The 288,358-nt window shown below is 40.1% G+C and overlaps 3 protein-coding genes and 7 long non-coding RNA genes across 14 annotated transcripts in view; 6 read left to right on the forward strand and 4 right to left on the reverse strand.

Moving 5' to 3' along the window:
- Nucleotides 1-1,093: 1,093 nt before the first annotated feature.
- On the reverse strand, nucleotides 1,094-2,347 carry LOC121711010. Its single transcript, XR_006032214.1, has 2 exons — nucleotides 2,212-2,347; nucleotides 1,094-1,693 (listed from the first exon to the last, which is right to left on the reverse strand). It is a non-coding gene; the product is annotated as an uncharacterized LOC121711010 (long non-coding RNA).
- A 7,824-nt stretch (nucleotides 2,348-10,171) lies between these two features.
- Nucleotides 10,172-19,960, forward strand: si:dkey-1j5.4 (leucine-rich repeat-containing protein 15). 2 transcript variants are annotated; one of them, XM_042094278.1, is made up of 4 exons: nucleotides 10,172-10,311; nucleotides 18,176-18,363; nucleotides 18,563-19,261; nucleotides 19,383-19,960. In XM_042094278.1, the coding sequence occupies exons 2-4, from the start codon at nucleotides 18,180-18,182 to the stop codon at nucleotides 19,571-19,573; spliced, it is 1,074 nt and encodes a 357-aa protein (XP_041950212.1). In that variant the 5' UTR covers nucleotides 10,172-10,311; nucleotides 18,176-18,179; the 3' UTR covers nucleotides 19,574-19,960. The 2 variants fall into 2 exon arrangements, with proteins under 2 accessions (XP_041950212.1, XP_041950211.1); XM_042094277.1 differs by lacking the exon at nucleotides 10,172-10,311 and adding an exon at nucleotides 17,955-18,012.
- Nucleotides 13,388-14,953, reverse strand: LOC121711011. Its single transcript, XR_006032216.1, has 3 exons — nucleotides 14,678-14,953; nucleotides 13,550-13,674; nucleotides 13,388-13,435 (listed from the first exon to the last, which is right to left on the reverse strand). It is a non-coding gene; the product is annotated as an uncharacterized LOC121711011 (long non-coding RNA).
- A 4,116-nt stretch (nucleotides 19,961-24,076) lies between the features above and the next one.
- On the reverse strand, nucleotides 24,077-175,240 carry cnih3 (cornichon family AMPA receptor auxiliary protein 3). Of its 2 annotated transcripts, none has more exons than XM_042095632.1 (6): nucleotides 174,723-175,240; nucleotides 148,221-148,289; nucleotides 110,521-110,568; nucleotides 99,989-100,101; nucleotides 82,466-82,609; nucleotides 24,077-25,737 (listed from the first exon to the last, which is right to left on the reverse strand). In XM_042095632.1, exons 1-6 carry the CDS (start codon nucleotides 174,801-174,803, stop codon nucleotides 25,710-25,712), a joined length of 483 nt encoding a protein of 160 aa, XP_041951566.1. In that variant the 5' UTR covers nucleotides 174,804-175,240; the 3' UTR covers nucleotides 24,077-25,709. The 2 variants fall into 2 exon arrangements, with proteins under 2 accessions (XP_041951566.1, XP_041951565.1); XM_042095631.1 differs by lacking the exon at nucleotides 24,077-25,737 and adding an exon at nucleotides 81,583-82,215.
- On the forward strand, nucleotides 116,173-138,591 carry LOC121711798. The gene is made up of 3 exons (XR_006032445.1): nucleotides 116,173-116,183; nucleotides 126,615-126,621; nucleotides 138,351-138,591. It is a non-coding gene; the product is annotated as an uncharacterized LOC121711798 (long non-coding RNA).
- LOC121711797 lies at nucleotides 135,106-136,109 on the reverse strand. Of its 3 annotated transcripts, none has more exons than XR_006032443.1 (2): nucleotides 135,958-136,109; nucleotides 135,106-135,302 (listed from the first exon to the last, which is right to left on the reverse strand). It is a non-coding gene; the product is annotated as an uncharacterized LOC121711797 (long non-coding RNA). The 3 variants fall into 3 exon arrangements; XR_006032444.1 differs by lacking the exon at nucleotides 135,958-136,109 and adding an exon at nucleotides 135,685-135,946 and having other exon boundaries at nucleotides 135,106-135,289; XR_006032442.1 differs by lacking the exon at nucleotides 135,958-136,109 and adding an exon at nucleotides 135,685-135,946.
- LOC121711796 lies at nucleotides 161,869-164,044 on the forward strand. The gene is made up of 4 exons (XR_006032441.1): nucleotides 161,869-161,998; nucleotides 162,949-163,007; nucleotides 163,598-163,667; nucleotides 163,990-164,044. It is a non-coding gene; the product is annotated as an uncharacterized LOC121711796 (long non-coding RNA).
- Nucleotides 175,241-176,538: 1,298 nt separating the features above from the next.
- Nucleotides 176,539-179,673, forward strand: LOC121711710. Its single transcript, XR_006032410.1, has 2 exons — nucleotides 176,539-176,765; nucleotides 179,561-179,673. It is a non-coding gene; the product is annotated as an uncharacterized LOC121711710 (long non-coding RNA).
- Nucleotides 177,488-178,953, forward strand: LOC121711711. The gene is made up of 2 exons (XR_006032411.1): nucleotides 177,488-178,036; nucleotides 178,794-178,953. It is a non-coding gene; the product is annotated as an uncharacterized LOC121711711 (long non-coding RNA).
- An 18,692-nt stretch (nucleotides 179,674-198,365) lies between the features above and the next one.
- The window catches only part of LOC121711386 (CD2-associated protein), a 166,355-nt gene continuing 76,362 nt past the window's right edge, over nucleotides 198,366-288,358 (forward strand). The window contains exons 1-9 of the mRNA XM_042094955.1: nucleotides 198,366-198,663; nucleotides 230,151-230,311; nucleotides 243,803-243,965; nucleotides 255,228-255,272; nucleotides 266,916-267,016; nucleotides 267,495-267,615; nucleotides 277,260-277,426; nucleotides 278,606-278,693; nucleotides 278,942-279,036. Coding sequence (XP_041950889.1) covers nucleotides 198,660-198,663; nucleotides 230,151-230,311; nucleotides 243,803-243,965; nucleotides 255,228-255,272; nucleotides 266,916-267,016; nucleotides 267,495-267,615; nucleotides 277,260-277,426; nucleotides 278,606-278,693; nucleotides 278,942-279,036 — 945 coding nt within the window. The 5' untranslated portion in view covers nucleotides 198,366-198,659. The remainder of the gene's footprint in view (nucleotides 198,664-230,150; nucleotides 230,312-243,802; nucleotides 243,966-255,227; nucleotides 255,273-266,915; nucleotides 267,017-267,494; nucleotides 267,616-277,259; nucleotides 277,427-278,605; nucleotides 278,694-278,941; nucleotides 279,037-288,358) is intronic.

The raw sequence follows: 288,358 nt of genomic DNA on the forward strand, positions 1-288,358 counted from the left end.
CGACAGCTTCGCCAAGTTGGGGGACCTTAGATCCTTAGTTAAAGCTGCTAAGTATGTACAAAATAGACTTCCATGCTCAGTCTTCGATGTTTTCTACACTTTCCAGGTATACCTGTGCTGGCATTGACCGCTTCTGCTTCTGCTATCCAGAGCCAGGGTTATGAAACAGCTTCAGATGGACAATCCAATCATTTTGGCTCTGAGCCCAAACAGAACAAACATCAGACTGGGTCTGATTAAAGTACCTGGCCATACACTGGAGTGCCCACACTGGATTGTGAGGGATGTTAGTACAAAGCTTGACCCAGCAGTTAAGACGGTACTTCATAATGGAGTCACTAGTTGTCTGCGGAAAGCTTTGTACTGCCATTTTGAGGAACACACCACATCTGTTGATCTAGGACATCTGTGCTGCACTCACTGCCATTCTGTTTGTTCTTGTGAACCTGAAGGTTGTGGGGAGCTAATCCCCAAATATGAACACTTTCAAGGGGAGGTTTCATCACACCACAAACACAGAATAGTCACACCTGAAGGCACACTTTTGATCAGGGAACTGTTACAAACTTACAGGAGTAGTTTACTTCAGGACCATACAAACATACCACTTTACACAGTCGACACAGCCTGCACTGGTTTTGGAGATGAACTCATTGATCGGTTTTAGAACAGTGCACACAGATATTTGACCTGGACTTCATTATCCATAATTTCCCTACATACAAACTGGAACATGCAAAAGAGATACTATAAATTATGCATGAGGTTTTTGATGACATCGAACAGAGTCAAACTAATTTGTTTGATGACAGTGTTGTTCAGGATGACCGTGTTCAGGTTGACATGGATTACACTGGTTACTTTGATGATGAGGATAAGATACAATCATCACCAAGTAACTTGGAATCAGGCTTGTCAGTGTTTAAGATCTCAGACTAGCTTCAAATTCAGGCTCAAGCTTCAGGGTCTTGTTGTTGTGCAAATGCCCTTTTTCTACCTCTGTTACATTAATATTTTTGAATAAAATTAAAATGGTTTATACTTCTCTACTGGTTGGTGATGTTTCTGCATTTAAAAGACAAACAATAAGACATGTCAATAAAGATTTTTAATATCTACACATAATAGGTAATGTTTGAAGATATACGCTAAACTTTGAACATACAACCAATAAGAAAACACAAAAATGGTTTCAAGAATGTGGATACTACTAAACTATTATATGAAAACACAATTATTTACATTGTCATTTATGAAAACAATATTTACAAATTACCATCACCATTTACAGTTCACATTTACTTCATTATTTAAATAGGCACATTTTGCCAGTCCATTATTTTGGACTTCATCCACATCTCCTGGTAATTCAGCTTTGCCAATAAGTTTCTCTTGAAATTCGGGAATGCATGATACTGCCTGCCTGGGTGATTTTTTTTGGGAAAGTTGTGTCTCCCTGAAAACGTGTTAAAACGTCCTCCTGTTCTCGGGCCACATGATGAATGCCAGTCGGCCTTGTCAGCTCCAGCTCTGTGTCCGTTTTGTCCATTAGCTCTTTGACGATGCCAATGGACTTACTGATTCTGGCTGCTGACATTTCTGACATGTTTGGTCCCAATCTCCCATAAATGATTTGAGAAAATTGTTTAGGTGTTCCAGGTGGAGGTCAAGTGGATGGAAAATGGGTGACAACCTGAAATATAAGTGAACACATCAGTGTAAAGAATTACAGTATAGCCTAATAAGTATAACGTGCATTGACAATACATTGGAAAATACAGACTGTTAAATATGGTGACACCAGATGCAATTGCTGAGCAGGTCAGAGAAACACTGCCCACCCCCCACAGAGGTGCAGAGCACAGAAGTGGGGGTTGGATAACATGCTAGTCCGTTACAAAATGACGTTTCTACATATTGACAAAGTAACAGAGGCCAACTTACACATCAGGTAGCCTACAAGTTTATCCTGGTAACATTTGCTCACACTACACTGAAATTCGGGCTGGCTTCCAGAATACTAGGCATGTCAAAATATGACTAGATGATTTAATCATAGATAGATTTCACGGAAATGAGGAGTGTGGGAATGCACAGTGTTTATCACATTGGACAATAATCACGACTCACTATTAACTCATGTGAAACGTGGCAATCGAGGTTATTCTCATAGTCATATCATAAGAAGTAGAAATCTATTAACAAACTTACCTCTGTAATGCTTCTTCGCGTTTTTGTACCGGTTGGAGTTGACGAATTGGGGCAGAACTTCTTCAGAGTCCGGGGCGTCTTGGAAGGTAGGCTACCGGTCTCTTTTCTCTGATGCCTCAGATGAACACGGTTCTTCAGGCTGGTCTCCTTCTTCGTCTGTCCATTTTTGCCCAACACGGGCATGTCGCGTTCCAACCACCGCTGTCTCGCTATCCGGCTAAAGATTCTTTGGGCGCCGCCATTGGCCGAATACCGGCGCCCATTGACTTACATTGAACACATGTAAACAAAACCTCAATTATGTGCTCAAACTAACGCCGCTGACTTATGACAACAACCATTCCACTTTGATACGAAACTACATTTTTGTACAACATTTATCCAGCAAAAATTACAGAATTTGGATCAAGTAATGTGGAGAAATATCGATATTAAGAAAATTGCCGCTGCGTGACGCCGAGTTAATGGCATTTCCCCTTGTCCATGAGTCACGTATAACAGGTCACGTCGGTGGCCGTTATCCCTCACATGTCAGAGTAATGACATTCAAAAACTTACCTTTATATTACATTACAATTTATAAAGGAACGAAATGTCAAAAGAATTAAGCAATATGTTAGCTGGATGACACGAATATTAGTAAGGAAAAACAAGATTTTTACCGTAATGTCCAGTGAAATTACATATGTTGTGGCGCCATTGCGCGGCACGGCCAGCAGATGACATCATTGCACTACAGCAACCAGGAGCCAGCAATAAACCTAGACACTCGAGATTTTAGGGACGTTGTCAGCCACAACGCACCATCTGAAAATCTGAATTGTGAAGTAGACCTACTCCATAGTCACGTGTGCCTGTTCATTCATTCCATGTCAATAGAACAAACCAAATTAGAATAGGCATATAAATGTAGCGTGACAAGTGTGTGTTTACATGCAGCACTAACTTCAGTTCAGACCGACAACCTGTTCTGTATATATTTCTTTTTCTCTCTCTCTCTCTCTCTCTCTCTCTCTCTCTCTCTCTCTGTGTGTATGTGTGTATATATATAGATATATATATCTATATATATACACATTAGTAGACCTACTCCATAGTCACGTGTGCCTGTTAATTCATTCCATGTCAATAGAACAAACCAAATTAGAATAGGCTAGTAATGCAATACTACATATGTATATATGCATGGATATACTGTATGTGTGTGTGCATATATATATATATATATAGAGAGGCATGTGTGGCATCTCATTCCTCAGTTGTCTAACATGTTTTCTGACGGCCACTGATTGCATTAGCAGCTGAAAGACCAACTTGTAACAAGGTCCCAATTGTGGATACACCCATTAACAGTCCTTGCGACCAATGACATCTGGATCAACTACAATGAACAATTAGTTCAGTGTAATATGTTCAGCTCTCTCCCCCATCTTAATAAGTCAACATTATATGATATGACCCTTTTACATTATAGCCTACATATGTTATAGCCTAACCCTTATCTATAGGTGACTGATGAGATTCATGTTAGCATATATTCATTGGCGCCACAATTAATATTGGAGCTATTTCACTGTCGCAGACCCAGACGTGCTTGGTAGCCTAGGCTACGTAGTCATAGGCCAACATGAGACTTAAGCCCCCGTGTCGTCATGACTTACAGTAGGCTAACCTATGTTCTTACTGTTGTTATTATCTGTAGGACATATTGTCTGTGGAACACAATTGTAGGCTAGGCTTATATTTGATTTTCAGTATGCTTATATATCAATGATAAAGCTTCTTTACTTTTTTGGTGTAATTATTTAGTTTTTTTTTAATGTTTTATGTTACATTATTATTTTGTTATTTTAATACATGGAATAAATCACCACAAACACACGCGACTGTAGCCTATTGGCTTCTTCTGTAGCCTACCCGGCTTGCGCAGCGTGGCTAACAACGCTCCTAAAACAAGTGTAACCGTCGGCTCCTTGAGGCTTATTACTTAAACGAAGTTACAGCAGCTATTAGGCCCGAGGTGCAGTGAAATGGCGTCATCTGGTGGTCATACAATTCACCCGCTCTTGGACCCGAAGTGCAGGAGAAGTGGATATTCAACCACGCCATCCTTCAGGTCGCAGCGACACGTATGTGTACTTTATATGCTGTGTCATGCTGCCATCTAGTGGTTGTGGAATATTTAACACCCATTATAGTTCTGGGAATAGATGTCCCCTCGAATAAATGTACTTTGTTACAAATTATTTGGGTAATCCATCTGATAAATTGTGTTTTTCTTTTTATACTTCGTACCTTTATAAATTGAAGTGTATCATGAAGGTACCTTTTTCAATGTCATTACTCTGACATTCGACATTAGTCGACCATAAATTTGGGCAATGGGCACATTGTTAGGGGTTGACACTTTGCATAAGATTTCTCCACATTACTTCATCCAAATTCTGTGATTTTTGTTGTATAAATGTTGTACAATTATGTAGTTTCGTATCAAAGTGGAATGGTTGTTTTCATAAGTCAGCGGCGTTAGTTTGAGCACATAATTGACGTTTTGTTTACATGTGTTCAATGTAAGTCAATGGGAGCCGGAAATCCATAAATAGCGGCGTCCAAAGAATCTTTTGCCGGATAGCGAGACAGCGGTGTTCCAACCGTGTTATAAAGTTCTGACAGGACCGACAAATGCGATGCGATTTGTTTGCCGTGTTGTGGAGTTATAATCTTAAACGGATAACTTGATCGTATATGCATTCACCTTTACTGTTTCTCTCAAAAATGAGGTTCGTGTGTTGAAGAACTCCGTGTATCCTTACATTATTTTTACAACACCTGCGAAAATCGCTCACACTCATCATCATCTTCTTCTACTTCTTCCAGCGTGCAGTTAAAGGTGCGATTTGTAGGATTGTTACCGAACGTTCTGTTGGCCAAAATCAAAACACTGGTGAACGTTCTCAAGACTACCAGACGCGAGCCTCTTCTGGGTTGCCAGATGTAATGAAGACTTAGCTAACGTTAGTTGACTTGCAGCTGCTTTAACGTTTCTCCAACCATGACCCAGCTACACATTACGGAAACAGTGAAAACAAAAAATACCTCTCTAACCAACGTAACATATGTAGCTGAAGTTAGCGATGCAGATGAAGTTTAGCATAGGCTACCTGTTGTGGAGAAATATGGCCAGCTCTGCGTCAGACTTGATATTCTTCGTTTGACGAAGACGTCACCATCTCAGGAAGCTCCTCCGATGTCCACTTAATTTGTTTCTTGTTTTAATTCTGGAAATTTGCCTGCCTCTTGTAGGCGTTCATGACTACAACTGACAGCTGTTGACAGTTGGCCTTTGCTAATTTGGCAACCCAAATAGGAGGACGCGCTAGCCCATTATTAATACGCTATTCTAGAATTAATCGTTCAAAACATAAACGAAAATTCCAAGAGATTCCGCCCCGTAACTGATTTTTTTTCATGGGTTTTACGGGGTTTCACGGGTTAGAGTAATGTTGTCAAATAAGCCATTACTTCAATTCATCGTGTTTCCTCACTCTCTGACAACATATGGTGATCATTTTTGGAATGGTTACAGTTTATTTTCCATTATTTCCTACATACTGGACCTTTAAGTTCTGTTGACTTAACTTGACTATGCGTCGCTTAACATACGTCACACACTCCGTTGCTCTGATTGGTTGTAGGTCTATCCAATTGAGTGCAGAGGCATTTTTTTCCTGGTTCGTTTGAAACAAAGATTCTAGAGCGGAGCAAGATAGATCAGTTACGTCATAGGCATGAAGTACGTTCTGAGCCTGACAGGGCGCCATTTTAATAAGCTCAGCGCAAAATTTCATATACAGTTCCAATTCTATGAGCCCACCTGAACAGGGCCCAGTTTCCCGATAACGACGGAGACACGCTCTTACGAGGGTTTTCTACGATTCATCTTACGATCGTTCGTTTGGTTTTTCCGACTGTTTCCCGAACATGCTCGTAGCGTGAACACGCGTGCACTGCTCTTAAGATGCTCTTAAGGGGAGCTGTCCACGTTAATAGTTCTGAAATATCCTCTGATTTGACGGTGATGTCAGGTGACTGCACGTCACAGCTATAGGCCTACCATTTAAACTTCGGATCTACACATTAATTCACATCAATACGAAAATAGAAACACTTTGACATCTGCATCTAAGCATCCCAAGTAGGTTATATACCACACAGAGACATAAATAATTGTAATTATTTTAAGATTAGATTGTTGCACCATGCAATAATTTTTCGCGGTGTCACTTCAAGAACAAGTTTGAAGATAAGAAAGAAGTCAAGTAAGAAAGAGAGGAAATGTTTAGGCTTAGATTTTGATGCAGTAGGCTACAGACTAAACCACATGTTGCTTTCTCTGCTTTTTACCTCATAGGCCTAATAAAATATTCACTTAGCAAAGATAATGTCAAACTATTCTGGCAACGTCTCGTTTCATAACTTGATTGCATTTTTGTCCGCTTTTCATCACATTATTATGACCATTAAATGTAGGCTATTTTGCACGCTAAAATCTGATTCATCACAGGTAAACACAATAAAGAATGGGAACGTAAATTGGATTATGTATTCTAAGTTGTAATTCCTCTGTATGTCCTGTTGGTGACCTCAGTGAGAAGTACTGTTAAGACGCTCTTAGCCGGTAACGAGTACTCTGGAGCACTCGTAGATCTACGAGTGTTTTCACGACGCTCTTAAGCTACGATGGTTTCGGGAAACAGTCGGCAAATCTTAAGACGTTCGTAAGAGGGACTTTACGACGCTCTTAGGCTTAAGATGCTTTAGGGGAAGTGGGCCCTGATCTGCCCGCTATTTATTTTTTGATCTCTTAAAAGATTGAGCTTGGTCTGGTGAAAGCCAGACTAGCCATGGACCTCAGTTACACAATGCAAGGGAACATGAATCAGCCTATATTTGCACGAACAATAACGGACAACAGCTCTTCAACTTTGGCCCGTTAAATGTGTATGAACAGTCTAGCGACACATTTCATCAAGGCCCATTTGGACATGTCAGTTATTTGCACCACTGGTTACTGTAGATGTAAAACAGCATTTCGTTTCAGACTACTGTTACTTAATTTGTGCATTAACAATAACGTTTCAGACTACTGTTACTTAATTTGTGCATTGACAATAAAGTATTACATGAACTAAAGATGACTACAATCTAGAAGAAGAAACAAAATCCATCCATCCAAAAATGACCTTTGTTTTTGATAGCTGTTGAAAACGGCATGGAACTGACAGAGATGTTTTTGTTTATAAATAAATAAACAAATAAATAACATTATGCTGATTTTTTTGGATTTTTTTGAAGCCTTTTGCTTTTCCCAAATACAATGTAGCCTACAGGTGTAAGTGACCTTTCATCAATCCAGTTGCAATGGATGAACTGTGATGAACTGCCCTACTTGTGATTGTTTAGAGATTTTAAAGGTTTTATAACAATGCTACATCTTCTTTGGCTATTCTACAATCTATTCACCTTTTCAGCACCAGTAGGCTACTTTCTGTGCAGCCACACACACAAAAGTTTCAAGAGTTGGGGATGGAGTAAAATATGGAGACAAACTGAAGTGTGATTTATTTTCGCGGAACGGATGTACAGGACTGAGCGGCGGTCATATTTTGTACCGCTATGCGGTACCTCTAGTTTAGACAGAAGTAGCTATTGCACTGGTAAATAGATCACATAAATTCCCATTGAGAGACTGTATAGCCTACTGATAAGCTAGCTAGCAGGCAAACTAACTTAGCTAACGTTAGTTATATCGTCACCATTTTTATTTTTTCTACCTGTAGGCTATAAGTTAACCCTTTGTTCACGGCCTGCTTAAACACGGCGCATAAGATAGGCTAGATAGATAGATAGATACTTTATTGATCCCCAGGGGAAATTCAAGGTCTCAGCAGCAGCATACATACAACACAAACACATTCTTTCTTTAACAGCAGAAAGAGTAATTAAAGTATATAATATAAAAACACAACTAAGCAGTAAGGACAGTAGAAGATAAATAATATGCTAAATATACTAAAATACAAATTATACTAACACTTAATACAATATATAAAAATATACTAAAATACAAATTACAAAAATACAAATTATACTAACACTTAATCTAAATCAATTCTAAAAACAGTATCCACATAGTGGTGATGAATAAATCAGAGGCGCTTGCAATGACTGAGGCAGGGACTTCTGTGCATAGTAAGGTATGGTAAGGTGCTCTAAGGTGCTCTGTGTGAATGAATGAATGAGTGTCATGGTGGTAGTGCAATGGTGATAGTGGTCATGGTGATAGTGCAAATGAGTAAGTCAACAGTGCAACAATGCAGAAATAAAGTAAAGTAAAGTCTATATATCTATATATTTAACTATTCAAGAAAATGTATAAGTGTGGCCACAGTTCGGCTGTGGCATGGAGGGGGGGTTATGCATATGTGCTAATGTGCTAATATAGCACGCAAACAGTGAGGCATAAAGACAGTGGTACAAGTGGCTAGTGGACAGACAGTACCAAACATGGAGGGGGTGAAGAGGCAGACAGACTATGCAGAGAAGTCTATCTCTCCTCTTCCCTTAAGTGAGGCATTGAACAGTTCAATGGCCCTGGGGACAAATGACTTTCTCAGTCTGTCAGTTGTGCAAGGCAGTGAGCGAAGTCTCCAGCTGATCAGGCTCTTCTGCTTAACAATAGTGCTGTGGAGTGGGTGACACTCATTGTCCAAGATGTTAATCAGTTTGTTCAGGGTCCTTTTGTCAGATAGTGAAGTGATGCACTCCAGTTTAGCTCCCACCACAGAGCCAGCGTTCCTTACCAGCCTGTCAATTCGCCCCACATCCTTCTTCCTTGTGCTTCCTCCCCAGCATACTACTGCATAGAAGAGGACGCTGGCAACAACAGACTGGTAGAACATCCTGAGGAGCTTACTGCACACATTGAAGGACCGCAGCCTCCTCAGGAAGTACAGCCTGCTCTGCCCTTTCTTGTAGAGTGCATCAGTGTTGGCTGACCAGTCCAGTTTATTGTCCAGGTGGAGACCCAGATACTTGTAGGTGCTAACCACCTCCACATTGACCCCATCAATGTGGACTGGTAGCAGAGTGGGCTTAGACCTGCGGAAATCCACCACCATCTCCTTGGTCTTTGAAGTGTTAAGTTGAAGATGATTGAGATTAATTTGTGCAATTATATGTTAATAAAACAATTTGCTTGAGTTATAAAATAGCTGTAGTCCTATTATTTAGGCCTACTCATCTAGGCCTACTGTAAATCCTCAAATTATGGCAGGGGTCTTTTCTTTACTTATAGGTTGCGTAAGCACATGCCTTTATTTAATTAAGCATTATTTACTTTTTATTATAGGCTGCGCAATTGTGCATCTTCCTCTCGCAAGCTCAAAAGAGGGCAGCACGCGACTGATCTTGAGAGCGACGTGAGACCCGTGGTGTAAATATTAACTTTCAGTGTTTTACGATGTCTTTGTAAATTAGGCCTACGTTTAATTAAAAAGTGTTTCTTGCGTGCGTTCATTCTCTCATTCCCTCTCCAAAATGTTCCTGTTCTAGGCTGATCAAGTGCATGAACCCAGTATTGGTGTGCGCATCACATGAATCACAATTGAGACAATAGATTGACCATCTTGTACAACTGCAAAGCCTTATCATAGGCATGTTACATTCATGACATGAGAAATGGAAATTATGGCAGTTGGCTAAACGTTTTAAACTTGCGCAAAACTGATGAACCCAGCATCAGTTCGTCGCATAAATCAAAACACAAATTGAAGCAACACTGACCATTGGACAATCCTACCACAAAACCTTTCCATAGGCATTCAACGTTTATGACATAAGAAGTGGATTATGAACGCATTTCATCACACCTGACAATTAAACGGAGCTGTGGCTTTTCGCGATTTGACTGATTCTTGAGGTTTCAGCGCAGTGTTGATTTGCATGCGCGTCTTTTTAAGATGGTGAGCGTAAACGAAGGAAAGCCCTCTAATAGGACGGGCAAGACTGACAAGTAGACCGTGCCGTCCGTGGCTACGGGTAGGCCTATGTCAAACAGATGCTTTCTCTTCGATCTCCACAAATTAAGATACAGTTAATTCCTTAGCCGTTTGAATAAATTTGCGTTTGCGATTAACAACGCGACAGACAACGTTGTGTTAAATAGGGTAATACTAACTTTGTTCAAAATTGATACATTCAAGTTGACTTTGCAAAGTTGTGTAGGCTACCGCGCCAGTTGAAGTCTGCATGAACAGTTATTGCACAAGCCACCGTTTTGATTTGCTTAGGGGAGATGCAGGCTGAACCCGTTTGAGGGAGAGAGGCGCAGGGAGAGAATGCGTGCTGTAGCCTACACTACGCACATCTCTATGAAATAATGTAGCCTGTCAAGGCTAATCCATATTTTAAATATGCAATCATGGAGACAAAAATAGGCTATAGCCTATGAAAAGGCCTAGGCCTAATGCAGGAATGGATGTTACAGTTATTCAGTAACTGTAACGAATTAATGAAATTTAAATGTAGGCTACCTTTAGACTACTTCGTTTCCCAACAAAGTAACGAAATTACATTAACGACGCTATATCCCAAACATAGGCCTATTGAACTTAGTTTTGGTGGATGATGGACAGATGTCAGTGCCCTAGCCTAATTTACCCTCGGAAATAATTCGACATTGTCTTTATACAATATATTTAACTGGTCTAGACATGGTGTGGTCTATTGGGTTTCTCGTAATTTCAACATACAGCTTTAAAGAACATTTTTAGGATCAGCGCCATAGGATTCCCAAGGTAGCCAGCGTCTGTGACGACACCTGAGCTTATTAAAATGGCGCCCATAGAGTCATAGAACGTACTTCAACATATCCAACGTATTTTCCAGCCAGTAATCCATCTTGCGTGTAGCGCTCTAGAATCTTTGGTTTGAAACACGCCCCATAATCACAGCTCAATGGAGCAGTATCAGACCAGAGACGGTTGATAAAGCGAGACGATTCATAAGAGGGTAAATTCTGGCACGTTGTGACGTGGGGTTCGAAGCTGTCACGCCCATTTAGGAGTCTAGCGGGAGGTCCAGTGTCTATGTATTTCTATGGGAGAAATGAACATTTTCACAGAATATGACCAATCCCTTAGCCCTACATTCAGCGATGTAAGTTTTGAACCCAATTTCTAGAAGCCACATGTCTCTCTAACATTCCGACATTGAAATTGTTTTTTTCCAACGAAACAAATAAAGACAAAAATAGCTTTGTTCGTGATCTGTCACTGTCTCCTCAAAGCTCTGGTGCACAGTCACCTGTTCTCAGAGGCTCTAGACACAGAGATAGTTGATAAACTAACCTAACATATTTTTTGCTAGAACTAGTACCCACACAGCAAAAGGACTCCGCGGCGGATCCGCCGCGGAGGTATGACGACTTCCGGAACGGACCCGCGAAACGGACCCGTATCGGAGTCCAGATGCTCTCAGGAACGGATCCGCTACGAAGGCGGATCGCGGACCCGCCGTGGCTCCGCACTGCATCCACTCTGCATCCGCGATTAAAACCTTACCTCCGCGGCGGGTCCGTTTGGGATCCGCAAATTGATACATACATCCGCCGCGGACCCGCAACGGACTCAAAGGCTCATCTGGCCCGGGTCCGTTTTGGACCCGTTTATCTCATTTTCAAAATTCCTTCTGTTCTTGCTGTAGGATAAAACTAGGCAACTATAGGATAAAAGTAAAACTATCATTAGGCCTAGCCTAGGCTACTACAGCAATATAGGCCTACGATTAATCTGCATTGCCTCGTATTTTAACTTAACAATACTGTCAATAAACCTAACAGAAAAGGTTTAAGTCAAGACATCAATTTACTGTACAAACGTGATCACTACTCAATGGAAATATAAAATGGACATTTATGGAAAGTTACAGGTTATAAGCTATTCTGTTTTTGTTAAGTAGCCTACATTGCCTAGGCTACTTTACATTCATTTTGTGGTCAAAACCTAATTTAGTGCTTTATAGGCCTAGGTCAGTGCAGACATGAAATATTTTATCTAATAGGCTACAACTTCAATGAAATACTGTGCTATGCACAGCTAAAATATCAGAAAATGAATAACTGGTGAATGACAAGAAGTTCAATAAAAAGATTGTTTAATGCTTATTTCTCCTATTACTCCATTTGTGTGGATGGAGGCCGAACACATCTCCTCGTTGCCCGATCCACCGCCGGTTGAAACACCTGATTGCGTGTTTGGTGACCTCAGTGTCCGTGGCAGACCGTGTCACCATGTTTTTCCTCACAGCACCTGTAATCAAACAGACAGATATGTTTATGTTTATGGTATGTAGCATCCAAAGCCAAGTATGCTTACACAATACAATATATGAGATAGGTATTAAGGAGATTAAATTTAAAAAGAAACATGACTTACAAAGCTCCTCTGTTCGCTGCACGTTGAGGGCTGGTGTGGGGGTGGAGGGAGTTGAGGAGGGACTGCCGTTCCTGGCCCATAGTGAGGTGGGCGGTGTGCGAGAGGGGGAACATTTTTTTTATTAAATGGTAGTATTAAATTGTAAAATTGTATTAAATCTGTTAACCATGACTGATAATACACATGGGGCCTTTCTATTCACTAATATTTCAGAGATCAGTCCCTACCTTGAGTAACTCTCCGTATGTTAAATGCAGGTGCAGGGAGTTGAGGTGGTGAAGAGTGTTGCGGTCCTGCCCCATGGTGAGGTGCTAAGGGAGAGAAATGGTTGTGATCTGTTAACCATGGTAGGCTGAGAGCTACAGGGCCAAACAATGGCAAACAAAAACAAATCTCTGGTCATGCTGGACATGAATTTGTATGTTTCAATATTTTGGTATGCACTATCTATATCAACTCCATGAATGGATTGACATTGAAATCAATGTGTTTCAATACAATCTGATAATAATGAATTAACTTTTCAGGCAATATTGCATGAATGCAGATGTTTTAACTGACAAAATATTTGGCTGAGATTTTGAAAGTAATGGAGTGACTACTGCTGTGTTAATATAGATGGGGCCACTGTATTCAATATTATTTCAGAGATCAGTCTTTACCTTAACAGTTTTCTCCAGGTTGAGGGGTAGTGACTCGGCTGCCTGGCACTCGGCGAGATGGTGGAGCTGGAGGAATAGATACAAAGAGAGGGGAATGTCTTTAGCACTAAGAATGTTAACCATATCTCTAATATTAATATTATGATTTAGTTATTTCAATGTTAAGAGATTATTACTTACTTTGCCAGTGCAATTGGCTTGGGCTTGAGGCTTCAACTGATATACCAGGCGAGTTGGAAGGTACCTCAGAGATGCAGCCACCATTTTCTGTCTCTTCACTGTCATCAGAGTCCCCGAAACGATGGCTGTTACATAACGATATCATTATGGTTATTGCAATCCCAAAATTTCCAAATATACATATAGTACAAGCATCTCTGGTCTATTTTGGAATGCTACGGGAATGTGTTCACATTACATTTTAACAACCCAGAAAGTATCTTACTTGATCAAGCAAACCCAACAGAGGCAATCGTAACGTTAGATGCTAGAATCCAGCCGATAAAAGTTGACGCTGCAGAAAAAACAAAATAGAAGATGGGGACCAAGTTCCATACAGTTAAGTTACGTTAGCATAATAAATCACAAACCGATGCCAATAGTTGTCTGAACCGACTTAAACAGTGATTAAAATGCCGAGGCTTTCATTACAAAGATGGCAGATAGACACTAAAGTTACGTATGAGACCAAACTTGGCAAAATGCAAACGTTAATGCACAGCTAGCTAGAGGCTAGGGCTAAACCATTATCAGTGAGTCAACATGCTAAAGTTGTAGGTAGCTATCATAGCAGAGTGCTTCACTGACTTCATTGACTGAAATACCAGTGCCAATATCACCTTAATCAAGGTTTGCATCGCAAACGTGATTTCAATATATGTATAGCACTAATAGACATTAGCAATAACTTATGCAATTGCGCCTAGCAGCATGCTAGCTAGCAGCTATATGCCGCTAGCATAGTAGCACTATATGGACAACAGCGACACATTAAAACAGACAAGACCAGACTAATGTTAAATAACAATGTGTTTTTTAAATCACACTACCATAACATATTCTGCCGAAATTGCTATCCCATTTTAAACCAGATAGGCTACAGACTCATATGAGCATCACAGCTAACAATACCGTTAACTTTGCACAAACTGTTGCACAAAATGACAAACGTCTCTGGTTGCACTAACATTAACTTAGTCCTAATATCAAACAACGCCATTACAATTAATAAACATGATGATTATAAAACCACAAAGGCCAATGTTTAGCTATTGTGAATGTCGCAATATATTAATAAATATCACTTACTCGAGAGGGTTCAGCGCAACCGTGTCCCAGCAAAGAAAATATCCACTAGTATGACTCTTCTTGGCTCTTGGTGTACAGTCATGTTCAACCGTTACAGTAAATGCGCGTCCGCGCCCGCGGATCCGACATGGGTCCACTCAGGATCCGCTGTTTGACAGTAGAATTTACGGGGCCGCCTGGAGGCGGAGCTGATCCTCTGTGCGGCACCAAAACGAATGCGACAGTCACGCGGGTTTGGCGTCTTGAAGGCGGATCCGCCTAGGAGTCTACTGCTGTGTGGGTAGACTACCACAAAGTTGCTGAACATATGTTATTTCAGGTTTGTTTGCAACAATATATAAGTTTAACCAAAGTTCTTAGCTGCTAGCTAGCTAGCGAACATTCCCATTCACTTTCTATTTACTGTGCTAACGTTAGCTAGCTAGCTAGCTAGCTCGGTTAACGGGGAAATGAAATTATTCATTTCGTGTCCGAAAGAGTGTTTCATTGGCATCACACACAAACAATGACTGTAAAATAGTATACAAAATTATATGTATATGTTATTATTGCTTATTCAGAGAAAAGTTTATGTTTTGACACGCCTATTTAGGAGTCCGGAACTAGTGCCATTTCGTTCCATTGGTGAATCGTCTTATGATTCATCTTAGTTAACTATAGAATCTTTGATCAGACTCTGACTAGAATTGACCGATCCCAAGCCCCTCCTCCCATTGTCAGTCCCATAGTTACTGTTGCTAAGTCGGACAAGTTTGCAGGAAAGTGTGCGAGAACGCGTGTTCAACATGCAACAGTGTATGCTGGATTTCTGGGCGTCAAGTAATCTTGATATATTCAAAAAACAGAGGCCAGAAAGGCCTTCAGTATGCAGATGGACACATTCACAATGTCTGCTGTTATCAACGAGGTGGAACACCACAAATTGAGGACAAACAAATCCGGTGTCGTGGATCTTAATGGGATGCATGTTAACTGGGGATAAACAATTAGCACGTTATCACGAGCAGGTAGTTTACCTTATTTGCTGCAGATGTGACTGATTCAATAAACAGGTCTGTGCAAAAATATGGTGTTGACGTGTCCATAACAAAATCTAACCATATTTCGAGGATTAATAGAAGACTGGACCAAGTGCTGCAGATCCAAGTTCCCACGCAACTTGGGAGAGTGACTAGCCAAGCAGCTCATGTTGGGGAGGTGGAGAGATAGCTTCTCTTCGGTAGGCCCGATAGCCTACTTATTATTTTGAATGGCTGCTTTAGAAGGAAGAGTTCAAATAAACATGATACAAGTGTATTGAAAAGAAACCACTCCGAGTTCAAACCCATGCCTATCACGTTTGACATATCTGCAGTTTGCAGACGTGATTTGTCTTGCACTAGACTTGCCCGCTTATGCTATAATTAATTTAAACGTGGGCAATGTAGTAGCCTAGGTCTAATATGGGCGATTTCGAGACTGCATAGTTTTGAATCTGCACATGATTCGATCTTTAGAAGACATTGGCTATCTCTCGTTCAGCCATCAATAATGCATCGCAGTATAGGCTATTATTGCGTTTGTTGAAAAAAGGATCATTAGCTTATTTCTGTGAACAGTCTTCTATCCCAAGTTAAACATGACAAGGTAGCAAAGCTGAAAGTATTCTTGTTGTGTGTAAGGCGATACGTGATTGAAGGTGTATTCTTTTGCGCGTCTTCCAATCGTATGAATATGCGAGTTCAGTTCCTGCAAGGTAGGTATAATTTTTTGCGCAGGCTTATGTTGTCGTTTCATCAGTGGAAACCAGATTTAGTTATGTTTTTGTGTGTAGCCTAGTTATGAACACAAATAAATGGAACATTTTCGTACACACTCAGATTTCTTTACTGAAAAGTAGCAGCCTATCCTTATGCAAAGTTAGGCCTATGTGTGTTAACGTTTCACACGGTCAGGATATCGGATGTCACTTCTACAAGTATCCCAGGCTTATCTTTGAACCTTTTTGAGCTCTTTAGTTATTTAGTTACTTAAGCTACTCGCAAAAGAAGCATTATAGCATTCGCATAACTGGCGTATTGTCATACCGAATGGCCACTAGAAAATTCAAAATTGACCGAGGTTGACCGAGGTCCTCCGAAGTCCTCATTGTGACATAGCAAAAGGGGGCAGGGCTTGGGATCGGTCAATTGAGTATGACTACGTCAGGCTAGAGCTTAAGTTTAAGATGCTTGTGAATAGGCCCTGATATTTAGAGGAGACTTCTGTCCAGTGCGACCAAAAAGGCATTGGGAATTGAACTCAGATCAACTGCTTGGAAAGCAACAATAGTAACCACTGTACCATCAAGTAGAAGACTTACAATACCTCTACATATTTATATTTATCATATAGTGACATTGAGAACAAACCTTGTCTCAATGCGATTTTCCGGAGAAAGCGTATGGCTACTGATGGTAATTTTGATACCATAGATTTAAGACCCAGTCAGACCAATAGTATGAAAAATCAGGAACATAGTTTATTTACAATGATGCGCATCAAGGGAGAGACAGGATGACTTCACCTAAAGATCCATCAGCTGCTCTCACTAGACAAGGAAATATTTAGGGTTTAAGTATCCTTCCAGGCTGACGGGAGATGGCGTTGGTCATCCCATCTCACGTGGACTACACTGAATCAGACTCTGATTAGTGGCAACCTGGCAAACCGGAGCAGATAGCTACTGACGCAGCCATGCAGAACAGTGAAACACTGCAAAGTCATAATATTCCTGCTTATCTCTAAATACAGTCACACACAGATATACACAGGGACATACAGATATCATACAGTCATTACATAGAATCATACTTTTAGTATTAAAGTGACCCACTAATGAGAAACCATATTGGAATATTGGACATAATGCAGAACATTAAACCATATATTGGAATATTGGATATAATGCTCTATTCCACTTTCTCTCACTACACAGTCTACTGATTCCTTTCTGTTGAAAAGTTGGTAATCCATTCACAAACGCTGACTGTTGCTATAAATTTGCTACTTTGAATCAGTTTCAAAGAAAGGGTGTTAAAGGCAGAGCCAAGTCTACAAGCCATATCCAGCATATTAACTTTCTGAAACAGTTCTTTCTTTTGCAGGTCAGTCTTTTACACTATGATGTAATTTCTTCTCCTTTTGGCACACAAACTACAATTTCGTATAACTCTGTCATAATTCTCTAGGCACTGTGACATTACAGGGGTGTGTTGCTTGATGGAGAATTTGGATAAATTACCAGTCTCAGGGGAAAGATAGTTCCAAAAGTAGAAAACAGTCAAGAGATTAGACTCAGAGCAAGGAAATAAAAGGTCTGAAATACTAGAGTCAGGACTTGGGATTTGATGAAATAGGAATTTATTACCTAAGTTTAATATCAAAATTATAATTTCATTCTATTATTTTTTTTATGTCTACCACAATCAGTTTCATTGATATCACAGTTCACTGTTTTGGATTATATTTCTTTCCTAGGGTCATGAGGCTCATCACATGCCTGCCCATTTTGGTTCTCTGGGGAATAAATAGTGCTGAAAGCTGTCCTGATAATTGCAGGTGTACTCAGAAAAAAAGTCCTGAAAGATCTGAAGTCAACTGCCAAAAGAGAGGATTTTCTACATTCCCATCCAATCTCCCTATGGATACATGGGTTTTGAAAATGGGTAAGATATGTCTTTTATATCATGGAAAATTAATTATACATGTGTCTGATATAAATTAAATCAGACACATTCATTATTCATTCAAGTCTTTAATGTAGCCCATTATATGCCTCAAGGAGATGAATACAATATTTTGATAATGATCTATTTTGGTCTGGCACAAGTAAAATCTCAGGTTTTGTTTTTATTTGTTCCCAAGGGGAAAATCGATTGGAAGATATTCGTCCAAATATTCTTAGTGTGACTCCAAATATTGAGAGTGTAAACCTTGAACGCAATGTGATCAAATCAATCCATCCTCAAGCTTTTACTGGTGGGAAGAAATTGATGCTTCTGAACTTGTATGGAAATCAGATCAGCAAATTACCATCGAAAGGTTTCAAAGACCTCCTCAGTTTACGCTTCCTTCTTTTGGGACAGAATCAGATTGCCACTATCAAATCAGATATGTTCACTGGCATGAGAAACCTATCAGATCTTGACCTTCCTCTTAACTCTCTAACGGCACTCCCCCCCAGTGGTTTCAAACCATTAATTGCTCTCAAGGTACTGGACTTGGCTTTGAATAAGATTCAGAAAATATCCCGCAAAGCTTTTGTTGGCCTCCAAGAGCTACTCTTCCTGAACTTAGACAACAACAATCTGAAGAACATCCCTATTGGAACTTTCAAGCCATTGACTGGGCTAGAGATGCTAGTTCTGGATCATAATCATCTCACAACACTCACATCCTCCACATTTGAAGGCCTGTACAATCTGCAGGAGCTGTACCTCAGGAACAATGAGATAGACAAGCTGCCAGCAGATGTGTTTAGACACACACCAAAGCTCATGCAGGTGGCTCTGAGCAGGAACAAGATGCAAACTATTGATGGTAATATGCTAGCCAATCTGCAGGGTGAGTGTACGTCTTCAAAGTAGTCTACTGTACGCCATATTGAAGTTAACACCTGTCATTACTTCATGGGTTTGTAGGGGGACAAATTCTACACTAACTTCATGCTGATTTTTTTTATCAGGTCTGAAGGAAGTATATCTCCATGATAATCCTTGGATGTGTGACTGCAATATTAATTCTCTGGTACACTGGATAACTCAAGCAAAAGTTAACCAGTCGCCTTTAGAAAAATTACATTGTGTTGGCCCAGAGGAATTCCGTGAAAAACCACTCCACTCTTTGACATCTCAGAGCCTTCACTGTACAGTTTAGAGAACCTATGTGCTGTTTCATAGTTCACATACCCCTAAACACAAATATAGAGGTGTATGATTTCATATTAATTACTTTGCTTTATCTGCTATTACTTCCTTTACAATGGGATGTTAAAATGTAATTTTGCTTAAAATGCTATCTTACAATGCTGTCTTCATTTATGTGTTTTTGTAAAACCAGCTTAAAATTAGTTTTATATATATATATCTTGATCTCTGTATTGGCTTGCTAGTGACATTAGTGACATTTTATTGCTTGGTAGCACTGTGGAACATCTTGACACTTTCTTATCTAATTACTTTAAAATAATAACATGTATTATGGCCTTCTGACAGATTATGGAACTGTATGACTTGAAGGGAGTAAAGAAGGGGTTACAACCAACAGCATTCTTCCTATTGCTTTTTATGGTTTCACAGCATGTAAGGGGAAATATCACATAGGATTGCCAGTACTGAATAAGCTTCCCTTATAACTGTCATTCCGGCTCTAAATTCCACAAAGGGGATGGGGTTACTGTGGCGGCTGGTGATTATGTGTTATAAAGAGAGTAAAACCTTTCTATTTGGTTCTAAAATAATATAGATGTTGTATAAGGCCTTTTCCATGAATATGACCTACAATAGCCTGTTATCAGAATCTAACTTTTGGACTAATTATTTAGATTCATCATTTAGAAATTCAACAGGCAAGACTAGCGAGAGACCTTATTCCTCAATTTTGTGGAAGCATGTTGAGTCCAATTGGTCTGGGTAACAGAAAAAGTAGCATGTAGTCATTAAAAACATGATGCATCAAAACATGTTGGATCATTTAATTTAATGGAGCTCTTAACTCCTGATTAGAATAAAAAAAACAATGTTTGCACTATCTTCAGTAACATTTATTGTAAATATAATGAAATATATAAACACTGTCGATAATAACATAGCATATACTGGAAGACCTGTTATTCTTTGTCTGAGAATAGACTGTTTAATAAAACAAACAATTATAAATATTAAGCAAAATTGTACTTTAAAATTTGTAGCAAACATTGTCCATAATTAAGCCATGGGTCTAACATGAAACTCCACAAAATACTGATAATCACAAAAAAGTCCCATGGCTCCACAGTACCACAGACTACAAATATTCAAAATGATTTTGCACAAAATAGTCATTGACAAAAGCCATTCACTCACACTCTTGTACTCCACACATGCATATAGGCTACTGTTGGACAGGGGTTAGGGTTAGTGCAACATTCATATTTCAAGTGGGACACATCTATATCGTTTCATCGAGCTGCTCATTATCTCAACAATATGTCAGTATTACAGATGTCATGGCCAATGTGAATGTGTAGTTCTCTAAACGCTGAGTATTTTTCTGTGAACAGCAGTGATAGCAGCATCAGAGACACATAGTTAGGCCTCTCTGATTTCTTTGTGTAAGTTATTCCTGGGACTATATCTATTTATGTTGTGCCAGGGACATTAAGTACCTCAGCCAGTCGTTGTAAAGTGTGAGCCTGTGATGATGACATTTATATATGCTTACTCGGAATTGAAATTAATAGCAGGAACGGGGGGAGCACATGTACAACCCCAACACAGAAAAAGTTGGGACATTGTGCAAAATGCAAATAAAAACAGAATGTGATAATCTATAGATCTAATATTAAGCTGCAAAAAGGACAAAGACAACATATCAAATGTTGAAAATGATGAATTTTACTATTTTGTAGAAAATACGTTCATTTTGAATTTGATGCCAGCAAATTTTGGGACAGGGGCATTCTTACTGTGCTGCTTCACCTCTTCATAACATTCTGTAAATGTTTGGGAATTGAGGAGACCAGTTGCTAGAGTTTTAAAAATGAAATGTTGTCCTATTCCTACCCGATATGGGGTTTTTGGGGGTGGGGTTGTCAGTGTTTGCACAGAATCATTGTTTGCATATTTACCATGTTTCATACACTTCTTGCAACACTGCATCTGCATTTCAGTCGGTGCTTTTACCTTACTGAAATAGTTACGCATGCCAGTTATGTATCCACCTGCTGCCTGCAGCCTTCCTTCAAAGACTATGTTCAGAGGATACAATTTGCTTATTGTGTATCAACACTCAATGTGATGTGTTAATCACAGCATTTCTTCTAACAATTTGACAAACTGTGGCTGCACAGTGTGCACCCGCTTCCTTATTTGGGTTTTGGGTTGCCAGGTTTTATGACAAAAGGGTTGAAATTGAAAGTAAGTTATTGTGTAGGCTATGTGTACGGTGTATTTCAAACACAGGCAACCATGGAAATGTCAGACTAACAGAAAACATGAATTGTCTGGATGGCAGTATGTTGCTCAAAACCTCTGTACATCACTTAGATCATGTGCAAGATGCATGCCATTGACACTAATGCACCTTGACACCTATATGCTGGGATTTGAACTAAGCACTATAATAGGTTGGATAAGTTAGATAGTCCCTCTCCACTTTAGCCCAGAGGAGTACATGATTTCTACAAAGAATTGCAAATCTAGATTGGTCTAACCACGGACCGTTTTCCTCTTTACCTCAGTCAATTTTAAACGACCTCAGGTCCAGATAAGATGGAGGCATTTCTGTATCCTGTCTAAATACAATTTCTTATTTTGCATGGCACAGTTTAAACTAGCATTTGTGAATTGAGTATCAAACCGTGCTCATTGACAATGATAATTGGACATTTTCCTGAGCAGGGAAAGGGGGGGGGGTCTATGGGAGTCTATGGCAGCCCATAGAACTGTCTGGTAAAAAGTTGAGAAATGTGGCACACTGATTCGGAACAGTCCCATGATTCATCTCGCCAAGTTTCATGTCTGCACCTCAAGTGGTCTAGCGCCACCAATGTGTCAAATTTGGGCTTACATCCATGTACTTAATATTTGAACAGTATACCAGATTTTGAACATTGAGGTATATTTGGAATCCTTGGATGAAGCCGAGTTCAACATACCCCATGACGTCAATTTCCTCTGCCAAACAGGAAGTGAGCTCATATATCAGCAACGCTTTGATGTATGCTGTCCAAACTTGGTATAGGGACTTGGAACCTGATTATGAGGACACCCTATGAAATTGGCATCATTTGGCCTCTATAGGGGGTGCTGCAATACAGGAAGTGAGCTCATATCTCAGCAACACTTTGATGTACAAAGTGATTGTGGTCAAGCACAAAGACATTGGTTTAATTTGGCCTCTAGGGGTGCTGTAACAAAGTGAATGAACTGATATCTCAGCCATTCTTTATCAAATTGCCATGAAAGTTGCTGTGAGTGCTTGCTCATGCCATGGCAATGCCATTTGTGCTAGTGTTCAGCTAGGCCCCCACATTGCCGCTTGCGGCTATATTTAATTATATTGTTTCATCATTTGTCCACACAGGTTTACACAGAGTGATGAATACCTCTACATCTTTACTTGTAAGAGACTCTGCCTCTCTGTAATGCTCTTTTTTATACCCAATCATGGTGCCAGTTACCCTAATTAGTTGTGAAATATTCCTCCTATTGTTGTCTTTATCATTACACAACTTTTGAAAACATGTTGCTGGCATCAAATTCAAAATGAACATATATTTTCAATGAAATTTGTCATTTCAACATTTGATGTCATCTGTGTCCTTTTTATATATGGGTTTTTTGAGATTTGCAGATTATAACATTCTGTTTTTATTTGCATTTTACAATATCCCAACTTTTTCTGTGTTGGGATTGCATTCCAAAACAGACTGCCACTTGTAAATGCACTTGTAACTAAAGGTCTGATATTTCCTATACCGATATCTGCCCATACCAATACCAAGCCTGTCTTTTTCTTATATCAACTAAGTTGTTTCAGCAATAATACAATTATCTGAATGCATTTGGAAAGCCTGCAATGGGTTTAGTTCAGCTTTACCAAGAAATTGTGTCTTAGGCACAATACCACATTCCTGGTGGTTTATTATTCCTGTGCAGTGCAGTGGCATGCAGGTGACAAAGAATACTATGAAAAAAAATAATTATAAAACATCACTGAATCAACATCCAATAAAACAACTCCACTAAGTTTATTGATTGAGCTGACATAGGATTATTCAGTCTTGATTGAGCTGACAATACACCTCAAACTCTGCCCCTGTGGTTCCAACCAATACACAGGTAAATTCATTAGTTTACAGTTGCGCTCGTTGACTAAAAAGAGGAATAAAAATATTTTTTTGGAAATTGATCAAATGCCTCAATTAAAAGAATGAGGAAAAAAAACATTTAAGGACACCAATTATCTTTGTGAATGAATAATGTATCGTCAATAAATAAATAAATGTTCTTCTTATCTTTAAATGTTATTTTTATCTTTAAAGGCCAGTTATTTCATGGATCCAGGATACTATACATCCTGATAAAGTTCCCTTAGCCTTTGGAATTAAAATAGTCCCACGTCATCACATATCCTTCACCATACCTAGAGATTGGCATGGGGTACTTTCCATAAGATCATCTCTGAATGCAAATCAAACCAGCTATTAGGCTAACTCCTCAGGACCCTAAGCCTGCCTGAGGGTAGGGTGTCAAAAATGATATGGCCAGGATGTGTAGGGTCCGCTCTGATGCTTGCTGCTCTTTTCTGCAGCCTACTGGAGTAAATGTCCACAAGGCTTGGGAGAGGGGCACCAATGATTCTCTGGGCTGTTTTAATCACCCGCTGCAGGTCTTTACACTGTAGCCTACAGCTGTATGCCAGCACACTCACCATTTGGTCACCTGTACAAATTTGTGAGGAGTTCCTGCGGGAGCCCGGTGCATCTTAGGGTTTGCAGGAGAGTCTGCTGAGCCTTTTTCCCTAGCTCCTGATGCGGTCATTATACTCACCATTACCAACCTGTCAAGCGGCGATGTGACGTCACAGGATCACCGTAACTATTTATACTCACACATGGTGGTCGCAACACTAGTTGCAGTATTCTCCTGAACAGAGGTGTTGCTGTTGTGAAAAGGCTATCGCTACCTACTTTACACCATAAAAGAAGAAATGTAAGTGTTCTCGGACAGCATTGGCGTCAATGACAGCAATGACTAGCCTCTGTGATGATACTTCGGTTGCTGCTCTTCACAGCTACACAACTGTGCGGCTAGGTGGCTCGCGCTGAGAGATGAGTTTGTGTAATTTCCTAAAGTGTAGTGTGCATGTCATGATGTCATGTCATGACACAACTGTCCCAGCGGTGATCGGTAGAAGATGATTTTTTATTCCTCTTTTTAGTCAACTTTAGCATGGGTGTGTAAACTTATGAGCACATCTGTATCAGTTATTCTCAGTATTTATTACATAAGACATTACATCTGGTAATAACAGGATATGTTGTGCAAAACTTTGTTTGATTGATGTGAAGACATTTTTGTTTTCTCAGCAGAAGCCACAAAATGGAAACAAAATAAAAAGAGATAATTGTGTGAAGAGTGTGATTTTGGCAAGTAGCTGCATAGTAAGTGGGATAATGCATTATTCTCTGGTCAGTATAGGAAAATAAATGTCTTCAGGACCCCATCAAAACCCCAAGATATAATTCTACTTACAACCAGACATGACATAGTGCTTCACTAATTAAGCACATATTTCCATCATGTTTAATTGTCTGTGAAAATACTTTGTAGGTGAACCTAGATATTTGTAAACTAAATTGACATCTAAACAAAATGTTTGCAAAAGTCAAAATAAGCACTACTCACTGCATTAGACTGGAATCATTTCACTATACTCTTCATTTAATTTTGAGTTAGCAAATGTAAATGTCATCACAGGCTCACACTTTATAATAACTTGCTGAGTTACTCCATGTTCCTGCTACATCCTAAATGTAGTTACTATAACTGTTACCCAAAGAGTTCAAAGCGGCCCAGCTATTGCTTTTCCGGTCACATAGTGTAACACATTTTGTTGACGTGATGAATATGTTCATTCATTTAAAAACAAAATAGATAAATAAAATATATAAAGATTCCTGTTAATCAGTCAATCAACAAAAAGGGATGTTGTCCAGGAAGGATAGCATTTCCATTGCTTGTATAATACTTGAATTTCAGAAAACAATCCCTGATATCAAGTTCCTTTGGTGGTGTGTGATTTTCTGTTATGATGGGACCAGAGAGTAGATCATACTGTAAGAAAATAAGAGAAGATGGGCATCACCCACAGTGAAGTCTTCCGTCAGAGTCAAGAATGAAAATGCAATTGGTTTGTCTTGTACATGTCTGGTAAAAAGTTTGGAATCATGGACAATAACTACGTTCGAATGAAAATCAAATTTTTCTGAACATATTAGAAAGATATTTCTGATATTGATCATGTAAATGACTATTACAGCAATACAAAGTTAATTTTGAATGGATGATTTACATAGGGGTTAAAGGCTTTGGTGCCAGTATAACTTAAACTTATTTTAGCATTTCACCATTTGGCCAACGTAACAATAATATTCTACTACTTGCTTGTATATGAGTAATGGCGACCTTACATTGTACGATTTTGGTCTGTTTTCACAGTCGGTGATTACATTTCCAAAATCGGACAGAAATCATGGCGCGCTCCCGTCAACTAGATCGTTAAGTGTAAGGTGCCAATCTTAGCGGTTTTAATTCAGCCGGAGTCAGTCTTTTTCTAGTTTTGCCGTTATGACAATATCAAACATGTTTGATATTGTAGCGTTGGTGGATGTACATGTTTAACGTTGAATGAGTGTCTCCCAGAATGCAGTGCGAGTGAATGCTAGAATGTGTAATGTCGGTTATAATAGTTGTAGTTACGTTTACCATGTTGTGTATTTGTTAGCGTGTTAGTCTCTTTGGTTGTAGCTCATGTGCTTATCCTCGTGTTGATGTGTGTGGTAAACCCTTATTGTGTGTAGCATGTGCGGCTGAGACTACCCCTGTGTTGCCCTATACTAGTATGTCTGGTTGTGTCTGAGTTTGCCTGTTCTAGTAAATGGCCGTCCTGGCCAAAGGTGAATCTGAGAGTGAGATCGCTACAATATTATCGCAAGTCTTTCTAGTCGTGGCTCATGCAAATAGTGACGTGAACTATAAAAACCAATAGTGACCCCTCTCCAACAACAAACAGGAAGGGGCAAAGTAAGCGACAGCTGTAGCCTATATAATTATTTGTTATTGTTATAATATTTGTAATTTCTTATACATACAAGTCGGCTCTTCCACGTGACAGAACAACTCTATATCGGTTAGGGATGTCACGCATGAAACAATGCTGTAGAAACACGAAAATACGACTTTGAGTTTAGTCTAGGCTATCATTTCAGTTCCTGTTTATCTATTGCACGATGGGTAATAATTTAAAGGAATCTAGTTGCAGTCTTGTAAATAGTGACCCTGCAAGATGACCCTAGTCATTGTAAAATCATAGTCTGTGACTTACAACTCTACTACTTGTCTTTAGATGTGAGAGGGTCTGAGACTGTAGTCTTTCAAAAATCTTTTCCAAATCTTTGCAAATCTTTCCAAAGTCTGTCAGTGTAAGGAGGGCTTAAGTCAGCGTTTCTCAAACTGTGGGTCGCGGAGACATGCCAGGTGGGGCGCGAACTGACGTGAAAAACAGGAGTTTTTTTTTTGTTTTTTTTATCTGTAGCCTGGGCCCAGGTAGCACCCGATGCGCAATGGACGCACTGTGTTATTCACAGGGAAGCGCTCGTGTCAAGGCAGCTTAGTTAGTCCCGATCCTACATGAGATTTTGAACGTTGTTGTGAGAGTGGTGAATTTCATCAAAACCCGGCCCTTAAAAGCACGTCTATTCTCCGCACTTTGCGAAGAGATGGTAGCTGACCAAAAGGCTGTACTGTTTCACAGCGAGGCAAGGTGGCTTTCCCGAGGTAAAGTGCTGTCGCGCGTGTTTGAGCTCCGAGTCGCCTCTTCTTGGAGGAAGAGCGCATGTTTGAATCTGCAAGCACGTTCACTAATAAACATTTCTTGACGAAGCTGGCCTATCTTAGCGATATATTTGATACATCTTAGCGATACATTTGAGTTAAATGTCCAGTTACAAGGCAAAGACAAGCACCTACCTCACCTAGCAAATAAGATTACTGCATTCACCAAAAAAACTTGAGTATGGGACAGGCGCCTCGATCGCGACAGTATTATGTCTTTGAGACAGTAGGCCTACATCACATCCCTGCAAAGTTTATTTCAAAAATATTTCCCAACCAGCAGTGCTCAGTATGACTGGATTATGGATCCATTTAATGCAATATATAATTAATATATAAATAATGCAATATATTGTACAATGCTGTAAAGTCAAGTCAAGTCAGTTAAGTCAGTTTTATTTGTATAGCGCATTTAACATGCACAGAGTGCAACCCAAAGCGCTCCACATATAAGACATTGTCATTGACACATAGACTAACAAAGACAATAGCGGACGGAGCGGCGTAGTCGCCAGCGTACCCGTGACACCAAGACATACAAGACAGACAACAAACAAATTAAAAAATAAAATAAATAAAAATTAAAAATAAAATTAGCCCAATTCCCAACCGGCTGAAAATGTCCAAGGGCAATGGTGACTCGCGTGAAACTGCGCACAGCTGTCTCCACAACCGATGCAACGCCAACAAAGTTCTTTACACTCACTGGCAGTCAGGGGCGCCGGAACGAGTTTCAAAGTGCAGATTTCCACATTAGGGAGGTTTGGCTTCGGGGAGTCGTTCATTAACTGGATTAAACTTCTATATACCTCTCCTTCAGCCACAGTAATCACCAATGGACTAACATCACAAAGTTTCACTCTTCACCGGGGAACTAGACAGGGGTGCCCACTCTCCCCCTCACTATTTACAATCTTCATTGAACCCCTAGCAGCTGCCATCCGTCAGAACCCCCTCATCAAAGGTGTCCAGACTCCATATATGCATCACAAAATCAGCCTTTATGCTGACGACATTCTTCTCTTTCTTCAAGACCCCACAACATCAGTAGAAGAAACCATCAAACTCATTGACACATTCTCTAAAATTTCTGAATACTCAATCAATTGGAATAAATCTGCAGTTCTCCCATTACATCCCAACAGCTGGGATGTGACAGCCAACTCTTCACCTATCCCACTCTGCACTAACTATATCACTTACTTAGGGATAAAAGTCTCCCCCAGGCTGTCAGACTTATTTAGCCTAAATTATTCCCCTCTACTCACTTCAATAGATGATGACCTTCAACGCTGGAAGAACCTCCCATTATCCATCATGGGCAGAATCTCAGTAATCAAAATGACAATACTGCCCAAAATAAACTATCTATTCTCTATGATTCCAACCCAGCCCACCACCCTCTGGTTTAAGTCTCTCGATTCACTAATCACTAAATTCTACTGGAAAGATAAGACCCCAAGGATCAAACTCGCCACTCTCCAAAAACCAAAAGCAATGGGAGGACTAGAGGCCCCACACTTCCAGCACTATGCCCTGGCCAACCAGCTCCACTTCATCCACAAATGGCTACACCCCACCCCCTCAGACAAAACCTGGTTAGACCTAGAACAAACAATCTGTAAAGAAATTAAAATCTCAGATCTCCCTTTCTGCAGTCAGTCGGTCAAAAAACATCCATCCTTCAAAGCCCCAACAATTTCAGCTACTCTGACAGCCTGGTGGAGATTCTACCACATCACTGATTCACCTATAGCACCATCAATTCGCACCCCGATTTGGAATAACCCAGATTTCACCGTCAATAAAAAAATACTTAACTTTCACACATGGATGGGAAAGGGCATCACTCACCTTCAACACATTCTTCAAGACAATAATCTGGCCTCATTTTCCTGTTTGGTCCAGAAGCACGGCATCGAGAGTAAACACTTCTTACAATACCTGCAAATTAAATCATCTATCCTAGGAAAAATTAACATCCAGACAGCTAACCTTGACATTCCCCCACCAATCTCAGAGCTGCTTAATATTCCCTCTCCCAAAAAAATACTCTCCCAAATTTACAAAATGATATCTCGTTCAGAAAAAACAATTGGCCTGCCATATCACAAATGGGAATCAGCAGAGGTGGGACCAAGTCACTGTTTGGCAAGTCACAAGTAAGTCCCAAGTCTTAGCACTCAAGTCCAAGTCAAGTCCCAAGTAAATACAGAGAAGGGCAAGTCGAGTCCAAGTCCAAGTCTCATCAAAGCCAAGTCGAGTCCAAGTCCAAGTCCCAATCTTTTTCAAGTCCTGAACAAGTCATCAGGTACTCTTCACTTAATAATGGCATTATTAGACTATCGATCATAATTTTAACACTTCCATCTAATCCACAGATTTTTTTTTTATAAATACAGATTAAAATATGTTCAATGTTTCTGTCTTGAAATCTTTTACGATATATGCATGCGCATACAATATACACATGTGCATACCTGAGTAATCTGTACAAAACGGATAGCTACATGACAAATAAAAATATTGTTTTTCCAAATTTCGGAGCCCACTGTAAGGATGAGTAATAATTTGACTGATGGCATTTCACTGCGCTAGGCCACAGATTTGCCTGCAAACAATTTATTAGGCTGTCTGCCAGTGGCGACTCATAAGGGAAGCCAAGGTCAACACTTTTATATTATTTAAAAGATAATAATGACACAGTAATTTTGTTTTAAAGTATTCATTTCTTAAGAAATACTACACATGTGATGCTGTTTATCTCATTTGTAAATGGTGCACTGTCACTTTAAGCCCATTGTGTGCCACTGTCCACACATTCTCATAATGATCTTTTTTACCAGCTCCATTCCTATGGCTAGTCCACAAACTCAAACATTGTTTGTGCCACATGAATAGCACAATATTAACAATGATAAGCATTATATTAAGTTGGCACAAACAGCTTTCATTCCTTTGGAAATAGATGCATGTATGACATGATGCTTGCTTGACATTTTCTGTTTGCAATTAAATGTGAATTATGAGCCTGGTAGCCAGTAGCCACCTAGCTAGCTGAGTGGAATGCGTTTCAATCGGCATATCAATGTGCTTCATGTAAACAAATTATTGAATAGGCCTACTTCAAGACTCACCATTTCCATTAAACAAAGGCAAAGACAACTCTTCATATTCTTGTCCACTTTCCAAATCACAGTGAGTGCAGCCTATGTCATAGTGACCTGGATCTCATAGTTTATAACAGTAGTGAGAACCGGATAAATCCGCAATTTCCCCAAATCTCGTATTTGTTGCCTTCATGATTTCCTTTTATACGTTTCTTATATTTAAAAGAAAATATCAATCATCATCAACAATGACAAGCCAGCTGGAACCTGCCACTCGTTTTCTCTCCCTCTCGTGCGTGCTTAGATGGGGTTCTCAATTAAATGGAGTAGGCTAGCATAAGTTCAAGTTGGATCTTAATGGACAGGACTCGAAAAGTATCATCTTTATGTAACATGCTGTTGGTGCATTTTGACATTGTAAACGTTCTCTAACAAGAGTGCAAATCAGTTTGCAGTAAAGCTACTAGTTATTAGCTAAATGTTGGTCGTTTCTCTGTCTCTTGGTGCCCTACACACAGTGCGTAACGCATGTGGGGGTAGCGGCAGCACTGAACTGTGCTCTGGACTGGCCGCTTGTCTCCGCTATTTTTTTTTTTTTTTAGTCGCGGAGGGAAAGCATCTCTGGGGTGACTGGTCCACGATCAGGAAATTTAGTTTTTGACTCGAGACATGTCAAGTCGTCACAACTCAAAGAGGCAAAGTCCGAGTCAAGTCTCGAGTGAATAGTATTCAAGTCCAAGTCGAGTCGCAAGTCATGCCAAATTTTATCAAGTCAAGTCTGAAGTCATTAAAATCATGACTCGAGTCTGACTCGAGTCCAAGTCATGTGACTCGAGTCCACATGTCTGGGAATCAGACTTATCAATTACTCCCGGTGCCGACTTCTGGACCAAAATGTGCAAAAACATCTACCTCATGACAAAGAATAGTAATCTACAACTAATACAATACAAGGTTCTTCACAGATTCCACTTCACTGCACATAAATTGGCTAAAATGGGGTTTGGCTCGGATCTTTGCACTCACTGCACACAAAATAACCCAGATACATACATTCATGCGGTTTGGCATTGCACTCCAATCAACCACTTCTGGGTGAGTGTCACAAAATCTCTCTCTTCCATCTTTGGCTGTCACATCCCAGCATCCCCTTCCTTATGCATACTTGGTGATACATCCACAGTCAATTTAAGCAACTCCTGCAATAAAACACTGCTGGTAGCGCTGACTATCGCCAAGAAAACAATCCTCATGAACTGGAAATCTAAGAAAAAAGCTCACATCACTCATTGGAAAAACTTGTTAACAGACTATATATCATTAGAAAACCTATCAACTACAAATACTCAGGATACAACCTCTCCTTGGTACCCCTTTATCACCTACTTACAGTCCTGACCCTCTTTGCCTGAGTTCCATCTCCACACAATCATAACACACTTCATCAACAGATACACATATCATCGAACACTAGGCAGGGGAGGGTAGCTGGAACTATTATTGTTATTGTTATTATTGTTATTATTATTATTATTATTATTAGTAATATAAATAGCATCCCCTTCTTTCCCTCCCCCTTTTATTTACATTCTCTGATAAACTTTACTAATTTCACTCTTTCTCTCTGCCTCTCCCATCGTTATTCTGACGGGGCCCCATTGGATGGCTTGGGAGACTCGGTCCTGGCGGGTCGCTGTGTGGTTTTGGCATTGGTTGGGTCCTGTGGGTTATCTATTGGCCCTGGGCCCCCGGTGTGCACCCTCCTCATACGCTCATGCACACGCCTTGTCCTGGAAGCACACAGCACGCTTTACTCTCTTTTAATCGCACTACATGTTAGGTGACATACATAAACAAAAACTACAAAACAGGCTAGGGTAAGAGTGGAGTGCAGGTAGATGCCTCATCAGGTGTCTATCTGCATGCCTCACTTATTTTAATGCACACATTGAGGAGGCATACATCTTACACAGGGTAAGTGTGGTGTGCATGGGGAAATCCTGACAGATATTCACCATGCATGCCCACTTCTTTTAATGCTACACTCTAGATAGACCCCTCAACCTAGCCATTCACATACTGTACATATTTAGGTCAAGAGTGGCGTGTTGGGTGAAGGTCTGGGGGCGAGGTGTGGTTGGTCGTGGTAGTGGGGGATGTGTGCATATGCTGGGGGCCTGGGGCGATGGGTGGCACGCAGGTCCTCCCCTCTGTCAGCTCGTCGCAGTATAACTGCAGGGGCTGGGTGGAACTGTGGCCATTAATGGGTGCCCAGGTTGGCACAGTCAGGCAATCAACCAGGCAATCAGTTATTCCTATCATTATACTTATCATTAATAGAATAATTACAACTCCTCTCCTCTGAAACCCTCCCTCTCTATGTTCCAGCTTCTCTCCTCCTGGCCCAACAGCAAGCCAGCCTTATACATATGCGCACACACACACACACACACACACATCCTCACATACTCACTACCCCTCACCCCCCATCCCCACCCCCATCCCAACACCACCTCATTCACACTCTTAGAGCTACCATCCGCACCCCCCCCCCCATCCCCCCTTCTTTTCATTCCGGTCATCAATTTCATCCCTGATAATCATATCTGTAATCATCCTGGACGCAAATCATCCTTAGCCTTTCTGTTATTAATGTTATGTTGTGTTATGTTTGTGGAAGCCAAGTCAATGTGATGTCTTGTTAAGTTACAGTATGTGTTTATGTAATGTACGTCTGTTTGTCGTATGTAGTATTCATGTGCATGTCGTAGTGTTGCATTTTCTGTAATGTCAATGATGTTTGCAAAAAAAAAAAAAAAAGTGCAGGGGCCAGATAACGACCCCCCCCCCCCCCAAAAAAAAAAAAATCGCCTGCTGTATTTTGTCTTTCTTGCGCAAACAAAATGTGTGCGTTTGTAATAGCCTGCGTAATTCTGCTTCATAAAGTTGAACAAACACATGCGGTAATTTTACAGATAAATAGAAATAGCCTACTGTCATGCAGTTTATGGGGTAGGCCAACTTGAAGTTAATTTACACACGGGAGATTCTTTCTCTAGGCTACTCGTAGCTGAGCAGAGTTGGGTGCAACGCGTCAGTAATCACATTACAGTTCCTACAGTGTGCGAGCAAAGATATTCAGAATTCTGGTGAGGGCGACACGAATAACTAAAACTCATCGGAGAAGGCTATTACCTTACTACTGAGCGGGAAACGGGAAGTGGGAAGTGCACAACTAACTAATGACTAGTCTGATGTCAATCACACCACAAATTGATTCCAAAAAAATAACAGGGTGTTACAAGCTAGGACTGTCACTGTTTTCAGTGGGAAGAAGAGCATCTAGCAGGCTATTAATGACAGAAGGAACGCAACTCGCAAGCGCACTTCACTCAAAGCAGTTCAATGTTTTGCAAGTTGTGTGCATGTCACCATTCAACTTTTATGAAGGAGTGTGTGCGAGCTGGGCAGCAACACTTCCATAAAGTAATTCGAACTTGCACAATTTTTAAAAGCACTAGGAAGTGCCGTGTTCATTAACTTTTGAAGGCAGATTAGCTGTCTGTAAGAAATGCTTGGTAGGCCTACAGCGCAACTTGGTTTGGACTAAATTAATAAAATAATAAATATAAGGGGACGATATCTATAATGTCCATAGAAACATTTCAACAAAGTAGCCTAATGTAACTTGTTAATCCTCATAGAGAGTAAAGAAGTAATGCAATAGATTTTTTTTTTTTTACAGTAGCGAGTAATGTGTAGGCCTAATACATTACTTTTTTGAGTAACGACCCCAACACTGAGTAGCCACCTGCAGGCGCCAATGGCTACAGACGCTAATAATTTCAGATAGGACCACACACGCATTTGGCAGGGGTTCAGCCCTGCATGTAATTTCAAAAGTGGACAGACAAAGCCTATGCTATTTGAAGTTAAACAAAACATAGGGCCTACCGTATTTGAGTGCGGTTCATGACGCTGCTTATCAAAGTAGACGCAGCAGGTCTCTGTTACAATTGCAGCTGCTTCCAATTATGTCGAATATTTAGAAAGTAGCTTACGACTTATGACGGCATTTTTGAGCTTCTGGTGGTAACTTTCTAATTAACTAAAGCAAGACTTGAGTGATATCACACAAGGCGCACAGAAGTGAACTAAATGAAATAGGTAACATGCTTTATTTGAACATTGCAATACCCACCCAACAAACCCAGAGAAGGCTTAATAGATGTTTCAGATAGATGACAGCACCTTGTAACCGATTACAGTGGGCAGTGCTTTGACTTGGCCAGCTTCCCTCGCGGTCCGCGCGTGGGATCACGCGACTTTAATTTGTATTTTTCCAGTGACGCTGCAACGACGCTGCAACAACTGGCAGAGGTCTCAAGTGAGCAGGGTGTCTCGTAAAAAGAAATGGAGCTGGAAAACCCTACACAGACTTCACTACAGACTTTAGCAGACTGGTTTAGAAATAATTTAATAGCCAGAAATATGCCTGCCCTGCCCTAATAAAGAAATATTTCTTTAACGGCGAGTGAATCCCGTTTGCAGCCGTAGAAGAAATGAAGGACAAATTAAACATTCTGGTTTTCTCCGAGTGCAACGATGATAGACAGACATCATTTGGACAAAATATAGAGCATATTAACCTCCGTTGCTCAGCCAAATGCCTTCCTGTTACGTCCTGTTATCACGGAGTTACAGGCGATAAACGATTTTTGATGGTCACAAGTTTACTTCATTAGCGTTTATTTTTTTGATTATTAAAGAGTGTTTTACATTTAAAGGCTTGACTTCGTGCTTATTCAGAAGAGCATTTAGTGCTCTCCCCAATCCCAGACGTTCACATTGCATGTTTGTTTGTAATGGATGCAACCGCGAGATACGCTTGTCATAGGCGCCGATACCGTGGGTGCTCCGTCTCTTGGGCACCCACTGAAAACATCGAGCACCCACGTGTGCCAGCTTACAGTCCCGGCTAAATTTACATTAATTTAAAATCAAACATTGCAGTTTATGTTAAATTCAGCATCTCTCATAATGTGATTGGATATGTTGCTGTCAATTCCCTACTCCATATACTAACCACCAATGAGAGCGTCTCTCGTATGAAAATTCCTGACACTTTCCACCTTAAGAATTAACGCAAGGCTTTGTCGGGTCTTCAGCCCCGAATGTTTAAAATGTATATAGCCCTGAATATCATTTTAAAAGTAGTCTGACAAAGCTTATTGTTTTGTGACACAGCTAAACACTGATACCTCATAGAACGTCTATAACATAGCCTAGGTGGTCGCAACTCACAAAAGTAAAGCAGATAGAAAGAACTCACGCAAATCTAGCCTACAACGCGCAGACAGCTTCCTGCGCAGGGAAGAGCGCACTGTGCTTTATGATTGTTGGCTTCTGATGGTATCTTGCTAATTCACTGAACTGCATTAGGTGACACAAATGGTATTGCCTTTATCTTATAACTCCTTGTCTGAGCGACTACCAGGCCTATGGTTTTTAAAAGTCAGATGTTCCCTGACAAAGACATTCGAAAATTAAGAATGTTTATTGACTTGAAAAATACACTAATTTTTGCAAACTCCCTTCATTCAACCCTTGAAGACATCGCGGTCTGGTGCGCTATGTAGATCATTTCTCGTACCATTTAGTTTCTCAGAATGTAGGTATACTAGGCCTATAATAACGTCATCACCAAATACATCTATTATTTTTAGTTGATCAACCACAAAGAGTAGCATAGGCCTATTGTGCACAGTGCACTGACGACTGTAGCAGCCCAAGGTAACCAGTTGTTGTAGATGAGAGGCAACCCCTTGTTTCAGATAGCCTGGACAACATGTTACCTGGGTGTTGCCTACGTTATTACAGTGCATGAAAATGCACTGTACTGTTCTTCCTAGGCAACTTCTTCTTCTTATTACAGTGCATGAAAATGCACTGTACTGTTATTCCAAGGCTTTTTTACAGTGCATGGAAATGCACTGTACTGTTCTTCCTAGGCTTCTTCCTCTTATTACAGTGCATGAAAATGCACTGTACTGTTCTTCCTAGGCTTCTTCTTCTTATTACAGTGCATGAAAATGCACTGTACTGTTCTTCCTAGGCTTCTTCTTATTACAGTGCATGAAAATGCACTGTACTGTTCTTCCTAGGCTTCTTATTCTTATTCTTATTCTTCCGCTAACGCATTTAATGCAGCTTCAACCGTTTAACGTAGAAACTTCATTCAAACTATGTTACGTAGGTCTTACTTGGGACATGGGTGCTATGTATTTTTCAGCTTTGTAACTTTTATACTTTTTAAACTATTAATTAAAAACTAATCAAAATTTCCCCATTGACTTAACATTATGATTATGACATCACAATACGGCCGTTAAGCAATTAGAATCCTATGGCAGGTGTTCGGGCCACCTGGACCAACTGCCAGTCTCAGGCTTTAAGCATACAAACTGGCCCTATTAAGACTACACATCCTGTTCAACTGCTTCCTCTGCCAAAAACTGTTTCAAAATAAAAGTCCTCACTATAATATTTTACTGTTAAACAATTTAACCCTTTAAACTACTGAACTTTTTAACTGTTCAGCCATTGTAACTGTTACTTGTCATCAACTATGACTCCTACCCACTGTAGCTAGTTAGCTAAGTTAGCTAAGTAGCATGGTTAGCATAGTTAGCATGCTAGCATAGTTAGCATGCTAATTAGCATTTTTAGCAAAACTGCTTAAAATGATTAGCTAAGTTAGCTAAGTCACATGGTTAGCATAGTTAGCATGCTAGCATGTTAGCATGCTAGTTAGCATTTTTAGCAAAACTGCTAAAAATGATTAGCTAAGTTAGCTAAGTCACATGGTTAGCATAGTTAGCATGCTAGCATGTTAGCATGCTAGTTAGCATTTTTAGCAAAACTGCTTAAAATGATGAGCTAAGTCAGCTAAGTAACATGGTTAACATACTTAGCATTTTAACATTGTTAGCATGCTAGTTAGCATAGTAACTTGGTTAACATTATTATCTTTGTTAACATAGTTAGCATAACTGCTAGCAAACATTAGAGCCATTCCAAGTGTCAGTTATCGTCAACTATCTACCTAAATAATTTAACCATTTAAACTATCCACTTATTTAACCGTTCAATCATTCCAACTATATTAAACCTTATCTACCAAGTAAATCATTTACCTATATAAACTATCCACCTATTTAACTGTTGAGTCATTCCAACTATATTAAACCTCATCTACCTAGCAACCAATATAGTTTGTTTTTACTCTGTATGATATTTGACATCATATTTTTTGCATTTTCATGCACTGTATTTCCTTCAGGAAATGCTTTTCTAGTTCTTCTTCTTCTTCTAACGCGTTTAATGCAGCTTCAACCGTTTAACGTAGAAACTTCATTCAAACTATGTTACGTAGGTCTTACTTAGGACATGGGTGCTATGTATTTTTCAGCTTTGTAACTTTTATACTTTTTAAACTATTAATTAAAAACTATCAAAATTTCCCCATTGACTTAACATTATGATTATGACATCACAATACGGCCGTTAAGCAATTAGAATCCTATGGCAGGTGTTCGGGCCACCTGGACCAACTGCCATTCTCAGGCTTTAAGCATACAAACTGGCCCTATTAAGACTACACATCTTGTTCAACTGCTTCCTCTGCCAAAAACTGTTTCAAAATAAAAGTCCTCACTACAATATTTCACTGTTAAACAATTTAACCCTTTAAACTACTGAACTTTTTAACTGTTCAGCCATTGTAACTGTTACTTGTCATCAACTATGACTCCAACCCACTGTAGCTAGTTAGCTAAGTTAGCTAAGTCACATGGTTAACATAGTTAGCATGCTAGCATGTTAGCATGCTAGTTAGCATTTTTTGCAAAACTGCTAAAAATGATTAGCTAAGTTAGCTAAGTCATATGGTTAGCATAGTTAGCATGCTAGCATGTTAGCATGCTAGTTAGCATTTTAAGCAAAACTGCTTAAAATGATTAGCTAAGTTAGCTAAGTCACATGGTTAGCATAGTTAGCATGCTAACATGCTAGTTAGCATTTTTAGCAAAACCTCTTAAAATGATTAGCTAAGTTAGCTAAGTCATATGGTTAGCATAGTTAGCATGCTAGCATGTTAGCATGCTAGTTAGCATTTTTAGCAAAACTACTAAAAACAATTAGCTAAGTTAGCTAAGTAACATGGTTAGCATATTTAGCATGCTAGCATGTTAGCATGCTAGTTAGCATAGTAACTTTGTTAACATTATTATCTTTGTTAACATAGTTAGCATAACTGCTAGCAAACATTAGAGCCATTCCAACTGTCAGTTATCGTCAACTATCTACCTAAATAATTTAACCATTTAAACTATCCACCTATTTAACTGTTCAGTCATTCCAACTATATTAAACCTCATCTACTTAGCAACCAATATAGTTTGTTTTTACTCTGTATGATATTTTACATCATATTTTTGCATTTTCATGCACTGTATTTCCTTCAGGAAATGCTTTTCTAGTTCTTCTTCTTCTTCTAACGCGTTTAATGCAGCTTCAACCGTTTAACGTAGAAACTTCATTCAAACTATGTTACGTAGGTCTTACTTAGGACATGGGTGCTATGTATTTTTCAGCTTTGTAACTTTTATACTTTTTAAACTATTAATTAAAAACTAGTCAAAATTTCCCCATAGACTTAACATGGGCTGATGACATCACAATAGAGCCGTTAAGCAATTAGAATCCTATGGCAGGTGTTCGGGCCACCTGGATCAACTGCCATTCTCAGGCTTTAAGCATACAAACTGGCCCTATTAAGACTACACATCCTGTTCAACAGCTTCCTCTGCCAAAAACTGTTTCAAAATAAAAGTCCTCACTACAATATTTCACTGTTAAACAATTTAACCCTTTAAACTACTGAACTTTTTAACTGTTCAGCCATTGTAACTGTTACTTGTCATCAACTATGACTCCTACCCACTGTAGCTAGTTAGCTAAGTTAGCTAAGTCACATGGTTAGCATAGTTAGCATGCTTAGCATGCTAGTTAGCATTTTTAGCAAAACTGCTTAAAATGATTAGCTAAGTTAGCTAAGTCACATGGTTAACATAGTTAGCATGCTAGCATGTTAGCATGCTAATTAGCATTTTTAACAAAACTGCTTAAAATGATTAGCTAAGTTAGCTAAGTCACATGGTTAGCATAGTTAGCATGCTTGCATGTTAGCATGCTAGTTAGCATTTTTAACAAAACTGCTAAAAATGATTAGCTAAGTTAGCTAAGTCACATGGTTAGCATAGTTAGCATGCTAGCATGTTAGCATGCTAGTTAGCATTTTAAGCAAAACTGCTTAAAATGATTAGCTAAGTTAGCTAAGTAACATGGTTAGCATAGTTAGCATGTTAGCATGCTAGTTAGCATTTTTAGCAAAACTGCTTAAAATGATTAGCTAAGTTAGCTAAGTCACATGGTTAGCATGCTAGTTAGCATTTTTAGCAAAACTGCTTAAAATGATGAGCTAAGTCAGCTAAGTAACATGGTTAACATACTTAGCATTTTAACATTGTTAGCATGCTAGTTAGCATAGTAACTTGGTTAACATTATTATCTTTGTTAACATAGTTAGCATAACTGCTAGCAAACATTAGAGCCATTCCAACTGTCAGTTATCGTCAACTATCTACCTAAATAATTTAACCATTTAAACTATCCACCTATTTAACTGTTCAGTCATTCCAACTATATTAAACCTCATCTACTTAGCAACCAATATAGTTTGTTTTTACTCTGTATGATATTTTACATCATATTTTTGCATTTTCATGCACTGTATTTCCTTCAGGAAATGCTTTTCTAGTTCTTCTTCTTCTTCTAACGCGTTTAATGCAGCTTCAACCGTTTAACGTAGAAACTTCATTCAAACTATGTTACGTAGGTCTTACTTAGGACATGGGTGCTATGTATTTTTCAGCTTTGTAACTTTTATACTTTTTAAACTATTAATTAAAAACTAGTCAAAATTTCCCCATAGACTTAACATGGGCTGATGACATCACAATAGAGCCGTTAAGCAATTAGAATCCTATGGCAGGTGTTCGGGCCACCTGGATCAACTGCCATTCTCAGGCTTTAAGCATACAAACTGGCCCTATTAAGACTACACATCCTGTTCAACAGCTTCCTCTGCCAAAAACTGTTTCAAAATAAAAGTCCTCACTACAATATTTCACTGTTAAACAATTTAACCCTTTAAACTACTGAACTTTTTAACTGTTCAGCCATTGTAACTGTTACTTGTCATCAACTATGACTCCTACCCACTGTAGCTAGTTAGCTAAGTTAGCTAAGTCACATGGTTAGCATAGTTAGCATGCTTAGCATGCTAGTTAGCATTTTTAGCAAAACTGCTTAAAATGATTAGCTAAGTTAGCTAAGTCACATGGTTAACATAGTTAGCATGCTAGCATGTTAGCATGCTAATTAGCATTTTTAACAAAACTGCTTAAAATGATTAGCTAAGTTAGCTAAGTCACATGGTTAGCATAGTTAGCATGCTTGCATGTTAGCATGCTAGTTAGCATTTTTAACAAAACTGCTAAAAATGATTAGCTAAGTTAGCTAAGTCACATGGTTAGCATAGTTAGCATGCTAGCATGTTAGCATGCTAGTTAGCATTTTTAACAAAACTGCTAAAAATGATTAGCTAAGTTAGCTAAGTAACATGGTTAGCATAGTTAGCATGTTAGCATGCTAGTTAGCATTTTTAGCAAAACTGCTTAAAATGATTAGCTAAGTTAGCTAAGTCACATGGTTAGCATGCTAGTTAGCATTTTTAGCAAAACTGCTTAAAATGATGAGCTAAGTCAGCTAAGTAACATGGTTAACATACTTAGCATTTTAACATTGTTAGCATGCTAGTTAGCATAGTAACTTGGTTAACATTATTATCTTTGTTAACATAGTTAGCATAACTACTAGCAAACATTAGAGCCATTCCAAGTGTCAGTTATCGTCAACTATCTACCTAAATAATTTAACCATTTAAACTATCCACCTATTTAACTGTTCAGTCATTCCAACTATATTAAACCTCACCTACTTAGCAACCAATATAGTTTGTTTTTACTCTGTATGATTTTTTTACGTTATATTTTTGCATTTTCATGCACTGTATTTCCTTCAGGAAATGCTTTTCTAGTTATTATTCTTCTAACGCACTTAATGCAGCTTCAACCGTTTAACGTAGAAACTTCATTCAAACTATGTTACGTAGGTCTTACTTAGGACATGGGGGCTTTGTATTTTTCATCTTTGTAACTTTTATACTTTTTAAACTATTAATTAAAAACTACTCAAAATTTCCCCATTGACTTAACATTGGGCCTTTATGACATCACAGCAATTAGAATCCTATGGCAGGTGTTCAGGCCACCTGGATCAACTGCCAGTCTCAGGCTTTAAGCATACAAACTGGCCCTATTAAGACTACACATCCTGTTCAACTGCTTCCTCTGTCAAAAACTGTTTCAAAATAAAAGTCCTCACTACAATATTTCACTGTTAAACAATTTAACCCTTTAAACAATATGGATTTAACTGTTCAGCCATTGTAACTGTTACTTGTCATCAACTATGACTCCTACCCACTGTAGCTAGTTAGCATGATAGCATTGTTAGCATTGTTAGCATTTTTAACAAAACGGCTAAAAATGATTAGCTAAGTTAGCTAAGTAACATGGTTAGCATAGTTAACATGTTAGTTAGCATTTTTAGCAAAACTGCTAAAAATGATTAGTTAAGTTAGCTAAGTAACATGGTTAGCATAGTTAGCATGCTAGTTAGCATTTTTAGCAAAACTGCTAAAAATGATTAGCTAAGTTAGCTAAGTAACATGGTTAGCATGCTAGTTAGCCTTTTTAGCAAAAGTTAAGTAAGTAACATGGTTAGCATAGTTAGCATAACTGCTAAAAATGATTAGCTAAGTTAACTAAGTGATATGGTTAGCATAGTTAGCATTTTAACCTTGTTAACATGCTAGTTAGCATAGTAACTTGGTTAACATTATTATCTTTGTTAACATAGTTAGCATAACTACTAGCAAACATTAGAGCCATTCCAAGTGTCAGTTATCATCAACTATCTACCTAAATAATTTTACCATTTAAACTATCCACTTATTTAACTGTTCAGTCATTCCAGCTATATTAAACCTCATCTACCTAGCAACCAATATAGTTTGTTTTTACTCTGTATGATATTTTACATATTTTTTGCATTTTCATGCACTGTATTTCCTTCAGGAAATGCTTTTCTAGTTAATTAATGGTAGCCTACAATAGTTAATTAATTCGCGTAACATACTAGTTGGCTCAAAGAGTAGGGAATCAGGATGGAGAGAGTCACGCGTGTGTTGCTTTTGCAGGATCGAATCCAGTTTAATGCTAGTTTTCAAAACATATATTTTTTTACATGTCTTTTGTCCGAGTGGCTGTAATGTAGTCGAGTGCTCATGGCGTATGAAAAGCGACTTCAAACCGCCTAAAACAACTTGTTTGTGAATGTCTGACAACTGCTGCAGCGCATACACGCGCAAGGAAACCAGTAGGTGGAGAAACCAGAAGGCACACAACACCGAAGAGCACGATTCATTGGCGCTTGCATGTTCGGCCGTATGTCTACGAGCGCACCTGCCTACAATCAGGCTACTCAGCTAGAGAAATAATTCCCCTGTTTGTATGTTCACTCCAAGTTGGCCTACCATAACTTACCAACTCTGCACTGTAGACCCTAAACTGGCTATTTATATTTTTCTGTGAAATAAGCAAATGTATTTGTTCAACTTTATGAAGCAGAATGCACTAGGCTACTTGGAACGTAACACATTTGACAAAGGACAGATGTATGTTGCTAGTGACAAAATATTAACTTTCAGTGTTTTACGATGTCTTTGTCATGGGGAAGTGTTTTCCCCCATGCATTTATTCTAGGCTAATGTCAGTGACTGCCGCGAGAGAAGCGGGTTCTTTGTTTCGTTCATTTCAGTGACTGACGTGAGAGAAGCGGGGTCTGTGTTGTGTTGCGTTGCGTTGGGTTGCGTTAATTTATTTTCATTGGGCATGCCCTGCCGTAACGTCCACAGCTCTTCAGTTCCGACAAAGCCGAAATTACTCCTTTTGAAACAATAAGTGCCGCTTGACAGGGGGGGATCCCAAGCAGCTTTCAGCCATAGGCTAAGGTTACTTTGAGAACATTTCCTAATTCACCCAACACTAATATTCAAAATGTTGAAAACTATTTCGGCATAGCCTATAAGCAGTTTAATTAAATGTAATGTTAGTTGTAAACAAACGGGCTACTTGGTGAGGCTTGGCCTCACAGATGCGCTCGTGCCTTAGCCTAGGCTAGTCCTATTAACTGACCACCCGATTCACGTTGGCTGGGGGGCAGGGGGGGAATAAGACATTTGTGCCCAGTTAATCCGGCCCTGCCCCAGCGTCGGCGTCAAGGGCGGGCCATAGGGGGCCAGGCCCGTCCAAACAGGCCAGTATGCCCCCCCAACTGAGTTCTCTCCCTCACATAAAAAAATCTAAATATTATTATGCATGATTGAAATTAAATCCATATTGAACACTGATGTTGAACACTTAGCCTACTCAAAATGAAACATGACATGTGTCAACTATGCTACTGTTGGTGATGCAAACTGCGCGATGAAAAGAGATTCTGCACACTCGGACACCGTTGCAATGAGTGCCACCGATATATTTACCACGACTCCCGCCAAATGAGCATAAATCTCGATCAGTAGGGTTTTTAGACACTGCTGCATAAGAAATCCAGTAAAAGGTTGTATGGTTTTTCGTATGACCGCAGGATGACTCAAGCTGAATGCATGATCTGTTAATCTAAATTGCAGAAACCATAAAGGGCCAAACTGACATGTCGCATTTCCTATATTTTCCGATATTGTCCAGTGCTAATGATAAACTCGAGCAACGGAGATAGTGCTTTGGATGATGTAGGCTAGGCCTACTTTAAGAATCGCCCTTTAGTGAGCGCAACACAGCACGGGTCTTAACCTGCTTTATCCAGAGGGAGACATTTTTGGAAGCAGAAATTTTTGGAAGCAGACAAAAAGCCTATCATGGACCTGGGCCCAGTTCCCCGAAAGCATCTTAAGCCTAAGAGCGTCGTAAAGTCCCTCTTACGAACGTCTTAAGATTTGCCGACTGTTTCCCGAAACCATCGTAGCTTAAGAGCGTCGTGAAAACACTCGTAGATCTACGAGTGCTCCAGAGTTCTCGTTACCGGCTAAGAGCGTCTTAACAGTACTTCTCACTGAGGTCACCAACAGGACATACAGAGGAATTACAACTTAGAATACATAATCCAACTTACGTTCCCATTCTTTATTGTGTTTACCTGTGATGAATTAGATTTTAGCGTGCAAAATAGGATAGCCTACATTTAATGGTCATAATAATGTGATGAAAAGCGGACAAAAATGCAATCAAGTTATGAAACGAGACGTTGCCATTATCTTTGCTAAGTGAGGGCTATATTTTACTAGGCCTATAAGGGTACAAGCAGAGAAAGGAACATGTGGTTTAGTCTGTAGGCCTACTGCATCAAAATCTAAGCCTACACATTTCCTCACTTTCTTACTCGACTTCTTTCTTATCTTCAAACGTGTTCTTAAGTGACACAGCGAAAAAGCATTGCATGGTGCAACAATCTAATCTTAAATAATTACAATTATTTATGTCTGTGTGTGGTATATAACCTACTTGGGATGCTTACATGCAGATATCAAAGTGTTTCTATTTTCGTATTGATGTGAATTAATGTGTAGCCTAGATCCGAAGCTTAAACGGTAGGCCTATAGCTGTGACGTGCAGTCACCTGACATCACCATCAAATCAGAGGATATTTCAGAACTATTAACGTGGACAGCTCCCCTTAAGAGCATCTTAAGAGCAGTGCATGCGCGTTCACGCTACGAGCATGTTCGGGAAACAGGACGATCGTAAGATGAATCGTAGAAAACCCTCTTAAGAGCGTGTCTCCGTCGTTATCGGGAAACTGGGCCCTGGCTGGGAAATGCGACAGTGGAGTCGGCATTCGTAGGCTATAGCCTGTCGCTGCAAGTACTTCTCCAAACTCAAAATTACTTGTATTGTAGCCTATGCAACGCTATTCTATTAAAATTCTATTATTCTAAACGTTGTGTGCTAGTTTATTCAACGGCTATGACCGCTATGTTCTTGCACTATTTCCCCCCTTGATCATATTGATTCAGTTATCCAAAAGGCTCGAAGGATGCTCTTTATGATATGGCAAAATAACGAATAAAAGTGAGGTGAGGTGCCCCCCCGTCAGTGCTCATAGCTCCCCCACCAGTTGCTCTCTGGCGCCGACGCTGCCCTGCCCCCAACAAATCACACCTTCCCACCAGCTGTGACAGCTTAAAAGAAGTCGAGATGACTCCTAACTCACAGACCTATTCACAAACCGGTTTTGTGGCATTTCGCCTGTTTTGAAATCCTATGCGGCTACAGGAGCTTGCAATTGTGAGGAAGCAATTTTGCATTGTAGGCATAACTATCATGCAATAACGCCACCAACAACAACCAAAACTAGGCTACTCATTGTCAACATGTAAATTAAATGTAACATTATTGTGAATCAAATTAAAATGTTCTCTTTTGCAAACGTAGGCATAGGCATGCATAGTAACAGATTAGGCTAATTTAATAATTTTACAAAGATACTACATCAATCCATATGTTTCATTAGGCTACTAGGCTATTTGTTTTGCCTTACTCTTGATTCATTTAGACTAGGCCTTTTTATTCAGTTATTTATCATCTTCCGTCCTTGTGTAGCGCACGCATTCTCAGACCTGTCACCTGCCACTCATCGTAAGGGAGGTGTTTGGAATCATTCCCGCGTTACAATCATCAGCCAGTCAAGGTGGTCACTTCAGTCAAGCTCGTGCATGAGTAATAACGTCATCCATAGCAACGAAGACTCACTCACTCTTAGTCAAAGATTCTAGAGCGCTCAGCTCCAGAATCTGTTCAGGAGTTGTCATTTTTCCATACTAAGAGTAGCCTAGGCTAGGTCTGAAAGGCTTTGTGAATAACTTAATAAGAGAAACTCCTAGCTAAAATCTTTTATTGCTATTTAGGAGTAGCCTACTCCTAGTGGTAAGATAAAAGGCTTTGTGAATATGGCCCCTGGTGTCTAACCCAATGTTGACCACATCACACATTTCTCTAGATTTTGCAACGACATTACATGACACAATGCCATAAAATGCCAGTTTTTAGGACACAGAATAATGTTTGTAATGATACAAGGAAGTTTATTGTCACATGCATATAGTTACTGGAAGTAAGAAATGCAGTGAAATTATGTCTGGTGTCAGCCTATTTGTGCATTAATGGGGGGGGGGGGGGGGGGGTAAAAAGTGCAGTAGAAGAGGGGTTTAGTAGATTAAGTGGCAAGGGCTGCATAAAAAAGCTGGGGGAGGATTGGGATTGGGTGGGGGGCACCAACAAGGAGCACCCAAGAGCAACAGGGGCAAGGAAAAACTCCCTTACCAAGGAAGATACCAGTTAGGCCTACGCTCAACAGTAACATAAGTGTAATGAGCTATTCATTGTCGAGGGTGCATGGTGAAGTGAAATTCTTACTTTGGAAAACAAACATTTGCCGATATCATTGGATAGGGGATAGGCCTAGGCCTACTTGTTTATTTTTTACGTAGCCTACAATGGCCAGTTCAGACAAAGCCGAAATTACTCATTTTGAAACATTTGTATGGTTATATTGCTTGACTTAAATCCCAGAGTAGTGTTAATTTCGTCAGACGAGACGAGAGGAAATATGTTCGTCAACAACCTTTTTTTTCATGACTAAGACGAGACGATGACGAGACGGCAGTAATGTCCTGAAACACTGACTAAGACTATCTTAAGATGCATTATTTTTGACGAAAAAAGACGAGACTAAAATGTTTTGCATGAAATAAAAACTAAGATAAAATCTCTCTTCATTTTCATCTACAAAATGAGAAGACAGAATATCTAGCTGTTACGTTTTCAAAATATTCCGAATGAGTTCATACGCAACAGCTTTCCTGTAGGCTAGTCTACGTGCTGTTGCTGCAACCCTGTGGCTGCAACACGAAACTACATGGAACAAGAACACTGGAGATTTCTGCCAGAGTTAGCAAGCTAACTACCTAAGCTTTATGCCACAATGCTACATACCCAGAAGTTGAAGCTTCTCTCATACAAATTAACATCCCCCAGAATGTCCATACGAAAATGTTCATCATGTAATGTCAACTATTTAACTAGTTAGACTGATGATGCAAAGTTTGCTAGCAAGTAAGCTAATATGGAAAGTTCGCTAGCAAGTTAGCTATGGCTAAGATGGAGAGTCTGTTTGGGGAATGTGTTGTGTTTGCGCGCATATCGCCATCTAGCGAGGCGGAGTAAAACATTAATACTTTGGCCTATGACAGTGTTTCTCAAACCTTTTCAGTTTCAGGACCACTTAACTAACCCTATCTAAAAAAAAAAAAGATACAGTTCACTTCAACTTCAACAGTAGCCTATAATTAGTCTACACAATAGGCCTACTGAACCACCTTGCTTATTGTCTTTGCACTTTGCTTATTGTGTGGATTCATACTGTATGATTTAAACTGGCATATCTTAGTTGCAGAACTGTTTTTACATACAAGTTGGTTCAATATTGCAAACAACTCATCTATATTATATTTTACCACGTCTGCTTGCGGACTACTTGGGATACCTTGCGGACCACCAGTGATCCCCGGACCACACTTTGAGAAACACTGGTCTACGAATATGACAGTGGTCCAGTCAAATCTTTTACTGTCTATGGTCAAATCCCAGCCGAGCTATAACTGTAGCTCGACTTACCTGTGCATGTAAACATACTGACTGACAAAAAAATCAGAATGAGTAATTATAACAGACGAGTAGCCCTGTGGACACACAATATTGTTGGAAAATTGAGATGTGTGAAACACTATTTGACTCAAATGGTAATCAGAAATAATTTGTTATAAAAAAAAGACTAAAACTGACTAAAACTGACTAAGACTAAGATACCTTTAGTTTTCTTTTGACTAAAACTAGACTAAAATGACGAGACTTTTAGTCAACTAAAACTTGACTAACAAAAATGATATTTGAATGACTAAATATTACAAAGACTAAAAAGGACATTTCGTCACAAGACTAAGACTGAGACTAAATTAAAAATAGGTGACAAAATTAACACTATCCCAGAGAGTAGGCTACCGCACCCCACAGTGATGGGCCTAGCTAGCGGTCTTACGCGTTCAGTGTGGGGTAGGCTATAAACAAGCTGAGAATTTAGCGGTGTCACGTCTGCCTGTCACAGACGTGGGGAGCTGAAGCTTGGGATACAGTTACAGTATTTTATTTTACTTCTTATGGAATATTTTTTTTTCACTTTTATAAAGGCTTTGTTTGAATGCTGTTGGAACAAATAGTAGTTGATTTTAAGGCAACGTTCTGTTGCAATATTCTGTGTGTTCTGGACTGCAGGTAAGTTAAGCCAGTGGTTCTCAAACTTTTTCTTTCATTCCTTACTTTGATCAAGGGGGCATTGACTGATGATAGTGAAGATAACATGTTATCCCGAAGCCTTTGCAAATCAGCATCTCCGACGGTAGTTTACCCTATTAAAAATATAAGTTTTCGATGTCCCAAACGGAGAGCCACACTTTATTGTTTTAACAATCTCTATGCTACTCACCAAAATGTAGGCATGGGAACATGATAAAGTATCCAACTGTCGCGTGTTAAATTATTGTGATTACGAGCCAGTGGTTTTCAAACATTATGCGTGACTCGGACATCTAACGAAATGCAACAGACTCATATCGTCTTTGCGCGTCTGCAGAAGTTAGCCAAATATGAATGTAGCCTAATTCTGCGGCATAAAGCAGATGTATTTGTTTATTGTACAGAAAAATAAAAATGACATGTCAAGCAGTCAATTGACTACATTTTGTTATTGAATTCGTAGGCTGGGATTACTCTCGGCAACAATTATGTTTAATGGTAGATCCTGCTTTTTCAGAAGGGGCGGCAGGCAGAGCGATGTACAGTGGCAGAGCGACGCACAGTGGCTGAAAGTGGTACTAAAGCTTCCCGCAGCTTCACGCCTCGTAATGCGCGAATGAAGTGGTCATTTGAAAGCGATGCCCACTGTAATAGCCCAATTCTCAGTTGTGCAATAAAAGCAGTATCATCATAACAGTATTATCATATCATTGATAATCGTTCACATTTTACTATACGCTAATGACAACCACTGCCCCTCAGCTGGAGTTACAGAGGAGTCTCCAAAGTACAGGGAGACAGAATGACTTGAGTATGAATATCACACTTTTTGAAAAGGGGGAAAAAAGATGAAGACAATGAGTAAAGGGCGAGGCTATGAGGAATTGTGTCTTGTTGCTGTAAAGGAGAACGCGAGAATGACTGCCGCTGACCCACGTAGGCTCACAAGTAAGAAGCATAAATCACCCTTAAACTGCATTAAGATGTCCACACGAAATGCAGCCTCCTTTTTGTCAGCAGAAGTTCGCATCAGCAAATGTGGTTTTGGGAAACGGGGACACAGAAAATAAAAATAAATAGGTTAACCTGGTCTATTTGAACATTGCTGGTAATCTTAAGTGATATCATACAAACCTTGCGAAGGCTTGGGAGCTTAGGCTACAGATTTCGGGTATATCACGTTGCACATGATATTAATTTAATCTCATGTCGCGCAATAGGCTAAATGTGGTTATCCAACAGATTCATAACTTCAATAATTGCTCACAATTAATATAGGCTAATGACAACCACTGCCTCTGGAAAATAAACAAACAGTAGGCCTAGGCCGCAGATACATTAAAAGCACATTTGAAGCCATCCCGAGGTGACAGCTGGAGCTGTAGAGTTGGAGTCTCCGATGCACAGGAGGACATTACGCTTAACTCAGGAACTTTACAATACAAGACCAGAATAAATGGTCTGATTCTGGTCTGATCATACCAGACCAGAATAAATGTTATTGGATTTGGCTACATTTCAAATCCATCCCTCCACACATGTTGCATTGATTGAGAATGAACGTCTCAAAGTGGAGCGCTGTCTGCTCCCTGGGGGTGTTGCCTGGACGCTCTGCTGGCGTTTTGCTCATTGGTTTTGACCCATGGGCAAAAAGTTTAAGGTTTTTCAACAGTGACGCTGCACAAATAGCTTTAGGCTATATTAGATGCGGGCTACTGCCGCTATAATGGTTCACACCTCTCTCCGTTTTTTGCGCTGAGGTTTTTTTTTTTTTTTCCGTGGATGATTTTGTTTATTAAAAGATATTTTGAGCCAAAAGTGAGGCCCCTGGCCACTGTGCTTCCGGCGCCTATGCTGGCAGTCTGGAGATAACGTTAACGTTAGGCCTTGTTAGTCTTGAGACTCGAATGGGGAAAGTCCAGTAGTGGCATGTGGAGTTGCTCTGTACACCTGGAGGGATTCTGTAACGGTGGCTTTCCAGGGCTTCTGTTACAGAATAGCAGACTGTACTGATGCTCGCAGGACGCGGTGAAAGCGTTCAACCGCTCCGTTAGCTGCAGGGTGGTAAACTGCAGTACGTATGTGCTTTATGTCAAGATCGTTTAGGAATGCAGCAAATTCTGTAGAAACAAATTGAGGCCCATTGTCTGACACAATGGTTCGTGGATTACCTAATCTGCTGAATACTGATGTGAGAAAAGCAATAATGTTCGCTGTTGTAGTGGAGGGTGTGAAAGCTACCTCAGGCCACTTACTGTGATAGTCTACCAGTGTGAATGCATAGCGGCAGTCCGGGGAAGCACTTTCAAATGGACCAACCACATCGATTCCCAGCTTCTCCCAGGGCTCTGATGGGAACTGGACAGGTTGCAGGGGTGCAGCAGAGGGAAGAGCGGTCTTGTCTGAAGACTGGCAGAGGCAGCAGCTTTTAATCTGTGTGTTCACAAAGGCATCCACACCTGGCCACCAGTAAAGTTCGCGGAGGCGTTGCTTGGTCCTCACGATGCCTTGGTGCCCTTCATGAGCCAGGCCAACCAAGGTGTGACGCAGTGTGATTGGAGCGATGAGCCTTAAACCTCGGAAAATGAAGTCGTCTTGCACAGACAGTTCATGACGGAGTTTGAAGTATGGACGAAGGACTGAACTCAAAGCAGCAGGAGAAGGAGGCCAACCGTCAGCAATCTGTGAACGCAGTACACAGAGTTCAGGACAGGAAGCAGAGGCAGCAGCAAACTCCGCAGGAGAGACAGCAGACAGGTGATCGGCAGACAGCATGGCAACAAACTCGGGCTCAATGTCAGTTTCATCAGCGGCAGCAGGCAGAGGCAGACGGGAGAGACAGTCAGCTGTGTTGTTCTGTGAACCAGGTAAGTAGGCAACATCGTACGTAAAGCAAAGCAGCCGCGCAGCCCAGCGTGCAATACGCATGCCAGCGCGGTCGGATCCTTTGGTGGTCAGGAGAGTGGTTAGTGCTTGGTGGTCTGTACGCAATTTGAATCTTCGGCCCCACAAGTACGTTCTCCATTTCTCTACAGCCCACACACATCCAAGGGCTTCTTTCTCGACTGTTGAATATTTGCGTTCAGCAGGAGTTCTGGAGGCAAATGCGACAATGCGCTCAGTGTGGTTGGGCTGAATCTGAGACAAAATGGCACCGAGGCCGTAGTCTGAAGCATCAGTGGAGACAATGGTAGGGAGATCAGGGTCGAACAGTGCTAGGGCTGGACTGTGCACCAGTAGCTTTTTCACTGTATCAAAACTACGCTGTGCATCTTCTGACCAAGTAAACTCGGCGTCCTGACGAATGCAATTACGCAGTGGCTCCACAACAGTAGCAAAGTTGGGAATGAACTTATTGTACCACGATAAAAGTCCCAGAAATGACCTTAGCTTGCCTGCGTCAGTAGGGGCTGGAGCATGTAGAACGGCAGCAATGTGATCCTCATCAGGCTGAATTCCATGAGCGGTCACTGTATGTCCAAGAAAACGCAGACTTGACCTGTTGAAGTGGCACTTTGATGTATTCAGCTGTAGCCCTGCATCTTTCAAACGCTGCAGCACAGCTTCCAGTGTGGAGTCATGTTCGGCTTGTGTACGGCCCCATAAGATCGCATCATCAAGGTAGTTAGCAACATTAGGCAGGCCTTTCAGAATTGTGGCCAGCATCTTTTGGAAGGCAGAAGGAGCAGAGGCAAGGCCATAGGGGACACGGCAGAATCTAAACAGTCCTTCATGAGTGATGAAGGCGGTCAGGTCACGGCTTTCCTCATGGAGAGGCAACTGGAAGTAGGCACTCTCCAAGTCAATGGTGGAGAACACCGTAGCACCGTGCAGCAGACCCAGCATTTCGTCTATGTGCGGGAGAGGAAAAGAGTCCACAACCACAGCCTTGTTGGGCTCACGTAGGTCCACACACATGCGAATAGCACCTGATTTCTTTTGCACAACCACGATTGGGGAGACCCACGGGGAAGCATCTATTCTCTCGATAACACCGGCTTGAAGAAGACGTTGGATTTCAGCACTCACAGCGTTTCGGACAGAGAGAGGCAGGCGGCGTAATTTCTGGCGGACAGGCGTAGCAGTCTGTGACACTTTTACTTTATGCACAAACCCTTTCGCGCAGCCAAGAGCAGGCGGAGACAGTGGAGCAGTGGTCATCACAGGAGTGCAGACGGAGAAGACAGCGGAGCAGTAGAGCAGAGCAGAGCAGGAGCAGAGGTCATTGAAGTGGCGGACTGGACAGTAGAGCCTTTGAAGCACAGGCCCAGGCCATTTATCAAATCCATGCCCAGCAGAGCAGTACCAGAGTCCACAATGAAGAAGGACGTCTGACATGTAGCATCATTCCATGACACAGTAACATGTAAGCAGCCAATAACTGGAATTGGAGCACGGGAGTAGGTCACTAACTTAACTGTAGGAGGCAGTAGCTGTGCTCTTTTGAAGTGTCTCTCATACAGACATTTTGGCAGAATCGACACGGAGGAGCCAGAATCCACAGTCAGCTCCACAGGCACTGAAACAGTCTCTGTCTGTATGTTAACTGTGCTTCGTATCTTGTCAGATGCTGTGTGCTCATGCAAGTAAAGAATCTGAACTTCTGGCAAGTCAATTTCACGCACAGAACGTGTTTGTGATGAACGACACACTCTGGCAAAGTGTCCAGTTTTATTGCAGTTTTTACACTTAGCTGATGCAGCAGGGCAGGATGAGTCATTTGCAAGATGTCGGTCCGATCCGCAGCGGTATCAGGTTCGGCTGGATGCATGACGAGACGGAGCAGAGGCAGAAAAACGAGAAGGCGTACTAGATGGCTTTGGAGGAGGTGGTGGTGGTCGGCGGTGGTGGCGTGCAGTAGAGGTTGCAGACACATCTTGCACAGGAGCTGAGCGATCGCCAGCAATTCGCTTAGCTTGCTCACCAACGGCTTCTATCTGCGTGGCAAGGGTAATGGCTCTCTGAAAAGTTAAGTCAGGTTCGAGAAGCAGTCATTCGCGTATGCGAGGATTGACGTTTTCCACCAACTGATCACGTAGCATTTCATCTAAGTTGGACTCAAACTCACACGTACTTGCTAAGTCCCGCAACGCTGCAACATACTGTAGCACTGATTCGTGGGAAGCTTGTGCACGTTTTCTGAATACATGACGCTCAGCCACTATGTTCCGACGTGGAGTAAAGTAAGCTTTTAAAGTATTAACAGCATCCTCCATGGTCTCACCTTGATCAGACAGTGTGTAGAAAAGTCTCTGACCTTCGGTTCCCAGGCAGTGTAGAAGAAGTGCACGTTTTCGTGCATCTGGCCATCCATGGCATCCATTGTATTTGTAGCTACCACTTGCAAATAGTTATGGAACATTTTCAGCCACGTGTGGAATGGCAGAGCAGGTTCGCCAGGGCATTGTAAAAACGGTGTAGAAAAAGGAGGTGAAACAGCCATCATTGAAAGTAGTGGGTAGAAAAACTCGTCGCCAATTTGTTAGGTTGTAAAGTAGTAATAAGGTAGTAGGTATGCAAAGTAACTGTAAGTAATTTGTAAGTAAATAAGTACGCAGTACAGCAGTAACGTTTCATTCATTCTCCATGTATTCTTCTTAACGTTAACGACATCAGCCGACTTGAAAGCAATGAAAAGGACTAAGAGAATGACACAATAACTATCAAAAATAACGTAAATAAAGACAGAAAACATTTAACTAGACAAATCAATACAAAAAATAAACTTGACATTACATAAAATTACGAACATTACATAAAAACAAACATAAACATGATGCCAGACGGAGCGGCGTGTCTCGCCAGCGTCCCCGTAACCAAGCAACCTAAAATGACCTATGCTTCCTAATATGTTGCTGGAAAACAGAAATATGTGTGTTATGTATTTATTTATTATTATATCTGCAACACCAGCTGATTTTAACTCTGTTGAAGAGGATATATTTAGAACTTGTCATTATTTCAATAAATTTGACAATTACCACTTACTTAGAGCGATGAGGGACAGGTGGGGCTCGAGAATGCCCCTTGATCAAAGTGGGGAATGAAAGAAAAAGTTTGAGAACCACTGATCTAGTTTGTTAACTACCACAGTCACGAGTTGGGTCGCGATAGTCTGTCATTTTTAAAAAGTGGGTCCCCAGAAAAAAAGTTTGAGAAACACTGGCTTAAGTGAATGTCTTAGGTAGGATCAGTTAGCCGAAGGTTATAAAAACATTGTCTCCCGTTCAACTAATGGGCAGTTTAGTAGCACATTTCACTCGTTGAAGCAGACATAATAATAAAGCTTTATTTGTATAGCACCTTTCATACACAGAATGCAGCTCAAAGTGCTTTACATTTGAAGCATGTAACACAATAGTAGTCAGTCAGTCATTATCAATCACTTTTCTTTGCTGTTTATGATATGCTCAGCAACATATCAAAAATATAGAAAATGACGTCATAAGACTGGCAGCCTTAACCCTCTTACCCCCCACAAGCACGCCATATGGCAACTGTGGCAAGGAAAAACTCCCATATTCCAGGAAGAAACCTTGAGCAGAACCTGACTTAATAGGGGGAGCCCATCTGCTTCTGGCTGGCTGCGCCCTCCAATAGTAGCAGATGTAGAATAATCTGAAAATGTAGTCTACAGGATAAGATGAGTTAACTAAAAGCTTTCCTGTACAGGTATGTTTTCAGATCTTTTTTAAAAATATTTACTGAACTCGCCTGCTTGATGTACAGAGGCAGGGTGTTCCATAGTTTGGGGGCATAATGGATAAACGCAGCTTCTCCACTTTGTTTGTGGAGCACTTTGGGTACGATTAAAAGATTAGAATTGGATGATCTAAGTTTCCTTTGTGGTTGATAAGATATTAAAAGCTCAGAGATATATGAAGGTGCTATGCCATTCAGAGCTTTGTAAGTAATTAACATAACCTTAAAATCAATTCTATAGGAAATAGGGAGCCAGTGCAGTTCAGCCAACACAGGGGTGATGTGTTCTCTCTTCTTAGTCTTAGTTAAAAGTCTAGCCGCAGAGTTCTGTATGAGTGCCAATTTCTTTAGATGTTTTTTGGGAAGACCAGTGAAAAGTGCATTGCAGTAGTCTAACCTGCTAGTGATAAAGGCGTGAATTAGTTTTTCTGCATCTTGTTGAGTTAAAAAGGGCCGCACTTTGGCAATGTTTCTCAAGTGGAAATAGGCTGTCTGAGTAACTTTACTGATATGGGGCTTAAAACTTAACTCTGCATCTAAGATGACACCGAGGCTTGTTACTTTTGGTTTGACCTGGTGTGCCAAGTTCCCCAGATTACTAAGAATAATATCTCGCTTTAGTTTTGGTCCAACCAGAAGTACCTCTGTTTTGTCATCATTTAGTTTCAAAAAGTTTTTGCTCATCCACTGATTAATGGAGGTTAGGCATGCAGTGAGGGAGCAAAGGCCATCTGGGTTAGTTGGCTCAACAGAAAGATACAATTGGGTATCATCTGCGTAGCTGTGGAAGTTTACATTATGTTGACTTATGACGTTTCCCAATGGAAGCATATATAGAGAAAATAGCAGGGGACCAAGGCAGCTCCCCTGGGCCACACCAAAAGGCAAGTCATGTTTTTCAGATACATGATCTCCTAGACTGATATAAAAATCTCTGCCAGTAATGTAGGTTTGAAACCAGTTTAGAGCATTATCAGAGAGACCCACCCACTTCGCAAGGCGGTGAATTAGGATGCTATGATCAATGGTGTCAAATGCCGCACTCAAATCCAGAAGAATAAGGATTGAGACTTTGTTTGAGTCGGTAGCTAGTCTGAGATCATTGACTATTTTTACTAGAGCCGTTTCTGTGCTGTGATTTGATCTAAAACCTGATTGGAATTTTTCAAGGATACTGTTTTCGTTGAGGAAGGTATTTAACTGATTACAAACAACTTTTTCAAGTACTTTGCTCAAAAACGATAGATTTGATATAGGCCTGTAGTTGCTCAGATTGGTATGGTCAAGATTTGACTTTTTAAGTAAAGGTTTCACAACAGCGGTTTTAAAAGCAGTTGGAAATATACCTGTTTCTAATGAGGTATTTATTACCTTGAGAAAAAAGGGAGCTAAGCCATCATATACTTTTTTGAGGAATGTAGTAGGGATTGGATCTAAAACACATGTTGAGGAGCCGGTTTGAGTTATAATTTTACCAAGCTCAGATTGAGTAATAGTGCTAAAGGACCTTAATTTTGGGGGGCTGTTTTTGGGTGTACTATCAAACATATTACTTGTGTTACCAATAGCCTCCCTTATAGAAATGACTTTGTTTTTGAAGAAGTCTGCAAATTCTTCGCATCTTAGAGAGGATGCCTGACTGAGTGTATCAAAAGGTGTTTGATGCAATAGCCTATCAATGGTAGGCTAACCCATAGATAGGCCTATGAGAAAGCTAGATACCGCATTGGGCTCCCGAACGTACGTAAATAGCGTTGCCATCTTGGTGGGGGCAACAATAACTGGAGGCTAATGGAGAAACACGTGACTCTGACTGGAAATCAAACAGGTGTCTCTGATTGCGGCAAGTGTTGTTGTCACTCCCCCATAGACAGTAAACGTGCTGCCCCCACCAATATGGCGGCTGCGTTTACGATGCCACCTGATAGAACTCAACAGTCAATGCGGTATCTAGCTTTCTAATATGGGCTAGCCTACGTTTCTGTATTTAGTCATATTCATCAGCATCAAGGACTTTTTCGTGACCAAAAAAATTACCTACCCATTTCCCAGGTGAATTTCTTAGTGGAAATGACCTTGTTCTGACTAACAAGCCACTAAAGTTTAGATATGCCAGACTACTGGCACTCGCAGTGCATGAACTTGAGTGCTCAACATGGCTCAACTATCACTTATCTAGAACATGCGGCCTCACAAACCATACTACAGCCAAGCTCCAGTCAGAGGTAAAACAATTATCTATAAAAGTTAATTATCTTGCAGATAAATGTACAGGTTGTGAGGGACAATCCAGAGACAGAATGTGAGGATTGCAGGATTGAAGGAAGGGACTGAAAAGAGCATGGAGAAAATAACTTTTGTTTTGGGACTTTTGAAAGAAGTGCTGTCCTTGGAAGATACACCATAGTGGATTGCGCACACAGGGCTTTGCAAAAACGGCCAGATGACACTACGAAACTTGTTTTCCACCCGCGCAAAGTTTAATTCGGTATTTTGCACGTTTATTTTTTAAACAATGCGCCCAGGGGTGTGGCAATTAACAACCTAGGGAGGCGCATTGTCTAAAATCGCTATTGTACACCAGGGGCCTGTACTACGAAGCGGGGTTTCTGGCTTATCTGGGTAACTTCGAGAGTAACTTGATCACGTGTGGCATAACTTCCCGATTAACCCGTACTACGAAAGGTGGATAGGTTTTAACCGAGGTATGCTGCCATGGCAATTTACGCTGCATCTCAAACCTGCTCCGACCAGGTTATGTTCTTGGTTAACCCAAGGTTTCCGTTAACCACACCCTTTATAAGTACCACCCCTCCACTAACAATTTCTCCCGAGACATGTCGGCGTACCTGGATGATCCATACGACATTGGAGCGCAAATCGTGAGGGACTCTCTTCGCAGGGCGAGGGGTTTTAGAGACCGCCAGAAAATATATATAGCCTACCCGGACGATATTCTCTATGAAGATATAGATTGTCAGCCGAGGGAATTCGTTATCTTTGTCAGATGATCTAGGAAGACGTCTCATAGCAATGCCCGTACGTGGACATTCATGTAATCGGTGATGCAAGAATACTGTATGTCCTAAAATAAATCGGAAATAGGCCTACAGTATGCTGAACATCTGAGCAAGAATAGCCTAAAATAAATCGGACATAGCCTACAGTAGGCCTAATAAATAAAAATCACCATTTTAACAAACTTGTTGAATTGAATGTCATATTACTGTACCCTGCACATAAAGGCAACACATTTCCACAGCACCAGAATCCGACCGAATGCCTCCCTCAACCCCCTCCATAATCGGCCTTCCACTATTATTTGCGATGGCCAACTCCTCTGCTACTGTAAAACACTCTGGTGCCTTTCCTCCTACAGTAGTGTTCGAAGACACCTGTTTCTTGTTAGCTGTAAAACAGAGGCCAAGTGAAGGCTATAAGCTAGGCCTACATGTTTTCATAATTAATAAATATTAATCCAAGCTATAACTATATAAACCTACTATTCTGAATAATGTTTTTGTGTTTCATTTTCACCTGCTGCCATGTGCGTTTGGCAATGGTGTTGCATCTGAAATGTTCACAGGATTAGGCAGACACTAAATCAGTCAATGGGGGCTACTTAAACATTCAATTATCCTTATTACTGTAATCTATATGCCCACTTCTGAATTGAGTTGCATCTGTAGGCCTTTCTATGAACTCAAATTAGGCTATTTAATTATTTCAACTCATTTCAGACATTCCGTAAGATACTAATCCTCCATAACACATATTTGAAGAACATGTGGGAATAAAACTTTACTTTTAGGCATTTAGGCTACCCGATCTGTAATACGTTGCCAACAGCCTTGCTTTGCTCACTGCCGACGTATTTGATTTTTGTTGTAGAGCGGTTTTAATTCCTCATAACTTGTCATAATAATTGTGCATTCCTCATCCGTAAAATCGCGTCATCATTGAAAGAGGTGACTTGCGCTGCAACCCGCCCCTTTTATGTGAACGCGCACAGGTTAACCCTGGCTCAACAAATCAACTTCATAATCAGCGTCGTAGTACCGATTAACACCACTTAAGATAACCAGGTTTTGTCAACCCTGGTTTAACAAAGTAACCCTGCGTTACATCTGGGTAGGTTAAGCTCCCTTCGTAGTACAGGCCCCTGGTCAGAAGTCTATGGCGAGTTGTTTATATGTTATTTTAAGAGCGCATTGTCAACAGTCATATTGGCAGGTGCACGCACCATCCTTCTATCATTCATGAACGCACACCAGGGGCCTGTACTACGAAGCGGGGTTTCTGGCTTATCTGGGTAACTTCGAGAGTAACTTGATCACGTATGGCGTAACTTCCCGATTAACCCGTACTACGAAAGGTGGATAGGTTTTAACCGAGGTATGCTGCCATGGCAATTTACGCTGCATCTCAAACCTGCTCCGACCAGGTTATGTTCTTGGTTAACCCGAGGTTTCTGTTAACCACACCCTTTATAAGTACCACCCCTCCACTAACAATTTCTCCCGAGACATGTCGGCGTACCTGGATGATCCATACGACATTGGAGCGCAAATCGTGAGGCACTCTCTTCGCAGGGCGAGGGGTTTTAGAGACCGCCAGAAAATATATATAGCCTACCCGGACGATATTCTCTATGAAGATATAGATTGTCAGCCGAGGGAATTCGTTATCTTTGTCAGATGATCTAGGAAGACGTCTCATAGCAATGCCCGTACGTGGACATTCATGTATTCAATCGGTGATGCAAGAATACTGTATGTCCCGAAAATAAATCGGACATAGGCCTACAGTATGCTGAACATCTGAGCAAGAATAGCCTAAAATAAATCGGACATAGCCTACAGTAGGCCTAATAAATAAAAATCACCATTTTAACAAACTTGTTGAATTGAATGTCATATTAGCCTACTGTACCCTGCACATAAAGGCTACACATTTCCACAGCACCAGAATCCGACCGAATACCTCCCTCAACCCCCTCCATAATCGGCCTTCCACTATTATTTGCGATGGCCAACTCCTCTGCTACTGTAAAACACTCTGGTGCCTTTCCTCCTACAGTAGGCCTAGTGTTCGAAGACACCTGTTTCTTGTTAGCTGTAAAACAGAGCCCAAGTGAAGGCTATAAGCTAGGCCTACATGTTTTCATAATTAAGAAATATTAATGCAATCTGTAACTATATAAACCTACTATTCTGAATAATGTTTTTGTGTATCATTTTCACCTGCTGCCATGTGCGTTTGGCAATGGTGTTGCATCTGAAATGTTCACAGGATTAGGCACACTAAATTAGTCAATGGGGGCTACTTAAACATTCAATTATCCTTATTACTGTAATCTATATGCCCACTTCTGAATTGGGTTGCATCTGTAGGCCTTTCTATGAACTCAAAATAGGCTATTTAATTATTTCAACTCATTTCAGACATTCCGCAAGCTACTAATCCTCCGTAACACATATTTGAAGAACATGTGGGAATAAAACTTTACTTTTAGGCATTTAGGCTACCCGATCTGCAATACGTTGCCAACAGCCTTGCTTTGCTCACTGCCGACGTATTTGATTTTTGTCGTAGAGTGGGTTTTAATTCCTCATAACTTGTCATAATAATTGTGCATTCCTCATCCGTAAAATAAGGTGATCGCGTCATCATTGAAAGTGGTGACTTGCGCTGCAACCCGCCCCTTTTATGTGAACGCGCACAAACTCCAATTAAGTTAACCCCGGCTCAACAAATCAACTTCATAATCAGCGTCGTAGTACCGATTAACACCACTTAAGATAACCAGGTTTTGTCAACCCTGGTTTAACAAAGTAACCCTGGGTTACATCTGGGTAGGTTAAGCTCCCTTCGTAGTACAGGCCCCAGCGCACATCCATGCAAAAACAGCGAGAGACACGTATGGAGCTCAGCTGAAGACGCACTGTCACGAGATATAAGCAACTCCTCTGCAGGAGAAATGTTGTTTTATTCGGTCATTTGAGCAATGTTAGAGTAAGTGTTGCTTTTTCCAGCCTATGTTTTCTATGGTAACCCATTGTCAGTCAATAGTGAAAGTAACTGCATATAACCGTCTTGTCGTTGACTGACACCTTGGTGAAGTTAGTTTCACTTTGCCAATGAGTTCAAATAATAGACAAGTGCAAATGCGTGAAGGCTATGCTAGGTTTTAGTAAAGCATGGTTTAGGAATGACTATTCCATACGGTCTCGCAAGCAGCCTCCTTCAAATGCGCCGTTGAATGGCAAAATACCGATGCATTTATTTGGCATATCGCGCTTTACGCCATTAAAGGGAATGACAGATGTCTATAGAGCTAAATTTGTCTCAATAATATTTGTATATGCACAGAGGGGGATCCACAAATATTTCTTGATTTGCATGCGTGTTTTGATACCTACAAATAAAAAAATCATATGTCTTTTATTATGTCTTTTACAACAAGCTTTTTGATGGAAAAGTGGTGTTTAATTTCCATAATCTTTGTTTAGTGAACGCATAAAACCGTCAGTTTGTAGAAATCAAGAATTATGATCTTTGAGTTTGTTTATCCTTACCTAGTAACCGAGGCTCTGTTCTAGAATCTTTGGTTAAAACTTATCGCAAGCAAAACCCGTTCTGTTCCCCCTGTCGGGACTTATTTTCTGATAATTACCGGCGGTCAATACATTATCTCTTACCTGCAATATAGTATTTGTACAAGAAATGCAGTAGTGCAGTGGTTAGAGGAGTGAGCTTTGACTCCAAGGATTGTTGGTTCAATAGTCAAACAATTGTGCATTTTATGACTAAAGCATGAAAGTTTCACCTTGAAGTTTATTTTCAGACGTGGAGCCACTTCAGATCTGACCTCTGGGGCTAGATATTTGCTGTATAATATACACATCGTTGAGGAGTAAAATATTTTTACAAATCATTCCAGAATTCTACTGTGAAGATCTAGAACTTACATTAACTGCCATTCAAAATGGTTGCTTGAGTTCATTATGACAGTATCAAATGGAACCTTTAACTGGCAACATTCTAATCACATACAAATGTGATTTATTTTTTCACCTTTAGGCCTATACTGCTATGCCATATAGATATGTAACCCACCTTAAAGTTTGGTTACTAAGACCATAACTTTAGTTTTAGAATGGTTTGAGTACAATAAATATTTTAATATATAAATATGAATAAATAGAATAAATATGACAAAGAACAAGAAGCTGAGTTTACATGATTATATGTATTTCTTTTTCATTCTTTTTTTTTGGTCTGCTTGAAAGTGCAGGTATTCTAAAGCACTTTTATTGTGGTATAGTCATCTCCTAGGTGACGGGTTTGTTTTTCACTCTCGAGACTCCACTTGAATGAAATTGATTAGACGTTACTGATAATCCTCTTAAGAAAATTAATACTAACTTTATCTAACTCTAATCTAACTTTTTCTAAATCTATCTATCATATTGAGTCATCTTACCTTTCCTTATATCTATTTTTTTACGGATTGTTGAAGACCTGTGTTGTTTTAAATCTCGAACTCCGGTGAGTTAAAATACTCTGCTAGCATCCTGCTAGCGAGTGATTAGCACCGTTAGCTGATAGTGCATTCATTTCCATAGGGTGATTAGCATGCTAGAAAACTGAGCTAACTAATTAAAGGAGAATTCCAGTGTGATATTGACCTAAAGTGTATTGAAACATGATACCGAGTGTCAACGTATGTCTCATAGCCCATCTCGGCTTGTCCCCTGCACTCCAAAATCTGGCGCTAGTTAGCCGATGCTACCAACAGCTTTTTCAATAGTGGTGCTTCGGCATCGGGCTAGCCATGCAAATAAATCACTGTTTTACACCCATTTACGAGGCTGAATATATTGAATTTCATGATTTTAAATATATGACCATTGGTAGTAACAAACTCCTAAGAGATAGGAGACGTTAATATTAGAATGTTTAGAGGTGCGCGCACAGTAGTAGCCTGTGTGTGTGTGTGAGTGAGAACGGCACCTCTTCTCTCTCATTACCAGCGACGCTAACGTCGTATCGTAACACCCCCAATTATCACCACTTTTGTTCAGAAATTCTAAAACAACGATGTTTTTTAACACTTCAAAATAACATTTACTAAATGAACCTTACATTTTTCAGTAGCCATAGTTGTGTAGATTTGAACAAAATCTGGTTTGGTTCTTAACGGGAGCATTTACTGCCTGAAATATCCGATTTTGTTTACCACGCTCGGAGTTATAGTGCTGGCCTGATGGGTCGCCTATTTACACCGTTTCAACGGCACATGGACGGTTAGACCGAGAATTCTCGTCGTGAAATTAAAATTCCACTGGAGCTCCAAGCGGTTGTGTACACGCAGCCTTACAACACTGTTTACAGCTCCTCGAGTCACGGTAAAATGTCATTTTTGGTACATAGCTAATTTAGATACACCTATGTTGTGGGTGGTTGCGTTTCTATAGGAGTCCGCTGTCTTGGTTTGTATAGAAATGGATATTAAGTGACACATACACACAAGACGGTGGAAATACGGGACCGACGGTAATAGGGGGAGTTACGTTAGTTGTGCCTAGCTAAGTTAATAGGACTTAATTGAACTGGAACTGTAGTTGAATTGGAATTTAATGATATCTTACGACTTTGATATTTAATATATAACCTTAATTGTATTCTCAAACTGCTGTATGCAGATTGTTTTTTTTATGTATACTGGAACACTGGATGGCGAGTCAGTCCCCTTGGATCGATTGAACTGTTCTACGTTCTCACACTGGATAACCAACCCCTTGAACTGATCTTTCACACTGGAGAACCAACCCCTTGAACTCGACCCCTTGGATCTGTTCCCTGGACACAGATAAGCCTTCACACATACACTGACATTGAACACTCACACCACCTTACCCGGGTATTTCTTTTCTTTTGGACATTTGAGTTTTTTACTATTGATTTGATACTTTGCATTTTTTAAGAGCTCTTTTATTATTTTATAGGGTTTTGTATTTATTTACTATTTTTTTTATTTACTAATATTTCCTCTTCTTTTCTCTTAGAGAAAAGATATTCTTGCATTTAATAAACCTGCATTATTTATTTATAACATTTTACATACTGGTGCCCTTGTCAATTTACTCCCCCCTTAATGCCGAACCTAGAACTGGCCTAAACTTAACAGTAACCCATAGAAGCACCTCCTTTTAATTTAAAGGAGTAGAGCAGAGGGGTGCTACAGATAGATACATAGTGGAATGGTAGATAGTAAATAATATGATAAAGAGCAATTTAATAAGGACCCCTTTCAAAAAAACACAAGTATTTGTCTCAACAATGTTTTCCTTTTTTAATGTCATGTCTCTATTGGCTGTGTCCAGGCTAACAGTCTCCTGAACAACAGCAAAGATCAGTGCACTTGAAGGCAGCCTTCTTGCACCTGCAACGCATAGTACACCCTTTTGCAGCCACAATGGATCGGTTCATAACAGCCATGGGAGGCCTCTGGAAGAGTGGTCTAGAATGGCTGCCATCCTGTCTGATGTCTGAAGTTGACTATGATTCACGACAATTGTTCAAATAACTTAGAAATCGGTGTTATTGTCCCATAAACTAGTGGCACAGTTGATACAAAGCAGTAAGGGATTATGGGTAAATGCTACTTTCCTGTTTATAATGTTTCTTTTTTCTCATTACTGTTTATTGTGGCTTTTTTGGATTTGTATGAGGTAGAACAACTGATATGAAAGCTGTAGCAACTGGATTGATAGTTGTAAAAAGAAAGTTTATATTCATGATGTCAACACTGCACAACTAAGTTTATATACATCTGTTCCTGACTTCTGATGATGTTGTGTCGACCAGACATAAACGCTAGGTCAAATTCAAGACTCTTTTCCTCAGTGGTTCCTTGTTAGTGGAATGAGTTGCCCAGTGCTCTCTGTTCCTGAGATAGTTTTGGGTCTTTCAAGAGGGGTCTAAAGGCATATCTGTTCAACATTAGTTCATTAAGTCTTTCTTATGCATTATGGTTTGGCCCGCTTAATATGTTGCTCAAGTGCAGCCTTTGTGGGTGGGATGTTCTCTAAAACTCTAGATTTCTTTGCAAACAGGTTTTCTGGCCTCATTCACCATGATGTCACTTGTCCTATACATTAGCACTATAAAGCGCTCCAGCAGTTCACTATAAAGCGCTCCAGCAGTCTCCCATGAAGTTTGATGTCATTGGTATCAAGGACCAGCAGATCTTGGCTCTCTTCAAGAAATGGGTTACCCATCTCCTCAATCACTGTTATGAGGGACCTAACATGCTTCCTGTGCTGCTCAATGCTGGTGATGGTTTTCAGGTTGTGGTGACCTTCCATTTTCAAATTCAACTAGACTGCATTTACGGCGGGAACTGCAAAAGTGTGCTTGCCCTGGTCCGGTCACCAACGTGAGCAGACAGTGGCATACGCTATGCTGAACCTGGCTTGATCCAAGCATTCTAAAAGTGCCTTTCAGTGTTGGAGCAGTGGCAATACCGCAAAAGCTCTAGGAGAGGGCTATTCAACTATTGGCTTGCAAGGTGAATGCGGTTCGTTGGATTTTACCTGTGGCCTGCTTTGAATTTATCTTCTATGACTAAGATCAAATCAATAAAATAAAACAACAGCAGTGATTGGCTGCAAAAATAAATAATGTCACGCGTCTCAGGGCTGTACAGTGCGACATATACGAAAAAAATAGTTTGTGCGACGGATGATTTACCAACGTAGCACTGGTGCTACAGTAGCCTATACAGTTTTGCTTATGGCAATACAATGCATGCGTGTGAGACTGACAGGGAGGCTACATCAATTACCTTCTACTGTGATCAGTGCAACTGGCTACACCAGATGTGATAGAGGCGCGTAGGCTACGTAAAAAAAAAAATAGACCCGTCTTCTGTTTTTGTGCGTCGCGAACGGAGCTCTTCGTTACGTGCCCGGTGTAGGCTCCCGGTGAAACGCTTGTTTGTTTGTTTGAAGTGCGTATAGACTATTTCTGTGAGCGGGGAATTGATGTAGGCTACTTTGATTTCAACTTAGTTGCAGTGTACGCGATTAAAAAGTATGTCTACTTGTTTGTAGGCCTAGTATCCAAACAATCCAACTCCAAATCAAACAACACCTTGCAAATTATCCTCGCGAATCGAACAAGTGATAGCTATGTTTAGCCTAAAGCGAAAGTATCTTCCGACTGGGCCGGGCTGAGGTGATTAGATTAGGCAAGCAGAGGTAGAAGTTTGTGGCAATCGCCTTGTTGCTTTGCAGTTTTAGTTCAGTTTTAAACAAACAACTTTGTATCCAAACAACACCATTCAGATCTAAAACTTAGAAGAAAAAAGTCCACCGGGACGTTCGCTTCTATCTGTCAAATATGAGCACACTTCATGCGCAACAGTCTCGCTTAGTAGTGCTTAATAACCTATACAAGATCGGTTCCGAAAAAACCTTCTTGACACTTTAATTACAACTGCGTTAGCCACAGACCTTTAGTCTTTAGTAAGCTACATACTGTAGCCTATGTGTATGGAACAGTCTAGAGATGCATTTTTAACGGGTGCACTGTTTGACATGTCAGTTAGCCTACTCATTTGCACCACTGGTTAGATGTAATTACGGTATTTCACTCGTGCAATGACAGTAAGGTTGAATGTAGGGTTACTCTAATCTAAAATCTTAGAAATATGAACTAAACGTGAATTAAATCTTAGTGGAATAAAATCTTCAGCATATCTTCTACTTATTCAAAAATAAATTAACTGACTTCCAATGCATGAATAAGAAAAAATAACAAAAAATCAATGGCATGACCTGTCTTCCTGATACCCATTGAAAAGTCTAACTGCATGGAACTGTCAGGGATTGTTTTTTGTTTGTTACAAAAACACAACAACCAAATAACATATCATGCTGATAGCTTTTGTTCATCTCAAACACAATGTAGCCAGGTGAGATGTTTGCAACTACATGAGCTTTTATCAATCCAGTTGCAGTAGGCCTAGATCCCAACCACAATTGATGAACTGTGATGAACTGCCCTACTTGTGATTGTTTTTAGAGATTTTAGAGGTTTTATATTGATGCTACAGAATTTGTGGCTGGTGCTACAAAACTTTTAACCCCTGTAGCACCAGTGCTACTTGCAAAAAAAGTTAACGTACAGCCCTGCGTCTTGCACTTCTCAAACTGGGCTATCAGGTAACCTAGAAGAATTGAAATTATGAAATATGACTAAGGAATTCAAATGCTGCTTGTTTGTCAGGATACTTTTTTACTGATTTATTTTAAAAAATATGAGCTATGAGTGTGAATGTTATATATTCCATCCCCTAATTCTGTTTTACTGGTTTATTTGACAAATAATCTATATGGATTTGCTCTATAAAGACCTTATGTCTGTTTAGGATTGTTTTGAGAGCCTATTGATGTATCTCAGAATAAAGTAATGTCCACAACATTAGTGATGTTTTTTTGTGTGTGTGAATGTATTTTACTTAACTCATTAAATGTAGCTGGATACTCATGAACGCATGTCTCTAATAGCCACAATAGGAGTAATTTTAGCAACACCGTATTTTGTGTGGCCCATAACGACCCAGTGGATCATGAAAACGTGCCAAAATTCACATTCCTTGCTTGATGTTGGTACATTAATCCCATTCAGATTGCCACTTATCTGTGATGTAAGAGTTCAATATAGGTTTAAGGTCTGGGGCAGGGATTTGACATTCTGTGACTTCTTCATTGAGGGCTTGCTTAGCAGCACTGTCCACTTTCTCATTTCCCCTCAGACCAACATGGCCTGGGACCAAGCAAAAAACTACACTGAAGTTCTGGTTCTTTAGACGTAGTTGATCAAGCTCAGCTTTGGTTGTACTTTTTGTGTGACATTAAAGCCTACTGGAAAGATGTTTAATTGCAATTTAATTTAATGCAATTTACTTTTACGATTAAATAAAATTAATTTATCCCTCTCACCCATAGTTTTCTATTTATTTACAAATGTACATAGGCCTGTAATTACATTTATACATAGTTATTCTACTGATCTTCATAGTATTCATCCTGCACATAGACTTATTCTTACTACTCTTATGATGTTGTTTCTGCACTACAATGACACTGTTTCCACACTGCACATAGCTGTATGTTATGTACATATCTGTTATATATTTGTCATATTGAATATCCATAATTATTCTGTTTTATTATATTCTGTTAATACACTGCATATATCTATATTATTATTTCTACTATTATACTGTTACTGCTACATCTACATACATTATTCTACTTATTGTATGAGGTAACTGCTAATACACTGCACATTTAATTCATATTACTCTAAACCACCTTCTGTAAATCAACTGTATACTACTGTCTACATTGCACTATATTTCTTGACCTGTCTCTGTATTTCATCACCTTTCTATACTTTGCATCACATTGAATGCATACTGTACATGAATCACAGCTAAGATCTTTGGTTGCTATGAAGGCCAGTCGTTCTAAATGGATGGTTGCTATGGCCAAAGGCCAGTTCTATCTCTGCCGTTGTCAAGCGGGCATATGCTAACCTTATCTTATTTGAAGCATCTCTATTTTACTTAGCCTACTTCCATACAGCGAGTCCCATTAAGAAGTGGCCACTTCATTCACACTTACCGTGATCCACGCAGCAACATTATTGAACTAATCTGTCACCATATGCCTATGCCAACGTTTGCAAGGAGGAGAACATTTTAATTTGATTCACAATGAAACGTTACATTTAATGTACATGTTGACAATGAGTAGGCTAGTTTTGGTTGTTGTTGGTGGGGTTACTGCATCCCTTACTGTAGTTATGCCTACAATGCAAAATTGTTCCCTCGCGATTGTTAGCTCCTGCAGATGCATGTCAAAACATCGCAACGTGAAATGCCACCACAAAAAATTGTTCTTAGTGATATAGGAGTCTTCGCGACTTCTTTTAAGCTGTCACAGACTCAGGCGCTACTTTTAGGGCTAAAATGCTTCCTGAATTACTCTTAGTAAAAAAAAATAGGAGTCCTAAAGTTACGAGTACAAGCATCCCATATCAAATGACCATGGCATCACGCTAAGCAACATAAATCCCATACAGCAACATCTCCTCCCTAGCTTCTAGCCACACAAGAAATGAATAATGTTAAATCTCTGCTTAGCATTCTAATAACAGTAGGGGCACATTTATGTTGACCAATACAATATGACTCATTATATCTGTAACTGTATAAAACACTTACTTTCATAAAGGACACACACCATCCAGCACATACACATGGAAACCGATATTTTAGGCACTTGGCCACGAACTCAAAACGTGTCTCTCTAAAGCTCTGTTCTAGAATCTTTGCTCTGTTGTTTCTTTTACTGTCTATCAAAATCTTTGCTGTCTATGGTTGTTTCCAGAGTTGCTAGGCAACAACAAATAAACGAAATGACAGTCTTTGATACCAATGGTATCAAAAGTGTACGAGTGATTACGAATGGATGTGTGTGGTTTGCAAATAGAATAATCAAGAAATAACATTTCCAATAATTTCCCATGATAAATTACATATTTGCACCTTCCTTACTTATGAAGCTCACTAATGCCACCGTATTTAGTAAAATGTAATACAACGTTGGCACCTAGCATTCAGATGTATTTAACATTAACGTGACATTGCTTGCTTATTCTTTTCTTTACCAGCTCGTTTTTGTAACAGAGATAGCTGTTTATTGTCCCTAGGTTTACAGAAACACCTATTCATATTAATACGTAGCTTAGGATCTTTGCGTAGCCTGTGGAGTGCTGCCACTGACCACTGTTCATTACATGGCCCAGAATGCCTTGTATGTCTTTACAACTAAACAACACAGTAAAACCTAAATGCCCGTAAACATATGCATTTGCATACTTGTAACATTTTTAATAATACTCTCCCATTATGATATTTAACAATAATGAAAAATTTAATTTGAATACCGTCAATGTGAAAATAACTGTACTACGTCAGCAATAAATAGCTAATGTTCTCCTTATCATTTCAGTTTGTAAGTCCATACTATCCCATGGCAGAGCAAGGATTTCATGATTGGGCAAGGTTGGCCGGAGACATTGTGGCTGCCCAGAGACGTTGTGCATACCTGGAAGGCATTGTGATAGATTTACCAGTACAACTGCAAATGTGGAAGGTGATAGTTCCCAAATACGGGTAGGTGGTTTGCCAAATGCTGGAAACTTTTGGAATGTTTTCTTTTTATTTTTAGCTTATGCACCCTCACATTGGAGTCCCGAGTTCAAATACAAAATTTGGTATCGATATGTGACGGTGTTCCTGAGATATGGACGACTTCCTGTTTCGGAGCTTCGCCGCCGATTTCGTTTGGCTGTGACGGGCAAACGCTTTCGAAAATCTTAAATCGGTAACTTTTGTGAGGCTTGGTCCAAGGATAATGTACGTCAAGTTTCGTGGCGTTCGGACCAAATTTGTGACCTGTGAAAATTTAGTTTCGCTTTCTGTTCAATCCAATATGGCGGACGAACGACACGCCCACCTGACGTCATCTTCGCGACCAACTTACACCGGACACAACTCACTGGACGTTTTAAAGTTGGAAAGGTGTCTCTGTCTCAAAGGGCCTAGGCGCTAGAGCTGACAAAAAATTAGGGAGACGGGAAAAATAAAACTTCAGAAGAACAATAAGTGTGCTGCTTTGCAAGCACACTTAATAATTATTCTGGCAATTTCCGGGCCGGGCCAAGCCACCATCCAGCGTCGCAGTGCCCCGGGATTCTCTGTTAGTCTAACTGGTCCACCAGATCCTTTGATGAGTGCATTGTTCTGTTCATGACACTGGTCTATTACAATGGCTGAGAACTTGTTGCATGTCTTATGCACAACGAACCTCCCAGCATGGAATTATTTCAGGATTGCTGGGTGTTTCTTTGAAATGTTTGTAGCCATGGTGGTCTGTGTTGAGCTTGGTGTTTGATGTTTGCTCCATCGAAGATCATAGACATCAATGCAAAAAGTGATGGTGGGACAGAATAATTCTGACTACTGGGATGGAATGAGTCGTCAAAGTGAAACATAGAATCAAAAATCTCTTTGCGCACCACTTGTGCTGCTCTCACCAAATGCATAGCATCACTGTCATGATCGTGGTCACAGGCCTTCATGAGAGCATCTCTGATATACTCTTGAATGTTAGAAGTGTTTCTCTCACCTGTGCATGAGCCCTTAAGTCTGGTTATACTGTACATCTTGCCTAGATCTATATATCTGTTATAACTTTATAAATTAGGCAAATTTCCAATATTAATGAAGGAACAGTGCTTAATACATTAATAAAATGTGCAATAGTACTGCCTCATGTGCTATTACTACTACGTCTTACTATAGGCAACCTTGCGTTTTTTTATATGTATTATTATTTGCCATTCTAACTTACAAATATTTTTTTTATATAGTTAATGATCAGAACTTACTTAATTTAATTTGCCAAACTATAGGTCTAAAGGCCTATTCACACCAAGAACGATAACGATAACTATAACTATAACCATAACGATAAAAGCGTTCACACTAAACAACGATAAACGAGGTCTCTCCTTGTGTTAAAGGAGAATTCCGGTGTGATATTGACCTAAAGTGTATTGAAACATGATACCGAGTGTGAACGTATGTCTCATAGCCCATCTCGACTTGTCCCCTGCACTCCAAAATCTGGCGCTAGTTAGCCGATGCTACCAACAACTTTTTCAGTAGTGGTGCTTCGGCATCGGGCTAGCCATGCAAATAAATCACTGTTTTACACCCATTTACGAGGCTCAATGTATCTCCACACTTCATTGGTAGACTTCCTAGGGCCCTGACATTTAAAACGAGACATTGAGAACTTTGAAAAAGCACTGGTAGTTTACTTACAAGACGATTTATACAGACAGTATCTTCACGAAGTTTAACGTTTGCAGCCATCTTGAATTTAGTCACGATAAGTCGAGCAACGAGTAAGAATGAACAGGTATGATAAGGGATCAGATTCCAAAAATAATTCAGTGGAAATGCATGGATTCCAGTTTCTTCCAGTAGCAGCAACTGGAATCCATGCATTTCCACTGAATTATTTTTGGAATATCACACCGGAATTCTCCTTTAATGAATGTGACGGTTAAAATTCAATGGGTTCTGATTGGCTATTAGCTTTTTATCGTTCTGAAAATCGCTCTGAAAGTGATCCCCAACGATATCGTTCTTCGTGTCGTTATCGTTATAGTTTATGTGTGAACGTCGTCATTCATATTAACGAGAACGATATTTATTTATAGCTATCGTTATCGTTATCGTTCTTGGTGTGAATGGGCCTTTAAGGTGAAAAAACACATTTGTATATCTTGAATGTTGCCAGTTAAAGGTTCCATTTGAAACTGTCATAATGAACTCAAGCAACCAGTTTGAATCGCAGTTAATGTAAGTTCTAGATCTTCACAGTAGAATTCTGGAATGACTTGTACAAATATTTTACTCCTAAAAGATGTGTATATTATACAGCAAATATCTAGCCACAGAGGTCAGATCTGAAGTGGCTCCACGTCTGAAAATAAACTTCAAGGTGTGTAGAGACACTGAACAAATTTTCATGCTTTAGTCATAAAATGCACAATACTTCTCATTATTTGAACTTAACCGCTCCACTAAAATCTAGAAGTAACGTTAGGTTAATCATTCTGCCAATGTTAGTTTTGGACAGGATAATTACATGCCAACACAAAAGTTGTAAAAGTAGGCCTAGCCCACTAACATTGGCAGAATGATTAATCCTGGATTTAAACCCTCCTCTAAACACTGCGGAGCTCTGTTCTAGAATCTTTTTGGTTTTAACACTTAAAGCAAAGATCCTTGATTAGGCCTAGCCTACTAGCTCCGCTTGAATCCTCTCTGCTTAAAGCCTTGGTTGCTAGGTAACAATAAACAAATTCAAAGATTGTAATTCTTGATTTCAAGGATACAAGGATACAAGGAAGTTTATTGTCACATGCATATAGTTACTGGATGTAAGAAATGCAGTGAAATTATGTCTGGTGTCAGCCTATTTGTGCATTTATGGGGGGGGGGGGGGGGGCATTTCCATGCATTTCCACTGAATTATTTTTGGAATCTGATCCCTTATCATACCTGTTCATTCTTACTCGTTGCTCGTCTTATCGTGACTAAATTCAAGATGGCTGCAAACGCTAAACTTCGTGAAGATACTGTCTGTATAAATCGTCTTGTAAGTAAACTACCAGTGCTTTTTCAAAGTTCTCAATGTCTCGTTTTAAATGTCAGGGCCCTCGGAAGTCTACCAATGAAGTGTGGAGATACATTGAGCCTCGTAAATGGGTGTAAAACAGTGATTTATTTGCATGGCTAGCCCGATGCCGAAGCACCACTATTGAAAAAGCTGTTGGTAGCATCGGCTAACTAGCGCCAGATTTTGGAGTGCAGGGGACAAGCCGAGATGGGCTATGAGACATACGTTCACACTCGGTATCATGTTTCAATACACTTTAGGTCAATATCACACCGGAATTCTCCTTTAAGGCATTAAGATTAATTTCCAAAAGATGATTTTATATTTCTCTTTTCAGTCAACTTTAGCATGGGTGCCAATACTTTTGGCCATCACTGTACAAATATGATTTTTTCACGTGTGCATTTGTGCGACTTTCATGCAAAGAACGTCTCAAAAATACGTAGCTTTGGAAAGCGAAGAATGCGTGTGCTGGTGATCCAAAAATGCAGAATCACATTTCACAAATGAAATTTTTGGTTTTACAAATGGCATTTTATTAACAAATGCACATCTATATTTGTATATTTATATATGATTTTTTTATTTGTAGGTATCAAAACACACAGCAAATCAAAATATTTGTGGATCCCCCTCTGTGCATATACAAATATTATTGAGACAAATTTAGCTCTATAGATGTCATTCTCATTGGTTTAAATGATGCCCCAAACACACCCATATGACTGATTAAAAAACCTAGGAACACCTTGTTGCGCCATGCGCTCCACGTTTGATAACGAAACCCCTCCCAATGTGAACTGGACATCCTTCTAAATTTGAATAAACTTTTGACGAGTGACGTTGCACTTTAGAATGTCATGATAGGGCCGTTTATCTTACAATTAAGGTGTCAAGTGAAAATTTTCAGAATTCACATGAAAAAATATAAAAATAGGCTTTAAAATCTGTTATCCATACCATTCTTTAGGACGGCACAGTTATTGATGGTTATTTTGATTTTTTAATTGAGCACAGTTATGGTTTTCTGTTCAGAAGTTAAAAATTGAAATAATGCGTTAATTTTCTAATTTTCCTTTTTTGTGCTTGTGGTTGGACTGAACCACGAGCACCGGGGAGAGAACACCATCTAGCTGGTGGATGAGAGCGCCGCCTGAAGTTGTTCGTAATTTTTACTCATTACTTTACTAGAGATTAATAAATAAAACGTCGCCGATTTTTGTTAAACATAACTTTTGTAAACATAACCTATGTTTATAGCCTACCATAACCATGCCATAGCCTACCATAGCAAACAATTCCCCAAAGCAGAATGCTTTGCCATCCGTCAGTTTAGGCCAGGTCCGGGGACCACTGGTGGTCCGCAAGCTAGCCCAAGTGGTCCGCGAGCAGACGTGGTAAAATATAATATAGATGAGTTGTTTGCAATATTGAACCAACTTGTATGTAAATCCAAACATTTCAGCAACACTGCCTATGTAAGCCATGCCAATTTAAATCATATGAATTCTCTGACACAATAATACAATCAAAGTGGTTCAGTGAGTAGGCCTATTGTGTAATTTACTATTGAAGTAGGTCTAATTTTTTTTTTTTTAGCTAGGTGGTCCGTCAGGCTTTTTTTATTGATTAAGTGGTCCTTGGTCTGAAAAAGTTTGAGAAACACTGGTTTAGGCTATACAGGCCTATAGGCTACCCCAAGCACTGTTTGACATGGGGTGTTTTTGCTTATTTAACACTTTACATTATAGATTCATTAAACGAAGACACAACAGTGAATAATTTATTAGTTCATCCATTTATTAATTTCAACAGCAAATAGCCTACATTGGCCTGTAGGCTACTACGGCTCAAGTCCATTGGTAATGCTCATGTAGGTCTCCAAATCCTCACAGGGGCCCAGGCCCCATCTGAAATCTCATTGGCCCCTGACTGGCCCCTGTACCGTCAATCATCAATAAGTGTCAAACTTGTTGAGAACGACGATCAGAGATGCAATTCCATTCCCAAACAACTGGTGGCAGTAATGCACCTATGAAGCTTGAAAGCTAAAGCACACAGTGAACTGTAAAAGAAAGAATACATTTGGCTAACCAGAAATGTCTCTGCTAATGTGAAGAAACGATACATTTGGCTCACGGGAGTATCAGCTAACATGAAGAACCGATACATTTGGCTAACGAAAGTATCAGCTAGAATTCTAACGTGAAGAACCGATGACAGCGTTTCATCCTCCACAGAAGTTTCTTGGTGAGTCACAAATCTCTATGTTGGTTATCATCATTATGTGAAAGGGACGTTTATTTGTTGCTGTCACAATATGTTAAGTTTGTCAATTAAATTACGAAACAGCAGCAAGCTTGCAGTGAACTGTTAACTGACTTAGTCAGTGAACTGTTAACATTAACTTAACGTTAGGTTACTTGAGTTGAGGTTTGATTGTTTGTTAGCATGCTGATAGATTTTATGTATGGAAAGGTAATGTATGAAGTGTTTGAAATGGTGTTATATGAAATGCAGAGAAATGGACATCCTGTTTGTTTGGGGTCCGAAATGAATAATATTACATGCGCTAGTGCGCCTTACCAAATGTGAGTAACGTTCTATTTTTTTTGCTTGAGGAAAACATTTGGCAGCTGCTAACATGAACATGAGAATACATGCCTAATAGCTAACGCTACGTTTTTGTAGTTGCCAGACGACATGCTGAATACAAGCATGGATTTTGTGAAACACGCATTTGTGTTTCACCTACAGACTGGGATGGCGCAGGAGCTGGTGACTTTCAACCCACAGTCTTCAGAACCACCAGTCACCAAGCATAGCTGCTCCTAATGGTATGATGCTATTTCCTATTGCCACTACAGTGAGCATATTTTGTCATTCATTTTTTAGAAACGCCAGGTTGACAGTGGGTTATGAAAGTTAATACTTTCACAGTGGGTTATGAAAGTTAAAACTTGTTTCATTTTCTTCTCCCCAGACATTTCCCATTCTAGAGCAGATGGTTCTGTGCAACCTCTCCTAAACTGGTATTCCGCAAGATGCAGCACGGAAATAGGAAGAGGCCACTCAATGACTTCTGATACAAAGACTTCAAATGGTAGGAATATTCCATCTTTAGAGTTTTGCTACCCCTTCCGTAATTTTCGCTTTCAAATGACCCATCGTCAGTCTACAAATCAGAATCAGGCTTTTCTAACTGGAAGCAAGACGGTGGCTTCAAAGACCATTCCAAATAAGTTGTTAAAAAATTGTGTAAATATGACGTAGTTGTTGCTCACATGCTGTGTGTGTGTGTGTGTGTGTGTGTCTGTTTGTTTTAATGTACGCAAACTGGCAGTGAAAGTGGTTTCTCTTATCAACAAAAGGGGAAACAGTTAAAGTAAAACTTGTTTAATTGAACGAAAAATGTGTGTATGATGATGTATGATTTCTGTTTAAAATATCAATGTATTTTCACTGAAGTGTCTATTATATTTTAGTTTTATATTGTGTTTTCAATACACATTATAAATAAATGGGAAAATTGTTAAGAATTGTATTGACTTTTTAGTTTTTTAGCATTTAGCATTCAAGTATTTGAACAAGGTAAGACTGGTGAAATGTATGCACCTTACTGCTGTGGTGTAGTCTAGTTAGCTGTAGTGGGTATACTGTGATCAACCCCAAATATTAATACCTATCCTTGTCTGTTTTAAGTGGGTATACTGAGATGGTGATGCTTTTTAAGTGGGTATACCAGAGACTTTCTAATGAGGAGACACAGCACTCAAAAAATCCTCCATAGAAATGCATGGGGCTAGTTTGTAATGCCAATACACATATCCCACCCCTTCCTCGGCAAAACGTCAACATGTGAATACATTTAGCCAATCATGTAGTGTGATGTAAATACACTGAGCCAATCATATGGTGTGTTGTGAAGACATCATGCCAATCATGTTTTCTGAACTCGCCGCTGGAGCAAGATTGGTGTCGTGAAGCCTTGCGCACGCACATTTCTGCCGAATAGGATGCCCGATGAGTGCCCAAAAAACATTGCAATATGGCCGTCGAGTGGAGGGACTTGCCTAAAAGGACTTTGGGTATGCTGCGTATAGTCCTGCATATCATGTAGACAACGTGCCTCTGCCTTCCTGAACAAGGGATTTTCTGTGTATGGATGTTGACCGGTTCTTGGCCCCTCAGTGTATGATGTGGCCCCTGATAGTATATTTTTACTACCATATTTCTCTTAGGACTTAATCAGGACGATGAAAGGTCAAGATCCAGGCTTTATTCTTTTCAATGAGGGGCCAGTGCCCCTGAAGGGAGAAAAGTACATGTTTGTTTCACCCCATCATGGATTTCACCAGATTCTCAGTATTATCTGACTTCTCTGACCTCTCTGACTATACAGAAACAGTCTACTAACTTTATGTTACAAACAAAAGAAGGAGTGACCTCTAGGTCCAACCCAGTTTGAATATGCAATAGAAAGGGAGGATGAGGATTAGGCCTTCATCAGGTCTGGTCAGCTTCTATTGTCTTTTAATTAAAACTACCCCCTTTCCTGGGAAGTCCTTCAGAGGCCTGGACACATGCTGTTCTATAAACATTAACATTTCACACCTATCTGAAGAACATGAGGAGAGATATCATATATATCAGAAATATCACTTATAGAATGTTCCAAACATTCTTACAATCAAATCATTACAATCCTTGTACTGAGACTATTACAATGATACCAAACATGAATACATTTACAGTTAATAACACAAACATATAATTCCGCTAAAGTTAACTATAAGGTCTTTGTTTAACCCAAAGACAGAACAGAGGAGATTGACAGATGGTAGGAGCCAGTGGGGAGCATTTCACACCTACATCTGCAATGAGAAAGAGAATACCCTCTAAATGCAAATGTGGCTAAGCTTCCACCAAGTCTGGGGCAAGAAACGGTCATATAAAATTATTTCCTTCACCCCTTCATGGCCCCTGTCTCAGAAAAATCCTAGAACCGCCACTGTGTAGCATGTTCGATATATTTCCATTCACATACCCAACAACTGCTGTACAACGCCAACACACAGTTTCATCTTATCCACCACTCTCTCGCCGGTACTACTGTAACTGAAGTTCTCAAACTTGCGATCTTAAAGAGAGCAGCGGATCCTCTTGTGGGTCACCACCACTGGCTTTGCTATCTCTGATTGACTGACTCGACCGACGACCTGACAAAAAAATAATATAGGCGCCAATAAGAGCTTCAGAGCTAAGGTGAGGCTACAGATTAGCGTTAGGTGTCGCTAAAGAACTTTCGTAACTCTCGTAATTGCGCATTACATTAATTAATCCGCACATGAGTTTTATGTATTTTTATACCGTGTATTCTCCGTGTACATTCATGCACCGAACCGTGACACCCGTACTGTTTCAGTTCAATACAAATACATGAACCACTACACCCCTACAAAGCACTGCAAAGCGTTACACGGACCGAAGTCAGGGGATCTCTTTATTTGTTGTGATTAAGGACAATTTAAGTATATCTTAATTTTGTTTAAGGTGTTAATTCAGGGATTCCTTGATTAAGGGGGGAATTCAAATAAAAAAAGAAAGGGGTAAATTAAATAGGCTTTTCTCCTTAATCTCCTTCTCCTTAATTCTCCTTATGGTGCATTCACACTGGGTCTGTTTAACTGGACCGTACCCGAGTGTGATTACTCCCCCCTAGCCCTGACCCAGCTGGTCTCTGTTCACCAGACATGGGGGACTCGAGTCACATGACTTGACTCGAGTCAGACTCGTCACATTTTTTAGGACTTGAGACTTGCTTGATCAACATGTATAAAAGACTCGACTTGACTTTGACTTGCTATTCATGACTTAAGACTTGACTTAGACTTGAGACAAATGACTTGAAATGACTTGACTTTTTATTTTTTTCATAGATATTAAGGAGTGAACTTTACGATTTTAGAAAATCTGCTTAGGTTGCATTCGTCACGCGAGCGAACCTGTCATTGTTACCAAGTGACGCGACAGACCAACAAGTGCCAGATCAAATGAGACAAGACTGAGGTAGGCTAACTTGCAAATATGGAAGGCTCTACGTTTATACCAAAACATAATAATTTTTGGCTTCACAGATGATGTATCTGACAACTCAAAGGAGAAATGAACAGCAGTCTGCAAGTGTGCAAAATAGCTACATAACCACCACCACGTTGATTTTCATCCGTCAGAAGTTAGTCGTGTTAGAAACCTAACGTCAAATTTAAGGCATGTTAAGAGTTGGCTTTGAATCTATTATGCTTTTTAGTTAACGCCATATTAGGTTAAAATGTGTGAAATGGCAAAGTGAAACATTTTCTTGTCTAAGTTTAATCTTGATTTAAAGCGAAAATGTTGCCAATGTAACCTAAAGTAAGCGCCTCTCTTATGGGGGGGGGGGGGGCAGTGTGCAGCAAGTATGTAGAGGAGGCTTACTGTAGCAAGCAGTGTGCTGTATGTATGTGTGGTGATGACAGTGATTATGTAAGTGTGTGTGTTTTTTGTGTGTGTGTTGGGGATGGGGGTGGGTGGGGGGCAGAAAGGCTAGCCAATCAAGGACATGGGTAGATAGATGGAGGAGATCTTTTTACTATCATTTTTTGACCACCATGAACCAGAAAGTAAACTCAAAGTAGCTCCACACTTCATTGGTAGACTTCCGAGGGCCCTGACATTTAAAAAGAGACATTGAGAACTTTGAAAAAGCACTGGTAGTTTATTTACAAGACGATTTATACAGACAGTACCTTCAGGAAGTTTATAGTTCGCCGCCATCTTGAATTTAGTCACGATAAGTCGAGCGACGAGTACGAATGAACATTCTTCAGAATGCAGCTGATCAACCTGTCTACTTTCACTTTCAATGAAATCCACTAGTAAACGGATTAGGGTCACTATGCTACTTGCGGCTTGATATTTGGAAAGATGTGAAGCACAAAACCCGTCGTCATTGTCAGCAGCCTGTTATAGCCTACATTACAATGGTCTGTGTTATAGAGAAATATAGCCTACCTCTGACCGACAGACCCCCCCCCCCAAAAAAAAAGTAAATAAAAAATACTCAGCGGATCTATACAAATTGCGTGGGTCTCATTTTCAGGTCGAAAAAAACTGAAAAATCACACCTGAGGCTTAGAATTAACTATTTTTTATTTATGTAAGTTCAGGGTTTGTGTCCTTATATTTTGTAAAAGTTAGCAAGAAATACTGTAAGCACTTTTAAATTTAAAAACCTATCTGCCAGCCACCTACTTTGCGTTTCTCTCACTCCAGTGTGACGTTATGAAATCGCTGCTCTCTCACTTTGATTGAATGGATTGTTTGTGATAGATAATTCAATGCAATATGCGGAGTGATTAATAGCAGTAAAAAGTTTGAATGGGGATGTCCTGGGACACCTCTACCCTTGATGACTCAAGGAATGCCTCTTATCCAATCAGAAATTAATAAATAGTTTGACCGGATCTAATTGTTGTATAAAGACTTATTATAGCCTTGAAGCTTAAAGTCCTTGAAATATTGAAGACCAGACCAAGGGGCACCATCTGAGAGCAGTTGCTCTGAATGTTAATAATAATCAGTACTTAACCTTTGCATGAATGCAAAATAAAAATACAATTCCAAACAACAGCAGAGAGAATACCAAACCCTCTGCCAAGCAACAGATATTCAGAAAATAAGAACATGCAGAAAAGGGAAGGAAACAGGTTGTCAACAGATTTCCAGTATCACTGGGGATAAGGCTATTGTGAAAACATAGCAGGGGAGCACAGTGAGGGCAAATAGTGAAGGCTGTTGTAAGGGGGTGAGATTGGCTCATATTTGAGAAAGGTGTCAGAGTAAACAGAATACCTGTATGGAGAGAAACTCACTATTACCACTGGAGCATGAAATCACAACTCAGGTCCAGTAAACACTAATAAAACAAATTAATCCATCAATTAAAATCCTGAATGTGTGGAGACTAATACTACATGACCACACAGAGAGCTAAGATATTTTCTAAGTTTAAAAATGCTAATTTGTATTCACAAATCTATAAAGTTTTGTTTGGGACACAAAACACTGGTCATAGAAGACTGAACAAAATAAGACCACCCACCAATATAGATAGTAGAAAAAGGAAAGCACAAAAAAGGACATCTTGCACCAGGCCTCTTTTTGGCAAAACTTGAGTGTGTCCCCATTCATGACAGAGGCAGGGTCATAGAGAACTTCTTTTGTATCAGTTGGACTATGGAAGTACCTGCCAAAGAGGAAAAGATACAGGGTGTACAGTAATTAAATATTAAACATATGTCCTTCACATAACCATATTTCATCAAAATTAATTTGAAGATGATACCTCAAGAAAAGTGGCAAATTGTTGCATAGTGTTGTTTTAACATCAGCATTTCAACTATCTATTAAGTACAAATAGGAGTAGTTTAATGCAGACAGCTTTTTACACTTACGCAAGAACATTTGTGACACATTGTGACATTAGGCTACGGCTCAGCACGTGTGTAACTAAACTAAATGCTTTTTTTATTGTCAATGCAATGTTTTTCCTTTAGTCAAGCACCGGAAAGGTCTAACCTGGATACGCTCATGTGCACTGTAGGTGTCAGTCTTTGACCCCATACACACCCCATCCCCTGACAGAAACTGGGTGCAATTTATTAAAAAAGAAGATTGAGACACTGACATAGCCTCTGAGATATCTGTAGGCTACACTCAAAAAAAGTGTTATCTTTTGAAAAATAGATTTAAAAAGAACCTAATTGCAATGACCAAGTCACTCAATGAGCAAAGTGTCAAGTGTCTAAAACTAGATAGATAGATAGATAGATAGATAGATAGATACTGTATTGATCCCCAAGGGGAAATTCAAGAACAAAACAAGTATAGGGGGTAATAGTAGAGCAGTAGCCAGAAAAGTTGTGGATTCGACTCCTGGCTGCCACCGTTGTGCCGAGTTACTGCCTTTTGCCTTGGCACGTCTTAATTTGTAAGCAGATACCGTATTTTCCGGACTATAAGTCGCTCCGGAGTATAAGTCGCATCAGTCAAAAAATATGTCATGAAGAGGAAAAAAACATATATAAGTCGCACCGGACTATATGTCGCATTTAATTAGAAATTTATTTCACAAAATCCAAGACCAAGGACAGACAGAGACTGTGTAAAGACACATAGAGGCCAAAAATACTGTATTGAGAATTTACCGGGAATGTTAATGAAGACAAAGCTGAGGAGCGAGCCAGCTGATAATTAAGGCGGCCAACGAGGAAAGCCCGACGGTAATTGTAAAGCAATTTACAAAAGATTCACTGAGCAAAAATGCTGATGTGATACATGAAAATGTAACTAAAAATGTGGAGAATACAACACAATCAAGCATTTTGGGCGATGTAGAGGCCCAAGCCGGCAGCAGAACGATAGAATACGGCAGCAGAATGATAGAAAACGAAATGTTGTATCTTAAAACTAAGAGCAAATGCTCGGGAGGCTACCTCCGAGAATGAGAGAGAAAAATATGTGCTTTAAAAGAGTGTGTAGACGAAGGAGTGAATGGCAGTGAAGCTGAGGCGAGCCCGACAAGGAGGGCCCGACGGTAATTGTAAAGTAATTTACAAAAGATTCAATGAATGAAAATGCTGATGTGGTACATGAAAATGTCGCTAAATATGTGGAAATGCAATGCAATCAAGCATTTGAAGGCACGAGCCGGCAGCAGATTGGGATGCTCACAAGGCTACCTCTGAGAGAGAAAAAAAAGATGCATGTTTTAACCTTATTATTGATTACTAGGCCTTCCACGGCACACCTCCCCCCAACATTCTAAATCAATTGTATGCACCATATTGCTATGTAGCATAGTAATATTATACACCATTTGAAAGCTTGGACTCTTGTACATTTTTCATGTACAATCTGCATACTGCTTTACATTGTCAGATTAACCTTACTATGTCTCAATTTTAAAGTACCAAAACTGTTAACTCGTGCTCAACCCACCAGGGGAATTAATCATAGTAATCCTATTATGATAAAAACATCTTCGGTTAAGCAAACCCCTCCAAAAATGCAACTTACGCTTGCTTTCCGATCACTGTCAAATAAGACTCCCTTGGTTAATGAAATTATTACTGACAATCATATAGATGTAATGTGCCTCACTGAAACATGGCTTAAACCAGATGAATACCTTCTATTAAATGAGTCTACACCTCCCTTCCATTTGAACTACCATGTACCACGCCACAGTGGCAGGGGAGGTGAAGTAGCTACAATTTATCACTCTAGTCTTCTCACATCTCCCAAGCTCACGTCGAAGTTCTAGTCCTCAATCTGGAAAACTAATCAGCCTGTAATCGTGGTCACACTGTATAGAGCCCCCGGCCCCTACACTGAATTCCTCTAGAGGAATTTTCTGATTTCCTTTCCACTTTAGCTGTCCAAACAGAAAAAATACTTATATTGGGTGATTTTATTATTCATGTGGATAATGTGACGATTGTCTCACAATTGCATTTCACTCCCTAATTGACCATGTCGGTTTTTGCCAAAATGTTAATTCACCCACACACCAAGATAACCATACAATTTATCTAGTCTTGTCATACGGCATAAACATAGAACAGTTAAGAATCTTACCACAACACCCCACCTTAACTGACCACCATCTTATGACTTTTAAAATGACACTACACTATGCAGTACCTAACTCAGCTGAATACTACAGTCGCGGCCTATTTGAAAAAACTAATGCAAAAAATTCCACTTATGCTTGCCTCATGAGGAGATATGAGAAGGCCCTTTCCTTAACCCAGCCGAGGTTGATCTGTTAACCGATAATGTGATGAACTCATTACGCTCAATCCTAGACTCTGTAGCACCACTCAAAAAGAAAATAAGAAAACAAGTAAGACGTGCTCCATCGTTTACCACACAGACTAAAACTCTCGAAAAGCACGTAATAACGAAGTAACCCAATCTATCCCTATAAGCCTAAACAGTAATGACTTCATGAACTTTTTCAATGACAAAATTGAATCAATTAGAGATAAGATTAATAACCGACCAGTTTCACCAAATACAGTATACATATTCCATTGCTGAACGATAGCAAAAACATAATAGAATCACAGATGACCTCAAACGACATTTAATTAATTTACACCTATCGACATATTAGACCTCACTTCCACAATTTCCTCATCAAAATCTACAACTAGATAGATAGATAGATACTTTATTGATCCCCAGGGGAAATTCAAGAAGAAGAATTCAACTAGTCTAGGCTACTAGACCCTATTCCTACTAACCTTCCTAAGACTGCTCTCCCCTTCCTGGATAATGCTTTGCTCCAGATTATAAATAATTCAATGCTATCAGGGCATGTACCACAGTCGTTTAAGTTATCTGTTATTAAGCCATCCCTCAAAAAACCTAGCCTTGACCCTAACAACCTGGCCAACTATAGGCCTATGTCTAATCTCCCTTTCATGTCAAAAATAGTGTCCAGACAAATTGGTGCCTTCTAGACTATGGTAAAATATGGAGTGCCTCAAGGCGCAGTACTAGGGCCCCTGCTATTTTCTCCCCTAGGCTCTGAAATTAGGAAACATGGCATTAATTTCCATTCTTATGCAGATGATACACAACTATACTTCTCCATAAAACCTGATGAATTAACTCTGTTAGCCAAACTTGACACATGCACTGTATAAGAGACATAAAGACATGGATGACAAATAATTTCCTGCTTTTGAACTCAGATAAAACAGAAGTCATGGTTTTAGGTCCTAAAAAGATGAGGGATATCCTATCCTCATCACAGGCTACATATAGTGATCTTTAACTGACCTCATCCACAAGTGTTAAAAACCTATGAGTTATAATTGACCAGGACCTATCACTAAATAATCACATAAAACAGATCACCAAAACGTAATTTTACCATTTAAGTAACATTTCAAAGATAAGGAAGTCCTAATCCTTACCAGACGCTGAGAAAAAATAAGGAATGTACAGGCACAAGCATATATGTGTCACGGCCCACAGACTCAGGACAGGGAGATAGAGTTCAAACAAGATATTTTTATTTAAATGGAAAACCAGGAAGTGGGTTGTCAAACCCAGGCCAGTACTAAACAGAAGTTCCACAGGAAACAGTAGGCCAAGGAGGGTCCAAAACACAGAAGATCAGCAAACTTAACGGAAGAAGTCCCAAAACACAGAAGATCGACTTAACAAGATCCAAATCCGGAGGTGACTCGAGGGGTCAGACCAGGAGGACACTGGAACAGGCAAGGGGAATCCAGGAGGAGTATTCCTTGTGAGTCAGGCTGGTGGATAGCACCTTGGTGTCATCTCTGACGAGGCCAGACAAAGACTGAGGGGAGACTGGAGTTTAAGTAGGGAGTGAGGCTGATTGGGAACAGGTGCAGGTCATTAGTAAACTGGGGAGTGTGAACGAGTGAGGGGAGCTTCAGGAGAGTGAGCAGTGGGTGTGGCTGGAACAGAACCTGGTGTGACTGTGACAATATGAACATAAAAAATGTTTTATCTTCGTTAGGGATCCCCCCCAATAGTCATGGGCCTAACCGCTGAACACACGGTCTGCCACTGGTAGATAGTAGTACACAGTTGATTTACAGAAGGTGGTTTAGAGTAATATGAATTAAATATAAATATGTGCAGTGTATTACCTTATACAGTAAGAGCAGAATACATATGGCTATGTAGAATTATGTACAACATAGCCTACAGGTGCCAAGTAGCAGTAACATTATAATAGTAGTAAGAATAATATAGATATATGCAGTATATGAACAGAATATAATATAATAAAACAGAATAAATATGGATATTCAATATGAAAAATATAGAGATTATGTACATAAAGTACAGCTATGTGCAGTGTGGTAACAGTGCCATTGTAGTGCAGAAACAGTAACACTATAAGAGTAGTAAGAATAAATGGGCAGGATGAATAGTATGAAGATCAGTAGAATTACCATGTAGGTAACATAACATGTGCTTATTAGGTATTAACAGTGCATAATAAGCCGTTAACAATTCATTACTAACAGTTAGTTAACTGTTATCATTTAATAACATTAACTAACTGTTAACATCCAGCTTGTAAGTGTTAATAAGCAGCCTTTTAAGTTACTTACAAACATATTTGTTAACAGTTGTAAGTGTTAACAAGCAGCTTGTTAATGCTTGTTAATGGTGTATAAGACAAAGAGGTGGATAACTAATACGCTTATAAGACCTTTCTTACCTGTTTGTAGTAAATTTGGCAGCTCCCCAATCTAAAGTGAGGACCATGTAGCCTATAGCTCCACAAGCCTGACCTTCTATCTCTATCTACTGTATCTATCTAGCTTGGTTTAGCTGTGAGAAATCCGATGATGTTCATTATCTTACCAGCTATGATATTTTACAAATATGTTTCTGATGGAAAAATGGTGTTTAATTAATGTAGCAACAGACCACGAATGTTCGCCTCTGTTCAAGGCAAACTGAAACATGTTTCAAATCGATTGTCTATGTTTGCGACTTTGAACGCACCCACTTGTCATCTTTAAGCCTTGGTTGCTAGGTAACCAAACTATATACAAAGCTGGCATAATATCTTGACTGCTGACAAACTGTTTTATGCGTTCACCACTTTTCCATCAGAGACATATTTGTAAAAAGCATAGCTGGTATGATATAGAACATTATCGGAATATAGAATCAATATGAAAATTTTCTTCAGGAAGACAGATAGGAATGTAGCTCTGTTAGTAACATTTCACACTATAATGCAGGAGACCCGGGTTCGATTCCTGCTCACTGCAGCAATTTTGAAGGTGCATTTCTCACAGCTAAACCAAGCTAGATACATACATAATTGCAAAATTTGACGGTTGCAGAAAGAAATGGCTCATCTTTAATGCAATATCTACATTGTTCCAAAGGCACATTCTGCTTATTAATCTATCCTTTTAAAAGGCTAACTGAAAAAAAAAACACTGGAGAACCCTTTTGCAGTTATGTAAGCACATAATGTAATCTGAATACTGCTGCCCTGATCTCAGCTGGTATTTTGTCTATAATGGGGTAGAACGGAAATTTTTAAGTGACCCCAAACTTTTGACTGGTAGTGTATAGGCAGAAAAGTGTGAGTTCCACATCCTTTTTGGGCTTTGTTATCTCTGAAGGTGTTGTTGAGATGGACTCATCCAAGATCAAGGCAGTAATTGATTGGCCTACCAAAGTCCCTCAAAGATCTGCAGAGGTGTATTCACAACTACAGTTCCCTTGCCTCACCTCTGACTCCCTCCTCTGTCAGGTTTTTCTGGTCGGAGGCAGTGGGAAGGCTTTGCAACTACAAGAAGTGCCTCACCTCTACTCCCATTCTTATCATGCCAAATCCATCATGTCAGTTCATTGTGGAGCTGGATGCCTCTGAGGCTGGAGCTGTCTTGTTCCAGAGGTCCAAGTGTGCCTTTTTCACCTGCTGAGAGGAACTACGACGTGGGAGACAGAACTTCTGGCGGTCAAGCTCACTCTGGAGGAATGGTATCATTGGCTGGAGGGCTCTGAGGTTCCCTTTCTTGTATGGACTAGAAAGAAACCTTGAGTATTTGAAGTCTGCCAAACGACTCCACAAACGCCAGGCCAGGTGGAGTCTTCTTTAGCCGATTCAATTTCATCCTGTCTTTTCGTCCAGGTTCCAAGAATGCTAAAACTGATTCTCTCTCTCGACAGTTTAGTGCCCCTCCCTAACCACCTATTTGTCCCCAGTTCTGTCTGTTCTCAGGTTCTGGAGTGGGGTCACTTCTCCTGACTGACCTGCCATGCCGGAGTTAGGAGGACTAAAGCATTTCTCAAGTAACATTTTTGGTGTCCCCGAATGGTTGCAGGTGTCTAAGCCTTCATTGCCGCCTGTCAGGCCTGCGCACAAACAAGAGCTCAAATCAACCACCCATCAGACTCCTTCAGCCACACCCGGTACACAAACAACCATGGTCCTTGGCCTTGGATAGCCTTGGATTTTGTGACTAGCCTCCCACCTTTCAACGGTAACACTGCTTACTTGACAGATTCTCCAAGTGCACTTTGTTCCCCTGTCTCCTTCTCCTAAGGAGACAGCTTCCTTCATGATCCATGGGATGCCCTTTGACATGGGTGTCTGACCGAGGTCCTCAATGTGTCCTCGTTTTGAAAGAAAGTTTGGCTTATTGGAGGCACTGCCAGTGGGACATTTTTTGTTGGATTGCCTCAAAAGTAAAACTAAGGTACGTTATTGAAATTAAGGATTTTAAACTCTGTGAAGGTAAATGCAGGTCTCTTTTATGTAGGAAACCCATGCAGAAATAAAACTAGTCACAAATTTGATCATGTTGGTATGAGTATATGTTGTATTGTGTGATTCCTACAGCATAAAAAATATACTAACGTCATAGAAACGTTGTAACCACTGTGTTCACCACTATGGTTAGATTGATTTGATTCGTTTAGATCAGTGTTTCTCAAAGGCAGACGTGGTAAAATATAATATAGATGAGTTGTTTGCAATATTGAACCAACTTGTATGTAAATCCAAACAGTTCTGCAACACTGTGTAAGCTACGCCAGTTTAAATCATATGAGTCCTCTGACACAATAAGCAAGGTGCCAAGATAATAAGCAAGGTTGTTCAGTGAGTATGTCTATTGTGTAATATACTGTTGAAGTAGGTCTACTGTTTTTTTTTTATTTTTTAGCTAGGTGGTCCGTGAAGTTTCTATTTATTGGTTAAGTGGTCCTTGGTCTGAAAAAGTTTGAGAAACACTGGTTTAGATCCAGTGAAATTACTACCTTGGCAATGCCACGTCATGGCTTTGGTACTCAAGCAAGCATGGAACATAGCCTACTGGAAATCTAATGACTTAAAGGAGAAGTTTGGTGTGATATTGACCTAAAGTTTGTTGAAACATGATACCGAGTGTGAACTTTTGTCTCATAGCTCATCTCAGCTTGTCCCCTGCACTCCGAAATCTGGCACTAGTTAGCCGATGCTACCAACAGGTTTTTCGTTGGGGGTGCCTCGGGCATCGGACTAGCCATGCAAAAAAAACACTGTTTTACACCATTTTACGAGGCTCAAAGTAGCTCCACAATTCATTGGTAGACTTCCGAGGGCCCTGGCATTTAAAATGAGACATTGAGAACTTTGAAAAAGCACTGGTAGTTTATTAGACGATTTATACAGACAGTACCTTCAGGAAGTTTACCGTTTGCTGCCATCTTGAATTCAGTCACGATAAGTCGAGCAACGAGTATGAATGAACAGGTATGATAAGGGATTAGATTCCAAAAATAATTCCGTGGAAATGCATGGATTCCAGTTGCTTTCAGTAGCAGCAACTGGAATGTATGTGTAACGGAGTAAAAAGAGTTGCTAGTTAAATTATATTAAAATTGATGCAACTACGCCATCTAGAGGCAGGTTGATTCAGTGTGACAGTGGGATTCGCGTTGTGTTTACCCAGACTGGAGATTACGAGATACTGGGTAAGTCACACAATTTGGGAGGTCTGGGATAAACAATGTTTTCTTGTAATTCTAAGTGCATATGTCTCATATTTTGTCATGTAATGTACTTATAATGATTTCAGTTAACTATTTTGAGTTCAGTTGATGATTTATGCGTCTTGTAAAGTCATGTTTTAGAGACTTGCAACAAAGCATATTTCCATGTGAACTAGCGTGCTAATTGTCACTTGCTTTACATGTTATTTAGATTGTTGTCCTGAGATCTATTTGCTGAACCCACAATTCCACACTGTCATTGTCAGACACCAAACAGGACGAGGACCACAATTGCGTCACGTTCAAAAGTTTATTTAAGGGTTGGGGGTTTCAGGGGTTCCGGGGGGGGTACAGGAGTTCCAAGAGTCTGCGTGTGTGTGTTCCCCCAGTAGCCGAACAGCGAAGGCAGGAGCTGGATGATCCGGGAAGTCCTGGGGGAAACACACACACAACAGCAATTGAAACGAAGCAGCAGTACAGTCAAGGACTAGGCGGTATACGTAGAAGAGGGACGGAAGGCAGGTCAAGATTACCGGGGCTGGAGAACACAGAAGTAGTCGAGCGGGTCCGGGATCACAGGCAAAGAGTCAGAGGCGTTTTCAATAAACAGGCAGGTAACTGGTGCTGGTTGCAGACGATCTGACAAGTGTGGACTGAAAAGCAAGGCTTTATATAGAGGGCATGATGAGTGGTGAATGCAGTGCAGCTGGTAGGTAACGAGGGTGAGGCAGAGCAGAGCAGGAACAGGTGGAGGTCATCAGACTTCAATCAGCACGTGTTACCAGGCAGAGAGAGAGCTCATGACAGAACCCCCCCCCTAAGGGACGGCCCCAGAAGTCCCCAAGAGTGACACCACGTCGGGAGGGCGGAGGGGAGCCGGTGGAGGGCTAGAATTCCTCCGAGCGGTCCGAGTGAACATCCTCATCCTCGGAGGGAGCTGGAGGGTCGTGGACAGAAGACGGGACAGGTACCGAGACAGGGTCAGGGTCAGGCACATGACAGGAAGCCGGGCGGGCAGGACGGTTAGGGACCCCTCTGGGGCGGCCCCTACGGATTGCAGGTTGATCAGGATGCAGACGGTGGAAGTCGGCGATGAGTGTCCGGTCCACAATCCGACTGGCTGGCACCCAGGTTCTCTCCTCAGGTCCATAGCCCTCCCAGTCGACGAGATACTGGAGGCCCCTACCTCGCCGTCTGGACCGAAGCAGGCGTCGAACGGTGTACACCAGCCCACCGTCAACGAGGCGAGGAGGAGGAGGAGGAAGCGGCACGGGGACCAGCGGGCTTTCATGCGTCGGCTTGACTTTCGAAACATGGAAAGTAGGGTGCACCCTCATGGAGGTTGGCAACTGGAGCCGGACTGCGGTTGGGCTGATGACCCTCTGGATAGGGAACGGGCCGAGGAATCGAGGTGCCAGTTTACGCGATTCCACCCGCAGTGGGAGATCCTTGGCTGACAGCCACACCTTCTGGCCAACACGGTAGGCGGGTGCCGGCGATCTTCGGCGGTTAGCCCCAGTGGCATAGCTGACAGCTGACTTGAGTAGCGTGGCACGAGCTTGTGACCAGGTACGACGGCAACGGCGGGCATAGGCGAGGGCAGACGGGCAGGACACATCTCCTTCCTGGCTGGGGAACAGGGGGGGCTGGTAGCCATACACACACTGGAAAGGTGACATACCAGTGGCAGAGCAGGTGAGGGAGTTGTGAGCATACTCTATCCACATCAGTTGTTGTGCCCAAGCCTGGGGTTTGCGAGAAACCATGCACCGCAGCGCCTTCTCCAGCTCCTGGTTTGCCCGCTCGGATTGACCATTGGACTGGGGGTGGAACCCAGAGGTGAGACTCACTGTGGCCCCTAGAAGACGGCAGAACTCCTTCCAGAATGTAGAGGTAAATTGCGGGCCTCGGTCAGAGACAACATCCCTGGGCAGCCCGTGTAGACGGAAGACATGATCAAGAACAGCCTGGGCAGTCTCTCTGGCAGATGGCAGTTTAGGGAGGGGAATGAAGTGTGCCATCTTGCTGAACCGGTCAACCACAGTGAGAATGACAGTCATCCCACCTGATGGTGGGAGGCCAGTTACAAAGTCCAAGGAGACGTGGGACCAGGGTCGTGTGGGCACAGGCAAGGGCTGGAGTAAACCAGCGGGGGGCCGAGTGGAGGACTTGTTCTGATTGCAGGTGGGGCAGGCACGGACGAATTCTCGGACATCCCTTCTCAAAGAAGACCACCAGAAGCGCTGGGCAAGGAGATGGCAGGTGCGGGCGGAGCCCGGGTGGCAGGCAAGGCGGGAGTTGTGTCCCCACTGTATGACCCGGGACCTCAAATTATCTGGGACGAAGAGACGACCGTCTGGGCATGCACTGGGACTGGGATGGTCACGGAGGGCCTCTTGAATTTCCTCCTCGATATCCCAGGTCAGGGCAGCTATGACGCAGGGATCGGGCAGAATTGATGCAGGTTCCTGGGAAGGGGCGTCATCCTTATGAAACTGACGGGAGAGAGCGTCCGGCTTGGTGTTCCGAGAACCTGGGCGGTATGACAGGGTGAAGTTGAATCTGGTGAAAAACAAGGCCCAGCGGGACTGTCTGGGGTTAAGACGTTTGGCATTGCGGATGTATTCGAGGTTTTTGTGATCGGTCCAGACCAGGAACGGAACTGTGGACCCCTCCAGCCAGTGACGCCACTCCTCCAGGGCAAGCTTGACAGCCAACAGCTCACGGTTTCCAACATCATAATTGCGCTCTGCAGGTGAAAGCCGGCGAGAGAAAAATGCACAGGGGTGCAACTTGTTGTCCTCCTCTGCCCGTTGAGAGAGTATGGCCCCGACTCCCACGTCTGAGGCATCCACCTCGACAACGAACTGCCGGTCTGAATCCGGCATCTGGAGGATGGGGGCAGTGGTGAACCGGGCCTTGAGGGTATGAAAGGCTGTGTTGGCCTCTGGGGTCCAGGAAAAGGGGTGTTTGATGCTGGTCAGAGCTGTGAGGGGAGCGGCGACGGAGCTGTAGTTCCGGATGAATTTCCGGTAGAAATTGGCAAAACCGAGGAATTGCTGCAGCTTCTTCCTATTCCCCGGAACTGGCCAGGAGGTAACTGCCGAGACCTTTGCGGGGTCCATCTGGATATTGCCTTCAGCGACGATGTATCCCAGGAATGACACAGTCTGAGCATGGAACTCGCATTTCTCCGCCTTGACATAGAGAGAGTTCTCCAGGAGCCGTCGAAGAACCAGCTGGACATGACGGGTGTGTTCGGACAGAGTTCTGGAGAAAATTAAGATGTCGTCCAGGTACACGAAGACGAATTTATTCAGCATGTCCCGCAGCACATCATTCACCAGCGCCTGGAATACCGCTGGGGCGTTGGTGAGGCCAAATGGCATTACCAGGTACTCATAATGGCCGGTGTGGGTGTTGAATGCTGTCTTCCACTCGTCACCCTCCCTTACTCGCACTAGGTGGTAAGCATTTCTAAGGTCCAGTTTGGTGAAAATAGTGGATCCCTGGAGCAATTCAAAAGCAGAGGTGAGTAAAGGCAGAGGGTACCGGTTCTTCACTGTGACATCATTCAGACCTCGATAATCAATGCAGGGGCGAAGAGAACCATCTTTCTTTCCCACAAAGAAGAACCCGGCACCAGCAGGAGAGGAAGACGGGCGGATGAGTCCAGCTGCCAGGGAGTCCCTGATGTAATCCTCCATAGTTTTTCTTTCCGGAGGGGATAGTGAGTAGAGGTGACCTTTGGGTGGAGCAGTCCCAGGGAGGAGATCAATGGCACAGTCGTACGGACGGTGTGGGGGCAGAGATGTGGCTTTGGTCTTGTTGAACACCTCTCGGAGGCCATGGTAACATTCAGGGACATTAGAAATGTCGTGGGCAATGCTGGGGGGTACTGAGCCGGGGGGCAGCGAGGCAGCACGCAAACAGGTCAGGTGGCAGGCATTTCCCCACTCTTTCACAGTTCCGGAGGCCCAATCGAGGTGAGGATTGTGGAGACGGAGCCAAGGGTAGCCCAGGATTAGGGGTTGGCCTGGAGAGCTGAGCAGGTGGAAGCGGATGGTCTCTCGGTGGTTTCCTGACACCATCATTGAGATGGGGGCTGTGATGCTGGTAACTGTGCCAATTGCGTGACCGTCCAGGGCCCGGGCTGGAACAGGAGTGGACAAGCGATGGCTTTCCAAGCCCAGCTGACGAGCAAGTCCTGTGTCAATAATGTTTGCTTCTGCGCCAGAGTCCACCAGGGCTGCCAGGGTGTGGGTGGAATCAGACAGGTGAAGACAGACTTGGATGAGGGGTTTACGGCTGATGGAGGGCTGAATGTTCATTGAGCTCATCCGGATTCCTCCTACATCTGGTGAGCTCCGGCTTTTGCTGGACAGGTGGCGACTCGATGACCATCACCACCACAGTACAGGCACAAGTTGGAGGTGATGCGTCGCTGGCGCTCTGCAGGGGTTAGGGAGGTGCGGCCGATCTCCATCGGTTCAGACTGGTCCGGCTGGCTAGATGGTGTGGCAGGTGCGGACAGAAGGGCAGTTGGGACACTCCGTGTGCTGGTGGATGGACTCTGGCGCCCTCTCTCATGACGGCGGGCCTGGATCCTGCGGTCGATGCGGACAGCCAGAGCAATGGCTTCATCAAGAGTGGGGGGTTGATCATGGGAAACCAGCTCGTCCTTTATGTAGTCCGCCAGGCTGTGGAGGAAAGCATCCACCAATGCTTCCATGTTCCAGGAGCTTCGACTTGCCACGGTTCGAAAGTCGATGGAGTAATCCGCAACAGTCCTTCTGCCTTGGTGAATACTCATCAGGATCCGAGATGCCTCGGCTATTGTGGATTCCAAATCGAATACCTTGAGCATCTCCTCTGCGAATAGGTTGAAGGTTGCACATGCTGGGGTCTGGCGCTCGAACTCCGCCGTTCCCCAGAGTCGAGCTCGGCCCGTCAGGTGAGTGATCACGTAACCGACCCTCGCCCCTTCAGTGGCAAAAGTCCTGGGTTGCAGGGTAAACTGGACACGGCAGCTCGTCAGGAACGCCCGTACCTGGGTTTGGTCGCCGCTGAACCGCTCTGGATTGCCGATCCTGGGTTCTGGGGCTCCGGCAGCCACGGTAGCAGTGGACTGGGCAGGAGACTCGGGTGCTGGGCCGGTGAGCAGGCTGGCTGGGGCTGGGCCGGTGGGAGCAGGCAGAGGAGAAAGGTTGGTGAGAAGTTGAATGATCATTGCAAGTTGTTGCTGTTGCTGCTGGAACTGCTGACGCTGGCTCAAGCCGGCTTGAAGTAGGGAGGCAATGTCAGCAGTGTTGCGGTTTACCTCTCTCTCTGTCTCTTCCAGGCGTTGCATGGCGGTGGGTGGTTCTGGTTCGTCGGTTTCCATGCTGGTTCGACCGTGCGCTGGGTCCATGTTTGGTCAGATCGTACTGTCAGACACCAAACAGGACGAGGACCACAATTGCGTCACGTTCAAAAGTTTATTTAAGGGTTGGGGGTTTCAGGGGTTCCGGGGGGGGTACAGGAGTTCCAAGAGTCTGCGTGTGTGTGTTCCCCCAGTAGCCGAACAGCGAAGGCAGGAGCTGGATGATCCGGGAAGTCCTGGGGGAAACACACACACAACAGCAATTGAAACGAAGCAGCAGTACAGTCAAGGACTAGGCGGTATACGTAGAAGAGGGACGGAAGGCAGGTCAAGATTACCGGGGCTGGAGAACACAGAAGTAGTCGAGCGGGTCCGGGATCACAGGCAAAGAGTCAGAGGCGTTTTCAATAAACAGGCAGGTAACTGGTGCTGGTTGCAGACGATCTGACAAGTGTGGACTGAAAAGCAAGGCTTTATATAGAGGGCATGATGAGTGGTGAATGCAGTGCAGCTGGTAGGTAACGAGGGTGAGGCAGAGCAGAGCAGGAACAGGTGGAGGTCATCAGACTTCAATCAGCACGTGTTACCAGGCAGAGAGAGAGCTCATGACAGTCATACTTTGTTCCAGGTAACTATTGTTATGTTGTGTCAATGGTTTCATTGTCATGTGCAAGCTGCCTTATGTAACGGAGTAGTAAATAGTTATTTAAATGGTGTATTAAATCCTGCATAAATGGGTCCAGACTTTTATTTTGTTGCCTCTGTGTACAGTTTTGCATTCTGGGCATTTTGCAGCAGGAAGAGCTTTACTCTGCTGCAGGTAGGTTGGGATATTGTGGGTCAGAGAGAAAAGACATTCAAAGTCATATTTACACTGTGTTGAATAAGTCCTATACTTCCCCATTTAAGTATTATGTATTAGGTCACCTATAAATCACATTTGTGCGATGTTTCACACTGTATTGTTGTTTTTATTTTGTTTTGTATTTTTGTTTGACCTTGAAGCACAGTTGTATTGAAAAGGCATATTTGTAATATGACATTTATTTTGTTTAGGCTGACTCCAATTGGTTTCCCCAACCTCACTGTTGATTTGATGACCTTTTATGCAGGTAACCAATCAGATGTATAGTTTAGATTGTGTATTTAGGGAGCATTTTAAAGTTATCTCGTGGCTCCGCTAGCATTCACGATCTAGAATGTGACTACCCTGGAACGTTCCCTACTGCATGCTAGCTGCAGTACCAGTAGCGGCCACAAGAGTGTAGCCTTTACCTTTGTATGAGCGCTGTTTGCGCATTCTTACATTGAAAAGTGGATGAAGCAATGTTTTTTCCTGCATGTTGTATGTCATATTTGTTTTAATTTTGAATAGTTTTGAGACTTGTATATGCTTCTGTATTACTGTACTAAGCTATTTGATCACAGTGTAATATATTTATATAGATTTGGATAATAGATAGAACTAAAAGTATTTCTCTCATTGCATACACTCGCACATTCACATTCATGTTTGATAATACACTTTTCCCTTTTTGGAATTTATTTTGTTTATTTTCTTAACACACCTCATACTAGTAGAAGCGTTAAATGTATTAATATTAAGTGCAGTAAAGTGAGGAGGAAGAGCTTTACTCTGCTGCAGGCTGACTCCAATTGGTTTCCCCAACCTCACTGTTGATTTGATGACCTTTTATGCAGATGCAGGAATAAACTACCTTTCTCCACCAACTGGGAATTCTTCATTAAAAGACACAACGCAGAAGTACAGACCAGTAACACTTATACACTAGCTTTATATAGGCAGCTTGCGCTAGCTTAGCTATATTGCAGACCAGCGTGGTAGTTTGGAGATTAGCCACATGTGCTCGAGTGCTGCGTTTGCAATGATAAACATGTTCCTTATTTTGTTATTTCAATATAATGTAAAATGGATCAAGTAGTTTCACTCTTGTAATGCTGAAATGTACTGTATGTTGTGTAATTCAGCCTAAGGCTTATATCAGATATTCTAAAACGTAGCCACTATATGATCACACACAGTTTTATTTTGTTTCATAGATATATCATATACATTTGCAACTAGCACAAATACATTCAATTATACAACAATTGGGTTCTATGGAACTATTTATTTGTTTCTGATTGGCCGAGAGACGTTCCATGAGTTGGAATATCCCTGGACATTTCAACTCAGACTTTGCACAGCTAATAATAAATCACTCCGTGATACAATGCGAAGATTTGACACAATGTTCTCATCCCAGCTCTCCACTATTTTAAGCAATGGGTTACTCCTTAGCAAACCATAACGAAACAGTGCTTCACCACATCTGTGGATTAAGCTACACAGTCAACTCAATGTAAGTAAGATAAACGAGGATGCTAATTGTTCTCAGCATTGCCAGCATTGTGTAGGGCCTATAATATGATTGTCACTTGGAGGAGACTTGTAGATAACTAACGTTAGCATAGTTAGCTAACCGCTGCTAACGTGCTAGCATCGTGTCAGAAAAACATATGGGGCTGTGCACAGTAGTGTAACATTTATTCACCATAAATTAATAAAGTTGAGTGGTTCTGCAATGTAGGCTATGTTTCCGTTTATTTGCAGTACCATGTCCCTTACATAACATGGCCCAGTGTCCTTGTAACATGCATGCAGCAAAGCTAGATATGAATGTGATTTCAGCCCAACTTTCAACATTTCTTTCAAGAAGACACGTAAACCACAAAGACCCGTAAAGAGGGATCTGGAATGTTGGTTACCTAGCAACCAAGACGCTGTCTATTGAAAAGGGAACTGTTTTTTGATGCGTAAGAACGATGTCGAAATTAACATTTTTAAACAATATTGGGGTGTTTTCAGATTATTTAGTTTGTGGTAGAATTGTTGTATAAAAGCAATATAGCACTCGTGATCGTGGGATTGGTCATGGATATTCCCACGGCTGTTGTTGCCTGCGCCACTCGGGCTCCGGCCTCGTGGCTACGGCCGAACAACACCCGTGGGAATATCCATGACCAACCCCACTCTCACTCGTGCTATATTGCTTAAGTATTTGTAGGCTATAGCGTTTACCAGACTGGAGATTACGAGATACTGGATTGTTGTCCCGAGATCTATTTGCTGAACAGTAGAATGGAGTAACCCGTCACATGCATTTCCACGGAATTGTTTTTGGAATCGGATCCCTTATCATCAAGTCTACCAATGAAGTGTGGAGCTACTTTGAGCCTCGTAAATGGTGTAAAACAGTGATTTATTTGCATGGCTAGCCCGATGCCCGAGGCACCCCCATTGAAAACCTGTTGGTAGCACCGGCTAACTAGCGCCAGATTTCGGAGTGCAGGGGACAAGCCGAGATGAGCTATGAGACAGTGGTATCTATATTTGGGGCCTAGTGGAGCTAGATGGGTAGGGCCTAGATTTAATTTGAGACAGCTGACTGAAATTTCATCAGTAGCCTGCAATGGATAGTTGTTGCAATGACAATTTAACTGCAGAAACAGCATATTGAGGTCAATCCACATAACACAATGCATACAGCTTTCAATGGAACTGTTATACTCAATATAAGTTCTGCCCTCACCAAAAAAGCCCCCACCACCTCCCCCACTGATCTGAATTTAACCCCTGCATTAAGGATAAATATACAATTCTCAGCAACTTTCAGAAATGTTCATGGTCATTATGTAGTTTACCTCCATGTATTGTAGAACAAGAGAGGGATATTGAGTCCCACTGTCAGCCACTCCTGAGCACAAAGGAACATGATGCAAAAAAGGCTATGAATGGCAAACTCTGGGAGGACCAGCTGGAACAAACAAGAAAAAAAAAAGCTTTTATTTGGATCCATAAGCAAAAGCAGTAAGACAAGATCCAAATACTTTGGGAACAGTCACTGTCAAGTTAAAGATTTTCATGACCCTCATATTTGTACCAATATATTCTGAAGGTTACCACTTATAACACAGAACAATGATACTGTGGTATCTAAGCCAATCGAGGTGTCGAGGTCTCACGATATACAGAATTGAGATTGAGAACGGGTCTGGGGAACCTTTCATTTACTTCCAATTTCCAAGCGGTGTAACTAGCAGTGAAATTCAGCTGAAATTAGTACATTGAACTCTTACCAAAACTCTTACCAGTGGAAGTACAGCAATTACATCTTCCTTGTAAATGAAGGTTTTAAATGCAGTTGTTTACTCATTTCTCTGTCTGTAAAAATTGACAACTGCATTATCTCAGAGCTATTTTTAACAGAGCCCAACTGTTAAAAATCTTGGTGTTACTTTTGACTCTAATCTTACTTTCCAGCCCCATATCAAAGCGGTCACTCGATCCGCTTTCTACCATCTAGGCAATATTGCTAAGATTAGATCCAGGTCATCTCTCCGTGATGCCGAAACACTGGTTCATGCTTTTGTATCGTCAAGACTTGATTATTGCAATGCCTTATTCTCTGGTCTCCCAGCAAGTACAACACAGAGCCTCCAACTTGTCCAGAACACTGCAGCTAGAGTCTTGAAGAAATACAGTCACATTACACCAGTCCTAGCTTCTATTCACTGGCTGCCAATACAAGCCAGATCCAATTTTAAAATCCTTCTTTTAACATACAAAGCCTTGCGTAATCTTGCACCTGTTTACCTGAGCGAGCTCCTTAAGCCCTACACACCATCACGTGCTCTGCGCTCTATGAGTGCTGGCCATCTTATTGTTCCATCCGTAAAGAAAAAATCAGCTGGACACAGGTAATTTGCGTACCGTGCACTGGAATAGCCTCCCTTTACATGTCAGAGAATCGGGCTCTGTGGACTGTTTTGAATCCAGAGTAAAAACCTTTCTTTTTTCCCCAACATTTTGGTCAACCACTAGCCCTTTGATCACCCTTGCTTCACTGACTCTGCTGCTTTATTTTTCCAGGGGATATGTACTGTCTTTACTGTCTCATACAGTTTTTATTGTTGTTTATTGTATGTTTTGTCTTACGTATTTATTCATTCATGTTTTTATTCCAATTGTTTTATTCCACTATACAATTTTAATTTATAATTTTGTTTTGTCTTAATTTTATCATTTGTATTGTTTAAGTGTTTTGAGACCATGGCAATGGTGATATTACACTATAAATATCAATAAATTGAATTGAATTTCCAAATAAAATACACATCCATATAGTTTAACACTGATGCCATCAGCACAGTCATTGGTTGTGTTGCACAGCACTGCTAACTGCACACCTCTGTCTGTCATCATATAAAGCCCACTCATGCCAAATAAGCAGTTTTGATTCCTAGTTCTGAGTCTCCTGGTTCCTAGGTTTTTGGTGATTAAGAATTTGGTTACAATGGGAAGGTCTAGACCTACAGATCAATTTCAAATTTGCTACCAGGTTTGTCTGGGTTCACTCAGGCTAGAGGCTAGAACTCCACAACACAAAGCGGCTTCCTGCAGCAAGTTAATTAATTCCGTATGTCGGGACACCTTGAAGGTCATTATCCTGCTTACATCCTGGTTGCCACTCGTGTGTTTAGGAAATAGGCATGCATGTATAGCACACAAGGGGAAACATGGTTTAGTGTGAAAAACACGCCAACCCGTTTAGTTTGTTGTCTTTAGTCACAAACAATGATGGTGGGTAGCCAATTCCACATCTTTATAAGCCCTCTTAAAGCAATACAATGACAGGATTCATTGCATCAATCTTCAAGGTCATTTAGCGCTAATATGGTACCCAGTAACCAACTAAAAGGGTAATGATTCTAACTGATCAATAATGTTACAGTGCAAATCAGGAATTCCGGAAGCACATTGGCAATGTCAGAGACTTTATGCTCCGTTGGAGTTTGAAGCTGTAACAACTGCATTGTGTTGCTTTAAGCTTGCTAACTGCTCTATTTGCTTGCTAGTAGAGTTTGGGAAGTGACCTCCATCAGTGGATTCGCATTTTGCATGTTCTGGTACCACTTTACAATAAGGTGTGTTAACAAATCATTTACAAGCTATTACTAAATGGTAATTAGATAAGAGTTTGGTTCCAAAATCCTCCATTTGATTGAATTTTTTAAGCATTTTTTTACATTTTGTTTTCCAGCTAATTTCAGTGCAACAAGAGTTATTGTTATTTGATGTATCAAAACAACAATTGTATTGATATTACCTGAAATACACAAATAAATAAAAATGATTAATGTTTTTGAAATTGGAGATATAGTGTTTTTGAACCAAACACTTCTAAAAGTAGTTTATAAGTCACATAAAAGAACATATTGCAAATGCATTCACAAGTTATTAATAATGATTAATTATGTTTTTATGAGCCATTAGGTAAGGCATAATGGACAACACAGCGTTTGGTTCACAGAAATTAAGACACGTTTGAGGTTGTAAAATGGCCCCCACACGCAGCGGAGGGGTGTTTAAACCTTGTAAGTGCATTCATTTTTGTGAACCAAACGCTGTGGAGTCCATTATTCTGCTTATTCTATTGTTGCCACTTGTGTTGTGTTTATTTCCTATTATAATTTAAATGTTTTAATCTCTAAAACTGTCTTGTTTGTACAGTAGAACTACTTCTTTCCGACACATATCAACTAATTTCTGAACTTGCAGGACAAATTGCTGTCACTATTTCTAAATGGATGTTGCTATTGCCAACAGCCAGTCGTTAGTTCCATCTCTTCCATTGTCAAGCGGGCATATCCCAGGATTCTAATGAGATGTGAATGGCCTCTTGTTTTGTCTATGTCATTATGTCTTGATGTAGCCTGTTCCAACAGGAACGCTGTGCGACTACGTCACTCTGTCTGGCATCTGGCTATTTTTTTGTGTGTGTTTGTAAATTGTATTTTTAAATTCCTTTTTTTAAAGTGACCTTAGGTATTTTGAAAGGTGCTTTATAAATAAAATGTATTATTATTATTATTATTATTAGAGGGGGGTGGATTAACTCCCGATGCACATAGGGTATAATGCAAATAAAGTTGATGGAAAGGGTTTATTCGCATAGCGTGACGTAATCTTCAGAGAATCTCAGCAATCTCTTGTGCTTCCCAAACATTAGGCAACTTGATGTGCTCTCTTTCTTGTTCACGTACTGTAGGATAAAACAAACTGAATACACACATCGGTGCATCGGTGTTTCGCAAACAACTCTGTATTCGGCACAAGTCGCAAGTTTATACAACTAGTGCAGTGCCCATTCAAACATGCCATTCCTGAAGAAAACCTGTAGCCCAATTACATGCCCAAAGGTATGCCTGCTTTAAAAATAGGATGATAGGGAAACATCATTCCAACTAAGCATTCAATAATGAATACTGAATATTATAATATATTAGCCTATAATTAATGTGGCCTCTAATAAATGTGTAATAAATTTAGGCATGGCTGCATGTGACATTTCTACAGATCAGAATGACATAAGCCTAACAACTGTTTTGAGTTAAGGCTAAATGTGTATTAAGTTTACTGAATAACGTCCTAATACTGAAGACAAACCATTTTGTGGAATAATGCATCATTGTTTGAAATTTGCAACGATGTGACTCAAAATCAGTCTTTAGCATAAGTGACGTCGCTCAGTCTGCCACTTGTTGTCTAGCTATGTGGCATTAGCCTATCGCTCGTTTCAATTTGGAGTCGGAATTGTCGTTTGTTTAGTCAAAGTCTCAAGTCCAAAGTAGCCTGGGCTATTCGAAGCATCAGTTTATTGCACATACTTTAATCAATTAACTATTGTAGGCTACCATTAATTAATAACGTAGGCAACACCCAGGTAACATGTTGTCCAGGCTATCTGAAACAAGGGGTTGCCTCTCATCTACAACAACTGGTTACCTTGGGCTGCTACAGTCGTCTGTGCACTGTGCACAGTAGACCTATGCTACTCTTTGTGGTTGATCAACTAAAAATAAAAGATGTATTTGGTGATGACGTTATTGTAGGCCTAGAAGACCTAAATTCTGAGAAATTAAATGGTACGAGAAACAATCTACATAGCGCACCAGACCGCAATGTCCTCAAGGGTTGAATGAAGGGAGTTTGCAAAATTAGTGTATTTTTCAAGTCAATAATCATTTCTTAATTTTTAATGTCTTTGTCAGGGAACATATGACTTTTAAAAACCATAGGCCTGGTAGTCGCTCAGACAAGGAGTTATAAGATAAAGGCAATACCATTTGTGTTACCTAAAGCCCTCCTTACACTGACAAACTTTGGAAAGATTTGCAAAGATTTGGAAAAGATTTTTGAAAGACAGTCTCAGTCTCAGCCATTACAGTCTTTACAATAACTATGCCAGATTAGTGCTAGGTAGCACACTAGCGCTACATTTTACATGACTAGCAAAAATACAGTTGGATTTTTTTTTAACCTTCTTTGTTGCGTCAGTCAGTTTAGTTCAGTTCCGGACAGACTAGCAGTATTTTGTCCTGTAATATTTTAGTAGCAGCCTAACTTTATATCCAACTCTCCCCCTTTCCAACGTGTAGCCTAATGGTAACGTACTTGTTTAGGCTAGCAGCTTGTTGACGTCTAGTAGCCATGAGCCGCTGGTCTAGGCTTTTTTGCAAATGCAACCCGAAGTGACAAGTGACGAACTGACGAATTTTCAATGACACCTACCACATAAGGGCGAGAAACTGATGTGTGGGCTTATCCTAACAGACAGACCGCACTACTGTTGATACATTTTAACTGTACATTTTCGTGCAGAAGAACATTATTTTGGGGCGCATTGAGAAAGGGGGCAAAGTGAAGTGAACTATTTTGCACTCTGTTATGATACTGTCAGGTCTAGGGTAACACTATGGCTAATATATGCAACTTTTCATTTGCAGAATGAGAGAATTTGATGAGAGTGAGGCACTAACAGTTAAGAAAGTGGATGAGGGTTGTAAAACAAATTGGAACTGGTCTTGGTTACAGGTTGAAACGGAGATTGAGGTCAAGACAGCCAAACACAAATTCAAAATGTCAGACTTTTTCAAAAAAATAAAAAAAAGGGACATGCCAAATGACCTTTCTGCATGAAAGACATTAATTATGCTAACAAGGGAGTGCATGCTCTGTTGAATCACTGCCAGAGTGCTATACACACAGAGAGAGTGGCTACCATCATATCTACCCAGTGTGGCCCAGCTCCTCTGTCAAGACAAGCCAGCTACCAGCCAAAGTCAGGCCCCAGCAGACAGAATAAGGGAAGGAACTGGGACAGTGTATTTTCATATAAAGAACATTTTTGTGTGAATAGGGTGAGCCCTGGATGGCAGAGGTGGTGGCAAAATGTAATTATATGATATTTCCTGTGGGGGCGTGTGCTTCGATAATCTCACTCCTTTTTGACCATACCTCTGTTTGCATCCCTGATCAAAAATAGTTTATCGCCTGTAACTCCGTGATAACAGGTCGTAACAGGAAGGCATTTGGCTGAGCAACGGAGGTTAATATGCTCTATATTTTGTCCAAATGATGTCTGTCTATCATCGTTGCACTCGGAGAAAACCAGAATGTTTAATTTTTTCCTGCGTTTCTTCTACGGCTGCAAACGGGATTCACTCGCCGTTAACCAAATATTTCTTTATTAGGGCAGGGCAGGCATATTTCTGGCTATTAAATTATTTCTAAACCAGTCTGCTAAAGTCTGTAGTGAAGTCTGTGTAGGGTTTTCCAGCTCCATTTCTTTTTACGAGACACCCTGCTCACTTGAGACCTCACGCGTGATGCTGTGTGATCCCGTGCGCGGACCGTGAGGGAAGCTGGACAAGTCGAAGCACTGCCCACTGTATGAAACATACGTTCACACTCGGTATCATGTTTCAACACAATTTAGGTCAATATCACACCGGAATTTAGCCTGGGTTTTCCCATGCTGCCTTACGCGCGCAATTTTATTCAGGCTGCTATTCACTTCATTTTGAATGCCATTTGTGGTTTAAGTAGAAGTAATTTTTTCAGATAGCTTGTTAGAATGTGCTGGTAGTGTTAAGCTACACTATGCACGCTAGCTCTTTGCTCCTTTTTTATGCTAACGCTAGCACTGAACTTTGAATTTTTCTGTATTTTTCCACCAGGCTCTTTTATGCATACATACATAGGCTTAAGTGCATGCTTAAGTATGCACTGGTTAGATGTCATTCTGTGAAAATCGATGCAAGTTATAGAATGACAAATATTAATACTACATCATTGCAAGGCTAGCCTACTTGACGTGGTATCTTTCTGGACTCCCGCATTTACCCTGCATTCTCTTTAAAAACGCCTGCTGCATTGTCTTTATGTTCATGCATGTCAGAAAGATTGTGATTAACTTTGCATGAAAATCACGTGGATATATGTCAAACAAATGCCCATTTGCAGCATTGCTTGCAGCTATTTCTTGAGTAACAGATAATGGTCAGTTCACGTTTGCTGGAGAGGTTTATGTTAGGCTACTCTTGTCTAGAGTCTAGTGCAAACAGCATGGTGCTTTATAACAGCTATCACAGTTAACTTATAGGATATTGAGTTAATTTTGCGGTGATGGCTTGTTAGAGTGTGCTGGTAGTGTTAAGCTACACAACCATTATGCTACTGAACTCTGGGACAAACAACCTGTATCAGCTGTCTGTGTTTTTCCACAAAGCTATTATGCAATCCATGCATAACAATGCATTGGTTAGATTCCATTCTGTGAAAATCCATTACCATCATTTACTTTCTTTTTGAAATTGCATTAAAATATGTCTGACTCTGTTTGTAGGACCACTTTGATGAGACACAGTTCGAGAGTCACAGAGCTGATGGTGTTAGGAAGCTCAAGCCGAATGCCATCCCAGCACTGTTCGTCTTCACCCCACCGACACCGCCCAGCAGACCCACCAAACGAATAAGGACATCCACTGCCTACTCACACACACATGATGTAGGAACACACACACATGACGTAGAACACACACACGAGGACCTCCACTCACTCACACTCACATGATGTAGGAACACACACACACACACATGAGGACCTTGACTCAGACTGCATTACCGTAGGCCTGCCACTCTTCCATGTCACCTCTGAAGTAGTACCAAGAATGTATTATATGCTATAGTGTAAAGATGTTAAAAGATTGTCTAATATAAAATGTATACTTTTACCATAATATTCAAGATCTGTTTTAATGGCTCTTCTGATTTCACTGTTGTAATTTGAATATGATTTTTCCTGTTGGAGGATCTAACAGAGAGTCTGTTGTTTAAATGTTGTACAAATTATTGCGTTCTGCTAGGATTTGAATGCAAACATTCAGAATGTATGCTATAGTGTAAGAAGTAACCAAAGATATTAATAGATTGTCTAATACAACATGTATACTTTTACCTAATATTCAAGATCCAAATTATTGCTTTCACTTGCACTTTTGCATATTCTATTAAGTTATTTTTATATTGCTAATGTCTGATTCACTTTTTTATGAAGGAGAAAACAACTCTTGAATTGATAAACAAAATCTATGTGTGTCTGGTCTTTTTTCTTGTTCAATGACAAATAAAAGTCTTAAATCATTAGTCATCAGTCAGACATTTAACAAAATAGACATAGTCTGATCATGACATCTAAGTAGGTTACGGGAAGGGTTAATTTGATGTTTAGGAGAAATATTACATTAAAACAACCAATAAGTTGTTATTTGCAGCCAATGTCTCAATAAGTAGCCTAATCATAGGCAACACGGTGACGGCTATCGGAGAAGGTATGGTAAACGCAGCTCCACTGATTAGGCACTTATCTGTCTTGAAACGTTAAACGTGACAAAAGCGTTTATATTTTAGCAATATATGAGAAACCTTTTAACATTCACAAACAGTTTATGATAATGAACGATTTGTTGCAACATCCCAATTCGTTGCATTGGCAGACGCTGTACCGTGATCTGACTTGTGTCTTAAAGATGGTGCCCATGATTTCAGTTGTCGGAACTCTCTCTATACGGCTCTGGTTCTAGCTGGCTCAGCCAAAGTTTATCAGATGGCGGCTTAATTTGGCTTACAAAATTATTGGCTGGCTACGGCTGAAAATCTAAATGGCGGCGGCTTCGGGGTCTACCTCATGCTGACTAAAGCAATAGGCTCATTCAACTTGCATTGTGTTAAGTCCATCATGAATTACGTTCAGCCAGATCTGCACACCTCTGCATTAAGTCAATTGAGCCTGTGTTTGTCTTTGATGTCTGCTCTGTACCCTATGGGTATTGAGATTTTCTGTGGACATTTTCTTTGCGTCCCTCCCTACCTAAGGCTTTCCATGTTTGTACATGATGGGAGGTCCCAGAACTAGTGATGGGGACGAGACCGCCTATGCCGAGTCCGAGACAAGACCGAGTCTTTGAAGGGTCGAGACCGAGTCCGTTGGTTTTCAAATACAGTCGAGTCCGAGTCAAGACCGAGTCTTTGAGGAAGCAAGTCCGAGTCGAGACCTAGTCCTTTAGGAGTCGAGACCGAGTCGAGACCAAGACCATAAAAACATGTCAGTTTTCATATTCATGATCTAATATCACCCCAATTAATAATCAACAGTTAGGCCCAGGCTTGGAATTTCACCATTTTAGGGGCAAGGCCACTTGGCCTTCAGTTGGGCATATTTGGTGGGGGGCACAAAGGCCACATGTCAGGGCACCAAGGCCAAAGTTAACTATACAGTAGTAGGCTATAAAAATAATCAAAGTTCTATTTAGCCTATTCACAGCAGTAGACCTGCATCACTGTATGAAACATTACAAAAACATGAAACATGTCATATTAAATAGAACTGTAAATCATCAAGGCTATATTTAATATTTATATTTATTTTATATTTGGCCTGTTATGGAATCATGTATTGAACAATTTAAGCACAGCTCAGCTTTAAGAAACTCAGATAGCCTAGATGCATGCTTAGCATTTTTTGATCATTAAGACTCCTTTCACAAACTCTTACTCAGCTGTATATCCTCTGATTTTAATATTTACCTATATCTAGGCAATATTTGTAACATTTATTTTGTATTTGGCCTGTTATGAAATCATGAAGAACGATTTAAACAGATTTTGAAACCTAAAGACCAAAGTTGGAGACATGAATGTAGACCTTGCTGCAGATTACATTTTTAATTTAACCGGAATACGCTGGAACAGCTTACTGTACAGGGGACTGCTTTATTTCTGGTAAGGTCTGCTGTTTATTCTGATATATGGTTTGTCATGTGTTGAACTAAGAGTTCGTGAAGTATTCCACCGAGATGAATGGGTAGGGGAGATGGGTATAGCACCTTATGTAGACGTTATGATTAAATTTAATTATATTATTTACTTTTCTCGCGAACCGTTCACCACAGCAATTAGCGGCTAACATTGTTTAAAAGCTGAGAAAAAGCTCTTTCATGTGATGTGATACATGTGTCTGTGTGATGAGTAGGCTTAACGATTGCGAGTATTTCAACTGAGAAGAATGGGTGAGTTTGGACGCACTTTCTGTCTTGCCATGCTGCTGTCATTTTCACCACTGTGTAAGACTGAATTAGTTTGCGCTGTGATGCTAAGATTATTTTGACAGGCTATAGGCTAAATAAAAATCGCTATTAAACGGACGCAAAGCAGAATATTGAAAGAAGGGGGCACCAAGGCCAACGCAAGGGGCAAAGACGTGGCCGCCGTGACATTTCATTTTCAGTTTTTTTTATATATGAACATAAAAAAATGCGCTGGTCTCGAGGACTCGGTCTGAAATTACGAGTCCTTCTCTTCCCACTGTGGTCCGAGACCGAGTCAAGACCGAGTCTTTGAAGGAACAAGTCCGAGTCGAGTCCGAGAAAGCAGAAATCGGTCTCGAGACCGGACTCGAGTACTACATCACTGCCCAGAACAGATCCATACCACCACATAATAACTACAAATGCAAAAAAACGAAAACACTATCATGCCATTTCTAAGATTTACACAGATTATTTGCTTTTATAATCATGTTTGACCATGCAGAATTATGGATCTCCCCCTATTCATTTAGATAAGAGCCTGATTTTGTCCAGCTGCCCAGAGGAGTTAATAAGATAGCTTTAGGTAGGTATCTTGTTCATTTTAGACCTAAACTTCTTACAGTTCCATGTTAAATAAGCATAGGATACTCTTCTGAATGTAAATGTAAGTAATAACACACAAGCAGACAATGAATTGAATAGTGATCATGAGTGCAAGAAAAACGAATCTCTATTGAACTCACCTTTCGCAGGAGACTACAGATTCTCTCTATATTCCGGAGCCTTTCACGCTGAAAATAAGGAGCAAACAGAGTAAAAGTTAAATATCCCATGATCAAACAGATTTAGAGTCTTGAAGTCAACCAGAAACTTGTACTTTTTAGTGTTAGCATTTTAACACTTCCTGGTTCCCCCTAAAAATCCTTATTGTAAAATAAATGTTTTGTTTTTTTTTGCAAATGTTATGTGACCAAAAAATTGGCAGTAGAAAACCTAGGCTATATTTTGTAACAAACTGTTGTCTGATATACATAACAATTTTGCTACCAATCCATTAATCTATGGTTACATATATAAAGTTTTACTCACTCCTCTTGGCTTCTCGTGTAACTTGCTATACAGGCATAGTGATTAAAACTTCTGATTTATACTATCCAACAGAGTGTAGTTCTGGTTAGCTTCTGCTCGCCTGGTGGCACATCTAGCTAAGAGACACAGTCTAATGTTTTTAAAGTAAGTATATATACTCTTTTGATCCTGTGAGGGAAATTTGGTCTCTGCATTTATCCCAATCTGTGAATTATTGAAGCACACTCAGCACACAGTGAACACACAGTGAGGTGAAGCACACACTAATCCCGATGCAGTGAGCTGCTACAGCGGCGCTTGGGGAGCAGTGAGGGGTTAGGTGCCTTGCTCAAGGGCACTTCAGCCGTGTCTACTGGTCGGGGTTCGAACCGGCAACCCTCCAGCTACAAGTCCGAAGAGCTAACCAGTAGGCCACGGCTGCCCCTTTTTCGCTGGTAGCTGAGGCGTAGCAACATATTTTATGTCAATCAACATGTTTATGTTGTGTAAGAACATTTCCATCATGAACTTTTGTAAAGAAAACACATTTGGAAAATATTGTTGAACGCCTTGTTTTGTTGTTCATGGCATGCTTCAAAAAAAGTACTAACCAAAGTGAATTTGACTTGAACTTGGCCTAACCTTCTCTTAGTCCCCATCCCCAATGCCTTTAGCTTAGGATGACCAGACGTCCCGGTTTAACCGGGACAGTCCCGATTTTGAGGTGCGTGTCCCGAGTCCCGACAAAAGCCTGTCGGGAAGCTAAAATGTCCCGGTTTACACCAACCACTATTAAAGTGTCCCAGTTGTCAGAGATTATATAGCCCGATCATTAACTAAACCCATGTAGAACGACTGTAGCCTAAAGCATCCAGCGTTCGATAATGTGTGTGTGCCTGCGTGTGTTAGTCAATCGTAGCAGTCTACATAATCTTTGCAACCAACGTTACAATGTATCCGTAAACATTGTTGCAATGCCTATTTATATCTGCCTCGTTTTAACGGTTAGGCTACGCTACGACAATGTTGAAGAGAAAGTCATCATTCTCAAAATGACTGAGTAAAACAAGTGTAAAGCCACATGGAGATGACGTTGATTTTATTGAAACACTAATAACACTTTCAGGTGAGATGTCTCTCGTTGCTTGGCAATGGGAAATGGCAATGCTTAGAACTATTTTTAAATAAACGATTGAAAACACAATTTTGTATCTTAAAACTAAATTCAGTTGGTAATGGAAATGTTGTATGTAATTGTAATTGCCCTAGGCCTTGTGCCTATGGCCGAATTTCAGTCACGGGGATATCCTTTACCAACCCCACTCCCACTTGTGTCATAGCTTCAACTCTGAAATGATTGGAAGTCATTCATTCCCTATGAGGAATCATAGCCCTCATACAAATGGGTCCAAACTAGTATGGTGTTACAGACCAACAGACCTAACAATTGCAGCATTGTTATGCTGTAGACCAGGGATGGGCAACTCGCGGGCCGCATGCGGCCCTCCTCCTCACTCAGTGCAGCCCGCGGATCCATTTTAAAATGTCATTAAAATGTTCGTTTCACATGGATTTTACCGCATCTGAACATCCTTATTGTAATGATACGGTCCACCGATAGGGGCGCTTCCTATATAAATAATCCAGCGGAGTCGAGCTTTCTTCACTACAGCCAGCGAGTGAGGAAGAGATACAGAAAGCGGAATAAAGAAAACTCAGAATTGTAGCCTACTTGTTTAGACAAGGTGGGAAACAGCTGATCTTATCATGGAATTCAAAGTCAACTTATGTGTTTAGTAGGCTATGCTTACAAACGAAATCACCCGTGAAAGATTTCAACTTAAGCCACCTACAACACTATGCACGAAGATAACTAAAAGTAGGCTACATCGGAGCTGCTAGAGCCGCTGTCGCAGCCGACCTCAAGCAGGGTTCCCACGGGTCATGGAATTTCAAGAATACCATCATCATTTTAATAAAGTCTGTTCCAGACATGGAACGTCAGGGAATTATATATTTTGTTGTAGGAGTTTAAAATTAACTTGCCAAAATGCATTAATACAAATACTGTATATTTACATGCAGCATTGGTGTTTATTTAGTTATTAGCGTTTTCCATTACTACTTGCTTGAGTGGTTGTAGTTAGCCCTACCTGTTTTTTCAATACCCATTTTTAATTTCCTGATTGGTCATGGAAATTCGGGATTTTTGTCAGGGAAAAGTCATGGAATTTATATACACTAAGATACACTAACAACAGAGCCTTTTTAACTCATTGAGCGCCACGTTTCCCATGCGTTGAGTGCCAAAAACTTAATATTAAGTTTTTAGCTTTTTTTTTTTAAATTACGAAACTAGACACTCTAACACACCTTATATGTGATTTTGGGAACTCTGTGATGAATGGAAATTAAATATATGACGATCGAAAACTCATGAAAACGCACAATCTGGACATTTTATCTGGACATTTTATCATAACTCGGTTGCCGCTTTGGGTCGAATCAGTGACGCATGCACGTCAGGTCAAAACCAGGCCATTTCCGTGGGTCTATCACTAGGTGGCAGTCTCGCCAGGTCTCGCTGATCACTTCCCGGAAAGTTTACACAAATAAGTAACAGGCAACACTTCATATTTCATGAAAGACGTTATATCTCCATTTCTAGAAAAAAACAGCGATTTTGATGAAAACTAGCCACTGTTTAGCTTGGGATTTCTCAGGAACAGAGGCGTGTAGAAATACACGGTTTGCACCCACCGAGAGCTTAAAGTCTCACCTTTTAATCGAGCCATTGTATGTGTTCATAGCTATAACACAGAAAAAGCTGTGGCTGTACAAAAATCATCAACAATGGTCTAAATTGCTGGCACTCTAGGATAAAGCTCTCGAAAACAGCTTCCCAGCTAACAATTTATGGTTCCCAGAACGTTCTGGGAACCATAGTTTTTGGTTTCGGGAACGTTAGTTTTTGGTTCCCAAACGTTCCCCGAAGGTTAGTTTTTGAGTAAGTTTTGGTTCCCATGGAAAGTTTGCTGAATGTTCCGGGAACGTTATAACGTTAAAATAACGTTATATAAATCCCTGAACGTTCCCCTAACGTTCCCTAACCGTTGCAACCTTTAGAAACCTTCCCCTAACGTTTCCTAACCGTTGCAACCTTTAGGGAACGTTCCCATAACGCGCAAAAAAACACTGCCAGGCCATCCTTAAAAATATTTTCGTTTGCCGTAACCAGTGTTGGGCAAGTTACTTCAAAATCGAAATGTATTACAGTATGCATTACTTATTACGGTCATTTCAAAGTAATTTGTTACATTATAATATTACTGTCTCTGAATTGTAAGGCATTACACTACTATTGCATTACTTTTAAGTTACTTTCACCAAAATATCTGGAAATGTGGATTTGCCATTCTAAATGCAGTTGATTACGCTCAATCATATAGTCAGAATTTTGTTAAAAACCGACAAAAGGTCAAAGTCTGGTAAATTGTGATATGAACACTGTAACTCTAAGGCCTAGGCCTGCTCATTAAAATCAATAGAGAGCCTACTATATTGTAAATCAAAGCTTAAAGAAACTGTATGTAAGATTGTGGCCAAAACTGGTTTTGAGTGAGTGACATTTAAATGATAACTCAAACACCTAAAGTAAAATAAAAGGCCTATTATTTACAGACCATTACTGTGTGTTTTTAAAAATTCATGCTGTTTTCTTATAAACGGTGCACTGTCACTTTAAGAGCATTGATCTTTATGTTCTCATAATGCCTTTTGCCAGCTCTTGTTTACAAGCCTTGTTTGTTCTAGAGAAATGTGAGAAAATGTGTGAGGTAGTCAGCAGGGGACAATTGAGACACACATTGGATTGTGTTATTACTTGAACATTCCACACTATCCACAGCTGTGGTATCGGGGGCAGGAGGATTACTGTTAGCGCAGGCTTTATATAAAATTCTTCAGCAGAAGGCCTGCCTCGATTGCAGCTTGCCCAAAATAAAGACCTGTGGTTTGCGCAGCCTACAGTAAGTAGGTTAAATAACAGACCCGCCACAATGTGCGGTATGATGATTTTTTACGAGCAAGATGTTTTTGGTGCCCTACGCGCACTGCATGTTCTTAAATAACAATGATCATGAGTAGCCTAATATTCGACCATTATTTTGTGTAAATGGGCTATGGATTGGGTTAGACACCAGGGGCCGTATTCACAAAGAATTTTAAGGCTAAAAGTAACTCCTAAGTGGCGAATTTAGGAGCAACTCCTAAAAATAATGGGCGTGTCACTCATAACTTTAGGACTCCTAATTTATTTCACTAAAAGTAATTCACAAAGCATTTTAGCAGACTGTCTGGGACAGCTTAAAAGAAGTCGAGAGGACTCCTAATTCACTAAGACCTATTCACAAACAGCTTATGGTGGCATTTCACGTTGCGATGTTTTGAAATGCGTCGCCTATGCGGCAACAGGAGCTTCCAATCGCGAGGGAACAATTTTGCATTCATAAAAGGGATGCAATAACGCCACCAACAACAACCAAAACTACTCATTGTTAACATGTAAATTAAATGTAACGTTTCATTGTGAATCAAATTAAAATGGTCTCCTCTTTGCAAACGTAGACATAGCCTGTGGTGACAGATTAATTTAATAATGTTGCAAAGATACTGCATCAATCCGTAGGCCTATGTTTCATTAGGCTACTAGGCTATTTGTTTTCCCTTACTCTTCATTAATTTAGGCAAGGCCTTTTTATTCAGTTATTCATCATCTTCCGTCCTTCGCACTACTTGTGTAGCGCACGCATTCTCAGACCTGTCACCTGTCACTCATCATCGTAAGGGAGGTGTTTGGAATCATTCCCGCGTTACAATCATCAGCCAATCAAGGTGGTCACTTCAGCAAGCTCGTGCATGAGTAATGACGTCATCCATAGCAACGAAGACTCACTCTTAGTTTAGGAGTTTCATTTTCCCTTACTAAGAGTAGGTCTGAAAGGCTTTGTGAATAGCTTTTAAGAGAAAACTCCTAGCTAAAATGTTTTAGTGCGATTTAGGAGTACTCCTAGTGGTAAGATAAAAGGCTTTGTGAATACGGCCGGCCTTTGTGAATACAGGGGTCATATTCACAAAGCCTTTTATCTTACCACTAGGAGTAGGCTACTCCTAAATAGCAATAAAAGATTGTAGCTAGGAGTTTCTCTTATTAAAGATGCCCTGCCACACATATTTCATTACTTTGTCTGAAAGTTCTGCCATCTGAAGTTCTACCATGGACTCTAACATTTTTTTGTGGAAAACATGCCTTGGTTACCTTGTTTCAAGCCATTCTAGTGTGGTATTGAAAGCCTGCATGAAGACTCAGCTCGATTTGCGCCAGTTCTCATTAATATTCAACGAGCTAAGCTGCTTGACTCTGATTGGCTAACAGCTAGTACATGTAGGTTTCCTCCATAACATGACATTATCAACTAAATTTATCTTCATGGCATGAACTTAGCTCGGCTAGCGAGTGCTAGCATTGTCCAAATGTGCATAAATAAAACCTGCTAGGCTAGCGAGTTCATTAAACCTGTATAACATAGCACTTCCTTGAGTTGACAATTACATTTTACTTACAGGCACTGGTCGTAGACTGCGATGGTAGCCTGCTCCAGGCTTCAACAGCAACCTTTTTGCAAAGCCCGTGTTCCAAAAAATAAACTGAAGCCATTTGATCCTCAAGTCTGGGTTCTTGGGCAAAATGCATTGTTGAAGTTATATTTGTGCAGTGTCCGTTGACATTCAGCCATCCTTGCATAGGCCTACGAAAACGGTCACAGAGCTAAACGAATTGTGTGGGCAAGGTCTCAACTGGGCGAGCTCATGAATAGTAATGAGCTCATCAATTCCACGTCAATCTGAAGAGCTTTTGCAATTGGCCTAATTTCTCCGCTTATTTCTTTTCAGTGGCTAGAGCTGACAGAGGAGTTAGCTGTTCATTTTCACATTCACGACATAGCACAAACACATATGGACCTAACATGTTTAAAAAAATACAAGTAAAAACGGTTTTGTGTGGCAGGGCACCTTTAAGTTATTCACAAAGCCTTTCAGATCTACTCTTAGTAAGGGAAAATGACAACTCCTGAACAGATTCTGGAGCTGAGCGCTCTAGAATCTTTGACTAAGAGTGAGTGAGTCTTCCAAACACCTCCCTTACGATGAGTGGCAGGTGACAGGTCTGAGAATGCGTGCGCTACACAAGGACGGAAGATGATGAATAACTGAATAAAAAGGCCTAGCCTAAATGAATCAAGAGTAAGGCAAAACAAATAGCCTAGTAGCCTATAATGAAACATACGGATTGATGTAGTATCTTTGTAACATTATTAAATTAGGCCTAATCTGTTACTATGCCTATGCCTACGTTTGCAAAAGAGAACATTTTAATTTGATTCACAATAATGTTACATTTAATTTACATGTTGACAATGAGTAGCCTAGTTTTGGTTGTTGTTGGTGGCGTTATTGCATGTTAGTTATGCCTACAATGCAAAATTGCTTCCTCACGATTTGAAGCTCCTGTAGCCGCATAGGATTTCAAAACAGGCGAAATGCCACAAAACCGGTTTGTGAATAGGTCTGTGAGTGTGCGAGTCCTCTCGACTTCTTTTAAGCTGTCACAGCTGGTGGGAAGGTGTGATTTGTTGGGGGCAGGGCCGGATTAACTGGGCACAAATGTCTGATGCCCCCCCCTGCCCCTCAGTCAACATGAATCGGGTGGTCAGTTAATAGGCCTATATTGTGTCACTATTTTGTCACTATAACATACATCTGTCCTTTGTCAAATGTGTTATGTTCCAAGTAGCCTAGTGCGTAATTCTGCTTCATAAAGTTGAACAAATACATTTGCTTATTTCACAGAAAAATATAAATAGCCAGTTAGGGTCTATAGTGCAGAGTTGGTAAGTTATGGTAGGCCAACTTGGAGTGAACATACAAACAGGGGAAATTCTTTCTCTAGTAGCTGAGTAGCCTCAGGTGCGCACGTAGACATAAGGCCGAACATGCAAGCGGCAATGAATTGTGCTCTCACGACAATTACGCCGTTAAACTTAAATAGGTTAACATCACTCTAAGTTCGCCTTCAAGCAAGGAAAACGATGATTTGACAACAGACATCTGTTTCGTTGGTAGGGCAAGGGGTAGCAACAGGGCAACACAGAGACAGGCCCGATGGCAGGGCTGTTATGAGAGTATTAAAATATGGGATATTCTACGGGGAAACATTAAAACGGCAAGACAGTGGGGGAACGTTAACATACGTGATAAGGGACTGTTCGTTATTTATAAACGGGGCCACCGGAGGAAAATAGGGGAGGGTCATGTCTTTTTATTCTTTGTTGAGGGGAGGGTCACCTAACTTTTTTTTGTCTAGGAGGGGGGGTCACCCATCTTTTGTATTAATGAAAACAGCAAAAAATCAAAGTAATAATAATAATAATAATAAGCTTTATTTGTATAGCACCTTTCATACACAGAATGCAGCTCAAAGTGCTTTACATTTGAAGCATGTAACACAATAATAGTCAGTCAGTCATTATCAATCACTTTTCTTTGCTGTTTATGATCTACTCAGCAACATATCAAAAATATAGAAAATGACGTCATAAGACTGGCAGCCTTAACCCTCTTACCCCCCACAAGCACGCCATATGGCAACTGTGGCAAGGAAAAACTCCCATATTCCAGGAAGAAACCTTGAGCAGAACCTGACTTAATAGGGGGAGCCCATCTGCTTCTGGCTGGCTGCGCCCTCCAATAGCAGCAGATGTAGAATAATCTGAAAAAGTAGTCTACAGGATAAAATGAGTTAACTAAAAGCTTTCCTGTACAGGTATGTTTTCAGATCTTTTTTTAAAAATATTTACTGAACTCGCCTGCTTGATGTACAGAGGCAGGGTGTTCCATAGTTTGGGGGCATAATGGATAAACGCAGCTTCTCCACTTTGTTTGTGGAGCACTTTGGGTACGATTAAAAGATTAGAATTGGATGATCTAAGTTTCCTTTGTGGTTGATAAGATATTAAAAGCTCAGAGATATATGAAGGTGCTATGCCATTCAGAGCTTTGTAAGTAATTAACATAACCTTAAAATCAATTCTATAGGAAATAGGGAGCCAGTGCAGTTTAGCCAACACAGGGGTGATGTGTTCTCTCTTCTTAGTCTTAGTTAAAAGTCTAGCCGCAGAGTTCTGTATGAGTGCCAATTTCTTTAGATGTTTTTTGGGAAGACCAGTGAAAAGTGCATTGCAGTAGTCTAACCTGCTAGTGATAAAGGCGTGAATTAGTTTTTCTGCATCTTGTTGAGTTAAAAAGGGCCGCACTTTGGCAATGTTTCTCAAGTGGAAATAGGCTGTCTGAGTAACTTTACTGATATGGGGCTTAAAACTTAACTCTGCATCTAAGATGATACCGAGACTTGTTACTTTTGGTTTGACCTGGTGTGCCAAGTTCCCCAGATTACTAAGAATAATATCTCGCTTAAGTTTTGGTCCAACCAGAAGTACCTCTGTTTTGTCATCATTTAGTTTCAAAAAGTTTTTGCTCATCCACTGATTAATGGAGGTTAGGCATGCAGTGAGGGAGCAAAGGCCATCTGGGTTAGTTGGCTCCACAGAAATATACAATTGGGTATCATCTGCGTAGCTGTGGAAGTTTACATTATGCTGACTTATGACGTTTCCCAATGGAAGCATATATAGAGAAAATAGCAGGGGACCAAGGCAGCTCCCCTGGGCCACACCAAAAGGCAAGTCATGTTTTTCAGATACATGATCTCCTAGACTGATATAAAAATCTCTGCCAGTAATGTAGGTTTGAAACCAGTTTAGAGCATTATCAGAGAGACCCACCCACTTCGCAAGGCGGTGAATTAGGATGCTATGATCAATGGTGTCAAATGCCGCACTCAAATCCAGAAGAATAAGGATTGAGACTTTGTTTGAGTCGGTAGCTAGTCTGAGATCATTGACTATTTTTACTAGAGCCGTTTCTGTGTTTAAACATAGCATACACAGTTTAAGCTAGCCTACACTAACACACAACGTGTTACATGAATAATGGGCTTCAAATCAAATAGGTGTTATTTCAGATAGATTGCTAGATTGCAGATATTCAGATAGATTGCGTCTTGTCTGTTAACTACTCATTGCCGTCATCGTGAAGTGCTGTATCTCGCGGTTGGAAATACCATGCCGTTTAGGCCATATAGCTAGAATAATACATGTATCCAATGATATAATGTTTCTATACAAAATGCTATTTCACTGTTTTACGTGGGTAAGGCCACCGCACATTCAAATAACTGCCCTTCATGAACCGCCTGCCGTCACTCTCCATAGGTTAACTAATTTCTCTAAAACTGCTTTTCCATGTCTCACCTGCAATAAACATAGGAGGCTATAAACACAAGTATAGCTTAAGCATATATACTATTTTGATCCCGTGAGGGAATATGTGTGCATGTATACTTTATTTATGCACTGTGTGTGCATATGTGCGCATGTAGGCTACTAGTACATGGGGTGGTCGGGAGGAGGACAGCTTCATTCGTCCCTAGACATTCAGCAATAGGCTGTTGCATCCATTACAAACAAGCAATGTGAAATTCTAGGATTGGGGAGAGCGCCTAGTATGCCTAGTCTAGTGCATAAGCATGAAGTTGAACATTTAGATGAAAAACACTCTTTAATAGTAGGCCTACAATAAATAAATAAACCGCTAATGACGTTTAGGCTACTTTTGACCATCGCATTTATCGCCTGTAACTCCGTGATAAGGACCTACAGGAAAGTATTTGGCTGAGCAACGGAGGTTAATGTTTTATGTTTTGTTCACATGATATAGGCCTATGTCTAATCATTGTTGCAGTCGAAGAAAACTGGAATGTTTAATTCGTCCTCCCTTTCAATCGTCTCGAGCGGTCGTTCTCTCTCCAAACTAACTTTATTCTCAAAATGTGACACGTCGAGATTAAAGTCGACATGATATTTCAACTTTATTCTCGAAATGTCGAGTTTAATGTCGACATGGCAAATATATTTTTTCCTTCATGTGTGGCCCTAATACTCCGTCGTAGATATTCTACGGGAAAATATTAAAACGGCAAGACACAAACATGCAATGTGAACGTCTGGGATTGGGAAGAGCACTAAATGCTCTACTGAATAAGCATTTAGTGGGATTGGGAACGTCTGGGATTGGGAAGAGCACTAAATGCTCTACTGAATAAGCATGAAGTCAAACCTTTAAATGAAAAACACTCTTTAATAATCAAAAAAATAAACCGCTAATGAAGTAAACTTGTGACCATCAAAAATCGTTTATCGCCTGTAACTCCGTGATAACAGGACGTAACAGGAAGGCATTTGGCTGAGCAACGGAGGTTAATATGCTCTATATTTTGTCCAAATGATGTCTGTCTATCATCGTTGCACTCTGAGAAAACCAGAATGTTTAATTTGTCCTGCGTTTCTTGTATGGCTGCAAACGGGATTCATTGCAGTTAACCAAATATTTATTTATTAGGGCAGGGCAGGCATATTTCTGGTTGTTAAATTATTTCTAAACCAGTCTGCTAAAGTCTGTAGTGAAGTCTGTGTAGGGTTTTCCAGGCTGCTGATTTTAACATTTCAACACATAAACATTCATCACACACAAACCTTCATGAACACACATAGCTATTCATGCACACACACACACTCCTCCTCCACCCCCATTGTAATCTGTCCCCTGTAGAGTTTTGTCTTGTCAAATATTGTCTTTATTTGTTTCATGTTGTTTGTGTTCACATGCTCAATCTATAATTTCAATAATCTCAAATAGTCTTTGTATACTGTACGTTTCATGTCTGTTACACTTAGTTGGGTTTTGTAAGGTTTGTGGGGTCTTGTTAATATGTGTATTACACCTTTGGAAAAACTTAATTAATATGTCTGCTTCATTGACTAATTAATTAATATTAATTAGTCAATGAAGCAGCTCTGGAAATGTCGATGTCATCATCAACCATTGTTTATTCAGCAAAAATTGACTGAGCTTTAAGCTCTTTTACAGCGATGCCCTGAGTTTACAACCATACAACAACAATCAAATAACTAGATATAACGCATAGCGGTACAAAATACATTCTCTCCGCAAAAATAAAAAAATAAAATGAATAAAAATAAATACTCAACTTGTGTGTATGTAAATGAGTGTGTACATGTGTGTGTTTATTTTTGTGTATGTGTGTGTGTGTATAGGTGTGTTTATATGTGTGCGTGCGTGTGTGTGTGTTTATGTATGTGTGCGTGCACATGCTTGCGTGTTTCAAACACTCACTCAATACCACCACCTACAGGCCGATTGGTGTACAGTCACTAAATGTACACATAAATTAATTTATTGTTTGCCCCCCCATGAATGGAATTCCACAAAACTTAGCATGTATTCAGAGAGTGTCATAATGATCCTTTAACAAAAGTAGCAATTTTGTGCAGTTCTGAACATGTCAGCCAAAGATACCTGGGATTACAATGCCTCATTTTTGCTTTTTCATTGTTAACTAGGTGGCACTATACCGCAAATGAGTGGTTGTGAGAAGGGTTTAGATGGCCCCTTCAGACCAACATACAAAAAAATAGGTCCTCTAAGGCCCTATGGTTCTCAAGATATTCACAGAAAACTGTGTATGCCCTACCATCCTTTTGGTGCGGAAAGGTGGTGGGCGACGGATCAAAATGAACTGAACATGTCAGCCAAGCAAAAATTAATTGTTCCGTGTCATCCTTGTGGGGCTACATGCCCACCCAGTCTTTCAGTGTCCCGGGAATCATTAATACAAAATTACTGATGGAAATCAATCAATCAATCAATAAATAAATAAATAATCAATCCAGATGTTTATCTGGTGAGGATACGGACTGATTCTGTGACATGCAAACATGCTTTTTACCAGTTCATTAGCCACATGAGACATCTTGTAAAAACTGTTCAAAATGTTATGTTGAAATATCTGACATGATGAAAGACAAGAGTTAGCTTTGGCCCATTATTTTTGTTCGGTCCTTTTGCTTTGCTAATAAAATATTGATTATATAACTTCTGAATGAATTTACAGCAGTTTGTTGAAAGCATGGCCAGAAGTACATTTTTAATGTTTTGTGTGCATAAGGTTGTAGCCCCCTGCCCCTGTTTGACTGTGTGTGTGTGTGTGTGTGTGTGTGTGTGTGTGTGTGTGTGTGTGTGAGAGAGAGAATGAAAGCTAGATGTAATGAATGAATGCATGTAATCTACCTGCCTGTGTTACAAGCAAACATGCTGACTTTTTACCCCTATCAAAGTTGGAATAGCAAAAACATGAAGGGTCATACACATTACAAACATGTGTTTGAACAGTAACCACTGGCCTATATTTTTCAAGATGTTTTAGGTTAAAACTATCTTTGTCCCTTTGAGTTTGTCAGTGACACTTCACTGGAATAAAAGGTATGGATACATATTCTGTATTGCATGAAGTAATAAGACTCAGTCCTATTCAGCCATTTCATGAAACCTGTAACAATTCCTTACCATGCATATTTGAGTGTCCTTTGTAAAAACCTTAACCAGAGCAGACTTAATTCAAGTTAGTGCATTATTCATACTGGTAATCTCTGTTACTTTGCTTTGCCTCTAAATAATGCACTGTGATGTGAGGTAGCACCATAAAAGGAAATCCTAAGAGCACTGTAACAGTACGCCAAAATGCCCTCACAGATTAACCTAAATTGTTGGCTTTAAATCAGTGCATATCATATAAAAGATAGAACCACAGAACCGGAAATACTATGAACAATTTTAGTGTGTATATGATGTGTGAACTTCAAATTTAATTAAATTACAACTGATGTTGGGAGTGGGGACACCAACATAAAAAACAGGGAGAAAACAAGGCACTCAAGCACAAGAATGTATGGTTTATGGGAATTTATTTATTTATGGAGATTTATTTATTTATTTATTTCCTGCATTTCTACACCACCTACCCTCATGGATTAAACCAAGAAACAAACACCTTCAAACATTTTGATTGGTTAGATTAAGGGTGCTATCAAGATTAAGAACAGTATAATTGTTTCTCTTGCAACAGAATAGGCTAAACTGGGGGGTGTAATGGTACATGTATTCATACTGGACCATCTCGGTACAGGACTTTCTGCACATTGCAGACATTTATAGAATGGAATATTTAATAAGTCCCTCCTAGATTTTGTTATGTAGTGATCGTAACAATAACAAATATTCAACAAATCCCCGCAAATTTAGGGCGATTTAGCAATTTTGTCCAACCACTGCAACTTTTTTCATATCTGATATATCATAATAGCTCCCTGAGATATTTCACCAACCACAGAAGTCCCTCACACAAAACGTTGAGCCAGATGTTGGCACACTCACCTCCTTGTTTTGTGTTGTGATGATGCGTGCAACATGCAACACGAACCCATGTCATACCAACAAAATAACAACTTTTAATATCCATATGACCTTCCTGTGTGGAGTTACCCATTCATTTGGATTCACTGCAAAAAAGTGTTCTTTTTTTTTGTAATCAAAGTTTTTTATTGTTTTCCCATGTGAGAAACACACAATATACTTGTCACATTTAACAACATGTAACATCACTAAGCACACACTACTGTATACAGCAATCTGGGCAAGAAACTCAGAGAAAGAAATCACAATTAAAACACATACACATGAAGGAGAAAAAAAAAGAAAGGTGATAAACCCTGCTAGTGTCAGAGCGGATTCCGCTTTAGAAAAAGTGACCCATCTCCAAGTAGACACAGCTGGGGAGACTCTGGCAATGGTGTGGCTAACCAATCGGCAATAGTTTTAATGATTTGTTTCCAAAAAGGAAAGACCAGGGGCCAATCCCACAAAAGATGAAGATAGGAGCCTGTGTCATTCATACACTTCCAACACAGATTGTCCCGCATTAATCCCATTTTATGAAGCTTGACTGGTGTATAGTAATACACCAGAATATCCTTATAATGTGTGAATTTGCTAATTGCATCCCTCACCGGCCACCCAGCGTTGGAGACCACCTTTTCCCTAATGTTTGAGTTCAAGTCCCTCTCCCATAGTACCCTCAGGTGATTAGAATGACCATACAAACTATCTGCCATGATTTTATAAAAAACAGAGGCATTACGGACAAGCTCTGGCAGCTTCAAATAACAGATTAGCTTATTTGTGTCATTATCAAGTGAGATTTTAAGACTTGTTACACAGCTCCTGAGCTGTAAATACTTCCAGAAGTCTGCTTTATCCGTCAAATAAAACTTTTGTTTGAGTTCTTCAAATGACTGAAACAGGACATCAACATACAGTGGGCAGTGCTTCGACTTGGCCAGCTTCCCTCGCGGTTCGCGCGCGGGATCACGTGACTTTAATTTGTATTTTTCCAGTGACGCTGCAACAACCGGCAGAGGTCTCAAGTGAGCAAGGTGTCTCGTAAAAAGAAATGGAGCTGGAAAACCCTACACAGACTTAACTACAGACTTTAGCAGACTGGTTTAGAAATAATTTAATAGCCAGAAATATGCCTGTCCTGCCCTAATAAAGAAATATTTGGTTAACGGCGAGTGAATCCCGTTTGCTGCCGTAGAAGAAACGCAGGACAAATTAAACATTCTGGTTTTCTCCAAGTGCAACGATGATAGACAGACATTATTTGGACAAAAAATACAGCTTATTAACCTCAGTTAATTGCTCAGCCAAATGCCTTCCTGTTACGTCCTGTTATCACGGAGTTACAGGCGATAAACGATTTTTGATGGTCACAAGTTTACTTTATTTTTTTGATTATTAAAGAGTGTTTTTCATTTAAAGGCTTGACTTCGTGCTTATTCAGAAGAGCATTTAGTGCTCTCCCCAATCCCAGACGTTCACATTGAATGTTTGAAATGGATGCAACCGCGAGATATGCTTGTCATAGGCGCCGATACCGTGGGTGCTCCGTCTCTCGGGCACCCACTGAAAACATCGAGCACCCACGTGTGCCAGCTTACAGTCCTGGCTAAATTTACATTAATTTAAAATCAAACAAACATCGCAGTTTATGTTAAATTCAGCATCTCTCATAATGTGATTGGATATGTTGCTGTCAATTCCCTACTCCATATACTAACCACCAATGAGAGCGTCTCTCGTATGAAAATTCCTGACACTTCCCACCTGAAGAATTAACGCAAGGCTTTGTCGGGTCTTCAGCCCCGAATGTTTAAAATGTATATAGCCCTGAATATCATTTTAAAAGTTGTCTGACAAAGCGTATTGTTTTGTGACACAGCTACCTCATAGAACGTCTATAGGTGGTCGCAACTCACAAAAGGAAAGCAGATAGAAAGAACTCACGCAAATATAGCCTACAACACGCAGACAGCGCAGGGGAGAGAGCGCGCACGCACAGGTGCTTTATGATTGTTGGCTTCTGATGGTATCTTGCTAATTCACTGAACTGCATTAGGTGACACAAATGGTATTGCCTTTATCTTATAACTCCTTGTCTGAGCGACTACCAGGCCTATGGTTTTTAAAAGTCAGATGTTCCCTGACAAAGACATTCGAAAATTAAGAATGTTTATTGACTTGAAAAATACACTAATTTTCACTCCCTTCATTCAACCCTTGAAGACATCGTGGTCTGGTGCGCTATGTAGATCGTTTCTCGTACCATTTCATTTCTCAGAATTTAGGTCTACTAGGCCTACAATAACGTCATCACCAAATACATATTTTATTTAGTTGATCAACTACAAAGAGTAGCATAGGCCTACTGTGCACAGTGCACTGACGACTGTAGCAGCCCAAGGTAACCAGTTGTTGTAGATGAGAGGCAACCCCTTGTTTCAGATAGCCTGGACAACATGTTACCTGGGTGTTGCCTACGTTATTAATTAATGGTAGCCTACAATAGTTAATTGATTCGCGTAACATATTAGTTGGCTCAAAGAGTAGGGAATCTTTGGGTTGAAGTAGATCTGCAAGTAGTTCTTCTCTTTCTTCAAGACCCCACAACATCAGTAAAAGAAACCATCAAACTAATTGACACATTCTCTAAAATTTCTGAATACTCAATCAATTGGAATAAATCTGCAATTCTCCCATTACATCCCAACAGCTGGGATGTGATGGCCAACTCTTCACCTATTCCACTCTGCACTAACTATATCACTTACTTAGGGATAAAAGTCTCCCCCAGGCTGTCAGACTTATTTAGCCTAAATTATTCCCCTCTACTCACTTCAATAGATGATGACCTTCAACGCTGGAAGAACCTCCCATTATCCATCATGGGCAGAATCTCAGTAATCAAAATGACAATACTGCCCAAAATAAACTATTTACTCTCTATGATTCCAACCCAGCCCACCCCACTCTGGTTTAAGTCTCTCGATTCATTAATCACTAAATTCTACTGGAAAGATAAGACCCCAAGGATCAAACTCACCACTCTCCAAAAACCAAAAGCACTGGGAGGACTAGAGGCCCCACACTTCCAGCACTATGCCCTGATTGGAATAACCCAGATTTCACCGTCAATAAAAAAAACACTTAACTTTCACACATGGATGGGAAAGGGTATCACTCACCTTCAACACATTCTTCAAGACAATAATCTGGCCTCATTTTCCTGTTTGGTCCAGAAGCACGACATCGAGAGTAAACACTTCTTACAATACCTGCAAATTAAATCATCTATCCTAGGAAAAATTAACATCCAGACAGCTAACCTTGACATTCTCCCACCAATCTCAGAGCTGCTTAATATTCCCTCTCCCAAAAAAATACTCTCCCAAATTTACAAAACTATATGTGGTTCAGAAAAAAAACAATTGGCCTGCCATATCACAAATGGGAATCAGACTTATCAATTACTCCTGGTGCCGACTTCTGGTCCAAAATGTGCAAAAACATCTACCTCATGACAAAGAATAGTAATCTACAACTAATACATTACAAGGTTCTTCACAGATTTCACTTCACTGCACATAAATTGGCTAAAATGGGGTTTGGTTCGGATCTATGCTCTCACTGCACACAAAATAACCCAGACACATACATCCATGCGGTTTGACATTGCACTCCAATCAACCACTTCTGGGTGAGTGTCACAACATCTCTCTCTTTGGCTGTCACATCCCAGCATCCCCTTCCTTATGCATACTTGGTGATACATCCACAGTCAATTTAAGCAACTCTTGCAATAAAAAACTGCTGGCAGCGCTGACTATCGCCAAGAAAACAATCCTCGTGAACTGGAAATCTAGGAACAATGTTCACATCACTCATTGGAAAAACTTGTTAACAGACTATATATCATTAGAAAACCTATCAACTACAAACGTAATCAATACTCAGGATACAACCTCTCCTTGGTACCCCTTTATCACCTACCTACAGTCCTGACCCTCTTTGCCTGAGATCCATCTCCACACCAACACACTTCATCAACAGATACACATATCCTCGAACACTGGGCAGGGGATGGTAGCTGGAACTATTATTGTTATTATCATCATCATCATCATCATCATCATCATTATTATTATTATTATTATTATTATTATTATTATTAATAGCAAATAAATAGCATCCCCTTCTTCCCCTCCCCCTTTTATTTACATCTCTGATAACTTTTCTAATTTCACTCTCTCATCGTTATTATGCCTCTGATAACTTTTCTAATTTCACTCTCTCATCGTTATTATGCCGGGGCCCCATTGGATGGCTTGGGAGACTCGGTCCTGGCGGGTCGCTGTGTGGGTTTGGCATTGGTTGGGTACTGTGGGTTATCTATTGGCCCTGGGCCCCCGTTGTGCACCCTCCTCATACGCTCATGCACATGCCTTGTTCTGGAAGCACACAGCACGCTTACTCTTTTAATTGCACTACATATTAGGTGACATTCATAAAACATAAACAAAACCACAAAACAGGCTAGGGTAAGGGTGAGTGCAGGTAGATACCTCATCAGGTGTCTATCTGCATACCTCACTTATTTTAATGCACACATTACAGAGGAGGCATACATCTTACACAGGGTAAGTGTGGTGTGCATGGGGAAATCCTGATAGATATTCACCATGCATGCCCACCATAGATAATCCTGACAGATATTCACCATGCATGCCCACTTCTTTTAATGCTACACACTAGATAGAGCTCTCAACCTAGCCATTCACATACATATTTAGGTCAAGAGTGGCGTGTTGGATGGAGATCTGGGGGCGAGGTGTGGTTGGTCGTGGTAGTGGGGGACGTGTGCATATGATGGGGGCCTGGGTGGCACGCAGGTCCTCCTCTCTATCAGCTCATCGCCATAACTGCCGGGGCTGGGTGGAACTGTGGCCATTAATGGGTGCCCAGGTTGTCAATCAGTCAGGCAATCAGTTATTCTTATTATTACACTCATCTTTAACAGAATAATTACAACTCCTCTCCTCTGAAACCCTCCCTCTCTGTGTTCCAGCTTCTCTCCTCCTGGCCCAACAGCAAGCCAACCTTACACATATGCACACACACACACACACACTTACATCCTCACTACCCCTTACCCCCCCACCCACCCACACCCCCATCCCAACACCACCTCATTCACACTCTCAGAGCTACCATCCGCACCCCCCCCCCCCCCAGCCCCCCTTCTTGTCATTCCGGTCATCAATTTCATCCCTGATAATCATATCTGTAATCATCCTGGACGCAAATCATCCTTAGCCTTTCTGTTATTAATGTTATGTGTGTAAGCCATGTCAATGTGATGTCTTGTTAAAGTTACAGTATGTGTTTGTGTAATGTACAGCTGTTTGTCCGATGTAGTATTCTTGTGCATGTCGTTGAAGTGTTGCATTTTCTGTAATGTCAATGGTGTTTGCAATAAAAAAATTTTTTTTAAAAGGGAGTAGGGAATCAGGATGGAGAGTCACGCGTGTGTTGCTTTTGCGGGATCGAATCCAGTTTAATGCTAGTTTTCAAAACCTGCACATACTTCTGGCGCATAAGGCCGGTAGATGACAGCCGCCGTTGCACAGCAGTTACCAGTCCCCTGTTCAAGAGTTCGAATCTGGGTTAAGATTTTGACAACAATATTACCTAAGTCTATCTTTTTTTGCTTAAGTTTAAGTTTTGCTGGGTAGGCGAGTGTAAATCGAATGTCCATCGCTTGAAGTTTCTTCCGAACATCAGTGAATTTCCTCCTCTTCTCAGTCACGGCTTTTGTCGCGTCCGGAAAGTTTGGGATCTTGGCTTCTTCCCATTTCAGCGTATTCTTGCTCTTGTATTTCCCCTTAACGGCGGCCATCACTCGATCCCTCTCCAGTAGAGAGTGAAATCTCATGACGACCGGTCGCGGAGGGGACTCCTCATCCGTCCGAGATGGCCCTGGTCGATACACCCGCTGTAGCTCATTGTCAGCTAGCTTCACTCACAGAACGTCCTCAATAAGCTGACGAGTTAGCTCCCTCAAATGTTCACCCTCATTTTCCTTTAATCCAACCATCCGCAAATTCAGTTGTCTATCCTTATTTTCTACATTTTGCATTGCTCTCTCATCTCCTCACAATGCTTTGCTCTTTTCTTTAATTCAGTGGCCAGCCTAGTATGTTCAGTTTCCAAGTCCATAATTCGACCGTCTGCCTCATCCAGTCGTTCATATATGGCTGTAATATCCATGCTGGTTTTAGCTTGTACTCTCTTAACTTGGGAAACATCCTGTTGTAGCTCTTTAAGTATGCCACTAACCTGAACCATCTCATGCATTGTTTTCTCCAAAGTAGCCTGAAGTCCGGCTATAGCATCCATTGCCAGGCTGGGAACACTGGCTGAATTGGATCCTATGTAGTGCCACTAGCCATACTAGCATAGTTTATTCCTTGCTTAGCTGTTCTTCTCTTCGACATATTTGCCATGAGGGGACGGAAAAGACGCAAAATAGACACTCGCACACACTTGTTATACTACACTTTACACTTCGTTGTAACTTAAAATATAAGCTTTTATTATCGAATGTACATGAAAATAGGAGGATTTTAGTCAGGAGGAAAGTTCTAGGCAGCCATCTCCCTCAGCGGTCCCACGTGACTCCCAAAAAAGTGTTATTAATAATCTAATTAATTAAATAAAATTCTAGTTGGTATTGTTTTTGGTTTTACCTAATGCTTTCTTTTGAGATCATTTTGACTCAGTTTAATAAGAGCTTTATTTATTTTAAGACATCTCATCAAGACAAATTTGCTTAAAGCCCTAGCAGCACTGTCATCAAGCTGACAACAGAGGATGCCATCCAGCTGTATCCCTGTGTCCCTACACTGATGTACAGCCCCTCGACTGATTTTCATGGTGCCCATCAATGGCAATTGACAGATCAGCGTGACTTACCAGAGCGTAGGTCTGCTACTGGCTCTTTCATGCCATCTAGTCATAATTTCATCTGCCAAAGGTCTGCCCCTTGCGATTGCAAATTGAACATGAACAAAAAGGCACTTTTAAACAGGCCAACTCATAGAACAGTAACTCTTGCTGGTGAGCGCTTGTCTGATGTTGGAGATCATCCCTTGGGTGTACATGCTATATCGGACTTGTCACATAATTTTAAGACATATAAAGGGCTTGATTTTGTTCACATAAATGCTAGGAGACTTTTGCCATAGATGGACATTCTAAAAATGTGGGTTAATAACTACGATCCTGAAATCATTGTAATTTCAGATTCTTGGTTGAATATCAATGTTGCTGACTCTGACTGAGATATTATGCTTGATGGTTGTAACATTTTCAGAGCTGACAGAGTTAAATAGGGTGGTGGCATAGCTATTTATGCTGTAAAACAGTTTAAGCTCCTCTGTAAGTGTCTCCACTTCTGTCCGTCAGTCAGTTTGATTTATTTTCTACCTGTATTAGCATTACAATTTGATAGATAGATAGATAAATAGATAGATAGATACAAATTCAAAAAATTTGGTGGCTATTCTCTGATTATTGTGGGTGTTTACCATCCCCCTTCTGCCAGTCCCGATGCACTAAATAGTCTCTCAGAGCAATTCACTTCTCTGGTTAGTTCTGAGGCTGTCATTTAACTTATATATAAAGTGTGATGTGTGTGAAATACCAAAAGAGCCAATAATGTTGGAAGTTGAGCAAAAAGGATTGTTCACCACAATGCTTAAAATGACTTGAAGCTTCAAAGGCTGTGGTTTTGGGACCATTAGTGATACAGATATACTATTTAAGATTTATTCATATGTGATTTTTTTCAGGTTTTTTTTTTAGAGAGGGTGACCTTTCAGGCACTGGGTGATTTCACATGGAATGACCCAATTTGCTTATAAACAGGTCCAGATATCACCATCACCAACCTTCTGCATACCACCCTGACCCACCTGGAGGGAGGGAAGGGGAATTATGTGCGCATGCTGTTCATTGATTATAGTTCAACTTTCAACACCATAGACCCCCTCACTCTGGTCACAAAGATGAGGACTCTTAGATTGAACACCTCACTGTGCAAATGGGTATTCAGCTTTCTCACTATCCGATCATAGCTGGTTAGAGTGTGTGGTCTGGCATCTGGCACATTATCCATCAGCACAGGTGCCTGCCCAATGCTGTGTTTTGAGCCCCCTGCTGTACAACCAGCAGCCAGCAGCAGTCACACCTTCATCATCAAATTTGCAGGTGACAAAGTGGTGGTGGCTCTGATCAGCAACAACAACGAACATGTCTACCTGAATCATATAGCACAGTGGTGCCAGTTCAACAACTTGACCCTGTCAAGAAAACTACTTGAGAAAACTACTTGTCAGAAAACTACTTAAGAAGGATGTTCCACATTATTAAGCATGCCACAGCAAATCAAGCAATATGGGAAAGAAAAAGGATCTCTCTGCTGCTGAAAAGTGTGAAATTGTGCACTATATTGCACGGTGTATCGATACTAGAAAGGTATCACAATGCCTTCACGCAAAAAACGCTACAATTTCCGACGTTTTCAGAATCGATACTTTATTAAAATAATAACGTTGTGTGTCTGTGTGGACTGCTCCCACTCTCCATGCTCCTTGCACGCATAGGCAAGTGGGCGTGTCAAGCAGCCAGGCATACGAGTGAATGAGTGCGCAGCCAACGTCAACATAGTTCTTTGCCGACAGTCCTCGGCATTGTGGATAAAACAAAAGGTGAAGTGAAATCTGTAACTATTTCGGATACATCGCGGATAGTGAGGGCAAGCCATCAGGTACACAGAGGCCCGTTTGTAAAATATGTTTCAAAGTCATTCAAAAGCAGTAGGCTACGCATAGAACTTAGCGCACCTCGCAGACATATCCCAACATTTTTAAAGAGTTCAACGAACGACAGGTTCACGAATAGGCTATAGAAAACACCACTACATGATTAGTTCCAAGTTCATCCCTTCAGTTTTAGTATAGCTTGTTTTAGTATAACTGAAACGAGTAGCCTATGGTTTTCTGGGATAAAGCAAACCTTCCAGTGAATTTTGACGAGACATAACGACTGATCATAGTGTGCTAACGTGATGAAAACGCAATGTTCACGCTAGTAGGCCTATAACATTACCATAACTTGCAAACAATCTATTTAATATTCGGTCAGTACTACTGGTAATGTTTAGCCTGACGTAGTCATACTCAATTCTAGTCAGAATTTGAGTCTGATACTGTTCCATTGAGCTGTGATTATGGGGCGTGTTTCAAACGAACCAGGGAAAAAAATGCCTCTGCACTCAATTGGATAGACCTACAACCAATCAGAGCAACGGAGTGTGTGACGTATGTTAAGCGACGCATAGTTGATGTCAACAGAACTTAACTGCACGCTGGAAGAAGTAGAAGAAGATGAGTGTGAGCGATTTTCGCAGGTGTTGTAAAAATAATGTAAGGATACACGGAGTTCTTCAACACACGGACCTCATTTTTGAGAGAAACAGTAAAGGTGAATGCATATACGATCAAGTTATCCGTTTAGGATTACAACTCCACAACACAGCAAACAAATCGCATGGCCCGAGAACAGGAGGACGTTTTAACACTGGTAAACGTTTTCAGGGAGACACAACTTTCCCAACAAAAATCACCCAGGCAGGCAGTATCATGCATTCCCGAATTTCAAGAGAAACTTATTGGCAAAGCTGAATTACCAGGAGATGTGGATGAAGTCCAAAATAATGGACTGGCAAAATGTGCCTATTTAAATAATTAAGTAAATGTGAACTGTAAATGGTGATGGTAATTTGTAAATATTGTTTTCATAAATGACAATGTAAATAATTGTGTTTTCATATAATAGTTTAGTAGTATCCACATTCTTGAAAACATTTTTGTGTGTTTTCTTATTGGTTGTATGTTCAAAGTTCAGCGTATATCTTCAAACATTACCTATTATGTGTAGATATTAAAAACCTTTATTGACATGTCTTATTGTTTGTCTTTTAAATGCAGAAACATCACCAACCAGTAGAGAAGTATAAACCATTTTAATTTTATTCAAAAATATTAATGTAACAGAGGTAAAAAAAAAAAGGCATTTGCACAACAACAAGACCCTGAAGCTTGAGCCTGAATTTTAAGCTAGTCTGAGATCTTCAACATTGACAAGCCTGATTCCAAGTTACTTGGTGATGATTGTATCTTATCCTCATCATCAAAGTAACCAGTGTAATCCATGTCAACCTGAACACGGTCATCCTGAACAACACTGTCATCAAACAAATTAGTTTGACTCTGTTTGATGTCATCAAAAACCTCATGCATCATTCATAGTATCTCTTTTGCATGTTCCAGTTTGTATGTAGGGAAATTATGGATAATGAAGTCCAGGTCAAATATCTGTGTGCACTGTTCTAAAACCGATCAATGAGTTCATCTCCAAAACCAGTGCAGGCTGTGTCGACTGTGTAAAGTGGTATGTTTGTATGGTCCTGAAGTAAACTACTCCTGTAAGTTTGTAACAGTTCCCTGATCAAAAGTGTGCCTTTAGGTGTGACTATTCTGTGTTTGTGGTGTGATGAAACCTCCCCTTGAAAGTGTTCATATTTGGGGATTAGCTCCCCACAACCTTCAGATGTGGTCTGTTCCTCAAAATGGCAGTACAAAGCTTTCCGCAGACAACTAGTGACTCCATTATAAAGTACCGTCTTAACTGCTGGGTCAAGCTTTGTACTAACATCCCTCACAATCCAGTGTAGGCACTCCAGTGTATGGCCAGGTACTTTAATCAGACCCAGTCTGATGTTTGTTCTGTTTGGGCTCAGAGCCAAAATGATTGGATTGTCCATCTGAAGCTGTTTCATAACCCTGGCTCTGGATTCCCGATCAGCAGAAGCGGTCAATGCCAGCACAGGTGTACCTGGAATATATAGCTGTACAAAAAGCAACCAATAAGTAACAGTAAAAATAAGAAATGATGAGTAGTATCATTTAGTACTTTTTAATGACTGTACTGACATCTAAAAAGAATACATCACTTATAAGGGGTACAGTGACTACCAATATGGGTATGGTGCTTGAGTACATAAAGCAACACCCAAATGAATGGACGATTTGCATCTGAATGGGCAACCAGTTCCTATGGCCACTTGGCCAGTGAGAATGCAAATGGAAAAGCGGTTTTGGGGGAGAGTGGTTAGTGTTTAGAAGTGGACAGGTTCCTGTAATGCAACTGATTTCAATTAAAGTGGTGAATTACACTAAGTGTAGAAAACATCGAAGACTGAACATGCAGGAAGTCTGTTTTGTACATACTTAGCAGCTTTAACTAAGGATCTAAGGTCCCCCAACTTGGCGAAGCTGTCGCGAAATGGCGTCTGCCCTTTTGCAGCCAGACCACTGATAGAAATAAAACAGTAACCTACATTAGAATGTTTTAACAGCTAGTTCGCTACAATCACACTAACGTTATGATTGTACCAAGTCTGAGTTAGCGAACGTACAATGATACCTACTATGTTTACAGCATGGGATTCATATCACGACATTGGGAGTTATTTACTAAGTCAGACAGTTAGATTCTCTTACCATTTGTAAGTAGATGAACTTCGTCCACGACGATACCCATTACGTTGGCTTGAAAAACATCGGAGCCTAGCATGTCCCTCCACTTGTTGTTCAGCAGCCAGGATTCCGGGCTTCAAAAAAGGATCTGGCAACGACTGCTGGCTATATCCACCTCGTCGTGCACGCCGAGTTGCATCGCCGTGATGCCCATTTCAGTTGCTTCGGCAAAAACATATTTCTTATCAACAAATGCCTTGATCCCGTTACTCTGTTCCTCTTTTAAAATTAATTCGCTGTCGACATCTTCTAGAACAGACCTGATAGCAGAATCTACATCTCAATTCTCCAGCGGCAGCCATCGTTGTTGTAAACGAATTCAACCCAAGCGCTCTTTGGTGATGTGGTTGATTACGTTACTGTTGAGCATCTGTCCATCATCGTATAAAGCCCGCCCTGACAATTTCATTGGCCTGCCAGCTTTTGGGCGAGCATACTCGCGCCACTATGGATCAATGCCAGACCGAACTTCCCGACCTCAAACATTGTGGGCGGGACTAAGTTCGGACTGGCACCCAGGCTAGGTAATGTTTGTCTACTATGTTTGTCATGGCATGTAGACTGCAATTTGTTCAATAATTATTGCCCGAAATGTCCGAAATTAAAGCCCACAGCATATAATACCACTACAGCGTGTTAATAGTCCTAATAATAATAGCGCTTATTATTACGTGGTAGCAAATAATGTTATCAAAGAAATAGACGTAATGTACACAGATACATTGCAACTGGTAATGGTGTAGGCCTATCAGACGAAGACCTGGTTGGAACGTCGTACTTGTAGCCTACACTGGGAGCAAAGAAGACTATCTTCACTTTTTCCTGCAACTGTGAAAGAAATCCCACAAACACGGAAGGCCTAGGGTAGCCTACATCAGATGGCCTAAAGATTAGACCCCTCTGCATAGCATTCAGTGATGCATGCAGTAATTTCAACACCTTGATCTAGCCTACTTTGGCTATTTAAAGGTACTTTATTGCCAAAACACAACACAATGTAAATGAACCATAACAAACAATAAAGGACTTAAATCACATTTACTTAATCAAATTACCATTTTACTGACTACTAACTAGGAGTAATAACCTGCCGGATGATCTGTCTGTAAAAATTGACAACTGCATTATCTCTGAGAGCCCAACTGTTAAAAATCTTGGTGTTACATTTGACTCTAATCTTACTTTCCAGCCCCATATCAAAGCGGTCACTCGATCCGCTTTCTACCATCTAGGCAATATTGCTAAGATTAGATCCATGTCATCTCTCCGTGATGCCGAAACACTGGTTCATGCTTTTGTATCGTCAAGACTTGATTATTGCAATGCCTTATTCTCTGGTCTCACAGCAAGTACAACACGAAGCCTCCAACTTGTCCAGAACACTGCAGCTAGAGTCTTAATGTAAGTGAAGAAATACAGTCACATTACACCAGTCCTAGCTTCTCTTCACTGGCCGCCAGTACAAGCCAGATCTGATTTTAAAATCCTTCTTTTAACATACAAAGCCTTGCATAATCTTGCACCTGTTTACTTGAGTGAACTCCTTAAGCCCTGCTCTGCGCTCTATGAGTGCTGGCCATCTGATTGTTCCATCTGTAAATAAGAAATCAGCTGGACACAGGTAATTTGCCTATCGTGCACCTACACTTTGGAATAGCCTCCCTTTACATGTCAGAGAGGCGGGCTCTGTGGACTGTTTTAAATCCAGAGTAAAACCCTTTCTTTTTTCTCAACATTTTGGTCAACCACTAGCTCTTTGATCACCCTTGCTTCACTGACTCTGCTGCTTTATTGTTCATATTTACCAGGGGATATGTACGGTCTTTACTGTCTCATACAGTTTTTATTGTTGTTTATTGTATGTTTTGTCTTACGTATTTACTCATTCATGTTTTTATTCCAACTGTTTTATTCCACTATACAAATTTTAATTTATAATTTTGTTTTATTTTAATTATATAATATTTAAATTGTTTAAGTGTTTTGAGACCATGGCAATGGTGATAACACTATAAATATCAATAAATTGAAAACAATTCATTCTTAAAAAAAAGAATTATGTAGGAAGTTTAGAACCCAGAATTGACCTGCACACTACAAAAGTGCACCAAATTCAACACAAATGGCTCAATACACTTGGAGGAGGTCTGCGTCCTTTCTTTTCCAGATAGATTTTCACCGTGGTATCGTTTCAGTATCGAGATATTTATGGCAGGTATCGTATCAAAGTCATAATTTTGGTATCGTATGAAAACATTGGATATTTCCCGAAAACGTATGAGTGATCATCGTACTGTGAAGAAATTTGTCGCTGATTCAGAGCACAGGCGGGTTTGTGCAGACAAAAGCATAATAAGGGTACGTTCAGACTTAGCGTCTTTTTCTGACAAAAGAAGTTATGCAGACCGTTTTTTCAGTTTGAAAAAAAAATCTGTTCCAAAAAGCAGCCGGAAGCTGGGTTTTTTTTTTTGCGATAGGCAAAGTAACTAACGTTACGTGTGGATACAAAATATCGCAGAAGAAAAAATTGGGGTTGGCTATTGCTTTTGGTATGTTGTGGTAAAGTTGTGAAGTCATGTCAAACAATTCCCTATACTCAGACACTAAAACGAGTCTCTCGACCAGTGTTCTGTCACCTTCTCCATTTTTTACTTGTTGTCAATGGAAACCACAGGTCTCGGTAATCCGCTTGTGATTGGTTAGCTGTAAAAAAGACAGCATGCCGTATGGCGTTTTTCCGCTAGAAGTTGAATATTTCTCAACTTCTGAGCTGCAGAAAAAGACGGTTGCGGTTTAAAAGAAGCCGACGTCTTTTTTGAAAGCACGGTCTACTCCATAGGATTATAATGTAAGACGGACGCCGGCAGCTGCAAAAAAAGACACTTAGGGCCAGATGTACGTACATTTGCGAACGTAGCGTTATCAGCGTCATGGACAACACACCGCAGATTGCGAACGCTGTCAGACCCAAGTTTCCATCGTATTTATCAATCGTTCAATCCTTAGTGTAAACTGCGCCTTTCTCTGCCTTTCTCCGCCCATAAACGCAATTTTACGAACGTCCACAACTGAATGGCAGTGCCTAAATACAAGCGCAGTTGAATGAAGTTAACTGATGACAACATTAAAAAGAATCAAACGTTTAGCGATCATGAAATAATACCATACATGATAAGATGTAAACAAGCGGAGATAATGAAGATCAGTAGTTCTACTCAAACTACTTGTGCACGTAGGCTATGGAAGATTAGTCTAATCTAGCAAGTAGGAAAGTTTAAGTGAATGACGTGAAAGTGAAAGTGAAAGTAAGACATTCGAAAGGCCAACGAAAGTTGAGGTTGCTTTTGGTAGTACAAATACTTTCACCACAAAAACTGGTGCTCTAAATAGCGATTCTGTTGTCTTTGAAAGGTTCTCTTATTGACGCATTGAACTGCAATTTGGATTAACACCTGCTTTTACAAGGTGTAAGTATTTAGGCGCAGAATAGACGTGCGCTTTCAGGAGCAGTCTGTACATACCGCGGAATACATAATTAGGCGCTCTTTACTCTTCCCTTCCCATCTTTTTTATGCTAAACTCCCACTTTCCCCTGGATCCTCCTATGAATGCATATGCATGACATGACAAACGCAATCTGACACTTTCAGCTCCTTCCAATCTGGCCCTCAGTCTGAACATACCCTAAAGGAAGGTTTCTGCCAGACAAATTCATAGAATTAAGAGAGCAGCTGCTAAAATGCCATTACAAAGCAGCAAACAGGTATTTATAGCTGCTGGTGCCTCTGGAGTCCTGGGAAGCTCAAGGTGTAGGATCCTCAAGAAGTTTGCAAGCAGAAACGGTTGCAGTGGGCTCAGGAATACATGAAGACTAATTTTCAAACAGTTTTGTTTACGGATGAGTGCCGTGCAACCCTAGATGGTCCAGATGGATGGAGTAATGGATGATTGGTGAATGGCCACCATGTCCCAACAAGGCTGAGACGTCAGCAAGGAGGTGGCGGAGTCATGTTTTGGGCAGGAATCATGGGGAGAGAGCTGGTAGGCCCCTTTAGAGTCCCTGACGGTGTGAAAATGACCTCGGCAAAGTATGTAGAGTTTTTTGACTGACCACTTTCTTCCGTGGTACAAAAAAAAAAAACATACCTTCCATAGCATAATCATTTTTATGCATGACAATGCACCATCTTATCCTGCAAAGAATACCTCTGGGTCATTGGCTGCTATGGGCATAATAAAAGGAGGGAAACTCATGGCGTGGCCCCCATCTTCCCCTGACTTCAACCCTATTGAGAACCTTTGGAGCCTCATCAAGCAAAAGATCTATGAGGGTGGGAGGGAGTTCACATCCAAGCAGCAGCTCTGGGAGGCTATTCTGACATTCTTGCAGCTCTGGGAGGCTATTCTGCAAAGACATTAAAGCAGGAACTCTCCAAGAACTCACACGTTCAATGGATGCAAGAATTGTGAAGGTGATATCAATGAAGGGGTCCTATGTTAACATGTAACTTGGCCTGTTAAGATGTTTTTGATTGAAATAACTTTTGATTTAATTTATATCACCTCCTAATGCTGCAAATTCAACAAATTACCATTTATAGTTCTTTACAACCTATAAAATGTATTGAAACTCTGTTGTGCATAATAATTTGGAACAGTGCAAAATACTGTTATCATTGGGAGGTTTGTTCAATAAAATTTGAAATATACTCAAATAAGAGAAAGGAGAAAGGCAGAGAAAGGCGCAGATTACACTAAGGATTGAACGATTGATAAATACGACGGAAACTTGGGTCTGACAGCGTTCGCAATCTGCGGTGTGTCCATGGCGCTGATTAACGGTTGATGACTTGAAAATTATGCTGACTGTCATTTGCATCAACTATTCAGGAAAATCTGAGAAAAATGTAATTTTCATAATAATTTAGAACGCAGTGTATGTAGTATTGAGCATTAACATGTGTATTATGGAGCCGAAGATATGATGACTAGTTGCCGATAAGTATTAACCCTTACAAGCCCGACCGTTCTAATTTCGTTAAAATTTTAACGATGACCAATCATCTAATATCTCAGCTGTCCAATGACTGATTTTATTTCTGAAATCTTCCCCGTAATGCTGACAACATAAGCTTCAATTTGATATGATTGGTTAAGGGGTTTATGGCGCGAAATGTTTTGGATACTTGAAGATGAGTCGTGAAAAAAACGTTTCACTTCAGTCGTACATTTTAACATGGACCGCCAGATGCCACCTGCACTTCGTTGGAGTTTACCTCGACTGGAAACCACACAGCTGGATAAACTGAGGTAATATATATTTTACATTGTTTCTAGTTATGGTTAATCTTAATTTGTAGTCATAAAATCATGTTATTTGACAGTAATATGCTTTCTCATCAGCGTCAACATTATGGCATAGCGGGGGGCTAAGTGCATCCTCATGTAACTTTAGCTAGCTGCATTACTCTGAACTGCTTGCAGTATTCTCGTTTGCTTTTGATATCAGTTATTTTCATTTGACAATTTCATTTAAAAACCTGTTAGTATATAACCTGTAAGTAAGTTTGTTTTCTAGTACCAATTTGCTTGTTAGGTAAGCATTATATTGGCAAGTCAGTATAGCATACCAAAGCTGAATAAATCAATGGGCGCCGCGTTTCTAAGTTGCGTTCTCTTACATGAAATAAGTTGAGCGATATTTTTACTCCTCTCAATATGCAGTTGTAGAAAACAAGATGTGAAATCACGGATTCTGTCAGAAATGTAGTGCTAATTAACGTATTGCCTCTCATCGGGTTGTTACCTCGCTAGGCAGTTTGTAGTGAACTGTTTTACCTTGCTTCTAAATGACAAACATCAGACATGCTTGTCTCAACATTTTCTAAGATGGCATGACTTGATATTCTACTCTTCTCAATATGTAGTTTTATAGAAAACATGATGTGAATTCACATATTATGTCAGAAATGTCATTATTGCATTTAAGCAGTTAGTTACTAGGTGAAATGTAATCTGTCTTTATCTTAATGCCAGCCAGGCAATCAGATTTAGGGTAGCTAAACCCATGTGTAATAAAATGACTTTTCATACTTCTAAATATTTTTGAGTTACTCAAAATGCTTCAATAGTTTAGGCTACCTCTTCTTGTGTATGTATGTGCACACACGCACACATCTGTAGTTTTGTGATTTTATTTTTTAAATTAATAAATGTATTACATTTGTATGATTTTGTTGTTTCAGATGGAGGATGACAAGACCTACACAGACCTCCTTGCAGGCCTGAAGAGGTAGCTGACTGCTGATGAGCTTGCGCTCACAATGTTGAAGACCATGTGAGGATGGAGGAAGAAGGTATAGATTTAGGTGGCGTGCATAGGGTGGTGTAGACTGCCACTAAAACACTGTGAAATAGACTTGTTATGTTGATTTTTATGTTGTTGTCCCAGGCATATGTGGTTTTACCAACCGGAACGGGTGGGAGGTTGTGCTTAGTAGGCCGTCGTATGCAAACACACAGTGCAGGGGCATGGGACGAAGAGACCCCAGAAGAGTTTCACAGTTTTCTGGGATTGATCATTGACATGGGACTTCACTTCCCTCCCTAATATCCATTGCTACTGGGGAACCAAGTCTCTGAAGGGATCAGGGAGCGTTGACCAAATGAGAAATACATATTGTGTACACTTTTTCTCCGTTGACATTGCTGTTTCAGTAGTTTCTTATTATTTCAAGTTTGGCAATGCAGAATCTGGTGTTGAACCTAGGTTTGGTAGCTACAGCCAGAAAGACTTTGGCGAAAATCTATCACAACAGCTGGCAGGCATTTCCGTCAAAATTTCAGCCTCGCCTTCAGCTGCTCCAACTACTACTCTGTCGTCTTTACATCAAGTACATATTCCTGTACAGCAGGAGCCAAAGAAAAATTGTTGGCTTTGTTATAAAAACAATACATAATAACACTAAAGTAGCTTGTATGGCCTGGAGTTTAGCGGTAGGTGACTGCTTTTTTGGTAAACAAAATTGCTGTCAGATTTGGCATTCTACAGAAGGGGATGCGTTTCGTTATGAGTCATAGGTCTTCTGTGTTTAACCTTCAGGTTCCCCACCCCACCTTTCCCTATCCTCCTCTGTGTGTGTGTGTGTGTGTGTGTGTGTGTGTGTGTGTGTGTGTGTGTGTGTGTGTGTGTGTGAGTTTGTGTGTATATGTGTGTATGTGTTTATTCTCAACAGGCTTGTTCTATGTAATCCACTTTCAAATGTTTAGACACATTGATTTTTGAGTGATGTTGAAGTTGATTGTATTCCTAGCTTTTCATAAATAATACATTTTACAGATGTATATCATTTTCATATTACACTAATTTATATAAGGAAGTTGTATCTGTTGAATCAAATGTATTCTATGTCTCTTCAGAATTGATCTTCAATAAATATACAGTATACTTACTTCCTGTATTACTGGTAAGGTACATGTTTTTCTTTTATATATCATTATTGTTGACTGTAGCATTTGCTTATATACAAATAAATGGTTTATTCTTATGGACCAAATAAATCTAAACCATTGTGTCTGACTTCATTATTAGTTTTTATGCATACTTTTATGTTTTTGGTGAGAAAGAGAATGTGAATTCTGTCAACATTCTAAATCCCGTTTCCTGCATTTTTTTACACTTATCACTTAATTTATCATAACTTTTGAAAGGTTAATGATATTCCAATTCAGTCTTTTTTGTTAAATAGCCCACAACTTGCTGAACATGTCATACACTCTATATTTTTCTCTATCTCGTATAGAAATATGATGAAAATTCATTTTTATGCGAATGAAATTCAATTTTAACGAATTTCGGTATACATTTGGAGAGGATTTTCAAAGACTGTTCATTACTATATCAACATTACCATATGTATTTTACATCATTTGATAGAACTGACCCTTCTGATTACAATGGTATGTATATCCCATTGATGGTATGTATTATACTCAAGAAATAAGTTTTTTTGTGTAAGGAGGTCATCCAGCACCAAAAATGGAATGTTCGGCACGGGCACGAAAGGGTTAATGGTGCAAAAAGTCAAACTTTAGAGGTATGTTATCAATAACCTTTATTTGTAATCTGTGAAGGCAACGGATGTAAGATAACAAAATTAGGACCACAAGCAACATGACTGAAAAGTAGCATTATTGATGAGATAGTCTGACTAAATTAATTTTAAACAGCATTTGGCTGATAGTTGGTAGTTAGGCCTATTACCTGGACCCATAGGACCTGCCCCACTCAGGTACACGCACTCTCATACACAGACAGGATCATGCTCATCATCATCTGCCCTTAGTACATGGTTTATCAACTAGCTATAGAATATAACTTTGCACAATTAACTTACAAATATTGCATATAGCAATAATATAAGCTCAGATAACTAGCAAGCAAACCATGGCATGTCTTGGGATGTACCTAGCATACATTGCAAATTTACCATTAGTACGTTACTAGGTTACTACACTATTTTGTAGAATATATAATAATATTTTAATAATCGACTGATAATATCATACTCTCTCAGCTTACCGCTCAAGTTATAAGTATAAGTATAAGTATATATACTTTTTTGATCCCGTGAGGGAAATTTGGTCTCTGCATTTAACCCAATCGGTGAATTAGTGAAACACAAACAGCACACAGTGAACACACAGTGAGGTGAAGCACACACTAATCCCGGCGCAGTGAGCTGCCTGCTACAATGGTGGCGCTCGGGGAGCAGTGAGGGGTTAGGTGCCTTGCTCAAGGGCACTTCAGCCGTGGCCCACTGGAACCGGCAACCCTCCGGTTACAAGTCCAGAGTGCTAACCAGTGGGCCACGGCTGCCGGCTGTTATCTTCTTACAGCTCAAGTTACCTTCTCTGCCATGGACATCTTTGTAGGCTACTTCGCTACACATTTGCTATGTCCTTGTTGGAGTGTGATTTGTATCATGTGCAGGTGGTGTGATGGATCGCGTACAAACCAATAGGGTGTCGGAATGGTATATGATTATACTTCTCGTCCAACCACAATCAAATTCTCTCTATCTGGATAGTTTTTTGGGGGTTTTTTTGAACAATGACAAGCCGGAATGAAAACAAGCCGAAATGAAATAGATGTATTAGGAGGATAGTATGTATGTAGGAGGATATTTTTTAAAATGTAAGAAAGTACAGATACTTGCATGAAAATGGAAGGAGTAGACATAGAAAGTCGGCTCAAAAATAATTACTTCAGTAAAGTATAGATACCCAAAATGTCAACTTAAGTAATGTAACAAAGTATTTGTTCTTCGTTACTTGACACCTCTGAGAAGCCCCTGGCTGCAGCTTGCAGATCAGGGCTCGGCTCAATATGGGCAGAGCTCAACCCACCTTCAGCGTTTTCACGCTGACCATTTCTGTAGGGCCTACCTGGTTACCTACTGTCCAAGATAAATATTTCTCAACATAATCTTTAGGAAGAATGCTTAACTCTATAAAAGCGTATCTTCAACTTCAAGAGAAAAAAACACAGAGGTTAGGAGACTCTCATGGTAGGCCTACAGTAGTTCTATAGGTTTGTAGGGTAGCCTATAATATATTAATATGGTAAACTGGTTATAGTTTATTTTAAACTTGACTATTTAGTTTGACTTTTTTACACCATTACAATACTTATAGGCAACAAGTCATCATATCTTCCACTCCATTAAACACATTTTCACTAGTTTCCATTCCGTAATTTGCATAAAGATATAATAGCATAATAGAAAAGCATGTTTGGCGAAGTCTCTGGCCAGGATCCTGAAGTGATTTGCGGGCTCGTGCAGGAGTCAACTGCGCAGGCAGGAGTCGTGCAGGATTCTGCCATACACCCCAAAAATTGCGTTAAAGGGACCCTATGGCCAGTACCACGCGAAACAAATTCACCTAGAGAGCGCGAGGTGCACTTTCCTCAGATCAGAGAGATTTGATCTGATATTAGAGTGATGGGCATCGGAGGACCACGGCCAACAGTTTTGATATTGATCGGACAGACCGTTATTTGCTGCGTTGGTGACTGCACCATAAATAATGAGTAAATAATGAGAATCCTGCTGGGATTCCGACTTGCGTTAGAACAGCATTGGGCTGCGTTTGAAACCAGAGGCAAGTAACGAGCGAGCGTCTGTAGTCTGTAGCAAATGGGGGATCTACTGTAGGGGTGCCAATACTTATGACCCCTGTATTTTAAGGAAGAACATGTATTTATTTATGATACATTATTCATTCACAAAGAAAATTGGTGTAGGAAATGTATTTCCTAATTTTTTTTACTTAAGGCATTAAGATCAATTTCCAAAAGATTTTATATTCCTCTTTTTAATCAACTTTAGCAAGGAGCCAATAATTCTGGGGGCAACTGTAAATTCCCACTTAGCTATTACAACCTGTCTTGAAATTATAGCGATTTGGCTTTAAAAATAGTTACATGGTTTTACAAAACAAGTGTCTATTTTTAGTATTATAGACTTTTCTGCAAATGCTCCAAAACCTCCAGACTTTCCATAATTTTGCATCTGAAAAACAGTATTTCATAACTAGACCTACATCTTCCCTAACTTCTTAGACCTAAATGTACATTTATTTACATTTATTAATTTAGCACTATTATTCAAAGTGACTTATATATTTCAATTATATTACAAAGTCCATTGTCCCTGGAGCAATTTGGGGTTAAGTGCCTTGCTCAAATGCACAATGGTGGAAGCCAAGAATTGAACCCTAAACTTTTCTGGCTACTGCATGCTAGCCTAGCTCCTTAGGATAGACCACCCCTGAGAATGTCAGAACAGCATTTATGCACTGCCATCTTATTTTATTATCTAATTAAATTACTATTAACAATTATTAATCATCTTTTATCTGTTCTATTTATCTTTTATCAGCTTTACATTTCACTACCACTTGTACACCTTAATATGTGTACCTTTGAATGTGACAAATAAATCTCTGAATCTCTCTCTGAATCTAAAATCAAATAAGGGGGTTACGGTTTTTTCTCCATTATGGCATGTAAGGGATAACGGCCACCGAGGTGTCCTGTTATACAGAGTTATTATACGGCTCTTCACAATGCTAGTAGAACGCTCCATTCACTTGAATGGGATTTCCCAACGTTCTACGGTAAAATAAATTCATGTAATTACCGCTGCAATCATATAATTACCGCTGTCAATGGCAACGGGTTTTGTGCTGCTGATCATATCACTCGGCAAGTATTCCGGTCACTTCTTGCATTTGAACTTCATTGTGAAAGTGAAAGTGAAAGCAGACGATTGATCAGCTATGTTCTAAAGAATGTTTGATTCAAGTTCAGCGTGTGTTGCAAACTATGTTTCTCAGCAAAAGCCACGACGAAACGGTAACAAATAAGTGTAAAGACACATAGCCTATCATTTTGGCAAGTAGCCGTATAATAAGCGGGATAATGTATAGAACGCCGGTCATTATGGGAAAATAAGTCCCTTCAGGGTGAAACAAGACCCGGTTCGCCCTGTTGGGACTTATTTTCCCAATAATGACCGGCGTTCTATACATTATCCCTTACTTAATGGATGAGGGTGAACGGCAAAGAACTCCCCAACGCGCAGCAGAGGGCAGTTGCCTCCACCTAAGTCCATTCATTCTGTATAAAAGGACACCTCGAAGGCCGTTATCTCGCTTATCACCCAGTTGCCACTATAGGCAATAGTCATGCCTTTATAGCACACAAAGGAAACAAGCGGTTCCGTTTAAAAAGAAGCCGACTTGTTCAGTTTGTTGTACAACTTTCTTTGGCCCTATAACAGCCAACAGTTAACTTGTTTACAGTTGATTCCATTGTTGCGAGGCCTGCTTCCAGGCTCAACCGTCGTCCTGATTGTTATAGTTAACATTCATAAACATTGATATGGAACTGTGATTAAACTTTTTTTTTACCAGATCTACTTCATAAGTGTCCTGTTATTCAGGATTAACAGCCCACCAGCCAATCTCTCCGGGTGATAAATTCTTATATTTCACACTAATAAATGTTACAATGTTTAGACATATCAGAGTATGATAGTCTACAAAAATTCCTCAGCTTGTCTTGCAAGAGGGTTCAGCATTCATCCATAAATTGCACACACTTGTACACATTCTAACTGATCTGCATGTAAGGTCACTGTTCATCCCCATATAATTCCTACCGCATGTAGTGGATTGCCCTGGTCAATGGGGACTTTGAAATCTGATTGCAGCTCATCAAAGGCTGTTATCTGAAAGAAAGAGAGATTAGGTATGCATGAGTGAGTGTTGAAGAACAGCATTGCCATTTTTGACAACATAAAAAATATATATTTCTAGCTCATTCAACATTAAACCAAGCGGGCCCATTATCAGAATCAGAATTATTTTATTTTATTTAAGTTTTTTTCTTTTTTCCACACAACAGGGAATTTGACTTGGTAAAATGGTGCAAGACGCATATAAGAATTCTTTAAAATAAGGATATAAAATATCACTATATGGGCCATTCTACCGAATTTGTGCAAATTCAGAATTTGAAACATTTTGGAAAAAAAAAAAAATTTCCCAAAACTTTTCATTCACATGCATTGTACAACATCTAAGGTACACATTTTTTAATACTTGGACATTTTAATTTCAGATTGTTTTCCTTCTCCCAAAATTTGTCACTACCGAAACACAAAAACAATTAACAAAATAAGAAGTTTTATGATAACCTATTAGGATTTTCTTTACATATAGCCTTCCTTCTAAATATATTTTTTAAAATTTCCTTAAAGCATTTCCATGAGTCAGCTGATAACATCATAATGTCATACTCTCGGTTCGCAAACATTCTAATCACATATTTGTGACCGTACTCCTAAACAGGTTAAACAATGAGAAACCATTATGACTTTCAAAAAAAAAAAACTGTGTGTGAGTGTGTGTGGGGGGGGGGGGGGGGGGGGGGTATTGATAATCTACTGATATAAAATGAGAAAATACAGAATTTCTGATATGCGTGACAGCATACATTATGCAGATTTTATTACACGGCTCTTCATAATGCTGAAGAATGCTCCATTCACTTGAATGGGCCTTCCCAACGTTCGGTGGTCTGCTATTTCTCGATAACAGACCGCTGTCAAGGAAAATGGGTTTTGTGCTTCTAATTCACGTCTTTCATTAGCCTGGCTAGCGCCACCACTTCTCAATGAGACGTGGTCTGGGAACCAAACGTTCATTTTCTCGTATTTGAAAAAAATGCCCAGATCCGTTTATTGGGTGCCACGGATGTCTATCAAATGCGTCTGTGCATAGCTCATCATCGTCTTGCTTTCCCCCGTTTTGTGATTGGTTCCCTATCTCAGGCGAAAATTTGCTCCATGGTCTCCAGCAGGGTATCTGCACATTTTCCAAGTGCAAATTTAAAGACTTTTAAGACCTTTTCAAGACATCTTAATGGAAAAATTAAGACTATACCACGGCAAAAAGATACATACGACAACTTAAATTTTTTTATGTGTAGCAGGGTTAATGTTGTTTCCCTGAATTTCCCCACATGAGTTGTGCTTTTCTTTTTGGAGTTCTTGTATTTTCTTTATTTTCCCACAGGAATGTAAGGGTAAGGGGGTGCGAAAATGAACTTTTAATTAAGTGTCCCACTACCCCCGGGCTTGTCAGAGATCATGCAACAGGAGCATCTGTATGTGATGACCTGTAGCTACGAGAAAGAAAGAAATTAATTCAGTAAGACCCAGTTCGGACGTCACGTCGCATTATTTCAACTTTTCTTTTAAAAACACAACGCAGAGTAAATTTAGGGAGAGCAAAATACTCCCGTTACAACTGGTGCCGTGACCCAGATCGGGAGTGAGGTTTAGGAGGGTGAGTGACGACGCCTCAAGAGTGCTGCTGGCATGCGACACTTGGATGTCTACAGAAGTTACAAAATATATTTTGGCTAAAGAAAAATAATTGTGTTAATTACCTTCACAGCTATAAATGCCCAAATTTTAGGGTCTGGGCTGCTTGCTTTTGAAGTTGGCTGTACATATCTGGTTGTGCTTCTGGCTGAGACTGACTGTTCTTCACCTGTATCTGTAGTAGCCTATATTACTTGCCAAAAACATGTGCACTGGACTGGATTCCCTTCAATATTTTTTTTCAAAGTTAGACTAAGCTATTTAAATATTTCAATAGGCCTACATGTAAGTTACTATGTGCATCCATATAGCACAGCAAATTAAAGTTAATCCTTGTATCTAAACAAACCAAAGCTTGACTGAAACATTGTAAACCCATTGTTTTGTTTTAAATTAATAAAGAGAGAGGTCCTCCTCGGATCCTGCTGAAAACTGCTGGTTTTATCTCACTTTATGTAGCCAGTCGCCGACAATCAAAAAAAATATGCGGTTATATTTCACAACTTTTGCGAAGTAGGCCTACTGGGAAAGGCTGGCAAGCAAGCTGCTGACAGATATTACAGGTATTATAACTTAGACAGATATTTTCTTCCCTAGGCTAGGCCAGCAACACACGCTGGAAAGATGCAAACAGATCAACTTAACATATTTCCTTCTGATTGCTAAAATGCAAGTCAGTCCGTGGTTCCAAATTGCGCAGCAAATTATCAGACGAGTGACAGAAGCACTGCGCATAATTTGACAAGCAGTCTTCGCGTCCATAGTTTGTGAAACCATGCTGCATCCGAGCAAAGATTCTAGATGCCTAGCGCAACTCCGAAAAGGAGGACAAATGAGCGTCCGGCTTGAGGCTGCACCGGACGCCGGACAGGACTTTTAAAATCCATATGTCCGGCTTAAATTCGAACGTATGGCCACCCTATCGCTACCTCAGTATCTCTTAGGCCTCGGCCAAACCACGAAAATTTAAGGCATATTTGTACATATTATTACCGTTTTCACACCTTTAACCACACCCGTGAAAAACATCTTCACTCTGCAACCACTAGCCTACACTTCCTCCCGTAGCCTTATATAGTCACTTATACAATTGCGTTCGGATGGATGGAGACATTTCACTCGCTCTCTTGCGCTCGCTCACTCGCTGGCGGTCCCATACGCAAATGTAATACCTCCCTTTCGAAAATTCAAGACATCCCCGACAATTTAAGACTTTTTTAGGCCTTAAAAGCCGAAAGTTGTATTTAAGACTTTTTAAGACTTTTTAAGGATCCGCGGGAACCCTGTCTCCAGGCTGCCTTAGCAGCGTGAATCAAATCGCGCGCAAGGCAGCATGGGAACACCCAGGCTAGTCTTTCATATCACTACGCAAGGATTGGAACTTCATTCAAAAGTGAAAGCACTTTTACAAGGTTTTTTTTTTCTACAAACACACACACACACACAACCTTTCATTTATTTATTTTTTGAGGAGAAAAAAACACAACAAATTTTACTCTATTATAAACCTATAATGAGATGTAATAAAATAAATCTTGAATCTTGATCAGCTGTGTTCTAAAGAATGTTTGATTCAAGTTCAGCATGTGCTGTTACAAACTATTTGTTTCTCAGCAAAAGCCACAATGAAACAGTAACAAATAGGCTATAGCCTAGGCTATGTAGCCTAAAGAGTCATATCGTGGGGAGTTTATTGTTTCGTTTTGGCAAGTAGCCGTGTAATAAGCGGGATAATGTATAGAGCAGCTCTGGTTGAAGCCTGGAAATATTGTAAACAAAGTAGCCTACTTGGCTAGTGTTGTCGGGTGAGACAACTCAACGTTGTCGGAAAAGGTGAGTTTTTGATGTATAACAAACCGATCACAATCAAGTTTTATGAAATGAATTAAAATCTTCACAAATCCAAGCTGAGTTTGCCACGTTTAGCCTAAATAATCAGACAGATAGCTTGCAGACAAGCAGCCCATTATCACATAGCCTAGGCTACTATTTTTTGGTAGGCATTAGGCAAAACTAAGCTACATGTCTGCTGATAGTTACTTTCTCACATTTCGTTTTAGCAAGAAGAATGAATGATGGAAGTAATGTTTACATTAATTATTTTATTCAAAATGGTTAAATGCCTAAATCCTATCACTATTTTGGGTATTGTTTGAAGCCAAGATGCTCACTGAAAAGAGGTGGATTCAGGAGAGGGAGAGACAATTCAGGGAGGCAGCAAATTGGGCAGCACATCACTGCAGGGTTGGCTGCGAAAAAGCCAACCAGCAGGTGAGACAGAGACTTGCTTGACAGAGATGATCTTCAAATATGAGATGAGAGGACCAAGCTAGAAAGTACAGGGTTAAAGAGCTGCATGCTAAATAATTGTAATCTAAAAAAAGATCTTGTCTGAGCAGAACATAAATACCACTAGTGGGCATTAAAATAATAATGATAATGGCAATAACAATATTGGACAGATGATGAGCCCAAATTTGGAGAAACCTATCAGTGACTTGATAGGATATTGATAGGTATATTGATTATGTAGGGATTTTCATGACACAAGTCATGTTTTTCTGTGTTATTATTAGTAGTAGTTAAGGTGATTGAGTGCTGTATATCAGTGTTTTACTTCTTTGTGTATATATATTTTAATAAAGACTCTGTTATTCTCAGTCCTTCATATAGCCCGTGAGTTTTTTTTTTTGGGGGGGTGCCCTTTTTTTTAGGTCAGAGCAACTGCCCCTCAAAATTCCTGTGCACGTCCCTGCTGATTCGGACATATAAGAAAGCCATGAAACTGAAATTGCATGTGTTTTGGATCAATATGAAGGGAGAAAGAAAGAGCTTTACAACGATGTGAAAACCATTTGTCTGTGGCTAAAATTGAGGGAGATACATTAATCCAAAGTCATAGTCCGCCCCATAATTTATTCAAACTTCATCACAGCAGTTATGACTTCACAAATCCTTCGGTACAAGAGCACAAATACCATGCCACACATCACAAATTAAAAACATCCTATTTTCACATTTTTGCTAATTTTCTTTCTGTAACTCTGTAGAAAATATTCTACAGAGTTGCACATCTGTAGAATATTTTCTTCCAAATGCATTTATTTAATCACCTGGGTCTGTGACCATTTTCTCGCATGCACACAAGTCAATACAACTGCTTGAATCTGCCGCTGGGAGTCTCAAATGCTGTTTTCTGTAGCTCTCACTTTAGGGGACCATGATCTCACTTTAAATGCCTAACGTTACTCCAAATCAGCATTCAGCAGTCAGAACCGTTGATTGGCCAAAAGGGTTGTCTGTCGAGTGCCCGCCCCCTAGCTCTACAGATATAGATTCTATGGCTCTGGCTATGGATACGAATCAGTTTTGCACCAAATATCTTTTTTTTTTTTTTTTTAAATGACCCGCACCTGTATGGAGTCATTATAGGGCCTTTAACATTGTGATCTTAGGAAAAGACACTTGTGTACCAAAGTTGTGCAGTTGTGTAAAATAATGTGTGCATGTGCAAAGACATTTTGTACCTGTATAGATAGGCTATTTTGTGTGAAAAAACATGCTAAAATGTGAAATACACCTGACCCTCAAAAAAATGGATGAAACTGAAAACACTTTGAATAGCCCAGGCTACTTTGGACAGTCTTTAAGTATAAGTATATATAAGTATATATACTCTTTTGATCCCGTGAGGGAAATTTGGTCTCTGCATTTATCCCAATCCGTGAATTAGTGAAACACACTCAGCACACAGCGAACACACAGTGAGGTGAAGCACACACTAATCCCGGCGCAGTGAGCTGCATGCTACAACAGCGGCGCTCGGGGAGCAGTGAGGGGTTAGGTGCCTTGCTCAAGGGCACTTCAGCCGCGCCGGGGTTCAAACCGGCAACCTTCCGGTTACAAGTCCAAAGTGCTAACCAGTAGGCCACGGCTGCCCAAAGACTTTGAACAAACAAACAACAATTCCAGCACAACCAGCTACAGACAACAAGTGGCAGACAGATCGTAATGTCATTTACAGTATAGGCAGGCTACCACTGTTTTTGAGTCACATCGTTGCAAATTTCATATGATGCATCATTGCACAAAATTGTTTGTCTTCTATATCAAGTTATTCTGTATCAAGTATATTTACTATTTTTCTTTTAATCCATTTATATTCAGTGTGTATTCAATGTATTGTAACGTCAGTGTCTTCCGGACTGAGTGCTATCCTCCCAGAATGCAATGTGTGTGAATACTAGATTGTGTAATGTCGGTTTTTGTGAGTGTAATTGTGTTTACCTTGTTGTGTATGTGTTAGCTTGTGTGATCTTTCTTTGAGTTGTACCTCATATGTTAACCTCATGTGAAACATTAACAATTTCAATATAACCACATGAAGTATGAGTATTTTACAGTAGTTTGGTGGGGTTTCTTGGTGTTTTAGCCCCCAACGTTGTCTTCAAGGCAGAGTTGCCTGGAAGGCGTTAGGATTAGGCATGGATTAAGGTTAGGATGAGGTGCCTTTAAGTCGACAATGGCAGCGCTGCCTGGAAGACGACGTTGGGGGCTTAAAACACCATCAAGCTTTGGTGGGCGTGTGTGTCAAATTAACTATCTTAAGGAAATACATGTGTTACCGTCAGCTAGCTTCCCTCACGACACTGTGAATCTTCCATCACTGAATAGTGACGTGTCTGTCATTGCTCCAGGAGCCACAACTACAGCAGTTTGTCACTCTTCACCTCAGAGAAGGAAGACTTCAGACAATCGACGTCATGCATCCAGCATATGACCCATTATCATTATGTACTTCTTTTGCCTTGGGGTTCCCAGGGATACCACACTCGGTAGGTATCACACCAACAAGTGTTGAACAGTATGCTGCAACACACTGCTCAACACTTCAATTTACTGCTTTGTGGTGGGAGGCTGACACAACACTACGTATGTGGCATGATGGCAAAATTTGAGTCACACCGCCTCAACTGGATCCGCCACAACAAGAAGTACAAAAGTACAAAATCATTGTTGATGCCCTGAATAGTGATACTGAGATAATTCCTGGACGCCTAACCATCCTGCCACCCACAATTTATTGATCCCCCCGATGGTACGCCAAGGAGTTCCAAGATGCCATGGCCTTGGTGCGAATCGTAGGAAAACCTGACTTCTTCCTCACCTCCACTTGCAACACGAACTGGCCTGAAATCAAAGGATCACTTTTTGAGAGTCAACAGACCAATCAGAGACCAGACATCATTGCTTGAGTATTTCACATGAAGGTGGAAGCACTCCTCACAGACCTCCTCAAATGTGACATCTTGGGACACATTGATGCCTATGCTATGGTGAAGGAAACACAAAAGAGGCATTTTCCACATACAAATGCTCATGATCATGGTAGCCCGCAACAAACCCAGAACCGCTGCCAGCCATGTGGCGTCTGCAGAGATTCCTGACAAAAACACAAATATGGAACTACATCGCATTGTAACACCACACATGATTCACGGTCCATGTGGACAATGGAACAGTGCCAGCCCCTACATGGTAGACAAAAAGCGCACCAAAGACTAACAATTGAGACAGAACACAAGCTTTTCAGACAACTCCTACCCATTGTACCAACAACGAACAGAAGGTGCACCTGGTTCGCCCATCATCAAGACCATCAGAGGTGGCGTCAATGTACCTGTCAATAACACATGGGTTGTGCCACAATCCGTACATGCTGCTCCAATACAATGCGCATATTAACGTTGAAATTGAGTGTGCCGTCTTCAGTGTCAAATATCTGTATAAATATTTGGAGAAGGGGCCTGATCAGTGCATGGTGAGACTGGATGTGCCTGATGAAGAGACCCCTGAGATACTATGACATGATGAGGTGACATGTTATGAGTTAGGGCGTTGCATCACTGCATCTGAGGGTTACTGGCGCATATACGACTTCCCCATTCAGCAGAAACAGCCACCAGTAAAGATGTTTGCAATTCATGTAGAGGATGAACAGGTCATCATGTTCAATGATGAAGGCACTGCCCAGAACCTGTTGGATTCAGGGCCACCACACTGACCGCCTTTTTTGAAGCTATGTCTCTTCATCCACATGTGACACATTGTGTACCCAGATGTGTTTCAACACTTCACATACACACGGAAGAAATTTCAATTGCAGAAAAAAAAACGCGGCTGAGGTGGTAGAGAGTTTGAAACGTTGTTGTTGTGGGTGAAGGTGAATGGATAAATGCGGAGTGATTTCTTACGGTACTTACTGCTGTGTACCGGGCTGTAATTCTTACCATCGACGGAACAAAGAATTATCTTTTTATCGTTTCCCAATAGACAGACATCCGTCGGCAGTGGATAGTAAAAATAAAGCGTGACGTTGGACCACATTTTCAGGTAACTATGAAGCAATTCAAGGAGAGCTAGCTAACCGAAGAACCACCATCATAAACATAACGTTAATGATAACGATAGCTAACACTGACAATTACCTCTACAAGTAAATAATTTAGGCTACATGACTGTACTGACATTAACTATTAATTATTATTGCACTGCCGAAAGTCAGAAGGGTTATTCAATGCCACCAAAGGTAACCATCATCTGACTTTAGCCATGTTCATGCCTATAAGCTATACATGATAAAGATGTTAACTATAAGCATTGGTATTTGTAAGCATAACTAAGCATTTGGTATTCGTTAGTAAAAGCTGTATATAGGGATCCTGTTTGGAGCAAAACTTTTGTTAGTAGCCAGTCATATTTTAAACCTTAAACTTAGATGTTTAAAGGGATATTCCACCATTTGGGGAATTACACTCATTTTCCACCTCCCCTTGAGTTAAACAATTGATTTTTACCTTTCTCAAGTTCATCCAGCCGTTCTCTGAGTCTGGCGATACCACTTTTAGCTCCAGCCTAGCATAGATCATTGAATCGGATTAGACCATTAGCATCTCACCTCCTAGCATCAGATTAAGATTTCCAGTAATTTTCCTATTTAAAACTTGTCTCTTCTCAAGTTAGAAAGTGTAATAACTAATGGAAAATGAAACGTGGCGATTTTCTAGGCTGATGACATGGAATTATACTCTCATTCAGGGGTAATAATCCAGTCACTAACCATTTGTCTGCTGCAGCTCAACCTCGTTGCTGGAACTTAGCCTACGGGGACTATTTTCAGGTGCTGCATGATATCGTTGTGCTGCTGTGCCCATAGTGTTCCTTGATTGTTACGCCAGAATGAGAGTATAGTTCCATGTCAAATCAGTCTAGAAAATTGCCCTATTTAATTTTCCATTGGTCTTACTTTCTAACTTGAGAGGAGACAAGTTTTAAATAGAAAAAATGGTCTAATCCAATTCAATGATCTATGCTAGGCTGGAGCTAAAAGTGGTATCACTAGACTCAGAGAACAGCTGGATTACGGTTTATTATTAATAAGTTTATATGTATTACAAGTGAATACTATTCTACATTTATTACATAGAAGTGATTAACATTTCATTTTCTTATATTCTGTGGTATGCTTTCTATACATTCAATACTGTGCATCAACTTTGCTTTGTCTGTCATTTGCTCTCTCCATGTCACGACTTTCTAATAAAGGTCATGTGACCCCCTTTGTGACGAGTTAAGGGTATTCTGCCTGAGGCAGTAATATTAGGAATATCCCGACAGGAACTAGACTACACTGTATTCCCCAACAGTGTTTTAAACTCAATAAAATTGCAGAGCTGTACTCAAAGCTGCCATATTGTTCAGGCACCATAAAGGTTTTAAGTTCACTCAACTAGTTTCCCAGTTATTGATTATTTTGACAAGATTAGCTCTTAGTATATGAGTAGAACTGACCCCCAAACTCATTTCTTTCAAGAGTGGATTGAAATTACGTCTGACGTAATAAAGACGTGCAACTTCATTGGTTAGGTTCATATCAACATGGCAACTAACTAGACTGCATTTCCGGCGGGAACTGCGAAAGTGTGCTTGCCCTGGTCTGGTCACCAACGTGAGCAGACAGTGGCATACGCTATGATGAACCTGGTTTGATCCAAGCATTCTAACAGTGCCTTTCAGTGTTGGAGCAGTGGCAATACCTCAAAAGCTCTAAGAGAGGGCTCTTCAACTATTGACTTGCGGGGTGAATGCGGTTCGTTGGATTTTACCTGTGGCCTGCCTTCGAATTTAGCTTCTATGACTAAGATCAAATCAAAAAAATAAAACTACAGCAGTGATTGGCTGCAAAAATAAATAATGTCACGCGTCTTGCACCTCTCAAACTGGGCTATCAGGTAACCTAGAGAAGAATTGAAATTATGAAATATGACTTAAGGCATTAAAATACTGCTTGTTTGTCAGGATACTTTTTCACTGATTTATTTTAAAAATATGAGCTAGGAGTGTGAATGTTATATATTCCATCCCCTAATTCTGTTTTACTGGTTTATTTGACAAATAATCTATATGGATTTGCTCTATAAAGACCTTATGTCTGTTTGGGATTGTTTTGAGAGCCTGTTGATGTATCTCAGAATAAAGGAATGTCCACAACATTAGTGATGTTTTTGTGCATGTGTGAATGTATTTTACTTAACTCATTATATGTAGCTGGATACTCATGAACGCATGTCTCTAATAGCCACAATAGGAGTAATTTTAGCAACACCGTATTTTGTGTGACCCATAACGACCCAGTGGATCATGAAAACGTGCCAAAATTCACATTCCTTGCTTGTTGTTGGTACATTAATCCCATTCAGATTGCCACTTATCTGTGATGTAAGAGTTCAGTATACTGTAGGTTTAAGGTCTGGGGCAGGGATTTGGCATTCTGTGACTTCTTCATTGAGGGCTTGCTTAGCAGCACTGTCCCCTTTCTCATTTCCCCTCAGACCAACATGGCCTGGGAGCCAGCAAAAAACTACACTCAAGTTCTGGTTCTTTATACGTTCTAGTTGATCAAGCTCAGCTTTGGTTGTACTTTTTGCGTGACATTAAAGCCTACTGGAAAGATTTTTAATTGCAATTTAATTGAATGCAATTTACTTTTACGAATAAACAAAATTAATTTATCCCTCTCACCCATAGTTTTCTATTTATTTACAAATGTACATAGGCCTACTGTAATTACATTTATACATAGTTATTCTACTGATCTTCATACTATTCATCCTGCACATAGACTTATTCTTACTACTCTTATAATGTTGTTTCTGCACTACAATGACACTGTTTCCACACTGCACATAGCTGTATGTTATGTACATATCTGTTATATATTTGTCATATTGAATATTCATATTTATTCTGTTTTATTATATTCTGTTAATAAACTGCATATATCTATATTATTATTTCTACTATTATAATGACACTGCTACATCTACATACATTATTCTACTTACTGTATGAGGTAACTGCTAATACACTGCACATATTTATATTTAATTCATATTACTCTAAACCACCTTCTGTAAATCAACTGTATACTACTGTCTACATTGCACTATATTTCTTGACCTGTCTCTGTATATTTCATCACCTTTCTATACTTTGCATCACATTGCATGCATACTGTAGCTACATGAATCACAGCTAAGATCTTTGGTTCCTATGAAGGCCAGTCGTTCTAAATGGATGGTTGCTCTGGCCAAAGGCCAGTTATCTCTGCCGTTGTCAAGCGGTCATATCCTAACCTTATCTTGAAACATCTCTATTTTACTTAGCCTACTTCCATACAGTGAGTCCCATTAAGAAGTGGCCACTTCATTCGCGTTTACAGTGATTCACACAGCAACATTATTAAATGAATCTGTCACCATATGCCTATGGCAACGTTTGCAAAGAGGAGAACATTTTAATTTCATTCACAATGAAACGTTACATTTAATGTACATGTTGACAATGAGTAGGCTAGTTTTGGTTGTTGTTGGTGGGGTTACTGCATCCCTTAGTTATGCCTACAATGCAAAATTGTTCCCTCACGATTGTTAGCTCCTGCAGACACATTTCCAAACATTGCGACGTAAAATGCCACCACAAAACATTGTTTGTAGTGAGTTAGGAGTCCTCGCGACTTTTTTAAGCCGTCACAGACTCAGGCGCTACTTTTAAGGCTAAAATGCTTCCTGAATTACTATAAGTAAAAAAAAATAGGAGTCCTAAAGTTACGAGTGACGAAGTTACGAGTACAAGCATCTCAAATCAAATGACCATGGCATTACGCTAAGCAACATAAATCCCATAACGTTACAGCATCTCCTCCCTATGACATAGCTAGCTAGCTTTTAGCCACACAAGAAATGAATGATGTTAAATCTCCGCTTAGCATTCTAATAACAGAAGGGGCACATTTATGTGGACCACTAGAACATGACTCATTATGTCTGTAACTCTATAAAACACTTACTTTCATAAAGGATGCACACCATCCAGCACACACACATGGAAACCGATATTTTAGGTTCTTGGCCACAAACTTAAAATGTGTCTCTCTGAAGCTCTGCTCTAGAATCTTTGACTCAGCGTTGCTAGGCAACATCAAATAAACAAAATGAGAGTCTTCCAGGTATTAAAAGTGTACGTGTGATTACGAATGGATGTGTGTGGTTTGCAATTAGAATAAACAAGAAATAACATTTCAAATAATTTCCCATGATAAATTACATAATATTTGCACCTTCCTTACTTGTGAAGCTCACACTAATTCCACCGTAGGCTATTTAGTGAAATGTAATACGTTGCCACCTAGCATTCAGATGTATTTAACATTAACGTGACATTTCTTGCTTATTCTTTTGTCAACTCCATGCTTTTAGGAAAACAATCTTTTTATCATAGTTCCCTCTTCAATGAGCGATTACCAGCTAATTTTTGTAACAGAGATAGCTGTTTATTGTCCCAAGGTTTACAGAAACGCCTATTCATATTAATATGTATGGAGTGCTGCCGACCACTGTTCTACATGGCCCAGAATGCCTTGCATGTCTTTACAACAAAACAACACAGTAAAACCTAATTGCCCGTAAACATATGAATTTGCATACTTGTAACATTTGTAATAATACTCTCCCATCATTATATTTAACAATAATGAAAAATTAAATTTGAATACCATCAATGTGAAAATAACTGTACTACGTCAGCAATAAATAGCTAATGTTCTCCTTGTCATTTCAGTTCGTAAGTCCATACTATCCCATGGCTGAGCAAGGATTTCATGATTGGGCAAGGCTGCCCAGAGACATTGTGGCTACCCAGAGACATTGTGAATACTTGGAAGGCATTGTGATAGCAGTACAACTGCAAATGTGAAAGGTGATAGTTACCAAATATGGGTGGATGGGCTTATGCACCCTCACATTGGAGTTCCGAGTTCAAATACAAAATTTGGTATTGATATGTGACAGTGTTCCTGAGATATGGACGACTTCCTGTTTCGGAGCTTCCCTGCCGATTTTGTTTGGCTGTGACGGGCAAACGCTTTCGAAAATCAAAAATCCTTCTGGTAACTTTTGTGAGGCATGGTCCAAGGATAATGTACGTCAAGTTTCGTGGCGTTCGGACCAAATTTGTGACCTGTGAAAATGTATTTTCTCTTTCTGTTCAATCCAATACGGCGGACGAACGACACTCCCACCTGACGTCATCTTCGCGAGCAACTTACACCGGTACTGACCGGACGTTTTAAAGTTGGAATGGTGTCTCTGTCTCAAAGGGCCTAGGCGCTAGAGCTGACAAAAAATTAGGGAGACGGGAAAAATAATAATAAAACTTAAGAAGAACAATAAGTGTGCTGCTTTGCAAGCACACTTAATAACCTACACAAACCAACATAAACCAATAAAAAAATCGGAAATCCCAATGAATGGTGAATGAACTAGTCTACGATTGATTGTGGCAGTTGTAAATTGATTTGACATCGTAGGCCTAAGACTAATTGTTTGCAAGGACTGCTGCGCACCCGGATGTAGGCAGGCAAGCTGCAAGCAATCAGTGAGATGATCCATCAATCATCATCAGACTGCAAGCCTTATAGCCTCTTCACAAAGGTAAGAACGCGCCTTAATGTAGGTGTACTTCGTTTATTTATTTGTGTACCGTCTTCCAGCAGGCAGACCTCAGCTAAAGTGTAGGCTATGTAAGAGAGACCTTTTGCGGGCTAGCCTACTTTGGCCGCGCAGGTTAGACACCAAAGCAACGTTTCATAAGTTGGAAATCAAACACATGACACGCACAAACAGGCAGCGCACTTTTAAACATCTTATTATTAGCCTACCTAGCTGCCATAAGCTATATGGTTCGCATTAGCTGCTAGCTGTAATGCAAAGTAACACTGCAGGGTAATTCTTCAACTATGATACTTTTCTTGTCCTTATATATTATAATAAATTAAATATTTACTACTTTTTTGTTTTTGGTGGTGGAAATGACATGGTGACGTGGTGGAAATGACATTGCCCTAAAAACACAGTTTATTTGCTTTATAGTAGGCCTACTAAAGAATCTAGTAGGAAAAACCCCCATCATAATTAGGCCTACATAACATATGGCAGGGACGCATTTTTTTGTTTTAAATCTTTATGCTTTTAAATCTTAAAATTGTCTATGTATGTCATTATGTCATCTCCACCACACTTTGTCATTTCCATCACAACACATATTTTAAGTTAAAAATGCAAAAATAATACAACATGCATTTCTGGAAAATTAATAAATGTAATATTTTGGCTGATATGTGTAATATTTAATAAAATATGTTTGGAACAGTAGATGTTGAAGAATAACCCTGCAGCAATAGCATATGTCTTAACGTCAATTCCAGTTTGGTTAACACGGATAGGAAGCCACTTTGTAGCTCCGAACTTACTGACAATAGCCTAAGTATGATCAATGGCAACGTCTGACTGATAGGCCTGCCTATACAGAGAGAGATGAAGAGACTGTGACTGACTTTTGTGCAAAAAAGTGAAATAATACTGTTTATAATATTTTTCCCCAGGACCAGATGGCTGTGTGACATGTTTTCAGTTCTGTGCAAGGAACCACCATCACACCATGGTGATAACTTACTTGTCCTCCATTTTCTAGTGTCACAATGTAGCCAACGTGTAGCCTATATTATTATAAGTTATAGTGATATTTTGTAAGCATTTATTTACCAATGAGAATAGCCTAGCCTAATGTTATCCCTTTGCATCTCTCCACAGGGATACACAAAGGCTAGGGTTGAGTGATGTTTTTGTATCAAAGAAGGGATGACACCTTAGACTTATTTTATGTGGCATTTTCAAAATGTGTTGGCTATGCAGGTCATGTGGACGCCTCTTCCAAGACACAGGCTCAGTTACTTTGACATTATTAGTTAAATCACAGTCACTTGTCAAGGGTCAACCCATTACCATGCATACACCACTCATGCATTTGCTCATTCCAGTCTATTAATGCACTGAACATTCGTCTCTCACGATTTCATAGAAAGACAGAGCAGGAGGTTGCATATCAGGAGTGTGAAAGAGTTAATCTTGTATTTACATGTCACCTGTACTATAGTCTTATTTAATATATGCATAGGATTAATATTCTGCTGATTTTTCTTCCCATTACCCCACAATCCCTCTGTCTTTCTAGGAAGACGTCAATGCCAACAGCAGAAGGAAAATTACTCTGCAGGCCCTTCCCATCTTCCTGTGGGAAGATGGATTTTTTAAGACCTGGAATGTAAGTTTTTGATTAAATTGTGTGTCACTCTTTCTTCTTTTTTTACTTTGTCTTCTCTATATATCTCTATTTCTATTCAGCCCCCTCTGATACTACCTTGCAGCCAAAAGACAACAACCACAACCATCTTCCTAGCCACCAGAATAGCAATTAAATTATACTACAGTAATTCACCAAGAATAACATATTCATATGTCATGACATATTCAGGAAATTTTACCTGAACTTTTCATTCACTGGTATTTCATATTATATTAAATACACATGTAGTGTTTTTCATTGACTACTCTACTCTTTAACTAATTACTGTCATGTTCTTCAGGCAGAAGAAATTGACCTGCCAGACTTCTCGGATGCAGCTGTAGCTATTCTCACTGACTCGGGTGATACGGACTCCCTCGTGAAGTTTGGTCCAGCTATCCATTCTATAGTTCTTGACGGAGATATTGTTGTGTGATTTAGCAGAGTTTACAGAGACGTTAATTTTGCTATTTGGCTTAATTTGTGCACTTCATCTCGATTATCCAAAGCAATTGTCCTACACATTTAAGTTCATTCAAAAAATTATAATGGGTTTGGAAGACCTGAAGCTGTTACCTCCTAGACTGCTGCTTAGCCTTAAAAATAAATTGCTGATGATGGATGAGTAAGCAGTCTGTTTTCCAAATCTCATGGTTGGTACTGCCAGCATGTTAATACTCAAGCAAGCAATGGAGCTTTTCGCTTTTATTTATGTTGGCCTATTATTTTGTTATTTGAGTATTATTACTTTTGTTGAAGTGGTAAAAGGTTGTTATTTCTTTGATTTTCTGTATTACCCGCATTGCTGGGGATGTTATGTTATAATTCTAGTGGAATTCTTAAATAAACGGAATCTGCATTGAAATTGTCTTTTAAGTAGTTTTTTATTTGAATCATACAAATAAAATATTTTTGATTTTGAGGTAAACCTAAACAGTCAAAAAATGTGTTTCAATAGAGTGAAGTCAACTTAAAATATAAGAGACTGAAGTGACAATGTTAAGGTCTGAGAAACTGAATGAGTCTTGGTGATAACATGAATATATTATTAGGAGTGATAACTTAAAAACATCAACTCCATTTCCAGTGTCAATTTTGTTAGTTTTTAGCCTGACGAGCCAGACCCACATTAAAATGTAGGGTCTGGACACTCGCCATTCGCAGTGCTCAGTCCGAGGGGCGGGATAATCAGTTGTCTTTCAAATTCCCTCTGCACGCAATAGGACAGCGGCAGCGCTATGAGTCCCATGCGTTTCCCACCAGCGGAGCTAGTTGGCTAGTTCAAACGTTTGCCAACTTAATAAAAGCTCAACTCGTGTCACACTGTTCGCCAGCAGCAACATCCATCTTATTTGATTTCAAGTAGCAGGGAATTCAAGCCAAACCGTTGCAACTCTGCCATCAATCATTATGTTAAGCCCACCTAACGACTCTATACACGATTTCATTGGCCTGATTAAGTTTCGATTTCTGGAGCTCACAAGCCAACGGAGAGTTGCTAGACTAGCCCTGGCAGCAAATGTAATTCGCTGCCGCTAGGGGCGCGTCTAGATTTCTAGGCTAGTTAGTTTTAACAATGGTTTCAAAATGATCAGGTTTATTGAACTTATCAATGATTTAAGTAGTGATTACTTCAAATGTTTGTTTGTCAAATTATTATGTTTCAGTTCATCAACTTCCTAAAAAAATGAGTGTGAATAACTTCTAGTTTAGAGTAGTAATTACTTAAAATGTTAGTTTGTTGAAATTATTTGTTTTAATGTTCATTTTCTCAAAGATTTGGAGTCTTAAGAGCTTGTCTGACTAATGTAACAATAACTTAAAACATCTATTTCTCACATTATTGGGGGCCACGCAGCGAAGCTGCGAGGACCTCATTGTGTTTCTACGTTTTCCTATTATTGTTGGGGGCCAAGCAGCAAAGCTGCGAGGACCTCATTGTGTTTCTACGTTTTCCTATTATTATATGCAATGGGAGTCTATGGCAGCCCATAGAACCGTATGGTAAAAAGTTGGCAATTTTGGCACACTAATTGGGGACGGTCCCATGATTCATGTCACCAAGTTTCATGTTGGCAACTCGAACCCTCTAGCACCACCAACAGGCCAAAGTTGGAAGTGTGTTCACTCACGTAACTTTTGACCTGTAGGTCCGATTTTCAAAAGTCAGGTATCGTTGGAATCCTTGGACCAAGCCGAGTTCAACGCACCCTATGACGTCATTTTTCGCCATTTTGGATTTCATCAAAAACACTTAAAATGTATCAGGGGTCACATACTTTCTCTGATTCCCACCAAATTTTACACAGATCATCTTCCGACCAAGCCTCACAAAAGTTATCACTTTTCGTTTTCGGAAGTATTACCGTTCGCCCGTAACAGCCAATCAAAATTTGCGGCGAAGCCGCCAAACAGGACCTCTAGGGGGCACTGTAAATCAGTAACATGCCTTTTGGACTGTAGCTGCTGTTGTGCCTAGAATTACAATGTACTAGTGGTGTCTGGTAATACTGTGGAAGATCCTTATGTCGACAGATGGCAATTCATGACATCAACATAATTGATTTGGCCGCCATATTGGATTTAATCAAAACCACTATCAAATTTCCCTAGGTCACAAATTTCATCGGATCCTCACCAAAATTGGCACAGACCATCTTCAGACCATGCCTTATCCGTGCTTTGATTTCCATAACAATTGACGGAAGCGTTTGCCCGTAGCAGCCAATCGAAATTGGTGGCGAAGCCGCCAAACAGGAAGTGAGCTCATATCTCAGCATCCGTAGCATCTATCAAAACCAATTGGTGAGCAAACTAAGTACATTGACTCCTGACCTAATTGGGAGAACACACAACCAATCTGGTAACCTCTGACCGCTAGGGGGCGCTGTAATTAGCGAAACCTTTTTTTGCCCGTAGCTGCTGAAGTGTATTATTCTGCCATGGAAGTCTATGGCAGGCCATAGAACCGTCTGGTAAAAAGTTGTGAAGTTTGGCACACTGATTAGAGACAGTCCTGTGATAAATTTCATCAAGTTTTAAGTCGGCACCTTATACACTCTAGCACCACCAACAGGTCAAAGTTGGATGTGCGCTCACGCACCTAACCTTTGACCTGTCGCTCTGAGTTTTCAAAAACCAGGTGTTGTTGGTGTCCTTGGACTAAGTGGAGTTCAATGCACCCTATGATGTCAATTTCCGCCATGATGGATTTTCCGCTATATTGAATCTTATCAAAAACACTTAAAAGTTTTCATAGGTCACAAATTTTGTCCGATTGACTCCAAACTTTATGCACATCATCTTCAGAGCATGTCTCACAAATGCATTGCTTTTTGTCTTTCGAACTAAAACCATTTGGCCATAATAGCCAATCGAAATTGGTGGCGAAGCCGCCAAACAGGAAATTACCTTGTAACTCAGCCAATCTTGGGTTGTTTGGCATGGACTTTGCTGTAACTGCTTAATGCTATATATGTGATGCAACCACATTGTCATTGTTACATGACAAATTTGGACTGCTGAACTGACAGCTTGGCCCCCTCATTGCTGCTTGCAGCTATATTTCTTTTTAATTTTATCCTTGTCCTTAAAGATTTTGAGCATTAAAAAAAGTCTAACTTTAAGTAGAAATTACTTAAAATATTTTTTAACATAGCTAAATATTTTGAGGTAATCAGTTTCATCAAATATTTTGAGCTCATTGAACCTGTTGGGGTTTATAGTGTATGGCAAGAAAATGCTGAAGGATGCATATGTATTGTATTGACCAATTATCTTACTTGGAGTAGCCACATGACTTGCAAATGGCGCATGGATCACATGCTATGTCCAAGAAGTGTCCATGTATTGTTGTATTTCTGCATGTATGGGGATTTTTGGAAAAGAACATTGTACTCATGTGATTTGTATTACCAATGTATTTAACGTGTATAAGATAGGTCCTTGCCCTACAGAACTTTGAGTAGTGTTACTGGAACATGCTGTTGCTAGCAACCTGCTCCCGGTATCGTGAATAAACCTGCAGTGATTTCTCACACCTGAGTGTGCCTGGAGATTTTTGACCACAACTGAAACTATTATTTGTGCTCTATTTATCTATCGCATGGTTTTATGACATGCCTAAATATGTTTATATATTTGTAATCTCATTTCCTTTTTGTCTTTTTCTCACACAGTTGCATACAGGTTTCAGAGGCAGTGCCTGACCATGACTATGTGGTGAACTCCTTGTCTGTGAAAGAACAGCTTGAAGCGGCAAAGAGAGAGATTCCCCGTCTGGAGGAGGAAAACCAAAGTTTGAGACAGGAGCAATTTAATATCCAACGCTTCCACTGTGAGCCACAGTTGATAATGTTTTACACTGGATTTAAAGATTATGATACAATAAAAGCAGTCTTCTTCTTCTTTAAAACCCACAGCAGAGTCAATGATTAGATGGAGTCAAATGCAAAGTATATATACTTTTTTGATCCCGTGAGGGAAATTTGGTCTCTGCATTTAACCCAATCGGTGAATTAGTGAAACACAAACAGCACACAGTGAACACACAGTGAGGTGAAGCACACACTAATCCCGGCGCAGTGAGCTGCCTGCTACAATGGCGGCGCTCGGGGAGCAGTGAGTGGTTAGGTGCCTTGCTCAAGGGCACTTCAGCCGCGGCCCACTGGTCGGGGCTCGAACCGGCAACCCTCCGGTTACAAGTCCAGAGTGCTAACCAGTGGGCCACAGCTGCCCACAAGGTTACATCACACTGAAGACCACATTGTGAAACCGGGGTTCCATGCCCAGCACCTATGTCTCTTTGACCAGTTTTTTCTTTCCCTTATTATTATTTATATACACTTATTATACTATTAATGAAATGATGCCACCATCCTGTAAAAGGACATTCCCCAACACACTGTGCTAGTGCTAGACTGTACCGAGATCCATATTCAAACTGCAAGCTCAAAGGTTCTGAATTCGGTCACATACTCCCATTACAAGGGTACGTCAACACTAAAGTCATTGATTGGCATTACTCCATTTCGGATAAAAACATTGGCATTCTCAACCTCTTACAGCCAGGAGCCGAAGTCATGGCAGATAAGGGATTTCTTATCAAAGACCTCCTTGCTGACAAAAATGTAAAACTTATAATTCCAACATTCTTGGGGCCAAGTGGGCAGTTCTCCAAAGAAGAAATTACACACACACACACGAGATTGCCCGTTTGAGGATTCAGGTAGAGAGGGCAATCAGGCGTATTAAAGAGTATCATATATTTGATGGGGTCATGCCCCTTTCACTGTGTGGTTCAGTTAACCAGTTATGGACTGTATGTGCTCTACTTTCAGGGACCTAACTTTTAATCCTGTTTAACATGCATTTATAACACTGTCAGACATCTTGCACGCACACACAGACACACACACACTCACCCACATTAGAAAAATGAAGAGTTCTCATAGTGAAATGTTTTTTCATACTGGAATGTCCATCCTATCGTAGGCTATTTATGATTCTGATATTCTGATTTACAGGATAACAAAAGTAGATATCCATAAATCCCTCAGTATTTTTTCCCCATTTAATATCTGAACACAATGAAAACATAATTTTGAACCTGGCTGTATCCAATGCTCAGATTTCGTGTTTTAAAATGTATGCAAATTAGTGCATATTTAATTAGATAATACCTAGTTTGCATATGGAAACATTAAATTACAGAAAACTTGTAATACATTTTTTCTGATAATCATGTAAGTAATCAACTGGGGAAGTTCCATAGTAATATCTGCTTGTTAAAAATGTTACCCTATTCACCTGTAGTGTCTCGCCTTAAAGCGATGGTTAGAAATGTATTTGAAGCACAATTCAAAGAGATGTTCCAAGTAGCCTGGGGGATTTTTATGTGATTTTGCAATGATGATTGCAATAATCATTTGACAGCCTCACAATGCAATTTACTTTTTAATTTTAGTATTTTTACATTTTCCTACACAGGTTGTTATATTCAACACATTTTTAGCAAGTCTATTGGGACTTTGATCTCATCACATACTACATCAAGGGAGTAAGCCTATAGCTCCTGAGCAAGCTTTGAATAATGTAAAGTTCACACCTGTTAAACTAACCTTAACATGACATTTACTGAGGGTAGAAAATGCTAAATCTTATAGCCTAAACAAAGCAACACTGTCAGGCCTATTGTTTTACCTCTATCTGTTTACATGTTATATTCTTGCTTTTTCCGCTCTCATTTAATTATATATTTGTTTGAATGAAAAGGCTTTCTATCTTCATGGGGACTTGCCTGCATGGGGGACTGGGCCTGCACTTAACACAAATGGAAAACCTCATAGTTAGTGGTTCGAAAATGTAATACCTCATCAGATGACGTTTATTACTTTTTAATACTTTTAAATGGCCTTAAATTTGGCTAATTTCATTTACTACCTTTTAATACCTTTTACAACCCCGCGGACACCCTGAGTGTAGTACCGTTTTTTAAAGCTCTGTTTTTCCTGTATCACGCTATGTGATCCATATATGGACACTTCCTTTGTATCAGCAACCAATCACGAAAGTTCAAGGGCTGAGAACGGAATCTCATTGGCTGTCTTTCAAGGCTGTTTTCTCAAAATGAGTTTCCTCTCCCACTCTGAGCTTGAAAACTCCACTTCAGAAGCACTTACATACACCAGACTTTCTAGACTTATGCCTAACTATATTTAGAAGATTTCTACAGATGGGGTTTGTTGATATATTATTACTAGCCTGACTTACATGACATTTTAAAAAACATGGCAAAAATCTATTTTTTAAGGCTATTTATGATTCTGATATTCTGATTTACAGGATAACAAAAGTAGATATCCATAAATCCCTCAGTATTTTTTTCCCCATTTAATATCTGAACACAATGAAAACATAATTTTGAACCTGGCTGTATCCAATGCTCAGATTTCGTGTTTTAAAATGTATGCAAATTAGTGCATATTTAATTAGATAATACCTAGTTTGCATATGGAAACATTAAATTACAGAAAACTTGTAATACATTTTTTCTGATAATCATGTAAGTAATCAACTGGGGAAGTTCCATAGTAATATCTGCTTGTTAAAAATGTTACCCTATTCACCTGTAGTGTCTCGCCTTAAAGCGATGGTTCTGAGTAATTTCACTCTAGCGTCCTTTGCACCATGACCCCGAGCCAAACACCCTCCCAGAACCTGTTTTCCCTTGGTCGAACCCTGGTCGAGTAGCGCTGTCAGAAACGAATTACTTTCTGCAGGCGCTAATGGAACCAACTTAGTATCTCGTAAATTACCCCACTAATAATTCCTAGAATGGTACGAAACTTCTACAGTAGTACAACTATGTTCTTTACTCATAAAACGAGGCATTGGAAAGTTTGTAAGTACACCAGGAGTTTATTTAAATAACACTTGCCTGATAGATTCCACTCTGCTGCTATCTACCGCTGCATCAACGTTACTTCAGTAATTTGGGAAAAGCCCGTAAAAGTCCGAACCCCGACCAGTAGGCACGGCTGAAGTGCCCTTGAGCACCCAACCCCTTACTGCTCCCCGAGCGCCGCTGTAACAGGCAGCTCACTGCGCCGGGATTAGTGTGTGCTTCACCTCACTGTGTGTTCACTGTGTGCTGAGTGTGTTTCACTAATTCACGGATTGGGATAAATGCAGAGACCAAATTTCCCTCACGGGATCAAAAGAGTAATATTTATCTGCAGAGGAGTTGTTTGGGACTGATTGCTACTTACATCGTGTGACAGTGCCTTTTCAGCTGTGCTTTATATACACCTTTCGCTATAGACCAGGTATTTCTTGGTCAGTGGCATAATGATTTTTAGAGGGTGTAAGATAACGATTTTTGGATCATGCACCAGACCACACCACATGCCGTGAATTACCACACCCATGGGCGCAAGGTTTAATAAAGTGGAGCGCAAGGCGAAAAAAATTAATCACTTTGAGTTTAAGATAAGAATAAGCCTTGTGTTGCGCTTTCTGACATGTGTAAGATAGGTCCCTGCATCTTATGTTATCTGCATACAATATCTATAGTCTCGTATGGCTAAAAATTCTTCTCAGCAAGTTGAAGCCACTACAGAGCATGCACTGTCTTGGGAGAGATTAGCATACCGTTTATCATGGGAGAGACTACCATCCTCTGCCCTGCAATTATGTGACTATTATTATATTATCCACTACTATTATTAGTTTATGTTCGTATGCTTACCTCTTACAAAATCTGCAAGAATTCAGCTAATTCTGCACACATTCATTAATGACAGCTCACATCCTCAACCAAGATCATGAAAATATGAATAAGCTGAATTCTTATACTGGGTTACACCTCATGCGTTTCATATTTACAGTGTGTCTTTTACAATAGGCAAATACAACAGTTTTTATTGAGCGTATCCTTTTTTATATATTAATGTACACAATAATAGCCTATAAATGAGGCAACTGACTTACTCTTGCAATTCATGCTGGGAAGCAAATAAAGCTAAATTACAATGTGAACCTCAGTTGAAATTAAGTTATATCCACTTTCCAAGACGCTTCCAAATCCGAACACAGCTCCAATGCTTTATTGAACCTGTGGTCGAACCAGAGACAGTTGATAAAGCTAAAAGTATCTTTGGTTGAACAGAAGTTGACCGTTGCCCAGCAACCACACCCCACAACACCGCCACATGTATTCACTCACTCTCTTTCACGCCCTCCATCACACACAGGCAACACAAAATCAGCCATGTTATGACACTATGAAATACCTACTCCTCACTCCACTGATGTTGATAAGCCTATACAATACAAAAATGTGATCTTAATAAAACTTCCCTAAAGGTTATTTTATGGTTTGACAAAAATAAGCATTACGCTTTCCAGGGAACGTTCTTTAAAGGATATAAGATGTTTTCTTAATATAACCAACAGGGAATGTTCCCTAAAGTTCAGCCGAAGGTTACACAAAACAACTCTTAAAAGGACATTCCTGGAACGTTTGATGAAGGTTACACAAAATTAAACCTATAGAGGACGTCTCCAGAACACGTGTTTGTTGGGGTGATTCTTGCATCCTACAAAGTTTGGGCTAGCTTTAAATAATACTTTTTATGATATAATTTCCCAAACATTGCGTCCCCGGTAATGTGTTTTTCAAGCTGTAATATCAAGGGCTGGAAAAAAATATGAAGGCATAGGACTTCGGACATAGGAGAATATTTTACAGGCCTTGATTTTAGAACCTATTCATGATATACAGGGTTTGGGATATACAGGGGCTGTAGGGTTTGAACAAAATCTACACCAAGACAACACCAACAGTGCAACAACAACCTTGTCTGATTTGACATGGAATTACCCAAATTGACAACAGTCCTATTATAATACCCAAAATAGTATTACGTTAGGTTACGTTACATCTGCAATGCTAAGGTTACATCTGCGGGAGAGACTGATGTGCACTCAGTAGAACCAAGACCACGCACATCCCAGGCCAAAGTTTGATGGGTGCAGGATCCAGTATGAAACTATCACAAGAGGTAAAGAAATCTGCACACCATTTAGCTGCCATTCACAATCTTTTTTTTCATTGTGTCTGAGGAAGAGCCAAGATCTTGAAATGTCACAAAAGAAAAAAATATTATGAATGGGAGCTAAATGGTGTGCAGATGTCTTTTCCTGTTTTGAAAATTCCTGACTCACAAATTAAAATGCTGTCTAACTTTGATGCCCTGTTAACTTTTATCTTCCTTATATGATCATTAGGTTTCTAAGAAGTAATTGAACTTGCCATGTCTGGAAAGTGCCTCAATTTGCACACCCTCATGCAGTCCATTTTCCCATCAATTTTCACTTTCACTCACCATTGAGTGACTTTGGTGCACTGTTGACGTACAAACCAGGGGGCTATACAGTGTTTTTATTTTATTTTATATAGCCAAACCAGACCTCATGCTATGTACATGTGAATAAATATAATCTATTATGAAAATAGCACCACATGCACCCTAATGGAACAATGTAATATAATTTATTTAGAACAGATAATTGAAAAATAGTATAGTAATAGAAATATAGTCTGTAAGTTATAGTTTTCCTTTCCTTCCATAGCCTCATATCACATAGTATAGGCCTATCACATGATAAACATCTTTGGACATTATATTCATTATTATTATTATTGCTTTACAAAAAAAAAAAAATATAGGCCTGCCTATTGTTTAATTGTTCAGTTCAACAGAAGAAGCCCCCCCCACCACCATCACACTTTTTTTGTTTTATCATTTAGGCTACATTATGGTTCTACAAAATAACCTTTAGCCTAGACTACCTAAAAGAACATTCTAAGAATGTTTGTTGAAGGATACAAAATATAACTAATAGAACCACAGGGTCACCAAAATGTTAGCTAGTCTATGTTCTCGTTTTGTAATCTTCCTTTTAATTTTAGTGAACCTTCAGTGAACGTTCCATGAACGTTAAGCTACGTGTTTGTTGGGGCAACTCTCCTGTTATGAAAGCTGCAGTTTAACAGAATCTCCAACCAGCTAACTTTCATAGCCTACACTGCTGCATGATCTAGCAGGCTTCAGCATTTTGAGATGATGCAAAATAAAGCAATAAAGCATCAGTTTATAGACACTCTTGCGCAATCGTAAGTCCGTAAAACAGAAACATTGAAATTTCACAGAGCAATTAGGAAGTTTCTGATTCGCAACGATAGTCTGACACTGCAGTAGGGGTCGGCTAAATTATTTTTCAGAAGGCAATGCTTACATTTAAACATTTACTTTCGATAAACACATGCAGAATATATTTTAAAACCACTGGATTTCGTTTAACCCAGGCTAATGATTTAGGTTAATTACTTGAAAGCCTAGCCTACATGGTGTCAGCATCTAGCCTATCTAGTCTGGCAATTTAGCTGATATTAATATTACGGGCGTAGACTGCACCGATTGCATCTGGTTTTGCCACTGAACAAAGTTAACTGTGAATATAAACACTTACGTGCCAAATGGCGAAGAAGATCAAGGAAGCGCAGAGAACCAAGGAGAGCATATAGCAGAAGGCAGCGAAAGTGAACATCATTGTCAAAACGATTTCCCAAAATTCGGCACGCTCAATTAGTGCTGTAAAAAGGATTTAAAAAAAAAAGCGAAAGCAAGCCTTAAATCGTTATTGATGACTGTCAAATCTTCGTTCCTGAACAGTCTCCAACGAATGTGTCTCGTTTTGACCTACGTGTAATCCTATTGGGTATGTGGTGACGACCGGCTCGACGATATGGAGTCAACTGAAATGTACCTACAGCCTAAAAGCGAAAACAGAATTTTAAAACAGGCTACTTGTACATTCACATAGGCATGAACATGTTCATGTTCACTCGGGAGCTTGTATGAGGAATAGTGCTAGTTGCGGTAGGATAAATATAGCACATGGGTTCTCTCCCAAGACGTGAATGGTGAGATCAAAAGCTGCAGCCAATTAGCCTGCTATGGCAGTAAATAGTCGAAAAACGTGTAGGCCTAGCCTTCTCCGGTTCTAAATGGGGCTAGGCTGTAGACCTCCTTACAGGTGTGATGCACTAGTCCCCCCCCCCCCCCCCCCCACTGTGTGTGTGTGTGTGTGTGTGTGTGTGTGTGTGTGTGTGTGTGGGTGGGGGGGGGGGGGAGATTTAAAGGAGAATTCCGGTGTGAAATTGACCTTAGCTGCACTGAAAGATGTTGCCGAGTACTTACATGTGTCCAATAGTCACCTTCGGTCACCCCCTAGTATTCGGAATTGCGCCGATTTTCGCCGAACTTGCATAAGGTTTTCAGCTAGCTGTGGGGGCATAGCGTAGCCTAGGCAGCTAAATCGCTATTTTTACACCATTAAAAATGTTCCAAGTAACTCCACACTGCATTGGTAGACTTCTGAGGGTCCTGACATTTAAAACGAGATACTGAGAACTTGGAAGTGCACAGGAAGTTTATTTAAAAAGACTGTTTAAATACAAGCAGTACCTTAAGAGAATCTCTCCGCTGGCCGCCATCTTGTAATGAAGTCGCGATCAGTCGACTGCCGAGCACGAACGAACAGGAAGGACAGGGGAACAGATTGCAAAAGCAATTACAAAATTACAAAATTACTAATTACAAAAGTAAATAGGAACTAGAAAACGCAATTCCAGGGAATTACCAGTGCATGAAAATGCAAAACATATGGTGTGAAATATATTTTTAAAACAGATGATGTGCTAATTGGCAACCAACATAATGAGGTTTAATATACTGTAGTTGGAATGACTGAACTAGGTAGATGAGGTTTAATATAGTTGGAATGACTGAACAGTTAAATAGACCCTTTCAACAAGGTAAACAAAAACAATGCTTGAACGTTCTATTTGGGCCCCAATCTACTTCCTCTGCATTAAGATAACATATGGAATGTTAAAAAGGAAGCCTTGTGGGGCCAACTATGATGCTGATAATGGAACTCTCTTGAAAGGGTCCATAGGTGGAAAGTTTAAAAGGTTAAATTATTTGCCAGGTAGATGAGGTTTAATGTAATTGGAATGACTGAACTAGGTAGATGATATTTAATATAGTTGGAATGACTGAACTAGGTAGATGAGGTTTAATATAGTTGGAATGACTGAACAGTTAAATCGGTGGATGGTTTAAAAGGTTAAATTATTTGCTAGGTAGACAAGGTTTAATATAGTTGGAATGACTGGACAGTTAAATACACTGTAAAAAATAACACTACATCTTACTGCAGTAACACAAGTATACTGTACTTTACTTACTATAGGCTGAAATAGTGTTCTTACTAGAGTAACATTAGTAATGTGCCGAACTTGCAACAATGGGGTCTAAAACTTGAGATAGGCTACACGAGTAAGCTTCACAACTCAGACCTGAGTAAACTGGACTCACGCAGTGCACACGCACACAGTTAGCAGAGGGAGCATTCTGGATTCCACAGCCAACGGTCGGCAGTGTTACGGTGTGGCTGACTTTTGGGATGGGAGTGTAACGCAGCTTCACCAGTGACTTGCTCTGTCCGGTAAGTTTACAGTATGTATTAATGTGTCGAATGTTTACAGTATAGGTTGAACTAACAGCATTTGTGCAAAACTGTACATTCGTTTCATTAACAACTGGGGTAATGTTAAGTTTAACTTGCTAAGTGGCCGATATATGCGCTAGCTGCTAACAGTTTGCAGCTAACTGATAGCAGCTATGCGAGTTAACACCAAAGATCTTTGTTAACACTGCCTCAGACCATGCAGAGCAGAAAACAAATATTCTAGGTATTCAAGCCCTTTGATATTTTTTGTTATCGAAGTTATGAGGAAGTGGTGGCGCCTGGGGTCTAGAACTAGGCTGTATAAATTTGCCAATAGCAGTTGTCTTCATGAGCTCTCTTAATTAAGTTTAGTTCTAAATGTTAGCCATTTCTCATGAGAAACGCTTGCTAGCATGCTAAGTTGATTCAAAACGTGTAAAGATTAAACGGTGTATGGTTTACATCGATATTCCTACTGTATTGATAAAACAATTAGGATAATTGGACTCATAACCTTACTGACTGAGAAACCCATACAAAAATGTGATATATGGCAATATATGAACATATGTCAAATAACAGGGACTTATAATTTTACTTATATAGACATATATGTGATTCAAATATTTATGTCAAACATATATTCAAAGCTATATGTCCATACATGCATACAAAATATTTTAATTTCCCATATAAGATGCTATATATCTTCATATACTAGTTCCAATTATTTGTTTTCCAAATATATGGAGAAGTTTATGTGTGAATATGTGACAGACTTATATGTAGTCTCTATGTATGGTGGCATACATATCCATACACTAGATTCCACTACTTATTTTCTAAATATATGGAGAACTTTATGTGTGAATATGTGGCAGACATATTTGTAGTCTCCATATATGGTGGCATACATATCCATACACTAGATTACATTACTTATTTTCCAAATGGACAACAGTGTGAATATATTTGTTTATGTCTTGGCGTCACAGATAAGGTGTCGACTATGCTGCCTTATGTGTCAATGTTTTGTGTGGAGCGCTTTGGGTTGCACTATGTGCATGAAAAATGTGTGAGGCCAAAGCTACTTTAAATATAACGGATGCTTATCGCATCTTGATATGCGCATGCGCACACAGCAATACCCATCCCCCACCCTGGACTGACATTTGAACTCCAACCACGGTGACTTCAACCGTCACTTTTTGTCATGCATCCGACTGTGTAGCCTAAGCTGTACAAACTCTGCTGTCATCATATCCAAGGTAAGAAAGCCTTTAGTAAACGGGAATTAGTTATAAAATATTGTTTTTATAATGTAATGTTAACCAAATCCGTTTGTTAACAGTCTAACCATCATGTTAGAATTAGCTAACGTTAATGTTATCAATTAGCTATCGATAATGTTAGCGAGCTAATATTGCTAACGTTAGCGATGTTAGCTGTTAATGTTAACTTTTCCATTAACTAACTTTACCATGATGTGGAATATCTAGAATGGTAGTTAACATCATATCCAACAACAAGCCTGTCTGAGATGTCGTTATGAATATAAGTTTTAGTTTGAATGAAATATCAGGTGTGAGTAAGTTAGCTAACCTAGCTATAGCAGCTAACTTATATTTAAAGTGGCTGCTAATAACCATGCAGGCTAACGTGAATGTTAGTAGGCCTAAATGGATCTTTAGTTTGTGAAGGGTAGTGTTAAGCCATCCTTACAACAGAAGACTTTGAAGATTTGGGAAAGATTCTTGAAAGATAGTCTTTTGAGTAAAGCTTGAATGGGGGGCATTAGTAAAAAGACTCCATCTTTCAAGAATCTTTCCCAAATCTTGTCAAAGTATTCTGATGTATGGATCATTAGGCTACATGTTCTTCATCTCATAGCCCTTATTTAAGCTTACTTGTGCCAAGGTGTGTGTTTATTAAAGATGCATGTAAAGGTAGTAGTGCTTCAGTGATGGTCTTTTCATGTTCTGTGTGTTTTACAGCATATTAATCTTCTCTGTTCCCTGTTTGCAGGTGGTGATTTGTGAGGACTGCTGCCCTGAGAACACGGAGTACATTCTGCATATGCCAAATCAATGTGTGCCACTTCCATAAAGGGGAAAAAAGTTTCTACCTGGAGAGTGTACTCACTGTTTGTGTAGAAAAACTAAACTTTAATAAAAGGTTAAACAAATATTTTGTGTGTTTTCTTTGGAACATCAACAATGTTATATTTCTGATACATATATTGTGACATATTTCTATAAATGTGACATAGCAGAACATTACATACATTTTGCAATATATTTACCTTATATGAGTGCAAATTATATATATTTTGAAATATATTTGACATGTATGTGTATATATGTGACTTATATGTGTGAAGCATACATTGACATATACATAATATATGTGATTTACATATATTGCCATATATCACATTTTTGTATGGGAAGCCATGGTCTTTTATCTAAAATCTTTCTTTGTGATTTAGCAAGAGGACTTGGGTTGCAGTGTGTGGAATTTGAACGAATGTGCCGTTATTGAGGTGCAAAATGGCGTCATACAATTCCAACGTATGATTGACATTTTAAATTCTATTGTGATAAATGTACTAGGCCTGAAGCAATAGAGAAAATTAAGTTGCTAAATCATAATATTTTTAGCTTAACAGTATTAATTAGGTCTCTGGAGAAATAATTTAAATTAACATTTAATGTGATAAACTTAATCAGCTGTTTTAAGTTAAACATGGCCAATAGATGCATATTGATAATAATTTATTTTTCTTTTTGCAGTTGGAAAACTGAAAATGCAGAGCAATGAACTGGACATGTAAGTTGTGCTTGTTTGGATGTGAAGTCAGAGGTCAGTTGCTCAAACACTACTGATTGAAACATGGAGGTTACACCAGAATACGACCGAAAAAAACTGCAGAGGGTGGTGAAAACTGGCCAACGCATCACCGGTTCCTCACTCCCCTCCATCAAGGCCATCCAGGGCAAGTGATGCTTGCGTAAGGCGCGCAGCATCATCAAAGACTGTTCTCACCTCAACCACAGACTGTTCACCCCACTCCCCTCTGGGAGGCGTTACAGGTCTCTCTGCACCCAAACCAGCAGGTTCAGAGGAAGCTTCTTCCCTGCGGCTGTCACCCTACTGAACTCTAGCTCTGCATCCCGGTGACAACCAACCAACTAAGCCCCCGCCCGATGCCTCCTTGCCTGTGCCTGTTGAGGTGTCCACCATGACCATGGAAACCTTGACGGGGGACACCCACCCCCCGCGGACAATTGCGCTACCCTATCCCACCCATAGTGTTCTATTTATTTACAAATGTACATACTGTAATTACACTTATACATGGCATTTTCTACTGCTCTTCATACTATTCATCCTGCACATACACTTATTCTTACTACTGTTATAATGTTACTGTTTCTGCACTACAGTACTGTTACCACACTGCACATAGCTGTATACTGTACATATATGTCTATATGGTTCATACCGAATATCCATATTTATTCTGCTAATACACTGCACATATTTATACCTAAGTTATATTACTCTAAACCACCTTCTGTAAACCAACTGTATACTACTGTTTACACCGCATATTTCTTATCCTGTCTATGCACCACCTGTCTTTGTATATCACATTGCATTTTTCTGCTTTTTTTGCACTTCTAGTTAGATGCAAACTGCATTTTGTTGTCTTTGTACTTGTACTCTGCAAAATGACAATAAAGTTATCTAATCTAATAGTGCCAACTATTTGTGTATATTCTGCAAGTAAACTTTACTATCCAACATAAAGTACCCTTTACAACTCAAAGTAAGGGTAACTCATTTAACAGTAGTAAATACAACTTTGTTTCAAGTAAGCTTTACTTGAGGGCATGAAGTAAACTTTACTAGTTGGAAGTAAGTAACCAGAACTTTAAAGTCTTAAGTAAGGATAACTTCTTCTAAGTAAGCTTTACTTGTAGACATCAAGTAAACACTAGAAATGCAATTCCGAGGAATTACACAAGGGGATGCAGTCTGCTGGTTAGGGTGTTGGTGGGGCTGTTGAGCTTGCTGCTAGCTGGTTGGTAGGGTAATTGTGATACCTGCAAAGGTGCTTTTGGAGTAACCAAATTTGAATCTTGTGTGACATGGCATTCTTGAGATATCATACTCAAGGTGTTTTTGACCTTGATATTTGACCTTCAACCTCCAACTTCAACTCACTTCATCTTTGAGTCCATAAAAACACTCGTACCAAATTTGAAGCATGTACGTCAAGCCGTTCTGGAGATATAATGCTGAATGCATGAGATATGGCTGGGACTTTTATTTTGACACACAGGAAACACTTTAACAGGATGTGTAGTTCAGGTAGAGCTAGATTGTATGCTTAGAAGCTGAGACAGTTGAATTCCTCACAGGTGACACCTGTGCCAGTGTTCTGATTAGCCTGGGAACTGCTCTGAGAACTACTTAACGAGCACAGCTGGCTCTATTAAGACATCACAGCCCCCATTCAAGTCTATGGGGGGAAAATACACTTTTAATTACAAATATCTCAAAAAGTATAAACTTCTCTTCTGTGTTGGAGTCAATAAGATGAACAGCCTATAATTATGCAGTTATACTTGCCTTGCACGACAAGTCCTGACAAGTAGCTGTAACGTTATAGTGTGCTAACCTCCACAACCCAACAGTATTCTTAACAGTATTCTATTCTAGTCTGCTAACCTCCACAACCCAACTGAAGGAACTGTAGGGGGCGATATGGGTCGAGGTAGAGTGAGTGTGTGGCGAGCAGGCAGAGCTCCTCGGTCAGAAGGCTCAATGGTATGAAGTGATGACACGGAGATGGCAGGTTTCAGTGCAACACAAGTGAACTTTATTTGAGTTTCAATTCATCTGTTCTTTTGTTATTTACTTGTATGTGTGCTGCATCAAAGAGCAAACATCCCAAGTCAACCAACATCACCTAATCATCTCTCACATGGGACTCCAACACACCAAACCAACAAACAAAGACCTTAACTTTACACATGATGGCAGAGCTACTCTACAAACTGATAATCATCACAAAAGTCATAGTGAGGGTCATTAAAGTGATGACTTACGTTAACTCAAAGACGCACACAAAGCAGGACACACTGGAGTGCTGGGTTGAGATGAACAAAAGAGTGAACTGAGGGCGAGCAAACAATTTATCCTGGTCTGAGCCCCTGCTCCGGAGCTACAAGGTTTCCCAGCAGGTAAACTGGGTGTGGTTAGGTGGCAGAGCCAAACAATCCTGCAATTTCTCCACAGCACTTTCACCACAAGCCCTCCTTACACTGACAGACTTTGGAAAGATTTGCAAAGATTTGGAAAAGATTTTTGAAAGACTACAGTCTCAGACCCTCTCACATCTAAAGACAAGTAGTAGAGTTTTAAGTCACAGACTATGATTTTGCAATGACTAGGGATCTTGCAGGGTCACTATTTACAAGACTGCAACACGATTCCTTTAAATTATTACCCATCGTGCAATAGATAAACAGGAACTGAAAATTATGGCCTACTAAACTCAAAGTCGTATTTTCGTGTTTCTGCAGCATTGTTTCATGCGTGACATCCTTAACCGATACAGAGTTGTTCTGTCAAGTGGAAGAGCTGACTAAATATGTATAAGAAATGACAAATATTATAAGAATAACAAATAACTAGACTGCATTTCCGGCGGGAACTGCAAAAGTGTGCTTGCCCTGGTCCGGTCACCAACGTGAGCAGACAGTGGCATACGCTATGCTGAACCTGGCTTGATCCAAGCATTCTAACAGTGCCTTTCAGTGTTGGAGCAGTGGCAATACCGCAAAAGCTCTAGGAGAGGGCTATTCAACTATTGGCTTGCGGGGTGAATGCGGTTCGTTGGATTTTACCTGTGGCCTGCCTTTGAATTTAGCTTCTATGACTAAGATCAAATCAATAAAATAAAACAACAGCAGTGATTGGCTGCAAAAATAAATAATGTCACGTGTCTTGCACCTCTCAAACTGGGCTATCAGGTAACCTAGAAGAATTTAAATTATGAAATATGACTAAGGAATTCAAATGCTGCTTGTTTGTCAGGATACTTTTTCACTGATTTATTTTAAAAATATGAGCTATGAGTGTGAATGTTATATATTCCATCCCCTAATTCTGTTTTACTGGTTTATTTGACAAATAATCTATATGGATTTGCTCTATAAAGACCTTATGTCTGTTTAGGATTGTTTTGAGAGCCTATTGATGTATCTCAGAATAAAGTAATGTCCACAACATTAGTGATGTTTTTTTTGTGTGTGTGAATGTATTTTACTTAACTCATTAAATGTAGCTGAATACTCATGAACGCATGTCTCTAATAGCCACAATAGGAGTAATTTTAGCAACACCGTATTTTGTGTGGCCCATAACGACCCAGTGGATCATGAAAACATGCCAAAATTCACATTCCTTGCTTGATGTTGGTACATTAATCCCATTCAGATTGCCACTTATCTGTGATGTAAGAGTTCAGTATAGGTTTAAGGTCTGGGGCACGGATTTGACATTCTGTGACTTCTTCATTGAGGACTTGCTTAGCAGCACTGTCCGCTTTCTCATTTCCCCTCAGACCAACATGGCCTGGGACCCAGCAAAAAACTACACTGAAGTTCTGGTTCTTTAGACGTTGTAGTTGATCAAGCTCAGCTTTGGTTGTACTTTTTGCGTGACATTAAAGCCTACTGAAAAGATTTTTAATTGCAATTTAATTTAATGCAATTTACTTTTACGATTAAATAAAATTAATTTATCCCTCTCACCCATAGTTTTCTATTTATTTACAAATGTACATAGGCCTAATGTAATTACATTTATACATAGTTATTCTACTGATCTTCATACTATTCATCCTGCACATAGACTTATTCTTACTACTCTTATGATGTTGTTTCTGCACTACAATGACACTGTTTCCACACTGCACATAGCTGTATGTTATGTACATATCTGTTATATATTTGTCATATTGAATATCCATAATTATTCTGTTTTATTATATTCTGTTAATACACTGCATATATCTATATTATTATTTCTACTATTATACTGTTACTGCTACATCTACATACATTATTCTACTTATTGTATGAGGTAACTGCTAATACACTGCACATATTTATATTTAATTCATATTACTTTAAGCCACCTTCTGTAAATCAACTGTATACTACTGTCTACATTGCACTATATTTCTTGACCTGTCTCTGTATATTTCATCACCTTTCTATACTTTGCATCACATTGAATGCATACTGTAGGCTACATGAATCACAGCTAAGATCTTTGGTTGCTATGAAGGCCAGTCGTTCTAAATGGATGGTTGCTATGGCCAAAGGCCAGTTCTATCTCTGCCGTTGTCAAGCGGGCATATCCTAACCTTATCTTATTTGAAGCATCTGTATTTTACTTAGCCTACTTCAATACAGCGAGTCCCATTAAGAAGTGGCCACTTCATTCACACTTACCGTGATCCACGCAGCAACATTATTAAATTAATCTGTCACCATAAGCCTATGCCAACGTTTGCAAGGAGGAGAACATTTTAATTTGATTCACAATGAAACGTTACATTTAATGTACATATTGACAATGAGTAGGCTAGTTTTGGTTGTTGTTGGTGGGGTTACAGCATCCCTTAGTTATGCCTACAATGCAAAATTGTTCCCTCACGATTGTTAGCTCCTGCAGACGCATTTCAAAACATCGCGACGAGAAATGCCACCACAAAAAATTGTTTGGTCTTAGTGAGTTAGGAGTCTTCACGACTTCTTTTAAGCTGTCACAGACTCAGGCGCTACATTTAGGGCTAAAATGCTTCCTGAATTACTCTTAGTAAAAAAAAATAGGAGTCCTAAAGTTACGAGTACAAGCATCTCATATCAAATGACCATGCATCACGCTAAGCAACATAAATCCCATACAGCAACATCTCATCCCTAGCTTCTAGCCACACAAGAAATGAATAATGTTAAATCTCTGCTTAGCATGCTTCTCCGCTTAGCATTCTAATAACAGAAGGGGCACATTTGTGTTGACCACTACCATATGACTCATTATATCTGTAACTGTATAAAACACTTACTGTCATAAAGGACGCACACCATCCAGCACATACACATAGAAACTGATATTTTAGGCACTTGGCCACAAACTCAAAACGTGTCTCTCTGAAGCTCTGTTCTAGAATCTTTGCTCTGTTGTTCCCAGAGTTGCTAGGCAACAACAAATAAACGAAATGACAGTCTTTGATACCAATGGTATCAAAAGTGTACGAGTGATTACGAATGGATGTGTGTGGTTTGCAATTAGAATAAACAAGAAATAACATTTCCAATAATTTCCCATGATAAATTACATATTTGCACCTTCCTTACTTATGAAGCTCACTAATGCCACCGTATTTAGTAAAATGTAATACAACGTTGCCACCTAGCGTTCAGATGTATTTAACATTAACGTGAAATTGCTTGCTTATTCTTTCGTCAACTCCATGCTTTTAGGAAAGCAATCTTTTTATCATAGTTCCCTCTTCAATGAGCGATTACCAGCTCGTTTTTGTAACAGAGATAGCTGTTTATTGTCCCTAGGTTTACAGAAACACCTATTCATATTAATACGTAGCCTATGGAGTGCTGCCGACCACTGTTCATTACGGCCCAGAATGCCTTGCATGTCTTTATAACAAAACAACACAGTAAAACCTAAATGCCCGTAAACATATGCATTTGCATACTTGTAACATTTTTAATAATACTCTCCCATCATGATATTTAACAATAATGAAAATTTTAATTTGAATACTGTCAATGTGAAAACAACTCTATTATGTAAGCTATATATAGCTACTGTTCTGCTTGCTATTTCAGTTCATAAGTCCATACTATCCCATGGCAGAGCAAGGATTTCATGATTGGGCAAGGTTGCCCGGAGACATTGTGGCTGCCCAGAGACATTGTGCATACTTGGAAGGCATTGTAATAGATGTACCAGAACAACTGCAAATGTGGAAGGTGATAGTTACCAAATACAGGTGGGTGGTTTGCCAAATGCTGGAAACCTTTGGAATGTTTTCTTTTTTTTTTTAGCTTATGCACCCACGGTAGCATGGTTTGTTTATTAGCCTGTTTGGCATTGCCACTTAACACTTACTGCCAGCTCTTCATGTGAGTAGAAGCACAACACCAGTTATCCAGACATAAAGGTTATCACCATGCGGTTTACATCACCTTCCGTTATTACAAAAATATGTAAGCCAGTTAAGCAAATTGCTGTATTGATCAGTTAGAGATTAAGCGCCCAAACCTGTGACGTCACATGCATTGTTATCACCATGTTACGACAAAAACTCAAAACAATTCAACTGATCCTAAAAATAAGGTATGACCACTTGAAGCAATAGAGGTGACCCCAGTGCCTAACATATGGAAGGCATTAAATTAAGATCCCAATGTGCACCGAGATATATTTTTTCTAAAACAAAAAATCCCATCCCCTCCGCTAAACTCTAGGAACGCAACCACTAGATGGCGATGAGATTATACTTTCCCTCCCTATATCCATGCAGATCGTCTTCGAATAAGCCATCGCTGTTATGTTATAATATGTTACAGGATTCATGACTTTAACGCCATTAATGTTACATGATGCTGACTGACGCTGGCTATAACTGACCTTGTTTGGCAGAGAATAGCCTAACTGACCACTGAAATGCGTTGGCCTACGTTTAGGATAGCCTATTTAATGTCAAAAGCACAATTAAATAATTCAGTGGACATCACGTAGGCTATTGTATTGACTGCTTTAAATGATGCTTTATTAAACTAACCTACCTTGTCACAGATTGAGTGGGCCATAGAATTCTTTGAGAATCCCAAATGTAATTTTCTATTTTAACGCGGGTTCTGCAGCTGTGGGCCAAGTTAAACTTTTACGCCTCCATCGGAAGGGTGAAGAATGTCGGAAGGCATGGGTAGCCTATTGGACACATTTCGGTGCACATTTGGAAAATTTAAGAAGTAATGCTGACCTGCCAGTTGGTGAAATTACACTCTAATGATCCTCGTGGGTTTGTGTCCAGGAAAACGAATGAAGTTGCGCAGGAACTGCTTTCGCGCAAGGCAAACTTTACGCACCGACCGACAGCTTGCCGATATGCTCTGCGTCTAAATTCCCTGTCGGAGAGCGATCATCGATGCACATAATTTCAAGTATTTGGAGAGAGGCAAAAAGTAGCCTATTGAAAAACTATTTTATCCCAAATGCCATCAGCATTCTTAACCAAACATAGTGACAACACGCATACCTGGCTGAGCTGTTGTGTAGGCCTATCTTTAAACTTATTTATTCATTTTCTATATGTTTTCCCTTTTTTGTAGCCTACTGCACTGTAATTATATCTTCAGTGTGTCTGAGATGTTTTTGTCCATCCGATGTCTGGTGAGCCAAAGGCAAATGTCCTATGGTGTTGGCTAGCTATAATTTATATTATTATATTCTAATCCATGCGTAGCCTAATGTAGGGATGGAGTAGAGAATGCTTTTCAAGTAGCCTAGCCCAATTTAGGATTCAGCGGAAAAACTATAGCGCTCTTGAAAAACTCGTTTGGAAAAGAAAGGATGGGCTATCATATGATGTCGTGGTCTTATCGCCCTCTCACGGCTAATTCCACGGATAAATATTACATGATTTTGTGCTTCTTTGTCAATCGGACCTTCTTCAAAATGAAACGTCATTGTGTGACAAGTGTAAAAATATCGGCCTGGTTGAACATGCACTGAAATAACCGAACATAATTGAACATAACCTGAACAAAACCTACCCCTACCAGGTTAAGTTCAGAGCCTATGTTACCATAGTTACTTACATTGCCTGATCATTTTTTAGCTTACTGGAACTGAAATCCCAGGTTTACCGTTTACTCTGGGTTTACATACCCAGTTAACTTCAGAGCCTATGTTACCATAGTTACTTACATAGCCTGATCATATTTGAGCGTTCTGGAACTGAAATCCCAGGTTTACCGCTAACTCTGGGTTAACATACCCAGTTAAGCCAGTAAACCTGCTTTCTGGAATACCCCTCGGGTGGATGTAAACAAAGCTATAGAACCTAGAATACGATGAAAAACGTTAATAGGGAGGGGAAATAATCTCATCGCCATCTAGTGGTTGCGTTCCTAGAGTTTAGCGGAGTGGATGGGATTTTTTTTTTTTTAGAAAAACATATCTCGGTGCACATTGGGATCTTAATTTAATGCCTTCCATATAGGTACTGGGGTCACCTCTATTGCTTCAAGTGGTCATACCTTATTTTTAGGATCAGTTAAATTGTTTTGAGTTTTTGTCGTAACACGGTGATAAGGAACTACAGCTGCATGTGACCTCACATGTTTGGGCGCTTAATCTCTAACTGATCAATACGGCAATTTGCTTAACTGGCTTAACATATTTTTGTAATAACGGAACGTGATGTAAACCGCGTGGTGATAACCTTTATGTCTGGAAAACTGGTGCTTCTACTCACATGAAGAGCTGGCTGTAAGTGTTAAGTGTCAAAGCTAACCAGGCTAACCATGCTACTGTGAGTAACGTCGAAGGGTAACGTGACTTCTTTTGTAGTTCGTTTATATGAAACAAAAGGAGCAATTTCGATTTTCTTAAATAAGGCAAAATAGGGTCTGACATTTTCACAGTTAGAAGATTATTACTGTATAGACACTGACAAATATTTTTGGTGAATAATATCGCTGATTTGGCTTCACAATATTTTTTTTTAAATAGGTCTATGGGACTTAACATTGGAGCTGCTCTTCGATAGGAACGCAACCACTTGGGGCGCTGGTTTTCACTTTCCCTCCCTATAGGCTGCATTAAACGCCATTGTTGGTAAAAAAAATGGGACATTGGAGTGAATGGAGTTGTCGCAACTCTACCTTTATATGGCTCTGATTCATAATATTTTGCCAGCTCCATTCAAATATAGCCTATGGCTAGTCGCCCACAAACTCTAACATTGTTTGTGCCACATTTATTAACAACTAGAAAATGTAATTTCGAGGAAATTACCAGTGCATGAAAATATAAATATACTGTATATTAACATAAAATGCAAAACAAACTTTTATTTGGAAACAGTTGGCAGGAGTCATAGTTGATATCAACTGACAGTTGAAATGTTTAAACAGTTAAATAGTTGAGTAGTTTAAATAGTTAAATTATTTAATAGTGAATTATTGTAGTGAGGACATTTATTTTGAAACAGTTGTGGGCAGAGGAAATAGGAACAGAATCTGTAGTCTTAATAGAGCCAGATTGTATGCTTAAAGCCTGAGACAGAGTATATAGTTTAAAAGTTGAATTTAGATAGTGTAATGGATGTTGATAGACAGAAAATTGAATGGATGTTGATAGGCAGATTGTTTATAGGATGTTGGTGGATAGTTTAATGGGTGGATAATGGTTTGAAGAGGATGAATGGATAGAAAGTTGGATGGAATGTGCCTTATATCCTTGTAGAATGGAGAGACACAGAGAGAGTTGACCTAGTTCAGAGACTTTCTAATGTGGAGACACAGCACTCAAAAAATACTCTATAGAAATGCATGGGGCTAGTTTGTCACGCCAATATGGCCGTTGTCTACACATATCCCACCCCTTCCTCGGCAAAACGTCAACGTGAATACATTGAGCCAATCATATAGTGTGTTGTCAAGTCAAGTCAAGTCAGATTTATTTTTAAAGCGCATTTAACATGCACATAGTGCAACCCAAAGCGCTCCACAAACAAGACACATAACAACAAGACAAACGATGCCGGATGGAGCGGCGTAGTCGCCAGCGTACCCATGACATCAAGACATGACAAATACATTTAAAAAATAACAAATACAAAAAATGCCGGACGGAGCGGCATAGTCGCCAGCGTACCCGTGACACAAATACATACAAGACAGACAACAAAACAAATAAACAAATAAAAAAAAGAAAATATATTTAAAAAGGGGGAAAAGTGATGTTAAAATTAGTCCAATTTCCAAACCAGCTGAAAATGTCCAAGGGCAATGATGATCCGTGAAAACTGCGCACAGAGCTGTGTCTTCACAACCGATGCAATGCCAACAAAGTTCTTTAGCAACTGACCAATCCGGTGAATTCACTGGCAGTCTAGAGATAACGTTAACGTTAGAAGCTAGGCCTTGTAAACCGCAGTCTGGAGATGACTGGAGCACAGTCCAGAGTACTGGGCGATCGTGTAGATCCGCAATTCGATGGACTTAACAGCGACCATTTGTTGCTCCGTGAGATTGCAGCTCTTCACCGTTAACATTAGTCTGCAGTTGGCACGGCAGCTCGCAGGTCAGCAACAGCTCGGCGGCCACGGCAGATCTTTCGCAGAGTAGCTAGCCTAGGTCCAGCTGTACCGAGAGATCCCCTCGACCAGACAGTGAAGTGCACTGTTCACGGATGGATGGAAGGATGTCAGAGTCTGCAGTTGGCATGGCAGCTCGCAGGTCAGCAACAGCTCGGCGGCCACGGCAGATCTTTCGCAGAGTAGCCTAGGACCGTCCAGCTGTCCCGAGAGATCCCCTCGACCAGACAGTGAAGTGCTGCACCGCTCACGGATAGATGGAAGGATGTCCGATGCCAAGCTAGGGCAAAAGCTAGCCATAGCAAGCTCCCAATGGACAAATGTCAACGACATCAGCTGACTTAGAAGCAGTAAAAAGGACTAAGAATAACACGAAAACTATCAAAAATAGCGTAAAAAAAATAGGGAAAACATTTAACTAGACAAACCAATACAAAAAATAAACATGACATTACATAAAATTACGAACATTACATAAAAACAAACAAAAACATGATGCCAGACGGAGCGGCGTGTCTCGCCAGCGTCCCCGTAACCTAGCAACAACTGTTGTTGTGAAGACATCGTGCCAATCATGTGTTGTGATCTCGTCGCTGGAGCAAGATTGGTGTCGTGAAGCCTTGCGCACGCGCAGTTCGACCCAAAGACTGTGCCCGATGAGTGCCCATAAAACGTTGGTATATGGCCGCCGAGTGGAGGGACTTGCCTAAAAGGACTTTGCCTAGTTAAGCAGAAAGCAGTTGATACAGGTGCAATCAGTTTAACTGGCCCTTTGATGGGTCCTAGTAGTGAGCAGGTGGAAGTTGATACAGGTGCAAATCAAGTTAATTAGCCCATTGTGATGTCATCAGCCCATGTTAAGTCTATGGGGAAAAATAAGCTTGTTTTTTTATTAATATCTCAAAAAGTTTACAAAAGTGAAAAATACATTCCCCACGTGTCCTTTTCAAGACCTACGTTACAAAGTTTGAACGAAGTTTCTACGTTAACCGGTTAAAGCTGAATTAGATGCAGAAATTTGGTGGGAAGAATAACTAGAAATGCAATTCCAAGGAATTACCAGTGCATGAAAATGCTTAAGTTGTGATGATCATGTATAGTTAAAACAGATAATACAGAGATGGTTACTACGGTGATGCTAGGATAGACATGGTGGTTGCATAGCTTAATAAAAGTTGATAGTTTAAAAGTAGACTGTTTAAAAGCTGAATGTAGATAGTTTAAAAGTTGTTGATAGACTGGAAGTTTAATGAATGTTGATATTCAAATAGTTTAATGGCTGTGTATAGGTAGATATTTGACGATAACTGAAAGTTGGAATGGCTCTAATGTTTGCTAGCAGTTATGCTAAGGTTTTTAACTATGCTAACCATGCTACTTAGCTAATGTTTTCTAGCAGTTTAATGAATATTGATATTCAAATAGTTTAATGGCTGTGTATAGGTAGATATTTGACGATAACTGAAAGTTAGAATGGCTCTGATGTTTGCATATGCTAACCATGCTACTTAGCTAATGTTTTATAGCAGTGCTAGCAATGCTAACATGCTAACCATGCTACTTAGCTAACTTAACTAACGTTTTCTAGTAGTTTTGCTAAACATGCTAGCGATGCTAACATGGTAACTATGTTAACCATGTGACTTAACTAACCTAGCTTATCATTTTTAGTAGTTATGCTAACTAGCATGCTAACTATGCTAATTATGTGACTTAGCTAACCTAGCTAATCATTTTTAGTAGTTATGCTAACATGCATGTGACTTAGCTAACCTAGCTAATCATTTTTAGCAGGTATGCTAACTAGCATGCTAACATGCTAACTATGTTACTTAGCTAATCATTTTTAGCAGTTTTGATACAAATGCTAACTAACATGCTAACAATGCTAACCATGTGACTTAGCTAATCATTTTTAGCAGGTATGCTAACTAGCATGTTAACTATGCTAACATGCTAACTATGTTACTTAGGTAATCATTTTTACCAGTTTTGTAAAAAATGCTAACTATCATGCTAACAATGCTAACATGCTAACTTTGCTAACTAGCTACAGTGGGTAGGAGTATTAGTTGATGACAAGTAACAGTTACAATAGCTGAACAGTTAAAAAGTTCAGTAGTTTAAAGGGTTAAATTGTTTAACCCTTAAATGTGTAGGTTTTTGAACGTTCTAAGTTCCGCAACAATTGAAGGTTCTAAAATTCTATGCTGAATTCAATGAACCCAGATATTCTTCAGAACGTTCATTTCTCAACATTCCCCCTCCTTTAAGGGTTAATAGTGAAATATTGTAGTGAGGACTTTTATTTTGAAACAGTTTTTGGCAGAGAAAGCAGTTGAACAGGATGTGTAGTCTTAATAGGGCCAGTTTGTATGCTTAAAGCCTGAGACTGGCAGTTGATCCAGGTGGCCTGAACACCTGCCATAGGATTCTAATTGCTTAACGGCCGTATTATGATGTCACAATCGGCAATGTTAAGTCTATGGGGATTTTTAAAGTTTAAAGTTTTTCTTTAATAGTTTAAAAAGTATAAAAGTTTCAAAGTTGAAAAGACATAGCAACCCGATCTGTTTGAAGACCTACGTTACAAAGTTTGAATGAAGTTTCTAAGTTAAACTGTTCAAGAGAAATTGTGTACGGAAAAAGTGGTAAGCGGAATAATAAGTTGCCTAGGAAGAACAGTACAGTGCATTTTCATGCACTGTAATAATAATAATAATAAGAAGAAGACTTCGGATAACAGAACAGTGCATTTTCATGCACTGTAATAATAAGTATATTAAGTTGGTATAAACAACCTTTATTGGAAATAGAAGCATGTAATGATGCTATATATATTACTACTTTAAGGGAAACAGATTATTGAAGACTTCAAGACTCATCAATTCAATTCCATTACACAAAGGCAAAGACCTCTCTTAATATTCTATCACACTCCAAATCACAGTGCCTGCAGCCTATAGTAGGGGGGCCTATGTGTCTAATTTGGGGGCTTGTGGGATTCACATGTTAATTTTTGGAGAGTATTATATCTTTGTTCTAGGGGTTCTAAAGAGTAAAAAACATTTTTAAAGGTTTTGAAGGACCCAAATTAAAGGTCAAATTCAGAAAAGGTCAATCTGAGTTCAAAAGCAGTAAATTATTTGTCATCCATGTCTTTATATCTCTTATACATGTGTCAAGTTTGGCTAACGGGGTTAATTCAACAGGTTTTATGGAGAGGTATAGTTATGTATCATCTGCTAAACAACAGGGGGCCCCAGTACTGAGCCTTGAGGCACTTTTACCATAATCTGGGTAGATGGTTTATTATGGACCTTTACAAATTGTTGACGGTTAGGAAGGTATGATCTAAACCAAGCGAGTGCTGAATCTTTGATGCCTATCAAATTTTCAAGCCTAAGTAGTATGTCATGGTCTATGGTGTCAAAGGTAACGCTGCGGTCCAGAAGGACCAGTATCGATACAAGGCTAGGTTTTTTAAGGGAGGGCTTAATAACAGATGTCTTAAACGACTGCGGTACATGCCCTGATAGAATTATTTATAATCTAGAGCAAAACATTATCCAGGAAGGGGAGACCAGCCTTAAGACGGTGAGTACAAATAGGGTTTAGTAGACTAGTTGTAGATTTTGATGAGGAAATTGTGGAGGTGAGATCTAATATGTTGTGTATATGTAAATGAATTAAATGTTGTTTGAGGTCTCATCTGTGATTTTGCTATCTTTCAGCAATGGAGTATGTGTATTTGGTGAAACTGATTGGTTATTGATCTTATCTCTAATTGTTTGACATACAATCATAATACTGACATACAATCATACTGTTGAAAATAAGAAAATAACTGTTTTGTGAACTTTATTCAACATAGCCAGTGATTTAGGCGAAATTGAGGCCGATTGAAAATCGGGACTGGAGCTGTCCCTGGCGGGAAAAATCAAAATCACCCAAAATACGGGATGTCCCGCGCAATTCGGGACGGTTGGCACATCATCTCGCGAGAATCGTGAGGCGGGTTGCCAACAAATGCCTCAGTATTTTGCCACTATTGGTCTTTCATTTTTATTAAGTTATACTTAATCCATCATTTAATAACATTTCATGTGTTTTGTTAATATTCATGACAAGTTAAATTGAACGAGATGGTGGTCCAGCTGCCCAGAAGCGGCATGCCACCAGCTACCGCTATCTGCCAATCTGAGTTTGCTATCTGGGTTAGGGAGAACTCTAGAGTGGTGAAAGCCAGTATGTCAATATGGCAAATGAACCAATGCAGGGCCGGCGCTAGCCATTTGGGTGCCCTAAGCACAAATGCTTATTTTTATTTCCAAAGGAATAAAAACCATTCAGAATTTCTTAGTTAGGTTTTTTTTTCTAATTGCAGTTTCACCAACAGATGTCGCCCTTGGCCTAGTATGAACCTCTTGGAAATGACCGCATAGAACAACAACTAGTAAATTTATCTAAAGCTGTATAATTACAGTGCATGAAAATGCACTGTACTGTTCTTCCTAGGCAACTTCAACAACTTCTTCCGCTTACCACTTTTTCCGTATGCAATTTCTCTTGAACAGTTTAACTTAGAAACTTCATTCAAACTTTGTAACGTAGGTCTTCAAACGGACCAAGCTGCTATGTCTTTTCAACTTTTCAACTTTTATACTTTTTAAACTATTAAAGAAAAACTTTTTAAAAATCCCCATAGACTTAACATTGCCGATTGTGACATCATAATACGGCCGTTAAGCAATTAGAATCCTATGGCAGGTGTTCAGGCCACCTGCAGCCTCAGGCTTTAAGCATACAATCTGGGTCAATTAAGACTACACATCCTATTCAACTGTTTCCTCTGCCCAAAACTGTTTCAAAATAAAAGTCCTCACTACAATAATCCACTGTTAAACAATGTAACCCATTAAACTACTGAACTTTTTACATTCAACTTTTAAACGGTCTACTTTTAAACTATCATTAAACTATCTATCTATTAAACTAGCTGTCTATCAACAACTTTTAAACTATCTACATTCAACTTTTAAACTTTTAAACTATATACATTCACTAGCTGTCTATCAACAACTTTTAACTTGTCATCAACTATGTCAACACTTTTCATCAACTATGACTCCTACCCACTGTAGCTAGTTAGCATGGTTAGCAAAGTTAGCATGTTAGCATTGCTAACATTGTTAACATTTTTAACAAAACTGCTAAAAATGATTAGCTAGGTTAGCTAAGTCACATGGTTAGCATAGTTAGCATGCTAGTTAGCATTTTTAGCAAAACTGCTAAAAATTATTAGCTAGGTTAACTAAGTAACATGGTTAGCATAGTTAACATGCTAGCATGTTAGCATGCTAGTTAGCATAGTTAGCATAACTGCTAAAAATGATTAGCTAAGTAACATGGTTAGCATAGTTAACATGCTAGCATGTTAGCATGCTAGTTAGCATAGTTAGCATAACTGCTAAAAATGATTAGCTAAGTTAGCTAAGTAACATGGTTAGCATGCTAGCATGTTAGTTAGCATTTTTAGCAAAACTGCTAAAAATGATTAGCTAAGTTAGCTAAGTAACATGGTTAGCATAGTTAGCATGCTAGTTAGCATTTTTAGCAAAACTACTAAAAATGATTAGCTAAGTTAGCTAAGTAACATGGTTAGCATAGTTAGCATAACTACTAAAAATGATAAGCTTGGTTAACTAAGTCACATGGTTAACATAGTTAGCATGTTAGCATGTTAGTTAGCATTTTTAGCAAAACTGCTAAAAATGATTAGCTAAGTTAGCTAAGTAACATGGTTAGCATAGTTAGCATGCTAGTTAGCATAGTTAGCATAACTACTAAAAATGATAAGCTTGGTTAACTAAGTCACATGGTTAACATAGTTAGCATGTTAGCATTGCTAGCATAGTTAGCATGTTTAGCAAAACTGCTAGAAAATGTTAGTTAAGTTAGCTAAGTAGCATGGTTAGCATGTTAACATTGCTAGCACTACTATAAAACATTAGCTAAGTAACATGGTTAGCAGAATTATAAATCTTAGCATAACTGCTAGCAAACATTAGAGCCATTCCAACTTTCAGTTATCGTCAAATATCTACCTATACACAGCCATTAAACTATTTGAATATCAACATTCATTCAACTTCCAGTCTGTCAACAACTTTTAAACTATTTACCTTCAACTTTTAATAATAATAATAATACCTTCGACCTATATAGCACCTTTCATGGTACCCAAGGTCGCTTTACAACACATGGATGGGGGGACCTCACCACCAGTGTGTAGCACCCACCTGGGTGATGCACGGCAGCCATTATGCGCCAGAACGCTCACCACACACCAGCTTGAGGTGGAGAGTGAGGGAGTGAATGAGCCAATTACAGTGGGGGATGATTAGGGGGCCAGATTGAATGAGCCAGGACACCGGGGAACCCCCTACTCTTTACGATAAGTGCCATGGGATCTTTAATGACCACAGTGAGTCAGGACCTCGGTTTAACGTCTCATCCGAAGGACGGCATCTCCTACAGTGCAGTGTCCCCGTCACAGCACTGGGGCATTGGGATCGATATTTTTTTGGCCAGAGGGAAGAGTGCCACCTACTGGCCACCCACCAACACCACTTCCAGCAGCAACCTAGTTTTCCAAGGAGGTCTCCCATCCAAGTACTAACCAGGCCCACACCTGCTTAGCTTCAGTAATTCAGCTAAGACAAGGTATCCATTGGTCTGGCTGCTGGCCAGCTTAAACAGTCTACTTTTAAACTATCATTAAACTATCTATTAAACTAGCTGTTTATCAACAACTTTTAAACTATCTACTGTCTATCAACAACTTTTAAACTATCTACATTCAGCTTTTAAACAGTCTACTTTTAAACTATCAACTTTTATTAAGCTATGCAACCACCATGTCTATCCTAGCATCACCGTAGTAACCATCTCTGTATTATCTGTTTTAATTATACATGATATTTTACGTCACAACTTTAGCATTTTCATGCACTGGTAATTCCTTGGAATTGCATTTCTAGTTCAAAGTTCACCTTACCAAGAGTTGTTCCAAATAATCATTTCATTACGTTGTGAAAGTGTCACTTATAGCGTTACTTTTTTACTACACAATTAGATCGTTTGATCATAATTGATAACAAACGCCAAAAAACGTCCTGAAATGCAAAGCAAACTAGGCTAATAGGCTAGTGTTACCTGACTATATCTCTGATGGCTCAAAGAAATAGCAAACCCAGATTAAGCATAATCAGAAATAGCATTGCTAGCTAGCAACCTGAGGAAGGATTGCTAGTCTTATGCACCGATTGCTAATGTTAAAGGAAAGTGTTGAATTGCATTCAATAACCCATAATCCATATCCACAACGTAAAATAACTAGCTAGCCAGCATCAAATCATTTGCAATGTAGGCCTAACACTTCAACATGAACATGGCTAGTAGGAGGAGCTTACGTTACAAAGTGTATTGACTGTAGTAGTATTACCTGGCATAAGCATAGACATGCATACACGCAAGGGCTACAAAACTTTTTTTTTATTTATTTAAAACATTGTCTTAACTGCAAGTGAAGCGCGAGCATCATCCCGCTGTCTCTTCTTTTTCCTTTTTCCCCGCCCCCTTAGTGCCTTTTCAAGGCGATGTCTACAAATTTGGGATTGAGGAATAATCGAACAGACCACTGGGAGGTGGGGGAGGGGGGCACCAGAGGGAGACTGGAGAGAGGGCTGCACAGGAGATTCACCTTTTTCTCGACTAATTTGGTCTAGGCCTATATTACTTTTGTATTGCTTTTGCATATTATCAGGCTTTTATTTGTTATTAATACTAGTAGCCTATTGTGGTGATTTTTCACGACCCAGATTTTTTAGATGGCCATCTGCCCTTTGGACAGGCTCTGTCCATTTATTTTACTGCAGGCCTATACACAGATGAAGTCTGCTGCCAGACCCTTCTCATCTCGTTACAAATACAGATTGTTTTACTTTACACATTTTCAAACCTGATTCTGCAAAATGTCAAACCAGTGTGCAGCACTTCAACCATCACTGCGCCGGATTAAATTGAACGCGCCATTGTATTTTGGTATATTGTCATGTGACAGTAAGGTAACTTGTCTGAACTATCGCGGGAAGTTGGTATGGTGTACTATTAGCAAAGCCAAGACAGGCGGAGACTGGGGCACAGTTCCTACAAAATAATCTTAAAATCTACCATCGTAGGCCTTCCGCAAAGGGAATGAAATCCGTTGAAATTTCATTCATCTTTATATGACATCGGAATTACCAGTTTCAAGTAACCTAGTAGCAAAATATAGGGTTAGGTACAAATACCTAGCAAGCCACTTAGATAGCTGGCTAGTTAGTGAGAAAGCCAACGTAAAGCACGGGACAGGACAACATCACAGACTAAGGCTGTCCTGAATTGAAGTAGCTATGGGTGAGTTCTTGTACAATACTTTTTCATTATGTAATCACATGATCGTTTTCTTGGGACAATGTATTGGGAAAAGGTGTACACAAGATGGAAAGACTTGTTAGAACAAAAAACGTTAACGTTAATCTTAGACCACGATGCCAGAATTTCCCGTGTAATGTAATGTTAACGTTACTATCTGGCTAGCTAGTAGCTACCATTAGCTATTCTTAAGCTCATCTAATTAGCGTGAAGTGTCACTGCAACCAGGTTGTAGCCAAACAGTCCTCACTGCAGTGCAATTGCACGAATTTAATGTTAATTTTACAGCCTATATCACAATGTAAACCCTAAGCAACATTGCAGAGTTGCTTAACATGATCTATGTTGTGTGTTTAATGCAGGTGATTAAGTAAGGGTTGACGTTAAGTAAGGGTTAACAATTATATTTTGCAACGTAGAATTTTGCTATAAAATAACACGATTGCTGAGTTTAAATACATCTAGCTAACATTACCTAACGTTAACGCTAATTTTCACCTCGACAGCTTCATTTTTCACTCGAAGTTAACGTTAACGTAAAACCATTGAGCTTGAAGTTACAGCCTGACGTTAGCAGCTACGTTTGTTTTTCTCTTGGTTTGACTCTTGGTATTATCACAAATTTACAAAAGTTGGTAGAAAGTTAAGCTGTTGGTATTACTTGCTGTCTATAGCCTATTGAATATGTGAATGTCGTTTGATTACATCAGTAACTTACAGAATAGAAAGAAATTGACCCTGACGTTACCAGGAAGTGCTTGAGTGAAAGTTTTCACAACCAGATTTATTCAAATTTAACAGATTGATTCCCTTATTTTCTTTTGGGGTGACTGAGTGATCTTTCTGACTAAATCGAGGTTGTGTAGGCCAATTTACAGTGTCATTCTTTGTTCTTATCTTAGAATGGCCTGTTAGCATGAATGGTGAAACTATGCAGGCACACACATTGGTTGTTTTCTCTGTATGCTTTAAAGCGGATTTAGCCCTTTGATGTATGCTATTTGGACACTCTAGCCAAAAAGTTTTTGCGCACCCCAGGCTTGCACTATTTGTGATGGGATCTGGGAAAACCCATCACATGGTGAAATTTCACCCACTTATGATTCTGATGCCATCTTAGCAACATCCAGGATTTTGTGAGTATGGTATCCAGGATGTTGCTAGGGGAGGGTATTCAGGATGTTGCTAGGATGGTATCAGAATCTCAAGTTTGAAATTTCACCAGAGAGGTTTGAAATGGAGCAGCAATCAAGGATTTTTGATTTCACCATGTGATTGGTTTTCCCAGATCTCATCACATTTTTTGCCGTCTTTCATCTGTATTGTAAACATAATCCTATACTGCATCCAGAAAAAATCAGACTATGCAGAGCAGGGAACAACTGAGCATGCAGGGGCATGGACAGGTTTAAGGATCACTTGTTTTGTAGGGGAGAGTTCTGTGGGTGGAACACACAATTTTAATATTGGTAGATCATTGTTGTTTAATTGTAGGAAATCAAGATCAAGAATAAAATTCAGTTAATTGTGCTGCCCTGCTACTAGGCTTATTTTCAGTTAGAAAAACAAACAAAAACTTTAGAACTAGGCCAACATCCTCTTATGCCAGACTGTGCTACTGTTCCTGTGTCATACTGTTGTTCTCATTCAGAATTTCAACAAGCTTCCATCTCCCATCATGTTCATAGCATCATATGTTGCTGCTGGCTCACAACCACACACCATCTTGAACTGTGAAGGTGATAAATTGGTCACTTTTGCCATGTAACTAGATATAAGGGGCACCATATATAACATGTAAGAAAATTAGGAATTTCTAGTCAGCAGTAGCAAATTCAACAATCAACTGCAATTCCGCATGATCCTTACAAATTTTGCACAGATTTTGCGGACAATGAATTTAGTGAAGAAAAAAACGTGTAGGCCTGGTATATAATGTAATAATGACAACAATCATAGGATAATATGGTATCATTGAGAACAGGGTAAGGGGGTAATGCTGCCCCCCCCACTCTGTCTTCTTTCTATTGGGTTTACATTTAATGTAGTTCAATTCGTCAGTGACTGACAAGTAATTATATCTTAAAGAGGCGATCAGTCATTATTTGCCGTTTTCCGCTCCTTGGTAGACGTCGCACAAGTATTGCTTTTTTATTGATTGTAGATTTTACATCCTCATAAACCTCAAGGAGGACTTGTTGTTGGAGTATGGAAAAGTATGTTGCCCTTTTTTGCCATTATTAATCATGCTTTCGACGCTCAGTAGGCTAGATGATTTCTCTTGTCGTGAACATGCACAACAATCGGTTAACCAATACAGTGGTGATTGAACTAAGTTATTTGGAACTGACATCTCCGGGTTAGAGTTCAAGCGATAGGCTATGGGTTTTTCTATGGCTGATGCCAGTCAGGATCAGCCAATGGCTGATGCTGCCGTTTTTTGGCCAATATTTGGATGTTTTTTCCTCTTTGCAGGGGAAATGCATTTGCAGGATAAAATGTAGGCTTACACAAGTTTATCTTAAGTTAAGTTATTATTAGTGTATCTTAACAAAAACAGTTATTGGACACTTATGATCTTTCTCCAATCTGCATTTTGTGTCTTCACTGCACTTATATAGCCTACTTAGAACATAAGAACAATGTTCAACAATGTATAAATTATAAGCTATATTAAATAAATGAAACAGATAATAATAATAAAAAACTAAACTAAACCATTTGTGGTGGTTGGTTTGCAGAATTAACTTGAGTACAACAGTTTTTTTTAACAAATTAGCACAGCGTGGTTATGATTCTAACCAGATTTAAGCACAATTTAGTACAACCTGGAAAATTTAGGAAACACTGACTTGGGTGGTTGACATGACATGACCTTTTTGTGGTCCTGAGTGTCAAACATAAGTAAAGAAATATCTAATCTGCAAATAAATGTGGTTATGTTCAGAAAAAGTTGTTTTATATTAACATATAGACCATTCCAGTGCCATGCCAGTCATATTCCTATATTCTACAATTTTCAGCCAAACCAGGAAAAGCTCATCGTGACTGTCCCAAGCCCATTTCACAAAGTTTGATTTTGAAGAAAACCAATACAATTAATTAAGTATTAATACAACATATCTATTTGTAAGTCTGCCATTTTGAAAGTCCAGGCAAACTATTTTGAACCAGCCCTGAACAAAACGATTTTGTCCCAAAAATCGATATCATATGGTGTGACCCGAAATACTGTCCAACTGTCCGGCCAATTGTCTGAAGACCTTTGGGGATAGGGGATCCTTCTTCATTCAGGAAGTATAATGACATTGAATGTTTACCAGGTGAGTTATCTTTCATATTTCCTTCAATAAATCAAGTATTTCCAGCATGCCTACTTCAGTACCCCTTTTCGCTGTCTTTTGGTGTGACCCAGGCTTCGTATGGGTGCTTGAAATCCTTGAAAATGCCTGACTTTTAATGTTGCTTTTTGGATAAAGTGCTTGAAAATGCTTGAAATTGTAACTTTCTTTTGATACAAATTAGAGCTTCACCGATAGATCGGCTGGTGACCGGAATTGGCCGATTTTCACGTGATCGGCCATGACCGGCAGCCGGCCGGTCACTCTGAGACATGCCGATTTTATGCCGGTCAAATGCACTCGCCCGCTGCAACTGTAACAACACCCAGCTGAGTTTGCAAAGTTTGAAGAAGCTAGCAACCAGGCCAACACTCAGGGCTGGACGTAGGGCTGGGTATAAAAAAAAAAATCTTGGATTCCGGTTTCCGATCGACCCTGTCAATTTATGTGCGACCCAAATTTATTTGATGAGCTTGGGGAAGAAATAACACTAAATACATGAAATAAATCCACAAATAAAAGGCGAACTATAATTACATGAATTACCCCTTGCGTTATGTATAGGGATGAGCGTATTCTCTCTTTTACAAAGTAGCCTATGCACAGCTGTTCACGAAGACGATTGTTTTTGTCACTTACCAAGGCACTCACAATTTTGTCCAAACACCGCAACTTCTTCGCAAATTTGACCAATCATCGTAGTTTCACAGTGAAATTTCACCTACCACAACTGAGCCAGATGGCACACTTACTTCTGCACCTTCTGCATATGACACCAAAGACTGCCCTAACGTGTTCGTTCCTCTACAGTTTTGATGACAATAAATAGAAGGCTAACGTTAATGATCTGCTTACTTGCATCTCTCAACCTGGTGTTGCTAACCTACCTAGACTATGAAAGTAAGTTAATTAAGGCCTACTTGGTTTACTGACATTTGAGTAGGCTATGCAACCCATTGGCAAACGTTTACCTGGATATGTCCTTTTAGCTTATGTCATGTTTGCTAGCTTGTGGGCTTAGTTTGAGTAGTGCTACCAAAATCATAGAAATTAATAAAATTGCAAGACATTTACCTCTTCTATGATCCAAGAATGATTTCATTCGAGTTGTTTTTTTTAACATTTATTTTAACTAATGATATAGAAGACATTCCCAATTGCATCCACATATCGTAATGCACTATGCAAAAAGTGATTTACACTCATAGCCGAACACAGTGAGATGCAAGCCTTCCAATCCACTCAGAAATGTAATTAGGCTACTCTCACGTCCTTAAAGGGGCAGGCAGTCAATTAGACGTACACCACCAATGTAATGACATTAAACAGAAGTGTAGTCAAATAGTTTAAATCAATATGAAATTACTAGATACTTACTTGGCTATTAGTAATTATGCAGGCCACAGACTATGAATTTTTAAAAAGATATGAACTTAATATGAATTACAAAATATATGAATGTATTGAAACATATGACATGATGCCATCTCTTTAGGTGACTGTCTTTTTTGGACAGTTCTACGAAAGGTTATACTGCTTTGTGAATTACCTCAGTCAAAGCATTTTCACAAATAAAGTAGGCCTACTTTGATTTTCTGTAATCCTTACTGTTTAGCTTTGATTATCCTTTTTTTTAATAAGCATCAAGATTATCAGTGTGATTTAGGTCTTACTAACCTTAATTGCCCTAAATTCCAAAAAAAAAATTGCAACTATTTTTGCAATTTTCACATCCTCCTCCACAAGAAACGGCTAAAAACACCGCAACTTCCATCCAGGCATTTTAGGTCGTAACAGTCTCAAAAACCTCGTGAAATCCTGGAGGGACTGATTTTCTACCTATCCCTTACTGCCACTGGGGGAAAAAAAAAAAAATTCCCTACCGACCCATGGCCTCAACTGACAACCAACAGGAACCAAACCTTTTTTTTTTTTATGCCCTACACAGAAAGCACTAATAGGCTATTGAGTTTTCCTATGCAGCGAACGCTGTGTTTTGCCATATTGCGTGGAATTTACTAAGCTGTCACTTCATAGGCTACGTAAACATCGCTCATCACCGCCCATCACTGCCGCTAATTGCGTGCCCGCAGCTGAACGGAGATAACCGATTGCGACATTAAAAAGAATCAAAGTTTAGCGATCATAGGCTACATGATGATAAGATGTCAACAAGCAGCGACATACAGTAGCTCTAGTAGTTCTACTCCACTTAAAAAAAATACTAGAACTATTGCACGTAGACTAGGGCTATGCCTAGCAGATTGAGAAGTGAATGTTGTGAAAGTGAACAAACGATAGCCTATTAGAAAGGCAAACAAAAGTTAAAGTTGCTTTTGACATTGTAGCCTACAATGAAGAAAACTGATGCTCTGAATACTGAATCAGCTGTCTCTGAAAGTTTCTATAGCCTAATTGATGCATTTAACCAGAATTTGGAAGTTTTTCACCTCAAAACAGACGTGCGCTGTTTTCATATTATGAAGCACCTAATCGCTATTAGCACTTCTCCTCCCCTGTGTTTGCGTGATAGTCTACTCCCACTTTTCCCTCGCCCTCCCATAAATTCATCAATGCATATGAAAATATGTTCCATGCAGCATGTTCAAATGTATCATGAAAATTGTTCTTATATCTTTAGTTGGATATTGGATGTGAGAAGAAAAAAATGGATGTTCCATAACAGTGCATTCATATTAGTAGTCTGTGAAATGAATGTCCCACACCGTAGTTGGCATTATAACATTATAACATATGGCATTATAATTACACTGGCATTATAGTTTGATAATGCAGCTGAAGTTAGACTTGAAGAAGAATCTGTCTAATCACCGGTTCCATTTTTTTAACAGCCATTTCATTATTGATAAGTTGATTACACTTCTATATTAACATGTTCTATTAAGGAAAAGATAGAAAATAAGTATTTGTGTGTGCTGTAAAATGGTTAGAAGAAATTAAATCGTAATCGGCTAAAATCGGTATCGGCAGGTGAAACTCTATGAAAAATCGGAACCGCAATCCGGTGCATCTCTAATACAAATAGCTATCTACAAATAGTTTATTAGATGCAGAAAGTCGGAGAGTTTAAATGCCATGGTTCTCGCCTGGTCTCTGTGTGTGTGACTGACCTGCCAGTCTGTTTTCATGTGTGACCCATGCCCCCCTGCACACAGTCGGAGATGACTGCACCAACATGTGAGTGAGGTTACCGTTTTAATGAGCGTTGGTTAGAAAACAGCTATTTTGGACTGCTGAACAGAAATCATGTAGGGTCATACAGATGCATGGCTAGCTAGGTCGCCATTAAAGCTATCATGTATTGAATAGGCTACTTAGCTCCAGTCATTGGACGACAAGGTGTCTCATGCAGCTCACATAAACTTCAATACCACAACTCACAAATCTATTATATATAATATAAATAATCATCTGACCTGAGCAAAGGCTGACTTCAAGGCCTACTCAAAATGTTATGCTGAAACTCAGTGGAGTTGCAGCTAGCTAACCTGCGACAAAAGCTATGCTGACAAAAGCTATATTAATGTTATATACAGTATAGATATTAGAGTCTGGTTCAATAGTGTATATATAGTAGATAATAGTAGTTGTAGTTATATGGATATTATCTAAGAATTATATTGATTATTGGTCAGTTATAGAGACAGGAAAAGGGAAATCAGGCAGAAAGGTGGAAATGTAAAGGTGTGGAGACAAAGTTAGGAGAAGAGAGGGAAATAATAGGCAAAGGGCCCTCACAAGTGAGTGAGAGTCAAGATGTGACACACTCACTGTGTCAGAAAGTACCAGCTCTGCAGCCTATGACCCTGCAATTTATAAATGCAACATTCACTACTCTGATGAGGAGAAGCAGAGCATTCTTAATAACAGATGGAGCAGGAACCTGTATAAATATCCTCAAAAGCAATTGGATAAAAGGCTCTTGAAATATACAGTGAGGGTGGTAAGCAATTCTTGAGGTGGGCCAGGACCAGCCTCTCGAAGCACTTCATGATGATGGGGCTGAGTACAACTGGACAGAAGTCATTAAGGCTTGTTGCAGTTGAGTGTTTTGGCACCGGCACGATGGAGGTGATTTTAAAGCACGTGGGGATAGCCGCCTGGGCTAGTGACAGATTAAATATGTCAGTCCAAACCTCAGTCAGCTGTACAGCACAGCCCCTGAGTACATGTCTGGGGATACCATCAGGGCCAGCAGCCTTACGTGCATTAGTCCTGCTCAGTGCTGCACACACATCGGTGGTGCTGGTGATCTGCAGAGACCACTGCCTTGATGGCCATCTCCTTGTTGTCCCTACCAAAGCGGCCATAGAAGTGGTTCAGCTAGGGCTTTAACGATATGCGATTCGAAACCGAAATCGCGACACTCATATCCACGATACTGGAAATATAGCCTTTGCCTACAGCATCTCCTTAACAGTAATGTTAACAAAATGACCGCATATGACAAAGGAAAACAAATTTGGTCACTCAAGGCTGTGCCACAGCAACCAGTGTAGGCTACAGTCCTACCCAATAGGCCTACTCGAAGCGGCTAGCGTTGTCTGATGGTTGAGTGGGTTAATGCACGTATTTTCAGAACAGGTCTGCAACTTTCAGGCAGTCCTGAGTTCGAATCCAGGCAGGAGTAATGATGCGACGTTTTTCTTTAGAAATCTTTTTATTGAATCGAAGTTGTAGCCTACTACAGACAGTCGACGAGGCGTTCTGAAGTAGCTTAGGCTGGGTGTAGGCTACTTTGAAACTTCTGCGGGGTAATGGGAGCATTTGTTTTTAAAACATAACTGGCATCTGTCCATTCCAACCATTATTAGGCCTAGGCCTATTTTAATCATTTTGTTTATGCAAGGTGTTGCTCCTGGCAAGACTTGTTTATAAGATGTTTGGTGATTAATTGATAGCTGTTTTTGGGACATGTTAAAATTTCTTTATAATGTGCCCATACTAGGGCTGCACGATATTAGAAAAACATGCGATATGCGATAACATTATTGAGTACTGCGATCACGATATAACTTGCGATATTTAAATATGTAACGTTTTCCTCCATTCTACTTGCTGTTAGCATAGACTGATGCATACTTAAAAAAAAGAAATGCATTGATTCCATTCCAACATTATTTTTATTAGGAAAAATGTGGCTACAACGGCAATGCCGGCCATAAATCATCTTAGCCTTTGAAACATTTCCTGCTATGGTCAACAAAATTAAGTTGAAATAAATAAAAACATGAAAACTACTTAAAACATTCAAAAATTATTTAAAATAAATGTAAACATAATCATTTAACTGCATGCCAACTTAAAATGGTAACTTTTTTCTGACCACTAATTTATTGAGTCAAGAACGTGTTGCAGAATGGGGTCTGGTGGCTTACATTATGACATGAAAAACAACATAAAATAACAATAATAAAAACAATAATACCATTATGGTGAGTTCTTGGCCAAAAAGGCTAGCACAAGGAATAAAGTGCAACAATGTAGTTAAACTAAAATACACATGGTCGAGAACAAACACTGTGTGATGACCATCATTGGCATCATCAAGGCAATGCAGTGCAACGTTAAAGTGTGTGTGTGTGTACACACATGTGTGAGGATGCTTTATGGCAAGTTTTTGGCTAAGAAAACAAGCATGTTTACTTTGCTAGGTTTTAAGCATGTGCGTTGGCATGTCACAACATTCCCTGATGTACTAAAAAGTCTCTCTGAAGGTGAACTACTTGCAGGTATACAGAGATACTTTCTAGCTAGTTTACTTAGCTGTGGGAAGTGAACCCCGTGGAGTCTCCACCAGGCCAGAGGGTCTGCCTCACTATCTATGGTAGGCGACAGCAAGTAGCTGGTCAGTTCAGCTTCTACAGCTCGTTCCAATTGCACAGAAGGTGAAACAGGGATTGGGGCCGTCTTGAAGAAACTGCCCAGTGATTTTTTTGCTTTCTTCAAAGTGGTGCTAGGTGGATCCACACTCTGGGCCCCACTGTCAGCAGGACATCTCTCCTACAACAGAGAAAAGAATACAGAGTGAAAAAAATTCTCACTACATATTAGTAATATGTCATGGTTTAAGATCATGCAATATGTGTATTTGAAATGACCATTATAACCTAATCACCTTCCATGCGGTTGCTTCCATTTCTGACATCACTCTGGTCTTAATGTCTGCAACCTTGTCACTGTTAATGTAGCTTTCTTTGAATCTGGGATCCATGAAGCATGCCATGTCCAGAAGTTCTTGGGTTGCAGAGTCATCATATTTACAGCTCATGTAGTTTAGAATTTTCATCTTAATGGATTTTGTTAAGTCAGAGTCGTCTTCCTTCTCTGCAAGAACTGATGTCTTCATCAGATGAAGAACTGGTTTCACATATGAAACACTTATGTAACTCTCACCTGAGAGTGCATTGGTAAATTCTTGCAGAGGCTGTAATGCCTGGTTTACAGACTCCAGCACATCCAGGTCCTGCCAGGTAGGTACCAAATGCCTTAATTTTCTGTCTTCTGACAGGACATCAGATGCCCGGTGCTGGCTGCTCAAGGACTCTCTCTATCATTTTTTGCCTGGATCCCCACCATTGGCATTCTGTAACGAGTGAGTGTTCTGGGAGGTTATGCTCCTGCTGTTTTTTCTGCCTTTTTTAGCGCCATTTTCTCTTTCCAGCTATGGGAGAAATGTCCCACCAACTTCCTGCAAAGTCCAGTTGCTCGAGAAATGCGGCCATCATCTTACAGAGCTTTTTCTAAGGGGCAGGCAGAAGATTAAATATCAGACAGGCATGTATGATTTCAAACATACAACAGCCTAACAATACCAGCAGTAGGACTACAACATTCCAGACAATGAAACATCACCTATTTAGAAGCCTAATTTGTGTATACCAGAATTAAAATAAATAACTTGCATAAAAAGCAACATGCTATACAATACAGTTATTTCTTATTAAGAAGTAATGAAATCTTTACTTTCTATCTTGTCAATGAATAATTAGACCTTGTCATAAAACAATAATAGTAAGCTATAGTACAGAGTAAGGTACAGTGACAATCAGATCAGTTTAGGCTAGGCCACTTACCGATGGCAAGGTGTAGCCTGTGGCCAAAACACTGAAGTCTGACCCAGCTGTTCAATTGAGTTGCCTTCACGACGTTGGCGCCGTTATCCGTGGTTATGCACACTTGCTGGTCTTCCTATAAATTCCAACTGGCCAATACTTCACGTAATCCAAACGCTATATTTTCACCAGTGTGCGATTCGGGGAAGTATACAGTCTCTAGACACCGTGTTTTCAATTCAAAATCTTCGGTGAGGAAATGCACGGTGAAATTCATGTAGGGCTGTGTTGTACGACTTGACCAAAGGTCTGTTGTACTTGCATAGTAGTCAGCTCCACCAAGTTCGAGGTTAACTGTTTTCCGACATGTGTCATACATTTGGGGAATGGCGACATGAGAAAAATAGTTCCGTGATGGAATTTGATACCTTCGGTCAAGTTGCTCAATCATCTCCACAAAGCCCGCTCTGTTTACGGTATTCATAGGCATCATGTCTTTAACCAAAAACCGTGCGATGGCCGCCGTTATATCTTTGTGGCGCTTTGATGATTTCACATAAGGAGTTACACTCTCAACTCTGCTGAATTGAAGTCACTTTAATGTTACTGCTAGATGCCGCTGGACTTGGCATAACATTAGCGGCTTTTTTGCTTAAGCTAGCTTTTTGGACCTCTTCATACTGATCTTTATGATTGTGTTGCAGGTGGCTGTGGAGATTGGTTGTGTTGCCTCGGCAAGTTGCGACCACTGCTCGACACGTCTTGCAAAGTACCTGTGTTTGTAACGCGTCATCCTTCCTAAAACCAAAATATTTACATATAAAAGACGTGCTTTTTCTTTTAGCCACCAATTCCTCTTCACCCAAGTGTACGCTCGACTCACTACCTTCAGCCATCACGACTTCTAGCTCCCGCCTCAACACCTAAAACACCACACACCTAAACTGGTAGGGGGCGGACTTCGGCAGCAAGACAGATTGGTAAAATAATGTTGACGTTCAGAATGTGAATACAAGGCACAGAAAATGTAGAACTAGCCATAATTATCGAAAATTAACTAATCTTTGTCCATCGCAATTGTTGATATCGCGATAACGATACATTTTAGATATATCGTGCAGCCCTAGCGCATACGAGAAGAAAAACGACTTGTTGCCGTTTTGGGACATTAAGCTACGTTAAGCTTTTTCACGTTAAGGATTTTATGTCCTTAATTTATTTATATTTAGGCTACTTGAGCAAACCCTGGATACTTTTATTGCCACACAACAATATTGGTGGTAGCCTATTTGTTGTTACATTAGCTTCAGAAAGCACCGCTTCAGAAAGCTGCAGTGCTTGTGAAAGAAGGGGGTGGGGGAAGGGAGCTTGCAGCCAAGTGTTGGAAAAATGCATGCGAGCACAAACCGAGAGAACAGTGAAGGAGTGGCCGATCCTGGAGCCCCGTAAAAAAAGTGAGCGCAAATATGGCACAAACCGACAAAACAGCGAAGGAATTGTCAAACCAATTCAATTGCCAATAGTTTTTGCGCCTTTTTTATTCATGCAACTATAGACTATATTACTATGATAGAGATGGCCTATTCACATTGTGTGTTCACTCCAGCGAGAGTAAAATAAATGTTTTAAAAGCTGTGTCATAGGCTATTTGCTACGATATTTAGGCTACCTCTGTTACCACAAGTCTGCCCATTCAACTTTTAACTATAGGCTATAGCCTATAGAACAGTCTAATTTCGTGTGTCAATTCAAAGACCTGTTATTTCCATTTTTGGATTAGACAAGCCAGTCTCTATGCTGTGGCAGGGCACACCCAATGGAAATAAATTAACGCAACACAACACAGACCCCACTTCTCTCGCGTCAGTCACTGAAATGAACACAACACAGAACCAGCTTCTCGCGTCAGTCACTGACCGTAGGATAGAATAGGCCTACATGCATCGGGAAAAACACTTTGAGGATAAGCGCAGCGCAGCAGCAGTTTGTGAAGTTGTTTATTAGTGTAACTTCATGTATGACAACTAGTATTGCCAGGCAATACTAGCCTACTTTGAAAAGTAGCATTGCCGTGGCAATACTGGTGACGGCGGCCGTGACATTACATTTGGCTGACACATTTTTAACCAAAGCGACTAACAACATGTTAACAGTTAAACTTTTAAAGCAATTCTCTCAACAATTTTAGGAGAATCTAAAAACGGTAGAGTACAGTAAGAATAAGTGCATCAGTGAGTGCTGTTTTTAAACAGTTGAGTGTCAGTTCAAGACGGCTGGTAAGTGTTAGGATCAGCAAGACTTGTTGTAGGTGGTGCTATGAGAGGAGATGTTCTCTAAAGACCTGGGTCTTCAGGATTTTTTTTGAAAATGGAAAGGGATGTCCCTGCCCTTGTAGGAACGGGCAGTGTGTTCCACCAACGAGGAACAACAGATGAAAAAAGTTTGGCCTGAGCGTACCGGTGGCAGAGCTAGACGTTGTTCGTCTGAGGAGCGCAGCGGTCTGGAGGTAGCGTATGTCTGTATGAGGGCATTCAACGTGAAACAGACAGGGAGTCAAATTTGATGTTGATGTCGTGGTGTATGGTAGGTTTAGCTGGGAGGACCAGCAGTAAAGTCTTTGAGAGGTTCAGCTGGAGGTGGTGTGCCTTCATCCATGTAGCTATGTCTGAGAGGCAATCCAAGATGAGACATGCGACAGTAGAAGGTAGAATGTTCATTATTTCAATAAACACGTTTTCTCTGAAGCACTTTCCCGACTTTGTCTTTCTATAAGCATATTATGGAGATAAGGTAGAAAACTGGATTTAACTAAATAAATGTAACTAGGTAAACTGATTGTTTACTCTACAGTAGGCTATGTTCTCCCTCTCAGGCTGTACAGTAGGCCTATTGAAAGTAGGCTAATGAGATTAATAGACACATTAATGCTTCCAGCCTAATGACTTCCCACATGATTTGAATGATTTACAGTACACATTAGCGCTCCACGTGTAGAGACTGTGCAGAATACAATGTGTGAATGGTGTTAAGGCTATGACCTGCTCAATGACTTTGTCCAGGTGATCTATGTAGTTATTGCAGACCTTTGTGGTGAGTTTGTACCTCCAAAATGACTGTATTGCTGAGATCAGTTGGTCTCTGCTCTTGGGTTTGGCCTCACAGCGAATGCATCGTTTCATCGAAGTCCAGACTAACTCTATGGGGTTCAGATCCGGCGACTCTGCCGGTGTTGGCACCCAGTTGCTCCCCCTCACTCTGAATGCAGGCTCTGACACTGGCTGCGGTGTATTTTGGATTATTGTCTTGGAAGAATCTGTGTGTAGACATGAGGAAACGCTCTCTCAAGTATGGACCGGCAACTTTTTTGATGATATCTCTTCCGCGTAGAACTGTTGATCCATAATACCATCAAAAATGAGAAGTGGGCCCAGGCCACAATGCAAAATTCCACCCCAGAAGTGAAGTTTGACCGGGTGCTTACCTCTAGGTTTTGCCATGCCCCTAAAGTTTGTCTTTCTCCAGCACTGCAATGCAAAACATTTCAATGCCACTGTTGACTCATCGGTGAAGAGAACGTCATCAAACTTTTCACCAGCAGCCTTCCATTCTTGCGCTTGACGTAGACGCAATTCTTTGTTTTTTTCCCGGGTCATTTGAACGTCGGCAAGCAGGCATGTTGCGGTTGCAATTTAAGTGAAATTTCTACAATATCCCAACCTATCCCACTCTGATATTTAGAGTTGTTTCGTTAAGATAAAATTCTTATTTAAATTTTGGGTTTGGCAAAGGACGTTTTTTGCCTTTTTTATTCATGCCCTTTACAACTATGCTTGTCTGCCCTGGCAAACTTCGTCCATTATGCATTGATCAGGAATCGAACCCTGCTCGCCCTCATCGCAGTCCTGTGCATTCTTATTAGTCTGTCAACTCCATGTAAACGAAGTGACATGGCTCAACTGTCTCTGACTGTTCTACTGACTTGGGTTAAACAAAATGAAAAGGCATTTTTTCAGAATCTTCGCTGCGCCAGTTCCATTGATTATAGCGGAAAATGAGGTACGTCTTTGACTTAACGCATCTGTCTCTGGTGTCCAGTCTCCAAGTGTCTCATGCGCTATCCTTACACTATCAAATCTATAAGTAACCGTGACACATAGGGTATAAGATATATAAACTCACGCTATTGTATTATATGTTTGGTAATGGCTCAACTGTCTCTGATTGTTCTACTGACTTCATCAAAAGTCGCATCAAAAATAGTAGTGGCTGAACTCCCAAGTGCCACCTTGTTTGTGTCAACTGGAGTTTGTGCCATTTCTGCCGGGAATATGGTGTGCAATTCATGCGTGATTCATGCAGGAAACCGTCCAAACTTAACTAATACCCACTGTAGTATAAGTATATACTTTTTTGATCCCGTGAGGGAAATTTGGTCTCTGCATTTATCCCAATCCCTGAATTAGTGAAACACACTCGGCACACAGCAGTGTTTAAGTCACTATGCCTCGAGTTCGAGTCCAGTGTTCAAGTCCGAGTCAAGTCCATGTCATAAAAAAAAAAAATTCCAAGTCAAGTCTGAGTCGAGTCCACTACTCATCCGAGTGAAGTTCACGTCGAGTCAGAGTCGAGTCCAAGTCCAGCACTAAAGTAAGCATAGCCTACATGTCGTTCCATTTTTTCCCATTGCAGATGAAATCCTTAAAAGCAAAACGGACAATCTTCTGTCTCCAAGCAGGGGTGCCATCACTTGTGTGAAAGTAGTATTGCCAAATTTCTTGCCAAACCCAATGTGTTGTATTTATTATATCGGAGAGTATACCATACCATAGCCATACCATAGCCTATAGGCCTACTCATAATAAATGAGCAATCCACATCCCAATCACACAGGCCATTAAGTCACATTATGCTGTTACTGACTGCTGACAATTGTATAGGCAGTGTTGTAGAAGTTCATAGGCCTACTTCACAAGAGCTAGATGGACGTTGGAGTAGGCCTATTTTGTAAGAGGTAGTGAGGATCATAAAAGGGCCTCCCCCAGGCATTTTTTTACAAATTCTGGCTGTTAAATAGCCTACACAATTTTAGCGCAGTTTGGGAGGGACAGAAACAGAGCAGGGCCCGTCTTGGTAGCTTCTTTCTGACTCCCGTGACGTGAACACTGGCTACCTGCAACTGCATAATGTTATCACTTCACTGACACTATGGAGACATATTTCACATCAACAATAGAGATGAAAACTAGCTTTCGGTTATCGGAGATGCAGATCTGCCTAATTAATTTCTTTGCGCAACAGGCCACATTCTACGTTCATTTCAGTGAGATGAGTGAAATAAATGTTTTTTTTAAGCTGCCATCGCCATAGGCTACTATTTGCTACGATATTCACCTGTTAGAAATAGAACAAGTTGCTATTTCCTTTTTTCGTGCAGTGGATTAGGCTATCAAATCGCTCATTTGAACAGTAACAGTAATCCACTTCATTCGTGGTTTTAAATATAGTTGTTTCTGGCCTACCCACGAGAGGTTCAGTTTGTCAGTTTCACTTGCGCAGACACGTAGGCCTACATTGAAACTCTACATGGACACGCTACTAGGCAATTTAATGTTATGCTTCTATATTTTATGACACCAAAATTAAGAAGTAGGCTATGCTATATCTTGATTGGGAAAAATAAACTAAAAGTTTTCTTTCATCTGATAATAGCCTGCTGTAAATTAACAGACAGAAGCACGGCAGGGCACGCCCCAAATGAAAATGAATGAATGGAACCTCGCTTCTCGTGTCAGTCAGGAAAAACCCTGTTCACCAAGTCACGATGATCAGCTATCCAGCAGCAGTGTGTGATGTTTAGCCTAGGCTGAGTGTAATCTTAGGTCATGTCATGTATGAGAACTAATATTGCCTGGCAATACTACATTAAAAAAGCGGCGGCCATGTCTCCAAGCATTTTGGTGTTAAATTTAACGTTAGTTTGCTTTGCATGTGAACATGATGTGATTTGCGATGTATGAGTATGGCACGAAGCCAGGCTTGGAATTTCACCATTCTGGGGGCAAGGCCACTTGGCCATCAGTTAGGCATATTTGGTGGGGGGCACAAAGGCCACATGTCAGGACACCAAGGCCAAAGTTAACTATACAGTAGTAGGCTATAAAAATGATCAAAGTTGTATTTAGCCTATTCTCTGCAGTAGACCTGCATCACTGTATGAAACATTACAAAACATGACATTACATATAACTGTAAATCATCTGATCATCTAATATTTACAGATATCTAGGCTATATTTAACATTTATTTTATATTTGGCCTGTCATGAAATCATGTATTGAACAATTTAAGCACAGCTCAGCTTTAAGAAACTAGCCTAGATGCATGCTTAGCAGTTTGTGATCATTAAGGCTACTTTCACAAACTCTCAGTCAGCTGTCCTCTGATTTACCGATATCTAGGCGACATTTGTAATATTTATTTTGTATTTGGCCCGTTATGAAATAATGTGGAACAATTTAAACACAGTGTAAAACTTAAAGCCCAAATTGGAGACATCCATGTATGTTCAAATTTACTGCAAATTCAAAACTGGATTACTCTGAAACGGCTAACTGTACAGGTTTGTCATGTGTTAAACGAGGGGTTCGTGAAGTATTCCAACGAGACGAATGGGTAGGGAGATGGACGCAAAACCTTCAGTAGAATTTATGATTAAATTGAATGATATTATTTACTTTACTCACACGAACCGTTCACCACAGCAATTAGCGGCTAACATCGTTTAAAAGCTGAGAAAAGCGCTTTCATGTGATAGTGATGTCTGTGTGATGAGTAGGCTTCGCGAGTAGTTCAACTGAGAAGAATGGGTGAATTTGCGCTGTCACTTTCTCCATTGAGTAATTTGCGCTGTGAATGCTAAGATTGTTTTGACAGGCCATAGGCTAAATATATATTGCTATTAGTAGGACGCAAAGCAGAATATTGAAAGAAGGGGGCACCAAGGCCACCATGGCCTGTAAACCTCTGATTTTCAAAGGGGCGTCACGGCCAATGCAAGGGGCGTCACGGCCGTGAAATTCCTACCCTGCACGAAGCAGTAGCCTAACATTCCCTTGAACTAAAATTAGTAGCCTATTACAAATAATTTAGATATTAAAATCATATAGCAAATTATAGCCTAATGACATACTACAATTATAGCCTTATGATATATTACAAAAAAAAGTCGAGTCCTCGACGAGTCATCGCGAGTGCGAATGCACAGTCCAAGTTCGAGTCATTCAGTGCTCAAGTCCAAGTTAAGTCACGAGTCTCTAAATTTAGCTAATGACTCGGACTGGAGTACTACAACACTGGCACACAGTGAACACACAGTGAGGTGAAGCACACACTAATCCCGACGCAGTGAGCTGCCTGCTACAGCAGCGCTCGGGCCGCTCCTACTGGTCGGGGTTCGAACCGGCAACCCTCCGGTTACAAGTCCAAAGTGCTAACCAGTAGGCCATAGTTGATAATGATATAGGCGGGGGCCAGAGGCGAGCTAAACAGATGACGCCAGTGCTGCAACGAATCAGTCAGTAAACATTGGTCCTAGTGTTATCCAATTGCGTCGAAATTCCGGAATCAGTCAGTAAACATTGGTCGTAGTGTATTCCAATTGCGTGCGGTGAGATTTTCAAATGCATGCTTGGGGTCGCCCCTCAAGTTGGGCCATTACATTATGGGTCATGGCCAGACCCTTAATCTTTCTAGATTACCAGGGTCTAGAATCTCCAGGCTAAGTGCTGAGTACTTGGGCATTATAAACAATGAGAGGTGATCTGAGTGTCCTAGGTGGGGGAGACGAGCGGCTTTGTAGGCATCAGCTATGTTTGTGTAGACATGGTCTAAAATATTATCTCCTCTTGTGGGGCATGATTAGGGTTGCAAAGGGGCGGAAAATTTCCGGTAAATTTCCAGAAATTTACCGGAAACTTTCCATAGGAAGTTAAGATGGTGAATTTTGGAAATATTCCAAATTGGAAACTTTCATGGAATTAAAGGAAATTATGGGAATTAATGTGAATTTACGGGAATTAACTGGGAATTTTTGGGAACTCCTACTGTTTCATATAAAGACATAACATTTTGTTTAGGTATAAGCAATATGATTTGTTTGTTCGTATTTTCGCTTAGCTTAGCATACAAAGATAGCTAACATGCTAGCGGGAATCCCATTCTCTGCCTATGGTTTACTAGCGTGCTAAGCTAGCAACACTGAAACCACTGAACTGCCCAAGATGCACCACGCCACTCAACAACAAAATCCAATTGGTTGGAACATTGACTGACAATCAGTTTGTTCAGTTACAATCCCAGAAAAAGGTAAAACAAATAAAAATATAATGACACAACATACCACCCCAACCAAACTTTATAGATTATGTAAATTATATATAAATTGTCAAGTTTAATCAGACAGATTAATCGTTCCATTACAGTTTATGCAAAATGACGTAGCCTACACCCATTTCAATGAGAACAAAAGTGACGACAAGCCCATAACTGGGCAACTCTGTTTGCAAACTTCCCCCAGTTTCACACCAGTTATTCCCACATGAGATGACATTTTCACTGGGAATTTTTTTTCCCCATGCACATGAACACATCATAGTTTCCTTTATGTCTAGTAGCCTATGCGGATTGCTGTGTGCATGGGATTGACGTATGTGCGGAGTAGAAATTTGACTGAAATTGCATTAAATCAGGTTGTTTTAACTAATATTATGCTGCAAGATGGGGTTTCCCAGGTTATTCTAGAAAAAAACAGTGATTTTGATGAAAACTAGCCACTGTTTAGCTTGGGATTTCTCAGAAACAGAGGCATGTAGAAATACACGGTTTGCACCCACTGAGAGCTTAAAGTCTCACCTTTTAAACGAGCCATTGTATGTGTTCATAGCTATAACACAGAATATGCTGTGGCTGTACAAAAATCATCAACAATGGTCTAGATTGCTGGCACTCTAGGACAAAGCTTCCGAAAACAGCTTGGCATTCAACGAGTTAATTCCCATGGAAAGTTTCCAACTTTGAAAATTCTCGAAATTTTGCAACCCTAGGCATGATGCATCTATCTATAAAGCAAGAAGCGCCTGTGTGTCTGTGGCACGCATATCTCACTGACCGTTTGTCAGACTGACCTAAGATTTCGTATGTGGCTCGCGCCTGGCACAAAGGTGTGCAGATTTTTGAATGCATATTTCAAAATGTGCTTATTTACGTAGGAAGTTTATCACTGCACTGCACTGTTTCCAAGGGGACCAGTTTCAGGGGAGCTCCACCCCATGGATTGTGTACTGACAGTTGCTAGGTCCAGAGAACGGGCTCTGCTAGGTCTCACTGTGATCATAGTCAGTCGCAATTTAAAAAAACGGATTACTCGGGAACTGCTTGTGGGTTAAGATGCAAGATCATTATCATGTCCAACCTCAACAATAAAGACTCCCTGTATGCAGTTTGCTTGCATAAAATGATTACGCGGATTTTGCAACAACACGCCAACAAACACGTATGTAGTGACCACTCAAAATAAAAGTGTGCAATAAACTGACTCTTCGAATAGCCAAGGCTACTTTGGACTTGAGACTTTGACTGAACAAACAACAATTCCGACTGCAAGGTCTCAAATTGAAACGAGCGATAGGCTAATGCCACATAGCCAACGTTAGACAAGTTGCAGTCTGAGCGACTTCACTTACCACGCCATTAAACACAGGTATGTAGTGTTAACTCAAAATAAAAGTATGTGCAATAAACTGACGCTTCGAACAGTATTAGGAAGTTATTCAGTAAGCTATACACACTTAACTCAAAACAGTTGTTAGGCTTATGTCATTCTGATCTGTAGAAATGTCACATGCAGCCATGCCTAAATTTATTATGTATCAGAGGCCACATTAATTATAGGCTAATATATTATAATATTCAGTATTCATTATTGAATGCTTAGCTAGAATGATGTTTCCCTATCATCCTATTTTTAAAGCAGGCATATCTGTGGGCATGTAATTGAGCTACGGGTTTTCTTCAGGAATGGCATGTTTAAACGGGCACTGCACTAGTTTTGATGAAATTTGGGCAGTAGTTTTTAAATTTGAGTGGTTGAAGTCACCTGTGACAATGAAGGCTGCCTCGGGATGCAGAGTTTGTTGTTTACTGATAGCAAAATGCAGTTCTTTCATGGCAAGCTTGGCATTAGCATCCAGTGCTGCTGTTACTACAGTTGATATAAACTCTCTGGGCAGATAGAAAGGTCTACACTTAACCATGAGATACTCTAGGTTAGCTGAGCAGTGATTCTCGGTGGTGGTGTCCGTGCACCACGTTTTGTTAGCATAAATGCACAAACCCCCATCTCTGTTCTTACCGGAGTCAGCTGTTCTGTCGGCACGGAGAATGCAGCATCCAGCTAGCTCGATAGCGTTGTTGGGTATTTTGCTGTTAAGCCAAGTTTCTGTGAAAATCATGCTGTTGCAGTCCATAATCATTCTGTGTGTGGTGATCCACAGTTCATCCATTTTGTTCACCAGGGAATGAACAAGGAAAAGGCTTGGAAGTAGGTGTGAGGGATCAAGCAGTCGGCATGGGACGCAGAGGCAAAAGGTTGACCAAAAAGAGAATTTATTTCTCAAAATTAATCTAACAAAATAACATGGAGGTTCTGGGCCCAAAATGAGGGAACTTAAACAGAACTAAACTTAAGCAAACAAAACAGAAGATACCTTAACCACTGTCTCTCACACTGTGACAAAGGGAAAACTTAAATACTAGTGACCAAAGCCATAATTAACACAAAGGGGAAATGACTAAATCAATTAAGACTGTGAAATAATAAAACCCAAATAATTCTATGTGACTAAATAAACTATATTAAATTAAATAAATAAAGAAATACAGAATTATGTAATACAAAACGAGACAGAAAATCCTAAATCCCAACTAAGCTTCCCCATGACTAGACTAGAAGGTGGACTTGGCTGAAGCGCTCTTAAGACAGCGGAACATTTGGCTCCGTCTTGACAACCCAATGTTCCACCCGAAGACAACATCGCGATGCACCCGGCAAGTTGGCCAGACTCGGTTCAGGAACGGCGCGGTCATGGTAAAGCAAACAAACATAAATTAGAGAAATGATACTTAATGAAAGTGATAACATAAATAATACTTAACAAAACATAATCAACCAAATGCGTGCACTCAATTTAGTGACCATGTAATGTTAAGAATTTGAATAAAGTTCAAATGTGTAACGAAATCAAATGTCGGTTTTAACTGTTTTAACGTGAGCATGTTCAATGTTTTTGTGATGTAGATATTGAGACGTTATGTAGGATGTATGTAGTGTATGTATGCGTAATGCAATAATATAAATGCATAAATGTACAAACTCATGTAGAAACAAAAGAAACGTGAGTGAGTGCAACAGGGAGGGGTTACCGACAGGTAGGCTACTGGCGTTAGTGTGAGGACGCGGCTGCGTTAGAGAGAGCTGTAGAGCTGCAGAGTTAGAGCTGTAAAATGAAATGTTCAGTCAAATATGAGTACCGTATTTTCCGGACTATAAGTCACACCTTTTTCATAGTTTGGCTGGCCCAGTCAGGTGCGACTTATATATGAAATAATATATAATTGCGCATGCTTTTAAATGTTAATTCATATGAACTGACATGAACCCTACATAAAACATTAATGTCAGGCCGCAAGACATTTTTGTTAAGTGAATCTTTTGTAAATTGCTTTACAATGGCTGTAACGTGCTTATGGCACTCCCTACATATAGCGTGGTTTTGTTGTTCATCTGAAAATTTGTATCCAAATCATCTCCAAATTATTGAGCTACTACTTTTACTAACCAAGACTCCCCTCCGCACGCTCAGACATTGTTGCTTTCTCCATGTTTGTTGAAGAGTGCCAGAGTGTCTCTTCCTGCCCCTTCTGTGCATGAAAGAGGAGGGGCGGGGGCACGGGGAGCAGTGCAGAGAGCTCCGGTCAGCGGCTTGCGTGGAGCAAGGACGGTGCAAATTTGAACTATATCGATATATGCAATATGGTGGCGGAGTTCATACAGTAGGTCTAGCAATCTCTGGAATTACGCTGATAAAGATGTCTGGATTGCAGGAACCGATGTCCAAAGTTCCTGTCGGGTGTACGATATGTACGCGAAACTGTTTTTACCGAAAATACTTGAAATAAACAAGCATATTACCACTAATTTGCAAAATCCGGAGAGACACAGGCCGTCACACTGCGGCCGCGCTGCAATCTTGGTACATTTTACTGGAAAATGTCAATTACTTTTTTGTCAATATTACCTTCTATGTTACCATGTTGCAGTGAGCAAATAATTTGGGTGCTAGCATATACAGTGGGCATCGCTTTCAAATGACCACTTCATTCGCGCATTACGCGGCGTGAAGCTGCGTGAAGCTTTAGTACCACTTTCAGCCACTGTGCGTCGCTCTGCCACTGTACATCGCTCTGCCTGCCGTCCTTTACATAATTGCCGAGAGTAATCCCAGCCTAAGAATTAAATAACAAAATAAATCATGCATAATTAAACATTACCTCGATTTAGGCTACTTGGGTATGGCTTAAGGCTTGACTACACGAAAATCGAAATTTGCTGTCTACATTATTGTCAGTGTTGGGGTTAACGCAACTACGCAAATCAAAACAGTGGTGTGATAATTGAGCCAGTAGAGAAATAACTGTTCAGAATTAATCTGTAGCCTTGGGTAGACTTCTGCAGAAAACAATGTTGTTGCCGATTTAATACTATCTGGCGACGTTTTTAACAGGCTACGCAATAGAGGCTTAGACAACTATGACCCACGTTTTGGTTTCGTAAATTAATTTGCCCTACTTCTTGACTGCAATGTAGTCAATTGACTGCTTGACATGTCATTTTTATTTTTCTGTACAATAAACAATTACATCTGCTTTATGCCGCAGAATTACATTCATATTTGGCTGACTGCAGACGCGCCACTTCCCTCCCCATATTCCAAGATTAAGATAGTATGAAGTGCTTTTTGTATAGGCTACTATCATAAAAAAAATAGTTAAAACGAATAGCTATTTGCAATTTGACAAAACACTGGTCCTCATTTTGCGAATGCGAGGACGATATGAGCCTGTTGCATTTAGTTAGATGTCCGAGTCACGCATAATGTTTGAAAACCACTGGCTCGTAATCACAATAATTTAACACACGACAGTTGGATAACCTACTTCATCATGTCCCCATGCCTACATTTTTGTGAGTAGCATAGAGATCTTTAAAAACAATAAAGTATGGCTCTCCGTTTGGGACATCGAAAACGTATATTTTTAATAGACTACCGTCGAAGATGCTGACTTGCAAAAGCCTCGGGATAACACGTTATCTCCACCATCATCAGTCATGCCCCTTGATCAAAGTGGGGAATGAAATAAAAGTTTGAGAACCACTGGCTTAACAAGTTACCTACAGTCCAGAACACAGAATCTGTTGCAATATTCTGATGATTGGCGATGATATCGGCAAATGTTTGTTTTCCAAAGTAAGAATTTCACTTCACCATGCACCTTCGACAATACCTGGCCTACCTGGTATCATTACAAACATTATTCTGTGTCCTAAAACTGGCATATTTTATGGCATTGTGTCATGTAAGTTCGTTGCAAAATCTAGAGAAATGTGTGAGGTGGTCAGCGGGGGACAATTGAGACACACATTGGATTGTGTTATTACTTGAACATTCCACACTATCCACAGCTGTGGTAGGCCTATCAGGGGCAGGAGGATTACTGTCAGCGCAGGCTTTATATAAAATTCTTCAACAGAAGGCCTCGAATGTTGTCTTGTTTGTGGAGCGCTTTGCTTCGCTTCTGTAATTTCGGCTTCATTGAAAATGAGGGCTTCCCTCAATGACCCTCCGAGAATAAATAAAGGTTGAATGAATGAATGAATGCAGGCTTGCCCAAAATAAAGGCATGTGGTTTGCGCAGCCTACAGTAAATAACAGACCCGCCAGAATGTGCGTTATGATGCTTTTTTACGAGCAAGATGTTTTTGGTACCCTACGCACACTGCATGTTCTTAAATAACTCAGTAATATTCGACCATTAATTTGGGTAAATGGGCAAGCGTGACCACCTTGATTGTCTGATTGTAACGCGGGCATGATTCCAAACACCTCCCTTACGATGATGAGTGACAGGTCTCAGAATGCGTGCGCTACACAAGGACGGAAGATGATGAATAACTGGGGCCGTAGGCTATTCACAAAGGCTTTTATCTTACTACTAGGAGTAGGCTACTCCTAAATCGCACTTAAAGATTTTAGATTGGAGTTTTCTCTTAAAAGTTATTCACAAAGCCTTTCAGACAACTCCTAAACTAGGAGTGAGTCTTCGTGGCTATGGATGACGTCATTACTCATGCACGAGCTTGACTGAAGTGACCACCTTGATTGGCTGACTATTGTAACGCGGGAATTCCAAACACCTCTCTTCCGATGATGACTGACAGGTGACAGGTCGGAGAATGCGTGCGCTACACAAGTAGTGCGAAGGACGGAAGATGATTAATAACTGAATAAAAAGGCCTAGCCTAAATTAATAAAGAGTAAGGCAAAACAAATAGCTTAGTAGCCTAATGAAACATAGGCCTATGGATTGATGCAGTAGCCTACCTTTGCAACATTATTAAATTAATCGGTCACCATATCCCTAGGCTATGTTTGCAAAGAGGAGAACATTTTAATTTGATTCACAATGAAATGTTACATTTCATTTACATGTTAACAATGAGTAGTTTTGGTTGTTGTTGGTGGCGTTATTGCATCCCTTTTATGAATGCAAAATTGTTCCCTCGCGATTGGAAGCTCCTGTTGCGCATAGGCTACGCATTTCAAAACATCGCAACGTAAAATGCCACAAAAAAACTGTTTATGAATAGGTCTTAGTGAGTTAGGAGTCCTCTCGACTTAAGCTGTTCCAGACTTAGGTGCTACTTTTAGGTCTAAAATGCTTCGTGAATTACTTTTTGTGAAAAAATTAGGAGTCCTAAAGTTAGGAGTGACACGCCCATTATTTTTAGGAGTTGCTCCTAAATTCGCCAGTTAGGAGCTACTTTTAGCCTTAAAATTCTTTGTGAATACGGCAAAACCGCAGGTTTGTGAATAGGTCTGTGAGTAAGGAGTCCTCTTGGCTTCTTTTAAGCGGTCAGAGGTGGGAAGGTGTGATTTTTTTGGGGGAAGGGCCGGATTAACTGGGCACAATTGTCTGATGGCCCCCCTTCCCCCCAGCCAACGTGAATCGGGTGGTTAGTTAATAGGCCTATCGTGAAGATTTTTCCTGCCATCTAAGGCACGAGCGCATCTGTGAGGCCAAGCCTCACCAAGTAGCTCGTTTGTTTACAACTAACATTCCATTTAATTAAACTGCTTTATAGGCTATGCCGAAATAGTTTTCAACATTTTGAATATTAGTGTCGGGTGAATTGAAATGTTCTCAAAGTAGCCTTATGGCTGAAAGCTGCTTGGGACATGGGGGAAAAACACTTCCCCATGACAAAGACATCGTATAACACTGAAAGTTAATATTTTGTCACTAGCAACATTCATTTGTCCTTTGTCAAATGTATTATGTTCCAAGTACCCTATGCGTAATTCTGCTTCATAAAGTTGAACAAATACATTTGCTTATTTCACAGAAAAATATAAATAGCCAGTCTACAGTGCAGAGTTGGTAAGTTATGGTAGGCCAACTTGCAGTGAACATACAAACAGGGGAAATTATTTCTCTTGCAGCTGAGTAGCCTCAGATGCGCACGTAGACATAAGGCCGTTAAACTTAAATAGGTTAACATCACTCTAAGTTCGCCTTCAAGCAAGGAAAACGATGATTTGAAGACATCTGTTTCGTTGGAAGGGCAAGGGGTAGCAACAGGGCAACACAGAGATAGGCCCGATGGCAGGGCTGTTATGAGAGTATTAAAATATGGGATATTCTACGGGAAAACATTAAAACGGCAAGACAGCGGGGAAAGTTAAAATACGTGATAAACACAGAAAAAGTTGGCATGCATTGTTTCGGTCCCCGTGCACAGGGATTATTTGTCATACTATTAATCACATATGATTATTTGTGAAATTGTGCAAACAGGCGCAACACATTTGAAAAGGAAGGACTGGTAGCATGCAAGCTCACGGGAAAGATTGATTTAAGAACGTTATCACAAAGTGTGTGGCTGTGGCGCGGGCGGAAGACAATTGGCAGGGGAGGGTCATGTCTTTTTTAACAATTGAACAATTTCTAGCAGGCAAGAGAGGGTCATGCAACTTCCAACTGAAGCACTCAAAATTCCTCCGGTGGCCCCTTCAATAAATAACGATCAGTCCCTAGATTGCTGCTGGGCTAGGCTATATGTCTTGGTTCTGTTAACAACTCATTGTCATGAAACGCATAGCCTATCTCGCGGTTGCATCCATTACAAACAAACATGCAATGTGAACGTCTGGGATTGGGGAGAGCACTAAATGCTCTACTGAATAAGCACGAAGTCAAACCTTTAAATGAAAAACACTCTTTAATAATCCAAAAAAATAAACCGCTAATGAAGTAAACTTGTGACCATCAAAAATCGTTTATCGCTTGTAACTCCGTGATACCAGGACGTAACAGGAAGGCATTTTGCTGAGCAACGGAGGTTAATATGCTCCATGTTTTGTCCAAATGATGACTGTCTATCATCGTTGCACTCGGAGAAAACCGGAATGTTTCATTCGTCCCCGTTTCAATCGTCCCGGTTACCTAGCCTACTCAAAACGCAGATAGAACCTTATTATTCTAAGGTAGCGAAATAGCGTTCAGCATGATTCATGCCCAATTAATTCCCCCTGTTAAAGTGTTCGCCTTTGTAGTTTGGTTTTTTGATAGCCTATGATAAACGGCTTATGGCCAAATATGTGAAAACGTTAAAATACAGTAGGCGATAAACCCGGAAAAAGTTGACAGTGATTTATTCATAATCACTTTGGAGGGTCATAGAAAAATGTATTGCTGGCGAGGGAGGGTCACGTCTTTTTGGACTAATGCTCCCAAAACTCCTCCGGTAGCCCCTTAAATAAATAAAAAACGAACAGTCCCTAATGAAGTAAACTTGTGACCATCAAAAATCGTTTATCGCCTGTAACTCCGTGATAACAGGACGTAACAGGAAGGCATTTGGCTGAGCAACGGAGGTTAATACTCTATATTTTGTCCAAATGATGTCTGTCTATCATCGTTGCACTCGGAGAAAAACAGAATGTTTAATTTGTCCTGCGTCTCTACGGCTGCAAACGGGATTCACTCGCAGTTAACCAAATATTTCTTTATTAGGGCAGGGCAGGCATATTTCTGGCTATTACATTATTTCTAAACCAGTCTGCTAAAGTCTGTAGTGAAGTCTGTGTAGGGTTTTCCAGGCTCCATTTCTTTTTACGAGACACCCTGCTCACTTGAGCCATCTACCGGTTGTTTGGGTTTTTGCAGCGTCTCACTGGAAAAATACAAATTAAAGTCGCGTGATCCCACGCGCGGACCGCGAGTGAAGCTGGCCAAGTCGAAGCACTGCCCACTGTAGCCACAAGACTCATTGTTCTGCTAAGTGCATGAAACCTCATATGGTGTGACCCCATATCATATTGTGTGACCAAGTTTTCTCGACAAACCATATGATTTATTTTTCACATACTACATATGATATAAAATGCTTTTACCTACATAAATGTTTTCATATATATATATATATGAAAAAAATATTTTGTAGTTAAGTGTAATATATTTTGACATATGTAACATCTTTAACATTTATTATTTAAGATGTGCACCTATTACATGTATGGTGAATCATATAAAACACAGAAATCACCCCCACACACCCTCACTCACTACGCCTTGGATGCAAAAGCTACATATTTGACATTCTGAATATCAGTAGTCTAAGAAAATAAATCCTGGTGTTAAAGACAGCGGTAATATTAATGCTGTTATCACTATTATAAGTAATTGCAACAATCTAATCTAATGCAGGATATGTTTTTATATATCTGAATACATTTTTGAATTTGTCTTTTGACAGATATGAAGAGAATAAACTAAAAGGGGAACATCAAACATTCAGATTGAAGCCCACCTTCAAGAAGAGAAAAACCCAGTGAACCCAAGGGCTATACAATATTTGGTGGCATTCTGTACACAGTTGGGATTTTTAACAGTGAACCTTCACGTGATATACCTGTCTTAAACTCTCTGTTGTTTTTTGTGAAATACATATAATACACATTTTTGTCTTAACAGATTGTTATGTGGTCTGATATAGTGGTGAGTTTGTGTGGTGTGTTACATTTGCACAAGGAAATGCTGTAGATCTTGATGAAGTAATGATAGAAGATTATGATACTCACATAAAAAAACAGGGTGGCTGCGGGTCTTAAAAAGGTCTTAAATGTCATTTCAAATTCCGTTGCCCAAGTCTTAATTTTTTAAACGGAAGTCTGTAATTTCATTATACTAGCCTGCAACGCAATGTCCCAGATCAGATCTCAAAATCAATCAAAATCAGATCGGCAGACAGCGGACCGCTGGTGGTATGCCGCCGGTGGCCACCATCTCTTTAAATTTAACTTGTTATGAATATTAAGTAAGGGGTAACAGCCGCCGAGGTGTCCTGTGATACGGAATTAATGGACGAGGGCGGAAGGCAAAGAACTCCCCGACGCGCAGCGGAGTTGCCTCCGCCCAAGTTAAAAAGCGGTAAAATATCGGGCAATTTGTCTGCAACCGCCAGCGGACCGCCAGAGAACCGATGAGCAAAATGCCAGCGGACCGCCAGCTATGCCCCCAATGGACTGACAGTGGTCCGCCAGCCTCTTGCTATCTGGGGTGAAATGGGGGGAAAAAACAACAACAATGAAAATTCAACAGGCGGTTTGCGTAACGTCAGAGAATGTCTAATTTAGTGTTGCATGGTGCACCGGTACTACAAAAGTGTCACAATAGCCTGAAATTAAAAATGTTACAGTAGGGTCATTCCACGTCAATTCAACCAGGGCCCATGCACTTAGGTCTCAAAAAATTCTGAAAAAATTATCAGGTGTACCTATGTTACACAGGAGACGCACTGTAAAATTACTTTTATGTAAGATCAATACTTTCCAAGATACAGCCAGTTTTACAGGGGGAGGGGGGTGTCGATTTTGTTCGGCCTCTTTTTTTTGTCAAAGTTCACAAGCCCACAGTGCAAGAACTAAACCATGTAGGAGGCTCAAATGTTGCATGCTGGTACATAAATAGGAATCGTATGTAGCAAAATCGTCACATTTGGTCTGGATGATCCTGCATGGTCATAGCTGTCCCTCAAAGTTGATCAAAATGTTATTGGAGTTTTTGGCTGGGCTCTGTTTAGGCCTTCAGAAGACATATTTGTACTCCACATAGGCTCTTGATTTATTTTCCTTACTGAGATAAGTAGACAGCTACGACCATGTAGGATCATCCAGACCAAAGATCCAGATTCTGTGGTAACACATAATAATAGGCTAATATCAAGTTGATTTGCTCACTTGCACCTCTCAAGTTTGTGTTGCTAACCTACCTAGGCTATGGGATTTAGATCTACTATTGGGTTTAATGTCATTTAGAAATAGACTGTGCAACCTTTGCAACCTTTTACATCTGGAGAGAGCTCCTTGCTAACTAATCCTAGCTCCGGTCATGTCTCATTCGTCATTAGTGCTCACTAAAATCATTAGTGAACATTGCAAGACACTTATCTCTTCAACTTGTTAGTTTTTAACATTTATTTTATCTAATGACATAGAAAACATAATGAATTGCATCCACATATCCTTCTGTGCTATGTGCAACTATTATTCACTAGCCTAAAACCGTGAGACTGAAGGCTACAGTAATTACTCACATATTTCTTATAGTGACTGGCACTCAATTACACTTAGGCCTACACACCACCAATGTGCACTCAATTAGCCCTACACACCACATTAAAGGAGAACTTGGCAACTATTTCAACGTAATAAACCTGTTTAGAAATCATTTGAATGGTTAAATGACCTGTTCCGGTGAAAATGGTGACTTTCCCCGCAGCCCCTAGCGTCCCCAGGCGGAAAACCAATCTTGCAACATTGAGATTACCGACCTGGAAAGAGAAGTGAGAGACAAGAAACTCTTTTAAATCGTGTTTCTTACCTTGTAACACCCACATTGTTCTGCAGAACTCGTTACCTTATCGTTACCTTTTTCCACAGTTTGAAATAGCATAATGCACAATTTCTCCAGTAGAGGGGGAAATAAAGCTAATCTTGCCAAGTTTCCCTTTAAAGATTTGCCTACAAATATAAACTATAGACAAATATAGTTACTAACACAACAAATTAGTGAATAAATATGCATTCTAATACAAAATCTAAAAGACCAAATATCTGAATTTATTTTTCAATTTTTTTTTTCTGACCTAAAAAGTCAACCACCCACTTCTATTAGTCCATGCAAATTACAGTCTAGTAACGTACATTTTGAAAAGGAAAAAAAGCACACTGATTGAGTGCTTTATACCATATTTTCCAGACTATATGTCACACTTTTTTATAGTTTGGCTGGTCCTGCGACTTATAGTCAGATGTGACTTATATATCAAAATATATGTAATTTCACATGTTTTAAATGTTAATTCATACTGACTGACATGAACCAAGGAGTAAATAAACATTACCATTTACAACTGTGATGTCTGTCATTTTTTTCTGTCTCTTTTTTCACCACACATGTGTTTGCTTCCCTGTACTGTTAAAGATTCTGTTTGCATTTTCAGGAACACATTGGGTCAAATTTAGAGAAATGTCTGATATTAAAGATGGGTAGTCTATTCAAAATGTAGCCTAGGCCTCTCTTGCGTGTTTGGCTATGTCCATTTTTGGTCGCATGCGTGAAGGCTGACATTTTTGAGCATTATATTTCTTTACAGTCGAAGTTGTGGTGGAGTACGAGTATGAGGCAGGACATGATGATGAGCTGACACTGAGGCCTGGGGATGTGATAAAAAATGTGCGCAGAGTGGAGGAAGAAGGATGGATGGAAGGAGAACTCAATGGGAAGAAAGGACTCTTCCCTGACAATTTTGTCAAGGTGATGTACAAAATATGACTGCTTACAACTAATTGCTTGATCAGTGCAGTTGACAGTTACAGCTCTAAACAAGGAGGAGGGAGTAATTATGAATGATTTGGTTGTGAATTTATAATGTATAATAATAATACATTTCATTTGTTACACAGCGCCTTTCAAAGCACCTAAGTTCGCTTTACGGAGTAAACTAGGGCGCTATGATTTCCGCGTTGCGGAAAATGTGGATGGAATCACAGAATCTACACATGAAAACGGATTTCTCTTACAAACACGTAATTGCACGGAATTTGCAGATATTCTGTTGATACATTAAATAAACAGACGTTTTTTTACTTTTATTTCAGTTCACTTTAAAACAAAAAGCATATAAGAAGGTCTATGCCTAAACCGTGGCCGAAAGACATTGTTAAAAACGTGTTGCGTAGCCTAGTAATCATATCTCGAATGTTCACGTGCGTTGAGTTTGTTGATTGGTGTGTGACAAAGAAATAAGCAATCAGTGGCTCCCGACAACGGTGGCAAAACACTAAACTGCTTGACTGCTAGATAACAGGGCTGAACAATACTCCAATGAGGCCATCCTTAAAAATATTTTTGTTTGCAGTAACAGCCAAAAAAATAAAAAAAATGGGTCAGTAGGTTTTTTTCAAGATTCAAAGAAGAAAAAAAGTACAATTTTGGTCATGGTGATTACGTAGGTATGAATTTAAACACATTTGCATATTGTGATGTCACTGACTGGGTCTTCAACCCGTGCCACCACTTTGATTTGACGGTCAAACTGTAGCACGTCCTCAATTGTTTGAGTTTCCTCCACCAAAACTCTAGTGGTCTCCTTGAGGTCAGTCGACACGGTCACCGTTAGACTAGAGGCAGGGCTTCAGGCTAACTCTTTGCATTGGTTGCACTGGTGCGCCTAACCTTTTTATTTAGGTGCACCAGAACAAAATGTAGGTGCCATACATTTCATGTCTGAGCTGTTGTCAGAGCATGGACTGGGAATGATTTGATTTGGTGCACCCACCACCTTGACGCCATCAGTAATATTGAATACTGTATGATCAGTGGCGATCCAAGTCTCTGCTCGACCTCCACACACACACAGAAAATGCCGGCTTGTCATATGTTTCTATTTCATATTTTGGGATTCATAAACTATATATTTTGTTAGTAATTTATAGTATTTTATGATCTGCATAAATAGTAATAGCTAAAAATATTTAGTAATTCGAATACTTTTTTAAAACTATTACACTTGTCTTAATGTCATTACAGTGGTGGTGTTTAGAGCTAATTGAGTGCCTGTCACTTTAAGAAAAACGTGAAAGTAGGCTTAATTAGCTTTCATTCTCATGTGCACATATCCAAGGATATATTCATTCAAGGCAATTCATTTTGTTTTTTATGTCATTAGATAAAATAAATGTTCAAAATGTACATTCATGATAGACATAACTCGTGAGCTAACCGGATGGTTAACTAGAAGGAACTCAAGATGTAAAAGTTTGTCAATCGGTTGTGTAGCTTAATTCGGAAATATCATTAAACCCAATAGTAGGCCTAAATTTACTAAATTCCATAGCCTATTATTTGCTGCTGTGCGGCACACAGCTGCAGGTTAAAAGCTGCGTGTGTGTGTGAGAAGAAAAGACGCACAGGCTACGGGAAGTAGCCTTTAACTTCCTGCCAAGTTAAAGCGGTGTCGAGATGATTTGATGGATTTTTAGATGTATTACTATGGTGCCCGAACCCGTAGCCTATGACTTTGAACGGTGACCACAAACATTTTCTTCAGGCCAAATGCAGCCGCACGCAGACATCATTACAGACAAGCGCGAACCATAGACAGTGAATGAAACAAAGCGAACGTAGGCCATAGTGTGACATGCGTAAACCAATGGTGTAAACATAATCATAGAGGACGCCACAGGTTTTTATTTAAAAGAAAGAACCTACGTATGTTTGTAGCTAATTTATATTCACAATACTTAAAATAATATTAATTATATTTTAGTATTACATTTGTATTAGCCTAGTTGTTTGAAGAGTAAAAAAAAAAATTGGTCGGTCTTAATGCAAGTTGGTCGGACTAAAATGGGGAAAAAAATAAATATTTGGGTCAGTCCTAAATTCACAGGGTCGGTCGGGTTACGGCAAACCAAAATATTTTTAAGGATGGCCTGACTACTACGAGTCTGAAAACAACTATAGTTTGCAAGTTTTGTCAACACATAATTGACTCGCAAATACACATGTAGCCACCATAGAAATCAAAAGGGCAACTTAAGAACAAAGCTAAATCCACTGCAGGCAAATCCCTCCAGCCTACAAGGCAATGACAAAATCAGTAGATGCAAGACGTGAGTTTGTGGAAGATTGTTGCAATGTGTGCAGAAGCTGACATACCGCTATGTCATAACATTGCAAGCAGTCCCATTCCCAGATGCGATTGTCAGTAGCCTCAAGTAGACATGAAGACCCACCTGCTGTGGGTCTTGACCATTCTAAAAAAGTGCTGCAAGAGATTCTCACTGACGAGAGAGCGCAACACTAAGCATGTTACCATCATGTAGCCATACTTCAATGGAGATGTGTGCTAAAGATGATAGGCTAAATGCTCTAGAAAGCGACACATATTGAAAATGAAACATGAATCTACAAAAAAGTATGCTACTTTTAAGTTACAAAGTACCCTTTTATTGGGATCTAAACTTGCAGCCTAGCTATGGCCATGTAGTTGAAGTTATATGGGTCCTATCTGTTGTTTTTGCACAGAGATTTGTTGAATGTTTGGCTAAATGTTGGAGAATTTTGAATGATTGGCTTTGCTAAATATTTAAATAGCTGAATTGTATTGGTCATTGAGCTTTTATAGGTGAAAAAAATAAAAATAAAAAGATAAATCCGAAACGACTAAAAAAACGGAATTTGAGAAAAAAATTAAACAGAATTCAGAAAATAATAAAAACGGATTTCATAGGGCCCTAAGTAAACACAGTGAAAAAAATATGATAATCAGCACACAAATTAAAAAACATAGTTGTTGTAAAAGGCATATTAAAGTCCATAAGCTTAAAATGGTGGGTTTTAAGAGCTGTTTTGTATTGTGAGATGGAGAGTGCGGATGTGTGAGGTGAGTGAGTTCCACAGTTTGGGTGCAGCATAGACCTTTGTTCCCATTGTGGTGAGCACAGACAAATATTTGGGGGCACAGTCATTTTTGTATAAATTTATTATTATTGCTATTAATATTAGAATTATTCAACAATTCCATATTACAATGCTCGTTGTAAGGTTAAGAACTTCATACCAAAACTGTCAAACAAAAGATTTTCATTTAATTCTGTTTTATTGTCATGTAGATTTCATTGCGTATTTATGATTGTATGTAGGCCCTATGCATGTTTCACATTTAATCTGAAATGAAGATCATGTCTGAGTTGCTTGGCCAAGCTTTGTAGCCTGGTCGCCTTGACCTCTTTCCAGCAGACAGCCAATTTTCAGCACATTTTGTAGAATCAAAACGTTCCAGGGAGGGTCCCTCTGTGCTGATCCGAATTTGGTCCTCAGTGTTAGATATATGCAAACTACTTCTTAAGGTGCTCTTGATGCGCTTTTGTGCTGAGAAACCGCGTTCACACTGCATAGCAGAAATAGGCAGAATCAACACGATCTCAACTAGGTGCAGGAGGTTCTGTAAAACAATTAAGTAATTTAAATAGGAATTTATACTGATTTGATTAAACAAATAATTTTACACCACATTACAATGTATATAAAAGGTGCCAATTAAAGGTTGTATCAGCGATTTCAGGCCCAAAAAATGCCCAAACATAAATTATCACATTCATCTAATCTTTCCTAACAATCCGCTAGCTGCCTGCTCCATAAGCAGGCCGTCAAAAAAACGTTTCTCTGTAGGCAGCCTAGGCTCCGAGATCTGTACACAAAAACAATTGCTACCAACAAGTGTTGGCAACCACTGAAAGGCAAAGTGTTTCAACCAATAACTGACGAGATGCGCATTTAGGAGAGTGTGAACATCAACAGAAGTGACATATCCCCGCTATCGCTGATAGAACTTTTAAGTGTTTTTGGTGCTGTTGAACTTTGTGTATATTACCTTGTAGTCTGTTTTATATGGCTCTTTAGTTAAGAGCATTTGTCATAAGCTGCTGTAGGACTTGTGGCTTATGAGCGTCGTAACACTCTGCCATTCCTCTTGTATAACTTCAAGCTGGCATCCAAAGCTAAAGACAGAATAAAGTTACAATGATAAACTATCCAAACCGTATATGATGACTATTCTATTGTAATAAAACCTGCCGACAAGGGAGGAGCAACAATTGTGATGAATAAAATTGACTATGTTGAAGAATGTGTAAGACAATTGTCTGATAGAAACTTTTATGAGGTACTGCCTGATAATCCCACACAGGTATTTAAATGCATGATTTTAGATACTTTAAATGAGTTATTACATCAAGGGGAGATATCAAGAGATGAATTTAAATCTTTAAAAATTGAACACCCTATTGTTCCTACATTTTATACCCTACCAAAAATCCATAAAAGGTTGGAATCTCCACCTGGTAGACCTATTGTGGCCAATATAGGATCTGTGACCTCAAATCTTTCCACTTTTGTAGATCATTTTATTAGGCCATTAGCTGAGGGTTTACCCTCATTCACAAAAGATACGGGTCATGTTATCAACATTGTGGAATCAGTGACTCTTGGGGAAGAAGAAGTGTTTCTGGCCTCTTTTGATATAAATGCCATGTATACTGTTATACCCCATGATGGCGGGTTAATTGCATTAGATCATTACTTAAATGACCCTTCAATGTGTCCCTCAAAAGAGTCCATTCTGACTCTTACCAAACTGATTTTGGAATATAATTATTGGATATTTCAGGATACTTTTTTTTTATACAAAAACGGGGAGTCCCTATGGGAAGTGCAATTTCGCCTTCATTTGCAAATTATATGGGTCTGTTTGAAGAACATCATATTTATTCAAACCACAGTTTTAAAAGCTAGATGTACCGCATAGCGGTACAAAATATGACCGCCGCTCAGTCCTGTACATCCGTTCCGCGAAAATAAATCACACTTCAATTTGTCTCCATATTTTACTCCATCCCCCACTCTTGAAACTTTTGTGTATGCTTGTTTGGCATGCCTGAGTGTGTGTGTGCGGCTGCACAGAAAGTAGCCTACTGGTGCCGAAAAGGTGAATAGATTGTAGAATAGCCAAAGAAGATGTAGCATTGTTATAAAACCTTTAAAATCTCTAAACAATCACAAGTAGGGCAGTTCATCACAGTTCATCCATTGCAACTGGATTGATGAAAGGTCACTTACACCTGTAGGCTACATTGTATTTGGGAAAAGCAAAAGGTATCAGCATAATGTTATTTATTTATTTATTTATTTATTTATTTATTTTTTATGTATTTTTAAACAAAAACATCTCTGTCAGTTCCATGCCGTTTTCAACAGCTATCAAAAACAAAGGTCATTTTTGGATGGATGGATTTTTTGTGAATGTTTCTTCTTCTACATAAGATTTTAGTCATCTTTAGTTCATGTAATACTTTATTGTCAATGCACAAATTAAGTAACAGTAGTCTGAAACGTTATTGTTAATGCACAAATTAAGTAACAGTAGCCTAGTCTGAAACGAAATGCTGTTTTACATCTAACCAGTGGTGCAAATAACTGACATGTCCAAATGGGCCTTGATGAAATGCGTCGCTAGACTGTTCATACACATTTTAACGGGCCAAAGTTGAAGAGCTTTTGTCCGTTATTGTTAGTGCAAATATAGGCTGATTCATGTTCCCTTGCATTGTTTAACTGAGGTCCATGGCTAGTCTGGCTTTCATCAGACCAAGCTCAATCTTTTAAGAAATCAAAAAATAAATAGCGGGCAGATCAGGCTGGGTTCACCCAGCCTAGTCCATAGGCACCCGATATTGTTTAATTATCCGATTGAGATATATATCCTTGACATAAAGCAGCCATAATGAAATGAAGGTGTCATTGTTTGGATACTTCACACACACGTGCTTTTTAATTTCACAGACTACAACTACCAAGCTGGAATCAAAGCACGTCGATTCCCCTACCCTGCACGCACTTAAAACAAAATAAACAGGCGTCTCAGTCTCACGCATGTATAGGCAAAACTGTATCAGACCGGTGTAACGTTGGTAAATCTTCCATTGCACAGAATGATTTTGTAGCACGTGCAATAAATGACAGTCGAAAGATACAAACAGTGCTGCTATACATTTGCTTGGTATAACCGCATTTATAGTTTTCTACAAATGCAATAAATCAAATGCCTCCATCACTCAACCAACGCTAACGGTAACATTACCTAGGTCCTTATTGATATTACAAGATTAAAATTATTGTTTTTTCCAACCCACTTTTAACTTCCAACAAAATTACGTCTCACTGCAACGATGCGCCATCTAGTGGACAAACGACTACTTCTCGCCAATACTGAAAATGCAGCCATGATGATGATGATGAATATTTATTTTGGCTTTCTTTTAATCCTACTGATTTTCATTTTTTACCGGGGGGGGGGGGGGCGCAAATCACAAATGAGTGATTATGAGCCAGGTTGATGTGGGCCCTTGAGACCAACATACCATAAAAGATTCACAGAGAACTGTGTCTGCCCTACCCTCCTTTCGGGGGGTCCAGTCCAGCGGGGGGGCTGCAGATGAAAATGAAAAATGACAGTTCCATGCTATCCATGTGGGGGGTACATGCCCACCAAGTTTTGTGTACCCCGGTCTTTCAGTGTCCCGGGAATCCTTGTTGGTGTACGTCACTAAATGTACACATAAATGATTTTATTGTAAGGCCCCCCATGAACGAAAGTACACAAAACTTGGCATGCATTCAGAGGGTGTCATAATGATCCTACACTTTTAATTTCGTGCAGTTTTGACCTTGTCAGCCAGAGATATTGAGATGAAAACACCTAATTTTTTGCTTTTTAATTTTTAACTAGGTGGCGCTATACATGAAATAAGTGGTAATGGGATGGGTTGACATGCCCCCTTAAGACCAACATACAAAAAAAAGGTGGACCTCCTAGGCCCTACGGTTCTCGAGATATTCACAGAAAACTGTCTCCGGCCACCTACAGGCCAGTTGGTGTATAGTAACATAAATTAATTTATTGTGTGGCCCCCCATGAACGGAATTCCACAAAACTTGGCGTGCATACAGAGGGTGTCATAATGATCCTACACTTCCAATTTCGTGCAGTTTTGACTATGTTAGGTCACAGATACCTTCAATTACAACACCTCATTTTTACTTTTTTGTGTTTAACTAGGTGGCGCTATACATGAAATGAGTGGTTATGGAATGGGTTGACATGGCCCCTTGAGATCAACATACAAAAAAAAAATGGTCCTCCTAAACCCTACGGTTTTCGAGATATTCACAGAAAACTGTGTCTGCCCTACCCTCCTTTCGGGGGGTCCAATTCAGCGGGGGGGCTACAGATCAAAACGAAAAACGATGGTTCCATGCTATCCATGTGGGGTTACATGTCCACCAAGTTTTGTGTACCCCGGTCTTTCAGTGTCCCGGGAATCATTGACGGAAATTTGGGCATGCGAAAAAGGGAAAAAATAAATAAATAAATAAATCTGACTAAACCTATATGACCGCCGCTTCGCTGCGCGGCGGTCATAATAACTTTTTGGTTACTAACGCTATTTGGATGATGTGCTATGTATATTTAAGGGTTCGCTAGTGGAGTTACAAATGTTTTTCACATATCTGAATACATGTTGTGAATATTTATCCTTTACAATGGAATACGATAAACACAAAATTAGTTTCTTGGACTTATGGATCATTCGTAACGGGGCTCACCTATATACTGATCTATATCGTAAACCTACGGCACGCAATACCCTACTTTGGGCTGACTCTGAACACCCACGCCATCTAAAGCACAGTCTCCCATTTAGTCAATTATGTAGAGTGAAGCGTATTTGTAAAACACCTGAAGATTTTAGGAGAAACAGCGACGAAATGATCACCAACAAGAAGGGGTTACCATAGAACGGTGTTGAACAATGCCATAGAAAAAGTAGAAACCATTCCAAGGTCCAACTTACTTTCAAAAAAAAATAAGGTTAAATCAAATAAAAGGATAATATTTTCAACTGAATACCATAGGCAATCAGTGACTTTACACACCATCATAAATAAACATTGGCATATTTTAAAATCAGACACCCAACTCAAAAGCACATTTCAAGAACATCCTCTAATAGTGTACAAGAGAGGTAAAAACTTAAGAGATCAGTTGGTGCATTCCTATATTCCTCCTAACACTTTTAGTTCCCAACCGGTGTTAACTCCTATCCTAGATGGGAATAGACGATGTGGATCTTGTACCCAATGTAACTACACCTACAAATGCAGTAAATTTAAACATCCACACACAGGAAAAGATATCCAAATTAAAGGGATAATTTCATGCAACACCCAGGGCTCTACAGTGCGCCCATTTCACTCGCACATGCGAGTGCAAAAAAATATTTAGGCGCACTGGTGCGAATGACTTCTAATTATGTCAATGTTTGTCTACAAAATACACCGCAACATCGAGAAACATTACTGTGCAAACCATAGAATCACGTCGCGAATGCAGCATAAAAACTACACCTCCCATTAACGTTAGCAGTTTCGCGTTGTGACTCGCTAGTCGCTTCTATCAAATCCAAGAGCGCGCAGAAAAAGCGGAAAGTTAGACTAGCCAGCCAAGATGCAAAGATTGAAGAAATTAGTTCTTCTATCCACCGAATTCATCGGATATAGGAGGAACAGGATGAGATTCTGAGAATGCAGTGAGGGAAGGAAATGTAACCTAACATGCCTTTTAGCCCAATTGACGTATTGGCTGCAATATGCAAAATATAGCTGTAGTGAACAGGCACAAAAGTAGCCTCCCGTAATACTCCCATTTTATTCAAAGGTAGAACGCTGACAACTCCAGGCTTCCACGCATGCTTGTTTGTTTACACCGAATACAAGCTGAAGTGCAAAACGAAAGTTTGCCTACCTAACGTTTGCCTCCTGCCCCCATCAATGCAGATATTTTAAAAAAGGATAAAAAAATATATATATCCTTGATAGCCTATGTTGGGTTTGTGGAAGAGAAAATGGACTGTTTTAGTAGTAGTATTAGGCAGTATGCAGTCAGATAGATCACCATGGGCATATTTGGATTAGCTACAGATGGATTCACAAATAAATAAATTAGCCTACATTTGGCAGTATACTTGATATACAGGCTAAATGCAAATATGGCAATGTATTATATTATTTTACATTAACAAAATGTAGGAAAATAGAACAGACTGAAAATAAAGTAGGCACTGATCTTTAAAATCCTGTTTCCTGTAGCCTAAATGGTGCCAGTCATTCTTAATATTTGCAATTGGTGCAGTGGCATGTTTAACTGTTAGCTGCAGTGTAATGTTAGATTATGTGTAAGTTAAGTACAGAAGTGACTGTGCGCCCACATTTTTGTCTGTGCTCCTACATTTTTTAAAATGTTAGTGTAGAGCCCTGAACACCACATCTGTAATTTATTTACTGCCCTTGTGGTAAATCATATGTGGGCAAAACATCTAGAGCTCTAAAAACGCGGATTGCAGAGCACAGAAGTACTATTAGATGTAAGAACTTAAATTATCCTGTAGCAGCTTAATCACCCCATTTCTTCATTAAAATACATTGGAATCGAGAAGGTGACTCTGCCCCCTAGGGGTGGTAACCTAGATCTGTTGTTATCAAGAAGGGAACATTTTTGGATTTACCATCTTAGAACTCTAGCACCTCACGGTTTGAATGTGGATTTTGATTTAAAATGTTTCTTGTGATTGATACTTGACATATAGACTTACTATGATTAACGGATGATATTATTTATGATGATCCATTTGGACTGATGCTGTAATACTGTCTTTTGATCTTTTTCTTTTGTTTTTTTTTCCTCTTAAAATAACAGAATGTAGTACTAAGGATGTGGACTATGATTGAAAAAAACTTATGTTGATTGTTATGTGAACCTTGTGTCCAACCCTTCATTGTAACCAATTGAACACTAATTGACACCTGTTTGTAACCTAATTATGTGTCAGGTGGGAGCAATTAAGCTTCCCCTTTAAGGCGAGACACTACAGGTGAATAGGGTAAAATTTTAAAATAATAGACATCACCATGAAACTTCCTCAGTTGATTACTTACACAAGTATGAACAAAAAATGTATTACAAGTTTTTGAAATTAGAATGTCTAATTATGCAAATTAGGCATTATCTCATTAAATATGCGCACATTTGCATATATTTTCGGTAGATAGATCTGAACATATGATGAAGCCAGGTGCAAAATTATTTTTTCATTTTGTTTGCATACAAGATAAAAATAAAATTACAGAGGGATTTCAGGATATCTGCTTTCATTACCTAGGAAATCAGAATATACTGTCCATAGCCTTAAAAAATCGATTTTTGCCATATATTTTTGAATAAAATGTCACATAAATCAGGCCAGGAATGATTTATTAACAAATCCCTCTGTAAATATCTTCAGAGCACTGCTAAGTGTATATCTGGAAAGTTTGGTGTACATAGGTGCTACATAGGCTGAGATGTATCTACTGGAAAATGAGAAAAACTCAATTTGAGAAAACAGCCTTGGAACACAGACAAGAGATTCCGTTCTCAGCCTAGACTCGCCTTTGAACTTTCGCGATTGGTTGCGGTTACAAAGGAAGTGTCCATATTTGGATAGCACAGCGTCATGCAGGAAAAACAGAGCTTTCCAACGGTACTACACATGTTATGTTTTGTAGCACGGTCGCGGTAGAGCATGAAACGTTAGAAGACTAACTTTTGGTGAATTTAGGAGAAATATACAAGCGCGAGTAGACAAAATGTAATGAAATTAACACCTAAATGTGTAAATCGGGCTTTGTTGTTGTAGTAGTGTGAAAGAATACATGCTAAGGTAGCAAATTAGCCCAAAATCTCGAAATTGACCAGTGCATGAAAAAACGATGTTTTCACCTGCCGTGTCTCGCCTTAAAAGGCAAGGTACTACCTGTTATTTTACATGTGACTTGAGGAAGGCCGACAGGTCGAAACTTTGTCCCATTAAAGACTTAAATGTGTAACTCGGGAGTGTGCGGCACTTCTCTCCTTTTGCAAGTGTTTTACTGGTTGCCAGCACCTCCTTTTCTGGTGTGCGTTTTGCACCTCCACTCATGAACCCTACATGAAACATTACCGTCTACAGCCACGAGAGAGCTGCTAGCGCTCTCAAATGCATAAGTTCTGTGCACTTTCATTCAGAGATTAGTGCTTGCACTATGCTTGAAACACACGTGCATACCTAAATCCTGAAATTATGGCCGGGATTCTATTTATAGCCGGGCCTCAGATTTGGAAAAATAAAGGCCAGTAATAATTGCCTTCATTGTTTTGATTTAACTCATAAAAGAGCTCTTCTTAATATTTTATATATTATAATAAAACCGTAGTGAAGAACGAACTCGGAGGACAAGCGCTAGTTTGTTTACACGGACAGCGCATAGAAAGCAAGCTGGCTGAACTTGATATAAGATGAATAAAAGCATATTGCCTAAATATTTCGATCTAGCCGAGTCTGGATTGTTTTCATCTAGAGGTGTAGTGGGTTTACCTATGAAAAAGAAACAGATGATTTACGAAAGGTAGGCTAAACATTTGACCAGTCACTGTGAAGGTTGGTTAGGCTTAGGCTAGGGCTTCGACTGCACAAACATTAGTTTAGATTTAGTTTAAAGTGAGAACAGTACCTACTCAAAGGCTACATAATGACAGGGGTGGGCAGTCATTTCCCCCAGAGGTCAGAGGATAATTACTTTGATAAAGTAGCCTATGCCGCTGGCCACGCATTGAATGATTGACTGGAATACAATGCACAAAATGCATTGTGCTGGAAGTTAACAGGAAAGTAACGTTAGCATATAGACACATGACTGATTAGCTAAGCAAGTCTGCAACCTTATTGCTATAGTATGCAATAACGTTACTTGCAAGCCCATGTCTACTTTCTTAAAACAATCTACTCAAATGGAGTGTGAACTTTAACTTTAGGCTACCCTGCATCTTGCCATTTGTGTGAAATTGTAGGCTAACGTTAGCCTTCGTAATCATGGATCAAGTCTCTTATAGAAATTATATGCTGAGAAATATGATAAAACACGTTAACATTACTACGCTATTTTACTTAGCCTACATATAATTTCAGTTTTTCCTCTTGAGCATGAAGATAACATGTGTGGCATAACTTTGTAACTTCCCAATGCATGCTTTTGTATCCCACAAAAAAGTTAGATGTCTCCTGAACTGCAAACGGGAAATTCAGTCTGCTTTTCTCTGCCAAAAGTTAACCATTTTCAAGCACCTTTCTTTCAATGTCTTGCTATACGGCTCTGGGTTTGCTTGTCCTCAGAGTTCATCCTTAACGACGGTTGTTAAGGAACTGAAACCGGTCTATAGAGTCCCGAAGTGTGACGTAGCGTTTCCATGACCACAGAATCACTGGATCTAAACAAACTTTTGAAGTGGCATAAATAGCATTGAATGTAGACATGTGGCATCATTTCTAGCTAATAAAAATAAATATATTCATTTAAACGTGTTTTACCTGCTAGGCAGCAGCTTAGCCACATAACACGGATTCCCTGGCAGGTTTAATAGAAAGAAACAAAATTCCAGTGGATATTTCACGTCTTCTCAAAGACTGGCGGCTGTTAAGAGCGACGTTTTTTGCCAAAAAAATAAAGCCAAAACACGTCTGTGAATTTAAGGATTTTAACCGCATGCTGTGAAGTTACATGCAGGTCTCTTTTACGGAGGAAACCCATGCTAAAATAAAACTCTGTAGTCACGAATTTGATCGTGTTGGTATGAATATATGTTGTAGTATGTGATTCCTACAGTGTAAAAAAATATACTAACGTCTTTTAGAAACGTTGTAAAATTATTGAAATAGATTAAGAAAGCCACCTTCAATGGTTAGATTGATTTGTTTAGATCCAGTGAAATTGCTGCCTTGGCAACGCTACGTCATGGCTTCGGGACTCCATTGAATATAAGGCCTATTAAAAAACTTGATGGAGAAGACAAACCATTTTTTGTAATGGAACGTCCTTAAATGGTTATGGTTATGGGATTTGGCAGACGCCATATAATACTTAAATTTAACAGGGAACAATTTACAATGTTGGTAAGACTATATTAAGGAGAATAGCAATAATAAACAACAATGTCAATTGAATCAATAGCCTAATAAAATAAACAATGAAAATGAAGGAGAATATCAATAATAAACAACAATGTCGCTTAACTTTTTACCTGTTTTAACGTTTAACCACTTGATTTTTCAGGAAATTAAAAAAGAATCAAAAGAAACCAAAGAGGTGAAAGAAGAAACTCAGCCTACACGACGTGGGGCTGGAAATGTGGCCAGTCTTGTCCAGAGAATCAGCACTTATGGCATTCCAGCGGGTGGCTTCCAGCCATGTTCCCAGCCTCGTGTCTCCAAAAAGAGTTAGTTCTCTTGATGAACAATATCTTCTGTTTCTTAATTGCTGTCTGTCATTATGTCTGTTTATGTCTTTTGGTGTACAGTAAGAACTGTATGATTTACAATTCAGTATCTCAAACAGAGCCTCAATTTTTTCAGGGAGCCGTGTGGTAATCTACTTTTTGGGGGACAATTCACTAACCTCGCGAAACACCTCGCGATTTTCAGCCAGTGAAATTTCGCCTTGGCGGCGTTACGGCGAAATCGCTAACCTTTTGACTGCAGTGTCTAGCCAGTGGTGGCAAGCGAGCTAATTAGGCTAATCAGCTAGTTCAAACGTTTAAGTACTTAATGAAGATATCCAGGGGTCTTTATGCCTCGACTAAGTTGATGTTGCCTATAAACAACAATTCATGTTCATAGAAACAACAAGGTCAATAAGACATAATATATTTCATACCTGTGTTGCAGCATGTAGCCTAGCTGTCTAGCTAGGTTTACAATGCAATCCAATGTCCTAAAATACTAGCATTTCGCCTGTCAGCTAGCTAAAAAGATCGAGTGCTTAAACTAACATATATAGTGGTCTATTTAGTGGTGTATGTGCTCTGACTAAGTTCGTGTGGCATATAAACCACAATTCGTGTTGATACAAGTGCCAATATTCGTGTAGAAACATTTTAATCACATACAAATTTTCGTGTTACAGCTCAGGTAGTCTCCGCCATCTTGGTCAGACTTTTTTGTAACTCCCGCCTCCAAACACAAAGACGCGGACTGATTGGTTCTCGAATGGTCCTCATTTAAATAAAGTAAAACTTTGGCCAACTTTGTTTCGCCTGCCTCGGCGATTCACTTTCAACCAGGGCGAATTTCGTCTCCATTCAACCTCAATGAGAGCGACACGAAATTTCGGTGTGTGGAAACACACTGTAACTCGTAAAATTTGTAGGTTTTAATTGAACCATTCAACCATTAGTATCAGACAAAGTATGTGGCACTCCAAAGTAAATATAAACCATTCAGAAATCTCAAGGTACGATATCCAAGAACATGCATTTGCGCAAAAATGGCAGAATTTTGCAGTATAATGTCTACTATTTTCAATTGATTTAGCAAACAAATTGGTTTAACATTTGACATGGACAGCCAGATGCCACCTCCACATTGAAAAATAATTCCATGGAAATGCATGGATTCTAGTTGCTGCTAATCCATGCATTTCCACGGAATTATTTTTGGAATCTGATCCCTTTTCATACCTGTTCATTAAAACTCATCGCTCGACTTATCGTGACTAAATTCAAGATGGCGGCGAACAGTAAACTTCCTGATGCTGTCTGTATAAATCGTCTTGTAAATAAACTACCAGTGCTTTTTCTAAGTTCTCAATGTCTCATTTTAAATGTCAGGGCCCTCGGAAGTCTACCAATGAAGTGTGGAGCTACTTTGAGCCTCGTAAATGGTGTAAAACAGTGATTTATTTCCATGGCTAGGCCGATGCCCGAGGCACCCCCATCGAAAACCTGTCGGTAGCATCGGCTAACTAGCGCCAGAGTGCAAGGGGACAAGCCGAGATGAGCTATGAGACAAAAGTTTCAACACACTTTAGGTCAATATCACACCGAACTTCTCCTTTAAATTATATTTTCATATATAAGTCGTACCATTTAGCCATTTTAAGGGGCAGTTTGATTGAACAGGGTTCCCACTCCAAGTCAAATGTAAAATTCCATGACTTTTCCCTAACTTTCCCTGACAAGAAAACTGAATTTCCATGACTTATTATATGAATACTACAATATATAGAATAATGATTTCAGAGCAGCCACTTAGCGTTCAAGAATCTTTTACTTTTTTAGAGCGGGAATATATGAATAAATGGGCATTGAATAAACAAAGTTGGGCTATTCAAGCAAACAGTAAAGCTAATAACCAGATATACACCAATCACCAATTCTGCATGGAAATGTTCAAAATTCCTTGATTTTCCATGACTTTGCCCTCCAAAAAATATAAATGCAATCGATTCAATCAACACTTATGTCTCAAATATCGAACAGGATTTTTTTTCACAAAAGTGACACCATAGACTAGGGCTATGTTAGCAAAACATGTAGAATCCTACGCAGGGCTCGAAATTAACGATGTCCCGACGTCCCGGGGACCATAAAAAATGCTTCCGGGACACAATAGAATGATGTCTGGGACAACTCTGGGACAGTAGAAAAATGGCAAAGCAAATTTCAAAATAGGTAGGCTACTTTTTTCCTAAACTGTTCACATGGCAATCTAAACGTATCTTTCTCGTCTGAATAAAATTATACAACATTTGACCTGGCGTAACGGGCAGCTGGCAAAAGCAGCGTCAGCCAGCTGATCTGTAAAGAAGTGGTTTTGTACACGCAGCCTTACAACACTGTTTAGGCTGCTCTTCAAATCACGGTAGGCTACAATGTTATTTTTGGTACAAATATAGTAAGATACCCAAATGGGCTGGGTGCTTGCGTTTTCTTAGGAATCCGCCATTTAATTGGTTAAATGAATATTAAGTGACTCATAGGCCGACACAAAAATAGGGCACGGGCGGTAGGCCTAATGGGTCACTTTCCGTTAACTTACCTAACTAGCAGGCAGGTAAATGGCATTTGTTTTCATGACAGACAAGATGACAGTCCTCTCTGACTAAAACGCTGCGTGTTTTCTGTCAGTGACAGACAAACGTCACCAATATCATGCTGAGCTAAATAGCCTACTGCAACTGCGATTTGACAAAATGATAATGTTGCAAGGTAGCCTATAACAATGATAAGTTATTTAAGTTAGCATTTGACATTTCGCTGTGGCAGTTCTAAGGCTAGGGGTGTCCAAACTGCGGCCCGCCACGCACTTTAATCCGGCCCGCCAAGCATTTATTAGTTTATCATAGGCCGCTCGCTATTTTTTCCAGCAATAGACGACGTTATGGTAAACTTTAGGCTACTGCAAACTGCTTTACACTCTTCTTAGAGCAGCGGTCCCCAACTTCCTAACCGGGCCGTAGCCTATGAAAAAAATGCATGCAAACTAAACCAAATTTAATTCGCAATAATGTCACGTTTTTTCATGGCATAGGCCTATATGCAGTTGTTTGATTGCACGCATGTTTGCATTTTGCAAGGTCTATTTTCTTACGTCTGTCTGTCCCGCCTTCAACACTTTTACATATTGCCTTCAGCGCTGCGCAGCCTCAGGTCAGCTCACTTCACTTGATCAGTTCTTGGCGAACGGTAGTGTCACACGAAGTTAGCTAAACTGCTAGAATGAGCAACAAAAAATAAGCATTTTTAGCAGGTCACTGGCCAGAGTGTTTGAGTTGCGAGAGCAGAAAAAAAGTCACCGTTAGCTGCACATTTTAGTGATGAGGACTGGGTGTCAAAACTCGCTTACCTGTGTGACATATTCGGGTTGCTTAATGACCTCAACCTGTCACTCCAGGGGAGAATGACGACTGTCTTTAAACTGGCAGATAAAGTCGCTGCATTTAAAGCCAAGCTTGATTTGTAGGGACGACGAGTGGACCGGGGTGTATTTGATATGTTCCAAAAAGTAGTGGGGGTTTTGGGAGAGAGTGAGGCAGGGCCCTTTCTCTCGCAGCTGGTGCGCGATCACCTTGTTGCGCTCTCAAATGAGTTTGAGCGTTACTTCCCATCCTTCAAAGATTCACGGCAAACCAATGAGTGGGTCCGCAACCCATTTGTCAATATCCCGAATAGTCCTAACTTGTCAGCGCAGGAGGAAGAGCAGTTGATCGAAATTGCAAATGACGGTGGTCTTAAGAGTGTGTATAAGGAAACCTCTCTGGCGGGTTTTTGGATCAAAACCAAAGCAGAATATCCCGAGATAGCCGTAAAAGCGCTGAAAACGTTTCCCACCACGTATGTATGCGAGGCCGGGTTTTCGGCAATGACTGCAACTAGACAAATTGCGCAATCGACTGGACATTTCAAACACACTGAGGGTGTCACTGTCTTCCATCACCCCCAGATGGAAGCTTCTTGTTCCAGGGAAACAAGCAGGGCTCCCACTGAATATATTCGTAATGCACGTTTTGTTCCCATATTTTGTTAAGCATGTTCACACTTATAGATGTAGCTTCAAGTTGTTCAATATTCATAGTTCATATTGTTCAATTTTCACTTCTTCAAGTTCACGTTTTTCACAAGAGATCGTTACCTTCACTGTTCATACATAACTGGAGCTAGTTCTTTTCAAGTAATGCATGCACCCCCCCCCGCCGGTCCGTGAAAAAAAAAATAGGAATCAAACCGGTCCATGGTACATAAAAGGTTGGGGACCCCTGTCTTAGAGAACGTTTACAATGTCAAAACAGCTTGTTACATCGGGATAGTTGCAGCAGATCTAACTACGTTTTGCTACTTCATTTAATTGGGAACGCATTTGAGTGTGCACAAGAGGGTGAGCGCAAGGCAGCGCAAGTAGCCTATCTGACAGCTTCGTGGTAATTTCCCACGCTACTTATTGTTTTCACTGAGATCTGTGGCCATGACATCACACCAAACTGACATTGAAATTAAAGACATGTGAAAATAGATTATTGACGGAATGTTTTACAACCCTGTCCGTCAAAATGATGGACAATGAGAACGTCTACTGCAACCTCAAAAAAGAGCCAAAAGCGCAATCTCTGAAAATGAGTGTTGTGTGAAACAGCAGATGATTAATGTTAATAAAATGGTGTTTAATACATTGTTCAGAACTGACATGGTGGACCAGAACGAGTTAATTCTGACTTAAATTCTTAACTTGTCAGTTAATTCTGACTAATTCTGACGAGCTAATTAACTTCACTTAAGGGAAGAGGAGAGAGACTTCTCTGCATAGTCTGTCTGCCTCTTCACCCCCTCCATGTTTGGATACTGCCTGTCCACTAGCCACTTTTACCATTGTCTTTCTGCCTCACTGTTTGCGTGCTATATTAGCACATTAGCACATATTCATAACCCCTCCCTCCATGCCACAGCCGAACTGTGGCCACACTTATACCTTTTCTTAAAATAGTTAAATATAGGCTATAGATATATAGACTTTACTTTATTTCTGCATTGTTGCACTGTTGGACTTCCACTATCACCATTGCACCATCACCATGACACTCATTCACACCGAGCACCTTACCTTACCTTACTATGCACAGAGAATCACAGGCTCAGTCCCTGCCTCAGTCATCGCAAGCGCCTCTGATTGATTAATCACCACTATGTGGATACTGTTTTTAGAATTGATTTAGATTAAGTGTTAGTTAGTATAATTTATATTTTAGTATATTTAGCATATTCTTTATCTTCTACTGTCCTAGTTGTGTTTTTTTATATTATATACTTTAATTACTCTTTCTGCTGTTAAAGTCAAAGTCAAAAGTCAAAGTCAGCTTTATTGTCAATTTCTTCACATGTTCCAGACATACAAAGAGATCGAAATTAAGAATGTGTTTGTGTTGTCTGTATGCTGCTGAGACCTTGAATTTTCCCTGGGGATCAATAAAGTATCTATCTATCTAATTCAGTGATGAAAGTTACTGATTATTATGCTGTTTATTATGTAGAATGGGAAAAAAACAAGAACTTGAATTTGGGACACTGGTGGTTAAGTAAAGTTAATTTCGAGCCCTGATCCTACAGACACGTATTAGTGAACACCGTAGCAACATCAGATGCGGGGTGGAGAAATCCTGTGGCAGCACATTTTAAATGTGGTTAAAGCCCCCTAGGGGTGGCAACCATGACAGTTACCGTATTTTCCAGACTATAAGTCACACTTTTTTTCATAGTTTGGCTGGTCATGCGACTTTGGAATAAAAATATCCCCACATCATCACATACCCTTCACCATACCTAGAGATTGGCATGGTGTGTATTTCAGTTAGCCTATTAGCTGGTTTGATGCTCATTGAGCTCAATGTAAATCAATAATTCCAAAGGCCAAGGGAACTTTTTCAGGATGCATAGTATCCTAGATCCATGAAATAACTGGCCTTTAAAAATAACAATCTGCCTGCCTCTATGGGAATTTAAGATAGGGGGGTGTATAGGGCTGGGACAACGCGTCGACGTAATCGATGACGTCGACGCAAAAAATACATAGACGCAAAATATGCGTGTCGATTCGTCAAGCATAACGCGTGCCGCTAAATATTTTTAATTTTACACCTTCAGTGTTTCCCATGCATTGACTAATCTGTGGCTGGGCACCACGAGATCAAAACCGGCCGTCACACGTCTATGTTGTAGGCTACTATTTAAATTAAAGATAAGATAAAATCCTTTCATTGAGCTGCGCTTTGGGCTTCTATACTCTGCACACGCAGCCTTTCCTTGCCCCCGCCCGCTCTCTCTCGTAACGAGCCCGCTGCCCGTCCTCTGTGTGCATTTAACAAAATATTCACGATTGTTGAAGGATTGTTGTCACACAGAACCATTGCATAGGTGGGCTAAATGGCTATTAAAGCCGCTTAGCATCGTGACAATGCTGCGCAAATTTGTTCAAAACTGCTACAAAAAAGTTAACTCTGCTAAGGTCTTATCATAGTTTAGTCTCTCCTCAATGTACTAAGTTAAGTTATGCAATCAAAGTCAAAGTCAAAGTCAGCTTTATTGTCAATTTCTTCACATGTTCCAGACATACAAAGAGATCGAAATTACGTTTCTCACTATCCCACGGTGAAGACAAGACATATTTTTCCAATTTAAGTCCACAGACAAACATAACATTCAAGTAAACAAAAAAGTAAGTAAATAAGTAAATAAGAGGGCACATATAATAATGAAAAAATAAGAGCAGCAAAATTTGGTTGAAATTGTGCATAGACAGTCAATAAAATACTAGTGCAAAGTCAGGCCAATAAAAGGCTTGGGTAGTTCTGTTTGACCTAAGTAATAAAGAAAGTGGCATAGTGGTGCAAGTTATGTAAGAGCAGCAGAAGTGTTGTGTTTTCAGGACAACAACACCAAGTTGTAAAGTGTACAAGTGTGCAAGTGGAGTAGTGCAGGCGGCCATTGTGGGTCCAATGTCCAGGATGTTATGTAGCTGTGGGTGGAGGGGGGAGAGGAGGGAGAGAGTTCAGCATCCTTACAGCTTGGTGTATGAAGCTGTTGGTGAGTCTGGTAGTGCGGGAGCGCAGGCTTCTGTACCTCTTCCCAGAGGGCAGTAGATCAAACAGATTGTGAGCGGGGTGACTTGCATCACTCACAATTTTGGTCGCCTTGCGGGTGAGGTGGGTGGTGTAAATGTCCTTCAGGGAGGGGAGTGAAGCACCAATGATCCTTCCAGCTGTGTTCACTATGCGCTGCAGGGCTTTCCTGTTGTATTCAGTGCAGCTTCCGCCCCACACAGCGATACAGCTGGAGAGGATGCTCTCAATGGTGCCTCGGTAGAATGTGGTCATGATGGCTGGTGGAGCACTTGCTCGCCTGAGCTCTCTTCGCCAGTGATGCAGTGTTGGTGGTCCAGGAGAGGTCTTCACTGATGTGCACCCCCAGGAATTTGGTGCTGCTCGCTCTCTCCACCACAGCACCGTCGATGGTCAGTGGCAGGTGTTGGGTGTGGCCTCTCCGGAAGTCAACAACAATCTCTTTGGTCTTGCTGACGTTCAGCAGGAGGTTGTTGTCCCTGCACCACGTGGTCAGATGGTCGACCTCCAACCTGTATTGAGTCTCGTTGCCCTTGGTGTCAAGCAGTATCTCAAAGCTAACGTTAGAATACTGTTTGGATGTCGAGTTTAGCATGCTTACTTACAGCTGCTTGTCAATTTCGTTACTCATGCAGGGCTCATTTTATTGACTCTGTCACTGAATGTTTGCAAAATCCCGATGTAAATGGAAAAGTGTTTTTTAAGACTCAAAAGTGCTTGTCCCAAGGAGAAGTAGGCTACGAACCGTTATTTGAACTAGCTACGTTATGAATTGCATCCACACATCAGCAGGCTTTTAACTGTGTTAGTGTTACAATTGCAAGGGTTCCCTCACAAGCGTCTTAAAGTGACAGGCACTCAATTACTACTACTGAACTTTATTGAGTGCTACCTCTGATTAAGAATGCATTACTTTGCACTTGTATGGTCTTTTATTTTGGAATTTTAAGAGCAATAAACATATATTGCAATGTTAAGGAATTCATGTTTCTTCATTCAGATATGTAAATCAACATGTATAAATTGCTATTAGTGAATTAATGGGGAGATAATCGAATCGAAATCGAATCGGACTGAAATAATGAATTGTTAGATTAATCGATGCATCGAAAAAATAATCGCTAGATTAATCATTTAAAAAATAATCGTTTATCCCAGCCCTAGGGGTGTATACTCATGCACCCTGTAATTTAATGAAGAACATTTATTTTTTTACGCTACAGTATTCATTCATAAAGAAAATTGGTGTCCTTAAAGGTTGGAGTTGTCCTCATAGTTTGCAGTACAGCTACTATTTATTGGCTAAAAGTTGGTCCCTCCTCTGTCTCTTGGTGCCCTACGCACAGTGCGTGATGCGTGTGGTGGTGGTGATCACTGATCAGGCAACTTCTTAAAACTGAAAATGTGCGCCTACAAGCTCCTCATGTTCCATCTTCAGCTAACTCCATAAACAATGAAATAAACAATCTTGCTGCTTCAGGGTTTGCCGCTTCCGTTACATGACATCAGCCCCCCACAAAGGAAATAGGTAAACACAATGCGTTATGTATTTGTGTTCTGTATCTTTTACTTTACTTTACTGGCTAACTCCCTCCTCTTTAAGTCTATGCTCCCTGCTCTGGCTCCGTTCGTTCTTCTAATTCCTTGTGTTTTCTGGTAGACGATCTGTTTCCATCGTCTTTCGCGCTGGTTTCACTGCAAACTGCGCACAGCCAATGGGCGTATGAAACGTCATCACGTAGCATTATGGCACAGTGGTCATGGGAAATGTAGGAAGTACTGCCAGGGGGATATATGAGCCTTATGTATCATGCATGTAATGCCTCATGCATCACCGGCCAAACTGGCTAGTACATTTTTATTAACACCCGCCAAAATTAATTTTAACCCGCATTTGGCGGGTTGGTGGGTGTTCATTTATAACCCTGCTTGCCAGATACATTAACCCTTAGAACTCAAGCGCCCACGTGACGCACCCTTGAGAAATGACTAACTTTAACAGACTTACACTCGTCCCCTATCAAAAGGGGATCACGCTAAGCTAAGTGGTTTTTGGGTCTACAAAGTAAAACCAACATTGTTGTCATTTTAAGAACATGTTAATTTTACCATGGAATCTGTCAGACATTGCGAAAATATAATAGCAAGGGGAAAACTCACAAAACATCATTTTATCATTTATTTTTAGACCATCAAACCAACCAGGAAGTAAACTGAAACATAAGTGGGACAATCCATAGGAAGTAAACCCAAACATAAGTGGGACAATCCATACCCTTTCTGCTAATTAGTCAAAATATGCAAAATAGCTCATTAACCAGGCATGATAAAAAAAAATGGATATTTACTATTACTGTATACTATTTCTATAAGCGTTTTACTATTACTAAATGAAGTGCAACTGGAGGGGATGATCAGTTACAACACAGCATGAAAACAATATTTGTAACAATATGAATATTTCTTCACAGACCCATCCTTGCATGCAAATTAGTTGATAAAATGATACCCATATAAAAATTAGCTCTCACAAAATAATGCACAGTGTATATTTACACTAAGTAAGTAAAAACATCCATAATTGCTTTGCCATGATGTTCTTGTAAAGGTGAAGTCGCACATGAACGAATGGCTAAATTTGCATAATGTAACTGCAATATCCTAGCTAAAAACATACTTTTGTATGATCATTTGTTATATTTGGATTGTACGCGAAAAAGTACTATAGAATCAATTGAGAAATGTTTGGTAGTGACCTTAATCAGATCGTTTTGGGTTTTGCCCTGTCTAATAACATCCATTAAACTATCTGCCATATAAATTTTTTTTTTTTATTTTTTTTTTTAACTTTTTATTTGTTTATTTGTTTTGTTGTCTGTCTTGTATGTCATGGGTACGCTGGCGACTACGCCGCTCCATCCGGCATCTTTTGTCTTGTTGTTATGTGTCTTGTTTGTGGAGCGCTTTGGGTTGCACTCTGCATGTTAAATGTGCTTTAAAAATAAAATTGACTTGACTTGACTTAAGACGTTCAGGAGGGAACCTCACGTTTTCTACGTAGTTAGTTAAAATAAAGGTTCGTACTTCTTGGGACAAGCTCTCTTGAGTCCTGGAAAACACTTCTCCATTTACATCGGGATTTTACATTCAGTGTCAGTCAATAAAATGAGCCCTGCATGAGTAACGAAATTGACAAGCAAGCATGCTAAACTCGACATCCAAACAGTATTCTAACGTTAGCTTTGAGATACTGCTTGATTGCATAACTTAACTGAGTTAAGTCTCCTCAATGTACTATGTTGTGATAAGACCTTAGCAGAGTTAACTTTAATGCAGCAGTTGTGAACAAATTTGCGCAGCATTGTATTTTAGCTCGCCCTCTTCTATGCAATGCTTCTATGTGGCAACAACAATAATCCTTCAACAATCGTTAATGTTTTGTTAAATGCACATGCAGAGGAGGGGCAGCGGGCTCGTTATGAGAGAGAGCGGGGCGGGGCAAGGAAAGGCTGCGTGCAGAAGAAGCGCAGCTCAATGAAAGGATTTTATCTTATTTTTAATTTAAATAGTACAACATACAACATTAATGTGTGGCGGCTGGTTTTGATTTTGTAGCGCCTCGCCACAGATTAGTCAACGTATGGGAAACACTGGACCTAATTGAATGAATCATCCATGAAGGAAGGTGCCTGCTTGATGACCCCAGTGAAATGCTCTTGAAGGCTTCTCTGTTGTTGATGTTTTTGTCCACAAAGCTTGACTTGTTAGTGAATTTTTTTTTTTTTTTTTAATTTTTTTTTTGACAGTAAGTGGGCATCATTGTTGATTGGTCACAGTGTGAAATCCCCTACCTGAAATTCACATAAAATTATGAGATTCAATGCCTGCTTATTTTGTAAGACTGAAGTTCTATGAAATACAACATACAAATGGGGTTTTCATGGTGTTACCCACAAATATCCCTAAAAAGCGAACTCATTGGCTTTCATCTGTCTGGGAAATACTGTAAAAATAATATCATGTTTTGCATTACAATATATGAACTTTTAAAGAACATCAGAGACCCATTTATTTACAAGCATCATCTCTTTTGCAGCTTCCCCGTTCTCTTCTACCCACCACACTACCGGTTTCCAACAAGGTGAGCTTATTTTAGTATTTACACTCCTAAAGGGGATTTGCCGTTTTGAGACAAAATTGTTAAGATGGGTCAATTTAAAATGTATTGCAAAGGAAACTACAGTAATAAAATTCATACTCTAGTTATTTGGAAATCACTGTTGTGGTTAAAATTTGTAAATGTAACTGGGTTGTGTTTTGAAAAGGGTTTCATTTCTATGCTACAGACTTAACCCTTTAAGTACTGGGGTGTAAAAAAAACAACTGGATTTTGACATTAGGATTTCAAAAGGCTGTGGCTTGAAAATGGTCAGAGATAAAATCCTACTGTGAATGAGAGAAATTTTGTGTATGATCTAAAATATATGTAAGGGGTACATTTACTAATATAATAGACCTCTGAAGTTCGCCTACAAAAAAGAACCAAAACGACCATCTTTGCCCATATAAGGAGATCCAGTTGTTAATTGAAGCGAACTACCTATGGCAAGTTGCATTGCAAGTTAGCTCTGGGGTAGCAAAAATCTAAGTGTGCTGCCTTCACGTACCGGAGATGACAGTATCCACTTGAAGGCAAGGGACAAAAGTGTGTTCAGGAAAACGTCTGCATTTCAGACTTTTTCATGCCCGCGAGAGTTTAACAGGTGCCATAATTCAAAATCCCCATGTTATTTTCCCATAGGAAAAATCGCCAGATACCGGATTTCAAAGATGGCAGCTTTTTTGTAGGCGAACTTTAGAGGTCTATTTGCATACCATGATGTCACTGGGTGGTGGCCATCTACGATGATGCAACCTTCAGTAAATAGTTGATATAGTTGAACATATATGATCAGATTTTTTTTATCAACATAACAAATGAACAGGAAATCAGTAAAATGTAATTAATACTATAACTACTACTATACCATAACTATAGTAGTAAAATCTCTAGCCTACCTATTTATCCAGGTGACTTTGTTTGTAGTTTTTCAGAGCTCTATTTTGACCACCATTGCTGCCTCTACGATGTCTATTACAGACCACGATTACCCATTAGGGTTGGGTCGATGGACGATGTTGTGATGGTTGATCGACATCACAATGGGAAGCCAGATACACACTAATTCTATAGACGCTGCTTTAACACAGGCTAAAACATAAAAAACGTTTTCCTGGAAATGAAATTGAGCATAGAACTGCACTGCTAAAGAAATCTGGGCTTGAAAACTATACACTGCAAAAACTAAAAAATGTAAAATCTAACCAAGTCTTGAACCAAAAATCAAGTTGCTATTGTTTTCAGTATAAAGAGACCTAGCACTTTGTTGTAAAATCATTTGACTTAATTTAAGAAGAGTTTGATTTCTTTTAAAACGTCTCATCCTGAAAACAAGAAAATATGTCTGCCAGTGTGCTAAGCAAATTTGTCCTAAAAACAAGCAATTTGTCTTGATAAGAAGTCAAAGTGTTTTTAAATTTAGCCAAAATTATCTTTTGAGAAAGCGCAAGGTCTGTTCATACTAAAAACAATACCGAATAGATTTTTGATCTTAAAACCAACAATCTACACATCTCTGAAGCTCTTTCTCCTGAGGATCAAGCCACCAGAGAGCTTCTCTGGCCATATGTTCAAAAGGCGAGATCAGAAGGGAAAAATGCATCATTTCGGGGTCCTTATGCGTTTGTCGAAGGGAGAAGAATTAACTCCAACGGTTCATATGTAGAGGACTCAAGAAGACGACGCCAGCTGCCACGTTGATTGATCACGGCCTGCACTGCCATCCCGTTCTAGGTGTAGATTAGGCTAAATCTAGGTTTGGTACTTCCTAACCTTTCTAGGCTTTGATGGCTTTAATACTTAAAAATACTTACATATTCTTGATTGTCTTTTTGTTGTTGTTTTGGTTTTGTTCTTCGACTTTTTACAGTGCATGAAAATGCACTGTTCTGTTATCCGAAGTCGTCTTCTTACAGTGCATGAAAATGCACTTTTCTGTTATCCAAAGTAGTCTTCTTCTTCCCACCAAATTTCTGCGTCTAATTCAGCTTCAACCGTTTAACGTAGAAACTTCGTTCAAACTTTGTAACATAGGTCTTGAAAAGGACACTTGAGGAATATATTTTTTTCGTTATTGTATTGTACACTATGACATCATAAACGGCTAATTAAACTGATTTGCACCTGTATCAGCAGCCTGCTGCTCAACTATGAGTCAGTTAAACTGATTGCACCTGTATCAACTGCTTTCTGCTCAACTACACTGCAAAAAATGAATTCTAACCAAGTGTTATTGATCTTATATTAAGATTAAAAAATCTATTTGGTATTGTTTTTAGTATGAAAAGACTTACCTAGCGCCCTCTCAAAAGATCATTTTGTTTTAATTTTAGAAGACTTTAACTTATTTTAAGGAGTCTTATCAAGACAAATTTGCTCAACGCACTGGCAGACAAATTTGCTTGTTTTTAGGACAAATTTGCTTAACGCACTGGCAGACAAATTTGCTTGTTTTCAAGATGAGATGTCTTAAAATAAGTCAATTGTTTTTTTAAATTAAGTCAAATGATTTCACAAGAAAGCGCTAGGTAAGTCTCGTTATACTGAAAACAATACCAACTAGTTTTTTTTATCTTGATATAAGATTAAACACAAGGATATAAGGCACATTCCATCCAACTTTTTATCCATCATCTTCAAACCATTCACTCATCCACCCATTAAACCAGTGGTCCCCAAACATTTTCTTCTGAGGGCCAGCTCACTATGCCTGGCTCTAAGAGAGGGCCAGAGACTCTGAGTATATCAGCAACCATAAATAGCTTAGTGCTGTGAACAACAGCAGTCTACCTTAGTTGAATATTCCATTACATTTAATCATAGGCTACTGCAATTTAATACCATTGTTACCTGTGTTTATGTTGCCATCATGCCATATCAGTGTAAAATGTCAAATTAAATAATACTAATAAAAAGACTTTAGCATTCCCAAAAGTATTAGCATTAGCAAGTATTTTATTCAAAATGTGTGAACTCATACACAGCTCAAGTTGTGAACAAGCAATATCCTACAAATATTTCAAAGTTCTCAAACTATGAGAGTTTTATGAAGTGCTGGCAAAAACATCTGAAATCACCTGATGAGAGGCTGTCTCCCTGCGTCCCTTTTACCTTCCCAGGGAATTTCCACAACTGTTCTTCATTCTGGTTTACATCCACCCCAGAGCAAATGCATCCACTGCTACAGATCATATAAGAAAGACGCTTGACAGACTCGAGCTGATATCTCCGGATGCCCCAAAATTCATCATGGGTGACTTCAATAACTATTCATTGGACAAGTCACTTAAAGGATTCTACCAGTATGTCAACTGCACCACCCGTCTAGGGAAAACACTGGACAAATGCTATGGGTCAGTCTCAGACGCCTACAGAGCCGTCGCCCACCCTCCCCTAGGCTCTGCTGACCACAGTAGCATACTGCTCGCTCCCGCCTACACACCTGTGGTTAAGAGAACAGAGAAAGTCATCAAAGACATCAAACGGTGGTCACCAGACAGTATTGATATGCTTCAAGGGTGTTTTGAAACCACGGACTGGAATACCCTCACATTAGTGTTAATTTCGTCAGACGAGACGAGAGGAAATATGTTCGTCAACAACCTTTTTTTCATGACTAAGACGAGACGATGACGAGACGGCAGTAATGTCCTGAAACACTGACTAAGACTATCTTAAGATGCATTATTGTTGACGAAAAAAGACGAGACTAAAATGTTTTGCATGAAATAAAAACTAAGATAAAATCTCTCTTCATTTTCGTCTACAAAATGAGAAGACAGAATATCTAGCTGTTATGTTTTCAAAATATTCTGAATGAGTTCATACGCAACAGCTCTCCTGTAGGCTAGTCTACGTGCTGTTGCTGCAACCCTGTGGCTGCAACACGAAACTACATGGAACAAGAACACTGGAGATTTCTGCCAGAGTTACCAACTAACTACCTAAGCTTTATGCCACAATGCTACATATCCAGAAGTTGAAGCTTCTCTCATACAAATTAACATCCCCCAGAATGTCCATACGAAAATGTTCAGCATGTAATGTCAACTATTGAACTAGTTAGACTGATGATGCAAAGTTCGCTAGCAAGTTAGCTATGGCTAAGATGGAGAGTCTGTTTGGGGAATGTGTTGTGTTTGGGCGCATATCGCCATCTAGCGAGGCGGAGTAAAACATTAATACTTTGGTCTACGACAGTGTTTCTCAAACTTTTTCAGTTTCAGGACCACTTAACTAACCCTAGCTAAAAAAAAAAAAAAAGATTAGACCTACTTCAACAGTAGCCTATAATTAGTCTACACTAAAGGCCTACTCACTGAACCACCTTGCTTATTGTCTTTGCACTTTGCTTATTGTGTGGATTCATACTGTATGATTTAAACTGGCATATCTTACATAGACAGTGTTGCAGAACTGTTTTTACATACAAGTTGGTTCAATATTGCAAACAACTCATCTATATTATATTTTACCACGTCTGCTCACGGACCACTTGAGATAGCTTGCGGACCACCAGTGATTCCCGGACCACACTTTGAGAAACACTGGTCTACGAATATGACAGTGGTCCAGTCAAATCTTTTACTGTCTATGGTCAAATCCCAGCCGAGCTATAACTGTAGCTCGACTTACCTGTGCATGTAAACATACTGACTGACAAAAAATCAGAATGAGTAATTATAACAGACGAGTAGCCCTGTGGACACACAATATTGTTGGAAAATTGAGATGTGTGAAACACTATTTGACTCAAATGGTAATCAAAAATAATTTGTTATAAAAAAAGACTAAAATGTGTTGACTAAAACTGACTAAGACTAAGATACCTTTAGTTTTCTTATGACTAAAACTAGACTAAAATGACGAGACTTTTAGTCGACTAAAACTTGACTAACAAAAATGATATTTGAATGACTAAATATGACAAAGACTAAAAAGGACATTTCGTCACAAGACTAAGACTAAGACTAAATTAAAAATAGGTGACAAAATTAACACTACCTCACATCCTGCTCCACCAACATTAGTGAGCAAGCGGATACAGTCTCAGCATACATCACTTTCTGTGTAGATAATATTATCCCCTCCAAGAAGGTTACAATCTTCCCTAACAATAAACCCTGGGTGACAAAAGAACTGAAAAACATATTGAATAAGAAAAAGAGAAAATTTCTACCGGTTCTGAAGCTGAGAAGAAGGAGGTAAATAGAGAGGTCAAGCGAGCCATAAAAATTGCCAAGCTGAAATACAAGAACAAAGTGGAGCAGACCTTTTGAAAAAGGGAACCTCCGGGCAGCTTGGCAGGGCATCAAGAACATGGCAGCAGTGAATTCTGTCTCTACCAGCCGCAAACCCATCCAGGTAGCAGGTAGCAGCGTCACTTCACTCCCGAATGACCTCAACTCCTTCTACACCAGATTTGAAAAGGACAATAGCACCCAGCTAGAATCAATCATCTCCACTCTCAGACCTGACGACTCCGGTCTCAACATCAACACATCAGAGGTGGTGAGAGCCCTCAAAAGGACTAAAAAGAACACAGCTCCAGGGCCAGACAACATCTGTGGGCGGACCCTATGGCACTGTGCTGAGCAGCTGGGAGGTGTGTTCCAGCACCTGTTCCAGGGCTCTTTGATCAGCAGCACAGTCCCCGCGATGGGGAAACACTCAACAGTGATTCCCATCCCAAAGAAGGGCACCACCAAGGTCCTGAATGACCTCAGACCGGTGGCTCTCACCTCCCTGGTCATAAAGGCCATGGAGAGGATCATCAAGGAACACATCACCAAGGCAACTGGCTCAATGATGGACCCACTACAGTTTGCTTACCAGGCTGGCAGGGGTGTCGATGACGCAAAAATATTCATCTTAAACACCATCCATAAGCACCTGGAAGTACCCAGCACCACAGCCAGACTTCTGTTTGCAGACTTCTCATCAGCTTTTAACACAATGCAGCCACACATTCTGGCCGAGAAGCTCATCACACGCTTCCATCTCAACCACCAACTCACTCTGTGGATTATAGACTTCCTCACCAACAGATCACAGAGGGTGCTGGTGAACCCACCTTGTCCGACACCCTCTTCACCTCCACTGGCTCTCCACAAGGCTGTGTCCTCTCCCCACTTCTCTTCATCCTCTACACTGATGACTGCAGATCCACCCAGCCAAACTGCCACTTTGTGAAATTTGCTGATGACGCCGTCCTCCTGTCTCTGCTTCCCAGCCACACACACCATCACTCGGCTCAGCCCTGCAGGAACATATGTCTTGAGCTGAACATAAGCAAAACCAAGGACATGATTATAACCTTCTCACCCAAACAGAGACAGTTGGCTGAGGCAGTCACCACTCATCCAGCAGGAGCAAGACTGGACCAAGATGGCGGCGCGTGCACACGCAGCTACCTCTCTCTGTCCCAACTGAACGGTGTTTTGTTCGTTTAAAAAGTGTTTGTCCGAAAGTTTTACGTGTTCGTCTCGTCTTACTACGTCGTACTACAAGTACAGCAGGCAGTTTTTACTAGACATCTGCAAAAGCAAGTTTTGCAGCGTTCTGAACTTTGCAACAGAGACGCTAAAGGAACTCTGACTACTCCGGCCTGCAACAACACCGGACTCGCCTGCTACTCCTCCCCCGGAAAGAAAGCGTCGGAAGCGGTGTGCGAGGAAGCAGAAGAGGGGCAAGCGCGGAGGCGTCCGGGCCAGGCTAGCGGCCAACCCAACCCGCCCAGTCATACCATCCATTCTCCTGGCAAATGTACGATCACTGGACAACAAAATGGATTACATACAACTGCTGAGATCAACGAACCGGACAGTGAGTAACTGCTGTGTGCTCGTGTTCACTGAGACTTGGTTAAATGACAACATTCCGGACTCTGCTGTACAACTGGAGCAGCTAGCATGCTATCGAGCAGACCGGGCCATTGTAAAGGGTGGAAAATCACGAGGAGGAGGAATCTGTGTTTACATCCGTGACTAATGGTGCCGGGACACTGTAGTAGTATGCAAACACTGCTCACCACTGGCGGAGTTTATGATCATAAAGTGCCGTCCTTTTTACCTGCCAAGGGAAATTACTGCGATTCTGCTAGTCGCAGTATACATCCCGCCTACCAACAATAACAGCAATAGGAACACGGCTCTTAGTGAACTGTACCAGGCTGTCAGTGAACCACAGACGGTACACCCAGACTGTTTCACCATCTTCGCTGGAGATTTTAACCATGCAGACCTTAAAACTGTTTTTCCAAAGCTACACCAGCATGTTGATTTTCCAACAAGAGGAGACAACATCCTGGACCTGGTCTACACTACACACAAAGGAGCATACAAAGCCACCCCCCCCCCCCTCCACACACACACACATTGGACTTTCTGACCATATCACTGTTATGCTAATGCCCGCATACAGACAAAGAGTGAAAGCAAACTCACAAGCAGGTAAAAGTGTGGCCTGAAGGAGCCTCTGATGCTCTTCAAGACTGCTTTGACACAACAGACTGGGAAATATTTAAGCAGGCAGCCACTTACAACAATCAGACAGACATAGAGGAGTATACAGAAACTGTAACCTCTTACATCACAAAGTGCATTGATGATGTGACCCACATAAAAGACATCATCACTCGGGCTAACTGGAAGCCATGGCTGACAGGGGATGTCCTCAGGCTGCTGAGGGCCAGAGACAAAGCCTACAGAGCTGGGGATGAAGCTGGCATGAGAACAGCGAGAGCCAACCTGTCCCGTGGCATCAAGGAAGCAAAAAAGGAATACACTCACAAGATAACCACCCACTTCAAAGACAGCAGGAACGCACAAAGCCTATGGCAGGGCATTCAGGCCATCACGGACTACAAGCCCGCGCCACAGAGCTGTGAGGGCAACATCCCTCTGCTCAACAATCTGAACCGTTTCTTTGCTCGCTTTGAAGCACAAAACAGCACTTGCCCACAGAAGACCCCTCCCCCTCCACACGAGCAGCCCCTGTGCCTCTCTGCCGACAGCGTGAAGAGGACACTTGCTGCTATCAACACCCGTAAGGCAGCAGGCCCAGACAACATCCCAGGTCGGGCGCTGAAGGACTGCGCTGAGGAGCTTAAGGATGTCTTCACAGACATCTTTAACACTTCCCTGAAGCAAGCCATCGTCCCATCATGTTTCAAAGCTGCCACCATCATACCTGTGCCGAAGAAAACTGCTCCATCCTGCTTCAATGACTACCGCCCCGTGGCACTGACACCCATCATCATGAAGTGCTTTGAGCGGCTTGTCATGTCACACATCAAATCCATTCTCCCCCCCACCCTGGACCCCTTCCAGTTTGCATACCGAGCCAAACGGTCCACAGAGGATGCAATCTGCTCTGCCCTCCACCCAGCCCTCACCCACCTGGAAAAAAGAGACTCATATGTGAGATTGCTGTTTATAGACTTCAGTTCTGCATTCAACACCATAATACCACAACAACTCATCTGCAAACTTGACAAACTGGGACTCGGTACCTACCTCTGCAACTGGCTACTGGACTTCCTCTGTCAGAGGCCTCAAGTAGTACGTGTTGGCAACAATATCTCAAGCAGCATCACACTGAGCACGGGGGCCCCCCAAGGCTGCGTGCTCAGTCCGCTGCTCTTCACCCTGCTGACGCATGACTGCACTGCAACCTACAGCAACAACCACATAGTGAAATTTGCTGACGACACAACTCTGGTGGGTCTCATCACCAAGGGCAACGAGACTCAATACAGGTTGGAGGTCGACCTTCTGACCACGTGGTGCAGGGACAACAACCTCCTGCTGAACGTCAGCAAGACCAAGGAGATTGTTGTTGACTTCCGTAGAGGTCACACCCAACACTTGCCACTGACCATCAACAGTGCTGTGGTGGAGAGAGTGAGCAGCACCAAATTCCTGGGGGTGCACATCAGTGAAGACCTCTCCTGGACCACCAACACTGCATCACTGGCGAAGAAAGCTCAGCACCGCCTGTACTTCCTGCGGAAGCTCAGGCGAGCAAGTGCTCCACCAGCCATCATGACCACATTCTACCGAGGCACCATTGAGAGCATCCTCTCCAGCTGTATCGCTGTGTGGGGCGGAAGCTGCACTGAATACAACAGGAAAGCCCTGCAGCGCATAGTGAACACAGCTGGAAGGATTATTGGTGCTTCACTCCCCTCCCTGAAGGACATTTACACCTCCCACCTCACCCGCAAGGCGACCACAATTGTGAGTGATGCAAGTCACCCCGCTCACAATATGTTTGATCTACTGCCCTCTGGGAAGAGGTATAGAAGCCTGCGCTCCCGCACCACCAGACTCACCAACAGCTTCATACACCAGGCTGTTAGGATCCTGAACTCTCTCCCCCCTCCACCCTCAGCTACATAACATCCTGGACTTTTAGACCCACAATGGCTGCCTTGCACTACTCCACTTGCACTACTCCACTTGTACACTTGCACACTTGCAACTTGTTGTTGTTGTCCTGTTGTCCTGAACACTTCTGAACACACTTCTGCTGCTCTTACATAACTTGCACCACTATGCCACTTGCATACTTAGGTCAAACAAAACTACCTCAGCCATTTATTGGCCTGACTTTTGCACTATTATATTGACTGTCTACTGTATGCACAATTGCACAATTTCTACCAAATTTTGCTGCTCTTATTTCTTCATTGTATATGCCTTCTTATTTTTACTTTTTATATTGTTTACTTGAATGTTATGTTTGTCTGTGGACCTAATTGGTAAAATATGTCTTGTCTCCACCGTGGGATAGTAGGAAACGCAATTTCGATCTCTTTGTATGTCTTGACATGTGAAGAAATTGACAATAAAGCAGACTTTGACTTTGACTTTGACTTTGACTTTGACTTTGACTTTGACTTTGACTTTGACTTTGAGATAGAGATAGTGGAGGTATACAAATACCTGAGAACAGCCTTCGACAACCTGCTAAGGTTTTCCTCAAACACAGAGGAAATCCTTAAAAAATGCCATCAGAGACAATACCTACTTAGGAAGCTGAAGTCATTTGGGATTAACAAAGACATTCTCACCACATTCTACTATGCTTTCATTGAAAATATAATAACCTTCTCTTTCACTAGCTGGTTCCACTCCATCATCCTTCAAGACAGAAACAGTCTGTTGAATGTGGTCAAGGTCTGCTCAAAAATCATTGAGCAGCCCGTCCGAACTCTCACTGCCCTATGTGACCAACAGACTGTTAAGGTAGCACGCAGGATCATTCAGGACCCTTCTCACATCCTGTTTCCTGAGTTTAAGTGGCTCCCCTCAGGACGCAGACTCCGCTGTCCGCTTTGCCGGACACAGAGAAGGAAGGCAATGAGAACTGACGGACATGATTGTAATAGCCTCTATACACACTTGTTTTAATTGTAGCACTAAGGAAGCACTTGAAGAACTTTTAACATTCTTTACAACTATTACTTGTGATGAATGATGGCATGTGGTGTGTATTGACTGTCCAGTGTGCCGGTGAAATATGTGTGTTGCTTGATCGTTCAGTATGCGTGCTGGTCACGTGGTTGATTGTGTCCCTTGTTCCTTGAATCACTGAATAAGCTACTGTAATGCACCCTTTTAAATTGCCCCTTGGGGACAAATAAAGTGCTTTGAATTGAATTGAATTATCCCAGAAAGTCCCAGAAATATGACTTGAATAGAAGTTAGTTAGTTATTAACAATTAATTGATAAACTTTTAGAATACTTTGAGCACTGATGCAGTCAGCATAGGCCTACATTGTTTGCAGGTAGGCCTACATTTCATTCCGTTTTCGATGGACAACCACCAGTGGACAAAAAGAGTATTTCACGTGTATTGTTAAGACTCGCCACAGAGAATGAATGGGGCAAATTACGGAGGTCATAGTTTGACGATGTGGTACTCTCGTGCGGGCCAGATGCTATATACCACGGACATGTTTTGGGGGGCCACTCAAAATGAGGTGGCGGGCCGTAGTTTGGGGACCACTGCATTAAACTATCTATCAACATCCATTGAACAATCTGCCTATCAAAATCCAATAAACTTTCTGTCTATCAACATCCATTACACTATCTACATTCAACTTTTAAACTATCTACTCTGTCTCAGGCTTTAAGCATACAATCTGGCTCTCTTAAAGGGACACCAGGCAACGTTTTTGTGTTAATTAATCATCTTCGTAAGTCGTTATATGGTTAAATGACTCATGGCCCTACTGCCTGTAGAAAGAATATCCCGCTTACAAGTTCAGTGTATCATACCCGCCGACCGAAGCAGGATCAGTTTACATCCTGCATCCACAGCACAGAGGCAGGCTAACGAAACGCTAGCGATTGTTGCAAACGTGTGTATAATGGCAGAGCCGGCGAAGAAGCAGCGAAAACCCTTGACACACGTTTTATGGGTATAATGTTATCACATAAAATCTTGCACCTTTTACTTACCTTTACTTCAACTCTCTCATCTTTGTCAGGCCTTGTGCTGATAGTTGAACCTTGATAATATTCTTCTGTAGTGATCATTCACTAAAAATAGATAAGTATGGCTTCTTCTTCCACCAATATCTCTGATTGTAATAGATTTTTTGCTTATTTTAGAACTCAAGAAGCGGCAGTGTAAAGCTCTATTTGACTATCTACCTCAGAATGAGGATGAGCTGGAGTTAAAAGTTGGAGACGTCATTGAGATCACCGAAGAAGTGAGTTGATTTAAATATGCAATGTTTGGATTACATTTATGCTTACGGATATTCGAATGGCATTGGTTTCAGTGTATTGTTCTGTAAACATGTGTAAAAATGTTGCTATTTAATTGCCTTTCTTTTAGAAATTCAGGTGAATTGTGAGATTGTTTGTGACCTGGTATATTTTTAAAGAGAAATACTCACACACACACTTACTTATATAAACTATTTGTCCCTTTACTTATCCCAGTCCTGCTTCTTGGTCCAATTGAAAATCTTCTACTTATACCTACTCTCAGCACCTCTGATTGAGGTCAGTGCAGTAAGAATGCACTTGGCCAGCTAAATCAGATATGTGCAGCTGATGGGTTTTTCAGATGTACAGAGCAGGGAAATTCCTGGACAAAAATTGTCCCATGAGCAGGATTGATAATATCAAAGGTAGTGATAATATGAAAGATGAGAACTGTAAAACTGTAAAATCTCTTTGTAGGTGGAAGAAGGGTGGTGGAGTGGTGTGTTGAATGGGAAGTCTGGTCTCTTCCCCTCTAACTTTGTGAAGGAAATGGAGGAAAGTGATGATGCCGATCCTGACAATGGAAACACAGAAGCAGGTAAAGATGCATCAAACTAAGTTATTGCTTAATCCATTTAGGCCTAAAACGCCTGGAAAAAATGCCTATAAAACCTTTCAGAAACCCCCCCTAAAACCTGAAGTTTTTCTGGAAATTCAGCAATTGTGTCAACGCCTATTAAATTATTGATTTATCAGCCTCTGTAGAAGATAGGAACAACATTCAAAAAGTATTTGAGAGCTTACACCTGTGGTTTTGCTGGAAAATTGGGTTTGTAGAGTTACACCTTCACAAAAATAAAAAATGTAACGTGTCAGTGCAGGAACAACACTATTTTATCAGTAACCAGTGCATTTTCCACAGCTTGTCATTCTGGTCGACATCTGCTGCCTGGTTATATGTATTATTGGTATGTTCAGAAGTTACTGATATACTACACAAGCTGAAATAGTTTCAAAAAGTGTAACTGTGTTTATTATATTTCTAAAACATAGGCAAATTGGGGTCACCACCACCTTGACCCTTATCAGTAATAAGATCATTCACAGTAGTGGTGATCCTAGTCTCTGCTTGACCCTCCATACACACACAAAATGATGGCTTGTCATGTTTCTATTTCATAGTTTGGTAACTCTTTAGAATAGCATGTGCTTATTAGGTATTAACAGTGCATAATAAGCAGTTAACAATTCATTACTAACAGTTAGTTAACTGTTGTTATCCTTTAACCCTTTATTGCATGAATTATCACCTATACTTTAAAAAAAAAAATTAAAGTATTTTTCTTACTTAAAATGGTTTAAATAAAAGAAAATTTGAAGGAAAAAAAAAATGTTTTTAAAGGGGGTAGTTGGCAATCGTGGAAAATGCTGTAAAATCCAATTTTTCTTTAAAAACTTTTTATTTCATTACAAATATTTTAGAAATGAACTAAGTTAAGCTTGCATTAGTTATGCTCTAATACATCTAATTATAAACCTAACATAATACAAATTCAACTGTATTTTGGGCAATAAAGTGATAATATCATGGTAATATTGTCATAGTGTAGTCCACTTTGGGAAATAAATAGCCTTCCTGTAGTGACATAAAGCAATTATTTTGATCAAAACCAATGTTTATATTAAACAATGTCATCATTTAGATGACTTTAATTCATTTAAAAGACTTTCATTTCCCAAATTCATTGGGTTATATTGCAGTCAGAGGACATATTCAACTGTAGTGAGACCATATACAGTGGGTCCCAGTTAAGTTTGGACGGGTTCCTTCAGGAATCACGCACCCCATTTTCTCAGCAGAAATGGCACAAACTGCAGTTGACACAAACAACCACAAGGTGTCACTTTGGAGTTCTGCCACTACTATTTTTGATGTGACTTGACTTACTGCTTCCATGATGCAGTTTCCAAGTCAGTAGAACAATCAGAGAAAGCTGAGCCATTACCAAACATATATGATAATACAATAGCATGAGTTTATATATCTTATACCCTATTTGTCACGGTTACTTATAGATTTGATAGTGTAACGATAAGCGCATGAGACTTTCAGCGGGGGCACGGGAACTTAAATTGATCACGGTAGTTTAAGCTTACACTTGGCAAAACATTCTAATATGAAAATGTAGATGCAATTGTTGTAAGATGGTGCAGCTCCTTTAAGAAAGCATTGTGCGCAGGCATGGAGAGAGAAAGTGAGGGGATATGTGTGTTAGAACTTAGATGCGTGTGGAAATAATGCAAAAAATAAATCCGCAGATGAAACCAATTATCCTCATTCATTGCAACCGCAGCATGCCTGCTTGCCGACGTTCAAACGAAAAAGATATCAAAGCACCTTTTGCGTTTGAATGTAGCACAATTTTTTTTAAACAGCTAGACAAATGATTTAGCTAATTGATTATAGCCTGTACACCAGCAATTGTTGAACATTTACCTGTACAAGTACATTGACAGTAGCCCAGCCTAACAAGCATGTTGCATGTTGTAGGCCTACTGTAGAAATTTCACTTAAATTGCAACCGCAACATGCCTGCTTGCCGACGTTCAAACTATAACGAAAAAGATATCAAAGCAACAAGAGGGTTGAGTCTGAATGACACGGAGTTCAGACTCGTATTGCTCCTCATAACCGTCTATAAAAAAAAGTGTGTTTTTCTTTTCTTTTTGAGCACGTCCGAATCCCAGGACATAACGCACTGGACCTTATAATAGGCTCGAGATATAATTCCAAAGGGGGCAGATAGGGGCTTACTTCACTTAAAACTTAAGATTGAACGAAGCTTCCCGAAATTTGAAATTGCGATCAGTGACTGGCATCGGGTGAACGAAGCTTTTCGAAGTTGAACAGGCTATTAAAAACTATTTGCGCACCTCAATGTCACAGGAGAGACTCGGCTCTCCCTTCTATTAATTGAAAAAGACGTTATGCTACCTGCAAACTGGCCTATGATTTCATTGCTGAGTTTGCGGCAAATCAAGATATGGCGAGTCAGTGTCATTTATTTGTCCAATCTTAGCCTACAGACCAGTTTCCATAGTGCACTTCTTATCAACAGTTTGAATGTCGTGTGTGTTTCTGCTCATTGACAAATACCGTTCAGCACAACGATTCATGCCCTATTAATTTCCCCTGTTAAAGTGTTCGCCTTTGTTACACTATTTGGTTTCGTGATGTAGCCTATGATAAACACCATATGGGCAAATATGTGACTCAGCTAATGTTATAGGCTATACAATTTCCCCTCTTCATCGCATGATTTCATGCACGTAAGTTCATGCATCTGTCAAGTTCGCACAGGGCCTCGCACCCCCTTGCGACGGCCCTGCAGCTCCTCCTAAGACAGCGAGGAAAAAGTTAAAATACGGGAAAAGTTGACAGGTTTGTTTCGGTCCCGGTGATTATTGTGAAATTGTGCAAACGACAGCCTTTTCAAGGCATTTCAAGGAAGGAGTCATACCATGCAAGCTCCCAAATTGACCCAGTAGCCTACAGAAGACATCAATAGCCTACATTGTTGGGACTGGGGAGGGTCATGCGTTTTTTCACAATCACTTTGGAGGGTCATAGAAAAATTTCTTGCTGGCGAGGGAGGGTCTTTTTGACTAATGCTCCCAAAACTCCTCCGGTAGCCCCTGAACAGTCCCTAATTGATTATAGCCTGTAGGCCTACACCAGCAATTGTTGAACATTTACCTGTACAGGACATTGACAGTAGCCCAGCCTAACAAGCAGATGTTGCAAAAGACATCAAAAGACGCAATTAATCAGAAATAAATAATGTAATCTGCATCGCTTTATTTAACAAACTGCAAGCAACAAGAGGGTTGAGTTCGCTGTGAGGCCAAACCCAAGAGCCTATCTGTTAAGGCACTCGATAGGCTATAACGAGCTGTGTGCGCCTGGAAAGACAATAGAAGATGCTTTCTGAATAGCACAGCGAAGACGGCTCTGGTCATCCCATACCCTCCCCCCACTTCCTGTAGCCTACCATTATGACTTGTTGCCGTTTTGGGACATTAAGCTTTTTCACGTTAAGCCCCCCTCCCCCACCCCCTTCTTTCACGTAAGTAACAAAGTAACACTTTTTGGTAGACAAAGGAGGGTTCTCCACGCTTCTGTCGTTTGGCCACAATCCGGTGCAACCAGGCCAGGACAGATATTTTTTTAGAGCAGGGGTGTCAAACTCATTTTCATAGAGGGCCACATCATTGAATTTATAGGTTACTGAGGGCCACATAATCGGCGAACATGTGCATTGTGCAACCATGAAATCGGTATTGCAGTAGGCTATGGCTTATTCAAAATTGGTGTGAAATAATAGTCCTAACCACTTTGAAATAAAAAAAAAAAACAAAAAGCCTACAACAGTAACATTTTCAAATGCAACTTCTAGGCCTACATCATGCAGTATTAGTTAACAACTGATCAATATGCATTCATGGACTGACATTGATAAGAATAAACTGCAGTCAATAATGTGCATAACAATGTCCATAACCCATATCACCACTAAAATTAACTGTGGCTAAGAAAGGTACTGTGTGTGTGTGTGTGTGTGTGTGCGAGAGAGAGAGAGAGAGAGCTATGGTACGTACACCCACCCACCCCCGCAAAAACAAATTTACGCGTGTACAATATTTGTCCGTTTCCCGGTTTTAGGTCCGTGCATTGCAAAAAAAGTAGCCTACATAGCATAACAATATCCACATGCAATAATACAACAACAACGTCTACGATGACCTATTCATTTGGACAAATTGATACAGCCCTATAGCTAAAGTTACCTTTAGTTTTGTTCTAGCTTACCGTGACGTCTGGCTTTAAACAGCTGTAATCTAACGTTCTGACAAGCACACCAATTGCCTACCTTGTTCTTGCCCATCTGGAATAACTCCTCTAGCTTTGCTGCCTCCATCTTTTCTGTTTTCGTTGTTTAAACTTGTGATATCCATAACTAGTGAATTAGCCCAACATTGTGTGCTGATAACCATATATAGATAGCCGAGTAAAAGAAAACAACAAGTAGCCTAGTTGTGCCTGCGTGCGTATTCTGTCTCCTGCTCAAACAAAATGTGTTCGCGTTAATTTTGATAACGTTCACTAACTTTACGCGATAGAAAATTGTAAATAGCCTGATGGCATGCAGCTAATGGGATACTGTGCATAGTTGGGAAGGTATGGTGAGCCAATTTGGTGTGATACACATTACACACACACAAGGGAAGTTTTCTCTCGTTGTTGAGGGACTGACGTGCGGGCCGTTCAAAATCATCGCCCGCATATGGCCGTACATGGCCCGCGGGCCGTATGTTTGACACCCCTGTTTTAGAGAGGAGAGACGCCGGTGCAGCTCAGATGTCTTCTTAATTTTCTTTATTCTTTAGTAAAAGGTGCAGAACATTATTAAACTTTGACTAACGTTTCGATGTGTCGATGTTTTTGACTAACGAACATCGAAACGTTAGTCAAAGTTTAATAATGTTCTGCACCTTTTACTAAAGAATAAAGAAAATTAAGACGACATCTGAGCTGCACCGGCATCTCCCCTTCTCTCTAACACTTTTTGGCTTTGGCTAAATATTTCTAAAATCATTTGAGTTTCACTAGTCACATGTTTTAACAAGCAACACTTGTTGAACTAATAACAGACGTGTGTCGAAAATTGACTTTATTTTCCATAGCCTATGGAGAAATAACATATGCAGAGTCTAACCAAGGTCAATCTTGCCAAAAAAGCCCATAAACCTGAAAACACATGAGGCAAAAGTGCAAATCATCACAAAACTAACTAAACTAACACGCGCATATTTTTGTATTGCAATCATTGTAGCCTACATAACAGCGCGTAACAGTCGTTTTATGCGCTCATTATAAAGAACGTTTAACGTGTCCTAAAAACAGCTATCAATTAATCACCAAACGTCTTATAAACAAGTATTGCCAGGAGCAATGCCTTGCAAAAAATGATAACAATAGGCCTAGGCCTTTAGATGTCTCTGCTCCTGCCTAGATTCGAACTCAGAACTGTCTGAAAGTTGCAGACCTGTTCTGGAAATATGTGCATTAACCCACTCGACCGTCAGACAACGCTATCTGCTTCGAGTAGGCCTATTGGGTAGGACTGTAGCCTACTGGTTGCTGTGACACAGTCTTGAGTGACCGAATTCGTTTTCCTTTGTCATATGTCATTTTGTTAACATTACTGTTAAGGAGATGCTGTAGGCAAAGTCTATATTTCTTACCTCGTTAGTATAGTAAAAAAAATCAGAACTATTCACAAGGTTTCTGGGCAGCATATTTATGTTCTGTTAGCAAGCGAACTTCTCATGACTACCGACAAAGTAGCCTACTGCCAGCTGACGAAGCACTCATTTTAAAACATTACTGAGAGACAGGCACTGTACAATCAAGAAATCTTGCCACTGAATCCAAAACTATGTTTAACATTATGTACAAAGCGTAGGCTACAGTGGACTAGCATGTTGCAGGGGCTGCTAAAAACACAGAGAAACGCACTGAAAACTAATGCGCCGTCTGGTTCAACCGTGGAACGCCACAGCGGACTATGCTGCCCCCAAGCGGCTGCAGTTGTACTTACATTTCACCCAGCTGCGTGAATCACCTTGATCGTGAATGAAGTGTCAATTTTTAACTGGGACCCACTGTAGTCACAGAGCCCTGCCCCTCAGAAAGGGTGCCAATCCATGCCGTACAAACAGAGAGACATAGGTATCCTTCACATATCCCCCTGACAGCCTTTCCCTATCCTGTAAAGCCATGCCTCATCCATATTTGGGGTCACACACACAAGGGTCAACCTAACATAGGGGTCTCTGGTGTGGGTCATACTACAGGCTCACACTGGGCATGCCTTGGATGGCTCCACAGCAACCAGACCACTTACACCAAGCTTACACCATTTATACTGGTGTTACGACCCCCTGTGCCCCCTTCAGGTCCTGGTCTGTCAGTGCACGGTCAGGCCTTGGCCTGGTTAGGCTAATTACATTATTAGATGCACCTTTATTGGGTGGGGCTATAAAAGGGCCTCTGTATCTCTCTTGATAGGCACTTTTTCCTCCTTTCTTGCAGGCACTTTTTCCCCCTTTCTCGGTAGGCACTTTTTCCTCCTTTCTTGCAGGCACTTTGATAGTCCTTTACACTAGCACGTTAGTCTTTCTCTCCTCTTTATTTCTCTTTTCCCCCTTTGCCTTTCACTTACTCATCTTACATGCTGATAGCCTACTGCCTTGTGCTGGGTGGTATGACCAAAAATGTATATTACGGTATTTTTCTAAATTCTTACGGTTTCACGGTACAGTATATGACGGTATTTTTTTTCCATGCATAATCAGATGTTCACAGCATTTTCTACAAGTTGGGAGAGGAATTGCTGCATTGAGTAAGGATGGTCTATTTTACTGTCATGATGTAGAATAACTCCACACTGACTAGTGGTATTGCAGTTTTGCATGGCCTCAGAAAATGATGCTGTTTACAAAGAGCCACTCATGATTCTAATGAAGAATCTAATCAGAATGAAAAGACAATTGCAGTCAAAATACAGAACTTTTACTGTGCAAATTTCACAAACATTTTGTATAAAACCAATACAAAAAGTAGTGCAACTTGCAATAATTATACTTTTTTGAAAATTATACAATTTAAAATAAAACCTCTGCTAATATGCTTACTCTGTCAAATAGGCCCATTAGAAACCTTATTGTTATTGTGTGGTTTACATGACGTTAGTGGTAGGCTGTGGATGTGGATGTCTTGTTAGCCTGCCATGAGCTTCGGTTCGGTTCGCTAGGCAAAACATTAACAAAAAAGTTTGTTTTGGTTCACTGATGACCGTCAGGATAATTTCTAACTAGCCAGCTAGTATTGCTCAGTGCATGTCTATAACATGCTTTACTTGCTACCTGGATAATTTCAGCGAATATTCTTAAGGTGAGATTAATGATAAGAACATTAAACTTCACTGTGTTCGGTGGGTTGTTAACTAACATCACCTACTAGCCAGCTAGTTACAGCTGTTAAACAATCTCAATAGAATTGTCGTGACGGTAAATCCCTTTCAATGCAGCATCCCTTAACGTTTTTTCTTAACTAAAGAAACAATTTAAGGTATTTTGTGCAACACCCTTAAATAAACCCCCTATCTAAGGAGAAATTAAGCCTTAAGGGTCATACTTCAGGGGAAAAACTTAAGGTGTTTTGTGTTTACCCTCACTATGCCTCGCATTGGCACCATGCGTGCGTGTGAAGAAAGTCCTGTCTGAAACACTGTCCCGCGGCGCAGCGTTCCAAACGTTGTGTAATCAAATACACCGGTATGGCGGTATATTAAAAATTCATATCATAACGAAAATATACAGCGGTATACGGTGTGAACCGGTATACCGCCCAGCACTACTACTGCCATTTACATTCACGCATACACACGCTCTTCAACATTAATCTCCCCAGACACTTTAGTTTGTTAATGTTGCTATCATTAATAAATGGTTAAATTTGAAACTGTTGTTGTCTCAATTTATGTTGCGGTCTGTTCACGAGCTGGCTGTAACACTGGCAACAAAACAAAAGGGTTCGCAAGTGTTATTCTTTATTCTAAATAAAGAAAGAAGTAGGCTATGATTTGAAATGTAAGCTGACTGTTGTCAAATTTGCCAAATAAAATATGGGAGAAACGATATGGTTCATGCTCTCTCATGCTGTGTCATTCGTGCTGAAAAGGAGGGAGAATGAAACATTACGCACGTTCCACTTTTGCATAAATAATTCCTGAACGGTTTTGGTCAGGGCTGATAATGCAACTGTATTTGACAAAGGACAGATATAGGCTAGGTTGCTAGTGACAAAATATGAGCTTTCTGTGTGATACGATCTCTATGTAAATTACGTTTGATTAAAACGGGTTTCATCTGTTCTGGCTATCCCTGCTATTTGGATCTTACTGTATCTCACTCATTGAACAACATCTCACACTAAATGAATGATGATCCGTAATTGTCATCAGATAGCTTAGTCATATAGGTAGACATTCAGTGTGTTTGAAATAATTAGACCAGGTTGGCAGTTTGGGCATGTGGATATCATCAGATTTTTTAAAACTAATATTTAGTTAATACATTCCAAAAACTATTCTGACTTTGGCCAGCTGGTGACACTACGCCAGACAGGCATATTGGGTGTTTGGATGTCATATACAGCTAATCTGATTAATCTGATGAATCTGATTGTGATATCCAACAGAAGTGAAAAAAACATATTCCTTCTCTTGCCAATTGTTGGCGCTATGCTAGGCATGCTAATAGGACATGAATATCATCATCATGATATCTAATATTTTGTAAAATTTCAGATCAATCAGTCAAAGCATTGAACATTTTTGGCACATTTCCTGCTTGGCCAGATAGTGGCGCTATGCTAGGCATGTGAATTACACATGTGAATATCATCACAATAATGATATTCAATATTTTGTAAAGTTTCAGATCAATCAGTTAAGGCATTGCCAATTTCTGGCACATTTTCCTGCGCTATGCCAGGCAGGCCCATTGGGTGTCTGGAGATCATCATAATCATAATATCATAATATTTATTAACCTGAGACGTTTCAGACCATTCATTCAAAGCATAGAACATTTCTGATAAACATGTTTATTATGTTCAGTCGCCGTAACAAAGGTGACTTGCCAGATTGATCTGCTGAGTGATCAATAATATATCAGCCACCAATATATCGTGCATCGTTTATTTTTAACCTGGCTTTGTTTAATAGGAGAGATCACTGCATGGCCACAACACTGAAAAAAACCCCAATTGTTTTATCCATATGCACAAATGATATTTTTATCCTTTATATGCGTAAAGCTCAATTATTCATGTGAGCAGATAAGCATGAGGGGGTGCTAGATATCTGCTAAAGTGGGCATTTTATTTCCCACCCTAATAATATTCCTGGGACACCGTAATACTGGGGCACATGGGATTTAGTAGGCATGTAGCCCCACTAAACTAGACGGCCAAATGCAATTTCCACCGCATAACGGTTAACCAATTTTTTCTGGCATGTTGGTCTCAATGAGCCGCACCAACCTAGTCCATAACCACTAATATGTGGTGTTGTATTTATCTCATGGGTCTTTGTGTTTGTGGTTGGTTTGCAGACTGCAGTAGCAAAGATGGCATCAGTACAATATCCCCTCATTCTGGTAATGGGACCAAAGCTCAACCCAAGAAGGTCAAAGGAGTTGGCTTTGGTGACATCTTCAGCCAGGGCTCTGTGAAGCTTAAGGTCCGGCTGCCCTCAGAAGTAGATGAGAAGAAAGAGAAAGTAAGGCTGACATTTTTTTTTGAGGCTATTTGATTAAGAAAAAAAGTGCAGTATGCAATGTGATTAAGACTGCATTGCATTCTTTGCTGTAAATTAACATTTATCTTCACTTTAAAGAAGAATAAGATATGTTTTTTTTCCAGTGCACCGTAAAGCTATAACAAAAGGTATGCCAGAGATTTATGGTAGGTTTCCAGTGTACCGTAAACGTCTGGAAAAAAAAATGTGCCACAGAATTAGGGTCTGCAGTGTCCTTTCACCTGGTTATCAAATGTAACTGAGCATCTTCTATTCTTTGGGTGTGTTCGAAACGGGTAAAGTTGCTGCCTTTTAAGATATCTAACTGGGGAGCAAGGCAGCAAGTGCGGTTCGAAACCGAAAAAACAAATTCTGCTGCCTTTTAAGATATCTTAGAATTCCCAAATAACGGTCATTTTTGAAGGCAGCATCGATGCACACTTCATGCTCCCTCCTACCCATAATCCCTTGCGGCAACGTCTGAAACAGCTGTGAAAGGTAAACAAACATGGCGGATGACATCGGTAATGGCTGCTGAATTTGTTTAAAATGTCATTTGTGTGACCTTATTTTGCTTAGATTTGTAGATTACAGATTAGAAATAAACAATTTGCTATCTGATTATGCCATTGTTGTAACCATTAATAGCGTCTGGTCTGATATATCTTCCGGCCGTAAAACTAATTTATACCGTTAGCCTGCTAGCTTACGTAAGCTAATTTAGTTTAACGTCAGGCCTTTGCTAACGTCATACCGTAGTGTTAACCAAAGATTCTAGAGTGCTACGCTCATTTTTAAAAGATGCATTTAATCCAAAGTCATGTCTAGTGAGACAGCTCTCTGTAGGCAGGGAGGCAGTAGGCAGCTGTCTCCCGTTTCGAACACACCCTTTGTATGCTGCATTGAAAGCCATGCACCTTTGTTTTGCTCACCCTGAAAGTTTCTCCCATGGCTTTAGAAATTAGCAAATGATGTTCAGTTTTTTCATGTTCATGTCTATGGTTCTTCATATTTTTTTCCAAAGCATTTTACAATGACATTACTAAACATTACATTAAAAAGATATTACAGAAAAAAAACATTTGGGAAACTGATCTTGTTGGGCTGTGACTATGTTTTTGCCAAATCAGTAAAGCCAGCTGTGATTTTGCTTCATTTTAGCCAGTTCCATCATTACCATCAGCTACAAAAACCACCCATTCCAACATGACAGAGTCCCTGAAAGTAGATGGGGAGAGCAAAACAAAAGGTAAGAGGTAATTCAGGGTGCATGGTAATCTTTATGTGCATCATTTAACATTAGAGTCTCAGATGTGGGAATGACACATTTGTTAGTGTGACCAATCTCCTAAACACATTTCAAGTGACTGGCAGACATTTTTTCTGCTCTATTGATGGAGGTGAAAGAACAATGTTTATACTTTATTATATGTTCAATATGTGTAAAGAAAAAGGCATTTGACTCATTTAATGCTATTTCTTCTTGCCATTCTTAAGTGAAAGAGTACTGCAAGGCCTCCTATGCTTACGATGCCACAAATCAAGATGAGTTGGACATTAAGGAAGGAGACATCATTGAGATTCTCACCAAGGTGCGATCACGTTTATGGAAAGCTCAGCAGACACTTGTAACAATGAAACATTGCAAATCAAAAATATAGTAAACACTTTTATTTCAATTAGAGCTGGGCAAGAAAATGGTTATGGCTGAATTGTTTTGTTCTAGAAATGTCAGATTATTCTGCTGATTGTATTAAAGGGACACCAGGCAAGCCTGATGCTTTTTCTCTACGAAACTCCCACTCGCTCGGTCTGAAGCTCTTTTCCTTTTCTTTGCATCTTCCGTCAAGAGTTTTCGTTGCTTCTTCGCCGCCTCTGCCATTATACACACATTTGCGGTAGCGTTTCGTTAGCCTGCCTCTGTGCTGTGGATGCAGGATGTAAACTGAAACTGCTTCGGTCGGCGGGTACGATACACTGAACTTGTAAGCGGGATATTCTTCCTACAGGCAGTAGGGGCGGGCGAGAGAGTCTTCATTCTCCCTGTAATGAGTCATTTAACCATATACCGACTTACGAAGATGAGTAATTAACACGAAAACGTTGCCTGGTGTCCCTTTAAGCCCTTTATTTTACTGTTCTGCTATCACAATTTAACATTTAAGTGTAATTTAGTATTTTTATTTACTTTATTTATTTATTTCATTTGGCTGACATTTTAGCCAAAAGGACTTACAAGCATGAATTGTTGGTCAGTCTCCCCAGAGTAACTTAGGGTTTGTTTATGTGTATATACAGTTAAGAACAAAATTATTCATACCCCTGGCAAATATTGATTTAATGTTGATTTTCTCTTGACCAATATGTTTGTTCTGACTGAAAATGAGACTGCCACATGCCAATAGGTTGTAAGACAATGTGGTAGAAACATGGAATCAAAAAATAAGCCTTTTTATCTTTTTTTTTTTTATTATTAAATATGTTTATTGAAGGAAACGTTTATACAGGGAATATACAGGATAACAATACAAGAGATTTCCCTCAGGATTTTCTGACAGAAATTCAGCAACAAAACAGCAAAAACCTACAAAGCCTAAACCCCCCCACCCCTCAAACAAAACAAAAAAAAAGAAAAAAGAAAAGCCAGCTAGACAGAAAAAAGTGATAATGACAGTCAACATAGCGCACAAGACATATTCAGGAAAAAGAAAGATAGAAAGCCGCACACTCAAGAGCTAGGGGTGTCCCCCTGGGCATTATTAGTTTCACACGCTTCTGACCATTTGTCCAGCAGAGGCTGCCATATTCTTTGGAAGATCCTTTCTTTGTACGACATCTTATAGCGGAGTCTTTCCATGTGAAGTACATTGCCTAACTCTCTAAGCCACTGCTGGAAAAGAGGGCTGGTGTCTGACTTCCACTGTTGCAAAATGAGGCGCCTGGCCAACAGAGTACATAGAGACATGGCTTGCCCCTCATAGTTTGTGATGTTGGGATTATAAACAACTGAACCAAAGATGGCAAGGAGAGGGTCAGGTGCAATAGTTTTGTGAAGTGCCTTTGAAATGTAGTCGAATATAAGAGACCAGAAAAGAGTTAACTTAGAACAATACCAAAAATTATGTGTAAGAGTCCCTGTTTGTTGTTTACACTTATTGCATAAGGGGGAAATGTTAGGGTATATGGCATGGAGCCTGGCTTTAGAGTAATGGAGCCTGTGGACAACTTTAAACTGTATTAAGGAATGTCTGGAGTTTATAGAGGTGCTATGAATTCTATCCAGAATTCCCTCCCAAACCGTTCCTGAAATCTCCATATTAAGTTCCTGCTCCCAATCATTCTTCAACTTATCAGTGGACACTCCTTCATGGGCCAATATGATACCATACAGGGAGGAAACTGTGCCTCTGGTACAAGACGTCTAAGACTATCAAATGTGTTGTGTTTGGGCGTATGTTCGTATTGTGGTATATGAGTCCTGATATAATGCCTGATCTGGAGGAACCTGAATAAGTGTGGACGGTAAGTCATATGTCTGTTGGAGATTTTGAAATGACATTAGGTTTCCTTCAAGGTACAGGTCCTGTATGAACAAAATATTTTTGGCTTTTCAGATGGAAAAGCCTGGATCCATCAAAGCAGGGGGGAAAGCATGATTGTGACAGATTGGACTGTCTATGTAGACTAAGGGCAAATCAAGATAAGATTTAATTTGTTTCCAAATTCTTAAGGAGTGAAGTATAATTTGGATTTTTTATATAGAGAGGTGTCTTTATTTTTGCAGGGTTATTAAGGAGTGCTGGGAGGGAGGTGGCACCACATGTAGATATTTCTATCTGAAGCCAAGAGGGCACATCTTGATTGTAGTGGGCTGTCGGGAAACCTTTACGCCAGTGAAGTATTGCATTCAGATTGGCGGCCCAGTAGTAAAGCTTAAAGTAAGGTAAACCAAAGCCTCCCTCCGCTCTACACTTAAACAGGTGTTTTTTGGATATTCTGGCTAGTTTATTGTTCCATAGAAAGGAGGATATGATGGAGTCCAGCTTTTTGAAGTAATAGAGGGGAATAAAGACAGGGATACTCTGGAAAATGTATAAAAATCTAGGAAGGACAACCATTTATATAGCGTTGATGCGCCCGGCCATAGAAATGGGCAGTGTGTTCCAAAATTGAATATTCTGTTTCAATTGTTGTATTTTGGATTCCCAGTTACTGTTGAGGAGTTTTCCATGCTCCCGCGTCGCAATGATACCCAAAGTTTTGAATTGGTCTCTTGCTAATTTAAATGGAGCGGTTCCCAGAAAGTTTAAGTCCACTCCATCAGATATGGGCATTAGCTCACTCTTTCCCCAATTGATCTTATAGCCAGAAAAAACTGCCAAAGGTGTCAATAGTCTGCAATAATGGTGGGATGGATGTTTTGGGGTGTGACAGGAATAGTGTGATGTCGTATGCAAAAAGGGATATCTTATTCTCTATGCCATGAAGTTTGATTGAGGCTATCTCCTGGTTCAATCTAATTTGACTGGCTAGGGCTTCAATGGCTAGGTTGAATAGATAGGGTGAACACGAACATCCCTGGCGGACGCCCCTTGTGAAGACGGAATGGTTGGGAGAGGTCACCATTAGTAAGTATTGAGGCTTGGGGGTGAGCATAGATAATTTCTATCCATTTAATAAAGTCTGGACCAAAGCCAAAGTATTTCAGGGAAGTCAGCATGTAACTCCATTCAATATAATCAAAAGCCTTTTCGGCATCTAATGCAATTACCACTGATTCCTCCTTTTGTTTATGGCAGGGGCGGGCAAACTTTTTGGCTCAAGGGCCACATTGGGTTTTGAAAATTGCCCCGGGGGCCGCACAACAACCCCCCCCCCCCACCCCCCACGACACAAACATAAAAAAAATACATTTTTTATAGCCTATAATTTAGTATGAAAAGTATTTGTTTTAAAATGTGAATTGCTTAAAAATACTGCTAATTTTATGCTGTTTAACAAATGTATAAATTGTGCACTGTCGCTTTAAGACAGTCGCTTTAATTCACGTTTATTTCTCAATGATCTTCTGCCTGCTCCGCTATGGCTAGTGCTGTACCTACGGCTGGGCCCTCTCACAGTTTTTAAATGGTCAGTAGTGGGAACTACTGTTGCCTTCATGATTTTCTTTTAAAAGTTTCTTATAAGAAACACATATCACTTATCAACAATGACAAGCCAGAACCTGCGTCTCTCTCTCCCTCCCGTGAGTGCAGACGCGTTCCCAATTAAATGGATCACATAATGTTCACGTTAGATCTGCTGCAAAGGAGATAACTAAGAGTTAACTTAGTTTAACATGATGTTATCTCTATTTAACATGATGTCTTGACATTGACATTGTAAACGTTCTCTGAGAGTGAAAATCAGTTTGCAGTAAAGCTAACCAACTATTGCAGGAAAAAAAGTAGCGAGCAGCCTGATAACCAAATGAAATGCTCGGCAGGCCGGATGAAAGTGCTTGGCGGGCCGGATCCGGCCCGCGGGCCGCAGTTTGCCCACCCCTGGTTTATGGTATATAATGTTGAATAGACGACGTAGGTTGAAATATATATGTCTGCCTGGGACAAATCCGGTCTGGTCGGGGTGTATCAAACTGGCTATGTATTTACAGAGTCTGTTGGCCAACGCTTTGCTGAGTATTTTTGTTTCCATCTGGAGGAGAGATATGGGACGATATGATGCCATTTCCAAAGGATCCCTGTCCTTTTTAAGGATCAGAGCAATGTTTGCACTGTACAGTGAGGGAGGTAGTTCTGTGGTTTCCCTAGAATGAGTGAACATGCGCAGTAACAGAGGGGCCAGATTAGATGAGTATCTCTCGTAGAATTCAATGGTGAACCCATCGGGGCCGGAAATTGAGAAATAGCAGTTTGGATCTCCTCCAGGGTTATGGCAGCATCCATCGCTTTGGCCGCTGCTTCGTCTAATGTGGGGAGTTGGCTATTGTCTAGGAAGTCGTTCATTTTCTGAGAATCAGTAGCATTGACTCTAGACTGGTACATGTCCTCATAAAATGAAGCAAATGCCTTGTTTATCTTGATTGGATCTGTTGTAACGTAACCTTGATGGTCTCTTATTTTATGAATAGCGTGTGTAGTCTGCGAGTGTCGCAACTGCCTTGCAAGGAGTCTGTGGGGCTTGTCTCCCAGCTCAAAGTAATTTTGTCGAGTTTTTACAAGTAATTGGCCAACTCTTTGCGAAAGGATAGTGTTATATTCATATTTTAAGTTGGTAATTGTTTCAAGAGTGGCATCATTGGGGTTATTTTTATATACAACTTCTTGAAGAGAAAGCTCATGTTCTATGTCTTTGAGTCTACTGCCTTCCATTCTCCTTTTACTGGAAACATAGGCTATGACATGTCCCCTGATGACAGCCTTTAGCGTTTCCCACAGAATGGAGTAGTTGACATCGCCTGTATCATTGTCTGTGATGAAGTGAGAAATCTGTTCTTGTAAGATGTTAGTGAACTGCTCATTTGAAAAGAGCGTGGGGTCAAGGCGCCACTGATTGCGTCTAGCTCTAACCTCCCCAATTTTTAGTACCATGGCCAAAGGGGCATGGTCTGATATCATAATGGGTTGGTATGTTACTGAGTCCACTAATGCTAACAGTTTAGAGTCCATTAAGAAATAGTCAATGCGGGAGTATGACTTATGCACTGGAGAGAAGAAGGAATAGTCCCTTACAGTTGGATGCCTCAGCCTCCATATATCAACTAGATTGAGGTTCTCAAAGGGTTTAGGCGAATACAGGAGTTTGATTTTTGGAGGGAGTTAGAAAACTGTTTAACTAGAAGAGGATCTAACACGCAGTTGAAGTCTCCCCCAATTACAATGTTAGTACTGGAAATGTCTGGAATTGAGTTAAAAACCTTCTGAAAAAAATCAGGGTTGTCAAAATTAGGTGCATACAGGTTGACCAGTGTTATAGGGACAGAATTTAGGGTTCCAGCCACTATTACAAACCTACCGTTGGGATCAGAAATGGTAGTGGATTGAATAAAAGGGACATTTTTCCTAATTAGAATCGCCACCCCCCTTGCTTTAGTTGTGAAATTTGCTTCATATAGTTGACCTACCCAGCTGACCTTAAGTTTCCCTTTAGCGGTTTGCTTTATGTGTGTTTCCTGAAGAAACATTATATCTGCAGAGAGGGACTTCAAATGTGCAAATACTTTAGCACGTTTCACAATATGACCAAGGCCCCTCACATTCCAACTAACCAACTTATAGCCCCTAGCTTGCACCTGAGTTGCAGAAATGTTATGTGCTATTTTCTAAGTATGTAAAGTAAAGTAAACATGCACTGTCACAGAGGAAGCAAAAGTAACATATATTAGCTGGCAAAGAAAAAGAAGACCCTAAACAATAACCCACCCCCCTCCCATCCCTAGCCAGGAGACTACCCAAAGGGTAACTCCAACTGCTGGAAGGCATCTCTTGGGCTCTCATGTCTCGAATTCGCAACCCACCAAACTGTACAGTATGCCCCATAACTTACAGTAAGACTATTAATAAACACCTTAGTAGAAACCAACAAGTTTTAGTTGTAAAACCCCTTCCTACGTTCAGAGAAATGCTTAAGCCATCAGCGAGTCTAAGACCAAAATGTCATTGTAAAGTTAGTTTGTGCAAGGTTAGAATAACCTGTTGACATTTGCATACAAATGAAATTGAAATGTTGGCAAAGTTAACACCCAGTTAAGAGTAGCCTAATCACAATAGTGATAAGGCACATATAGAATAGAGTGCTACATCAGGGGGAAAAAAAAAACTTATAGGCACTTGCTTATTAAACGGGTAACTTTGCTGCAAAGCGTACAAAACCTAACCGCCGGCCGTTTAAAAGTCAAACTCACGGCACGTAGGTCAATCCCCAAATGGGCCCCGACTCCCAAAGTCTTAGCTGAGGAACAGCTGAGAACGACTAAAGAGCTCCATCTACTCGTCTGGCTGTGGACGGCGATATGATGACACAAGCTCTCGGGCTTCCTGGGGAGAGAAAAGCCGTTTCTTGCCTTCATGTTTAAGTGTGACAAACAGCTTAGCTGGGTAGTGCAGAGCAGGTTTGACACCCAGATTGTAGAGCTCTTTCATGACGTCCCGGTATTCAGACCGCTTGTTAAACACGTCGGGGCTGTAGTCCTCAAAGATGTGTATGGGATCGCCACGATACAGGAATCTGCCCCTCATCTTGCGGGATTCGCGAATCACCAGGTCTCGAGTTTGGAACTTGTGAAAGCAGATGACGACTGATCAAGGTTTCTCGCCCGGGCTTGGCTTGGAGGTAAGGGCACGATGGGCACGGTCTAATTCTGGTGTTGAAGTAAGAACTTGTTCCCCCAAAACTTCCACCAGGAGGCCGGCGAAGAATTCTGTGGGACGGGCGCCCTCGATAGACTCCGGTAGGCCGATAATACGTATGTTATTCCTCCTGCTTCGTCCCTCCAAGTCCAAGACCTTAGCTTGTAACTTAGCATTCTCATTGGCTAGCACTGAGCAGCTAGTCTCCAAAGCCCCGATACTCTCGCTGACTGCATTGGCATTAGACTCAAGGGAAAGCACCCGTCTTTCCTGGTCCTCTACCTTCGATTGAATTGTGACCAATTTTGACTCGAGGGTTGAAAACGCAGATTTGAAGTCGGTCGAAAAGGCTGCTCTGTGCTCCTCAAGCATGGCAGCTATGGCCTCCATATCCACGCGGCCAGCAGCTGTGTCATTTTTGGCAGCGATTTCATCCTTTTTCGTACCTCTGCTGGGTTTTGTGGCCATCTTCTCATTGAGGTCGATCAGTAGGGGGTTAACAGTTATTGGTGTTTATTCGCCGGTGTGAATAAAAAGGAGCTGAGAACTAGAGTTTATATAGTAGGTGGGAGCGTGGCTACTCCATGCTCGCGCAGACCGGAACTCCCCTTTTTATCTTTTTTTAACATTTTTATGAAAAATGGCGTGTCCACAATTATTCATACCCTTTTGAAATAATCACTGTAAACATCTTTATTTGCAATCAAAGCTCTCAAAATGGTTCTTATAATACGTACCAAGCCGCTCCATGTCTCCACAATGATTGTAGGCCGCACCCTTTTAGCTGCAATCCCGGTTTTGAGACAGGAACGAGTATTTGCCATCACTCTGGCCTTGTACTCACTTTTTTGACGGATTGAGGTCTGGACTCTGGAAAGCTAAATTCTTTGTCCAGGTGTGCCCTTATAAAGGTTTGGCTTAGTTATGTATGTTTGGAGAAGAGTGATCCATGATCAGCATCCAAGATGACCAAGTGATCCATTTTGAGATGGAGTGAACATTTCAACCACCAAAACACCATCCACAATGTGGAGAATAGCTATAGAAATGTATTAGTTTTGGGTGTTTTTCAGACAATGGGACCTGGTGAACTTCTCAAAGTAAACGCTAACACTAAAACAAGGGGCAAATTGAGAATTTTGGAGGAGAAGATCAGGCTGTCTGCCGAGAGACCTGCCACAATAGGCGGCATTGGACCATTAAACCACACAATGATCCAAAACATACAGCTAAACAAGGCAAGAAATGGTTAACCGAAAATAATACCAACATTTTAGAGGGGCCCAGCCATAGTCCAGACTTCAATCCGTCATAAAAGTGAGCACAAGGCCAGAGGGATGGCAAATAATCGCTCTTGACTCAAAACCCAGATTGCTGTTAAAAAGGTGCAGTCTAGAATCATTGTGGAGACATGGAGAGGCTTGGTAGGTATTATAAGGACCATTTTGAGAGTTGTTAATGCAAATAAAGATGTTTCCATTGATTATTAAAAAAGGGTATGAATAATTTTGGACACCATTTTTCATAAAAAATGCTAAAGATAAAAACGATTATTTTATCTTTTTATAACGATTATAAAAAAGATAAAAAAAGATCATTTTTTTGTTTCCATGTTTCTACCACATTGTCTTACAACCTTTTGGCATGTGGCAGTGTAATTTTCAGTCAGAACAAACATATTGGTCAAGAGAAAATCAACATTACATCAATATTTGCCAGGGGTATGAATAATTTTGTTCTTAACTGTATGTGGGCATGCCTATGGGTATGTTTCTGTGGGTGGTCCCATGTTTGTGTGTGTGTTTGTCTAAGTGCAACTAGTAAATAGGTGTTGAAACAGAGTTGGATGTGTTCCAGTTGTTAACAAGTCGCAAGCACAAAATGCTGCCATTTGTTAGCAATTATCTGTTGTTAGCGATTGTTACTAGATGTAGCAATACCAGTTCGTAACTAAACATTACACAACATGCTACACAAACGTCGCAGCTACATAGCAGCAGATAGAGATTGGACACTATTGTTTCAACGACTGATTTAATGGGACAAAAATAGGACAGAATTTCAAACTCTGGGTATTCAGGGTTTCAACAAGCTGACAAATGAAAATTATGACTTCAGGCAATGTTCCAAGGAAACTTCTGCTTGTAACTGGGAAAATCAACTGAGGTAAAGGACTCAGTACAAATAAAATACACCATCATACCTCACTTTGCTTTTTGGCCCCAGGTGTTTGAAGTGAAGCCCGAGCATGCATCCTTTTGACCTTTTGACCGGAAGATTATGCTTTACCATGAATCTCATGTTCTCATGTGATATGCCTTTATACAAAGGCATATCACCTTCAACTGAACCTCTTAAAGACTGAAATGCTGGTCCTCCAAGCCAAACCAACTATACACTATGACATTAACATCAAAATTGACCCTGTCTCTTGCCTCTACCGTGATTAATTATCAACTAACCCTCTCTGATTACGTTGCCCGGTCGTGTCGCGTGCACTACAACAAAAGAAAAACCAAGCAGTACCTGGCTCAAGCTACCCATATACTCCAGATACAGGCTAGGG

This window comes from Alosa sapidissima, chromosome 6, assembly GCF_018492685.1.
Source record: "Alosa sapidissima isolate fAloSap1 chromosome 6, fAloSap1.pri, whole genome shotgun sequence".
Lineage (NCBI taxonomy): Eukaryota > Metazoa > Chordata > Actinopteri > Clupeiformes > Clupeidae > Alosa > Alosa sapidissima.

Bases quoted from the DNA above. Each gene is read 5' to 3' on its own strand.
- si:dkey-1j5.4 (XM_042094278.1), top strand. From the start codon at position 18,180: ATGAGGCTCATCACATGCCTGCCCATTTTGGTTCTCTGGGGAATAAAT. The intron at 18,364-18,562 runs GTAAGATATGTC...TTTGTTCCCAAG, and splicing joins TACATGGGTTTTGAAAATGG to GGGAAAATCGATTGGAAGAT. The intron at 19,262-19,382 runs GTGAGTGTACGT...TTTTTTTATCAG, and splicing joins TATGCTAGCCAATCTGCAGG to GTCTGAAGGAAGTATATCTC.
- cnih3 (XM_042095631.1), bottom strand. From the start codon at position 174,803: ATGATGTTCACTTTCGCTGCCTTCTGCTATATGCTCTCCTTGGTTCTC. The intron at 100,102-110,520 runs GTGAGTTCAATA...TGTTTGTTCCAG, and splicing joins TCTGTAGTCTCCTGCGAAAG to CTGGTCCTCCCAGAGTTTGC. The intron at 82,216-82,465 runs GTGGGTGGTCTT...CTCTCCATACAG, and splicing joins TTTTTCTACTATCTATATTG to GTATTCTGTTTACTCTGACA.